Below are 276,696 nucleotides of genomic sequence, written 5' to 3'. Positions count from 1 at the left end.
ATATACAAATATTTTTAAAGAACCAAACAAATACTGCTATAAGGAATGATAAAAGCAACACCAAAGACACGTTCAAAGCAGCAATCCATTCAAACCTCTGTCTCAGGAAGCAAGAGAAAGCCTGCCAGAAGAGAAAGGTCTTTTGCCTGCTTGTGGAAGGACAGCCTCCAGTGGGAGGGAGTTCCAAAGACTGGGAGCAGCCACAGAGAAGGCCCTCTCCCTTGTGCTTAGCAGAGATGCACCTGTGAAGGTGGAGGCACCGAAAGGAAGTCCTCTCCTGATGATCTTAAAGCCTGGGCAGGCTCACCGAGGGAGAGACAGCCCTTCGGATGGCTTGGGCCCAAGCCATGAACAGTTACTTCGGTCATCCATTTAGGTTTTGCAGGTCGCTTTACTACAAGAATTATCTTCTTGCATCCTTCCCTTAATTATATATCTGGTTTCAATCTGCAGTTCTTCTGGTCTGCTATCAGCTAAGTTAAATAATGCGAATCCGTTCCTCATATAGACTTTAAATGAATCAGGACTGTTGTTTGAATTATATTTCTGACTATGATTCTTTTCATGTTCTCTTTCAGGATTACTCTAATGTTGTTGTGATCAGCATCACTCTGTTCCTGGCGTTGTTTTGGCAGAGGGAATATCGCTTCTCCGCCTCCTGCAAACAGGGGCATTTGGGAAGTAAACCTGGGCCACGCCTGTTGTGCTCCTTCCACTGTCAGCAAAGGGGCTTCCACTGAGCAGATCCCTCCCCAAAACGATTTAAGGGTCTGGATCCACACTTAGGACCCCCCCCCCGTACAGCGGAGGGTGGTGAGAATTCCGCACCCGAAAGCGCAGGGGGGCCCACCCCCTCCCCCCTCTGGGTTATCCTGCTTTCCTGAGACTTCAGCCCTGAGCGGAAGTCACCCCGAAGTCACCCCCGAGGCAGACGCAGGCTGGCCAGAAAAGACCGGCCATCCCTGGAGAGCCGCCTCAGGCAGCAGAAGCCAGGAGGGGGCGGAAAGCCAGGCGGCGGAAGGGAAGGCTCCTCTGGGCACCTCCCCGGGGAAACAGGCGGCGGCTCAGGCGTAGCGGAGGGTCGGGGGGCTTTTCTGCCCCACTTATGGCGCTCGCGGGGCGGGGCGGGGGGGGGGAAGCCGGCCACTGGCGCTCTAGCCGGCCTTCGCGCTCCCAACGGGATGTGGCGACCTGACACCCGTGGCCTCAGGCAGCCCCAGGTCTTTGGGTCGCCCCCCCAGACAGGCAGGGCTGCCCCTCGGCCGTGGGAGGCCTCAGCCGGCCCGTGGCGCGGGGGTGGTGGGGGTGGGGTGGAGTGAGGCAGGAGGGGGGGCTGCCGAGCCGCGGGGGGGCGTTTCGGGGCGCTTTGCGGGGCCCGATCTCCCGATCAGGCTGGCTGGTCGAAAGTGGGGCGCGCGGCGGGGGGGGGGGCGGTGGTGGTGGGGGTGCGTACGTGTGGTCCGGGCTCTCCGGTTCGACTGCACTCCAAGACAGCCCCGAGGGGCGCCCGGGGCAGAAGGGAGATGATGCTCGGGGCCGCTCATTATCACTTTCACTCCGTGGCTCCGCCAGGATCCTTTCCACAGTCGGTCAGTCCCGACGAGCCGCATCCGGTGGGGGGTGAGGAGCCCACGGGAGGGGGGCAAGGGGGGGCGGCGCAGGGTCTGGAGAGGAGCTCCTCTTCGAGGAGGACCGACAAACCCCCCCCCGCAGGGCTCGCCCCCGCGCCACCAAAGGCTGGGCGGGGGGGGGGAGGGGGAGGGTAACACGGTTTGTTAATCCCAGACCAATGGCCCCCACGGTGCGCCCGCCCGCCCCCTTCCCTGGCATTTCTGAGAGGGACGAAGGCTTAACCCGCCTCCCCCCAGCCCCGTCTCGGCACCCCAAAAGGGGGAAGGGCCCCCTCCCCCCACTCAGGGTCTCCCCCTCTAGAGCCTTGGGGAAGGGCCTCAGGCCGGACAAATGCCCTCCAGCTGAGGCGGTTTCCCGGGGAGGGGGGGCAGGGGTCTCCCTCGCAGGCCTTCTGAAACCGGGAGCCTGACCACCGCCCCAGGGGAGTCCCCCGGCCGGGCAGGGGGGGGGCAGGGAGGATCGCTCTGGAGCAGCAAGGCCGGTGGGAGGGGCCCGCTTCCCCCCCCCCGAGGAAGGACGGGGGGGCGCCCGTTTGGGGTCAGGAGCGTCCCTCCGGCTCCCGGCTCTCCCGCAAGGCGCCCCTTCTTCTCCACCCTCCACCGCCCTCTGCCTGCTTCCTCTGAGGCGGCTGGGCATGGGGGGCACCGGCACACACGCCTGGACCATCTCCTGCGCAGAAGGCAGAGGTGCCAGGGCCCTGCCCGGCCACCCAGGGCGGATGGAGGCTGCCCCTTCCCCGCCCGCCCTCCTCCCCGCCCTGGACAGAGACAAGCAGAATCAGCTCAGGTGCAGAAGGCAGCCTTTATTGGAGGCAGGATTGTGCTGGGCAGGGGCTGCGCGCAGGGGAGGGGAGGGGGTGTCCCCGCGGTGGGCGGCTGCCGGGGGACGCCGGGGGGGGGCGGCGGCTTCTCCCTGGCGGCGGCAGCGGCGGCGGCGGCGGCGGCGGCTCAGTGGTACCGGTGGGCCAGGCCGTGGGCCACCACCCCGGTCAGCTTCTGAAAGGCCGCGTGGCAGGCGGGGGTGAAGTCCTTCCCGTAGTGGACACCCAGGACGGTGAGGATAATGTCGCCCAGGAGCTGCGAAGGGAGAGGAGAGAGACGTGAGGCCTTGGCCACCTGCCCCGGCGCCCACCCACCCACCCAGCCCCTTCCTCCTCCTCCTCCTCCTCCTGCCTTCCTCTCTGCAGGCTAGGAGCCTTTTCCTCCGCCCGATCCCCCCCCCCCACATCCCACATCCCAGCCCCAACCCCGCGGAACCACAGCCAGGCACACGGGTCCTCCTGGCAGCAGAAAAGGACACGCGGGAAGGGCGCGCGTGGGGATCGGGCGCTGGAGAGAGGTTGTTCTTCCTGCGTGGCTGACCGGGAACCAGGTCCCCCTCTGAGTGCCCGGGACGGGCGCCGGGAAGGCGAAGGGGTGGATTCTCCCCGGCCGTGCCGGGCAGGCAGGGCGCCGCTCGAGCCCCCTTCGCCCTCCAGCTCAACGGGTGGTGCGCCTCGCCCTGGGAGGGAGGCTTGGCCTCCTGCCCCTCCTTGCCCGGCGCCTCGGAACTGGGGGTCGGCGCAGAACAGGCGAGCGGCAGCCCCCCCCCCCAAAATCTCTTCGCCCGGGCGGCTCCGTTCCGCTCGGCTGAACTTATCGAGGGAGCCAAGCCGGGTGGGGTGAGGGGGGGCGGCCTTGAAAGACGACCCCAGGACTCCCCTTGCCCTGGTGAAGGGCCCCTGCAATAGTCCACTGGAGAAGGGAGCCCCAGACAAACGCCCTGCTCCCCTTCACGCACGCACACACGCACACGCACACACACACACACGTGTGCAGGCAGCCTCACCCTGAAGTTCACCGGGTCCACGTGGAGCTTGTCACAGTGGAGCTCGCTCAGCTTGGCGAAGGTCTCCTTGACGCTGTCCAGGTTCTTGACGGCATCCCCGAAGGAGGTGAGCACCTTCTTGCCGTGCGCCTTGATTTTGGCATTGCCGAGGATGGCCTGGGCGTTGGAGAGGTTGCCGAACTCCGTGAAGAACCTCTGGGTCCAGGGATACACGATCAACAGGCTGGAGGGAGGGAGGGAGGGGGAGAGGCATGGTTCTCTTAGCCAGAAAAGGAGGGACCCCCAGCGGGTCTCAGGGCGGCGCCCCCCCCCGCTCGCCCCCCCCCCCGGCCGCGCGCTCCCGGGCTTACCGGCAAAGGCATTCGCCACCAACATTGGCCACGTCGACTTTGCCCCAGAGGGAGGTGATGAGCTGCTTCTCTTCCGCTGTCCAGTGCACCATGGCGGAGGTGGAGGTGGAGGGCTGTGGACGGGCGTCGCTCTCAGCCGAGAAAAGGTCTTGATCTTGAACTGATCCGAGGTCTCCCTGCAAGGCGGCTTTTATACCTTGGGCCGAAGCACCTCCTCCGGGCCGAGGGATGGGTGGCCGGCGGGTGGATCTGGGCGCCTGAGCTTGTGGGCTGAGGAGGGCGAGGGCGCGGGGTGGGGTGGGTGGGAGGCCCCTTGCAAGGTGCGGCTCCGCCGGGTGAGCCGAGATAGCTGCTGCCCAAAGAGGCCCGCCAGCCTGGCCATCTTTATCAGCTCTCTTCTCACACACACACACAGAGAGAGAGAGAGAGAGTTACAGCAGCTCCACTGGCTGCTGATCTGCTCTGGGGCACCCTTCAAAGTGCTGGTTCTAACCTATAGAGCCCTAAACGTCTTGGGTCCAAACTCTCTCAAAGCCTGCATGTCCCTTGATGAGCCTGCTCCAGTGTTATGGTAATCAGGAAAGGACTTTCTCTGGGTCCCCAATCCATTTACAGGGACATTTGATGCGGGGACACAGGAGAGGGCCTTCTCTGCGGCTGCTCCCAGACCTTGGAACTCCCTCCCACTGGAGGCTAAGCTACCCCATCTTGGCTGTCCTTCTGCAAGCAGACGAAGACCTGTCTCTTCGGACAGGCTTCTCCTTAGTGACTGGCAGCCTGAATGAGGTTTTAAAATGAGATGATTTGTTTTTCTTGCTTTTGAATCTGTCTTAGTAAAGGTTTTATTACTCAGTACAGTGGACCCTTGACTTACAGATGGCCCGACTTACAGACTTTTCGAGTTAGAGACTTCTCTGGCTGCAAAATTTAGGTTCGACTTGCAGCCGGAGAATTGACCTTCCAACCCAGAAAAAAAACAAAAACAAAATGGAACAAAAATGGCCGGTTATGGCAGTGGTCCCCAACTTTTTCAATGCCAGGGACTAGTTTTGTTGAAGACCATTCTTCCAAGGACCGGGGGGGGGCTGCTGCTGCGGCGTCCATAAATGGGGGGGGCTTGGGGGCATCCGTGCGTGGGGGTACTTGCTATGCAGTAGTATGTTATGCCATCATTAAAAGTGCCTCTGAGGAATCCCAAGTAAAGATCAGCTGTGCTAGTAGGTCTTTCCTGACATTTTCGTAGTCACATCCTACACCAGAAGCCATGGTCCACAGAGAACTTTAAAAGCACCAGAGGGACTTCATTGTTAAAAAGGTATCAGTCAGGAGAAGGGTATAAAAGAATTTCCAAGGCAATAGATATACCATGGAACACAGTCATCATCAAATGGAGAAAAGATGGCACAATAGTGACATTACCAAGAACTGGACGTCCCTGCAAAAGTGATGAAAAGACTAGAAGAAAATTGGTCAGGTGAGGGAGGCTGCCCAGAGGCCTACAGCAACATTAAAGGAGCTGCAGGAATATCTGGCAAGTACGGGCTGTGTGGTACATTTGACAACAATCTCCCGTATTCTTCATATGTCTGGGCTGTGGGGTAGAATGGCAAGATGGAAGCCTTTTCTTACAAAGAGAAACATCCAAGCCTGACTAAATTTTTCAAAAACACCTCTGAAGTCTCCCAAAAGCATGTGGGAAAAAGTGTTATGGTCTGATGAAACCAAGGCTGAACTTTTCAACCATAATTCCAAAAGATCTGTTTGGCGCAAAAATGACACTGCACACCACCAAAAGAACACCATACCCACAGTGAAGGGTGGTGGTGGCAGCATCATGCTTTGGGGCTATTTTTCTTCAGCTGGGACAGGGACCTTAGTCAAGCTAGAAGGAATTATGAACAGTTCCAAATACCAGTCAATATTGGCACAAAACTTTCAGGCTTCTGCTAGAAAGCTGAACATGAGGAGGAACTTAATCTTTCAGCATGACAACCACCCAAAGCAAACATCCAAATCAACAAAGGAACGGCTTCACCAGAAGATCGACATTTTGGAATGGCCTAGCCATAGCCCAGACCTGAATCCGATTGAATATCTGTGGGGTGATCTGAAGAAAGCTGTGCAATCTGACAGATTTGGAGCGCTTTGGCAAAGAAGAGTGGGCAAATATTGCCAAATCAAGATGTGTCACACTGATAGACTCAAACCCAAAAAGGCTGGGTGCTGTAAAAAAAATCAAAAGGTGCTTCAACAAAGTATTAGTTTAAGGGTGTGCACACATATGCAACCATATTATTTCAGTTTTTTATTTTTACTTCCCTCCACCTAAAATATTTCAGTTTGTTGTTCAATTGAGTTGTACAGTTCACAGGTCTCAATAAAGGTGGAAAAAGATCTATCTGAAATGATTTATCTTTGTCTCATTTTTTTACACCACAGACAGTTGACATTTTAACAGGGGTGTGTAAACTTTTTATATCCACTGTATTTGTTTGAACTTTTTTTTAGTATTTATATGCTCACTTGGGTTAACCTTAATTTTGTCTTTTAATGTTGTAAAGAAAGAACTGCCTTAGTTCCCTTCAAGGAGAAAGATGTGGTAAAAATATTTTAAGTAAATAAATAAGTCCACATTAAGACTCAATAAGAACAGAAGCAGGCAACCTGATGCCCCTCCAAACATTTCAGACGACAATCTCCATCATTCCCAAATACTAACCATGTTGTCTGGGGTACAATCTGGACCTATTAGTTTTACAAAAGACTTGCTCATATGCTGCAGCTCTGTTCTGGTAAAAGGCAGAAAGGGGACCACCAGGAGGGGATTTTCCACCCCAGTCGAGCCAAACCCCCCCCCTTTCGTGTAATGGTTGCTGCTGGGGCCATTGAGCTGGCCTCCCTCCTCCCTCTGCCCAAGCCCCTCCCGCCCCCTCCGATAGAAGTCCATGGCTTTGAGGCTTTCTCACCTCTGAGGCAGCAGCAGCAGCAGCAACAGATTTTCAAGCCAAGGCAAGCCCACTCTGCCCCTCCCTTTTTGTAATGGCTGCCGCTCTGTCCCCGCGGCCCAGCTGATGTCTCCTCCTCGGGGACCGGCACCAGGCCCTGGACCGGGGGTTGGGGAACCCTGGGTTACAGCATTAATCGGTTTTCAATGCATTGTAGGTCAATGGAGACTCGACCTACAGACTTTTCGACCTGCAGCCACCCTTCCAATACGGATTAATTCCGCAAGTAGAGGGTCCACTGTAATGGGCCTCAACAGATGGGAAACCCTGACATCTGAGCGTTCAGCCTGGAGGCAGGCAGTACAGCACGGCCTCTCCCAATTTGAAGAGACCCTTGTCCAGCAGGGCGAGGCAAAGAGGCCGTCCTGAAAGCAGCAAAATCAGGGAGCTGGTCAGGGGACAGACTGTATTTGTCTTCAGGGTGGAAGAGATTGTCACTCTCGAACTGGCCTTCTCAGCCACACTGGACACTGTTCCAAGTCCTCCATTCAGAGCACGTGACCATCATATCTGAAGGATGCCTACTAAAACATTTATGTATGTATTGTTTTCTGTCAAGTCAATTCCAATTTCTGGAGACCCTTTCCAGGGTTCCCGAGACAGAGAATACTCAGAAGTGGTTTTCCATTCCCCTCTTTTGTGTGTGTGTGTGTGTGTGTGTGTGTGTGTGTGTGTGTGTGTGTGTGTGTGTGTGTGTGTTTGTGTGTGTGTGTGTGTGTGTGTGTGTGAATTGTACCCTCCACCTTACCGAATGTTGCCATGTAACATTTATTTAATTCTTTTTCAATCTTTGAATAACTCACTGTTTTTTGTTTTCGAATATTGTCTTTTTTAATCATGTCAGCTGCCTTGGGTCCTTTTAAAGGAGAAAGGCAGGAGTTTAAAACATTATAAAAAACAATTATGGGAATGTGGTCCCTGGCACTGCCTCCCTCAGGGCTTGGGACCCAGAGGGGAAGAACAAGCAGCCTGTATGTAGCACCTCTTGCTGGCAGGGGGAGATGGCCGAGGGGGGGGCACGGGGCGGCATGGTTTAAACCACAAGAGAGCCACCAAACCACCTCTTTGCCAAGGATCCCTGGCCTTACGTTGAGCTTCTGGCACCCCACGGCTCCCGCTCTCTTCTTTACCTCTTGTTTATGTCTCCGTTCCTGGAATCATGCCTTGCTGTGGGGCAAATCCCCATCTCCTGTTGGGTTTGGGTGCAAGGGAAGCATTCCCTCTGGCTTCTCTCCTGGCCATCTCCTATCCAGGCAGTAGCCGGGCCTGACCCTGCTGAGCTTCCATAATCAGTGGGATGGGATCAGGGGTGTGCGTAAAGTGTAGCTCATAAAGGGACAGAGACCCCCCTGTTGTTGTTGTGTAGCTGTCAAGTCATGTCCGACTCTTCGTGACTCCTTCAACCAGAGCACGCCAGGCCCTCCTGTCTTCCACTGCCTCCTGGAGTTGGGTCAGATTCATGTTGGTTGCTTCAATGACACTGTCCATCAATCTCATCCTCTGTCGTCCCTTTTTCCTCTTGCCTTCACACTTTCCCAACATCAGGGTCTTTTCCAAGGAGTCTTCTCTTCTCATGAGATGGCCAAAGTACTGGAACCTCAGCTTCAGGATCTGTCCTTCCAGGGAGCACTCAGGGTTGATTTCCTTCAGAACAGATAGATTTGTTCTCTTGGCCTCTAGGTTTAATTGGTTGTGATTTCCTGCTCGGATCCTGCTGCCAATTTGTCCCCTGGGTCTTTGTGTGCCTGTGGGCAGAACTGGTGGTATGTGTGTATGCGCGCGCATGTGAGCGCATTTGGCTGGAGTTTCCTGTGAGAAGAAAGTTGCAATAGAATGCTTAGAGATCATCATGTGCTCTGACCAATTATCTCCAATGAGCTAAGGAATCTCCAGGCTCAGGTGCCTGGCTTTGAAGAGGAGCATCAGGAGGTTCAAGAAGAATCCCCAGAAGCAGCTCAGGGTATCAGGATTCCACCCAAAAGCTTGGGGCCCTGCTATCAGCTCCCCACATCCCTTCCCCCCCCATACCTAGAGGCTGGTGGCTGGTCCTCCCCGGGGCCTTCTTCCTAAGCCCTTCCCTTCTGACTGAGGAGGCCAAGGGTGCCCACGTGGATCTCCTTGGGCTTCACCCTGGAGATGATGGGGTTGAGAGTGGGCGGCACCAGCAGGTAGAGGCTGGCCAAGAGGATGTGGACATGATGGGGGATGTTGGGGCCAAGGCGGAGAAGACCCCAAAGACACAAGCATCTGTCCCCCAGGTGCCAAAGGCTTTGAGCCGACCCGGGATGCCCGTCAGCAGGGAGAAGCCTGGGGGAGTCAAGGAGAGGTGGAGGTGGCCAGGAGGATGGGCGGCAGGCGGACGGTGCTCCTCCGCAAAGCCTGGATGAGGGCAGAAGCAAAGGCCAGGGTTAGGAGTCCATAGGGTGTCTTCTTCCCGGGGGGGGGGGGGCGGGGGGGGGGCGGGCGAGGGCCCTGCAGGGCTCCTTCTCGGCTCCCCACTCCAACCCACTTCTGAAGCGGTTCCTTGCTCCAGGAGGTCCCCCTCGTGTGGATCTACAGGAGGGCAAAACGGCCCAGGGCATCGGCTCCGCCCGTCCCTTCGCGGCCAGGAGGAGAGAGGAGATAAGAATCCAGCACCAGAAAGGAGGAACCACGGGGGGGGGCGCGGGGGGCGGAGGCGGGCGGGGGGGGGAGAGACAGAGAACGAGAGAAAGCAAAGAAAGGGAGAGGCCAGCTGGGAGGGTTCGCATTTTCCAAACCTGGGAAGGGAGGGAGGGAGGGAGCAGCTCTCAGCCACCCCCCACCCCGGCTCTTGGACGGTGCGCGTTATCCGCGTGTACGGGAAGCTTCCCCCTCAGGAGGGTTTGCAGGATGCCAGAACGAACCGTCTTCTCCTCAAGCAACGAGGTGCCCTCTTGGGGTGTGAAAGAGGTGCCCCCAGCCTTGCCCCGTGCTTTGGCAGGGTGGACGTGGCCAGGCGGTGGGCATCCAGGGAAGCCCCCTCCTCCTCCTCCTCCCGAGTCTTGAGACGAAGGGGCTCCTTTCCGTTCCCCAAAGCAAGAGGAGGCGGCCAGGGGGTGTTCTTTGGAAAAGACAAAAAAAGTCGGCGGGCGGGCGGGGCTCCTTCCTTTCCCGGCCAGCTCTCTTCCTTCTCTGAATACCACCCATCCCTACGTCTTAGCCACCTAAGACCCCCGCCCCGCCTACCCACTTTCCGTGCCCAGGGCTCAAAGGTGGGCCACATGCCCTCCCCTACGGCTCTGTGGGGCCCAAGCAAGCCTAACGCGCAGGGCCCGGAGCGACCCACTGGGGCTGCTCTCCTGCGTTCGCTTGGCCACGGTGCATCTTCCTTCGTACTCTTTTCTTTAACTTTGAAGAACGTTTTTAAACTGGGTAGACCACCGCCCAAAGCTGGACAACATGCACGCAAGTGTGGATGGAGCGAGAGAGCCATCAGAGGGGATGTGCTCAGCCCATCTCCCTCTTGAAAAAATAAAGGGGTCCTTCTTGGAGGAAGAAGGCACACACGAGAGAGGAGGGGCAGGAAGTGACCAATGCCCAGCAGCGCCCCAAGAAAAGGGTAGACCTGGGTGCTGGGCAGGACCACCCACTGCATCCTGAGGGGACGCCATTGATCGGCATATTCCAACACCCCTTCTCAGATAACGGTGTTCCCGAATCAATCAGATTCCGTTTTCCCTGCAGATGTTGGAATCTATCCCTAGCCAATGGCTTAGTTAGGATATCTGCGGTCATGTACTTAGTGGGACAATACTCCAATTGTAAGAATCCCTCTCTTTGCATCTCTCTTCTCATGTGGTGCTTAACATCAATGTGTTTCATGCACCCACCTGTCTTTTCTGACAAGGAAAGTCTGATGCAACTTTGATTGTCCTCCAAATCCCTAATTGGAGCAGGTTCATCTACTTTGAGGTCTGCAAGCAAGAGCTTGAGCCATACAGTTTCATCACAATCTGCTGCTCCGCTCCTGTAGAACAACAAGCTAAGCTACCTTGCTTGCGGCTAATCAAATTCATAGGTCCATTCCCATAGAAAAATGCATGCCCACTACTATTGGAGTTACAATTGGCTACGTATGTGTTCTGCCCACTCTGCATCAGTAAACCCCACTAGTCTAGGATTTTCTGTAGATGGTAATTTAAGCTTTAAATGTACAATACCCTTTAGCTATCTCACCACCTGATTAATCCCGGTCCAGTCCCTTTGGGTACGTGAGCTGGTCCTTCTGACAGGAGTTGGCAGAATATCATGAACTCCCTCCAGCACGCTGGCTCTGGAGTAAACCTTGAGGCAAAATCTGGAGTCATAGTCCCAGATGCAGTTTGTGACGTTCTGGCAACTCCTGCGACGTTACTGGAACTAGTTGTATGGGCTTCTGCTATTCCATTGGACTATTTCAGTGATGTGGAGAGGGGGGACTTGCTTGGGTAACAACCTATCCTCCATATTACAGTGGTGCCTCGCATTAAGACGTTAATTCGTTCCAGCGAAATCGCTGTAGAACGAAAATGTCGTAAAGCGAAATTAAAAAGCCCATAGAAATGCATTAAAACCTGTTTATTGCATTCCGATGACCTTAAAACTCACTGTCCAGCGAAGATCCTCCATAGGGCAGTCATTTTCGCTGCCTGTGCAGCAAGGAATCCGTCCCAGAAAACAGTGGGGGGCCATTTTGTTTACCCAGTGGCCATTTTGGACGGAAGGCCTGCCTAAAGAGCCAGGTCTTGAGTTGGCTCTTAAAAACACCCAATTGAGGGAGCCAGACAAATTTCTGGGGGGAGATTGTTCCAGAAGCAAGGGGCCACTGCTGAGAAGGCCCAGTGTCTTGTTCTTGCTTATGAAATGCATGCGGAACTTCCTGTTCGCTGATGATGCAGCCATTGTTGCCCACTCTGCTGAAGACCTCCAACAACTCATGAATCGTTTCAGCAAAGCCTGCCAAGACTAACAATCAGCCTGAAGAAAACACAAGTCATGGGCCGGGGTGTGGACTCACCTCCCTCTATTACCATCACCACGCAGGAAATGGAGGTTGTTCATGACTTTGTGTACCTTGGCTCAACAATCTCTGACACTCTGTCTCTCTAGATCTCGAGCTGGATAAATGCATTGACAAAGTAGTTACCATGTTCTCTAGACTCACGAAGAGAGTATGGCTTAATAAGAAGCTGACGACATAGACCAAGATCAAAGTCTATACAGCCTGTGTCCTGAGCACACTCCTGTCCTGCAGCGAGTCCTGGACCCTTTGTGCATGGCAGGAGAGGAAGCTGGACACCTTCCATATGCGTTGCCTCCGACGGATTTTTGGCATCACCTGGCAGGACAAAGTTCCAAACAGAGTAGTCCTAGAGCGAGCTGCAATTTTTTATCATGTACGTATATATTACTGAAACAGTGACATCTATGTTGGCTCGAGCATGTCGTGAGAATGGTCGGATTCCAAAATATCTCCTGTATGGAAAATCAGTGCAGGGAAAGCACCCTGGGGGGAGACCACAGCTGCGATACAAGGAGATCTGCAAGCGGGATCTGGAGGCCTTGGGAATGGACCTCAACAGATGGGAAACCCTGACATCTGAGTGCTCAGCCTGGAGGCAGGCGGTGCATCACGGCCTCTCCCAATTTGAAGAGACCCTTGTCCAGCAGGCCGAGGCAAAGAGGAAGTCACAAAAGCAGCAAAACCAGGGAGCTGGACAGGGGACAGATTGGATTTGTCTTCAGTGTGGAAGAGATTGTCACTCTCAAATTGGCCTCTTCAGCACTCAAGACTGAAGGATGCCTAAACAAAAAACATAGTCTCTTGACTGTGGGGACTGAAGGATTCCTGTTAGGAGTGAGGTCCTCTGTAGACCTCAAGGAGCAGGAAAAGAGCCAGCAAAGAGGAAAGACAACCTGTTTTGAGCAGGTTGGCAGAACCTTTTCTCATGCATGTGCTAAGGTCAGAATTCTTTCCAGGATAGGGGTGGTGGCGGCGGGCTGCAGACTTTGTCAAGGGAGGCAACGGTTTTATACCCACCACAAAGCCACCCCCACCACCCCCAGGTCAAGGGGGCCGGGAGTGGTTTAGCTGGAAGGCACTTCAGAGGCCATGGGCAGGAGCCAGCAGAACCGAAGGGGACACAGTCCCCTGCTAGCACAAAGGCCGACAAGTAACCTCGCGTCAACAGGGACCAGGGCAGACTTGACACCCCCTGCCCCCAATGCCTGGATGTTGCCCGTCACTTCGGCAAAAATTACCTGGCAAATGAATTAACTGTTCTGAGGTGCTTCTCACAAAGGAAGGGAGGGGGGAGGAGCCGGAGAGTTGATGATGGATAAATGGGAAGGAAGGAGACTTGATTATGAATAAAAGGGAGGGAAGGAGGGAGGGAGGGAGGAGGCACCCCCAGCCGAGGACCAAGGGCGTGGCTAGAAGGGATGGGGAAAGGGAAGATCTCCCGCCCCACCGCTGGTCTCCCCTCCCTCCAGCGCCAGCTGTCTGAAAGGAAGGGCCCCCTCCCCTCCGTGGGCTTCAGTCCATTTGCGGGCGGGGGGGGTGTTGGAAGGAGGAGGTTGCCAAGGGCAGGCCACCCTGGGAGAGCGGGCAGGAGTTGGGCTTCTCCTCCTCTTGGCTTCTTCCTAGACGCCGCCGGGAAAGATGCTGCCTCCATCCTCCAGGCTTGGCTTGGCTTGCTCGAGGGAAGGAGGGGAGAGCAGCTCACCCACCCCCACCCCAGTTTTAGAACCGCCCGGCATGAGAGGAAAGGGGGCACGTGGCAAGACAGGGAGGGGCCCGAGCTGGAAACCCCCCTCCCCACGGAAGGGGGTCCACCCTTGACGGGGGAGCCCTAGGAGAGTGTCCGGGGCGGGCGCAGGGGGCTTTCTGGGGTCCTGCGAGGGGCCCCTTTCCTCGCGGGCGGGCCCCTTTGAGTTGGCCTTGAGGAGGGGCTGCCTGGGAGGGAAGGGTCGGGGGGGGCGACCGGAGGGGGGGCTCAGGACCCCCTGGGGACCCCTCGCCAAAGGCAAGCGCGGGAGGAGGGAGCCGGGCTCCGGGCAGACCCTGCGGGAGGGAGGAAAGGGAGGGAGGGAGGGACGGGAAGCCCCGGAGCAATTTCGCACCCCGCGCCGGAGGGTCCGAGCCTTTAGCACTTTGCAAGCGGGGGGGGGTCGTGCCCCGTTGGGGCTCTAACTGCCCGGCCGGTGGAGGAGCGGCTCCCCCCGGGGCGAACCACGTCCTGCGCTCAGCCCCGCCGTCCCCCCGGGGGAATCCCCATCGCCGGTCCCGCCCCGTCCCGCTCGCCCGGGACTGGTCCTGCACCTCCGCTCGCCACCGCCGGGGGCGCACGACCGCTGCAGTCACCCGAAAGCTCCAGCCTTCGCGGGCGAGGGACTTCCGGCTGCGCCCGGGTTCTCCTGGGAGCTGTAGTTTACCGCTGCGCTTCGCCCTCGCGCGTCTTCTCGCCGCCACTCCCTCGCGCCGTCCCCTGATTGGCCGAGCTCGAGCCGGCGTCGGCGCTGATTGGTCCAGCGCTTGGAGCGCCGAGTTTGAAAGAAGCGCCCGCCGCGCCTCGGAGATCCCCTTGCGCGGAGGGGGTGTTGCCGGTAACCGGGGAGGGGGGGAGGGGAGAGGGAGAGGGGGAGGGGGGAGGGGGGAGGGGAGGGGAGGCGAAGGGAGGGGGGCAGGGCTCGAAGGCCCGAGTGCCTCTGCCCATGTGCAGAGGGCGCTCCCGCCCCGCCGGTCTCCGCGCAAAGGGCGCCTCTTCGGGGAGAGGGGGATGGGAGCCCCACCACACACACACACACACACACACACACACACACACACACACACACACACACACACACACACACACACACACACACACACACACACACACACACACACACACACCCTCTCTCCGAGTGGGGGCCGCGGGCAGGCCGACACCGCACCGGTGCAGCAGGGCGGGTGACGGCGGCCTTGCGCCCCTCGGGCTCCTTCCCTTCAGGATCGGGCTGCGCGCCATGGCGCCTTCGCGGAGGAAAGCGTCGAGGATCGGGGCCGGCAAGGGCGCCCTGCGGAGCCAGCTCAGGGGGGAGGCCCTCCTGCGGGACTTCGACCGGGAAGGTGAGGGTCTGGGAGCCCCCCCCCGCAGGGTGTGGGTGGGGAGGGCTTTTCTGGAGGGAGGGGGCGAAGGGGGCACTTCCTGGAACCTTTGGGGATCGGGGCCCTCCCCGAGAGGGACCCCCAGCCTGGCCTGGCCTGGGGGAGAAAAGCAGCCCAGCAAGGGGGGGGGGAAGGAGGGAGGGAGGGAGGTTGACAGACTCACCCCCCCCCGAGAGAGCAATTCTGGGAGAGGGGGAGTTGAGGGGAGGCACCCCCTTTCCCCAGCTGGGCTGCCCTGGGGGGTGGGGGGGCTGGTCTATCTATCCCACAGGGAAGGTGAGACCCCCCCAATCGGGATCCCCATCTCCGCCCCCCGTCTCCACCTGAGCACCCCTCTGCTCCCCTCCCACTCTTGCCATGCCCCCCCCCATTTCCAAACCCACCCCTTCTGCACAGCCCTGATGCCTCCCCCCCACCCCATCCCCGGCGGAGGAGGGCAGAGGCCGGCCGAGGGGAGCTGGTCCTGGGCGTCCCCCCCCCTTGCCCTCCTTGCCCAGCATGAAGGGCAACCCCCGTCTCAGGGGCACTTTGGGCCCGGCTTGCCCCAAGAGCCTGAAGGAGCTAGGAAGGGACTGGGGGGGGGGGAGCCTTCCTCCCTCAGGGGGGCCAAAGGGGAATCTCCCTGGGGAGGCTCAGCCAGGATCCTCCGGGCGGGGGGGGGCTCTGACTAGGCATTTTTTTGGAGAGAGGCCATTCAGCCCACCCAGCTGCCCCCCAGCGGCCTCGGGGCATGGCTCCTAATAAGGTCACCCCTTCCTACATCAAGCCCCACAAGGGGCGACTAATTGCAGAAATAGTGCGGAAAAGGGCGGGGGGCAGAACCCGCGCCGTCCTCGGGCCCGTCCGGCTTCCGTGCCAGCCGGCAGCCAGGCTCCTCCCGGGCCCAAAGGGGAGACTCTCGGCGGACACCCCCTCCAAGGGCCTGCCTGCAGAGCGTTCAGAAGAGGGAGCAGGGTGTTAGTGTGTGTGTGTGTGGGGGGGGGTCAGCCAGGAGAGGGAGCCCGGTGGAGATTGTTCCCCCCTTCACAGCCTGTCCCGCGCATTTCCCTCTTCACTCCAGGCGGGGGGACCTCGGACGGCTCCCCAGGCCTGCCTGGCCAGCACAGGCGGGGATGTCCAGCGGGGTCCTTGGCCGAGCGCTCAGCCTCTGGGGGGGAGCATCGCCTGGGCACCTCTCAGGAACGTCCTCTTCTCCGCTTGCCTTTCAGTCAAGAAGCGGCTGGAGGAGGTCCGAGTGTCCGGCGAGAACCTCCAGAAGGAGGTCAGCAACCTCTACGACGTGGCGCTCCTCCGCCTGCCGGTGGCCGTGCGGGAGATGAACTGGCTCAGCTACCTGGGTACCCCCCCCTTCGGCTTCCCCTCCTCTCTGGGCTCCCCTGGAGGCGCCCCTCCTGCAGACCTTTGGGGCGCCCCTTCGGGGGGGGGGGCGTCTGGCTAATATGTGGCTGGTGTGCTCATTGTGGAGTCCCCGAGCGGGGTCCCTGGGGCAAGGGGGGGGGACTTTCTGAGCTGCCTGGTGTCAGGCGCTTCTCGCATAGCCCCCCCTCCGGCTGTCCCCTTGTGCAGAGACTTTTCGTTCAGCCTCCTCTCCCCGATGGAAAGAGGCCTTCCACCTTGTCTTCACCGGCACGCGCCGCTCTGGGGTGGCCCGATTTTCTCAATGTGCGCCGGACGAGAGTAAGAGGCTTGGACTCTTGTGAAAGGGGAGAGGTTGTCTGTTGTCTCCCCGTTGGTTCGGCCGAGGGGGTTCGCATCCGGCTCCTCTCCCGTGGCTTTGCGTTGTGCCTTTTCTGATCCGGGCCCTTCGTCTCCCCAGCTCTAGGAGGAAGCGAGAAGGCCCTGGAGAAGGTCGCCTTGGTAGGTCCCCTTCCTTCCTCCCTCTCGGCTCAGGCTGCCCGGCGGGAGGGGAAGGGGGCGGCGGTCCAGCCCTTGGTGGGGGGGAGGCCGCGGCCGGACGGGGCCCGAGGGAGCCTCCCCTCGCTCTCCCACCGGAGCAAGGCCCTCCTCTCATGGGCTCTCCTTCCCTCTCGGTCCCAGGGAGGCTTGGACATTGCGGAGATCACCCAGCTGGCCTCGGCAGCCATCCAGACCCCCATCAAGACGGTCAAGAAAGGTGAGCGGGGGGCCCTGGCGGCACCTCGGGGGGGGGACACACGCGCTTTCCCCTCCTCCTGAGGCTCTTCTTTGTCTCTCCCAGCCAAGAAGCTCAAGCAGCCGGTAGAGACCATCGAGGAAGAGCCGGAGGGGCCCATCCTGCCCGCAGGGAAGCGGTCCAGGCAGGGGAAGGAGGCGGCGACGACAGCGGCCTCGGAGCCCGACCCGGAGGCATCGCACCAGAAACTGGGCAAGGCAAGGCCTCTGTTGGGCGAAGGGGGGTGGATCAGGGGTTGCCCGCGGCCAGCCGTGGCCGGCTCTGCTCCCGGTGGGTGAAGAGGCCTGGCTGAGCACCGGCTTCTCCCCCACCCGCCCCTTCCCCTCCGCCGCGGCTGGCTCCGTCAGTGGCCCCTCTGCGAAAGGAGCCCCCCTCGGCTCTCCCGGACGGGCGGGGCATCGAGGCGTCCAGGCATGGGGGCTGAGGAGCTCCCCTCAACCCGGGCCTTTGGCCTCCGGTTGTTCCTCACCACATGGGGGTCATAGAGGGCAGCCGGAGGACTCCGGGCTGCCTCCCCTCTGGGCGCGGCCGGGTGCCCCTTGCCGAGAAGGGATGCCGCCTCTCCCGCCTGCGGAAGCGGGCAGCCAGCCGGATAGGCTCTTTGGGCTCCTTGGGGAAGGATCCGGCCAACCAAGGCAAGGCGGCCTAAGTGGGTGTGGGTGTCTTCCAGGTGAAGCGATCGAGCAGGCCGCCCCCCTCTTCGAAGAGGACCAGGCCCCCTTCCGCCAGGTCTGCCCGTCTCAGTAAAAGGTAGATGGGGCCGGGGGGGGGGGGGAAAGGAGGCGCTTTGGACCCCAGTCCTTGGAGCCACTGCTTCCTGTCTGACGGGCAGACCCCCCCTCGAGAGGACTGTCCGAGCAAAAGGAAGAGAGGTTGCTGGGGGAGCCCTTCCTCGGAGAGAGAGGCCCCCCAACCTGAGTGCCAGAGGTCGGGGGGGGTGCCCAGGCTGGCTGGAGGGGATGGGGATCCGGGACGCGTCCGGCCCCGGTGTGGGGCATCCAGCCCAGTCGCTGTCTGGGGGGTCTCCCGGGGGGGGCGAGCTGCCCGCGGAAAAGGCTTCTGCCCTTTGTGTTTCGGCAGGCCCAGCAAAGCCGCCTTCCTCACTCCCGCCGGCCAGGGGGGCCAGGGTCCGGCTACCACGAGGGGCACCACCCCGCTGCTCACTCCCAAGTTTGACTCCAGGTGAGCCCCATCCTCTCCCTGTGCCTTCAAAGCCTGTCTGTCCCCGTTGGCGTTGGGCGGGAAGAGGTCCCAGGTTCGAGGCAGGAGCCCATCCGCCCCCCTCTTGGGCCATGGCTTGGAGGATGATGGGTCCCCGGGGCCCCCCTTGCCAGCCTCAGGATCCTCCTGCGCCACCGTGGAGGGACAGGGCTCCCCGCTCTGGCCCGAGGCTGAAAGTCTCCCGGGTGGGGTGCAGGAAAGGTCCGACTCGCTCACAGGGGGGTGCCCTCCTGCCTTTGTGCCCCCAGCATTTTCAAGACGCCCGGCCTGCGGGCCCCTGCGGCCCACGAGCGCGTGTTCAGCATCTCTGCCAACGGCAGCCCCTTGGCGGAGAGCCGGGAGATTTTCATCACCCTGCCCGTCAGCGGAGGAGAGGTGAGGTGGGGGGGCAGACCCTCTGGGGCAGCCGCAGACGGGTGCCGAAAGCACCATCGGGGTTTAGTGGGAAGCAAGACCAGGCTGGGGTGGTGATGATGGCGCTGGTGGGCCCCCAACGGATGGAGAGAGGCCAGAGGACCCTCTCCGAACGGGTGGCAGAGCCGGCAGGCTGGGGGAAGGGGGGGTCACGGAAAAGCCCTGCTTCTGGACACCCCCTCCTTGGGAAAGCCTTGTTTTTTTGCACGTGGGGCTCTGGGGGTCCCTGCGGGTGCTCGGGGCATAACAGCCCCTCCTCTGCTCCCTGCCCTCCAGAGCCTCCGGGTGAGAGCCAGCCAGCTCAAGAGAGAGGACCTCCTGCGCTTGAACCCGGACACCCTCGGGAGCGTGGAGAAGCTGTCCGTAAGTCTCTGCTCGGCCACCCCGGCGGCCGTGTGGCTTTGCTCTTTGGGAAAGCCGGCCTTCCCCCTTCCCTTCCTGGCTGGGCGGTGGTGTGTGTGTCTTTTTGGCCTCATCCTTTGGAGGGGGGCGATTTGGCATCTGGGGTGGGGGCAGCAGAGAGGGACCACCTTCCTCACCAGAGAGGGACTTTCTCAGCCGAAGGGCAACCGGCTTAGAGGGGCAAGTGGCCCCAATGTTGCATTGGCCCAAGCTGGTGCCAGCCATGCCTGGGCTCTCTTTCAGGAGGGAGGACTGGCTGCTTAGCCCTGCCTTCAGGGGCTTGGAAGGGGGAAGCTGCACAGGGGAGAAGCCCCCCCTTCCACTCCACTGTCACTTCTGGGGAGAAGGTGTGCTGCTTTCCTGAACCGGCTTTCCTCCCTCCCTCCCTCCCTCTTCCTCTCTTTCTCCAGTCTGAGCTTCTCCATCTCTGCAACAGCGTGAGGGGCCAGGGTGGCCGTGCTGGGCCCTCCCCCCTGGAGCTCCTGCCTTGAGACCCCCTTCTTGCACGGACCCCGAGGCCTCCGCGAAGCTGCTTCCGGATCGAACTGGAAGAGACAGGCAGGGGATTCCGGGGTCAGGGGATGTTTTCAAGAAGCGACGGGGGATCCGGACTGGGGCCTCTTGGCGCCTCTTTCGCTTTGGGCCTCCTTGGGCGCCTCCAAATCCTAGAACCCGCTCGGCAGGAGCGCGTTGGAGGGTGGACCTTCCTCAGCGTCTCCACTCTCTCTCTCTCTCTATGGGTGCGCCTGGAGTTCACCTTGTCTGGCTCACTGCGGTTCCTCGTATTGGTTTGCAAGACGTTCAGGCGAGGGTTCCTTGAATGGTAGGGCAGCTCCCTGGGGGAGGATGGCCCGTCCTTCCACGCAGAGGGGTGGGAGGGTGGAAGGGGGCATTCCTCCAGCAGGGGGCAGCCGGGTTGCCCAGAGTGGCCGGTGGAGCTGATGTGGGCAGGAGGGATCCGCTCGTGGGGCAGAGGTGTGAAGGCCGGCCAGCAGCTTCCTGGCCGAGCTCCCGGGGGCGACGGGCGTGTCTCTGGGCAGGTGCCGGGGCTGCTCCGGAAGCCCAAAGCCCTTGCCCACCTCCAGCTGGGGGGCCCGGAGCGTCCTTAGGCGGTGTCCGCACCCGGAGCTTGGCTCCCTGGCCTTCGGGGTCCCGGTTTTTTGGACAGACCCAACCCTGAGGCTGCAGCCGTGGACAACCGCCCTGCCCTGCCCAGCCCTGCCGTTCCGGCTTCTCTTCTCGGCCAGACTCCTGCCTGCCTGCCTGCCTCGATTCTTCGGTTTGGCCCCTTCTCAATGTTTCCCTGCTCCTGTGTGTAAATATACTTGATTTGGGGGTGCTGTGTTTCACTGTGTTTCGGATATGCTATTCATTAAAAGTTGTGACGTGTTTTGTTTTTCAAAGGTGGATGTGCAGAGAAAAGTGTTGCTGCCTTTATTCCAGTTGGGAGGGGAGGAGAGAGCGTCGGTCCCGTGAGAGGCGGAGGGGCCGCTGCTTCCTTTCCCGGGGAGGCCAGCGCCTCTGGGCGGGAGGGATCAACCCCTTCCCGGACCCTTTCCGTGCCTCTGTGGGGCTGAGGGCTCTGCTTTTACTGGGACCTCTGAGGCTGAGGGAGGGGCGGTTAGGTTACGGCGTGGAAGGGCCTGGAGGCTCTGGCTCGTTAGTGAAGGTTAATTTGCGCTTGCTCTGTGCCCTCTGGTCCTGTCCGGCTGATGACGGGCCTACCGATTAAGGGCCCCCGGAAAGACTTGGTTTTGGTTGTGGGTCCTCAGCATGGCTAGTTGCGTGATGCGCTGCCAGAAGCACTACCTGGTCAGCACTACTGCCCTGGCACTGTCGTTGCTGCCACGGGCATAACCTCAAGGTATAGCCATCTAGTGATGCAACCGGATTTTTGCCCAGGGTGTGGCCGCTGATTGCACAGTCCTCCATTGGGGGTTTCACCACTGAGTCTTGCTGTACGAAACCTTCCCAGAACTACTGTAATTTTGCAGTCCGGTTTTGGGTTCCCCCTTTACAGGGGCAGCGTTCATTCGTCCTTGCTGTTCCTCGGTTTGGAATGGAGCCTGCCAGGTTGATTTGGGCCTCTAGGACGCACAACAGCTGGACTTGGCTGGGGCCTTTGCCAGAGCTCTTCCGTGCAAGGCCGGGCAGGAGCGTGCGGAGGCGTGGCTTCCTGGTGGCCGGCCTCCATTTTGCGAAGTACTGCCACACCTGGCCACCCACTGGAGAAAGGCGACGGGGGGGGGGGGGGCAGGAGGAATGTGAGCCCTCAGGTCTGTGCCTCTGGCGAGGTAAAAGAGGCTGGAGCTCCCTCTATTAAATGACAGTCCCGTTGGGCTGATCCCATCAAAAGACCCGGGAGGGCGATAATGCAAAGAATGCTGAAGATATTTATCTCTGTTCATTTGATTTTTACATTTATATCTCCTTTCTACTAAAAACTGCACTCAAGGCAGCTGACTGGCATCATTAAAACAGATCAAAAAGGACACAGAGATTATGCGATTAGAAAAATAGCAACTTTGAAGCCACAATAAACAGAATATTAACTTTGTCGAAGGAATCGATCTGCATAAGACCCATGGAGAAAGCCCAGTTGGATGAGACCTATAATGACTCCCTTCTTAAAAGCCAGGAGAGTTGGGTTTGGGCCCTGGGGCTCCCTGCGTGGTGACAACTCCCCAAAGAGTGTGGAGGGGGCTGGGATGTGTGTGTGTGTGTGTCGGACTATTAGATTTGGCCACAACCTGCTTTGCCCCAGTTCTCTTTATGTGGCAGCTGGAGGTGTTTGGTGGGTCGGCTCCGGTTCTGCTGCGACCCTGCCGGGCCCAGGCACTTGGGGACTGGAGTGGATATACCCATTAGGGGATGCCAGGGGGACAACAGGGGCCTGGCATTCAGGCCCCTCTTGTAGGTCACTTGGGTTTGTCCAGGTGGGAGAGAGCACCAGCACTGCTTCCCTGGATTTCTTCCAGCCCATCAGCTAGGCAGTGCAAAAGAGAGACATCACACCACCTGGGGGGGGGGGGTCTTGTGGGTCTACATATATACTTGGCTTGTGGCTCCAAAGCAGGCTAACATAGTGGGGAAATGCACCACTACGAGAGGGATGACTAGACACATGCGCGCGCACACGGGGAGAGGCTGCCCCTCCTGCCCTGCCCTCCCCATCTCTTCTCAGCCCATCTTCTTGGGGGTGGGACCCGCACCAAGCAGCAGCCAAGATTAGCGAGGTATCAAGCACAGCTGGTAGGTGGGTGGGATGTTCCCAAAGCCGCTCATCCTGGGGGAGGCGTCAATGTCCTTTGGAGGCAAGAGTGGTTTCAGCGAGAAGCTTTGCAGGACGGTGGTCAAATACAGGAAGAGCTCCATGCGGGCCAGGGCCTCCCCCACGCAGACCCGTTTCCCTGGAGAGGAAAAAACCCAGAACCGTAACTGTTAACACAACCAGCGCAACAGCAGCAACTCTCCCTGCTACGTCTGTTGCTACCGAAAGAGTGGGACGTGTTCAGCCTGGAGAAAAGGAGGCTGGAGGGAGACAGGAGAGTACTTTTCAAAGACTTGAAAGGTTGTCCCACGGAGGAGGGGCAGGATCCGTTCTTGATCATCCCAAAGTGCAGGACACGCAACAGTGGGCTCAAGATTACAGTGGTACCTCAATTTATGAACTTAATCTGTATTGGAACGACGTTCGTAGGTCGAAAAGTTTGTAAGTCAAAGTACCATTTCCCATTGAAATGCATGGGAACAGAATCCGTTCCAGCATTTCAAAAGGCAAAAAAGCAGGGGGAAAGGGCTGGAAACTTGAATTTCCAGCCCTTTCTCCCTGCCTTTTTGGTTTCGGAGGTCTCAAAGGGCTTCCTCCAATGTCGGGGGCGAAAGCCCTTTGAGAGCTCCAAAGCCGCTGATCGCAACGCAGGGTACCCCCAGGAGGTCTCCCATGGTGGCAGGCAAGCCCGTGATCGGCGGCTTCAGAGCTCTCAAAGGGCTTTCTCCCCCTGACATCGGAGGAAGCCCTTTGAGAGCTCCAAAGGCAAAAAGGCAGGGAGAAAGGGCGGGAAATTCGAGTTTCTAGCCCTTCCCCCCTGCTTATTTGCAGGGAGCCATTTACGAACGGCTCCATTGGCAAAAAAATGGCATTGACTTGCAAACAGAGCCTCGACCCCGTTTGTAGGTCAAGGTCCGTTCGCAAGTCGATGCCAATTTTTGCCAAAGGAGCTGTTTGTAAATTGAAAAGTCCGTATGTAGTCAAGGGTTGACTGTACACAAAGCCAGATTTAGGCTGAGTATCAGGAAAAACCTCTTAACTGATAGAGCAGCAGGACAATGGAGCCCATGGCCTCAAAGGGAGGTGGTGGTGAGGGCTCCAGCGCTGGAGAGGCCTTCAAGAGAAACTTAGACAACCACCTGGCAGACCTGCTTCGATTGGTATTCCTGCACTCAGCAGAGGGGGTTGGACTTGATGACCTCAGAGGACCCTTCCCACTTCCCATGCTTCTGTGATTCTACTCTCACTACTCCATCCATCTACCAGGGTGAATTGCTGAACCAACGGGCAATCCGTGGCACCGTCTCTCAAAGCAACCCGCCCTGGGTGGCATCTTTTGCTCGCACAGGCCGCAGTCTTTCCTGCCGATAAAGTTGCTGCCGCTGGCTTTCCCCCCCACCCCGAATGAACTCACTGTCCGCATGGCCTGATTCCAGGGCAGGAAAAGGGGAGGTGGTGGGGAGGAAGCCTTACCCGAGGAAAAGGGCACAAAGGCCTCGTTCTTCTTGAAACGGCCTCCCTCGTCCAGGAAGTGCCCAGGGTTGAATTCCTCGGGGCTGCTGAAATGCCTGGGGTCCCGTAAAACAGAGCCGAGTAAAGGGAAGACGTTGGTGCCCTGCAGAAGTTTAAAAAAACAGACAAACCAAGGAGTTGATGGAGAGGTGATGAGGAAAGCCGAAGCCCTCCTCTCTCTCTCTCTCTCTCCCCCCCCCCGCACAGCCATTGCCTTTTCCCACTTGTTGGCTTCTGTCTGTCCCAGTTGCATTCCTCGCTCGCCTCACCTTGGGCAGGAAGTACCCCCGAAACTCAGTGTCCCGGATGACGGTGTGGGGCACTCCCAGAGGGACGATGTCCGTCAGCCTCTGGATCTCATGGATGACGGCGTCGGTGTAGGGCATGCTCATCCGGTCCGTGACGGCAGGGATGCGGTTGCGGCCAATGACCTGGTCGATTTCCTGATGAACTTTCTCTGCCGAGACACCAAGAAAAAGATGTGTTGGAGAGGAGCTGGTGAGAGAGAGAGAGAGAGAGGCTTTCTCGGAGGACAGAACGGCCTCCAGGAGCTCAGCTCTGGGAGTGGGACAGAAACCGAGGAGACCCCATTTCCCATGTAGGAAAGCCTTACGGAGGCATCGTGGTGAGGCCAGCCCTGCCTGCTCGGTTCTTCCTACAGCTAAAGACAATTGGGAGAGCAGGTCGTGTACCAAGCCCGATTTCCTGGGCTCTTGCTCTCATATAGTGCCTACGCATGAGCAAGAATCTTTCCCCTTCAGACGCCCATGGAGGACGTCTCCGTGGCTTACTGCTGCAAGAGAGGGTGAAGCCTTTATTAGACCACCTTGGAAAATACATCAATGTGAGCTTCCATGAACTAAAATCCATCTCTTCAGGCATGCGCCAGTTATCTTGTGGACGAAGAAAATTCATGCCTACGATCACCAGGAAAGGCATTGGGGTCAAGATAGAGGTGGCCATTGTGACCTTTGCTGAAGGTTTTAGCAACAAATCTGCTTTTTTTCTTTTAATGGATCAAGTCCAGCCCCTCACCTGTGGCTGGCCACCACCATACCTTCCACTTCTGGGTGTTTCATCAGGAAGAGGAAGCCATATCTGAGGGTGGAGCTGACAGTCTCCGTTCCAGCAAAGAACAGGTTGAGGGTGGTGAGGACCAGATTCGTCACGTTGAATTCGCTGGAAGGGTTCCCCTTTTCCTTCGAGGGAGGGAAGGGAGAAAATAGGTAGGGTGTGTATGTTGGGGGGGTGGATGGGAGCAAGCAGTGTCAAGAGGACAGAAGGCGACGGTCCAAAGGTATTTATACAAGCCCAAGATAACTTCAACATTTGGAGGTTCTCTCATCCTGGAGCCAGGGCCCACAGCGGCATTTGTAGACTGAGCCAGAGTTAGCGCCCAGCCGTAACCCTCCCACAGGTCACTCCTTGATTGCACCCACTCACCCGCCTTGGATTTGCTGAGTGAAACCGGTTGTGGGAGAGAAAGTGTGCTGGGCGGGGGGGGGGATGAACCGTCTGCTTTGTGTCCAGTTGAACCCCGAGGCTACCTGCCTTCTCAGCGCAAGAGCCCCAAAAGGTTGCAGCTTTTCCTCCCCAGGGAGTTGCTTCTCTCCCCCCCCCATCACTTTGCCCCTTTTCTGCCCTTTTCCATTGCGTGCTCTTCAGTGTTATGGTGTCCCCTTCTGGAACTGGGATTTTGAGAGCTGGACAGAATATCCTAAACTTGATGGTGCCACAGATCTTGCATCTTTCGGGGAAGATTCCTCTCCTTCCTTTCCATACACACACACACACACACACCAACTCCCAACTCCTTTTCCAGAACTCTGAGTCTTAGCCCCAGTTTGGGTCTTCCTTGGAATCCCCCCCCCCCGCCTCCAACACACACACACAGGAAGAGGGTTTTTCCTTCCGGCACCTTCTCCATCTGGATTAGGAAGCAGTCGATGAAGTCTCGTGGGTTGTCGGGATCCAGCGTTTCTTGGTTGGCTTCGACTTTCTCAGCAACAAAGCCCTTGAGCTCCTCAATGATATTGTATATGCGATTGTGCCTTCCGGGCAGGTACTGCATGACGCAGGAATACATGTCATACAGCTGGAAGGAAAAGAGGGGAACAGCGCATGTGGTTTTCATGCTCCAGTCCCTCCGCCACCCGGGACGCAATACAGACTTCTGCTGCAAAGGGCTGCTTTGCTGGGGGCCATCGTTAGAGCCTCCCCTCCACACGCACGAAATCAGCTCCCGATCACTCCAGCCCTTCTGCAGGATCAAAAAGGTCCTGTTTGGGCACAGAACAGGATCCGGCCGGGATCATCTGGTCTCCAGAAAAAAAGACTGAACTAGACCATGTCGCAGGTGGTCCAAAAAGCGAGCTGGATCAGTCACTTGTCACACGCCCCCATCACAGCATTTTTGTGGGGACGCAGACAAAGCCAGCTTCCCTGCGGGCAGCCCTCCTTGGCTTCTCCCCCGCTTCCTCCACCCTTAATCTCCCCAGGGAAAATCCTTTAAGGAGAAAAACAAACAAGGAGGGTGACCCTGCCCCTCGACCAGCAAAAGGAGGGATTCTCCATCGTGAAAGGCAGGGAGGCAAAGCAGGTCCGCCCTTGAAATACCGGTCCTATAAACACTCAGAAGAGTGGAAAGCAAGGAAAGTATTCGTGGCCTCCTCCTGTCTCTCTTGAGTCGAAAGTCCTGCTTCTGGACCGCTTTGCCCCACCTGAGGAAGGAGAAATGGGGGTTCCTCCAGCTGCGCTGCCTTACCTGGGCCCAGGGGGTGCTCATCTCCATGAAGCTCTCATTCATCATGCGCAGCAAGGCAAGGAAGGTCTTGTCCTCGTAGTCAAAGCGGGTGCCAAAAACCACCGAGCTGATGACGTTGGAGACGGTGCGGCTGAGGAAGAACGTGGGGTCAAAGGGGAGACCTGGCAAAGGCAACCGGGAGAGCCGTTAGGGGCCACGGCCACCGTTCCCTGCTCCCCTCTTCCCCGACGAGGCTAGCACATAGCGCAGGTCAGGCCGAGGAGACCCACCTTCCGTCTTCCGGAACGCCTCCAACAGGTACTGGGCCTCCTCCTGGATCCTCTCCTCGATGGACCGTTTCCCCATCCCAAAGTTCCTCAACGTCGTGAGAGAGAAGCGGCGGAGCTGCTTCCATCGCTCCCCATTGGCCATAGCCACTCCTGCGAGGAAGGAAGGAAGGAAGGTCGTTTGTGCTGTGGGAAAAGCTGTCTTCTCTCCCCACGTGCCCCCCATACCCAAATGCTTCACGGGGTCCTCCGCTCTCACAGCACCACGTCTCCTTCGGCAGACATGAAGGTCCACCCTTCATCCATCCTCCAGAGCTTGCCCCACATCCCGTCCGCTCACCAAATCCCTTGAAGTTCCGGTCCAGGGAAGCCAGCTCTCCCCTCCCGCTGAAGTCTTCACCTTGGTCCACCAGAGCTTCCTTCACCGCCTCGTGCCCGCAAAGGACGACAACCCGCCGGGGCCCCAGGTACACCGTGAAGACGGGGCCATATTGGTCTCTCAGCTGCAGGAGAAAGGCCAGAGGAAGCGGAGAGAGATGGAAGCAGGCGGTTGGAAATAGGGACTTGCCAGAGACCAGGGGGTCCCGGATCCCTCCTGTGCAACAGGGAGCCCAAGGATGCTGAGCCTCTTGGCCCGACCCTTGTTGCTCAGGCGTCCCTGCCTCACCCCCAACCCTGTTTTCTCCAGCGCAAGCACCGCTCACCGCCAGGAACGACCTGAAGGGCTCGTCGATTTTCACTTGCAGTAAGTTGCCGATGAAGGGCAGGGGGGTCGGCCCCGGGGGCAGCTTCCCCGTCTTGCGCCTCCTCTTCCACGCAGAGACGAGGATCAAGCAAAAGATGCAGGTGCCCAGGAAGGCCGTCAGGGCCCCTCCAAGCTCCATGGCAGGCAGGCTAGACCTTCCACCGGCCGCTGCGCCTTTATAGGGCTGAGCTGTGCAAGGGAGGCCCGGCCACTGGCACGCCTGGTGATGGGCAGGCCCGCCTCAGGGAACAGGGATCCCGTTTCAGGACGGTGTTTGCTGACTGTCTTCGAGGGGCTGGGCAGGAGAGGATGGCTTTTGGGGATTAAAAAGGTTTCCTCCCCTCAGACAAAGCCTTCCCTAATCCTGCAGGTGGCCCTCCTAGTCCTGGGCAGGGGCTGGCCCTGCAAAGTCGAACCAAAGTTTCCGTGCGGGGGTCAGGAATTGAAAAAGAGGGCTCAGGCAACTGCTCTTGGGCTCCTGCTTGAGACCCTCCGCTGGGCAAGGTCATTCTACTCCGCTGCTGAGAAGCGCTTCCTGTGGAGAAGTTTTTCCTCCCTTTTACGCCAGATCTCCTTGCGTGCAGTTTCAACCTGTTGTTTTGAGTCCTATCTAGAGATGGGCAAGAACCAGGAGAATGGGGGTTTGTGGTGTTTCATGGTTCGTGGCTACTCACAAACCACGAACTTTCAAAATGTTTTCTAAAACCTGAACCACGAACCAGTATGTTTTGTAAAAAAAAATATTGTTGGTTGTTGTGGGTTTTTCGGGCTCTTTGGCCTTGTTCTGAAGGTTGTTCTTCCTAATGTTTCGCCAGTCTCTCTGGCCATGGGCATCTTCAGAGGACAGCACTCTGTGCTCTGAAGTTTGTGCCTGCGGGGAGAACAAATTAAAGCCCCACCCCTCTGCTGCCCTCCTGCCTCCTTCTCCTCCTCCATCAACATTCTGGCTGCAAATGGGCGCTCCTGTGCCACATGGCCCCAATCCAGAGCCACACAGCCACATATTGGTACCAGCTGACTTCCCTGATGATCTGGGAGCCACTGGGAGCCCAGCACATGCGCAGAGAGATTGCAGCTGCGGCTCACAGACACCTGTTCCCCTGCCTCTGCGCGTGCCCACGTCTGCACGGAGCCAGCAGGCTCAACTCAAGGCAGGCTGTGGGGGCAGCGGGCAAACAAGCCAGGATGCTCAGGAAATCACTAAAAAGGTCTGTTGGTTCATCAGTTTTGACAAACCCAAACCAACGAGCCCAGTGACTTTTGACGAATTTCTTGGTTCGTATTTTGGTTTGTGCCATCTCTTGTTCTAGCCTCTAGAGAGCAACAAATTTGCCTCATCTTCCACTCATCAGCCTTTTGTGACTGTCCTTGCAATACCTGAGGGCAGCAGGTCCCCCCTGAAGGATGAGAGACTCCCCCAGTACTCACATCCCAGTCCACGGCCAAGCAGGAAGCCCACCCCCCCAAACCCTCCCTAACAGGTGACGATAGAGCCTCTGTTTCAAATATCACCCAACCTCCGAGGCCGTTGACTCCATCTTCGAACAGCTCAGCTGCTACTCTCTGGAAGTTCTTCCTCAAGTCTAAACACAATTCTTCCAGATGACAGGTTTTGAAATGTTTGTTTATTTATTTATTTATTTATTTATTTATTTATTTATTTATTTATTTATTTATTTATTTCCCACCTGTTTGAGGTTGAAAGGGATGACAGAGGATGAGATGGATGGGCAGGGTCATTGAAGCAACCAACATGAATCTGACCCAACTCCAGGAGGAAGTGGAAGACAGAAGGGCCTGGTGTGCTTTGGTCAATGGGGTCATGAAGAGTCGGACACGACTTAATCACTAAACAACAACAACAATCATCCTATCACCCCCTCAGCCTTCTTCTATGCAGTCCAATGCCTTCAGCTGTTGCTCATATGGGCTTGTTTTCCAGATCTGTTCCTGCTCTTCCAAATGCTTGCGGCTTGTCAGGATTCTTTTAAAAATGGGATGCCCTGAAATGGACACTGGATTCGAGGTGAGGTCTGACCAAAGTGGGATTGGGAGTGGGATGGCGGGGAGGGGTGGTGGTGGGGAGCATTTTGACTTCTCTTGTCGCCATCCTAGTTCCTGTGGAGGCCTCTCTCACTTGTCTGGTCCTGATGTTGACGCCAGGCCTCTCCTGATACTGCCAAGGGTGGCATGAGTGGGTGTTGTTCTTTCTCCACCACATCACAGGCTTGACTCGCGTTTCGCTTGTGATCAGCTAAAATGCCCAGAGGACCCCTTTCACAGCCACAACGTCCATGTCAGAGGTCACCCATCCCGTACTGCACATCTGACTTTTATGGTCTAAAAATGTAGTACTTATATTTACATTTTCCCCATGTATTTTGTTGGCTTTGGCCCAGTTGTTCAACTGGATTCTAAGTCATCTTGAAGCCCAGTTCTATTTTCTGAACGATTTAGCTCCCTCTCCTCAGTTGGTGTGAAAGGCAGATTTGCACTTCCCTGCTTTGGCCCCTGCTGGAGGAGGGTCCCTGGCCGGTCAAGGCTTACAGGCCAATGGGTTCTGACCCACCCTGAGCTCCCCTGGGGAGCCACTGTCCCCTTGACCCTTCTCTCCAAAGTGGCTCTCTCCATGTTCTGTGGTTGTACCATTTTCTTTCACACCCCTTTGGTGGATCTTAAAACTTGTTTTAAAAGAAACATATCCATTTTACATCCAGAGGGCCAGGAGAATCAGGAGAACCATGACTGGATTTGAGAAGAGTCCCCTGTAAGCCGGCTGGCAAGCAGGTGGGAGGTAAAAGCTTTGCCGAGCCTGTTTTGTAAAAGGAGATTGCGTTTCCTCTCGAAGCTGCTACTGAGGTTATGCAACCCCGTACTGAACTTATGCAACCTGATTATCACCTGCCCTCCTTTCCACCTGGCAATTTGCACTTTGGCACCCATTCATCATGCAGCCACCCCCCCCCAAACACAGGCCGGTGAAGCCCTGCACCCGACCTCTGCTGTTCACAAAAAGTACAGGGAAAACCTGTAGCAAAGCCCCATTTGCATCGTTCTTTCCTGCCACAGGTAAACGGTGGGGTACCTTTGGTGTTTTTGTGAACCCCCTACACTGTGACTGCTTTGCAGAGGTTCTGTGCCCTTGTCATCATCATCATCATCTTGGAACTGCAGAGCCAGAAGGGACCCTTTGGATCATCAAGTCCAGCCCCTGTCAAGGAGGGGCCGTGGCGAATCACCCCCCCCCCCCAGCCTCTGGCCTCTGCAGCCAGAGACCTATGCCACTGAGCTACCCAGAAGTCCTTTAAAGATAATTATAATCATCATCTGAGAACCGCAGAGCTAGTTTTCTTAACTCCTGTCAAGGAGGCCGGGGGGGGCTGCGGGGGGAATCAAACACCCTGAGCTACCCAGCAGTTTGCACAATTCTTGCCACGTGGCAGAGAGGGATGTCCTCCCCCTTCCTACTTTCGTGGCCCCACGCATGGCATCATCATCATCATCACATCCCCTTTGCGGCATCCCAGTCCTCTTCCTTGTTGCCTCCTGTCTTCATAGCTCTGTGGTTTCCTTGCTCTCTGATCACCTCCTTGAATAACTTAAGATATATATATAAAGTGAGGGTGCACATCCACTAACGTTTTAAAAACAGAAAAACAAAACAGCTCAGAATAAGCCCCCATTTCAGGTGCACCCAAAACCTTCTGACTTTCCTGCCTGAGGCTCGATGATCGGCCCGGGAGCCCTCAGGCGTGGAAGACCCGCTTCTGACGCTCGCGCGCCCACCTGCCTTTGGGACCTTTGCGATGACGCGACAGGGCGCTTGCAGGAGGGCTGAACCCCGAGAAGGCTTGGCAGCCCTTCAGACCCACAGCGTTCCTCTGCTCGGCAAAGGAGCCTGGAAAAACCCTTTGAGCGAAATTGCCGCTTTCCTCCCATTTTTGAATGTTTGTCTGAACTCCTTTCAGGGAGAGGCCAAGGTCTAAGCAGGAGGGGGGGGTCTAACCCCTACCCTTGGGGCCTGGGCCCCACAGACTCCTGCGCTTCTTGGCCATTTCGGTGGACGTCTAAAAATTTGGCCTGAAACACCCAGAGGCAGCAAAGAACATCTGGCCCTTTGCCTGGAGCCGAGGAGGTCATCCTTGCCTAGTGCAACCCCAGAGAAGGCCACCATCAGGCCGCCTCCCCCCCACATAAACACCCACACACACACACTCACTCACACACACACACAGAGGTTTGAACTGAATACAGCTGGATGCTCTCTCTTTGTGTTGTGTCTGGAGTTCCAGGCAAGATCTCTGTTTTCTGAAGGGGAGAAAGAGCTTGGGGACCACGAGAAGGCAAGAGGGAGGTCAGGCAGGCAGCTGGGGGGGGGGGTCTCTGGGGCATCGCTTCCCTCTTCGTCTTAGAACCACAGAACTGCACAGCTGGAAAGGACTTGTTTCTCTCTCTGGGAAAGCAGGAAGCCCCAAGCTAAAGGATCACAAGAATTACAAGAATTATAAACACCATTAAGATAGACATTTAAAAAGAAACAATTCAGCTATAAAAGTGATTAAAATACATTGATCAAAAGCATGTAAAATGTTAAAAACTCTTTAAAAAACCATGACTGTTAAAAGCCTGCCTGAAGAGAGGGGTCTTCAGCTATCAGCGGAAGGAGAGAAGAGAAGGGGCTGGAAGAGGAGCGTCTCAGGGCCTGGGAGCAGCCACGGAGAAGGCTCTCGCCTGGGTCCCCATCCGCTGTGGTGCCTGCGCTGCCAAGGGACTTGTTTTGCATTTCCAGGTGGGAAGCAAAATGCGAGGGGTGGGGTCCCCTGAGCCTGAGCTTCCCAAGAGGGACTCCCCCCCCAAGGGTCCACGAGACAGATTGCACAACCACAGCTGCCAGGGAATCCGGCCAGCCTCTCTGTTCCCAGAGGGAGGGAGCAAGCGGAGAAGGGAGAAAACAGACAGGATTCATCTATCCGGGGCCAGTAACTCTAAACGTTTCAGGGAGGCGGCCTGAACCAGCCACCCGTTGTGTCCCTGAAAAGAGAAGGGCTTAATCAGATTAAGTAGAAACACCTTCTTTGCCTGGACAGAAAGTTCTTCCTCACTTCTTCCTCCATCAGAACGTAAGAGGGTAAGAAGATCTCTCTGGGGAAGGCAGCCAACCTCTGGTCCCTGGGGAGCTCGGCTGGGGGGGGCAGCTTCTCCCTCCTGCTCACGTTGCCCCATGACCAGCACCTGCAAGCAGGAGGCCTCGGACGCTGGTGGCAGTCCAGAGCCACCCGGCAGGGCCTCCGCGGGCAACCCTCCTTCGCGCCACGGAGGCCTCCCTTCTCTTCCTGGGGTCCTCCCACTCCCCGGTGGGCACCTGGATCCCCCAGTGCCTCGGGGATGGTCTTTGCGCAGGAGTTGCTCCGCGTGAGGCTAGGGACGAGGGTGGCCACCGGTCCTCTTACGGAAGGGCAGTCCTCCCCCCTCGAGGAGCTCCTGCCACAGGACAGCCGCTCCTCTTTCGGACGGAGGTGCCCTCTCTTCGGCCGACTCTCCAGCGCTTACCTGGCTTCAACCAAAGACCTTCACTTCCATGTTGCCCCTCAAAGCACGAGGGCGCTGGGCAGCAGAGGCCGGTGGCCTGCGTGCCGTCTTTAGCACCTGAGCAAGGTGCCCAGGACAAATGAACCAAAAACAAAGCATCGATCAACGAAGGGCACTTTGAGCAAATCAAAGCCCTCTCAGACCTTCGTTGGCTGCCATTCCAACCCCTAAGTTTGCATTCCCTGGCCAATTCCCTGATATCTGAACCCAAGCCTCCTGATTCTGCCTCTGGCCCTCGCTGCTTTTATTATACCAAGACCACCTCAGACACAGGCGGCCTTTGGCATCTAGCAGAACTCCTCATCAGGCTAGGCTTGGCCAAGCTGGGAGGCGGGTGCGAGATCCACCTGGAGAGGTCGGAGTGAGTTCCCCCGCCCTCCCCCTTCCTCTCATTTCTTGCCTCCCCTCCTGGTGGGAAAGGACCAGCGACTGGCCCCCAGGTGGGCACGGCTGGTCTCCCAGGAGGGGCTCTGCCACCCGGCTGCCACGCAGACCCTCCTCAGCAGCAGCATCTCCCCAGGGCCACCAAAGCTGCTGCAGGAGCGGCCTCTGTGAAGGTCGGCTGCGCCTCCCTGGCAGGTCTTCGGCTCACCTGGGACGCCGCCTAGTTTGGAGGCGTCCCAGGGGCCACCTGACAGGGAGAGCAAGCGCTTCGGCCGCTGCCTGCTTCCAGGACAGCCAAGCCGGAAGCCCAAGGGGCTTTTCCCACAGGTGAGGAAAGAAAGCCTCGCTCAGCACTGACCTGGCCAGACCCACCGGGATTCAAAACCAGGGACCCGAAAGTCCCACGGCCCGTTTCCCTTCCTCTTCCCTTCAAAGCGCTTACCTCCGAGGTGCCGCCCCCCCCCCGAGACCGACACCAGCACCTCCCGCATTCAGAAACCTTTTCCGAATTTGGGTAAACCCTTACCCGACCCAGCCTGGCGGGAGCTCCCGACCCACTCCCGTTCAGGTTCTCCTTTGGGTCGGCCCCGTGGGGTTGCCCTGCTCGTCTTTAACAACTTGTATCCCATCTACGGACTCCTGCGTGGCTTTTTCCCCTTGGAAGCCCCTTTTCTCCCCCCCCCGCCCCCACTCTGAAGGCCTGCTCTCTCTGCTTGAGGAGGGGCTTTGAGAGTCCACCAATCCTGCCTGGCTGCAGCTCTCTTGCTGACCCCACGGTGGTGGGGAAGCCGGCCGGCGGAGGCACTGGCTGCCACGTGGCTCTGGTGGCCATCGGCCTCTCCTTCCTCCTCCTCCAAGCCTTGCCCCCCCCCCCCCGGCAGCTCCCTCCTCTGGGTCGTCTCCATCTGAAACAGACTCCTCCTGCCCCCCCCCCGTTTTCTCCTTCTTGATCCACTGGGGCTGTGGGCACCATGGGGGCTCCCAACAGGACCACCTCCGCCTGGGTCGCCTCTCTGCCTCCTTCTTCCCAGGCTGAAGTCCATCCTCGACCGGGCGAGGACCCAGGATATCACCCTACCGTGGCTTGTTTGGAACGAGCCAATTTCAGGGTGTCTGCCTGACAAGAGCCTGCCTCCTTTGGCGCCCATTCTGCTAGTCGTGCATCATCACACCACGTTGCACCCAGTGAACGCAGGACCACCCTGTGACCTTCCAGGGACTTCTGGAGAACTGCCAGGTGGGGTCACACTTCGGTTCTGCTTTGCAGATTTGCTCCCTCGCAGGATCGGCTTGCTTGAGTGAGCTTTAGCCGTGGGTTGTTCTGTGCCAATCCACGCACCTTCAGGGGAAGCGGCATTGTTATGGGATGTCATGGGTGTCTTTCTGCCCAGACTCTTGACTGCAGAGTTCACCCAGGTAACACATGCTGGAGTCTCTCAGAGTCCTCCTCTAATTGTAAGGAAGCATCCAGATGTTCACCAGCCAACCCAGCATGGGTGGCTGTGCAGAGCGGAAGGGGTGGCCACCCTACAGAGGCTCAGGGCTCCACCCTCCCTTTGGGCCTGGCTTCCTGAGCCTGCCGGCATCCTTTGCCCCCTAGACATTTCTGGGCCCACAGCGGTCACCTTAAAATGTTGAAATCGATAGCGGCAAACCCCCTTCTCCACCACAGCCTGCTCCCTCCCTTCCAAAGCTCAGCCCTAGTACTCAGGTGGGCGACAACTCCCAGGTGCCAGTCCTCGGCCGGCAGAGGCCTGAATCCACCAGGAATGCCCTGCTTCTGTGCTCCGGCTGAGATGGGAGTTGTAGGACTGGGCTCTCAGGAAGACCTTCGGGCTCCAAGCGTCACAGGAAGCTGGTGTAACCTTGTGTGGTAGGGGAAGAGAGGGGCTGTGGTCTTCCCTGGAGGCAATGCCTCTAGGAAGGATGTGCAAGAGCTGGTCTCTGCAGCTTGAACCAGACTCCTGTTCCTGTCCCCCGCCCCCCACAAGTCTTTTTCTTGCCTTCCCTTCTCAAGGCCTGGCCCTGTGAGCAAGGTGTGTTCCATTCTCTTACAGATCAAAAGGCTCCTTGGTTTGGAGAGATACAGAAAGCCACAGATCCTGAAACCAGGCCAGTCAGTCTTTCTCCCTCTGCCAGGAGGGCCCGTTCTAACAAGAGGATCTCCTCCGGGGACATTTCTGCCTGCTGGAATCCTTCGGGCCAGGGAGATGCCAGGGGCTGTTCCCATGACCTTCTCCCGGGTCAGGAAGGGCCCTGCCGCAGGACCGCAGCCCCTAGGCTGAGCCACAGATTCCCAGGACCAGGGTCAAGCCCAGCATCTGGTACACAAGGGTCTACGGCGAGAAGCAACCATGCTTGGAATTTGGAGGAAAGTGGTTTGTTTGTGAAAGCACAAGTCTAGGGTGCGCACAATTTCCCGCTTTAAGGGAAAACACGTTATTTCCCCACCTTTCTCCTTCCAGAATGTAAGATCAACCAGACTTATGAAGGAAGCTGGCAGAAGAAGGCAAGCAGTTCCAAAGAAAAACACTGTCCTCTGGGAGTTCTGCTTTCTCTGCTCAATGCATCATCTAAAAGGGGCCTGGGGGGGGACTCTGAATGTCCCCACCCCTCGCCCATTGTGTAGGATTAAAGAAACAAAGCTGTGTCCCTTGCTGGCAACACTTAAGAGTGAAAGCTCGACTCCTAAACATTTCCTTTTCTCCCTGTTTTCTTGGGAGTCGTTTAGAGACTGGCTTCTTTTTATTAATTACTTAGCTGTTCTCTTCAGCCCTTCCAGCTGACAGTGTCAAGAGGTGCCCTGTGTGAGCAACTCATAGGTCCATGCAACAGAGAAACGTAGGTGTGTTAAGTCTTGCTGTCATACGGAGGGTCTGTTATAAAGTCTGGGCAAAGAAGGCTGTGGAGATCACAACACAGAGTGTGCTCAAGGGGGGAATGCCCCACACAGTGAAACTGGGCTGGCCAGCCAGACCAGAAGATCCACGCTCCCCAGAGACAACCTGGAAGGGTATCCTAAACGGTTACAATGCGAAGCTGCCAGTGCTTCCAGGGTGGGATTCAGGTTGGCCAGCTTGAATTAAAGTGGGCACACAAGGGGGCGAGATTTGGTAGCGAGGACAGCATCCTCCCCTCTTGAGAGTACTTGCCCGAGAGCAATTCATCTTCCCTCTGGCAAAACAGGAAGACGCGCATCAGTGAAAAGGTTAGCGAGAAGGAGCTGGCAAAAGAAGCCACCATTGAAACCGAGGGTGTGGCAAGGAACGGTTTTGACCAGAAACCCCCCCCCCCAAAAAGATAGTATAGATTGTAACACAGCAAAGTCTGAAAGTTGGGGTGAGGCTGCCTGGTGGTGCTGCTGCCCCTTTCCCTGATGAGCCAACCAGGGCCGTTACTTCAAGGCACAACTTCAGGCTTCTGGTCTTTCTCCTGCGACCCCCTTTCTGTCAGGATTTCAATTCCCAGGAACCACAGTTAGGACGGTTCCCATGGAACAAGGACCTAGAAAACCACAGCGGGTGGAAATCTTTCAGCTCTCTTTGCCCCCCCAACAGGCAACTAAGCAAAGCATCAACTGAACTGCTCTGCAGCCTTCCTTACACAGTATTGCTACACACCAGTCTATGGTGTAATGCTAGACAAAGTTAAGTGCTGCCCAGCCCCTCCCCAAAAGGGTGTCACGCCTTCCAGCTAAAGAAAATAGCTACAACAAACTCTCCTTTGTTTCCTTTAGATGTTTATCTGGCCACTTATAAACAAAAAGACAATACAGGCTCCTTCGTATTACCAATCTCTATACCATTCAGGCCACATGAATGAAACTTCTGGGTCTTTATATAAAAAGTTTATGTATGCTTCCCAAAGAGAAACACCAGCAACCTTTAAAACTTCTGGAACTGCTTCTTGGTGCCGGCTGCCTTGGTCACCTTGAGGACATTGAACCGGACAGTCTTGCTAAGTGGACGGCACTCGCCCACCGTGACAATGTCTCCGATCTGTACGTCCCTAAAAAAAAAGGGGGGGGGGAGAAAAGAGCAACAGTTTAGATGAAGTTAAAAGTGTTGAGAGACATCTCCCTGAGCAGGAAGGCCATGGCTTACCAGCCACTCATCAATCATGAGGGGAAGGCTCATGAGCCTTACGAAGCTCAACACCTCGGAAGGCATAACTTCACAGGATTTTTTTTAAAGCAAGAAAGGCTTTAAAAGTAGGACAACACTCATCAGCCACATTGCAGAGAAAGATGGTCAGCCCTCACCAAGACCTGGAGGTCCGTCCAGGGCAGAAACCAGCCTGGCCGGGAGTTCTTACACAGACACCAACTGCACTGGCCCAGTACATGGGGCTCCCTTTAAAGGAAACCTGTGTCAACAAAGGGTATTAAAATGAATCTCAATCCAAGCCAAGGACGCAGATTTTGAAGCCCAACAGCAAAGACAAAAAGCTCCAAATCTTCAGGAGGTAGAGCTTTGGAGCTCCACTTGTGGGCCTGTCCAGTCACAGAGGTCTGGTGAGGTTTGCACTGCCCGGAACGGCGAGACTCCATGTGCCTCTTTGCCTCTTCCTTCATGCAAACACTGGCAAGGGAGATAAACCAGCCTCTCACTAGAAACTCCATTCCCAAGAGTGCCATTAAGTTATCCCACACACAAACACACACACCCATCTCTGCTGCTCCATACATTTCAGCAAAATCAACCTAACTGGTTTTGCAATGATTTAGGGGGAACCTGCCGTCCTCCTTGCACTCGGTGTCCATGGACAGTCACCCCCCTAAGCAAGCTCCTTGGTTCAGCAACTGCCAGACTGGCGTTCTCAGCAGCCCCCCACCTATGGGGGCCTATGCAGACCATCGTGAGTTCATACATCACCACCAAGAGCCTTGCTCAAGGCTGGCCACAGACCCAGCAGCAGAAGGTTCTCAAAGGGTAGGTGTCCCAAGATAAGCCAATGGGTCTGCACGCCTTTCCACGTTCATGGAAGGAATGCATGGGATCAAAGGCAGGCGTGCGCACCCAGGGGTCAATAACGGGCTAATTTGGGGACACTACAGCCATCAGACTGCCACGGACACATCCCCAAAACATGCAGAAAGAACGGATCCACCCAAAAAATTACTGGGAACTCCCTGTAAGCAGGGCTGTAGCAACCAGCATGATCCCTGGTCACCCAGGTTGTTGCACAGGGGAGGCGGCTCCTGCATCCTCACCTGAAACAAGGAGACAAGTGCACGGACATATTCTTGTGCCGCTTCTCAAAGCGGTTGTACTTGCGGATGTAGTGCAAGTAGTCCCGACGAATGACGATGGTGCGCTGCATCTTCATCTTGGTGACAACACCTGAAGGAGGGAAGAGGAAGAATGAATGCACAATACGCACAGCTCTGCCCGATCCACACCATGACCCTCATGGTGCCTGTGCTCACAGGGGGGGCAGAAAACAGTGCAAAGCAAAGCACAGACACTTCTGGCGCCTTAAACCCACAACAAAGACACCTGCAGTTCCCTCAAAAATATGTTTGTTTGTTTTTTTGGTGGGCTCTCCCTGGACTCAGGAACAAACACGCCCACCAGAAACTTTAAGTCTTCTGGTCTCCTCTAATGAACATGGAAGGAGAGGGGGTTTCTCCCACACCTACACATTTGTAAAATTTATCTCCATAGAAAACTATAGATTTCACTGGGAAAAAAAGACATTCATGTTTATAAGGGGGAAAAAATGCAAAATGAAGATTCATGACAGCCCATCTGAAACTGCGGATCTCTAACCTATAAGTCCACATCCTGTCCTATACCAGTGTTTCTTAACCTCGGGTTACTCAGGTGCTTTTGAACTGCAACTCCCAGAAACCCCAGCCAGCATAGCTGGTGGTGAAGACTTCTGGGAGTTGCAGTCCAAAAACACCTGAGTAACCCAAGGTTAAGAAACATTGTCCTACACTATCCAGCAATGGCCCCCCAGGTTCCTTCAAAGGGCATCAGTCAAGGCTTATAGCAGCTTAATCATAACTCTTTTGCTAAGGAGATCAGCAGACCATCGTGAGATAAACATCATTTGCCACTTGAGAACCCAGGAGCTAGAGATGGGAGGCAAGGGAAGCTGTAGCAGGAGAAAAGTGAACTCCTGCCAGCCCCACTGGGCCTGACTACCAGGCCAATGACCCAGGCGGTCAAATACTTTGCAGGAAAACTATTCTGCTCTATGAAGACAGAAAAAGGAAACATTCACCTCTTAAGAAGAGATGCAAAAGAAACTCCTACCTGACAGGATGCGGCCACGAATAGACACGTTACCAGTGAAAGGGCATTTCTTATCAATGTATGTGCCCTCAATGGCCTGGAAAGCAAGGATACAATGATCAGGATCCTCTGCCAAGAAGGCAGCAACAGAAGAAATGTGAAAAAAGGGTGCCCACCCACCGCTTTGTCTGGAGAAGGCTCCAGCCGCTGGAACTGGGCGGGAAAGGCAGGGCTGCCCCTGCGCTCGTTTTGAATGAGGTTTATGGGGTGTCCGGGTGGTGAAGGCAATGAATCCCTTGCCCGCCTTCACCCGCAGTGCAGCCCCACACACCCGGACACCCGCGCCCTCTAAGAGGCGAAGGCCAGGCCCCAGAGAGGGGAGGGCGCAAGCCGGATTCCCGCTTCTATCCCCCCCCCAACCCTCTCCTCCTCCACAGCTGACCTCAGCCAAGGCCTTTGGGCCGCTCTCCTCAAAGCCTCCCCCGTTCCCCAGTTGGGTGGGGGAGGCTCGGAAGACCATCGTGAGAATGGACACATCCCGGGTCAGCGGAGGGAGGAAAGGCCCGCATTCCACCCCCGGGGACCCGGCCCCATGTTTTCTCCCTCTCTCCCCCCCCGCCCCGCTTCCCGACCTCCTTGGGGGTCTTGAAGCCCAGGCCGATGTTCTTGTAGTAGCGCGGGAGCTTCTCCTTGCCGGTGTCGCCCAAGAGGACCCGCTTCTTGTTCTGGAAGATGGTCGGCTGCTTCTGGTAGGCCCGCTCGGTCTGAAAGGGGGGAGGAGAGGAGAAGGGAGGCTGAGCACCCCGGGCGGGAGGGAGGGAGGGGGGGCGCCGAGGCCTTCCTCTCCCCCCCCACACACACACCCACCATCCCCCACCTCCACCTCCACCGGCGGGAGGCCTGCGAGGGACCGTCCGGGGAAGAAGGGCCTGGAAGAGAGGGAGCGGCCCCCCCCACCCCAGCCCGGGAAGAGAAGGCGCAAGGAAGCGGGTCGGGGGGGCGTTGCTAAGGAAACGGAGGCTCCCCGTGTTCCCCTTCTCCCCCCCCCGGCCTCCTCCTCCTCCTCCTCCTCCCGAGGCGAAGCGTTTCCCCCCCCCCCCGGGCGGGAGCTCCCACCTGCGTGTCCGCCATCTTGCGCCGCGCGAGGCGAAAAGGGGAAGCGCAGGGGATGCCGGGAAATTTATCGCTTCCCTCCCTCCCTCCCTCCCTCCTTCCCCCCTCGCTCTCAGGCAGGCGGACGTGACGTCAGGGCCGGCCCTTCTTCCTCCTCCTCCTCCCGCCCATTCCCCGCCCTGGCCAATCACCGAGGAGGGCTCCGGCCGAGCGAGGGGGGAGGTAGGCGTGTCCGTGACGTCCTCGCGGCTCTTCGGCCGAGGAGGAATCGGCGCCTGCGTGTTGGCGGGCTTCCGGTCCGGCCCGTCGGAGAAGGAGGAGGCGGGCGGGCGCTCGCCTCGCCGGCTCGTCCTGCGCCGTCGCTGGGCTTGGCTGGGCCGGGCTGGGCGGGGGCCGGCCTTCCCTCCTTCCTTCCCTAGGGGGGCCTGGGCCCTCCCTGGGGCGGAAGGCTGGATTCGAACCCGTGACCCTGACGGGACGGGAGGGGAGGGAGGCGAGAGGCGAAGGAAGGTGTTCGCCGGGGGGGGGGGGGGTTGAAGCCTTTCCGACAAGAACCGGGCCGATGGCGGCCTCGTCCTCCTTCCTGCAGGACTTGGTGGCCTTTCGATCCATTCCCGTTGAAGAAGGAACCGCCCCCCCCCCGCGAACTCCCCCCTGATTCCGCCCGTGGCCCCTTCCTTCCCTGCCTCAGTCCGCCACGCGGTCGGTTTCTCCGCCTGCCCTCAAGTGGCCCCTCCACTCCCGGCGGGCCTGCGAGTGAGCCTCTCCCCCCCCCCCCAAAAAAAGAAGGTCCAGCATGTCCAGCCCTCAACAGCCCTGCTCTTGCATACTCGAGCCTGTGGCTTCCTTGTTTCGGGAGTCCGTCCATCTCATCTCTCTCTTCTGCTTTTCCCAGCATGGTTTGTCTTTTCCGGAACATGCTATAAAAATATGCCGACTATGAACATTTTGATTCGGCGTGACTGAGTGGTATCATGTCAAATAAGTTAAATGCCAATACAATTGGGAGCAAGCATCCCACCCGTGCACAGGCAGCATCTGTTTCCTACACAGGACACACTACAAAAAAAAAAAAAAAAAGCAATTGGTGTAACTTCTACAGACAACAAAAAAAAAGTTTGTCCTCTCTTTTCTAAAAGGGGCTAAAGTAACGATGCAATCTTACGCAGAAGTAAGTCTCAGGGAGATTGGCAGCTGTCTTCAATAAATGTTCATATAATTGCAACCTCCATGATTTAATTTAATCCCATCTGCTGTATTCCAGTCCATTTTACTCTCAATTAGATAAAACTTTATAATAGCTCATTAGCTATTTCACGTCTGGCTGCTGATGTTCAATGAGCTATAAATTCTGTCAGAATTTCTCTGCAAGAAGAGCCCTCCCTGTTTAGCGAACATCAAATATTTAGTCTCGTGTTCAAAGAACCCATTAAAATAACAAATCTCCATTGTGGGTTTAAGGGCCTTACGCTCTTTGTGGCTTTCTCGTTTTCAGGCTGCTCTTTGCTAGACAGCAAAACCCCTTCCATTAAACTGATCCTTGATGTCTCGGTTCTTGTCCAGCTGGAAATGTCTGTTCCCAATCCTAGTAGCTTGACCTGGACAGAGCGGCTCACTGGTGGATGTCCTGTCAAAGCATTGATTGATTTGTCTTATTCATAGGCTCACTTTCTCCTGATAAAGAGACTCAAGGCGGTTCACAGTATTAAAAAGAAGTGAATTAAAAACACTGTACATTAAAAAACAAATGAAAAACAAAGGTTCCGTTGAAACAGTCATTTAGCCCACAACATTAGCCATGTGCTGGCCAGGGATTATTGACATGGATGGCGCTCGTTTGTAGCTATAAGGCTGCAGAAGGGGGTGAAACCAGGTGGATCCCAAACCCTGTACCCTGGGAGGGAGCGCTCATCACTTTCTGGATGAGTTTCCATCATCCAAATGACACACAGCTGGCCTTGGATATTTTTCTTCTTCCATCCCCTGCATTTCTCCACATTTTCTAACAGATGCAGTAATTCTTGCAACCAGATCGCACGCCCACAACTGACTGGCCTGTCTTGGTGCCCCACCCAGGTACAAATTTTCAAATAGCCTTTTTTTTTGTGGCAGGAAGGGGGACTTTGTCTTGTGTTTTGTGTGGTAACAAGCCACCGAGAGTATGAATGTCCCTAGTCTTCTGGGAGCAGTCAGGATACGTCTGTTGCAGCTTGTGGGCAATACAGCAGAACCCCCAAATCTGCTGGGGATTGGTTCCAAGCTGCCCCATAGATAATAGCAAACGATAGGTAGGTGGGTAGATAGATAGATAGATAGATAGATAGATAGATAGATAGATAGATAGATAGATAGATAGATAGATAGATAGATAGATAGATAGATAGATATTGTTGTTTCGTCATTAAGTTGTGTCCAACTCTTCGTGACCCCATGGACCAGAGCACGCCAGGCCCTCCCATCTTCCACGGCCTCCCGGAGTTGGGTCAAATTCATGTTGGTCGCTTCGATGACCCTGTCCAGCCATCTCGTCCTCTGTCATCCCCTTCGCCTCCTGCCTTCACACTTTCCCAACATCAGGGTCTTTTCCAGGGAGTCTTCTCGTCTCATGAGGTGGCCAAAGTATTGAAGCCTCAGTTACAGGACCTGAGATAGATAGAAAGATAATGTAAAATGGGGGAGACAGAAAAAAATTATTTTCACATGCATTACCAGAACTGGCCATTAGAGGATGCTATACATTCTTCACAATCAAGTACTGTACCTGTATACAGTATTCATAGTATGGTCTCTGGTAATACTGTACATATGAAAATAGTTTTTTTTCCTGGGTTTTTTCCTTTTGATTTTGTTTGTTACTATTTTCAGACCATGGATAAATGAAACTGAGGCTAGTGATCCCACAGAAACGGGGCTCCTCCTGTATGGCTAGGCCCCCCTTTCCTGTGCAGCTGCCCACCCTTAATCCCACTCCTCCCTTTCCTCTTGTGCTACGTTAACCGGAGGGTGTCCTGCTCTTCCTTCTTGCCTGGGCCTCCCTGCAGCCGGGCTGAGGGGTCACCCCTCAGAGGGGAGCACTGCTATTCACGGTTTCGTTAAAGGGCGTCGCTGGTGAGAGGCCTCGCCAAGCCCCCGTCCCGTGCTGCCCTGGTTTTAAGACACCCCCCCCCCCTCACGAGAGCAATGGCTCTGAGGCCGACAAGAGGCTCCCGGTGCATAAGAAGAAAGAGCCGTGCTGTGACTGCAAGGGCGTCTCTCCCCTGTTTCCCCCCCCCGGCACCCTCCCTCCTCCTGCACCCTTTCCGTTTGTCCTTTGCCGTCCTTGACAAGGAAGAAAGGCCTGTCGAGGGTGGGAGAGGGAGAGGGACAGGGTGTTGAACAGGGGAGTCGGCTGGGGGGGTGACGAGGGGGGTGAAAGCGTGGGTGGGTGGGTGGGGAGAAGGACGATGGGACGTAGTGTGGTTGAGAGGTAGCGCTCCTTTGAGGGCTACTTTGCAGAAGGCCCAGGGCCGTCGGCCGTCAGCTTGGGCAGGACCTGAGCAGCCCTTGTGAAGTGGACGACTTCAGCCCAGGCGGAGGCACCGCTGGAGAAGCCACCTCTGGACCCTCCCCTCCCGAAAACCCAACAACCACAATCCCACGCCTTTAAGAGCAACAGACAACAAGAAGCGGCCTGGGAGGTGGCAGAGATTCGGCGCGGCCTCTCCTTTGCCCTTCCAGAGAAGGCAGCTGGGAAACCCTCCACCCGATACTCCGTCCCGGGCGGTCAAGGGTTCTCGCAATACGACTGCGGGTTCCCGGCTCTGTAACTCGTGCCTGGCTGGCCGGCCTTCCCTGTCTTCTGTGCAGTCTCTCGAGGGGATGATGGTCCTCTCGGCCATCCTGATGGAAGGGAGCCTTCGCTCACCCACACACCCCCCGCCAGTCCTCCTTCCTGGCCCTGCTGTTGGCCTCTGACTTGGGTTTGGCCACGGCCCTCCTGCCCACGGCTCTCCTGCCCACGATGGCCCATCTCTTCCTCTTCAGGCTTGAGGGAGATCCCGAAGGAGGCCAGCCAGCCACCCAGCCACCCAGGCAGAAATTGCAGACCCCGGAACCCCATCAGGAGGAAAACAGGGGAGGCCACCGCCTTCATCCACGCTTTCTCCACCACAGAGCGCTCCGTGCTCCACGTCGTGGCTCTGGACCACTTCCTGGCCCTCTGAGGGACGTCCTGTCACACCCACGTCCTGGGTGGCCCCCCCTGGGGCCTGGCTTGGCACGTGGCAATCCCCTTCCTCCTTCTGACCAGGGTGGTCTCCTGCCACGCCAGGGCCTCCTTTCCCACTCTGTCTTCTCCGAGCATGGGGCTCAGCCCGATGCTCATCGTCTTCTTTTACGCCTGGATCCTGAAGACTGTCGTGGGCATCACAAGGCTGTCAACACCTGTGGCTGTTGTGGGGAGGGTTCAATCCACCTCAGGCGTGTCTGTTCCCCAAAAGCAGGCTTGTTTATTTAAGACCACGGTCATGGAGGGGCACGGGGGACCCCGCAAATCCCAACCAGGGAAAAGGCCACGGTGTGCAAGAACAGTCGGATTTTAAACCTCTGTCAGAACACGGGCCCACCCCAGACCCACCATTTCATTTACACATTGAAGTAAGTGGGGACGTGTCTAAATGGTCACCCATTTTGGACCATGCATTTTGTGCTCCTGGACTTTAAAAGTTTCTCTCTCTTTTTAACATCTATGGTCGATGTATAGTTTCCAGGCTATATAACTTCTCACTCAGAAGCTTCAGTATTGTAAGAGAGGTCAAACTACAAATCCCATGTGCCTGTTCTTAATACATTTCTTGATTCATACCATGACTGAAAATTATTTCCTGACACACCCTCGCCTCCCCACCCCGTGGCATTTGACCTACTGAAATGTTTGTTTTAATCTCTTTCTCTGTTTCTTCTATGTTTGTCGTGACGCTTAGCCAGTGCCTGGAGAAGTTATTTTTTTTACACTGTCCCGACGGTTGATGGCACGGTTGGTTGAGAGAGGTTTGGACTTGTTTTAAAAGTAATTTTTTCAGGCTATTTATTTCTCAGCCACCTTGGATGTTACATTAAAAAAAAACAGAACAATGCGATCAAGACATCTTTATCGTCCACGCACAGGCAGTCTAGCTCCTGCAGGATCAGGCAACGGGACAACGTAGGCAGCCATGGGAAGAGGTGGGGCGGGCAGTCGGGGTGGGGGTGGGTGGGCTCCGACCCGGTGGAAATTCGTGGTTTGCAGATCACCAACCTGGACAACGCACAAAGCAAGACAAAGTGCCATCTCTAGTCGTACTTAACATTCTGTATGTTTTAGTGAGTACTTGAAATAACCCGCCTCAGAGCTGGGGCCTTTACAGAGACAGAAGAACATTTTCAGCCAGACATGCCCCTCCATTTCTCTCCAGCCATTTCAACCATTTTTTGGTATTCATTGGGGGGGACAAGGCATCTCTCGTGCAGGGATGCCAATATAGCTGTGTTTGCTTTTCCTTGCAAAGGGCAGGGTGGCCTCCCTGGCATCCAGTGTTACGTATTTCATGTGCGTGAGAGCTGACTGTGAAGATACGGGTTTTGTAGTGCTTGTTCCCCAAGCCTTACACGTCTGGACCAGAGATCTAACTCTGCCTGTGAAGAAGAGTCAAGGCCATTTCACAGGACTGATAGTCACAACATTCCTTGCGAATGGCCTAGCCCCCGGCATACCAGCCTGGGAATGAGGGAAGGAGCTGTGGAAAGTTACCAGCTGGGTGTGGGATGGCGAACAAAGGACTGTATGCCAATGGGGTGCCATCCTGGAGCAGAGACTTTTAAGTTATGGAAAGGGGGGCTAAGTAAGTGGTTGTTGTGTGTACGTAAGTTGGAGGAGGAGGAGAAGAAGAGGGACGGCAGGTATACAACCTTTGCTGACTAAATGGAGACTTTGTCATTGTTACTTAGAACAGCCTAGTAATGAAGTAGTAAAGTTATGAGCCAAGCATTTTATTGTTTTATGGGAAGGTCTTACAGGAGCTTACATAATACTGTACTTAGATGCTTTGCAGTTAACTGGAACAATTTGTATTCTTTTTGTATTTCTTTTGTTTTATGACTTTTTATTCTTTTTAATTAAATATTTTATATTTTACCCAAGTGTGATTCTTGTGGGGGGGGGGGGTGCAAGGGTGAGAGTTCCTAAAGAAAGTGCCTCGACCGCAAGGGCAGTGTTTTCTTTTTTTGCTTAATAAGGTGTCCTGCTTATTCAGGCTGGTGTGCAAGGAAGAAAGTGCACAGGCAAAGAGTTTTTAACTGGTTGTTGTGGGTTTTGGGGGCTCTTTGGCCGTGTTCTGAAGGTTGTTCTTCCTGACGTTTCACCAGTCTCAGTGGCCATGCACATCTTCAGAGATGCTGGTCCCAGAGCACAGAGTGCTGTCCTCTGGAGATGGCCATGGCCACAGAGACTGGCGAAACGTTAGGAAGAACAACCTTCAGAACACGGCCAAAGAGCCCGAAAAACCCACAACTACCAGTAGATCCCGGCCGGTTGAAAGCCTTTGCAAATACAAAGAGTTTTAAGGCTTAAGTAAGTGAGTAATTGGGACGTGGTGGTGGTGCTGCAGGTTTAAACCGCAGAAGCCTCCGTGCTGCAAGGTCAGAAGACCAGCTGTCCTAAGATCGAATCCATGCAACGGAGTGAGCCCCCCGTCACTTGTCCAAGCTGCCGCCAACCTAGCGGTTCGAAAGCATGCAAAAAATGCGAGTAGGTGTTTAGTTGTGCTGGCCACGTGACCACGGAAGATTGTCTTCGGACAAAACGCTGGCTCTATGGGTTGGAAACAGAGAATAGCATCGTGCCCTAGAGTCATATACGACTGGACAAATTGTCAAGGGGAACCTTTACCTTTTACCTTAATTGGACATTTAGGGATAGAAACTGGACCATAGTTGCCTCAGTCACACAGCTCCTAGGTCCCACCCAGTCTAGGGAGAAGGGGGGTGGACGCTGGGAACGACAGTTTCGCTCCTTCCCTGAGGGAAAGGGCATCTTTAAGGAGACACGTTTCTGACTGCTGGCTCCTGTTGGATTTATGCCCTCTGAAACCTGCCGTCTGATCAAAGGTTGCTTCCCAAGGTGCAAATGAGAACACGAGCCCTAAGAGACCCCTCCCCACCTGATAAAGTCTAAATCATAGGTGCTGTGATTTTAGTGTGGGTGTGGGTTTGCTGAATGCTTCCTTCACCATCCGGTTGCACAAGCCGCTGTTTCCAGAAATGAAGATGCTATTTTCCTGAGCGGTTGAAGGGCTTCAGACATTTTCACATTCATTACAGAACTGGCAAAAGGAAAGTCAGCGGAAGCACAGCCTTGTTAGCTGCCCTGCTGGTCCCCAAACCCGGACGGATCCATGGCATGGATGGGTCCATGTCACCTCCTCTGCCTCAAAGAGGATCTGTCTTCCGAAGCAGGATCCTCCCCATAGCTTTCCGGATGTGCTTGGATTTGATGCTGTAGAATGATGGGGTTTAAAGCAGGGGCACTATCAGGTAGACGTAGGCAACCACGGTGTTGACCAGCGGAGGCACATCCTTACCGAACCGATACAACATGGAGAGGCTGATCAAAGGGAGGAAGAAGACAAGGACGGCACAGACGTGGGCGATGCACGTGTTCAAAGCTTGAAGCCCCTCCCCTTCGCACCCAGCTTTACGACCGTCCTGATAATCAGGAAATACGAGATCAGGATGAAGATGGAATCGATGCCCGCCGTGGACAGAACGACCACCAGGCCGTACAGAATGTTGACCCCTGACATCTCCGCAGGCCAACTTCATGAGGTCTGGGTGGGAGCAGAAGGAGTGGGAGAGGCTGTTGCCCCGGCAGTACGTCAGCCGCTGGAGGAGGAACGGGATGGGGAGCATAGAGAGGGTCGCCCTCGCCACTATGGCCAGCCCTATCTTGACGACAGTCGGCTCGGTGAGGATGGCTTTGTACCTCAGGGGGCGTGAAATGGCGACAAAGCGGTCGAAGGCCATGGCCAGAAGCACGGAGGGATTCCAGCATGGAGGCGGCGTGGAGGAAATACATCTGGGTGAGGCAGGCCTCGAAGCCAATCCTCCTGTGGCCAAACCAGAAGAGCCCCAGCGTGGTCGGAAGGGTGCACATTGCCAGGCCCAGATCCACAGCGGCCAGCATGGAAAGGAAGTAGTATGTCGGCTCGGTGAAGGCTCGGCGTCCTCTGAATGATGTACAGGATGGCACCATTTCCTGAGAAGGCGGTGAGGTAGAAGACGCAGAAGGGGATGGAGACCAACCGATGGTGGCTGTGGTCCAGGCCAGGGAATCCGGTCAAGAGGAGCCCAGAGGGCTGGTCCAGGGAGGTGGTATTGGGAGCAGGCTCCATCCTGCCCCTCGGGGCCTGCAAATCCTCGGAGGAAAAGGGAGAACACTGGTGCGTTATTAGGTGATGGGGTGACCAAGGTCCCAGGCAGAAGGGAAAGAGTCTGCACAGTGCCTGCTTCTATGCAGTGCCTTCCACAAACAACACACACACACACACACCCCTTTGCCAAGTAGAGGTGTCAAGAATTGGGTCTGGGCCCATCTGCTGGCAAAGCTCTGCCCCTTGCACTCAGCAAGCCCTTCTCCAACGGGGCAACAAAACAATAGCAAGGACGTGGGAGAGGAAACACCGAAGTTTCTTCTGTGGCAAGATGAGGTGCCTCAACACGAAACCCCCGCTGATGATTTTTGCTCCCCCAGGAGAAACTTTGCCTCTAAGCATGATAGCAATTGCCCCCCTCACCCAATGTTGTGCTTTGCACAGTCAGGGTAAAATTTCTTGACCATCTGTGCCGAAGGACAGACTGGCTACATAAGGGGATGCAAATAATGCATCCACAGCTTCTGCTGTTCAACACTCAAGGCAACCATGGAGCAATAGCTGCAGTTTAAAGACGTGTGCATTTACACAAATGCCCAAACATCAGCCCAACAAATAGGAAAATTCTGCCCAAACCTCCCTAAACCTCCTACAAAATCTCACTCTTTCATTGCAAGGAGAAAATGTTTTCAAAAGAGGATTAAATTCAATCTACAAGGGTTCCATGGTCTAAGATTTTGGTGCTGCCTTTTAACTGCTGGCCTCGTTTATTCTGCCAAAGAGCTTTGAAACGGAGGAGGAAGAGGAGGAGGTGGACGCCCCAGCTGCCCTGAAGGTCCATTCAGATTGTGTGAGGGCATAAAGTGATCTCGGGGCTGCTTCTTGAGGATGACAGAGTTAGCCAGGCTGTGGTGAAAGAATCGCTACAAAAATGGCCATTATAAGGGACATCGGTTCCCTCTAAAACTTCCCTTAGACGATGAAGGGAGGAGAACAAGTTGCCAAGTCCCCAGCTTAGTGGGCTAATGAGCTTTTAGTGGGAAACGTAGCCAATACAAAACCTGCAGGTAGAAAGATGTGGGCAGCAGAGGTACTGAGGAAGCGGCTGCCCAGTGCAGACGGGAGCGTGGCTCATTTCACATACAAACACGTGGATCCTAATGGGAAACCTGGCTTCAAAAGTTCCCCAAAGCACAGGAAAGGAGCAGCGTAGCTCAGGCGGGCGGGAAAGGCGGTGTGATGTCAGCAATATTCACCAGAACGTCACTCCACAAGTCCATGAAAAGGGAGTAACTCTGAGGCAAACCAGACATTCAAGTCACATTTAGACGTTCATTGCTCGTTTTTCCTCCCACAACATAATTCCCTTACAGAGAGAAGCCTGAGCAATCAGACTCGCAAATTAAGGCTGTGCTCACCTTTCTGTGGCCAGTCCCTAAGCAAGGTTTGCTGGAAAGCAAAGTAAGAAGAGAAGAAATACATATCCTGTAACCAGGATGACAGCGGAGGGGTTAAATTACTGGAATTTCATGTCCCAGAATCCCCAGTGGGAAGCAGAAATCCTGGTCTTGTTCTCACAGGCAAAGCTGTCTAGATACATCAGTTGCATAGGACGCTGACCGAACAGGTGGAGATCAGTGTGTAAAAGGACACTTCACACCTTCAACTTACCTCCTGTTACTGAGCACTTCAGAGAAAAGACTAAGAGAGGAACTGAGGCTTCCAAGCTTATCTTTTATCTGAGGCATAGCAAAGCAGTCCAAAAAAGGAATCTAATTCTTTAAGTGTGGCTCTTGACTGGAAAGGAGCCAGTCCGCTTCCTTCCCTGAAAGATGTGCAGATTTCAGCAGCAGGAAAGGGAGCAGGCCAGGAAGATGTTTTTTGTCTTGATGGAACATGAATTGTTGGCAATGGGTGTGTAATGGGCCATTTACTTGTATGAAAGGGGATTAGGAAAAGTAGTTATGGGAGCTTAGCCTACCTCTGAGGAGAAAGTGCTTTGCTCCCTTGCTCTTCTGTAATGCCCAGAGGGGGGAGGGTGAATCTGATTCCAAGGAGGAGACACTGGGTCCCTTTCTCATCCTACAGTGATGTGCCAGGAACGGTGCAATCTGTGCATGTCTCAGAATTAAGCTATTTCTCAGCTAAGGTGGAGGTATTAAGTATGGTAGATTATCCTCTCATTATATTTGGATGCATTCTCTTGAATGCACCCAATAATGCTCCAGCATATGGGGGGGGGGGGAGAAAAACTTCTTGGAAACATTTCAGACTTTTGCCCTTTTGTTCTTTATATATATATATGACACCTCCAGTGAATGAATAAGATATGAATGGAGATGGTGTGAGCAGCTAGGAGACTGACGCAAAAAGCTTTGCTTGGGGATAAGGATTTAAGGAAGGAAGGAAGGAAGGAAGGAAGGAAGGAAGGAAGGAAGGAAGGAAGGAAGGAAGGAAGGAGGAAGGAAGGAAGGAAGGGAAGGAAGGAAGGAAGGAAGGAAGGAAGGAAGGAAGGAAGGAAGGAAGGGAAGGAAGGAAGGAAGGAAGGAAGGAAGGAAGGAAGGAAGGAAGGAAGGAAGGAAGGAAGGAAGGAAGGAAGGAAGGAAGGAAGGAAGGAAGGAAGGAAGGAAGGAAGGAAGGAAGGAAGGAAGGAAGGAAGGAAGGAAGGAAGGAAGGAAGGAAGGAAGGAAGGAAGGAAGGAAGGAAGGAAGGAAGGAAGGAAGGAAAGGAAGGAAGGAAGGAGTTGATGAACAGAAGGAAGGAAGGGGGGATGGAGAGGGACTGAGAGGGGAAAAAGAGTTCACCAACTCCTTTATGTGCTGAAGAGCCCAGCTCTCCCCTCCCCCCAAAAAAAATTGTCACCAAGAAGCTCCAGCAGCCACTGAGGGGAAGAGATGAACAGCCCGTCTTTGAGTGCCTGGGGTTTCACCAAGCGCAAAGTCAGCGTCTCCATCATATGGACCATGTTCCTCTCGTGTGCCTGCTTTCTCCACGGGTTTCTCCGTGAGTTCCTGCACCTCTGGGAACCCCGTGCCTTGGGACTGTTGGTGTGTCTGTTGTGCTTCTCTCAACCAGAGGCAGGAGTTTGGAGCCAGGGCACGTCCTGGCTTTGGCATCCACACATCTCTCTCTCTCTCTCTCTCTCTCTCTCTCTCTCTCTCTCTCTCTCTCTCACACACACACACACACACACACACACACACACACACACACACACACACACACACACACACACACACACACACACACACACACACACACACACACACACACACACACACACACACACGGCAACCAAATCCAGTTGACCAGAAAAACCCTCCCCATCCATGCATCCCTTCGGCCCCACGGACACAGCTGACGTTTGCCTTTCCCATGGGGCTCTTTCGTTCTGGTGGAGTTTGGCCCTTCTGCCCAGGCCCCCTGGCCGCTTATCCTTGAGTGAGAAGACCTCATTCCGCAGGAAGAAGGAGGCCCATAAGCCCGACTCCTAGGCTGCCTTCCCAAAGGGAGGGGGTTGATTTGTGGCAGGAGCGCCTGTCACCTCATCAGACCCTGCTCTGCCCAGGGGAAAGGACAGTTACTTTTCCAGATGGCCCCTCCAGGGCTGGCCGGAATATTCTGGGAACTGTGGTATGAAAAAGAGAAGACTTTCCCCGGCTCCCCTCCCAACACATGGACCCGCCAGCCTCTGCTTCCAGGCCTGCCAGGAAGGTCTTCTACCTCCCCCCCCCCGGCCCTGGTTCCCCTGCGCATGCACGCACACACACACACACATGCACACAGATGGTCCCATCAGCCTCGGTTCTCCCTCGCCCACCGTCTACTTACTGAGTTCCCACAGCTGCTGGCCAGAAGGACGGGGGCACTTTGTGTGTTCCAGAAGGGGCCCCCACCTGCTTCTGATTCAAGGTGGATGGACAGACTTCTGTCTAGCATCCGGAAAAGGACGCCCCCCCGCTGCCACACCTGGACCCAACGGGGCTCCCTTTATGTGGGAAGGGACATGAACCGCTCAGAGGATATTCTGCTGAGCAAATGGCTGTTTCCCCCCCTTTACTGAACCCGCAGGGCTGCTCTTGCTCTCTCTCTCTCTCTCTCTCTCTCTCTCTCTCTCTCTCTCTCTCTCTCAAGCGCTGTTTATTGAGCAGACGGTTTATCATCTCCCATGATTTATGACCAGTGAGCAACTGTGTTTTATGGTGAGGATGGGAACAGGAAGACAAATAGAATCTTGGAAGGAAAGCACATTGCGCTGTTTGCCAAGAGAACCTCCACGGAGGAAGAGTCCCCTGCCACCCGCCCAAGAGCGATGAAGCCAGAAAGCATTTTAATTAAGATACACCTTTAGAACCGGCTGTGCGGCACTGTTTGACTATCCAGAAACCGGCCTCAAAGCCTTTCCAAGTTCAGCCACAGCTGTGCCAGATCTCTGAGATACACACCACCTTTCCCCCCCCCCCCCCGCCCCCAGCAGAAGCACCCAAATAACACGCTGGGGCAGCTCGGCAGGGGCTGTGGCACAAATGGGCTCCCTCGGCACCAAGGGCTTTCTTTCATGACGTCCCAGAAGACTGAGGGGTGTCACATTCCTTCAGACCAACTTCCCCTACTCCCTAACAGTCAGAGGCCCCAAAAGCTCACATCAAAATATATATATATATAAGTTGGTGTTTAGGGTGCCGCCACATTTTTGTCTTTCTTTTTTTAAACTTTTTTTCACCTATAGATTTACTGTGTTTGTGGAAGGGGTGCTCCCTCTGGTGGCAAAAGATATCTGTTTGTCATAGTGCCTTCTTCCCCCCTCCCCCGACATCTAATGTCTTGTATTTATTGTGTTTCGTTTTCTGGTTAATCACTGGAAGGAAATAAAAGAAGGAAATAAAAGCTGCCTAGAGTGGTCTTAACCGACCAGATAGGCGGGAAAGAAAGAAAGAAAGAAAGAAAAGAAAGAAAAGAAAAGAAAAGAAAGAAAGAAAGAAAGAAAGAAAGAAAGAAATAAATAAATAAATAAATAAATAAATAAATAAATAAATAAATAAATAAATAAATAAATAAATAAATAAAAGTGGTAATCCACATATCTTATTGGAGGGAAAATTTTGTTAACTGCAAGAATACATCTATTGTTCTTAGTCTCTAGTTGGCCCCTTGTTCAGTCGTGACAGGTTTAGGTCAAACCTGTGTGAATTGTTGAATGCAATTCTGTAAGTATTAACAGGATCGGAGCTACAAGATATGTGTAGCTAGAGGTGGTACAGCTGAGCTGATTGAGACAGCTGAGAGAAGAACGACAGGATTGGGGAACCCTAGGATAAAGCTAGGAGAACTAGCTTACACACTTTGTTGGTTGTTGGGCTGGTTGTTGTTGGTGTATGCTGTGTTGGAGTGCTGTCGGAGTTGCTGTATTGGAGAAGATCCTGGAAGAAGCCTGTCTCCCGAGCATATCGGGAGAAGAACCTGTGGCTTCAGGACTGCTCAACTGGTAAACGAACTCTGGACTATTTACAAAAGGACTTTGACTGTGATTTACGTATTGAAACTGCTGAACTGCTGTGTATGACCAAGGACTGTGAGACCAAGACTAAAGCTGTGTATGTATGTAAAAATCCTGTAAATAATACAAGTAATACTTCTATCAGCACTACAAGTGTTTTGGTGTATTCATCCCACGGAAGTTTATCTACCAATAGCGCCACCTGATGTATCTTGGAAACACTGCACCTCTGTCAAGTCCCGAAGTCCTGTCCGACTCTTCGTGACCCCCGTGGACCAGAGCACGCCAGGCCCTCCTGTCTTCCACTGCCTCCCGGAGTTGTGTCAAATTCATGTTGGTCGCTCAGATGACCCTGTCCAGCCATCTTGTCCTCTGTCGGCCCCTTCTCTCCTCTTGCCTTCACACTTTCCCCAACATCAGGGTCTTTTCCAGGGAGTCTTCTCTTCTCATCAGATGGCCAAAGTATTGGAGCCTCAGCTTCAGGATCTGTCCTTCCAGTGAGCACTCAACTGATAGGTTTGTTCTCCTTGCAGTCCAGGGGACTCTCAAGAGTCTCCTCCAGCACCACAGTTCAAAAGCGTCAATTCTTAAGCAGGCAGCCTTCTTGGTGGTCCAGCTCTCACTTCTATACATCCCTACAGGAAAAGCAATAGCTTTGACTCTGCGGACCTTGGAGCATTCTTTGGCGCTACCCTTCTTTGGGATTGGGATGTAGCCTGATCTTTTCCAGTCCTCTGGCCACTGTTGGGTTTTCCAAACTTGCTGGCATATTGAATGTAGCACCTTAACAGCCTCATCTTTTCAGATTTTAAATAGTTCCACTGGAATGCCATCACCTCCACTGGCCTTGTTGTTAGCCAAGCCTTCTAAGGCCCACTTGACTTCGCTCTCCAGGATGTCTCCAGGGCAGGCTGGCCCCTGCCGGGCGCTACTCCCCGCTACTTTCAGGCTCCTTCCATTTCTCTGCCGCCGCTCCCACCCCCCCCCCGCCTGCCCCTCTCCTTCCCTGGGGCTCTCAGCTGCCAGCTGGGCAGCGGCCCCTTCCTTTCACCCTCTCCGTGTCTGAGCGGCTGCTGACATGACCTTCCACCTCTGCCTTCTTTTTGCGGGGCGCGGGCGGGGGCGGGGGCGGGGGCGGCAAAATGTAGCCCCGCGGCACCTCCGCCCAGGCCCCCCTCACCCGGTTTTGTCTCCCAAGGCCGCGGCGCTCCAGCGCGGGACCGGCCCGGCAGCCAAGCCACCCGGCGGCGCGGACCTGCCTGCGCCCGGACTCCCGGCGCTTCTTCTTCGGAGCCGCTCCCGCGCAAGGGCTCCCTCGCGGGGGCTGCGGAACCCCGACCCCGCCAGGACCGAAGTGCCAGGGCGCCCGCCCCGCCGGGCCGAGGGTCGGAGGGGCCGCCGTTCCGGCCTCTGTCCGGGCCGCGAAAGGGCCCGCTTGGCCTTCCGATGGGGAGAGGCTCGGCTCGGCTCGGCCGGGAGGCTGCGCGCCTTCCCTTTGGCGCGGCTCCATTCCTCGCTCGGGCGGTGCGGGAACCGGAGGCCCGCGAGCGGAGAAGGGAAGGCGGCTTCGCAAGGAGAAACGGGGAAAGGGTGGGGGGGCGCTTCCCTTCCCCTCCCCGGGCGCGGGGATGAGGTCCGTGGCTTCATCTCCGACAGGTCGGCTTAGAAAGGGTCAGGAGGCGGCGGCCGAGGAGGAGCCGCGGTGCCAAGAGGAAGGGTCTGCCGGGGGGGGGGCAGGTGGCGGGGCGGGGGCGGCCGCGAAGTCCGGAGGAGCCCCCGAGGCGCTCCGGCTCAGGCAGCTTCGCTCTGCTCTCAACCTGGCTGTGGGCAAAAGGAGGGGCGTCTCAGCCCCGGTGTACAGAGAGTACAGAGAGCATTTAGAAGAGGATGCTACTCAGCTGAGTGTCAAGTCAGAGGAGGCATCTCTCCTCCCTCCTGGCTCTGCTGGGTGGCTGCTCTTCAGGGCTTAGGGACAGGCTTCTTTTGAAGTCATTTCTAATTCAGATAAGGTAATGAAAGCAGCCTTTTAAAAACAGAGACCCAAGATAAAATGGGGAGGACGGGGGGGGGGAGTGGAAAGAGGTCTCAACCACCGTCAAAAGCACCTTGCCGCAGAGGCTCCCCCCCCCGTGTCTGTAACAGGTGGGTCTCCCCATCCTAAAACTTTGGTGCGAGGTGTGCCCACACCCACAGACACGCTTGGTCCACGAGCCATCCTGGCATCAAAGTAGCCACCTGGCCAGCTCCCCAGGAAGGAAGGTCCACAACTGAGGGGCAGCAGGCGATCAGAGGTGCATCTGAAGGAGGTGGATGGAAAGGCCAGCGGTGGCCAGGCTAGAGGACCTTTCCGGAATTCTGCCACTAACCGGTGTGGCTGGGAGGGATGTTTCTGAGCTGGAGTGGCTGTCAATCTACCCAGGGGTAACCAATCACACCTTCCCTGCCTCCTGAATTCAAAGAGAGCCCCGCCTTTCTGCTCTCTCTTTCTCTCTCTCTCTCTTTCCCTCTCTTTTGTCTGTTGAAAACAGTCCCTTGAGGCCTGTTGTTGCAAGCAGTCATGTCGTACCCCCCCCCCTTTGCTGTTTAATCTGTTCACAACTGCAAGAACATGTTTTTTTAAATTCTTTCTTCTAATAATGTCTTCTTAAGACTGTAAGTGCTGCTTGATGAGAAAAAGGGGTGAATTACTCTGAGGACCTCGAAGCTAATTCTGCTCTGTGAATCCTTGCACTTCTGCTGTGCAGCTAGAGGAGTTTAACTAAAAATCCAAAACTGCAACAGACCTCACCCCATCCGGCAGCCAAGGGTCCAGAGTCCCAAGTGCCCTGAGGTTGGGTCCAGCTTAGGGCCCCTCCAGCCCAACAACCTCCCCCCCCCCCCAAAGGGCCTTTGTAAAGCCCAGCGGCTGCTAGAATCTTCCACTGCGTCCTGGCACCTACTCTGGACCACAACTGCACAGCCTGCGCTCCGGGAGATGGAGGATCACTGCCATGAATGACTTGCGGGTCCAAGGAGCTTCTTCTCCACCAGAACGGCAATGGGTTGGACTTGATGGCCCCCGGGGTCTCTTCCAACTCTATGATTCTATGGTTGGTCTTCTCCTCTGTCCTCATTGGTGGTCATCATCCCAGTTTGTGCAAGCAAATCTCATAGTTTAATTCAGTGTCGTGTTAGACAGATGCCAGCTTAGGTGATAAAACATTGCTGTCCAAAGACTTCACGTTTGTTTGTTTTTCAGAGCATCTGTGTTTGCAAATCAGGTTTATGCTGTGTGTTGCCCAGTGGTCAATCATCTTTTAAAGTGTGTGTGTGTGCAAGTTAATTTGTCGTTGCCAAGGTGCAAAAACCTTGCAGCAGGAAAGGGGTGCAACCCCCTGAGTCTTCAGGGAGCTCTCCTCCTCCTCCTCCTCCTCCTCCTCCTCCTCCTCCTCCTCCTCCTGGTGGGACTGGCGTTTTGTCCCTTCCCAGCCAGGGTGACCAGGGTGTGAAGCAACTCCCATCGGAATTCCTGCCTGTAAAGTGGGAGAGGACATTAATAAACCACTGGGGACAGGGACTGCATGGTCCGGCCGGACCCTCCTTCCTCTTGTCTGCCATTCCCTAGAACACTGGGGGGGGGGGGGGCAAGGGCTGAAGCCTTTTTGTGCCGGCTGCCCCCTTGCAAAGGGACACTGAGCAACCAAGGAGCCCGGGAGATAGACGTGGTCTGGGAAGGATCCTCAGCGCACTCTCCTTCCACCTGGCTTGGAAAAAACGCCGCCTGCATTCATTTTGTAAGTGCTGGCCAGCTTCTTTCAGGGCATGTCCCGGAGGCCGGCCAGAGGCATCCTTGGCTGCAGGCGGCCCTGGCGGGGAGGCCCTCCTGACCTGAGGAGCTGCAGGTGGGAACAGAGGAAGCTCTCAGGTCAGTCCCTTCCCCGGGCAGGCAAAGTCAGTGCGGGAGCCTGTGAGTGTGTTTGTTGGTGTGTGTGTCCAAAAGAGAGAGGAAAAGAACCACCCTTTCTGCAGGCAAGAGGGGCTTGCCAGTGAAAGAGGAGGAGGAGGAGGACAGCTGGGAGTAAAAGGGAAGACAGGCTCAGGGAGTTCTCTTTATGGGAAAGGACGTGGCCGGGCAGAGCGTTGCCTCCGGTGCCGACAGCGGCCCTTCTCTTTCAGCCCAGCCTCTTTCCGAGTGAGGAGACCCTTCAGGTTCAGGGCGATTCCGGTACGGGAACCAGATTCTGCCCCCACTCCAGCTGTTTCCTGGCAGGTTCATGGGGGAGAAAGCCGTCTTCCCGACAGGCCGGTCCCACGAGGTTCCTTTCCAGAGGGAGCCTCCCAGGCCCCTCTCTCTAGACTCCTCCAGTCAAAGGCCAAATATCCCTTCACAGCCGCGTCCTGAGGTCTGGCGCACACGCGGGGGGGGGGGGGAACGATCTTCCAGGACTGCGACGAAGGGTTGCCTTTGAAACACTGAAGAGGACCGCTCGTCAGCTCAGGGGTTCCCATACTTTGCAGCATCACACCCCGGGGTTTATATATTCAGAGGGTGCCTGAGGTGCCGCCAGCCCTACGTGAGGTTATTGGGCGCCCCACGGCCCTTTTTGCAGAGACACTACAGGACAGAGCTGTTGCGGACACACAGCCCACCTCCTCGAATGCATTTTGGGGGTGCTGGCCTATAGATCCCCCTCCATTACTTGGCTGTTCTCTCCTGCCACCCCCACAGAGGGTTTGCTTGCTTGCTTGTTTTTTGAGAACAAGGAGAAACTTTCTCTCTTGTGCCCAAGCTGAAGCCTCCAGCTCACAAGTGGAGGGGGAGGGAGGGAGAAGTTAAACCACAGGCGCTCAGGCCATCTGCTTGGCCACTGTGGGAACCCGGGATGGGCCTGGATCCCTCTCCTCCCTTCCTCACCCCTCACCCCCCCTTCACCCCTCCAGTCTGGTCCAGGTCTGGGACTCTGCTGGCGAGGTGACGCAAGCCCCCCCCCTCCGCCTGGGAACCTCAGGATAGAATTGCTAAAACAAAAAGTTTAAAAAGACAACATCCATCTGCTACTTCGTTTTGGTTTTACTGGCCTTTTTGAAAAAGCTGCCTTCCCAATTTTGGAGAGGAATTTTCCTCCATGGAGCTGAGGGTGGGGTTCCGCTAGGAGCTTTTTCGGTGGCTCTCCACGGTGTGAAGGTCCCTCTTTGCCTCCTGGAGAGCTTCTGTGCCCAGGAAGAGAGAAATGAGGACGGGCCAGATTCCCAAGGGTAGGTTTTCGGTCCTGCTGCTTTTCTGTTCTTTCTTAATATACAGAAGGCCTCTCTGCATGCTTTCTCCTCCCTTTGTTCTTCTTTGGCATTAAGGCAAGAGCCGTGTTTCGAAGCTGGGGAACGATTCTCCTGGGGTTTGTTCAAAGCACAGAAACAGTCTGGGGCTGTTTTGTTCATGTTGTTGGATGGGGTGTGTGTGTGTGTGTGTCATTTTCGGATGACAGCTCTCGGAATGATCACTGGCCAAGATGCCCAAGAGCAAAGCCAACTAACAGAATCCTGGACGCTCTTGTTCCAAACACGGCTTTTCCTAAACTCTGGATTTGTGACACTTAACGCTGTTGCGGTCAGACTGGACTCAAATGCACCAGGCAGGGGCGACCCTCCTTCTGATGTTGAATGGGGTCCCCCTAGGCCACCAATCCATCTTTTAGGGCTTAAGATGCTCCTAAAGTCCTGTTTAGCGTGACTGTTCTGCTTCGTGGCGCAGTGGTTAAACCGCTGTCCTGCAGCCAAAACTGTGCTCACGACCTGGGGTTCAATCCCAGGAAGCGGCTCAAGGTTGACTCAGCCTTCTCTCCTTCCAAGGTCAGTAAAATGAGCACCCAGCTCGCTGGGGGGGGAGAGGGGGCAATGTGTAGCCTGCATAATTAACTTGTAAACCGCCCGGAGTGTGCTTGAAGTGCTATGGGGCGGTATATAAGCAGCACACTTTGCTTTTTGCTTTGTTCTGATACTTAGGGCCTCTTAGGATTTGCTCCTACATACACCTGCTCAAGAGAGTAAGGGTGCAACAACACTATGGGGAGGATACCGTTTGGTCCACTGCTTATCCATCCTTCATCAAGTTGGGTTGCTTTGGCTGAACTCATTGCACTGCAGCCACTCAGAGACAATCTGCAGGGGAGGGCAGAGGCAGAGAGAAGCTGCCTGAAGGTGCTGACAAGGTGCTAAGTGGCCACTTCCATGCCCCACCCACCTTTTTATTATTCTCCTAAGTGCCCTAGTGATGCTGATTGAAAACTTCTTTTGTAAAGAAACAGTTCGGAGACACTTGAGAAGTCCTGACACTCCCAAAGGTCCCCCTTTGCAATGATGGGCTCAGAATGGGATCAGACCGTCACCCTGGGCAGGAAACAGATAAGAGCAACGTCAATTTAAATGTAACAAGCCCCTCCCCCACATACACACACTGCCTGCTGAACCAAGAAAGATGATCTCCCTACTCCAAAACATCATCTCCTTGGGCTTTTGCCATCTTCTTAAGCTTTTGCACTGAATTCTCTAAGACTCTGAAATGAAATATTTAAAAAATGCTTTCTTTTACTGACCCTTGCCCAAAGGCTGTCTGGATGGCTCTAGAGATCCATGTTTGATTTATGCAGAAGCAAAGGCACCCCCCCCACACACACACACACACACTTTGTGTGCTTTGTGTTCCATGTGAGCCGTGGCCTGGGCTTTGATCCCTTTCCCTTTCCAACCTTAGGCGCCCGTCTGCAGCTCTGCCAGGTGAAGGCCTGGGCGGCAGTCCCCAGACCGACTGGCCTGCCCCCTTGGAAGGCGGGTGGGGTGGAGGAGAAGCACCAAGCGAATCCTTTGGGGAGGGCCGATAGGGCAGCCACAGCCTTAGCAGGAAGGGGGTCCATCCCCCCCCACACACACACACACATGCCCCAGGCGGCTTCTCTTGTGGGAAAGCGAGGGATCAGGCGGCACAGCTGGGAAGAGCCTCTTCCAATGGGTTCCTGCTGCCCGAGGACGGAGCCTGTGCTTCTCAGCGGGAAAAGCCCACAGGCTGTGCTTGGGAGGTAAAGCAGCATCGTGCCGGGGCGGGGGGGGGATTTTGGAGGTGGCGGCAGAGCCTCCTTTGCTTCCCACAGGAACTCTGCTGGGGGCCTGCAGCTCCCCCAGGGGTGACCGACGGGTCCCAGGAGGCTCCACATGGGCCCCCACCACCACCACCACCATCACCACCCCGGCTCATGGGCAGCGGGTGCCACACGCGCCTCGTTCCCTCGGTGGCAAAGCGATGGAGGCAGAGAGATGCCATGCCACGTCTTCCTTTATAGGCCGGCCACGTCTCCTCTTGCAGGCAGGACAGTCCTCTGTTGGAAGGGCAGCCTGCGGGCATTCCTCCTTTCGAAGGGGTCCTTTCCCCCAAGAGGCCGCCCGGCCAGCCGGACTCAGGTCGAGAGGTCAAACCCCCTGAGGGACCGCCTTGAGGTGACCTCCTCCCTCTGCCTCCAGGAGCCACCCCTGGCCTGCACGCTCAGGGACTGGCTAGGATGAGGGGAAGGAACCAGCGGCTCTGGGAGGGCTGGCAGGTTCCTAGGAACCTCAGAAGAGGCACCCTGCTGGATCAGGCCTCCCAGGGACCCTCCCGGGGCCCCAAACCAGAGAGATGCCTCTGGGAGGAGCCCACGGGACCCCTTCTTCCCCGGCCTCTGGCCTTTGGAGAGACCTCCCTTCGAAGCCTGGAGAGAGGACACTCCTCCCCACCTTCTCCTTTCCCGGTGGGCCGTTTCTGCAAAGGAGAGGACCTCCCTGCCGAGCTCCTGGTTTCTTCTGCGAGGGCCCCGGAGAGTGCGCTTGTGGGGACACGGGTGCTGCACCCAAGGGTTCCAAGGCGCTTTGTGTGCACAGAGGAGGCACAAGGCAGGAGGGGAGGCACAACCTTCTGGGACCTCCTCTCTCTCTCTCTCTCTCTCTCTCTCCTTGTCTTCTCAGAACTCACTTTTAGTGTGTGAGTCATGTTGTGTGTTGTGGACATAAGCATGGCAACTCCCTGTGCAGTAGACATGCCCCCACCTGGTCTTTTGTGCATCCCGGAGACATCTGTGGGCCTTCTGAATGGGGCTCGTGTCCTGCTGGACACCCTCCGGCGTCCCCGCCAAGGGTGGACGTGTGGCTGCAACCTTTTGGCCCCCTGAAAGCAGGACCGCGGCCCAGTCAGGGACCAGCCTCCCCTGGCAACTTAATGCAATGGCGCCGGTGTTGTCGTTGATGTTTCTCTTTGATCCCGGGGCAGCCGCAACGAACACCACCCAGGTTGCCTCCGTTGCTGTTCTGTCCGTGTTTTCACTCTGGCTCACGTGTCCCTGGCCTGGCTGTTTGGTTTTCTCTCCTTCTCTTTCACTAGACCTTCTCAACTTTGCCTCGGTTTGGGTTGAAAAGCCGCCTGTGGGGGGGGGGAAAGAGGCTTTCCATTTCTAATTCCTTCTGAAGTCCATTTTTGCTTCAGAAGGAATCAGGAGATCACCTTGACTGGCCTTCTGGCCTTCTGGAGTTTTGGGGTGGTTGGGTAGAGCAGACGTGGTTCCTGGTGCCATCCCGCAAAGGTCCCCCTCATTCATTCTTTGACAGGACATTCCTTCCCTTTCCCTTTTCCTGCAGCCAAGAAGAGGAACCTGGGACCCAGCGGTGGATCAGGCCAGCCATGGTAGCCCCCCGTGGCAACCACAGCGGCCCCGTCTCCTCCTTCATCTTGCTGGGCCTGCCTGGGATGGAAGCCGCCCACTTCTGGCTGGCCTTCCCGCTGTGCGCCATGTACGTGGTGGCCGTGGTCGGCAACGTCACCATCGTGCTGGTGGTGAAGGCCGAGGCCGCCCTCCACACGCCCATGTACTTCTTCCTCTGCCTGCTGGCGGCCGTGGACCTCGGGCTGTCCACCTGCACCATGCCCAAGATCCTGTCCCTCTTCTGGTTTGACGACAAGGAGATCAGCTACGGGATGTGCCTCCTCCAGATGTTCTTCATCCATTCCCTCTCGGGCGCCGAGTCCACCGTCCTCTTGGCCATGGCCGTGGATCGCTACGTGGCCATCTGCCGCCCGCTGCAGTACTCGGCCATCCTCACCCGCTCGGTGACGGCCAAGGTGGGCCTGGCGGCCGTGGCCCGGGCCGTGGCCTTCTTCCTGCCCTTGCCCCTGCTGATTGATCGCCTGGACTTCCCTGACGCGGCTCACCTCAACCACTCCTACTGCCTCCACCAAGACGTCATGAACCTCGCCAGCGGGGACATCCGGCCCAACGTGGTGTACGGGCTGACGGCCATCCTGCTGGTGATGGGCCTGGACTCCCTGCTCATCTTCCTCTCCTACACCTTGATCCTCAGGAGTGTCCTGCGGCTGAAGTCGAGGGAGGAGCGCCTCAGGGCCGCCGGGACCTGCGTGGCCCACGTGTGCCTCGTCCTCGCCTTCTACGTGCCGTTGATCGGGCTCTCCGTGGTGCACCGGTACGGGAAGGGCCTCTGCCCGCTGCTCCAGATCACGATGAGCAACATCTACCTCCTGGTGCCCCCTGTGCTCAACCCCATTGTCTACGGGGCCAGGACTAAGGAAATACGGAGGCAGGCCTTAAAGATCCTGAGGAGGAGGAGGAGGAGAACCCGAGACTCTCACTGACCTCTCTCTTCATTCCCCCACCGACTCCCCTTTTTAGATTACATGAGAGTTTCGCCCCTCTCGGAAAGGGCGAAAGTTTCCGTTTAGTTTCTTGCTGATGAAAAGATATTTCCAGAATTCTCAAATTACCGTCATATTCTGGATTGGGGGGGGGGACCTGACTTTTATTTAATGAAACTTGTGAGTCAATTATCTAGTCCCGGGCATTAAAAGTCTGCTTCTGAACCTATGTGTTGATGATGTAGGATGAGTGTGGGGGGCCCACCACATCCCCCCACTCCACCCCTCTCTTTCGCCCTTGAGCATCCGGCCGGGACAGTCTCCTCCACAGGAAAGAAATGTGTCTCTGCCCAATTCTATGGCCAGCGCTGGTCAACAGCCCCCTGTTTCGGTTGGTATTTGAAGCATCTACTTGAGAACGATCCATTTCTTCACACCTGGAATGGAGTGAGAGGAGGTTTAAAAAGATTAAAATTCAAGAGAACTGTTATGCCAACCTCCTTAGCAACCCGTCTGGGCAGATTCCCAAATCCCTAGGGTGACACTGGCTTCCTTGAGGGAGTCGGTCCATCTCGTATTTGGGTCTTCCTCTTTTCCTGCGCCTTCCACCTTTCCCTGCCTGATGGTCTTTCCCAGAGAATCCTGCCTTCTCAGGAGGTGCCCAAAGGAGGACGGCCTCAGTTTCAACATTTTTTGCTTCCAAAGAGTGTTCAGGATTGATTTGATCTGGGACCCACTTGTTTGTCTTTCTGGCAGTCCCGCGTTATCTGCAAAGCTCTCCTCCAGCACCACATTTCCAACGAATCCTTTTATTTTCCTGCCAGCGTCCTTCACTGTCCTGCTTTCACACCCGTACATAGTGATCAGGAATGCAAGAGTGTGAATGTTTCCAGTTTCTTCATTGTGAACATTAAAGCTGTGCAGTAATTCTGTAATCAGATTTTGGTCTCTTTTGTGTTAATAAAACATCAGTTTTCCAGGAGCATGGACTTGGGCAAACTTTCATGTCTGAAATGAAATCAGATTTGTGAACAAAACTCAAAGACCAGTGAGAAAAGAAAGCAAGTTGATTTGCAAACTACGTGAGATGACAATCACATGCTTTCAAGCTGTCAAGGAATTACTACTTCTAATGATGGGTTGCCTGTAATGCAGCTTTCAGCCCTTAAGAGTCTCTGTGTGTGTGTGTGTGTGTGTGTGTGTGTGTGTGTGTGTGTGTGTGCGTGCGTGCGTGCGTGTGCGTGTGCATATGTGTGTGTGTGTGTGTGAGTGAGTGAGTGAGTGAGAGAGAGAAAGAGAGAGAGAGAAAGATTTATGTTCTACCTTTCCTCCAGTGAGTTCCCAAGAGCATACGTGGCACTACCTCATCACCATGTTGTGCAGGTCCCCCCATTCTCTTGGGAGTTGAAAGCGTGCCCCCTTCTCCCTTCCACAGGCTGCGCTCAAGCCACTCACCCCATCCATCTGCTCTGTGTCTGCTCTGTATTCGCACCAAAGGCTGGCTGATGCCCCGGCACCTATCCTCTATTAACCATGGCGGGGGAGGGCATTTCCCTGATGGAGGATCTCCGACGGCCCCATCAGAAATGAAGACGTGTTTAGGGTTCCTTTTGCAGTTGTTTTTAGTAGAGCAGTGTTCCCTATAGACACAACGTAGGGTCAGTTCTGCCTGCCTTTCTGGAATGGGGTGCATAAACTCGCTGCCCTTCATCCGAGGTCTGTCGCTATTTCCCCTTCCTCCCTAAAACCTTTTGGAGAGACCCGGGGGGGGCCCCCAGGCATGCGGATGCCCGCTGCAGATGCCCAGGTGATGCAGAAGCCTGTCTCTTCCCCCCCCCCCCCCGTCGCCACCACCCACTTCTCTCTTTATTTAAACCTAAAATAGCACCCTCACCGGGTGGGGGAAGCTGAGCAGCAGCCGGCCAGGTAAAGACTGGCCGAGCCTCGAGCCTCTCCTCCCTTTTCTGTTCAAAATCACACTTGGCGCCCAGTTTTATTTCCACTTGGTCACAGGAAAGAAGCTGAGAACTCCCTAGGAACCAAGGCCCCTTCTGTCGCAAAGAGGTGTCGCACACCGAAGGAGGCTGGCCGGCTGGGCAAGCGGATCCTATGGGTCCAGACCCTGGGTGTCCCCAGGCCAGGTCCCTGAGGGGGCTGGCGAAGGTTGGCTGGACACCCTTGCCTTGGCTTTCCACCCAGGCCTCCTGCCAGGTGAGGGCTTTCGGGGGGGGGGCTGGTCCTGAGCAGGGCCACGCTCTGGGGGCAGGATCAGAGGGCAGGGGCCTCAATGCAGCTGTGCTTGGAGACACCGTGACGGGCGCGGTCTTCCTTCCCTGCTGGTTGGGTTCCCGAAGTTTGGCTCCCGGAGAGGGGAAGGGACACCAGGGTGCAATCGGAGGGCACTTTCTCTTGCATTTTTGACCGCTTTGGGAGCAGACGCGTTCACTCCATTCCCCACCAACCCCATGCAATACTGTACATGCAAGCCACTGTGAACCAGGCCCACCTGAACCGTTCTGGGTCCCCGGCAGGGGTTTACTCTTCGTTTCTTGTTTTCCTTTTCTTGCTCACGTTGGTTGGATCACTCCAGTTTAGTTCAGCTTTCGGCATGTGTGATCACCAGTACTAGGGTTCCCCCCCCCCCCAACCGTTCAGGGCTATAACACTCGGGTGCCCGGGCAGTGATATGGCACTTCCCAATAAATGTGAACAAATAAAATAAAATCCAGATTTCCCCTGCTCCTACCCCACCCCAGGAGAGGGAGCCAGGATTACACGTGGTTCAGGATTACACGTCGTGTGTGTGTGTGTGTGTGTGTGTGTGTGTGTGTGTGTGTGTGTGTGTGCGTGTGCGTGTGCGTGTGTGTGTGTGTGTGTGTGTGTGTACCTGTTCTGAGGAAGTGGGATTTTATCCATGAAAGCTCGCAGTTTTTTAGTGGTTCAACAAAGGTATTGCACTGTTCTGGCATTTGTTCAATTATTACACGTCAATCAAGGACTATTCTAGACCTCAGGCCAAGCTTTCAAGAGACCCAATCCAGCCAAAAACCAAGAATAAAACTTAAAGTTTTACAGGACTTAAAAGAAAGAGGAGGAATGGGTTTACCAAACGGCTTATTATACTATAAGGCTTCAGCATGGAGCTGGATAAAGAAATGGATTATGTTGGAAGATCAAAGACTTTTAAAATTAGAAGGACATGATTTAAGACTAGGATGGCAGGCATATATATGGTACGGCAAGGCTAAAGAACAAACAATGTTTTTCTGATCTTAGTTAGCCATCCTTCAGTCTCGAAAGACTATGGTGACGTGCTCTGTATGGAGGACTTGGAACAGCGTCTCGTGTGACTGAAGAGGCAAATTTGAGAGTGTCAATCTCTTCCACACTGAACACAAATCCAATCTGTCCCCTGTCCAGCTCCCTGGTTTTGCTGCTTTTGTGACTTCCTCTTTGCCTCGGCCTGCTGGACAAGGGTCTCTTCAAATTGGGAGAGGCCGTGATGCACTGCCTGCCTCCAGGCTGAACGGTCAGATGACAGGGTTTCCCATCTGTTGAGGTCTATTCCTAAGGCCTTCAGATCCCGCTTGCAGATATCCTTGTATCGCAGCTGTGGTCTCCCTCTGGGGCGATTTCTCTGCACTAATTCTCCATACAGGAGATCCTTTGGAATCCGACCATCAGCCATTCTCACGACGTGCCCAAGCCAACGTAGACGTCGCTGTTTCAGTAATGTATACATGCTGAATATTCCAGCTCGTTCTAGGACTACTCTGTTTGGAACTTTGTCCTGCCAGGTGATGCCAAAAATCCGTCGGAGGCAACGCCTATGGAACGTGTTCAGCTTCCTCTCCTGCCGTGCACAAAGGGTCCAGGACTCACTGCAGTACAGGAGTGTGCTCAGGACACAGGCTCTATATACCTGGATCTTGGTATGTGTCGTCAGCTTCTTATTGAGCCATACTCTCTTTGTGAGTCTAGAGAACATGGTGGCTGCTTTGCCAATGCATTTATCCAGCTCGACATCCAGGGACAGGATGTCAGAGATGGTTGAGCCAAGGTACACAAAGTCATGAACAACCTCCAATTCTTGTGTGGAGATGGTAATAGAAGGAGGTGAGTCCACGCCCTGGCCCATGACTTGTGTTTTCTTCAGGCTGATAATTAGTCCAAAGTCTTGGCAGGCCTTGCTGAAACGATTCATGAGTTGTTGGAGGTCTTCAGCAGAGTGGGCAACAATGGCTGCATCATCAGCGAACAGGAAGTCCTGCATGCATTTCAGTTGGACTTTGGTCTTTGCTCTCAATCTGGAGAGATTAAAGAGCTTTCCGTCTGATCTAGTCTGGAGATAGACAGCTTTCTGTTGCAGTTCCAAAGGCATGCCTCAGCATGACAGCAAAAAAGATCCCAAAAAGGGTTGGTGCGAGGACACAGCCCTGTTTCACTCCACTTCGGATGTCAAAGGGATCTGATGTTGAGCCATCAAAAACTACAGTGCCTTTCATTCCCTCATGGAAGGATCTGATGATGTTAAGGAGACGAGGTGGGCATCCAATCTTGGGAAGTATTTTAAAAAGGCCATCCCTGCTAACCAAGTCAAATGCTTTTGTAAGGTCTATGAAGGCCACTAAGAGTGGCTGTTGTTGTTCCCTGCATTTCTCCTGCAACTGTCGGAGGGAGAATACCATGTCAGTGGTGGATCTATTAGCTCGAAATCCACACTGTGATTCTGGATAGACTCTGTCTGCAAGCACCTGGAGCCTCTTCAGCACCACACAGGCAAGCAGCTTCCCTACAACACTAAGAAGAGAGATGCCACGGTAGTTATTGCAGTCGCCCCTGTCTCCTTTGTTCTTGTACGTGACGATGTTTGCATCCTTCATGTCCTGTGGTACTCCACCTTCCCTCCAGCAGACACAAAAGATTTCATACAGTTCGGTGGTGATGATCTCTTTACAGCACTTCAGCACTTCAATGGGGATGTCGTCCTTTCCAGGTGCCTTGCCGTTTCCGGTTGTTTCCCTTTCCCTGTTGTTGTATTGTATAGTTGTTTGGTAAAGGTAATGGTAAAGATTCCCCTTGACAATTTGTCCAGTCGTCTCTGACTCCAGGCAGCAGTGCTCATCTCCGTTTCCTACCCATAGAGCTAGCGTTTGTCTGAAGACAATCCTCCATGGTCACGTGGCCAGCATGACTAGACACGGAATGCCATTTACCTTCCCACCGAGGTGGTACCTATTTATCTACCCGCATTTTTGCATTTTGCATGCAAGGTTGGCAGGAGCTGGGACAAGCGACGGGGGCTCACTCCGTCGCGTGGATTCGATCTTACAACTGCAGGTCTTCTGACCTTGCAGCACAGAGGCTTCAGCAGAAAGAGGGAGAGAGAGACCAGGATAACTTCACCGTCTAGTCGCACTCCAAGAGGCCTTCCTTTGGGGCTCCTTCACTCCCCAGGAGGGGAAACCCGGGTTCCCACACCCCACCCAAGGTTATTGGCTAAGCTGTTTAGGAGTTTCCGGGCAGTCCTCATCCAAAAAGATGGGTTTCCGGGCCATCTTTTCATTCCACGGTTTTTCCCTTCAGGTTTTCTCTGCACATTAGACTCAAACCCAGCCCAGATGAAAACGCCATCCTGGAATTCGAAACCGTGTTCAGGGTTGTTGCGAGCTTTCCAGCTGTACTCAGAAATCCCCTGGGGTGGTGTCGTGGCTGGAAGTCCTGCCCTTTGCCGGGCCCTGATTAAGCTGAATAAGTTTTTTTTTTTTAATCTTGTATCTCCTGAAGCCACAAACAGCCAACTCTGATGATGCCACTGGCCGGATCCAGTTTCAGCAGTTCCCACGGGTGGAAACACACTATGTCATTTTTTTGGAAATGGGGATCAGAAAACGGCATGAAATTATGTCTTTGGCCATCTAAACACTCTCACGGAGACTGAGCAGAAACGGTGGGCCCAATTTTAATATTTTTTAACAGGCAGTTTGGTTTTGCATCCAGAGAGCAGCTGACTCCCATACTGCATTTCACTTCAGCTTCATCCCAAAGAAGAGCTGGTGGCCTTGGACAGTGTTTCTGAGGGAATGATTTACTTCAGAGTGAAAGCAATTATTCATTCATTCATTCATTCATTTTATTTAAAATATTTCCCTGCCTTTCTCCTTTAAAAGGACCCGAGGCAGCTTACACACTTGAAAGACAATATTAAAAGCTGGAAACAATGAATATAAAATGGTGGTTTACATCCTTAAAAGACAATGTTTAAAGCTAACTCAAGAAGCATACAAATATTTAAAAGGAACAAGTGCCACTCTGAGAAATGGAAAACACAAGGAATGCTAAAAACCCAGCCAGAGCAGTAATGCAGATCAACCCATCCTCCCATTTATGGAAGACCAACGTCAGGCCCCAGCAGATCTTTCCCTGGCCGTTGTAGTGCAATGGACAAGAGTGTCAGAACAGAACTCGAGAGATCTGGGTTCAAATCCCATTTGGCTATCGAAACTCGTGGAGATCTGGTATGACACTCCTCGAGCATCTGACATTCTTCACTCACCCTGTTATGGTTCCTGTAATTCAGAAGCGACTCCAGGGCACAGAAGACAAATGTTTATAGAAAACCAAACCATTAATCTGTGATTTAGTGGGAACGAACTCCTTTGCCAAAAACTTCCACATCTGTCCAGTGCCCAACTTTGAAGGATGTTGATAATGAGAGACCCAGAAAAACAGCCACGAAGAGAGTGGATAATCGGCTATATTAGACCTCTTGACAAAAACGAGGGTGGGAAAGAACATTGCAAAACAGACTCATCTTTAATGTTGCCACTGGGGCAGCATCTCACGTTACCCAGAATTTTATTAGATCTGTCATCTAATAAACTGGAAGGAAAAACATGAACGCTTGCCAAAGGAAAGGCTTCCTCTACGTAGGGAGAGTTAAATAGAGGACACTCTGTCTTTACAAGGAAGGCCAGCCAGTCCCAGCGACCGAGGCAACAAGATCGCATCGCAACCTCTTGGCACCGTGCCACAATCTGCGTACCATCGGGATTGGCATCTGGGCATCCTTAAAAAACAGCCCCAAAGGAACAATCCGTGCAGTCACACGAGCCATCAATGTAGGCATCCTTCAGTCTCGAGAGAGATGATGGTAATGTGCTCTGAACAGAAGTCTTGGAACAGCGTCTAGTGCGGCTGGGAAGTCCAAATCAAGAGTGACCGTCCCTTCCACCCTGGAGACAAACAAGCCTGCCTTCAGGCTGGACGCTCAGAGGTGAGGGTTTCCCATCAGCTCAGGGTTACTGAATAAATACTCCTAATGAGTCAATCCGTACCAGGAACCCAAAACGGTGGCTATTTTAAAGCCAGTGGGAGTCTGGCGTTGGCAGTCTCCTTCTCTCAGGGAGAAGCTGACCCGTGCTGGCTGGCTTTGTTTGTTTGGGGCTTTTGCCAAAAATGTGTGAAACTGAACCAGCCGTTGGGGTGGCATCAACATGCGCCCCTGCCCTTCTATTCAAATGCCGCTTCCTCTGTCCGTTTAATTGATTTACCATCATTTATTCAGAGGGAGGCCCCTTGAACTCAATGGCCAGAATTCTATGCCAAACAGGCAGAGCAAATGGGCCGCCATGCAAAAGGTCCCAGGGCCTGTCGTGCTCCTTCGTGTCATCCAGTCCAGAAAACATGCCCGGCCACGTTGAGATGATGAGCCTGAGGGCTGGATCCACTCACTCGGTTGCCTTTACATGCACAGTTTTCCTCTGTGGGATTCGAAGCCAAGCGGTCTAACTTTGGACTAAACACGCAAAGGATGTGGCGCCGTGGCTGTTTGAATGACCCACCCAGCTGCCCTTTAGTGGGGCTGCCGGACTTCTTCCTAACACTTGGGCCTGCTTTGAAACAAAGCATCTGGTGGCTGCTGCTGTTTCCCAAGACTTTCTCTTTTAGAAAGCCAACCGAACTTAAAAATAGTTTCGCCTACTATTTCTGGTTTTAAAATAAAAAGACATAAACCAGCACCCTGCAACCTTGTGTGTTTAGCAAGACCAGTCTAGCCCCTGACCTTTTTTCCCTTCAGGAAAAGAAGGGATGATGGTGTTTGTTGCTCTTCTGGAATATTAGGCTTTGTAGTTTGTGCCTAGAACCCTCTGACCAAGAGAAACGGGTGGAATACCCACTTGTTATTGGGAGGCAGCAAAGGCCTGTGACTAATCTCTGTGAGAAAGGAAGCCTAAAGGTTAGACTGAGCTCATTCTTTCCTAATAAGCTCATTAGGAGAGTGGTTTCAACTGAGTGAAGGGAGGGGAGGGGAAGTTACTCTCTTCCTCATGAAAGTTCATGGAAACTCAGTGCCTGATTGGCTGATCTTCTGGAAGGGTCTGGAAATTGCAATTTGGGTGTAAAAATAATGATAGAAGTTACTTAGCTTAGTTATCTCTTAGGAGAATTCTATGCTCATCTTCTGCCTAATAGGAGTCATTCACTTCATACATGCTCTAAAGCTATGCTGAAGCTATGCCGGGATATAAATATTAGCATAGGTTAGCTAGCTTTCTTATTTTCTTGTGCGGTTATTCTGTAATTGCTTTTTGCCTAATCTTTTTGATGTCTCTATAACCATTTGACTGTTCCTGTAACTGCTAAAACAGTTTTTAAAAGTGTGCACTCTTGTAAAAATTTTGACGACCTTTAATAAAATATAAAATGTTTACAGTTGTTTCATTTGTTTGGAGTGAGAGGGTTGTTGGTACTTAAAACCAGGCCTTTCCTTGACCATCTATTGGGAGCCTGTGTATATGTGGGTGCATTGGTAATTCTGCTGGAGTTTTATTTATTTATTTTATTTATTTATTTATTTATTTTATTTCTGTCCCGCCTATCTGATCATATTAGACCACTCTAGGCGGCTTACAGTAAAAACAACAATGTAATTTTCAAATTTTACAACCTCACTTGCTGTCTATAGTTTATCTGAGTGGGAGGGACTTTTCTGGACTGATTGTCAATCAAGCACTAAGCATTCACTCCCCCCAACCTTTGATTTCACCTCTCTGCTGTCTTTTCCCTCTCTTTAGTCAGCGGGTGGCGGTTGTTTGTTTGCTGCTGAAGTTTTTTTGGCTTCAAGTATGTGTGTGCAGTAAAGAAAGCAGGATACACAAGTCTGTAATTTCAAGCAGCTGTAAGTAAAGAAATTGTGGCGCTTTTTTTTTTCATTCTTTCTCCTGCAAATGTCTCAGAGTGAGCTTTTCAGACTTTAAGTGCCTGTTAATGAGAAGGGGGTGGGCGAGGGAGAGCTTGTACCTGTTCTTCTCTGTGGATCTCTGTATTTCTACTATGTATCAAAAAAGAGGAAAAGTGACTAGAAATCTGAAACACAGTAACAGAAACAGCCTCTCTGCCCCCTTCCCCTCCTCCTCCCGGTGTGTATTGTGGGAGGTCCAGGCACCCTAACCCTTCAGCTCTTCTCTTTCTGCCTCCAGGATTGGGAGAATTTGCACCTGCTACCATTCTCTTGGTTCTGTGGAGCTATTTTCTAAATGAGCAAAATGAATCTCGCAAAGTCCAAGTCAAATCAGAGAACCAAACTAGGCAATAAGGCACGCTCAGTCCAAGCCAGAGGGTGCCCACCGGAAGCGATGTCCCAGAACATCTCTCTGATGCGAAGGCGCCAGGATCCAGATCCGGAGAGTGCTCTCCTTGTCAGAGTCTGGCCCTTGGCCAAAGCCCAGAAGGTTCTGGGCTATCGCTTGGAAGATGTCCCTTCCCTTCCGCCTGCGTTCTGTGGCTTCCCTGCCCGAGCAGGGAGGCGGCTGTTTCGAAGCGCGGCCCAAGGGAGAGGAGGTGGGTGGCTGCCCGCCCGGGCACAGCCTGTTCGAAGAAGCGGGGCGTGAAATCCAACCCACAGCTGCCTCGGCCACAACCTGAAAACAAGCACCTTTCTGCTCCCTGCCTCATCCAAGACAGACGCGCCTAATTCATCTTGCCGAGAACGTGACTTCGAAGTGTCACCTCCTGGCAAATCCCACGAATGCCCCGAACGTGGTTTGGACTTTGGGCACCTGCTTTGAAGCACAGAAAGCTCACCTATGGGATGACTTCTGAAATTATTATTTTATTCACGGCCGATCAAGGCATCACCTGTCCTTGCCATTGTATCATTGTCATGTCCACACGGCTCCCTCCAACCTCCTCTTTCTGTTCCAACTAGACGGAGGTGATGGCGTGGCCCTCAGGCCTCCTCCAAGGCAAGAGGAGTCATGCGTTCTTGGCCGCCCCTCTCTCTCTCTCTCTCTCTCTCTCTCCTTCTCTCTTTCTTGCTCTCTCCAAACGGAAACTTGGCCATCCCTCTCCTTCCCTCCGAGGGTGCCACCTCCACTGGGCAGAACCAGTTCGCCCACTGGCACCATGGGACAGGACGAAGAGGGGGAGACACGATTCCAGGGCATCCCATGATATGGCAGCCAAGCTCAGCCACGCAAGGACACAGCAAGAGGTCAGGAAATATCCCGTCCTGGCTGATTCTGGGAACCAAGCATGGCCAGGAGGGGCTGGTTCGTACGTGGTGGAGAGACACCCCCCCCCCAGGAAAGATGGAGGGCCCTGCCTTGGAGAAGGGTGGCTGCAGGTCAGGAGCACAGTCCCTGCTTCTCCCGGGGGGGGGGGGATTCCCAGCAGCATCTTCTGGAAGGGCTGGGAAAGGGGACCCTGCCTGGAAAACTTTGTGGAACCAGATTCTGGAGGGGCTTCAGCCAAATGGCCATTTAAGAGGCAGCTGAAAGAGTGGCTTTTCTGGAAGGTTTCCCACACCGACCCGAGTGGGCTGCTGTTTTGCATTCACCGTTTCTCTGCATAATTGTGTCAACACCATCTGTCTTATCGGTTACTCGTTTGTGGTTTTAACAGATCTACTTTCATTTCTGTTTTGTGCTGCTTTTTGGATGTAGACCACCCAGAGTAATGCCTTGGCACTAATGGGAGTGATATATACATCAATTCAAATCAATCAATCAATAACTCTGGAGAGCAGCCATGGCCGCCGGCCAGAATTGCCAATGGACCAAGAGGCACATCAAAAGGCCAAGATAAATTGCCTTCAGCATCCTTACGGTCATGCACCCTGCATTTCACCCTGCTTTTTTCCAAGACAGCCCCTCACGGCCGGTGTCTGATTTTGGATGGGTGGGGGAAGGACCAGAAACCCCACCACACTGCACCCCAACAAGGAGAGGGACAAGCAAGGTGTTTTGGGGGGCCTCTCTGGTGAAGCTTCCACAAGGCAAGCATTTCTTCAGCAGGAGTTGATCATCCTCGTGAGAAGAGTTGCTAAAATCACCACTGACTGACCTGTGGCAGACTGGATGTTCCCTCATCCGGTGGTCCCTGGGGAGAGAAGAGACGACATTTCTCAGAAGGCACGAGTCAAAGAAAAAAAAATCTCGGTTTCCTCTTTTCTTCAGAGAAACAAGGCCACTGGGCAGAATTCGGGTTTCCCTCCCACAGCTGAGGATTTTGATATCACGTTCCAAAGTGGAAGAAATCTGCAAATTTGGATAAATGGATCAGAAATGAAATTCTCCCAGAAATGACGGCTCTGCTTCTCCACCGTGTTTGGGTGAGCAGAACAAGGAGAGCTGCGTGGCTCCTGAAGGGCAGAGAAGTTTTATTGAGCAAAGGCGTTTGGGGATCGTAATTCATGTCCTCCGAAGCGCCCATCAAAGAGGGCAGCAGGCAGCAAGACTTTTCGCCAAATAAAACCTGCTGGCCTTTAAACTGGGCGTCCTCCTCATCTTCTACACTCCAGGTGCGTTCTCCTTCCTGACTCACCGCTTTGGGCACCCCCTTCTCCCGATCCACATCTTCTTGGCCAATCTCTACCTGCTGGTTCCTGCCATGCTCAGTCCCGTTGTCTGGAGCAAGGAGATCCGTGAACAGGTCTGGAGGGCTCTGGGATGGGGGAAGGAGGAGGAGGAGGAGGAGGAGGAAGGCCTTGTCTCAGGAGCCCGGCAGAGAAGCCCAGCCGCCCTGACCATTCCAGAGCCTCCTAGGGTGGAACAGCTGCCTGGACCTGCAGATCCCAGACCCTCTGGGAACCAGGCATTTGATCCAGTGGGTGGGTCATGAGTTCTTGAGGGGAGCCCCAAGGCAGACCTAAACCGGACAAAGCAGAGGCGCTCCTGGTTAGTTATATCCCGCATGGATTACTCTAACGTGCTCTGCATGAGGCTGCCTATGGAAAGTGCCAGGAAGCTTCAGCGGGTCCAAAATGCAGCAGCCAGAGGGCTGACGTTTGATCGGTTTTAGTATTTGCATACTTTTTTAGCTTTAAATATATTCTTTGAATGATGCAGGCTGACTTAAGCCATCTTAAGGAAAAAGCCCTGATAGATATGTCATGAATTAATAAATACATCAGTAAATAAGACAGAGAGTTTGGCTGCAGGGTCGGGAGGTCTCCTTGCGAGTAGGTGGCCTCCTCATGGTTGGGCTCCAGAGCCAAACCCTGTGGCTGGGTTCTTCCTCTTGCTGGCAAACTATCAGCAGCTTTGTGTTGGGTGGGGGGGGGGGCTCTGACCCTTTTTCCTACTTTTGCTAAATAGAGACAACCAGTGCAGGAGTGGAGGAACTTGGGCAGCCGCCAATTGGGGTTGGGTGTTCACCGATTGGGTGTCCTCCTGGATTGACCCCCGGACCCCGGACCCCCAGGTCTTGACAGAGACCCTGGTCTTTTCACAGCCGACGCAGGGGTGTGACATCCGTGGGCGGAGGTGTCTGACCTCGGCCCTCAGGAGATGCGCCTTAATGTCACCCATTTTGGATGACTCTAACAGGCTCTACGAGGGGTCATCTCTGAAACGCATCTGGTCCGAAATGTGGCCCCGGACTGTTGGCCAGTGTGAGAGATCGGGAAAGTCCCCCTCCTTTGTTCCAGCACGCCACTAAATAATACCGTCACCGACGTGGCTTGACTGGGTCTTCTCCAGACCCAGCGTGGCCAACCATCCAGCACCGTCTGAACAGAGACAGGGGCCACTGTAGATCCTGGTGAGGGGGCCACCCATGGTGAGATTATTTTAAACATGTAGCCTCCAGGGAAGCCTGGATGTCTTTCTTTTTTCCGTGAAAGAATCCGTGCCTGGCTGCAGTCCAACCCGGGACCACCATCCAGAGCGGCTGCACGACCACCTCTTGGGCGGGGGGGGGGAAAATCAACCACAGATTCCTTCCTGGCTGTGGGGGAGGGCAAGGCCGCCCATTTCAGACTGGCCCTGGGAATCTTCCCCTACCAGTAGGAAGGGCAGCTATAGAGCCCCCCCCCCCCCGGTATTTTAAGGGTTTTTAATCACACCATGGGAGAGCAGCGCAGGACGACAAAAATACACGAGGGCAAGACCTGTGGAAGGAAACTTGGTTGGCCTCCTTCAACCCACTTAAATTTTGTCCACATGCAGTTGCAACCAGGAAAGAGAAGCGTTGTTGGGTGGGTTGGTTGGTTGGTTGGTTGGTTGGTTGGTTGGTTCTTTCTCTCTTTCTTTCTTTCTTTCTTTCTTTCTTTCTTTCTTTCTTTCTTTCTTTCTTTCTTTCTTTCTTTCTTTCTTTCTTTCTTTCTTTCTTTCTTTCTTTCTTTCTTTCTTTCTTCCTTCCTTCCTTCCTTCCTTCCTTCCTTCCTTCCTTCCTTCCTTCCTTCCTTCTCTTCTTTCTTTCTTTCTTTCTTTCTTTCTTTCTTTCTTTCTTTCTTTCTTTCTTTCTTTCTTTCTTTCTTTCTTTCTTTCTTTCTTTTGTATTCAGGACTTTGATGGACACTGTTGCAGCACAGCACCCATGTGCCCATCCACATGAGGCCCCCCCCCCCCCCTGAAGGTTTGGCACGCAAGGCTGCACGCCATCCGCCTCCCACTGGGGGGGGTTTGCGATGCAGCCCGGATGCCCCCTCTCTCTCCAGACACAGACCCAGTGGGTGGCCCTTCCGGCTGCCCCCTTTCATCACCTTCTTTTCAACCATTTCTGGGAGGTGGAAGTGAAACAGGCCTCCCGTCGGCTTTGCTCCAGAGCTCAGCTTAGGAAAGGTGGCTTTCCACACATCGGTCCAAGTCTGGACCAGCGTCCATGAGACAGAAGGCATTTTCTTACAGACAACGGAGAAGGCATCTCTCTCTCCCCCCTCCTGGAAATCTTGGCCCAGAAGGGAAAGGAAGGCGGAAAATAAGCCTGATCGGCCTTGATTGCAAAAACGGGCCCACCCCGTGGGAGAAAAGCACGTGGCCAGTGCGGGCCCTCTTGCGTGGATATGCACGCTTACACTTGGGGGGGGAGGTAAATGACACAAAGAGAAGCGCTGAGCCTTTCCCACATCCTGGATTTGTCAGTGTTTTCCTTCTCCTCCTCTCCAGAGAGATGTGGGCGACTCGAAGGGCACCGTTTGTGTCTGGCGGTTGTTTTCCACACCCCACCCTGTGGGGACCTTCCGCCACCCATGGGGAGGCCGGAGGGGAGCTCCTCTCTCCCGAGGTTGGCCCATGCCGTCCACCGGCCCTTTTGGGGGGGGGGGAGGCCGCCAAGGACGGCTGGGGACCTTCTGGGCTCCCGGCTGGCTTGCAGCCCGGAATGAGGCAACCCTCCCAGGGGCCTGGTGGACAGAGAGAGGGTCTCTGGAGGAGGGAGCGCTTTCACCAGATAATGAAGCCCTGGACGCTTTGTCTCATTAGCCAGTTTGCCCGACGCAGCAACACTCCTACGACCTTTTGGGCTCTGGGGGAGAAAACAAGATCTGCTCGCTTCCCAGAGCCATCATCAGAGCACTGATGCCGGGGGGGGGGCGGGGAGACGGATTTCCCCCAGTCAGGAAACACACACACACACACACACACACACACACCCTGACGGTAGGGGTCCCAGGGAGGGGTGGACGTCAGCCCCATCCCGGCAGCTGCGTCAGGCTCGGTCCCCAAAGCCCTCCTCCCTTCCTCTCCCCACACGTCCTCCCCCCCCCCCCGGTCCTGGTCCCATCCTGGCCACCTTTGTCTGAGCTTGCAACGTCCCTTCTCCTTTCAGTTCCTATTCCTGCAACGCCCCAGGGCCCATCAGCCAGCACCACACCACCCATGGATGGGCACGCTGGCTGGCTGGGGGATTCTGGGAGCCGTAGTCCACAAAGGAAGCCTTCCCAGGCCTGGGAGTTTGTTCGTCCTCGATGGTTGTTGTTGTTGTGCCATCGAGTCCCTTTCGGCTCAGGGCAAGTCTAGGGGTGGCCAAACGGTCCAGCCCTCGGCGGCCCTTCTCAGCTCCCGCCTGCCGCCTGTGGCTTCCTTTCAAGGAGCCGATCCGTCTCTCATTTGGCCTTCCTCTTTTCCTGCTGCCCTTCTACCTTCCCCAGCATTTCCTGAGAATCCTGTCTTCTCGCAATGTGCCCCAAGGGGGACGGCCTCCGATCCAACGTTTTTGACTCCACCGAGGGAGGGAGCAAACGGGACTCCGGTCCTTGGCAGGAAGGAAGTCCCATTTCTTTCAGCAGAGCTGCCTTTGAGATGACACTCATAGGATTGGGCTATAAATATTCCAGGCCTTTGGCGGTCGCTCAAGACCTTCCTCCGTGTAGGGCAGCAAAGGCTCTCTTCTCTTGCAGGGACAAACCACAGAGTGAGAGGCACTAACTTTCATTTCGAGACTGTGTTATTTAAGCCGGCAGGCCTTCTGGTTCTTGTGAAAATGTCTTCAGTCTTGAGAGGAAAGAAGGTAGACTTCAATTAATATCGGAAATCTGGGTGGTAAATCAGTACACACACACCCATCTGTTTGTGTGTCTCTGAGCACAAATAGCTGAGACAGCAGCTTTGCAATTAGAGACACAGCTGCCTTAAGACATAAAAGCCCTCTGATTATCTCCAATTTCGTTTTGCAGCTTTGAAAGCCTGGCGACTGCAGATTTCCCTCTGACGTGAGAAGGTGCTCCCAGCTCCAACAGCCGAGCTGCCCGGCTCCCCTGTTTTGGGCCCAGAGGCTGAGTTCTTTTCGTGGAGGGTGGATGCGTGTAATCCCACACACTCCTTGTCACATTCATGGAATGTCTGAAAAGAGTGTGTTGTGAACAGACGTCACAGATTTGGAACAGCTCAATGGTGGCCACCAAGGAAAGGACGTCACTCCTGATCTAAGGACAGCAGGACCGCCATCCCCTAAAGCGAGTTAGAATCAGGGATTTGGCCATTTTCAAGGAGGAGAGATGGGGGAGGGGGCATCTGGGCACATCCAGCCCCCCCTTCTCTCAGTGGGAGATGCAATCCCTCCCAACCGGACTCCTGTTTTCCCTCGGTTTCCTCTGGAAAGCAAGAGCTGCCCTAGAGGCGATGCACCCCCATCCATCAAAAGCCCCCCCCCCAGTGTTTGCAAATGCCCGTTTTGTTTTCTTCTTTCAGGTGAGGCGAGTGGGCCCACCTGCCTGCCAAGCGTGGGTCGGGCAACTAGCCCTGGGGTGCCTTTCTGACGGCAGAAGCTCTCCCACCCTATAAACCTTCGGCCTCTGGCCGGAGAAGAAGGCCTTGCCACTGGCTCTGCCCACCCGAGTCCTCCTCTTCTCTGGGAAGCTGCTTCCTGCTGCCTTTGGTCATGAGCTGGGGCAGGAGGGGGCCCCTGAATGAATGGGCGGCTGGACTTTTTCCCCTCTTTCCTGTCAAAACTGCAGGTGGTATGACTGGTCAGGCCAGCCTTCTGCAGCCACCCATGCTTCAGGCTGGGGGCTTATGGGAACTGTAGTCCAGCACATCTGGAGGCCACCAGGTTGCAGGAAGAAGTGGTAGGTGACCAGAGATCACCATGCGGAGGGAGTCCTAGAGAGCCCACAGACCCGGACGCACCACCAGCACCACCACCGCAGCGCAAGGTCAGGGGAGGATGGAAGGGCTTCTGCTTCACACTCCCCACTTTGGCCTGGAAGGAAGGAAGGAAGGAAGGAAGGAAGGAAGGAAGGAAGGAAGGAAGGAAGGAAGGAGGAAGGAAGGAAGGAAGGAAGGAAGGAAGGAAGGAAGGAAGGAAGGAAGGAAGGAAGGAAGGAAGGAAAAATTTCATCCCATGAGTTTGCAATGAGGGTTTGGGAAATTAAGTGTCCCAAAGGGCCCAGCACAGATCAGCGGGTCAGGGTAACTGTCTCACAAATATGTTTTGATTTGTCTATGCCTTTGTTGATTGATTTGCTTCCTTTTAAACGGGGGGGGGCGGGGGCGGGGAGGCGATTCTCTGCTTAAGAAGGAGAGGAAAGCCTTTCCGCGCGGAATCCGGGACGGGCTTGGAAACGGGAGCCGCGGCGCCCCCTGCTGGACTTGAGGCAGAAAGGGCGCGACCTTTGCGTCAAAGAAGTGCAGAAACCCGGGAAATTAAAACAGGAGATTCTAAAAAAAGAAATGCACGAGTAGAAATTGAGGCTAATGCAGAAACACGAGGCAGGTAAAGCAAAGCAAAGCAAAGTGTGCTGCTTATATACCGCCCCATAGCGCTTCAAGCACTCTCTGGGCGGTTTACAATTTAATTATGCAGGATACACATTCCCCCCCCTCCCCAGCCAGCTGGGTACTCGTTTTACCGACCTCGGAAGGATAGAAGGCTGAATCAACCTTGAGCCGGCTACCTGGGATTTGAACCCCAAGTCGTGAGCACAGTTTTAGCTGCAATACAGCGGTTTAACTTGCGCCACGAGGTAGACTTGGCAAAAGTTTGCAGACAGGCATGGCTTTAGAAAAGGGGACAAGGAGGAGGGCCGTTGCAAGAGATGTGTTCTTTACTCATGAAATACTTCCAGCCTGGAGTTTGTTCCTTGATGGACCGATTCCTAGAAACATAACCCTTCTACGTACACTATTTATTGGAACTTTGACCATTTCCTGTTTGGAAGTGTCAAAATCCCAGAATATGTCCTCTTGCGTGGCCACCCTGCCTAGGGGATTCTGGGCATTGTTGTCCAAAGAAGTCAATGTCCCATGCCCCACTACTCTGTGCCAGGTGATTATTTATTTATTGGATTTCTATCCCACCCATCTAGACCAAAGGTCTACTTTGATGACACATCTCCTTAGCAAAGGCCCAGGCAAAGGAAGGCAGGCGATGAAGACAAGGCAGGACAACGAGGAAGGGACCCGCCCGGTGGCTGTAGAGAGCCTGATGGGGGCGGTTGAGCCTGGGGAGGGAAGGGGGCTTGGAAGGGAGTAGCCGAGAAGAGGGCTGGCCCTCCGGGCTGGCTGGCTAGGAGGGCTGAACTGGAGCAGCCCACAGCGATGGGGTCCCACCAGCGGAAACGTCTTCAAAACCTGCCGTTCCCTTCCGGGTTGTGTAATTAAAGTTTAGGGAGCCTTTGAAATATCTCTGAGGTCTGTTCTCAGAGAAGGAATGGAAACACCCACGTCTGGGGAGCAAAGCAGCCGGCAGGAGCATCGGGACACCCCCACCCCCAAATCTGCTCACTCTTTGGTACCTCAACCTCCGACCAGAGAGGAGAAGGTTCACAAAATCTTGGAGGAATTGGGACTTTTTCTTTCCCTGGACGTTTTAAGCACTGTTTTACTTTGTTTAAGTCTGTCCATTTAATATAAGGAAGCAAGGCACTGAGTAAAGGGGCTGGTCATCCGATGAATGCCGTCCTCCCCCAGCCTCTGTCAGACGCCTGGCAGCCCCCAGGCCTCAGGAGGTCCTCCTCTCGAGCAGCTCTCCAGAGCCGTGCAAGAGTTTCTCCTCCGTCTCATCTTCAGACGTGTGTGGGCAGGGCCCGTGGAAAGGCCGTGGCCTTTAAGAAAGGCGGCCACAGCCCGCCCTAGCAGCATCCTCTCCACTCCGCACTGCAGCCCCTTTCGCTCCTTAAAATGTTCTTGCAGCCCAATATGAACCAGGGCTGAGCCTGCTGAGGCTCCCGAAAACCAGAGAAGATTGGGAGCATGTCCGTTCTGGCTGGGATGCTCGGGAAAGCCATTCCGGGCAAACCGGGGAGGGCAGAGTGACGCCCTGCAGCCAGAGGGAGGGTGCCAAGCTCTCGCTCGGCCACGGGTGGCCCTGCCTTGAATGGCACGGCTGGGGAGTTTCTCACGTGGAAAATGCAAACGTGCAAGACCCGGGCCAAACCTGCCCTCAGAAGGTCAGGAAAAGTTTGCTCTCCTTGGCAGTCCAGGCAACAACTTCATGCCCCAGAAGAATAACTGATGCGGGCATTTTGCTCAGTGGAAAATTGCACAGCTGTGCCCGGGGGGGGGGAAACGGGACACAGATGGGCAATGGTTGCAACAGCCAGGTAATTGAGCCACCAGCGTCCAGGTGTGTGTGTGTGGGGGGGTCACAGGTGGCTGCCCAACCCCAACTAAATTAGCTCCAGTGCCTCCTGTGGAACCTGCATCATTACTGTCCAGTCGTTAAGGCTAATTGCCCTCCGGGGTCAGGATTGAACCTGTGGGAAGGAACCGGCACAGAGAAGAGCTGCAGCAACGGTAAGGCCGGGTGAGGGCAGCCTTGTTGGACAACTTTGGACTTTCCTAACTTCCAAGTTCCGGCCAACAGGAAGCAGCCAAGAGGGTGGACGCAAAGTCCTGCCCCTTGGAGGAGCGAAGCGGCTCCTGAACTGCTTTTAGGGTGTGAGTGGGATCTGATCTGGCCCTGCAGTGGGACGAGGCAAGGAGGTGGGAGATCCGCAGCCTCTATCTGAGGATATGAATGCGTAGCAACCACAGCAAAACCCGAGTCTGTCGTGGTGCTTATTGTGCCTTAAGCATTCATGAAGGAGAGCCCCTTTCTCTGGGGAGGGGGCGAGAAAGAAGAGGTATCCAAGTTGCAGAGCGTATTCATCCATGGGAATGGGGGGGGGTGTTGCATGGGCTAGGAAACCAGGCAAACAGGCTCGCTGTTGTGGTGTGCCCCTCAAGTCAGCCCCGACTTATGGCGACTTTGTGACTGAGCGATCGCCAGAATGTCCTTTCCCCAACAGCCCTGCTCGGCGCTTGCAAATTCACACCTGTGGCTTCCTTTAGGGAAGTCAATCCATCTTCGTATTATTGGGTCTCCCTCTTGTCCTGCTGCCTTCCGCCTTTCCCAGCATGGTGATCTTTTCCAGAGAATCCTGCCTCCTCCTGAGGTGCCCAAAGGAGGACAGCCTCAGTTTCAAAAGTTTTGCCTCCAGAAGTAGCTCAGTCTTGGTTTGCTCTAAGACCCACTTAGAGGTGATGCTCCCTGGAAGGACGGATTCTGAAGTTGAGGCCCCAGTACGTTGGCCATCTCATGAGAAGAGAAGACTCCCTGGAAAAGACCCTGATGTTGGGAAAGAGTGGAGGCAAGAGGAGAAGGGGACGACCGAGCATGAGATGGCTGGACAGGGTCACTGAAGTGACCAACATGGATTTGTGACCAACATGGATTTGGTACCAAACTCCGGGAGGCAGTGGAAGACAGGAGGGCCTTGCATGCTCTGGTCCATGGGGTCATGAAGAGTCGGACACAACTAAATGGCTAAACACATGCAGTGTGTCAGCAAAGCACAACGGAGAGATCCAGGAGTGACACACTCTTGTTGGCAACACAGTGGCGCAGGGCACTGGGTTCTGGAAACACAGACCACGTCCATTAAACCAAACCCCGAATCCTAAATCCACTCTATTGACCGCCCTTCTAAGGGGTCACAAAACCTCTACAACAAACTTCATACAAGTTTATTTTTATTCTGGCGCATGAGCAATGCAGACCAGAAACTGGGAACGGTGTCCTAGCTTGAGAATTCTCCTCCTGTTTTAATCCATTTAGTCCCAACAATACCGTCCAAGAGTTTTGTTCTCAAGGGATTCTTCAGGATTGAAACAACGGCAGACCCCGGGCAAAATGGGAGCAGGAAGGTTCTCTGCTTCTTCTCATTGGGCCTAAGATTCAGGAGCTTCTTCCCTGTTCCAAAGGACCCCCGTCGGTGCCTTTATCCCTTAAGTCCTCTTCACAGCCCAAGGCTCAGGGGAGCCCCCCCCCCCGGGCTGCCAGAAGGGCCACAAAGAGTTCCTTTGAAGAACGAGAGGTGATCCAATGTCAGCAGGATCAGTCCTGGGAGCTGCAGATCGGTTTCCACCCCGTGCCTCAGGTCCTGAGCTGTTGCAGGGGGCACCGAGGGCCAAACCTGGAGCTGCTACTCCCTGCCTCTCCCGTCACAGAACTGCCCCTTAGGTCTTGCCCAGCTCTTAATAAAATCTAAGACAATGATGTATCTGTATGTATGTAGTCATAAGAAAATGTGGGTACAGCGGCCATTCTGATAGAAATGTTATTAATAACCTTCACCATTAATAGTTACTAATTTCTATGCTTTTGGAAAACAGCATGCTCAGGGCGTAGCTTTCCATTTCGGCTTTATTATTTATTTCTATTTATTTACTTAATTAGATGTATACCCTGCCCATCTAGACTGGGTCTACTCAGTCTAGACCAGTGGTGTCGAACTGTGGCCCCCCAGATGTTCTTGGACTTCAACTCCCAGAAGCCTTCACCACCACCTCTGCTGGCCAGGATTTCTGGGAGTTGAAGGCCAAGAACATCTGGGGGGCCACAGTTCGACACCACTGGTCTAGACCCAGTCTGGATAGGCAATAAAAGCAAAGCAAAGCGTGCCGCTTATATACCGTCCCATACGCTTCAAGCACTCTCTGGGCGGTTTACAATTATGCAGGCTACACGTTGCGTTCCCCCCCCCCCCCGCAGCCAGCTGGGTACTCATTTTCCCGACCTCGGAAGGATAGAAGGCTGAGTCAACCTTGAGCCGGCTCCCTGGGATTCAACCCCCAACTGCGCAATGAGGCGGTTTATTGTTCCAAAATAAATCATGTCGTGTGTTTCTGTTCATCTGAGGTTGAATTTGCCTAATTTCCAGACCTTCCAATGACCAGACTATTTTTGTCTTGATAGAAAAAAACCCATAGAATTCGAAGAGGGTGTACTTCCTTTTTCACATGACTCTGTTGTGTGTGCCTGTGCACGCTCATGTGTGCTCACAAGGGGAGAGAGACGCCTACAGTCGGAGCCCCGTGAGCACCTCCCCAAACGTAAACCCCGCTCAGCCCAGACTGTCTGTTCACGTCGGGGTGATCCTGCCGTGCGAGGTCACCAGGAGGTTGTGCCGGAAAGCAACGAGGTAGCCCCCACAGCACCCAAACTGAGGCAGGGATTCGGGCGCATCCTCCTCACCGTCTATATGGGAAGGATGGGACTCCTCAGACGGAAGGATCTCAGGACACCGGCATCATCATTCCATAGGATTTATTGACATCCCAAATTAGCTTAGAGGAGTCAAGCGTAGAAGCACAGGACCAGAATTCAACAAAGAGTCCAGAACGAGGCCACCGATTTCCTACTAAGAGGACAAAAAAAGGAAGTAGAAAGGTGGTTTGTTTCGTTTTGCTTTTTTTTTTGGTAAAAACATCCCAGCCCAAAAGACACAAAGGCTTCCGGGTAGAGCCGCTTCCTTGCCAAGAGTAATACTGCTCAACCCAACACAGGGAGGAAACTCAAAGAAAGGCTCTCTCTCCACAGCGGTTTCGGATGGCTTTCCTAACACACGGAGGCGAAACCTTTCCTCCAAATAACAACCCTCTTGAGAGACGGAGGGTCAAGGGTGCCCAGCAACATAGAGCGCCAGCGGCCGGAGGAGGCCACCTTTGGACAGATGGATGGCCAGGCCCCCCCACGAGAGATTGGGTTTCCCTCTAAGGCTGTCGGGTTTCACAGGCGCTGACCGTATCTCCCGAATTGGTTCAGCAAGCGATTGTCCCCGGAGGCTTGTTAAACCTTAAGTATATCTGTGCACTTCTCTCCGTGTGCGAATCAGGAACACGAGCACACCCTGCCCGCCCCCCCCCTCTCTTGTGTCACGGATAAGGCAAGACTGTGGGAAAGCCCTTCAAGGTTCTCACGACAACAGCCGTACACCCTGTGCAGCTATAGGTCCCCATCGCCCACCCGCCCGCCCACCCCGCTCCCCGGACCCGAGGGCTTTTCCTCTCCAGCCGAGGCCCTTTTGCACCCGCGCTCTTGCAACCTGCCCTTTCGGCAGAGCGCAGGGGCCCTCCCCACCTCGCAAAGTGAACCTAGACCTACCTAACCTAGCAATGGGGTGGGAGGGTGGGACCCATGGGGGGGGTGCGGTCCCTGTGGCCAAGGAGCCCCTTAGGAACCGCACATCAGGCACTCCTCCCTGTTCTCCAGGGAGCACACCATGGCCGCCTTGTTGCGCTCCTTCTCTTTCTCCTTCTCCTCCTCCGCGGAGGAGCCCTTCTCCTTCAGCTTCTCCTTGTTCAGGGTGAACTGGATGGGGTTCGCGGCAGGCTTGGTGCGCAGGTAGTACATGCCCGTCTTCAGGCCCTGCAGGGGGAAAGAGCAGCACAAAAGAACTGGATCAGGACGACGACAAGGGCAGAGGCGGCCAGGAGCAGCCCCTGGGAGAGGCCAACCCGTGCTGTTACGGGAAAGGGCACAGGGCTCCCTAGGCCCACACACCGCCACCCAGATGCCCATGGAGCCAAGGAGCGCGTGCAGCCAAGGAAGGGGCTTGCAAGGGAATGGCAAAGCCAGGCACCCGTCCCCCAAGCCCTAGGGTTCAGGAAGGGCTGGCAGGGCTTGTGCGGAGGGGGGGGGGCAGATCAAGAGGGTGGAAAAAGGATGCACGAGTGGAAGAAATAGGGAACCGAGAGGGGAGGTGGCTCCTGGGGGGGGGAGGGGAGGGGGAAGGTCAACTGAGAAACAGCTGAAGGGCAGGGGGTCCCCACTCAGAGCTGGGGCGGGCAGCAGAGGGGTCAGGAGACCCCGATCCCTTCGTGAGGGGTCCTGGTCTCCCCCTGACGGAACTGGGTCTTTGCAACTCAAGCTGCTTGGGGAGGCCGCTCGGGATCCTAGCACGTGTCCCCCGAGAGGACGCGGCCGGACGGGGCTTCCTGCCTCGAACCCCTGACACAAAGGAGGATCCCGGACACTCTGGCCCACCTCCCGCCCCCAAGGGAGCGCCCGGCGGCTCCCTCCCTCCCTCCCTCTCCTCCGGCCCACCTGCTTCCAGCCGTAGAAGTGCATGCTGGTCAGCTTGCCGTAATTGGGCTCCGCAATGTGGATGTTCAGCGACTGGCTCTGGTCAATGAAGGCCCCCCGGTCGGCAGCCATCTTGAGGACCGTCTTCTGGGAAATCTCCCACACCGTCTTGTAGAGCTGTTTCAGGTCCTCTGGAATCTCAGGGATGTTCTGGAAGGCAGAAGAGACGACCGACGTAGTTCTCCAGGAAACGGGGAACCAAGGTTTCAGGCTTCAGCCAAGCCTATGGAGGCCTTAAGGGGCTGGCGGGGCAGGGGGGGGGGGCAAGGGTAGTGCTTCTCGAGACACCGAGGAGCAGAAAATAAAGAGGATTTTCAAAGCTGGTGCCCTCGGAGGGTTATTTCCCTTTCCTTCCGAGGCCAATGGGCCTGAATTTTCACAGACTGCTTCTCCTGAAAGCGCCCGAGGAAAGGACAAAGGCGAGAGCCGCCCCTTCGGGTTTCGTTTGCGTCCCTTTGCAGCGTCACCTGCTTCTTTAAAACTTCCCTCCACTCACTTCTCTGAGACCAAGCAGTTCCTCTAAAAGGCAAAAAGAGCCTCTTTGTGGCCTAAATCTCAGGTGACCAACTCCGTTTTGCCAAAAAAAAACCTGGGCTAGTCCCCCCCCACCCCACCCCCCCAACAAACCTGACCCTTTGCCACCACATGCAGCAAAATTAAAACAGGGACAGAAAGACTGCAGTCCATAACGAACAATACGCCTATAAGGGTCAAAGAAAATTGTCACAGGGCTGCATGGAGATGGTACTTTACTCCAGCAAGACTGAATACAATAAATAAAAATGCAATTAATACAAATGTATTTTTTTAACATTTTTCCATCTCCAATGCTGGAGATGTAAAAAAAAGAAAAAGGGACCTCTATGCATATGTGGAGGACGAGTAAAACAAGAAAGAAAGAATGGGCACTGGTTTTTAAGGAAATTACAAAAATTATTGGATGCAAATTCAGATATCACCAATTATTGCCTTATTAAAAATAATTTTACAGTGGTGCCTCGCCAGACAGTTACCCCGCATGACAGTTTTTTCGCTAGACATTGACTTTTTGCGATCTCTATAGCGATTCGCAAAACAGTGATTCCTATGGGGGAATTTTGCTGGACAATGTTTGGTCCCTCCTTCGCAAACCGATTTTCGCTAGATGACGATTTTGACAGCTCCCTCCGTGCTCCCAAAACGGTGTTTTCAGGACTTAAGCTTCGCAAGACAGCTATTTAAACAGCTGAACGGCGGTTCACAAAGCGGCTTTTCTATGACCGATCTTTGCTAGACAACGATGATTCTTCCCCATTGGAACGCATTAAACAGGTTTCAATGCATTCTAATGGGGAAATGCTTTTCGCTAGATGAAGCAATTTCAGCGGAATGGATTATCGTCTAGCAAGGCACCACTGTTTTCGCAAAGGCTTTCACGGCCGGGATCTAATGGTTGTTGTGGGTTTTCTAGGCTCTTTGGCCGTGTTCTGAAGTTTGTTCTTCCTAACGTTTCGCCAGTCTCTGTGGCCGGCATCTTCAGAGGACAGCACTCCTGCCAACTACACCACAGCACAGAGTGCTGTCCTCTGAAGATGCCGGCCACAGAGACTGGCGAAACATTAGGAAGAACAAACTTCAGAACATGGCCAAAGAGCCCGAAAAACCCACAACAATCAAAAACAAACAGAGTTAATTATAATGGTCACAGCAGCAAGACTAATATTTGCAAAGAATTGGAAAAGTGATAAGCAAATTCATCTTGAAGACTGTTACAAAGAAATGTGGAGTTTAGTAATCAATGATAAGTTAACGTGTGAAACAAAAGTAAGAAGGGGATTGACAAAGATTAATGATTTTAAAGAGGTATGAATTTATACAGGGGACCCTCGACTTACAGACCCCTCGACTTAGACTTTTCGAGTTACAGACTTCTCTGGCTGCAAAATTTAGATTTGACTTGCAGCCGGAGAATTGACTTACAGACCAGAAAAAAACCAAAATGGAACAAAAATAGAATAAAAACTGCCAGTTATGGGATTAATCGGTTTTCAATGCATTGTAGGTCAATGGAGACTCGACCTACAGACTTTTCGACTTGCAGCCACCGTTCCAACATGGATTAATTCCGTAAGTAGAGGGTCCACTGTATTTGGAATATGTCTTTGTGAAAGGAAAAGGCCATGAGCCATCAGAAGAATCCATGTATTTTTGGGGCGGAGTGGAGTGAAAAGGGATTAAAATGACATTTCTGGTTACCTAGTTCCGAGCATGAGGGTGGCAGAGGAGGGGAATTATAGTTGTGTTGTATTAAATGTATATACATTTTATGTTAATATTGTCATTATTAACTTTCTTTAATAAAATTATTTTAAAATAATAATGAAAAAAGCAAGATTGGAGCACCTTGGCCGTCTAACTGATTTCTTTCAGAGCAGACTTTCACAGAGGTACATCCAGACTCTGAGGCAACGGGAGGCAATTCACCTCTGCTCACGTTTAAATAAATCCACTGGTCTTTGAACGGCACCAGATGTTTGCAAATATTGAGTGTGTGCTGCTGAAGTCACCCGGGGGGGGGGGGGGCTCCAGGGCCGGTGACGCTGCTGCAGAAGCCACGCTCTCGTGCCACTCACGGACTCCTCGGGGACAGGCCTTGACCTTACCTGGATGGAGCCGTTGTAGGCGATGATCTGGTTCTTCATCTCCTCGTTCCAGAGGCCCCTCTCCGTCAGGTCTTTCAGCAAATGGGGGTTCACGATCTATGAGACAAAAACACTCCCGCGTCTGCTCCACATAGGCCGCGTTGTTTCCACACACACCCCAGTCAACCAAAAACAATCTTCTGTTCTCTGCCATCCTCATCGTGCGCAGTCAAGTTAATGGTGACTTATGGCGACCCTTTTCAGGGTTTTCCAAGCAGAGGAGCTACTCGGAGGAGCCTTCTTCCAGGGACACCCTGGGACTGCTGCCGCTTGCCCAAGGCCACCCAGGCTGGCTCTTCCCTACCCCCCCTTGGAGGCAAAGTGGGGGGAATCAAACGGCCAACCCACAGCTCTCCAGCCAGACCCCTCACTCACGGAGCGGTTCAGCCAGGGCCATCCTATATACGAGCTGCCTTAAGTCCTCTAAATACAATAACATGCCAGTCGGTCATGACAAAAGTCTGTGCTTCTCCCGAACGAGTGTCCTGAATCATCATAAATCAACGCCACCTCACCCACGCTGGAGTGGGCAGCCACCCGAGGCATGGGGCCGCAGGGAGAGAGGAAGCCCCTGCTCTCCAGGAGAGGCCCTGGGCTGGTTGGAACAACGCGGGGAGGCCCAGAGGCAGCCCCTCCCTTCGGGAAGCGAGTCCCTTGGTTTCCCATTCCCCTTTCTGGTTCTCTACCTGAAACTCTCCAGAGAGAACCCGGCGTGTGTAGATGTTGCTGGTGTAGGGTTCAATGGACTCGTTGTTGCCCAAGATTTGTGCCGTCGAAGCTGTTGGCATCGGGGCCACCAGGAGGCTGTTTCTAATGCCGTACCTAGAGAAGGCAGAAAGGAGGCCAGACTCTTTGAGGGCGAGCATTCAGCGGCATCAAGCAGGAGAAGCTGGGCGGCGAACTCATTTGCAGCAGCAGAAGCCACGAGGTGGGGCGTGAGAAAAGCACCACAACTTCTGGCGCTTTTTTTTTTGTGGGAAGTAACGCCCTTGGGCCCTCCGAGAACCCAGGCCTGATCCCAGAGAGCGTTGGTTAAACGCAGACCCTCAGGTGCAATGGTGCCGGGGAAGATGAGAAAAGCTTGAGCCGTCAGGAGTCACCAGCCCCGGGCTAGCCGGAGGAGTGGCCCAATCCCGTCCGCGGCAGCTCTACGCCCGGGCAGAGGCTCCGCCGGCCCTTCTCCGCTCCCCCCGAGGCACCTTGAAATTCTAGGCCCGACTCCGACACAGCCCCAAACGTGCGGGGAAAGAGCACCAGAGAGAAAGAAAGAAGAGGCCTCACCCTGTGGAAAGGACCCAGGGCACAAATACTGCACTGGGGGGGGGGGGGCGGGCTGGGGGGCTAAACAGACCAGAAGTGGCTCGACAAGAGGAGAGCAAAGCAGTTCCAGAGGCCTCATTCCACGCAAGGAAAGAGAATACCGGAAACAGGCCAATGGATCTTAAAGTCCCAGGGAAGAGTCCCAGGGAGAAGATTCGTTTGCTGAGGTGCCGAGAGCCGCGAGGCAAGTCAAAGGACCCCCCCCCCCCCGAGAGCCTTTGAACAGCCCAACGTCCGCCTCTGCCCTGCCTTTTCCAGAAGCGATTTCTTGGCTTTCTGAGGAACACGGTGGGGTCTGCCAGGGGGCAAAGGACCGACCGGGAGGTGCCCCAGTAAGTTCTGGCCTTCCTTGAACCTGAGAACGAGCGACCCTGGAGACCACGACCGGGATCCACACGAAGGCTCTCTCCTGTGCGGGCCCGCCTGAAGGAGCCACGCAAGGACCACGGAGGCCACGCTCCTCGTTGGCGCAGTTCCTGCCTGCCTCGAGCAGGGCTGTGCAGGAAGGACGGTGGGCCGTGCCCTGAGCCACAAGCGGCTACATCCACACCACCTGTCGGGGTAGGATCCATCCCCCTATCCCGCCTCACCCTAGAGGTTTACAACGCAGGGGGCGCTCAATCGATGCCCAAGAGGGCAGGGCGCCTCTTCCCTCGCTTTCAGTCCCCAGGCCGGTGAAACCAGCTGACCTTCCTTCTTCCCGGTTCCTCTGAGCATCTCCTCTTGTGCATCCACCCCGGGATCGCCTCTCAAACCCTTCACCCCTGCCCTCCTTTAAGGGCGGTGTCGGCCAAGGCTATTTGTGCCAAGGGCCCAAAGGGGGTCTACTCACGTTGCGATTTTCTCTTTTAAGGCCTTCCAATCCCAGAGGTCCGTAGGGGTCACGTTCCACATGTCATACTGAAGGATCTGAAGAAGGCAAGGAAACGGCAACCCCATCAGGACCAAACAGACCACCAAAGGAGGCCGGCGGAGCCTACGAAAGTCAAGCCCACCTTCTAAACTGACCGCAAAAAGGAGAGCTGCCTCTTTAAGGCACAGATATGAGAGAGAAAGAGCTCAAGTACATTGCACTTTTAACTTACGCCTTTGCTGACGGGGGAGCCCTCGTAGGTCTCGTACGGCCCCTGCTCCTTAGCCACTTCGCAGCTGGCTTCTAGCGCCCCGTAGTAAATGGTCTCAAAGATCTGCTGGTTCAGCAGCTGCGCCTCTGGACTCTCAAACGGATACCGCATCAGGATAAAAGCGTCCGCCAGCCCCTGCACCCCAATGCCGATGGGCCGGTGGCGCCTGTTTGAGGCTTCGGCCTGGAAGGCGTTGCAGAAGGGAGGAGGGAAAAGGGAGCGTGAATGGCCTGGAACGCGCAGCTCGCTCATGTCGCACCGCCTGCCCGCCCGCCCGCCTCCCTCCTCTTCCTCAGAGCCCAGCAGCCCCTCAACAGGCGGTCACGATTCTTCTCTAAGAGAACCACTGCAGTCTTGATCAGCGCATCACTGCGATCATAATTCCCACTTAGCTTGATCCCTCAGCCCAAAGCACGGCTCCCCATGACTCTCCACAGCCCAGCAGGCCGAATCCTGCTAACAAGGGAGCCTGACCGAGAGGAACCGAGGTGCCAGCTGTGAACCCGTGGCTTATTCCAGGGTGTGCCTGTCGGGGGGGGGAAGGGAGTTAACCATCTTTCAAAACATCTTCCTTTCCACACTCCCACATGGAACCATCCTGCCTACCTCTACCTTCAGGAAAAGGAAGGGGGAAGAGGCTGCTGATTTGCAGTTATCGCCCCAGGCCACATTTATACGTTATTAGGAGTATCACTCATGGGGGGCTGGGCAGGAAATCAGAACCACCATACAAACAAGGCACAACAGCAAATGAACAACTAAAACGTGAGCTGGGAAAAAAGAATAAAAATCCACACGCAGGCTTATTGTCCAGAAGTGACCAGAATTAGCCCAGTGTGTTTTTCAAGGCAAGTTCTTGCTCAGATGGCAAGATGCTTCCTTGTACTACGAGAAATTCTAGATAGCAGCGAAGCAAATAAGGAAGCAGAACCTTTCCAACACTCCTCCAGAGCATCGGATCCAGGGAAGGCCCAAGTGGTAAAATGGTGCCTGATGGGCAGAGAAAGGGCCCCCACTCTGGGGGCCGAGGCAAAGGTGAGGTTACCTTTCGGCAGACAGCTGAAGCAGAGGGAGCCGCCCCCAGCAGGCCCCCCACCCCAACTGCCAGGTCTCTCTCTGTCATCGTCCCCCCCCCCCCGTGCCCGACACTTCCTCCTTGTTCACCAGCCTGAACTAGCCATGCCCCTCAGTCTGGGCGCCCTGCCCTGCTCCCCACCTCGGGCACAGGATAGTAATTGATGTCTATGATCTTGTTCAGATTCCGCACGATGACACCAGTGACCTCCGCCAGCTTCTTGAAGTCATACGTGTGCTCCGGAGTGACGTACATGTTCAGGGCCAGGGAGGCCAAGTTACAAACGGCAACCTAGAAGACACACGAGAGGGAAGAGCGTTGTTTGGGGGAGACAGAAAAGGAAAGAGCGCACCCGCCAGGCAGCCCACGAGAGCGGCCGCCAGACGGCCTCGCTCGCACCAGCCTAGAATCGGGCGGGGGGGGACCCCTCTGTCCAACAGCCCCCTTCTTCTCCCTGGTCTTCAGGTGGTGAAGAAAGAAGAACCAGCTGCCTCCTGGGGTCCTGCCTCTATGTTCTTGTAAAGAGCTGGCACCCAGACAGGAAAACATATTACTGTATTTTTCGCTCCATAAGACGCACCAATTTTTTAGGAGAAGAAAACAGGAAAATATAATCTGTTTTCTTCGCTCCACAAGACGCACAGACTTTCCACCCCGTTTTGTGGGGAAAAAGTGTGTCTTATGGTGCGAAAAATACGGTATTCCCTGGGCATTCGGTCTCAGCGAAGAGGCCGGTCGAGGTTGAGGCCAATTCTCACGGGTCCCCGCTCCCTCCGGTCTAGCGCCCTTCCCCCGCGCAGCAAAGCCCTTCGTGGCGCGCAGGGTGCAGACGGGTCTGGCCGCGTCCGGGCTCTTTCCAGCGCTCCGCCAACCGACAAGGCAGGAGGCGGCGGTTCACCAAGACACGGCAGGCGGGAGAGCCGAGCCTCCTGCGAGGCAGAAGCGAGGGAGCCCGTGAAGCCTCTGCGCCCGCCCCCCCCGTCCCACCGACCCACCTCCTCTTGGCTCGTGTACTCCACGATCTCGGTGCAGAGGTTGCTGCACTTGATTGTCCCCAGGTTCTGCTGGTTGCTCTTCCGGTTGCAGGAGTCCTTGTAGAGCATGTACGGGGTTCCCGTCTCCGTCTGGGACTCAATGATGGCGTACCAGAGCTGCTGGGCCTTCACGACTCTGCGCACGCGCCCCTGCTTCTCATAGCTGCCAAAGAAAGCGAGAGACGAGTGTGACGGGCGCCCTGCTCCGCCGGCCTTCTCTGCAAAGAGCTTCGAGCCATTGCGGCTTTCCATCGACCACAGGGCTGAGTGGCCCGCTGAAAAACCATCTCGACGCAATACACCCGCATGCACGCCCACCCCGTGCTCTGTTAAACAAGCAAGCTGAGATTATTGTGGCTTCTTCCAGAGGAACCTGGGAACCTCAACAGAATGTTGAGGGCAGCTCGGGGAAAAGTCGTCAACCGTTATGAGCTGCTTCTGTCTACAAAACAGCCACGTGCTTAAGAGCCCCATTTTTGGCCCAACTGCCTCTGATGAAGAGCAACATCGGCTGTTGCCCTTCCAGCGCCCACAGAGCAGGGAGTGAGAGGAACAGCATAATCGTATAGGTCATTTTCCTCCCTGATAAGCTTCAATAAATGGAAGAAACGCGGAAGATCCTCCCGCACCGCTTTCAGGAGGATGCTTAAAACAAGGCTGTTCACGGGAGCCTTCGGGACCCTCCCTGCTGGATATGATCATCTCTAAACTGCCTGTTCACCATCACTGGGGTTCTTTTTTAAATCTATTGGATGGTTTTGTTTGATTACATGTGGTGTTTCCTCTGCTACACATGGATTTGTTTTATTTTATGACTGTTTCACTCTAGATGGAAACCACCCAGAGTAATGTTGATCACTAATCGTCACAGTAGACGAGTCTAAATGAATAAGTAAATTCTTCCGTTTGGAACATCAAGAGTAGCAAATAATGAGGAGTTACCAGTGTTTTTAAAAATTAATCTAAACACGTCTTTGTTGTGTACATTTGGCCAAAGAGCGAAAAGTGAGAGGAACTCCGGTCTGAGTCCCTGTTCTTTGGGAACGGGCTGGTTCTTCTCAGGGCCCCGGCTGCTCCTCCTCCCTACCTCTCATACAGCTTCTCGAAGGCTTCCCCCCAGACTTCATCCAGGCCTGGGCATTCGTTGGGACACATCAGGGACCAGTCCTATAAAAAGAAGACAAGCGCTGAAGGTGAACCCGTGGGGCTCCCGGGCGTTCTTCTCTCCCAAAGGCAAGATGCTCTTGACTGAGGACCGCCTTGCGCTGGAAAGAAACCAAACGCAGCTTTCCCTCCCGAAGCAGAGAAGCATGGCGGGTGTCCACCCTCTGAGCCAAGGACAAGAGGGGCAGGATCTCTCAGGTCAGCTAGACGTTTCACACCGATGACGAGACACGCAAAGGCTTCGGTCCACTTCAGCCTCCTATGAATACAGGGCCGTCACAGCCTTCTGTGGGCTTGAGAACAGACCTTTTGGAAGTTCAGTTTAAAGCAAGACGGCCTCTTCCGAGAAAGAGAGAGAGAGAGAGAGAGAAGAAGAAGAAGAAGAGCCACTCTTGCCGTCTTTCTTGGAGCAGAAATGAGGGCCCTGCCGTCACTTGTTAGGAAACCAGGAGGCACTGTCACAGACATATTTTAGGCCCATTCGTACTGGATACTTTATGCTTTCGTTAGGTCATCCATCACATCGTAAGGCACACATTTCGTAAAGAGTGGGATGAAAGGTAACAGCAAGCCAGACTCCAAAAGTCCCACCCTGTGAACCAACAGACTCTCCCGAGGAGTCTTGAGCGAGGCCCTGTGGCTCAGAGGGTGTGTGTGCGCGCACGCGTGTGGGTGTTTCGCCTCACCCTTTGCAAGAGGCACGCCGCGCTTCGATTAATGCTTCTGCCCCATAACGCAGGCTGGCAGAGCCTTGCAGGACAAGTCAAAGCCCCACCTGGTTGGTCTCCACGCGTTTCATGAAAAGATCTGGGATCCAGAGGGCGTAGAAGAGGTCTCGGGCGCGTTGCTCCTCCTTCCCCGTGTTCTTCTTCAGGTCCAGAAACTCAAAGATGTCGAAATGCCAGGGCTCCAGGTAGATGGCGAAGGCCCCCGGTCTCTGTCGGGGCAAAGGAGGACATCCGGGTCAGAGGACGGCCTACCCCCCCCCAAGAGAGGCCTCCCTCGCCCTCCCTCTTGGCCTCCTAATCGTGGTGGTAAACAAACAGAAGAAAAGGAAGAAGAACCGTCGTGGCTTCTAGAAAGTAGGAGCAGCAAACTTTCTCCACCGCCATAAAGACTGCTCCCCTCGTCTGGATCGGGATTCCCAACCCACCAGACTCTCATGAGGCAGAGCTGCTTTTCAAATCCAGCAAGCCGGTCCAAGAGCATCCACGCCTTCCACAGGCAGCTCCTCACAAGGCACAAACGGCTTTTCCTGGGGTGCGGGGTGGGGGCCTTCACTTTCCCAAAGCTAAGGGAGGCCCGTGCCTTAGACCACAAGAGCCCTGCGAGTCCTGGAGGGACGCAGCCCCCCCCCGAGACGCCCCCCCCCCTGCGTGTCTTATATGATGGCCAATGCAAACAAAAACGGTGACTCCTGAAGCCGGCCGGAACCTGCAGGTCTCGCTCTGCAGCCTGAGGGATCCTGGAGGTGCCAACTAAATGTCCAGGGTCTCGGGGGACACCCGGCCTTTGCGACTGGGGGGGGGGAAGAGGATCCAGTCACCAGCCGGAAATGGTGGAACCCATGACCCTGGAGGCCTTCAAGAAAAAACCTGGATCATCCCCTGGCAAATCCGCTTGGATTCGGATTCCTGCCTTGAGCACAGGGGGTTGGACTGGATGGCCTCGCAGGCCCCTTCCAACTTCACTTTTCTATAATTTCTATGAAACCTCCCAAGGGAAACGATCAACAAGATGCAGACCAGACTCCCTCGCTTGACCAAGAATTGCTGCTGCTGCCATGTCTGTGAAGGGAGGACACCTTCTCTTTCAGCATAATTGCAGAGAGAGAGAGAGAGAGAGAAAGAGAGAGAGAGAGAGAGAGAGAGAGAGAGAGAGAGAGAGAGAGAGAGAGAGAGAGAGAGAGAGATTCCCAGGAGCATCTTTTAACAGCTTGCTTCCCAACCCCAGAACTCAGGAACACCATTCTGGAAGAAGCCAACGTACCTTGTTCCCGCCTTGGTCCACATAGCGCGCTGTGTTGTTATAGACTCTCAGCATAGGGACCAGCCCGTTAGAGTTCCCGTTTGTCTGGAAAACGAAAACGGTTTCAAAAAAGCGAACTGGCTTCCCGAAGGGCTGGCCGTTTTCATTTCTCGTACAGAGGCAGGTGACTAAGCCAGACCTAGAAACGGCCACCCCTTTGGTAACAGAGAAACTGCTTTCCTTAGGTATAAGCACGTTGAGAGGAGCAGCAGGCAAAGGGCTTTGGAAGACGGCCGATCTCCAGACCGAAGCAAAGTAAGATAAAGTAGAATAAAAGATCCTGTGTCACTTTAAAGGTTAAACAGTTAAGCTTCAGGGTGGGCTATTGCGGGCGACCCCTGCTTCTTCAGAATCGACTTCCAGGCAACAAGGGAAGGGCTTGTCCGAGGGAAAACTCACCCCGGCGATGTAGCTCCCCGTGGCTCGAATACAGCTCACGGCCACCCCAATGCCCCCAGCAGACTTGGAGATGAGCGCGCACTGCTTCAGCGTGTCGTAGATCCCTTCGATGCTGTCGTCCTTCATGCACAGCAGAAAGCAGCTGAACAGGAGGAATGGGAGAGTCAAAGACCAAGCCGCACATAAAACCACACAGAAGGCCAGACTGATTGATTGAATTTGTACCCCGCACCCTCTGCCAACCAGGCCACTCCGGGTGGCTAACAACAGTATTAGGAAAAATACTAAAAAAAGTTTAAAAATAAATCAATACATAATAGGGAGATTAAAACAGATGGCAATAAAGGTGGTAAAAACGGTGATGGAGAGGATGGCAGAAAAGGAGGGCAAGATCTTAATGCTCCAGGAAAGCCTGGTGGAAGAGCGAAATCTTCAATGCTCATTTGAACCCATCCATTGAGGGTGCCAGGTGGGGATCCCAATAGGCAGGTTTATTTATTTATTTTATTTATTTAATTTATATGCCGCCCACTCTACCCAAAGGTCTCTGGGCGGCTTGTTCCACAGGCAAGGGGCAACCACGGAGAAGGCCCGGCTTCTTGTTCTTTCCCTTCGGGCCTCCTTCGGGATCAAGGCCCTAAACCACCTTCCCTGTGAAGAACGGGTACCACAGACAGGTCTGGCCAGGAGCAGGCGTTCTGATCGGTCCCTAGGTCCTAGACCGTTTAGGGCTTTGAATGTTATCATCACAACAGTGAAGTTGATGTGGAAATGAACCGGTAGCCAATGAAGGGCGGCCAGAGTGGGGGAGATGTGCTGGAATTTCTTCACCCCAGTTATTAATCTGGACACCGAATTCTGGACCAGTTGAGGTCTCCACATCAACCTCAAGGGTAGCTCCACGTAGAGAGCACTGCAGTAGTCTATTCTTGAGATTAACAAGGGCATGAATCAGTGTCGTGAGTGCCCCCGCTTCTAGACAGGGACGCAGCTGGGCAATCCTCCGAAGATGGAAATGGGCTGCCCGGGCCACAAAGGTTTCCATGGTGAGATCCGGGTCCAGCCAGACGCCCAAGCTGTGAACCTCACTCTTCGTGGGAAGAGTCACTCCCCAAAAGGAGAGGGAGTTTCCCAACCCACTGACACCAGGGTCACCCACACGGAAGATTTCTGTCTTGTCTGGATTCACAAAAAGTGTTATTTGCAGAAAGGCACCAAACACTTTATGGATGTTGAGGGTTTTTTTTAAAGCATACAGCATGCTTTTAAGAAACATGTACTTCCTTCCAAAGCAAGCCAGCAAGACAATATAAACATTTCTAATAAAAGCACATCTTTATGTGATAAATACTTATTCGAGTAGTTTCCCACACTGATCACCCACCCTGTCATCCTTCACGGGTAGACAACTACAGATACTGCCAGACTACAATTCCCATCAGCCCCAGAGCTAACACAACCAGAGGTGAGAGATGATGGGACCTGCAGTCGAACAGCAACATCTGGAGGGACGCCCTTCAGGAATGCCCAGAACAAAATAGAGATCGACACCACTCCCAACCCTGATAAGACACTTAAGGGTAAGGAGTCAGGGCGAACCCTGGCGACTGATCAGCAAGAGAACCTGCTGTAAGTGTACAGATCAGTGTAATTGGAGGCAAGCAAGAGTAGCTTCAGCACAACCGTCTGCCTGCTGGAACCTGCCTTTGATGGAAGCAGAAAACCCTCCCACCCGCCCACCCACCACCACCACCACCACCACCTTCAAGGGCCGTCTCTTCCAGAGACGGAGCGTGCCACCGAGCCTGCCGTTACCTGGAGAGCTGGGGGCGGTTGGTGCCAGCGTTGAACAGAGTAGGCGAGGCGTGCGTGAACCACCTCTCGGAGAGGAGGTTGTAGGTTTCGATGGCAGCGTCAATGTCCTGCTTGTGGATGCCCACCGCCACCCGCATCAGCATGTGCTGGGGGCGCTCAGCCACTAGGAGCAAAGGAGGAGACGGTTTCACAATCCACAAACAGGGAAGAAACCCCTCTTCTGCCAGAGGCAGGAGGTTCGAGTGAAGGCGGCAACTTTCATGACAACGGCTTTGTCCCCCTTTTGTCCCGTTTAGGATTCCAGCCGCAGCAGGAGAGGTAAGAGCGAAAGCCGAGGGGGGGGGGAAACCTTTGCGGTTCTGATCAAAGGCCCAAGTGAGCAACCTTTTTTCCAGATCAAGAAACAGAAGAAGCCTCTCTTCATGCTTTTAAGGACTGCCGCCTCCCTCTCTCCGTGCGGTGGAACCAGGTCTCACCCACTTTCTCGTCGTTAAGCAAGCGCAACCTTTGCCAAAGGACTGGATGCCCGGCCACCTATAAACACTCACTGACTAGGGCTGCTGCTGCCCCCATAAATCAGCCCCTGAGCAGGCTGGGTCATAAGAAGGCTACATCCCTCCCTGCTTTGTGGAAAGCCAGTTTTTTTCCTCTCTATTTAAAATATTTCTATGCCGCCCTTCACCAAGAAGCCACCTTACAAATAATAAAAATAATCTGATGTTTGCACCAAGGGAATCAAGACTTAGCACTTACCTTTAGAGTTGATTTTCAGCAGATACGAGCGCTCAAGCGTCTTAAAAGAAAAGAGACGGGAGTGAAAATAATTATAATGACGAGGTTCTAAACCCTTTGTTGCCAAGCGTCCAACAGTTCATATCAGCCTCTTGACAATCTCTCAGCACTGATGTGAAAAGGTGACACGTGCCGGCTTTTGATTATTCAGAATGGCACTTTTTCACACATGGGCTTTTCAGGAGATGTCACTTCTCCTGAAACGATCGGCTTTAAAACTAGGCTGGGAGTTGTTCTAGGAGAAAGTGGACAATCCTGTGGTGCTTGGCCTGATTTTAAGAGCCTGCTACAAACCAGCAGGTGAGGCCTTTGGTCGGGCTGGCTGGCTCCCTCCAAACAGCCCTCTGGAGAAGGACGAGCAGAAGGCAGAGAAAAACGAGGCAGTCTCAGTCCGGACAGAAGGGAGGAAGGAAACCAGAGGCCGACCCTCTGCCTTGGATCCACCAACCGCCAATCTGTGGTTCTCAACAGATTACCCTTCAGATGATAATCACACACACACACACACACACACAAAACCCCACTCCAGAAACGGAAGTGTTCTGCTGCTTTTAAGACTAGCACATTCTATAGGGTGTGTTTCGTGTGGGTCACGCTCGGCTTCTTCAAGCACATCATCCCTCTGGAGAAGGTAACCCTCATCAGGAAAACGCTTCCGTGCTCCTGTTCAGGGACATGCGTGACCCTTGTACGAAGCAAGAGGGAGGCTTCAGCAGGCATGCTGTGCAAACTCAGCATGTCTCCTAAACCACACATCCAGCCCTCTGAAGCACAAGACAAGGCCAGGGGAAACATAAAAGTTTCAACAACAAAGATGAGAGGATTCCCTAGCAGTCAGGAATCGGTGTGAGCTCTTTGTCTCCAACTGGTCAGGACTCCACTGGAGGGGGTCACGGGGTCAGAGGCTGCAAAAGGTGGCCGGAAGCGGGAGGTCAGAATTGAGCCCCAGCTTGCCTTCCCAAGATCAGCCATACGGGGGGGGGGGGGCAGGGCGGGGGGAGGACGAGAATGTCTTACTGCCGCCCTCCTGTCTGGTGCTCCACTGACGGAAAGAACGCCCCACTCCAAGCCTAGCTCACTACTGTCACCCTCGGGAAAGGCCAGCTCCATACCTTAAAGCCAAAGTAGTTATAGGAGAAATCCCGATCGTAAATGATGGCAGAGTTCAGTCGCTGAGGAAAGAAACGGTGAGTTAAACTCAGCTTTCAGCAGACGTAACGCAGCTACCCTGTGACGGGCTTTATGAAAAATAACAAGCCGTCCTGTGGATTCTCCGTATTTTGGGACTCAGCTTGACTCCAAGTGAGAAACAAGGGTCTCCTAGGGTCAGGGCACTCCCACCTCCGATCTACTGAAAACTACCATAGTTTGGGGGGGTTTTTTTGTTTGTTTGTTTTTGTCCAGATGCCCCTCTAAGCATGAGAGGCAGGAATCCTCTGGATCCCTGGGAGCAGCCACCATGAAACTGCTGTGAAAACTGCTGGAAAGATACGATTCTGTGACCAGTGTTTCCTGTGCATTCCTGACGGGTCGCAATTCCCCACCTCTGTTCCCTCTGCATGTATGTTTTCTACTTGCAAAGTCAGATACGCGCCCCCTTCTCAGTGTCCCCCCAAACACCAAGCTAATGCCTGAGCTGGCCGCTTTCTTGCAGAGTTTGTGCTGGCCCAGCCCAAGAACGGCTTGTTGGGAGTTCCACCCAGCAAGGAAAGAAAAGATCAGCCTACGTCTTTGTTGGCTAGTACGATGTCCAGAGTCTCTTTGGAAATCATCGGGGAGTGCTTGCTGTTATGAGGGTTCACGTAATTGTACAGGTCTTCCATCACATCTAGAAAGAAAGTGGCAAAGACTTAGCCGGGAATCGAGATGGACTGCCAGCCATCAAATGATCAGTGGCTCTAGGAACGCAGATGTCAACACACCCTGCCCTCAAGAAAGAGGTTCGGTTGCAACTCCAAGCCAACGGCAGTCACATTAACTCGTCTCTTTAAAAAGCAGGATAAATATAGAGTGATCTCCTCCTGAACGAACCTCCCCCTGAGATCTCTCCTCCAATATGCATCCCCCCCCACCGGTGACCCCTTTCTGTCCAAAGTGCAGCAGGTGGGCACAAGGGAGGGACGGCCTTCTCCGCTCAACTTACTAGAGAACTCCACAGCAATAAAGGCAGTTGTCCTTTTGACGTGGCCTCCACTTAGATCACTCTTAATCTGTTAGGGCTGACTATTCTCTTGGCTCGCAGCTTCTTTTGCTGTGCACTGGCTTTCTTTCTGGGCCACTTTCCTCGTGCAAGCAGCAGAAAAGTGGGGCAGAAAATTTGGTGAGAAGTAATAAAGTGGGAGCTCTTTTTTTTTTTGCTTTGTATTTGAAATGGAAGAGGCTTTCCTGAAAAGGACAAAAAGCTGATCCCACAGCTATAAATACTCAACTATCCCACAAAACTGCACCAGAGCACAGACAGAGTTTTAACTCCTGTCCTCGGACGATGCCGGCCACAGAGACTGGCGAAACGTTAGGAAGAACAACCTCCAGAACACAGCCAAAGAGCCCGGAAAACCTACAACCATCATTGGAAGAGAGTCTCTTGTAGCAAAAGGACATTTCGCATTCATCGCACAGAGGCTTAAACAGACAAATTTCCCAGCAGGTAGGAACCCTGGATGCAAAATACAGCTACAGGGAAGAACGCCTGAGCGCACATCCTCTGGGGCCCGTTGAAAATATTTCCTCACCCCTCCCGGCTCCATGACGAGCTGTGTGACAAGATTCACCCAAAGGGTTTCCGTGCACTATGACCCAAACCCCGGTACTCACCACTGAATACTTTCTTGGTTTCCTTGTGCAAGTTGGAGACTGCAATTCTGGCTGCCAGGATGGCATAGTCTGGGTACTTGGTGGTCAGCGTCGCTGCGGTCTCGGCTGCCAGAGTGTCCAGCTCTACTGTAGTGACACCGCTGTAAAGACCCTGGATCACTTTCATGGTGATCTGAGCCTAGGAAAACAGGAGGTCATCACATGAGCTCTCCTGGTGTAAAAGGACCGACGCCTAGACCAGTGGCCTCTTGCGTAGTTACAGCAGAGGAAAGAGGGAGGGGATCGCCAGAGGACTGCCGCTAATGAAAGAGTCCCCGCTTCGATTCTGGTTTGCAATGAAATCAAAGCGGGGACTCTTTAACGAGTGGCAATCGGATGCCGCCAGTATGGCTACACCGGAGGATTTTGGCCACAGTGAGAGGCTTCTGTCCTTAACCTAGAAGTTTTAGAAAATGACTGCTTGGGCGACGCGGATGCAAACTACCTCACCAAAATGGTCCACGCTGCATTTCCGAGAGTCCCAGGGCTCTCCCTTGTACTACCTTCCTTCTGTAAAAGGCTTCGGACCTTTCACAAGGGATGCTTAGCCTAAAAAGGCATCGGCTGGGAGAAGAAGCCCAGGCAGGGGGGAACCTACCGGGTCGACGAACTCCAGATTGAGGCCGTAGCAGAGCTTCTGGATCCGGGAGGTGATCTTGTCGAACATGACGCGCTCGTGGCGACCGTCTGCCGGAGAGAGAGAGAACATACCTGTCCCTCCGTGTGTGGGGTGAGGGTCCTTCGCGGCCAGCAGAGACACTGGGGGGGGGGGGGCGACTGGCCTCGGGGCAGGCTGTGGGTCGGGCTGGCGACCCAAGGGACCCGTCCGGCCTCCCACAGCCCTTATCGGGCGCCCCAGCCACCGAGCCTCTTTCCGTAAGGGCGGAGGTGGAGGAAGCATCCACCCCAGGGCTCTCCCAGGAGCGAACTGCCCCCCCCTCAGCTATTCACGGGGGGGGGGGGGGGACAAGAGTGCGAGAGACGCCGTTCTGAGTTCAGAGGAGGTCCTTTTTGGGGAAACTGGAGGTGCCAGAATCCTTCTCTTGCCCCCCCAACCCTGGAGTAAGCAGTGCCAGGGGAGTAGCTGGGTGGGGGATTCTGGGCGTTGTAGTCCAAAGGGGGTAAACTTCCCCACTCAGCCCTCTATTGCAAGGGGTTCAGGCTGGTTAATGGAGCGGGGGGGGGGAGGTTTCTGGGGGCTGGCTCGGGGGCGGGGGAGGCGGCGGGAGAGGCCACCGAGAGCCCCCCCTCGCCCTGGAAGGAGGGCAAAGGCTGCCCCGGGCCCCCCCTCTTTTGCCCCCCCCGGGAGGGAGACACGGGAGGGGGCGCGCTTCTGGCCTTGCCCGGCTCGGCTTCGTCCTCAACGGGCGCGGGGGGGGATCCTTGTGCCTCCGAAGCATCCGGGGGGGCCCCTCGCCCGCCCCCACCGGCAGGGGGTCTTGCGCACGGTGGGGGTGGGGGAGGGGGGGAGAGAGAGTCGCCCGTGCAAAGCGAGGGGGGGGGAGTGGGGGGTGGGGGCGATGGGGGGGCAGAGGGGGGGTCTCTCCTCACCTCGCTTGATGACGTGCATGGCGGCGGCGGCGGCGCGGAGACCCTTTCCTCGGCGCGGCTCCCTCTCCTCCTTCCCTCTCCCTTCCCTCTCCTTCGCTCCGCCGCCCGGGTCCGTTTCCCGCGCTCCCGCCAACCGCCAATGGCCCTCCTGCGCCGCCGTAGCCCCGCCCACCCCGCCGTGGCCGCCGCCGCCATCTTGGACGCGGGCAGACCTCCTTTTCCTCCTCCAGGCTCTGCTCTGGAGGGGAGGGGAAAGAAGTGGGAGGAAGCCCGGGCCCGCCTGCCTCGCTTTGCCCGAGACCAACATGGCGGCGGAGACTCCGCCCTCCCCTCCTGGCTCTCCGATTGGTCGCCCAGGAGCGGGGCGGGGAGGAGGGAGGGGAGGAGGAGAGGGGGCGGGGCGTCGCCTTTCCTTTCTTGGTGCCGGTTTGGTCCCTTTCCGGAGCCCGTGATCGGTGGGAGCGGATCGGAAGCAGCCCCGGCCGCCCTCCCGCCCTCCCGCCCGCCTGCCCGAGACCTTCCTGGCTGTCCCCGAGTCGGCTGAAGAAGAAGAAGAAGGAGGAGGAGGAGGGCGCCTCCGGCTCGAGCCCTCCGAAATACTAGTGTATACATTATATATACATTCAGAAGGACCGTCGTTAAAAAGGACAGAAGGACACACACACACCGCCCCTTGTTATTTCAGTCAACTAATGTATCGGCAAAATAAAGTTGGGAAAGCGGCAAACAGATCCATCCGGAAGGCTTGGTACAAAGAAACGTGGAGTTTGGCACATCCGTGATAAGTGAACGTGTGAAATGAAACCAAGAAGGGGGACGGGAAAGTCCGGTGATTGTAAAGATGTGTGGAATTTATATCTGAAATATGCCTTCGGGAAAGGCTAAGGTCATAAGCCGGCAGAAGAATCCGTGTGTTTTTGGGACGGAGCGGGGTGAAAAGGGGATTAAAATGACATTTCTGGTTACCTAGACTGGAGGGGAAAGGTTAACATGTATTGGGTAAGATCGTGCCCTTTATGTGAGTTTTGTTACTGTTGTTTTCCGCACCTCTTTTTTTAAAAAAACCTATGTCTTCTTCTTTGAAAGAAACCAAAGGAAAGAATATACCTTTATTTTTAAGAGACCCTGGAGGAGCCCCGTTGACCTCAGCTCCTGTTTTTATCCTTTCCTGAGCGGTGGCGGTGCAGAAAGTGGCCTGATGGGGAGAAGGGAAGAGCAAGGCCGTGGGTGGGAAGGGGGACCCGGAGAAACCCAGCCTGTCCCCTCCGGAGAAGGAGGAGAAGGAGGAGGAGGTGCCGGCAGTCCCTCCTGCGTGGAGGTCCCAGGGACTGGAATTGTGCCTCCAGGTCTTGCGGAAGCGGAAGAAAAAGGGATGCTGCATCTGGAGAGGACGACATACCCCCCCACCCCCACCGCTGAGCAGCAGGTCGCCCCTCACGGGCACTCCGACCCTGGCCAAGGGGAAGCCACGGGCAGCACGCGTGGACACCCTGGACACCCACAGGGGGACGGAGGGTCCACCTTGGAGCTGCAGTGCTTGAAGGGTCCCTCCCCCCCCAAGGATCATGGAGTCCAACCCCCCTCAAGGAGGCCCAGGGTAGGGGAGTGGAACTCTTGGCCTCAAACCTGTCCCCTAGTCCTCCGGAGCCCAGAGGAGAAGGCCTCCGCTCTCATCAATGGGGGCCAGTCTTCCAGGGGCCACCTGGCTGGCCGAGATCCTGTTCCTCGTTGCTGTTTAGTCCTTAAGTCGTGTCCGGCCCTTCGTGACCCCCTGGACCAGAGCACGCCAGGCCCTCCGGTCTTCCGCGGCCTCCCGGAGTTGGGTCAAAGTCATCTTGGTTGCTTCGATGACCCTGTTCAACCATCTCGTCCTCTATCATCCCCTTCTTCTCTTGCCTTCACACTTTCCCCAACATCAGGGTCTTTTCCAGGGAGTCTTCTCTTCTCATGAGATGGCCAAAGTACTGGAGCCTCAGCTTCAGGATCTGTCCTTCCAGTGAGCATTCAGGGTTGATTTCCTTCAGAACGGATAGGTTCGTTCTCCTTGCAGTCCAGGGGACTCTCAAGAGTCTCCTCCAGCACCACAGTTCAAAAGTGTCAATTCTTAAGCAGGCAGCCTTCTTGGTGGTCCAGCTCTCACTTCTATACATCCCTACTGGAAAAAACATAGCTTTGACTATGCAGACTTTTGTCGGCAAGGTGATGTCTCTGCTTTTTAAGATGCTGTGGAGGTTTGTCATCGCTTTCCTCCCAAGAAGCAGGCATCTTTTAATTTCATGGCTGTTCCTTAGGATCGCCCTTAAATCGCCCACTGTGAATCAACGAAGACTGGGTGAGTCGGCCCTCATCCTTCCCCCCTCCTTACTTACTCGCTGGGCTAAAGGAAGTCAGAAGGGGTGTTAGGCCCCTTTGAAGGGACGGAGCCTATGGAGGAGCTGACTCGCCAAATCCCGGCTGATTTAGCCAGCCTAACCCGGGCCTGACTTTCCGTGCTAACCCGCAGGATTGTGGCCCTTTCTGTTGGGTTTTGCCTCCCCCCCCCCCACTCCGAGTGGTTAGTATTTCAGAGCAAGGTTTTGGCCCTGAAAGGTTCAAGTTCTGGATTCGGGATTGGCCGGGAGGGGAGGTGGACCAGCCTCTGCGCCAGGACAACAAATGCCAAGGGGCCAGCAGTGGAAGAGCATCCTTGAGCCAAGGGTCTCCTTCTCTGGAGGGGGTCATCCTCATCCTCATCATCACCTTGTGCGGGAAAAGAAGGACTTGCTCACACAGATGGAATAGGTGGAGCACCGGGAGAGTAGGGCTGGATCGGGCCCACGGCAATCTGCACAGCCAGCAAGCAGGACATTCGGACCCAAAACGTTCGCGTCCCCCCCATCGGCCAAGAGGGGCTCAGCCTCAAGGGCGCCCCTCCCAGCTCCCCCCCCCCCGCAGTGGGCTTCTTCCAGGCAAGGAGCGGGCAGGGTCCCAGCTGGGAGGGGCGGGGGACTTCACTGCCTCTCAGCCCACCCTCCGTCGGGGGGGGGGAGCTGCCAAGGGTCGGACCGCAGCAAGGGGCCGCCCCCTGGGGAGAGTCCTTCCTCCCCCCGCTTTAACCCCCCCCCCCCGGCGCTTCCAAGGCGCCCCGCAAGACCGCCGGCGACCCGCGCCGCCACTTCCTTCCGACAGAGATAGGAAGGCCTTGGGGGGCTCCCTTGGAGAGACGTTGAACCCCCCCCCGGGGCCCACACCCCCAAATCCGCCCCGGGTTCAAGGCTTCTGCGGAGCCCCCCCCCCCCCGGCGTTTCTCCCAGCGGAACCCCGGCGCCGGGAGCCCTCGTCGGGCACTCCGCCCACTCCGCGGCACGGCCGGGCGCTCGACAGACCGTGGGCGCCCTCGGGCGGGGGGAAGGCGGGAGCGACGGGGCACTTGGACGTCTCTCTCCCCCCCCCCCCCAAAGAAAAACATCTCCCCCGTGTGGACGGCACGAAGGCGCCCCTGGCCCCCGACCCGCCCTGGACGGCTGGCTCGGGCGGCCCGGCTCCTCGGGCAGGCGGGGCCGCACCTGGTCCAGGTGCGCGCCCAGAGGGAGGGCCGGCGGGCGAGGCGGACGGGCGAGTAGCCAAGCCGGTCTGACCGGGGACGGCCCCGCCCTGGCCCCGGCCGGGCTTCCTCTTTCTCCGGGCCGGGCAGCCTCCCTCGGCGCCCGGGCACGAGGCTCGTGCTCCTCCGCCCTCCTCGATGGAGCTGTCCGAGGCCCCGCGACCGGCCGGCCCCGTGAGTCCCCCGGGGGGGGGAGGGAGGGAGGGAAGGGAGGGGGGAGGAAGGGAAGAGGAGTGTCCCGCCCCCCCCGTCTCATTCTTGACGGCGCAGCGGAGCCCAGCTTGAAGCGGCCCTGACCCTCTTTCTGGAGGAGTCCCTGGCCCCTCTGCCCGCCAAAGGGGAGTCCCGACCCAGTCAAGGCGCAGCTCTCCCTAGAGCCAACCCAGTGGCCTTTTGGCCGGAGCAGGAGGCAGGCGGATTGGCTGGAAAAGGTGGAGGAGGCAGGAGAAGAGGAGGCCAGAGCATGAGATGGATTCAGTCCATAAAGGAAGCCACAGCCTTTAGCCTACAGCCGTTGGGCCGGACTCTTCAGGAGCCGACCTTTTGGAGACGGCTGGTTCTGAAGGTGCACCTGGACCAGGTGTGACTCGAAGGCAGGGTTTCTACAGACAGTTCTCTCCGGAGAGGGCTCGGTCGCTCAGGTACAGATAACCAGCAGCCAAAGTAGGCTCAAACAGGTGGCCTGACAAATTCCTCACAGCCCCGGAAGCGACCCTTGTACCCGAGGGAGGCTGGGGCTGCTCAAAGGGGTGCCCCCAGCCCCCACAGTGGGGGGGGGACTGCCTCCCTCCTGTCCGGGAGCGAATCGTCCCAAGGGCTTCTGGGACTGCAGCTCCCAGATATGCCAGGCAGCCTGGTTGGTGGTGAGGGCTTCTGGGATTTGCAGTCCAGGGTGACCCCAGGTTGGGCAGCGCGGGGGGGGGGGGTGGAGACAGTTTTACAGGGCCAGGCTCTCCCGGGGTTTGGGGATGCCCTCCGGCCTGGCCTGCCAGAGCCTGACCCTTCAGGCCCCTCGCGAGGGGCACCCGTCTCTCATTCCATGTCCCGGTTCCGGTTCCTTTTTTAACCCAAGGACCACAATTTAAAAGTCTACAGCTAGCCGTACCGAAAGGCCGGGAGACGCTCTGGGGGCTCGCTGGCCGGCCTTTAGCAGCTGGGAGCCCTCTGGGAAGCAGGGGCTGAGCCGAGCCCCGTCCTGTGAAGAACTTTGTCCGGGTTATTTAGAATAACCTTTGCAGTTGCAGCCTTGAAAGCTGTCTAACCTTCAAGGCGTCTTGAATGGCTTTAACAAAGGCCTTGGCATGCCGGAATTTGCTGGTGGTCTCTTTCTCTCTCTCTCTCTCCCCTCCCCAGAGAGAAAACTCTGGCAGTGGCCTTGGCCTGCTTGGGGGTATCTGAGATCAGTGGGGCTTCCCAACTGGGGCAGCTGCTTACCCCTTGCCCAAAGGGAGGGCAGAGATGTGCAGATCTTCATTTGCAGGTGTGAGTGCCATTGCAGGAAACCCTTCCTCTCTCTTGTGGAAGGACAGCCATCCTGCCCCAGGGCGGGCTAGCTGACCTCTCGGCCGGGCCCATTTGCTCTGTTGCTCTGCAGGTGTTACCAGTTGCTGGACAACATCAAGTGCCCCCCCCCATCATTTCTTTTCAAAGGGATTTTAGACCCCAAAGAGGACTGTTTTCTGCAAAGCAGGACCCGGGGCCACTCTGCTTCCAACCAGCTTCTCCTTGGTTTTTTTATTATTATTATTTTAAATTCCTAGGTTCTCTTATTGTTGGAGCCTCACAGGAACCCTCGTCTTTGCAAACAGAATGGGACCGTTGGACAACCCTCTGCCAGATCGGCTTTGATTCCTGCCTCAAGCAGAGGGTTGGACTCGGTGGCCTTATAAGCCCCCTTCCAGCGCCGCGATTCCAGGATTCTATCAATGGTGTTTTCAGAGCTTAAAGAAGTGCAGTCTTTGGACGGACGGCCGTTCTCAAGATCTGGCTAACTTCCCCTTCCCCTGGTGGTGCTTCGAGCTGGCCCACTCTCTTCCCTGGCTTCTCGGCTGGCCTGCTTCCTCACCTGAAAGCCATGTTGTGCATCACCGTTTTATGCAGGCGTCCATAAAGCTGTAATTCATGTCCTGCTTCTGGCTCTGCCCGCTGGACGGGTGCCGCCCTCTGAGAGCCTGGGTTGGCGGCCGCTCCTCCTCGTGGGCCCCGCGGCCTGAACAGTTTTGGGCAGGGCCCCTCTCTTGGTCTCTGGTCTCCTCTCTTTATTGGTGGGTGCCTTTTAACAGGTGCAGAAGTTCAACAGGTGCAGCTTCCTCCATTGCAGCACATGTCTCGTAGGGGTGGCAAGCAAAGCCTGGGGCAGAGGGAGGGGACCAGCCCCAGGCACATGGCCAAGGCACTTCCTTTGGAACGAGGTGTGCCCTCTCTGCTGCTTCCTGCTGCCCTGTGCAGGTGGTGGGGCATACATTGCATCCATGCAAGTGCTGCATTGATTGAATTCCTCCACAGTCACAGAAAACTTATCCTGAATCCAAGTAGTCCCCAAAGGTGTGCTGAAAACTTCTCAATTTTAGCTGTCCTGTAGGGGAGTTGGGGTCCATGAAGTGGATGAGTTTGATGCTGAGTTACCTTATGTTGTTCATTATCTGCTAGTGCCTCTTGACGTATTTCTGCTGGGGCACTGCCAGCCAATACATGTACTTTTTCAGTGTGGGTAGGTTTCAGGCGGCCATTAATAATCTTGCATGAGTCATTAAGAGCTACATCCATTCGTTTGGCAAGTGCTGATTTATACTATGTGGCATTAACATCTTCTGCTGTGGGGTGACACAGGGACAAAGATGTTGTTCTTACTGTTTGTGGGTGTGCATCCCAGTCTGACTCAGCCCATTTTGCATAAGTGTTTTATTTCTGGCAGCAACTTTTTGTTTAGTTTTTAGACAATGTTTTTGTCAGTCAGCATTTGGGTCAGTTGTTGCTGTTTAGTCATTAAGTTGTGTCCGACTCTTCGTGACCCCATGGACCAGAGCATGCCAGGCCCTCCTATCTTCCACGGCCTCCCGGAGTTTGGACAAAATTTGGGTCAGAGTGATGCCCAAACGCTTTGGGGTAGGGCAGTCTTCCAAAATCTTGCTTTCTAGGCTAACCCAGAGCTTCCCCTCTGCTTTTCTGTTTTTAAAGTGTTTTTATGTTTTTAATAATATAAGGAAAGATCTTTTAGTGCAGAGGATAGCGGGTCTGAAGGCAAGATCATCAGCATAGATAAAACTCCCGGAGGATGGGAACATTGTTTGTGTCAGTGTAAAAAAGTACAGTAATGGCGCCAGGGATTCTACCTTGTGAGAGAGAGTTCCTTTGGTTTCTCCAGCGACAGTGTTGTCCTTGGAATTCAACAAAGGATCTTTGGTTTTGAAACAGAACTGTGACCTTTCCTGCTTGCCCATGATCTTACGCAGAGATTATTGCTAGATTGCGGTTTTATCATATGCCGTTGTAAGGTCGCTCCAGTTTTTTTCTGTGTTTCAAAACCATTTTCTTTTGGCTGGAAGGAGGCTCCCCAAAGAGTCCTCTCGGGGAGCCCCTGGGCAACAGCGTGCAGCTAGCTCATCGCTCCTGTTCTCACGTGTTGCACTGTAAACTTGCTGGTGAGCAAGATGGGAAATTAGATATGAAATGGAATATGAACAGCCGAGTGGCCCAGAAAGGCAGCCGCGCAAGGGCCCTGCACCACAGGGTTTCCTTTTATGTTGCTCACTCTCTCTTGCCTTTAACCTGGCTTGTGCTCGTTTAACATGTTTGGAGTTCCCTGGGCAAACCTCTGGATTCTAAAACGACAGCCAAGGGGTCTGCTGGGTGGTCTTGTCTGTGGCAAGTCAGTCAGGCAACAGCGATGCCACTTCATTCCAACCCCTCCAAGCAGGGCCTCCACCAGCGAGTCAAAAATGGCCCGTTTGCACCGAAGTTTGTGGCAGAAATCGGAGCAGATCCACGGCATTCGGGCTCCATGAATTCTTTCCACCTGCCTGGTTCTCTGCTGCACTTTGCCAGAAATCACCAGGGGCTGACGGGGTTAAGGGAATGACCTGCCAATTTTGTGGAGAACAGCCTCCAGGCAGCTTGATTTCTGGCAACTTGAAGAGATAGGGTGCCCGGATCACCATTCAGCTTCCAGGCCTCTTTCCGGCTGGCCTTACTCAATCCGCAGCAGCCGGTTGCGTAACTTTCTGGCAGTCGGGGAAGGAAGGAGGGGAGGTTGCCCGGCAAGGGAAGGCCATCAAACCACGGTCGGTCCAGGGTCCCACAAGGTCACCCTGGGCAGACCCCTCTCTTTGTCTCCTGCCAGGTGCCACCTCTGGGCTGCCTTGGAGAGGATCGGGCCCCTGCTTCCCGGGGGTGGCCCTTTGGGCTCTTCCACCTCCAGCCCCAAGCCTGGCTCTGTGTAGGGCCCACCGCCATCAGGGAGAGCCTGCTGAGCCGGTTCTCGGGGGGCCAGGCCAGCTGGACTCTCTTGCAGGAGACTACAATGTGTTGACCTTTGTGTGTGCATGTGTACACACATAGCACGCACACACAGAGAAGTATATGCACACCCAGCCACCCCCACACCCGATCCTCCTGTTTCTGGCTTCCATGGCTGTAACTCCTTTGTGGAAAGCTAAGGGCACTCTGCAGGTACTCAGAGGCTCTCTTCTGTCTTGGTCTGCCTCTCTTTCTGGCTTAGGCTGAGGCTGCCCTTCCTTGAAGTGACGCTTGGTTGGTGCTTGACTTTAGTGAAAGTTTGTGGGGTGGGGGCGCGTGCAGGTCTCGCTTGTAACTCCTAGGACCTTTCCACTCCCTACAGCACCCTTTTGTGTTCTGGAGCTGAGATTGTGCCCGTCAGGCAGAGACCTTCAGGCGGGGGGGGGGGGAGAATCAGTGCCCTTGCCACCCATTCACCTGTTAGGGGGAGAAATTGCATCTGGTCCATGAGGCGAGATTTCAGCCTTAGTCCAGATTGTTTTTCAGCAGGTTTGACGTGAGCCTGGAGTGTTGCTTCCAGGAGGCCTCCGGCGGCTGTCTCTGCTGGCCCAGGCACCCCTGTGGTGGTCTAGGAAGGAAGGAAGGAAGGAAGGAAGGAAGGAAGGAAGGAAGGAAGGAAGGAAGGAAGGAAGGAAGGAAGGAAGGAAGGAAGGAAGGAAGGAAGGAAGGAAGGAAGGCAGGCAGGCAGGCAGGCAGGCAGGGGCTGGGTTGAGGTTTCTGGGAAACATCAGGGCCAGAGGACATGCAGGAAGGTGGCGAAAGAGACTCGCTGAGTTCCCTCCAACCTTGCTGTCGTGGTGCGCCAGGCATCTATAGAAAGGAAGGTCTGTCTTTGCCAGGAGAAACCCAGAAGCAAAGTGTGGACAAAGAAACAGCCGAAAGGGGTGGCTGGCTGTGTTTCTTTTATTGCTCTTAGCTGCTCAGAGTGGTGCCTGGTCACTTAGAGGAGCAGGATAGAAATGTCATTAACAAAAGTAAAATAAAAAGAAAGCTGCTTGTTTTATTTGCCAACGGGTCACTTCTGAGTGACGCTGACCTTATGAAGTCCCACGGACAATCGCCCTGCCCAATGTTTGCAGAATCAAGGCTGTGTCTTCCTTGATGGCCTCAATTCATCTCATAATTTGGCCTGCCTCTTTTTTCCTGCTGACGTTCACCTTTCCCAAAATTATTATCTTATCCTGAGAATGCTGCCTTCTCATGATGATCCCAAACAGGACAGCCTCAGTTTCAACATTTTGGCCTTCAGAGTGGCAAGTTCAGGCTTAATTTGATCTAGGATCCACTGGTTCGTCTTTCTGGCCGTCCAGGGTCTCTGCAAAGCTCGGCTCCAGCGCCATGTGTCCAAACGATCTATTTATTTCCCTGTCGGGTCCCTTCACTGTCCAGCGTTCCCACCTGAACACCAGAGTGTGGATGGTCTTGGCCTTTGGTCTCCAGGGACACGTCCTTTCCCTCCAGGATCTGTTCTAGTGCCTCCCTCCTTGCTGCTCTTCCGAATCTCAGCCTCCTTCTGACCTCTTGGCTCCAGCCTCCCTTTGGATCAGGTGGTGGGACGAAGGCACGCCAAATCTCTCACTCTTTCAGTTTCTTCGTGGTCAATACGGGGAGCGGTCTCATTCTTCTGTAGTAGTCATGATTTCCGCCTTCTTCATGTTCAACTGCAGTCCTGCTTTGGTGCTTTCTTCTTTCACTTCCATCCTCAGCCGTCCTCGGAAGTCTTTCCGGCTTTCCTGCCTGGAAGCGGGTGCCCTCTCCATGCTTTACAAACAGGGCTGGCATTTCTTCCACCAAGTTTCACTTCTCCAGCATCTGAATCGAATCCGGCTTTTTATGCGACTTGTTCCGGACACAGTTGGAGCAGACTGGGAAGGACACACACCCCACCTCTCTATTCCAGCACCCTGGAGGTCTTCTTCCATGACTCCCCCCCTCCCGCCCCGGCCTGGCATCAAATGTTTGCTGGAGAACGATTTTAAAAATCGGGAGGTGTGCGTGTGTAGTGGTGAGCCCCCCCCCCGCCCGCCCCCTGTGCTGGAGAGACTCCCTATGGGCTCCGGAGGGCCAGAGGTTGCCCCCACCCCACCCCAATCCAGGATCTCCCGCGCGGCCGTCTTTTCCCACGGGGTTTTGTGTTCCCCGAAGCCTCTTCTCCGGGGGAGCTTCCCTCCGAGGAACACTTTCCTTCCTGCTTTCCTCTGTGCGGCTGCAGGTCCAGCAGAACGGGGCCCTTCCGGATGGGTCCCCGCTGCCTTTGGCCAGCCTGGCCCGGCCCCGGACGGCCCCCCACCTCCCTGCAAGGACTCCTCCCGCCCCAGAGCCCAGCCCGCCCCGCGGGACCTGGGGAGGCAAGTACGAATTCCTGCTGTCCTGCGTGGGCTACTGCGTGGGCCTGGGCAACGTCTGGCGCTTCCCCTACCTCTGCTACCGGAACGGAGGAGGTGAGTCGGTCTCCCCAAGGGGCTCTGGGCAACGGGGGGGGGAAGGGGGGGGCTCCTGCTCCCGGGACCTCTCTGGGGGGGGGGCGGCAGGGAGGCCTTCCTTCTCCGGCAACTCTTGGCAAGGAGGTGGGGGATGGGTGGCCGTCAGTGGGGCTCAGGGGCCAACCCTTGGAGAGGGCCAAGGCGCAGAACTCGGCCTCCTGGAGAGGATTCCACGTCCTCAGCTGGGAATCCCCCAGCGTTTAGGTCCATCTCCACCCCACCCCCCCCAAAAACGTCTCGGGGCTTGAGAGGCCAACCCGCTCCCCCCCCCACTGGCTCCCCCACCCGCGGGCAGCGCCAGGAGCAGCGTCTGGAACAGGGCAGCCCCCCCCCAGCCCCACCACCACGAGGAGGAGGAGGAGGACAGGGGGCCCCACCGCGGGCGAGTCGGAGGGCGACCACCCACCCCAAATAAAAGAGAAAAGAAACCCCGCAGGGGCTGTTGCCCACTCCCACCACCCCCCGGCCCCTTGTTGGCCACGAGCACCCAAGACGCCTTGCAGGACGGCAGGGGGTTGTGCCCCCCCCGCCCCCGTCGAGTTGAGTGGCTGGACGACCCAGGTGTGTGTGTGGGGGGGCGCTTCTCTCGCGGCCCCCCAAGCGCGTCGTGCCGGTCCGAGAAGGAGGCTCCGGCGCCCACGGGGGTCTTGGGAGCGAGCGGCGGGCGGCGGCGTTGGCGGCGTTTAAAGTCTGCGATGCGTTAAGAAGCCTCGCCCCCCCCCCCGAATGTCTCCCTCTCCCCCCCCTCCCGCCCGCAGGGGTGTTCCTGATCCCTTACACCCTCATGCTGCTCCTCGCGGGGCTGCCGCTCTTCCTGATGGAACTCAGCCTCGGCCAGTACGGAGCCTCGGGACCCATCGCCGTCTGGAAGTGCTGCCCCCTATTGAAAGGTGAGGAGCCCTGCCAGGGGTCTCCCCGGGGGTGGACCGGGGCCGGGGGGCGGGGGGGGGTTGGGAGGCTGTCCTGCTGGCCTTCCACCGGAGAGGGAGAGACAGGAAGGCGATCTGATCTGATCAGCCCCTGATCCCAGCTCCCTTCGTCGGGAGAAAGACGGCCTGGAAAGAAGACTGATCAATCAATCAATCAATCAATCAATCAATCAATCAGTCAGTCAGTCAGTCAGTCAGTCAGTCAGTCAGTCAGTCAACCAAATAATAAGGGAGGCCCTCCGCGGAAGGACGTCTTCCCCTGGACGTGGGACGGTGAGCCCCACAAAGAGCAGCCCCCCCTCTGATGGGGTGGGGGTGGCCTTTTCCTAGAAAAGCCGGGGGGGGGGGAATCTCCACATCTCCTGGACGAACAGACAAGAGTCAGCCCTCCAGGATAGTTCAGATGGCACCTCATGGTCGTCGTGGCCCTGAGTCAGAGAAACCTGCAGCCGGTCCCCAAAGGGGTTGGGGGGGGGGGTAACACGAAACACAGTCCTAAAGCCAAAGGCAGGCCAGAAGTCGGAGGTGGGCCGCCAGCCGGCCCTCCTGGGGGTGCCCTTGAGAGGCCCCCGCCCCCGTGGGAGGGCACCTGGCCGGGGTGTTGCCCAGGGTGTTGCCCTCCTGGCAGCTGACGCCCTGCCCTCCTACGCCCTCTCTGCCCAGGGGTCGGGATGGGGATGCTGCTGGTCTCCTCGCTGGTCTGCCTCTACTACAACGTCATCATCGCCTGGACCTTCTACTACCTGGGCTCCTCCCTGCGGAGCCCCCTGCCCTGGTCCTGCCAAGCGCCCCAGAACGCTCCCCTCTGCCGGCCTCAGGTGCTTCTTGGCGCTTGGAAGGGGAGGGGGGTGATGGTGGTGGGAAAGGCTGGGTGCAGTGGGGAGAGAGAGGCACCCCGGAGCTTTTGGGGTCTCCTGGAGGATTCAGGATGGCACCTCCTCCACGGTGCCACTGGCAGCAGGGCTCAGGCAGCAAGGTTGGCTGGGGTGGCCTCGTACACATTCGGACTGCTCTGGCAGGCAAGGAGGGTGGGTGGGGTGGGCAACGGGCGGGGGCCGCCTTCCGTAACCCAGTGTGTTGTATTCCAGAATCTCTCCTCCTGGGCCAACGCCTCTCGGGTCAGTGCCAGCGAAGCCTTTTGGAAGTGAGTCTCCCCCTTTTGGCTGCAAAGGAACAGGCCTTGGCTTCTGGGGGGGGGGGTTAGGGTGGGCTGGGCACCCGGGGGGGTGGTGGTCTCTTGACAGGGCACCCTGCCTGGGGCTTCCACAGCTTTGCCCTGCAGCTTCCCCTGGGAGGTGGGACCAGGTTCACGGATCTAGGGAAAGGGGAGCAGCTGCCCCCCCTCCCCACCTTTTAGCCTGCGTGTCTGATGAATCCAGAGGGAGAGCCTGTGTCCCCGGAGGAGAGGCAGGCAGTGCTTTGTAGTGAAGCCGGGCCCCACCTGGTCCATGCCTGCCAGGCGTGGGGACCACCTGGGATTTGCATCTGCCTCCCCGGTGGGGCTGGGAAAGGATCCTGCCTGAAAACTGGGCTGCTCCAGCTGGAGTGAGACCATGTACATACTGTGAGAAATGTTGAGGGGGGGGTTTAGGGGAGCAGCTGAGATCACCCCCTCCCCCGGTGAGGCTGTCCTGCCTTTTGCTTGTGCCTTCCAGTGAGCAGGTGCTGGGGGTGGTGCACAGCTCCGGCCTCGGAGACCCAGGCCCCGTGAGGTGGCCCCTGGCCCTCTGCCTGCTGCTGGCCTGGACGGTCCTCTTCCTGTGCCTGCTGAAGGGCATCCGCAGTTCGGGCAAGGTGAGCCCACCCGCCAAGGGGCGAGGGTCCCCCCCCCCGGCTTCCTTTCCCGCTCTGAGCTCAGCGGGTGCTCGACGGATGGGTTCAGTCCCTCCGGCCCCTCGTCTGCCCGGAGCACTGACCCCCTGGCGCCAGGCACCTGGGCCCAGGACGTGGGAGAGGCCACCGAGGAGTCCTGAGAAGGCCCGGTCGGTGGCTGGGAGGGGCCGGTGCCAGGGCACGTTGCCCGCCTCCTTCTGAACCACGGGGCCCCTTTGCCCACGCAGGTGGTGTACGTCACGGCGACCTTCCCCTACGTGGTCATTGTGGTGCTGATCATCCGGGGAGCGACGCTGGAGGGCTCCCTCGAGGGGGTGTGCTTCTACCTCTCCGCAGACTGGAGCCGGCTGTGGAGCGCCCGGGTAGGCCTTCCAGGGGCCGGCCATTCTCTCTCTCTCTCTCTCTCTGTTTCTGTGTGTCTCGGGGGGGGGGAGAGCACCGAACCAGCCACCCCCCCCCGAGATCCCCAGCCAACCCTATGTGTGTGTGTGTGTGGGGGGGAGCAGCCACTGGTGTGTCTGTGGGAGTCTTTGTGGACGGCAAAGGAGCCCCTTGGGGAAGCGTCCCTGGGAGCCCCCCGGCTGACACGAGGCTGCAAATGTTAGAAGCTGTTGCGAGGGACGATCAGGGCAAGCAGCCACTCAATGGAGAGGCAAGGCTGTACGGGCTGGGCAGGTGGGGGGGGCAGAGAAAGAGAGCAGCCCCCTGACCGCTCTCCCCGCTCACCCTCTCCCCGGCCAGGTCTGGAACGACGCCGCCTCGCAGCTCTTCTACTCCCTGGGGATTGGCTTCGGGGGTCTCCTCTCCATGGCCTCCTACAACCCGTTCAACAACAACGTGATCAGGTGGGTGGGTGCCCCGGGGCGTGAGCTGGCCAGGCGGTTGGGGATGCCTCTCGGAGAGCTGAGCGCCTCCTCCAGAAGGGGAGGCGATGGGGACCGGTTCCTTCTCCCCCCTCCCCAGTCCCAGCCCTTTGGGGTTGGCCAAATCCCCCCCCCCAGCTTTGGAAAAAAGCCCACGGGTTGTGCACAGCGCGTGGGTGGCCAGCTCTTCCGGAGCCCCACACCGCCCTCTTCTCCATTCCCACCCCCACCCTCACCCCCGATCTCTCCCGCTCACAGGGACACCCTGGTGATTGCCATGGGCAATGGTGTCACCAGCTTCTTTGCCGGCTTTGCCATTTTCTCCGTCCTGGGCCACATGGCTTGGCAGAAGAAGGTGCCGGTGGGGAAAGTGGCTGATTCAGGTAAGGCGAGTGGGTCAAGCATCTGGGGCTCACCAAGGCCAGCGTGGTCAAGATGGGCTGGCAGCAACTGGGGGCCCTTCAGGCGGGACTCTTTCCCGGCTGCCCCCAGAGGTGGACCTGCCACCGACCGCGTGCCGAGCAGGGGCCGCGCCCTGGACCTCTGGCTCAGCAGGAGGCGCTTCCCCCCTCGGAGGGAGGCCAAGCATCGTCCTGTGGGTGGGTCGTCCGGAGCCTTGTGCCAACACGCCAGCTGCTAGTCTTCCTGATTCACCCGCGCGGATCAAAGGGGAGGGTCCGCCTGCCACCCCTCCCTGTGGGATGCGCCCCTCGGTCCTCCACGGGGAGGGTCCACAGGGGTCCCTGGGCAGTGTGACTTGGGGCTTGGACCCCGGTGGCCTCGACGTCCTCCGTGGAGAGCCTTTCCCGGAGGCCCCTCCGGCTTGCTTTTGGGCTGGACGTGGCGGCCCTGCTGGAGCCTCTCCTTCCTTTCCCAGGGCCCGGCTTGGCGTTTGTGGCCTACCCGGAGGCGCTGGCTTTGCTGCCCGCATCCGCCTTCTGGTCCGTCCTCTTCTTCCTGATGCTCTTCACCCTGGGAGTGGACACGCTGGTAGGTGGCTGGCGCTGCGGGCGGCTCCAAGGGCAGAGGCTCGCCAGCATGTCGTCGTGCGCCAGGGGTGCGTGTGCAGGTGTGGCCATGTGTACAAAAAGCAGACCATGCCGGGCGGCTGATGAGCGAGGCGGCCTTGCTCCGAGGCCTCCCTGGAGTGGACGCCTTCCCAACCTTTCCCCTGAGATGCCTCCAGGCGTTGCCAGCCTGGTTGCTTGGCCAGGAGAGCCCCCCCCCAGCCCTTCAGGAGGGGGTTGACCAGGATGTTTTGTTTTCCCCCCCTTTCCTCCCCTCCTCCTTCCCGCCTTCCCCAAACCACTTGTGGGTCCCTGCTGTCCAGTTTGGGAACATGGAAGGCATCGTGACCGCCGTGACTGATGAGTTCCCCTCGCTGCGAGACGGGTGGCGGAAGGCGGCCTTCCTGGGGGTGCTGTGCTTTGCCTTCTTCCTGCTGGGCCTCCTCTTCATCACAGAGGTAAGCCAGCCTCTGGAGTGGAAGGAGGCAGGCAATCCCTTCCACGCCTCCGCCGTCAACCTCCCTAACCCACTCCATGCGAGGGCCGGGAGCCTCGCTCGAGAAGGGAGCTGGGCTCCAAAGAGATGGCCTTTCGCCCAGACCTCCAGCTTCGGCCTCCCTCTGGGCAGGAGGTGCTCTGGGGGGGGGGTGCCCTCCCTGGGGAGGACGGGGCTTGGAGGATCCTCCTGAACAGGAAGAGGAGAAGCAAATGCCCCCGGATGGAGTCCAAGCTCAGGTGTGGGATTTGAGTGGGGTGGGGGGTGGGTCCCCTGCCTGCCCATCACTTCCCCAGGGGGGTGTCCGGGGGGGCTCAGCAGTGTTGCCCCCCTCGGGGCTCCCCCTCCCCATACCTCCACGTGCTTCTCCCCCAGGGGGGCATTTACTGGTTCACCCTCGTCGACACCTACAGTACCAGTTTTGGCCTCATCATCCTGGCCCTCTTCATGTGCCTCGGAGTGGCCGTCTTCTACGGTGAGTAAGTAGCGGCCACCTTCTTCTTAATAAAAGCGAGTCTCTGGCACACACCCCTCTCTCTGGCTTGGAGAGCCCCTCCACCGGACCCCCCCAACCTGTGAGGAGGTCCAGCAGGCGCTCCTGCCCCCCCACCTTGGCTCTTCCTCTCCCACCCCACCCTGCCCCCCGTTAGCGGCAGGGCTGGACCCCTGAGGTGCGTCCCACGCCTCGCACCGCCCAAAGGGTCCAGCTCTGCCCCAGGCCTCCCACCTGCACCGAGGGGTGGGGGCTCCGCCCTCCATGGGTCCTGTTGTGTGAACCGGAGGGGCCCCTGGCGGCGATGGGCCATGTCTGGCCCCAGAAAGAGGGGCAGCCAAGAGGGTCTGCACAGCAAGGGGTCCTCCGGCAGCCACCGCCGAAGCCTGGGATGCTGGCTGGGCAGGACTGCTGGGGTCGGGGGGGGGCTTCCCTCTGAGGACCACCAGGGCCCACCTCTCAAGGCCGGCCCCCACGAGAAGAGCCCACTTGAGCGGAGGGCAAAGGGGAAGCTCAACAGGGAGGGAGGGAGGGAGGAGGAGGGTGGTTTTTTTGTGACAACCTTTCTGGGTGGGGTGGATTGGGGGGGGGAACGGTTCTGTGGCTGCCTTTGGGTGGGACAAAACCTTGCGCTTGAAGGAGAAGGCAGGTAAATATTTATTTATTTATGTATTTATTTTATTTTATTTATATCCCGCCTATCTGGTCGATTAAGACCACTCAAATATAGAGAGGGGTGTGCCTGTGTGTGTGTGTGTGTGTTTGTGTGAGTGTGACAATGGAGTGTGGGGGGGGGCTGGGCTTGGCCCATCCTTTCATTCCACCAAGTAGCCTCTTTCTCTCTCCCCAACCGACCCCCCCCCCCCTCTTCTCAGGTGTGAACCAGTTCTGCCAAGACATTGTGGACATGATCAGCCCCTGCCCGCCCTGGTGCCACCGGCTGGTGCTCTACTTCAAGGCCTGCTGGGTGGTCTGCACCCCGGGGCTGCTCCTGGTACAGCCGCCGCTGTCGGGGTGGGGTGGGGTCGGGGGTTAGCGGGGGGGGAAGGAAGGGGGCAGCCTGGCACCTCCCCTGCGGGCTTGGAGGGCGGAGGGCGCAGATGGGGCCATGGCACGGCCCTGTCCCGTCGTTGGCCTTGAGTCAGTAACAGGCCAAGGGTAGAAGCCCAAGGGGGTGCGGGTGGCGAGGGGGGGGAGAACAGGGGAGACCCGCTTGGCCACAGGCCATTCCCTTCAGATCCACAAACACACAAACACACACACACACACACACACACACCCAGAAAAGGTGCGACGGGAGGGACCTCGTTGGCAGGTGGGTGGATATTGAAATAGGACCCCTTGACCAACGGGCGCGGGGCTTGGGGAATCGTAGGACTTGTTTCCCTTCGTCCTGGGCTGAAATGAAATGTTTTTAGTGTGCATCATGTGCTCTCTTTTTTGGGGGGGAGGGTGTGTGTAAAGACTGGACAAAAAGGCAAGAAACAAGCAGGCGGTAGGGGGGCTTGCTGACTTTTCTGCTCTCCCCCCCCCAGTTCATCCTCTTCTACATCTTCCTGGACCTCTCCAGCACCACCCTGCACTACGGCCCCTACGAATATCCCCCGTGGGGGGAGGCCCTGGGGATCAGCCTGGGGGTCGTCACCTGCCTCCAGATACCCCTCTGGGCAGGCGTCGCCCTCTGGAAGGAGGGGGGGACTCTGGCAGAGGTAAGTAGGGTTATGGGGAGACCCCCCAGGGCGACATACACGCACCCCTCCTTTGGCACAGGCCGTCCCTTTGGTCTGTGCCTGGGGGCGGGGGGGCACATCAGGGCAAGGGGGCCTGATCCAGGGCTGCCTCCAACTCAGTCTCCCCTCCCTTCCAAGCTTGGCCAAAGACCTCCTGGGAAGCCGCAGGGCCTCTGCACACGTCCCTTGTGGGCGACGCCTGGGCGGAGGCCCTTCCAGCGCTCGGGGCGGGTGTGTGTGTGTCAGTAAGGAGCGTCTGCCCGGCCAGCCTCCGTTCCTTCTTCTTTGAGCGGGGAGGATTCCCATCTCGAAGTGTGGCCACAAGTCTGCCTTTAAGGAGCTGGGATGAGTGGGTGGGTGGGGGTCTCCTCTCTGCAAAAAATAGGAAGGGTGTGTGTGTGTGAGAGAGAGAGATTCAGAGGGGAAACAGAAGGGTGCCCCAGCCAACCCCTCTTGCTTTTCACGGTCGTTTCAGCGTTTCAGGAAAGCCGTTCGGCCCCGGAACACCTGGCGGACAGCCCACGGCCAACACGACCTGCCCCACGAGGTGGTCATCGACGTCCCGTACACAGTGAACCTGGCAGACTGGGACTTTGCTGGAGGGTGGCAGCCCCCAGATGGCAGCGAGGCCTGAGTCCGCGGGTGACGGAGGAGGAGGAGGAGGAGGGCAGTGGGCCCAGCTGGTGGAGGCCCCTGGGAGTGGCGGGGCTGGGCTGGGCTCCAGCTGGCCGTTCCCCCTTTTAAAGAGGGGCTGCTCCGGCCTGGGAAAGGCTCGGTGGTGATCCGGACGGTTCCCGAGCAGGGTATTGGAGAGGGGCTGGAATTTGTGCTGCTCTCGCGATCCAGCCGCACCCTTCTGGCCCGAGTCCTCCCAAGCTTCTCTGCCCTCCTTCAGGAGCCACCCCTGGACCCCAGCAGACCAGCCGCTCCCCGGATACGTGGCTCCAAGGGGCACAGAGAGACCCACACCGTCACAAAGGGAGGAAGGAACCTTCTGCCCAGGACCTGCGGCTGGCTTGGCAAATGCCCCTCTTCTGTGCACGTTCTCGGAAGGCAAGTCTCCTCCCGGCCTTTGCCAAACCCCAGCCTCCCGCCAGGAATCCCTGCCGATGGTGCCGGCTGGCTTCTCCGGTGGGTCTTGGCTGCAGGAGGTGATGGGGAACCAGCTTCTTCCCAATCTCTCCTTTATGGGCACCCTTTCTGGGCCTTCCGGCAAAGGAGAGGGAGGTGCTTCTGGAAAGAAAGGACTCGAGAAATGGCCGAGGGCCAGGCCAGGCCGGCTGTGGCGATGGTACAAGAGGCTGGGAGAGGCAGGCTTCTCCACTCAAATAAAACATTTTGTGGTCTGCCCAAACAACGTGATGTCTTTTTCCCCCCTTGGTGGGCTGACCCACCTGAGACTGCCCTGCCAGGCTCCTTGGCCCGGCCTCCGACCCCAGCAGGGGCGGGAAGGGACCTGAATGGCCACCTCCGCTTGGAGCCAGAGCCCACCTCCAGAAAAGGCCCTGGGCCACAGGGCTTGCGCGTCTTCCTTGAGGCCCGTGCGCGTGTGTGTGTGTGCGTGTGTGTGTTAAGACGTGATGCTCTGGAACTCCCTGGCCCACTGCACCCATCGTCCATCCCCAGCAGGTCAGGGTGCCAAGAGAGGGTGGGAAACAACGGGGGGGGGAAGAGGAGGAGGAGGCCGGGAGGAGACCTGGCCCAGCTCCAGGCCGGTGCTCCTGTCGGATGGAGATCAGACGTGGAGGGGAAGAGACGCCTTCCAAGGACCACCCCTTTCGGGCTAGCCAGGGCTGTGGCTGGGGGAGGGCCCCGGGGGCAGTTCCCTGCCCTGTCCCGTCCCCCCCCTTCCCCCAGCCTTCCATCACAGAGGGTCTTGGCTCTGTCTGGGTACCTAGGACCCGGCAGAGGGCCCTTCCACAAGGGCCTCGCCTCCTTCGGGCAGAGGAATCCCCACTGCCCACTGGCTCCGCGCTCGGCAGCCTCTCTCGCCGCTCCGAAGAAGACACCACTCGGCTCAGCTTCGTAAAAGAGTCTACATGCTTTTATTGGACTGAAAACAGTTTTCGGAAATGGCCATGAGATCAAGTCAGGTGTGTGGCAGGCGCGGAGAAGCTCACCGACCCAACGCCCATCCCTGCACAAGAAAGGAGCAGGGGCCGTCCAGGAGGCGCCCCCCCCCCCCGAGTCCATGTGTGTGTGTGGGTTGGGGCCCCCCAGGAGGTCTCCGGCCAGTCCCGTCTCCTCCTCCTCCTTGGGGCATTCTTTGGCAGCGGGACTCCCCCTTCTCCTTGCCCCGAGACCGAGCGACCCGCCCTGTGTCTCCGCTTCCTCCTTTCCAGCAGCCGGCCGGCGGGGGGGGGGGGGAGCGCTCAGGGTCACAGGGGGTTGCTGGCAGGTTTGGGGGCAGGACTGCAGGCACTTGGCAAGAGAGGGAAGGAGGCAGCAGCCCCCCGAGCGGAGGAAAGTGCCCCCCTGGCGTTTTGGCTCTGCTGGCCCAGACCATGGCCTCTGGCCATGGCAAAGCGGGGCGAGAGGCCCTGAGCAACGGGAGAGGCCACGGCGAGCCACTGGGATTTGGGGTGGCCGCTGTGGCCCTCCCGGCTCTGAGTGCAAAGAGTGAGCGGCTGGAAGGCCGCTTGAGGAAGAAGGCATGGGAGGAAGGCGTGGGGACCCCCGGGCCGAAGGGCAGGTGGGCGGGCTCTGGCGAGGGCCCCAGGCAGCAGCCCTCCCAAAGAAGAAGGCGGCAAGGGGTCCCCGCCCGAAGGCCCAGCTTGCACCCTCCTTGGGCTAGCAGCAAGAGCGATTTGGATCGCCTTCCTTAGGCTATGGGAAGAACAGGGCCTCCCTTTCCGAGTCAGCCCCCCCACTCCATGGAGCAGGATCCAGAAGGAGCGGGCCAGCTAAGCTCCATATCCCTGGGAAGCTCAGCCCAGAGTCAACCTCTCAGGCTACCAAGAGATCCAGGGGGAGGAAGAGGGTGTGTGTGTGACTAACCTGCCCCCAATGGACCCCCCCCAACTCACCCCGCCCCGTTTCCCTGAAAAGATGCCGCTGAAGGCACCCTGTCCTGCAACAGCCTGCCCCAAAGAGGAGGGCACTTCTACCCCCCCACTCCACCCCCAACCCCTGGCTATCGCCTTCAGGGGGCAGGGGACCCCCCCCCAGCACTGGGACTTTGAGGCTTCCCCCTATCTGTGGGGCGGACGAGAGGCTGCGTCCTCGGAGACAAAGGCTGGGAGAGCAGCCGGGTCTCCCTCCAGAGGAAGGGAGGGCCAGAGGGAGGCCGGGAGGGGGTGTCCCTGCCCCTGACAGCGAGGCCAGGACGCAGCTGCCCACCACAGGACCCCCCCCTCCGGTCTTCCTGCCCGTCCTCTGCTTTCAGGTGGGCAACGGAGGGAGCTAGTCCACTCCCACCCCCCCAGTCTGAATCACTGGGAGCTGGGCGGCATTCCCCCCCCCCGCACTCCCCACCCTCCACAGGGGGGAAAAAAAAACAGAACTCTTCCCCAACCCTCTTTGCCTCTTCCTTTGTGTTATCAGCTGGGAAAAGGGAGGGCTAGGAGGGCCCTGCTAAAGGGAGAGAGGGTTTGGGGGTTGGACGCCTGGATCGGTGCCAGGGAGCCACAGGGAGAGCGGGGGGGGGGGGAGAGGTCTCAGGAGGTGTGTGATGCAAAGCCATGCACAGCAAAAGCCAGAGCCGCTCAGGAGGAAGAGGGCTGGAACCAGGTCATCAAATAAATAGGGACGTCCGCCCCTCCTCCTCGGCGCCTCCAGCCTCAGCTGTCCAGTGGGCGCAGGGGGGTCCTTGGGGAAGGGAGGAGGGATACGGCCTGGGCTGGACCCTTCCCACGCACGTACACGCCTCCCCTCCCCTCCTCCCTGCTCCATTGTCCCCTCCCCTCCACAGGGGATGGGGGGGGTCCTGTCCCAGGAGTGGAGGGGGGCGGGCAGGCGGCTTCCCCTCCTTCCTTCTGGAAGCGCCCTGGCTATTTCCTGGGCTTCTTGAAAATCTTGAGGGGGAACTTCTTGCGGCCTTGACCCGAGGAGTCGGTCTCCTCCCCCGTGGAGCCGCTGTCTTCCTCGCCGCAGGTGCCCGGGCCCTTCTTGCCAGCCAGGTGGGGGATGCGGCTGTTGCTCTTGCTCCCCACGCTGTTGTTCGGCCGCCCATCCGAGGTCGGGGAGGGCGTCTCGGGCTCGGTAGAGCTTGGGCTGTGCGACCGGGAGGAGTCGGAGTGGGCGTGGCGGGTCCCCGCGGCCCCCGGCCCCGAGGGGCCGATCTCCCCGAGGCTGGACGCCTTCTCCAGGCCGTGGTTGAGCATCATCACCTTCTTCATCAGGATTGGGCTCTCCGGCGGGGCCGAGGGGTCTGGGGGCCGGCTGCTGCTGCTGCTGCTGCTGCTGGGGGGTCCTCCTCCGAGGGCCAGGAGGCTGCAGGCGGCTCCATCCTCCACAGACTTGTTGAGCAAGGCAGGCCGCGGGGGCAGCAGCTTCCCTGCCGAGCTGGAGGTGCGCTGGCTGTCGCTCAGGTGAGGGATGGAGGAGTCGGAATCTGAGCGAGACAAGTCTCTGTCGGGGAAGAAAAGGAGAGAGAGAGTGAGAGAGAGGAACCAGGATGGGGTCTGGAAGCAGTTGAATCACGCCCCACACTCTACCAGGCAGCCCCCCCTCCCTGCACAAACACCGCGACTGAGCTGGGTAGGGAAAAGTAAGGCGCCTCGTGTCCAAGCTACCTTCTCTGGCCAGCAGCACCGACCTGCAGGGGCAGCAGCTGGGCCGGCCGGAGAAAGCAGGCAGCCCTAACCCTAACCTTCGCTTGCCGCCTCTGACCCCTGGCTGGCTCTTTCTGACCAGTTCCAACCTCCTGGCTTCTTATAGCCTCCACGGCTGGGGATGCCGCACCCCAGGGTCCAGTCATCACAGAACAGGCCCCCGCGGGCCCCTTGGACGGCCTTCCCCTCTGCCTCCCATCCCAGGCTCTGGCTTCCACTAAACACCTGTAAACGTACATCATCTTGTTTATTTGCCAACTACAAAGGGTCAAGGGGACTCTGTCTCAACTGGTTTGGCCGCAGTCTATGGCCCCACAGCCTGAGCTGCTTTTCTCACTGAATGTCAGGACCCCACCCACCCCGGCTGCCCGCCCAGCGACAGGGCAACTCCAGAAGAGGTGGCCAGAGACCTGCTGAATGCCACTACGAAGGGGTGCTTCGGCCCCAGTCGGCTGCTGCCTGAATCTGAGCGGGAGAAAGAAAGATCTGGGCAGACTCCCAAAGGTGACCTGACCCAGGGGATACATTTCCGGCACACCTTGGCCCGAGGACGCTCCGGCTCCAACAGAGGTCGGCTTCACCAAGGTTTCGCAGGAAGGTGCCAAGCTTTCCCTCCTGCCCCGGCACCAGCCCACGGCTGCTCTCAGAGGCGGATGGCAAGGAGCCACGGAATCTGCCCCGCCAGCAGGGCAGGAAAAGGCCCCCCCTCCGTTTGGGCTGCTCTAAAGCAAAGCCCCAACAGGAAAAGGGATGGGAGGGGGCTTCGGTGGAAGGGCTGCACAGATCCCGGGCTGGAACGATGGAGTGATGCTAAGCAGCAGAGGTTCTTAATGAGATCCCACAGCCTCGGCTCCAAACTCCCAAAACTGGGCCCTGCAGCTGGGGGGGGCTGGGGCAAAAGATGGGGGGGGGAACCAAGTCCTCTCCCTCGGTAACTCCTGCCATGTACAATCCAGCGGAATGGCATACCCCAAGGCCAGCAGAGGGAAGGCATGCATGCACACACACTACGCTCTCTTCCTTCCGCCTACCCAAGGCCCAATTTGGCATCATCAGGTGACCCACAAGCACTTCTAAAGGTGGCAGGAGAGGTGCCTGCTCAAACGGAGACAGACCACACCACACCAAAGTGCCAGAAGGATTAGTAAAGGCTGCAGCCCCCCTCCCTCTCCCTCTCCCTCTCGGAAGGTTACAACACACATGGAGCCCACATGGCGGGACTTCTGCAGGAGGGTCAAGGTGGCTGCAAGGGCGATTAAAAGGGCCAGCTTTCTTTCACTCTCCCCCGACCCCACCCCACCAGGCACGGCTTGCAAGCAAGCAAGCAGGAGGCCACACACAAGAAAGCCACGGCAGGCTCGCCCCCTCCTGCCCCGGCCCTGCGGCAGAGCAGCACGGAGAGCAGCTGCGCCCGTGCCAAAGGGGCCGCAGGGAGGCTCTGGGAAGGCCCGCCGGGCCGGGCTGGAAGCCGAGCGGTGGGGCAGCCGCGAGGGGCCAAACACCATGCCAAGGGCCATGCCACCGCACACGGTACCCAAAGCTCTCCGCACGACAGCGTGTCCCAGAAGTGACGTCGGGCGGGGGCAGGTTAGGGAGGCTGTCCATCTGGAAGATGTAAGAGGAGCTGGTGTGATGGTAAAGGATCGGGAGCGTGTGGCAGGTGGAGGCAGAGGAAGTCCCGTGGCTGGCAGTGGAACAGCAAGGAGGAGCAGGACCAGGAGCAGGAAGGGAGGCCACGGGGTTGGCCGTGGCGGCGGCGGCGGCACTGTGGACCTCGGAGCTGAACGGCTGGCCGCCGGAGAAGCTGGGCATTCGGCGCATCGTCACCCTGCCCGCTGGCAGGTAGTGGACCAGCGGCCCTGAATCACCCGGGCCGGCGGGCGCCTGGTGACTTTCTACCAACCTCTGAGATCCCAGGGAGTGCTGGGGGTCCACAAGGCGCTGGCGGACGGTGCTCGGCAAACAGGGCGCTAAACCGGGAGAGAAAGAGAAAACAACACCCAGGTGTCAGATCGGGAGGCCATCCTGGGGAAACAGCAGCCAGGGAGGGTGCAGGTGAGAATGTCCCCCTCCCAGCCATTCCCACAAACGCCTGGCAGAGGGTAGCCCCCATCACATGCGTGGTCACAGCTGGTGCGCCCCCTTCCCCGAGAAACACTGCTCTCACTACTCCTCCCAACCCAGATGCTAGATCACCTCCTCTTGCCTCTCATCCTGTCATCCACAGGGAGGGAAAAGGGGGCTTTCCTTCCATCCTTCTTTCTCTTTTCCTTCCTTCCTTCCTTCCTTCCTTCCTTCCTTCCTTCCTTCCTTCCTTCCTTCCTTCCTTCCTTCCTTCCTTCCTTCCTTCCTTCCACCATGAGCTCCTTCCTTCCTTCCTTCCTTCCTTCCTTCCTTCCTTCCTTCCTTCCTTCCTTCCTTCCTTCCTTCCTTCCTTCCTTCCTTCCTTCCTTCCTTCCTTTCACCCACCATAATCTCCTTCCTTCCTTCCTTCCACCCACCATAATCTCCTTCCTTCCTTCCTTCCTTCCTTCCTTCCTTCCTTCCTTCCTTCCTTCCTTCCTTCCTTCCTTCCTTCCTTCCTTCCTTCCTTCCTTCCTTCCTTCCTTCCTTCCTTCCTTTGTTCTATCCACCATCAGTTCCTTCCTTCCTTCCTTCCTTCCTTCCTTCCTTCCTTCCTTCCTTCCTTCCTTCCTTCCTTCCTTCCTTCCTTCGTTCTATCCACCATCAGTTCCTTCCTTCCTTCCTTATACCATCTGCTCCTTCCTTCCTTCCTTCCTTCCTTCCTTCCTTCCTTCCTTCCTTCCTTCCTTCCTTCCTTCCTTCCTTCCTTCCTTCCTTCCTTCCTTCCTTCCTTCCTTCCTTCCTTCCTTCCGTTCACCCACCATAATTTCCTTCCTTCCTCCCTCCCTCCCGGACCTTTTGAGGCACGCAAGGGCATGCAAGGGGAGGCAGCCACGGCCGGAGAAGGAGGAGAAGGGCAGCGAGCGAGCCAGCCAGTGGGGAGAGCCCTGCCAGGAACGGAAGAACCACACACAGGCTGCGCTGAGGACGGGCTGCAGGGTGGGGGCAGGCTGTGCCGCTTCCTACCCCTCCCCCTCCCCTCCCCTCCGGCCACAAGATCCACATTTCCTCTCCCTTCCTCTCTGGGAGAGAAAGCAGCCTCCCCAGGTGGGCAAAAGGTACAGAGACCTGCCTGTTATCCTTGGAAGCAGACTGTGCCAAGGGGTCGTTTCGAACTACCCTACGGACTTGGGCCAGCTTGCTATCATCAAGGGAAGCCCCAGGGAGATGAGACCAACGCTCGCCCAGGCCTCATCTCAGAGGGTTTCTTTTAAGGAGAATGGCGGGATACCAGTTATTCCAAATAAAATCTACGGATAAATAAATCCACCAGCCCAGACTCCCAAAGGACCCGGAAGATTTCTCCAGGGATGGGGGTGGGGGGCAGGGGCGGCTGGCACCCAGCCGGGGGTGCTGGGGACAGAACTGTGGGAAACTGAGGCAAGAGCCACCACACCCAGACAGTGTTTATCTGCATGGCAGCAGCCTCTGTGCCAGAAGCCTGCGCAGAAGGCAGCTCTTAGCAACGGCTTCTGCGCATCTCCCTGTTCCTTGCAAGGAAGGCCCATCTTTAGACTTGGAGGGAACCAAGGAACATGTGGAAGCCCATGGAGAGCTGCTGACTGAACGCTTGGGAGGAAGAGCCCGTGGGAGCATTTCCCAGGGGCCAGGAACTGGGGTTTCTCCTTCGAGGAACACTCTCTGTCCCTCCCCTTTCTTATAAAACGCCAAATCTGTCCCTCCTCTCTTGACTCCTCAGGGGCAGAAAAGGGGGAAATATCCAAATACGAGACGGACGGACTCCCTCAAGGAAGCCACAGGCGGGCGCCTGCAAGAGACGAGCGGGGCTGCGGAGGGCGCAACCTGCTGGGGTTCCCTTGTTCATGGGAGGTGACGCGATGACCCATAAGTGGCAACCCCCCCCCACGACAGCCTGCTCCGATCCTGTCCCCCAGCTAGAGAATGAAGCAAAGGAGGTCCTACGAGGGGTCCCAACTCCCCCCTTCGCTTCACTTTCAGGGTCTGCTCAGAAGAGACCCCCGAGAGCAGCCCCAGGCAGGGGGGGTCTTCACCGAGGCAGAGAGGGCTCCCCCCCCGCCAGCCCTAAAGAGAGTTTGTGAAAGTTTTTGCCAGAGAGGAGTGAAAGAAGAGGGGTGCCTTGAGGATTAGTTTCTTGTGCTAAAAAAGCCGGGGGGGGGGTGAGGGGAAGGCAGGTGGTGCTTGGTCTCCATCTGCCCATTTGTTGTTTAGTCCGATACATGTGTGTGTGTGTGTGTGTGTGTGTGACAGAGAGAGAGAGTCAAAGAGAATAATCCTCAAACCGGGGTATTTCCAGAAGGACTGGTCCTCCGAGCAGAGAGACGTGCGGTCACTGAACCTCTGCCCCAGGAGCAAGGCGGCGTCTGCCATGAGCCAACCGAGAGGAGGGGAGTGGAGGGTGGGAGAAAAAGAGAAGTCATGGGCAGGGGGAAGGCAAGCCACCTCTCGCACACACCTCGAGAAGATGAGGAAGCCGCCCGGGGGGGGGCACCCGGTGGGCTCTGCAGCCCTGGCCAGGGTAGGTTCAGGGGAAGGCCCATCCCACCCCTTGTCCAACCCCCCCCGCCCCAAGGACCCCCCCCCCCGCTCCTCTTCTTTTCTTTGTCTAGGGCCACCCCCAGGGGAAGACAAGGAGTCCCTCTGGAGAACGCAAGCACCTTGGTGGAGAAGCTGCCTGTCCTTCCTGGGGGGGGGGGGGGCCTTCGCCGCCAGAGGGAGCACCACCCGCCCCGTCCGGTTTTCCTGAAGAACCGCAGCACCTCTCCTCCCGTCTTGAGGAGTGCAGGCGGACAGGTCGTGGCCAGCCACGGCCTTTGTCACCCTGCCTCCTCCTGCGCAGGAGCAAGCCTTAGCCCAATACACGGGGCAGCAAACGCCAGACTAGATGTCCTCAAGAGGGCTCGGAGGAGGCACCCCACCTCTTTCCAGAGACACTCCGCCCAAGGACTGCCTGCCTCCGTGGCCCGGCCTGGGCAACCTTCCCAGAGCACAGGGGCCCTACATGTGCAAACAGAGACGCAAGGCAGATGGGTGGGCATCCGTGGCCCTGGCGGGAAGGAGCCAGGGTGGACAGATAAAATTCAAGCACACCCCTTGGGGGAGGGTGCCCTGCAACCAGGAGCCCGTCTCCCCTTTTCACTTGACCCAACTCAGACGCCGCTTCCCGTGGCAGAAGAGCCTCCGCCAAAGGCCATGGGAGGCATATCCCTGACGGCAGCAGCCCCTGGACGGGAGAAGGAGAGGGGCCTTTGGCTGACACTCCGCTCCTCGGCCTCCCGTCCGGGGACGGCCTCTCTGGCCCACCGCTGGCTCTGCCCACCCCCACAACACACACACACACGGTGACCTACACTGCATGGAGATGGGGGAGACAATCTCCTCATCCAGGTCATCCACATCGTCCGTGATGATGAAGTGGGAGGTGTTGGCTCGCGCAGAGCTCCCCACCCAGCTGGGGTCGATGTTGAGGGCGGCCACCAGGGCATGGAGACCCGGGTTGTTGACGATCTGGAAGCCACACAGCATTTCGATCTGCTGCCAGCGATGGAGCCGCTCCCGCAAGGCGGCTGTCACCTCGCTCAGCGCTTGCCTGGAGGGGCAGGAAAGGGCAAGAGAAGGCAGGTGAGAGGGGCCAGGGGGGCAGATCAGCCTCCACGACCCCAGGCCGGAGAGACAAGCGAGCCTGAGCTCGGAGGGGGGGGCAGCTTCTGCCGGTCCCCCATCCTCTCCTGTGCTCCTGCTTACAATTTTCTTATAAACAAAAGGGTCCCCAGACACTCCAGCAGGGCCTCGAGCGCAAGTCCCAAGGACTACCTGGGAGTGCCAGGCCATCCTGGGGCTCTGCACGGAGGGGAGAGACGTGTCCTGCCCAACATGCAGGCTGAACGCCCGCCTGTTTCAGCCAGGAGCGTCCTGGCAAACTTCCCAATGGCGGGCACCTTAGGGTGAGATCGGCCTCCCACCCAGCTGCTCTCAACAGGTCCCCACCCGCCGAGTCAAATCTTCATGAGTAGACGAGCTTGGGACTGAGAGGCTAAGGTGGGATGATTGGCCTCTCTGGGGTTGCCCTGAGCAGAGACACCCCCTTTTAGTCCTGAGAGCAGCTGGACAGCATGAGCCTTGCCCCCCGTCCCCCCCCCCAGAACACAGCCTGACTCCCTTATGACTTGAAGCTGGAGGCTGGCCCTTGAGATCTCTGCCCAAATGGCACAGAAATGTCCCAGAAGGAGGAAGAGGAGGAGGAGGAGGAGGAGGAAGAAGAGCCTGAGACTGGGAAGAAGGGGGTAGAAAGTGTATGTGGGGGGGGGGGGACCGGCGGTGTCACAAACTCACTTGGCAGTTAAAATTTTATGGTCTACGTCATCAAGGGACGAGCTGTGCGCCACGTGGAATGTCCCAAACAGGGTGTTGCGCTTCTTCTTTATTTTTTCAGCCTGAGAGAGAGAGAGAGAGAGAATGAGAGAGATTGGAAACAAACAAACAAAAGACAGACCGGTGGGCCCTTCACAGTCCGTCCTGCTCGCCTGCTGAGCAGCTGCCACCCTCCCGAGGCCGAGACCTTCTGCCTGAGTCTGGCCGCAGGGTCCATGTCATCCTTGTTCCAGTCCCCCCCCCCTCCTGCCCCATCTCCCGTCAGGCTCCCCGAGGGCCACAGAATGCTTGCCACCGTCACCACCACCACCACCACCATCGCTCGCTGCCCTGTGTGTGTCTCTCCTCCCCTCCTCCATTTTGCTGAGGGCCGAGACGGGTTGGGAAGGGGCGCCCCTAGAGCACGGGCACTTATTCATCCAGTCCCTCCGCCATGGGGCTGGACGGCCCACTCCGCTTCCATTTAAGCCCACTTGGAAGGCAGAGCGCAAACGGAGAGAAGGGTCTCACTAGGCCATTGTGATTTCACGGCAGCCCCTAGTCTCTCTGACAAAGCTGGCTTGGTGGGACCTCGCCAACCCTGTCCTTTGGCCCAGCACCCTGAAGAACACGCTGCCCTCTGGGGTGGGCCCTTTGAAGGGAACGAGGTCTCCATTCCAATGAATCTAGCCTGAATCTAGTGGTCACATCCTGGCTCCGTTGAGATCTCCGGCTCCCCCTGGATCCGAGGATAAGCAGATGGCTCTATGCATCATCCACCAGGCCGGCCTTCCATGGACCTCCCTGCGCCAAGTCACCAGAGGTGCTGTCTTCCCCCGGTCTTGGCCAAGTGCCTGGAAGCTCCCCCAACACAGGCCTGCGGCGGCAGAGGGTGAGCCACGGACCCCACCGCCACCCCTCCTCATCTTTTAGTGGACACCTTGCTTCAATGTAGGGACTTTTTCCTGTGTTGTGGCCTGGAGCCCATCACTCCTCCCTCCTGTCCTCTTCTCCTGCAGGGACAGGGGGCTCTTGGCCGAAGGTAAGGGGTCACAAAACAGGCCCGCCCAAGAAAAATGGAGCAGCCATTTCAGCTGCACAAAAAGATCATGTGAAGAATGAAAGGAGGAAGAGGGCCACGCCTCTCTGCCAACGTAAGCCAGGAGGAGGAGGACTCCTTCCGAATGGCTCAGAGGGGTGGCCCTCCACTGGGCCGGGCCTCCCCAGGCACTCACCCCCTCCTTCGCCAGCATCAGCTGCTTCTCGGCATTCTGCTTCTTGATGTTGTAGTACTGCACCTCCACCTCGTGGGTGAGCTGCAGCCACTTCTGCAGGGCCTCGGGGGGTGCCCAGCTGCTGTGCGCCTCCAGTTCCTTCTCCGCATTCTTAAGGGCCATGCGGACCTGCGGGGAGAGACAGGAGAACAGCCACCCCAGCGGGGTTTCAAGAGGCAGGCAAGAGTTCCCAGCACACTCTGGGGCGGGTGGGCGGATGGGGACTGTGATGCCATGGAGGGATGCAGTGGGATGGAACTGGGCAAGGACCTGAGATGAAAGCCCAAAATGCCAACCCCCAACCCCCACCCCGTCTAGGATAGGAAGGGCCCACCCGGGTCCTACGGGAATGAAGCCGCCTCCTGGAAGTGGGTCTTGTGCGCTCAGCCCAGGACCAGCCCCGAGTCATCCTGCCCTTCGGAGCTGCCTCCTTCCCAGGGTCCCCCTCACGGAGGTCCGGCATGGGCCGGAAGGGCTCCAGCTCCCTGGGTCTTTGGAGGGGACTTCCTGGAGTGCCTCTAGAACTTTATCTTCTGCTGGAACAGAGGGCCTTCCCCTCCCCTTGAACTGGGAGGACACCAGGAACCCCACGGCAGTGACCGAGCGTCACTTCTAGCCTTCCCCAGGACAGAGAGTCGGGCTAGAAAGACGGTTTGTGCCTGCCTTGCTGCCCACGGGCAGGACAACCAGAATCACCAGAGGTCTCTGAGCCTGATTTTAACTTTGGGCAGGAATTCCAAGCCTTTTTCCAATCGGCAGTTTTGCCTAACCGGCCGAGAGAGTGCAGGCCGGACGTTGGCCCGACCGTCTTCTCTGGACGAGCTACGGGGCCGAGAATGGCTTCAAGGCAGCAGGTCAGGCAGAAACCTCCAGAGGCCAGAAGGTTGAGACCCCTGGGGAGGGGCGGAGGGGGGGCCCCGCTGTCCACCTACCCGGCTTGAGGTGGGCTGCTCCCGGCCAGGGCGTACCTGCTCCAGCTCCTGCTCGGCATACTTCTGCCGGCTGAGCTCGTTCTCCGTCCCTTCCCGCAACTCCCGGAGCCGATGGGCTTCTTGCTTGGCCAGGCTGATCTCATCCTGCAGCCTCTTCTCCAGGGAGACCTTCTCCACTTCGACCGTACGATGCTCCTCCTGAGCCTTCTGTAGTCTGCGGCACAGCAAGAGAGAGAGAGGGAGAGGGAGGGAGAGAGGCTGTGATCGGAGCAGCAGAAGAGACCAGAACAAGGACGTCCACCCCGAGAGCGCTGGCAGGGTTTAACAGAAAGGAGGCCGGAAGGGGAGCACGACGGCCATGGCTGTCCAGGGGCCAAGACCACTCTTCACTCTACGCAAGTCAGCAGCAGCAGAGGAAGACGAGGAGAAGGCAGCTGTTCCAGGCACCCAGAGAGGAAGGGGAGGAGGAGACACAGGGAAGCGGAGCGGAACAGAAGATAAAGGATGGGGAGGAATGAGGAGCCATCCAGAGGCAGAAAGGAACATACCAAGTATCCTTAATCCAGAAGGTATTCAACAGGCGATATTCATCCTATTTCAATCTAACCTGCTCTAGGCTAACTCCAAATGTTAGGTTCAACTAGAGTACAGCCACTAAATGAATGGGTTTTGCATAAATTTTGCGTTAGCAAGCCCTACGGTTTGAGTGGGCCTACTGCACTCAGGATAACAACTGGATTTAGTGACTAGAAACTGGATAATGCCTTTTAAAAAATTAAGGCTGTATGTACAGATGGGCACGAAGCTCATTTTGAAGGTCTGGCCCAATTCATAGTGGTACCAGCGTGGCGCCCTCCCCTGCACACCCGCCCATTCCTCGGCCAAAGCGTGCTTTCTTCCCCGCCTCCCCAGTGCGACTGGCCACTCCCCTTTGGGCCGCCTGCTCTTCCCACTTCTGTCTCCTCTGTCAGCTGCCCAATCTCCGAGGCAGCGTTGCATGAACCCCTGCCCTGCCGCCTCCACCTGAGTGGCTGGCTGCCGCAGGAGGAAGAAGAGAGAAGAACACACTGCAAAAAACAAGTGGGCAGTCACGCTGGGGAGGCGGGGATGGACGCACGTGTCACCTGAGGAATGGGTGAGCATGCAGGGGAGGCGGGGGGGCAGGGAGGGTGCCGTGCCTGCACAGCACCTGTGGGAACTCAAAGACAAATTCAGTCAGACCTCCGAATCGAGGTCCGTGCCCATCTCTAGCTATAAGCATACCTGAAATACCCAGTGCCATCCACACTTTCCTGAGAACCCCACCTGGTGGTCAGAAGAGAGTGGGCATAAGAGGGTTCCCTGCAGAGACATGAAAGCCCAGGGAGAAGACTGGCAACCTCTCTCTCTCTGGCAGGCATGCAGGCCAGCTAGATGAACACGATTTTGCACCTTTTTCCTCAAGGGGATCAAGCGGGGGGGGGCTTTCCTTCTTCCTCCCAAGAGCCCCTGCAAAAGGAGGCTGTGATGCCCATCGGGCAAGAGGAGACAGGAGAAGAGACCTAAAGGCAGGCAGCCAGCTCTGGGTTCAAGAGCTACTTCTAAGGCTCTTTGGCTGCAGCCTCTGGTTCAGGGAGGCTGATTCTCATCTCCATGCAGCTAGTTTGTCCCCATCTTTGGAGCTGGCCAGCAAACTGGGGCAGTGACCATGTTCTACTTGAGTTCATGATTTCAAAAGAAACAAAACCAGAGTGTAGCCAGACACACACACACACTAGATTTTAGGAAAGCTAGACTCAGAACAATGATAGGTAAGTTCCTATGGCAGGAGATCCTAACAGGAAAAAGAATCCAAGATGGGTGGGAGTTTCTTAAAAAAGGAAATTCTAAATGCACAACTACAAGCAATTCAAACAAGTAAAAAAGGCGGAAGTTAGGGAGAAAAGACCATCGTGGCTTCACAAAAAGTTCAGAGAGGACCTGAAAACAAAAAAGGAAACATTTGGAAGGCAGAAGGAAAGCCAAACTACAAAGGAGGAGTACAGACAAGTACCAAAGAACTGCAGAGATGGCAACAGGAAGGCAAAAGCTGAGAATGAGCTGAGGTTAGCAGATGCTAAAAGCAACAACAAAAAAGGCATTCTTCAGGTACATTTGCGTAGCAAAAGGCTGAGAATAGGAACAGTGGCTCAGCTACTCAATGGGCAGAATGATGGCAGAATGATAAGAGACAACAAACAAAAGGCAGAAATGCTCAATTCCTACTTCCGCTCCAAAAGACAGTTTGGAGGCATAGTGATGTCCAGGCACTATGGACTTCACTATGGGAGGAGATAGGATTGCAGCTTGAGATTGATAAAAAAATAGTCAAGGAGCACCTTCCTACTTTAATTGAGTTCAAATCCCCAGAGGCAGATGAACTTTACCCAAGAATATTGAAAGAAGTGCCTGGAGAGATGGCAGAACCACTGTCTATTATTTTGTTGAAATCATGGGGGATGGGTGGAGCGCCAGTTGACTAGAGGAGAGCTAACGTTGCCCCTATCTTCGAAAAGGTAAAAAAAAGGAGGAAACTGTAACTACAGACCGGTCAGCTTGACATCAATTCCAGAGAAAATTCTGGAGCTGATTATAAAGCAGTCACTCTGCAAGCATCTTCAAAACAAAGCAGTAATAACTAGAAGCCATCATGGATTTACCAAAAACAAATCCTGCCAGAATAATCTTATCTCATTTTTTGATTGGGTAGCCTCGCTGATAGATGCTGGGAATGTTGCAGATGTAATATATATGGTCGTATAGACCAGATGGGCGGGATATAAATCAAAAATAAACAAAAAAACAAACAAACAAATGGTCTGCAAAGCCTTTGACAAACTGCCCTGTGATATTTTGATTAGAAGGCTAACTAGGTGTGGGCTGGATAGCACAAGGGTCAGGTGGACACAGCGGGTCACAGAATCATACTCAGAGAGTGCTTATCAATGGCTCCTTCTCAAACTGGGAGGAGGGAACAAGTGGGTTACCCGAAGGCTCAGCCCTGGGCCCCATGCTTCCTCTGCCCCCTAGGCTGCCTCTGGCTGGGCTACGCACCAGAAGCTCCTTGGGCACCACGCGCTGGCTTCTCCGGCAACGCAGAGTCAAAGGCAGGGCGCCTGCGCGTGCAGGAGGGTCGGCGGGCAGGCCTGGCGTTTGATGAACCAAAAACAATGCACTGCTTGGGCCAGGACGTCCCGAGAGAGGGGGCCTCCTCCTTGCCCTGCTGCAGCCGTGACAGGCCAGGCGATGCTCTGGGACATGGGCCGCCCTTTTCTGAATGCTGAGCTTTCTGCAGCCCTGCCCGTCCGTTTCCTTTCCAGGCAATGTTTTCGTTTTAGGGTAAGTTTAGCCCAGTGCGGCTCAGACCATTGTTAGGAGAACAAGACAAAAAGTGGAGTTGGGGACAGGGGTGGGAGCAGAAAAGGCATCCAATGGAAATGTCACTCTGCTGGCATGCATGACTTGGTGACATGACTCTCTCTCTCTCTTTGCCACCCCTCTGCCACCACCTCCCTGCCAGTTTCAGGCAGACTGAACCAGCCCTGGCATCTGGAGAGCGTGGGGGAGAAGGGAAAGCCAGGATCTTTCAGAGTCCGGGTGCTGAGAGACTCGGCTTGGCTTCTCTGCTGGGAAGCCACCCTCTCTAGGAAGCACCCCTGAGGCAGAGGAGCCTGGGAGTGGCCAGCAAGCCCCGCGTCCCCACCTCACAACCAAGTGAAGCCCAACAGGTTGTGTGTCCATAGCCGTTCCTGTGTCTGGACTGATGGAAGCGCCAGGTTCACCCCCAGGCATCCCAAGCCACAGGGCTGTCAACGGTGCCTACGGATGGGATTCTAGAAAGCCCTTGCTGGCCAGGAGACAACAATGCCGGACTCACGCTGGATTGGGGCCTGACCTGGCACCATAAAGCAGCCTCAGGGCTTTGGAAGGCACCCTTGGTGGCCCGCTCTTCTCTCCACGCCCACCTTCCGCGCTGCAAACTCGACAGCTACACCGAGCAACTTCATTTCATCTTCCCTCCTTCCAATATTATCAAATCATTTCAAGACTGATATGTAAGAGGACGTCACTCAGCCTCAGCTTTCCCACCAGCAAAATGCAGATACGGGTGTGGTCACAGTGTGGCTGAGATGACAAACTGAAGACTGTAAGACTGCACTGAACACGTAAAAAATGCTGCTTGTTACAACAGATCATGGAATCCTTTTCTGGGATTGCTGTTTGATGGTTTTATGTTTTTTATAGCTTCACACATTTTTGTTATCTATTTGTTATTCTACTTGTGAACTGTCCAGAAAAGTGCTGTGCACTAATGGGTGGTATCAGTCAATCAGTCAGTCAATCAGTCAGTCAATCAGTCAGTCAATCAGTCAGTCAATCAGTCAGTCAATCAGTCAACCAACCAACCAACCAACCAACCAACCAACCAACCAACCAACCAACCAACCAACCAACCAACCAACCAACCAACCAACCAACCAACCAACCCATCCTAGAATCACGGAGTTCAAAGGGGCCTCTAAGGCCATCACATCCAACCCCACGCTCCGTGCAGGAATCCAAATGAAAGCAGATCTTGGCACCGAGGAAGCTCTGCATCAAGAACAAGGCTGCTTTCCGGGGGTGGGGGGTGGACAGCCCTGAAGACCTGGAGGAGGACGAACGGCCCAAAATCCTCCAAGAGGAAGCTTTCGGTCCTGGGCTCTCGTCTGCCAGGTAGCTTCTTGCCAAAGAACCCTTCCCAGGGGGAAACAGATGCAAGGCCGAGCCTGCTGCACAAGAATCCAGCACAGAACACTTCTGGAAAGTGTTAAAAACGTACCCTTGGGCACACAAATATGGACTTGTGGTTACATAAACACACATCATGGGAAGCATGACACTAAGGGCGCCTCGCAGCCCACAGCGTCACTGAAACAGCCTCTCAGCTTGAGGCGCCTGGCAGAGATGCGAGGGATCCCCTGGGAGCACAGAGTTCACTCTTCCAGAGAGGGAGCCATGCATTAAAAAGCCTGGATGGGTTCATTTCGCAGCCCTTATTTTTGCCAATGTGTCGGCTGGAAGAGGTTTGTTTCCAGGCTGTTTTCGGTGTCATAAAAAAGGAACCATGTTTCCATCTCCCAGCTGTCAGAGACTAAGATGATGCGCAACATTCCACATTTCAGAGATAACCCTGTGCTCTCTTTGGCTTGGTGCTCCCTCAGACCATTGCCAGCTGGAGACTGAAGCCCACAGGGGAGCTTGCATCCCTCGGCAGAAAGGGTTTGTGTGCTGAGGATGGGAAACTTACAATTATGGCTCAGGCCTTTCTCCCAGAGGAACTGATAAGAGGATTCTGCTGTTTACAACAGCTTGCAAGATGAACTTTTTCCCTTTTGGGATGGAAAACAGGCCATGGACGTTCTCATTCCCTCACAATGAAAGCACTCCTCTAGCACAGCCTGGAAACTTTGCAGCAACAGTGGTAGTGAGTCTGGTGATTTTGCAAGCCCCTTGCCCTCCTTTCATCTCCGCAGATGATGACGGGCCAGCCAAAGACCTTAGCCAGGTCCACGTGGCTGGTGGGGATGAATCCTGGGGTCCCCTTTTCCCTTGGCTCCCCAGACCAAGCACAGGGATGCTCCAGCATGCCTCCAGCACACTCTGGTGCTTAGCCCGCTTAGACGCACCAAAGCCACTTCAAGCCATCCTGGGTCATGCCTCTCAGACCATGAAGTCTGGCCACATGAAGCACCGATGTGCCCTGGCCAGCTCTGGCACCCAGCAGGTCGTTCTTTGCCCTGTTTTCCTGAAACCCGTCTTGGTGTCGGCTGAGGGGCAGTCGTGGTTGTCGTGGTGGTGGAGATGCTCCAGAATGCTCTCCCGGCCATTGTAACGCAGGGAGGGCTGATCTGGATGAACAGGGCCCGCAAGCAACAGAGAAGCTCCAGGCGGCACAGAACTGAAAGAAATTGCTCCCCCTTCCATCACACGCCAGGGAGCTGCCTGCCAGCAGGACATGACGTTCTGCAAAACACACACGACAAAGTACTTGGTTCCTCAGAACTGGCTGCCTTTCAGGCTCCAGGCAGAGAGCAGCTTTTTCACCCCTCGTGTGTCAGAAGGACAGCAAGCTGCCTCCTCTCAGCACCAGGAAGGAAGGTGATGGGGCTGGCGGTCCTGGCACTGTCAGCTTGAAGAAATCCTCCCTCTCTCTTGACAGCCTCACTTCCTCCCATGACACCTGCAGGGTCATCCCAAGATCTGTCTGAAAGGAGATGCCTCGTGCCTGTGAGAGAGGCTCTTTGTTTTCCACCCATTGCAGGCATCTTGTCCGTACAGAGAGCTTCTCCGTTTGCCAGACCATTAAGATCCCCTCCCTGGAAAAGCAAAGAGGTGCACAGAGTCCTTTTTTAATGGGGGGGGGGGAAGCCCAGTGCCCCCTCTCCTCCAGAACTGGCCTCTCATCTACCAGCACTGGCCTGGTAGGCAACCGTTTGCCCAGCCCTGGGCCCAGAAGGCCTCAGAGTGTCAGCCAGTCTCCCTCGGCTCCTTCCCAAGGCGTGCGCCTCTACCCAAAAGGGGCTCTTCCTTTCCAGGAAATAACTGTTCCACAGCCAGAATCAGGAAATGCCTTGCCTCTCACACATTATTCACCAATGGGCTTGTGTTGACAAGCAGGTTGTGAAGCCACGGCATGCCTTTGTGGCCCCGCCTTGTTCAGTTTGCACGGAGTCCAGTCACTGCCCGTATGCTGACCTGGTTGCAGTGGGAGAGGGTGATGGGCAGTGGACAAGGCTGGCAGTTGGAGGCGCAGGCGATGGAAAGCCACACTCTTGAAGGTCTGACTTCAGAGAACCGCAGGGGAGAGACAACCCTATCAAGCTGACAGGGGAAATGGCAAAAAAGCTGCCTCTGCTCAGAAAGCAGTGCAGTGCATTGTGAGGCCTCAGAAGCCACGGGGGGGGGGGGGGGGAGAGCAGCGTGGCTGCCTGTACCGATAGTAACTCCCCTTCAGCCTGTGATGGACGGGCAGTCCGGAGCACAGCTGCACCTTACATGGCTGTAAACATTTCCCAGTTGGCTTTTTAGAAATGATACCTCCTACAGAAGGGGGTCGGAGGTCTGAGTAGATCTGACACAGAATGGGTCTGTGCTGAGCGTTTGGGATTGCGTCACCTACGCACTTAATGCATGGTTCAGCCACAGGTCTATAGAGCCTGTGCTGTGAGCACACACCTATACTGCAGTGAGTCCTGGACCCTTTCTGCATGGCAGGAGAGGAAGCTGAACACATTCCATTGAGAATGCCTGACAGTCGGATTCCAAAAAATATCCCGTATGAAGAATGAGTCCACAGCTACAATGCAAGGATCTCTGCAAGCAGGATCTGAAGGCGTCAGGAATGGACCTCAACAGATGGGAAACCCTGACCTCTAAGTGTTCAGCCTGGAGGCAGGCGTTACATCACAGCCTCTCCCAATTTGAAGAGACCCTTGTCCAGCAGGCCGAGGCAAAGAGGAAGTCCCGAAACCAGCCAAACCAGTGAGCAGATTGTATTTGTCTTCAGTGTGGAAGGGATGGTCACTCTCGAATTGGCCTTCTCAGCCACATGAGATGCTATTCCAAGTCCTCTATTTGGAGCACGGGACCATCGTCTCTCGAGGCTGAAGGATGCCTACAGCTACAAGCTTACTAATGAATATTAGATCTGGCCAGCAGGCTCTCTGCCACTGGGAAATGAACCGGGTAGTTTAGGACCATGTATAAACACTCTGCCAGTTTCGTCATCATGATCACAGCCCCAAATGTTGCTACAGCTGTTGAAAACTCCAACTAGAAAATGAGTGTTAGGGTTTTCCATACTGGATGGCTTCTTAAAGAAGAAAGGCATAGTAGGTCGTTTATAAATCGATGTTACCATACCCGTGGCCAGATCAACTGTCCAGATTTCTACGTGGCCTTCTTCAGTACAGTGCCCTGCGAGGCATTTATTTATTTATTTATTTATTTATTTATTTATTTATTTATTTATTTATTTATTTATTTATTTATTTATTTATTCATTCATTCATTCATTCATTCATTCATTCATTCATTCATTCATTCATTCATTCCCTGCTCCTCTAGACCATGTCTACTCCCCGGTCTTACAAAACTGGCAATTTCTGCATTGCTTGCGGGGTCTCTTGGAAACTAGGAAGTTTTGGTCGGCACCGATCATTTCCTCTGTAAGTTTCTTGGACACAACTTTCCGTTCATGACCAAGGACGCTTAGAGTTCCTCTTCATCTGAAGAGCTGTCCTCTCTATTAACAGAAATTATTGCCATTTGTGGTCTTGAAAGGGTCTGTTTGGTCATTTTGCTCATCAGCAAGTCTACAGTGCAACGCTTCTGGACAGAAAGGATTCATCCATGCTGACAAAATTGCCTTGAGAGTCCGGGGAAGGAGGGGAACCTTTGAGGCCGCTGAGCACCCGCTAACCTCTGTATTAAAATATTTTCCTTATATTATAAAAACAACCACACTTTTAAAACACAGGTCTGTGCCTTCCATTTAAAAAACAGAAAAGCAGAGGGGCATCTCTGAGTTAGCTGGGAAAGCAAGAATACTGCTCTACTCCAAAGTATATGGGTGTCAATCTGGATCCAACACTAAGGCGGAGGAGAGCAGAGGAGAGGTCAGGGAAGAGCATGTTAAAATGATTCGCTTTGCGCATGCACACACAGGCACGCACACACCACAGAAAGCCGTGCATGGCCAGTTCTCATCAGAAGCTCAGTGCTGGCCTGGATGAAGAGGGATCTGGGCCACTTCACCCCCCCCCCTTTTACCCTCTGCACACGAGGGACAGGGAAGGCTCACCTTTCCTGGAGCTCGTGAAGACTCTGCTCAGCTCGATGGAGACCTTCCAGGTCCTTCATCATCTTCTTCATGTGCTCTTTTGAGTAGCGGTTCTGGATGTAAGCGAACCAGCAGCCGCCCACGCCAATCACAATGGACACCACCAGCATGAAGTCCTTCAAGTGATTATGACGGGTCACTGGGGGGGGGAAACAAGAGTCAAACAGCAGGATATTGAAGCATCCTTTAAAATATTTGTATACTTACTGTTGTCAGCTTTAAATATTGTCTTCGAATGATGTGAGCTGCCTTGGGTCCTTTTTATGAAGGAAGGTGGAGTAAACATTCTAAATCAATCAATCAATCAGTCAATCAGTCAATCAATCAATCAGTCAGTCAATCATACCGCCTCTCCTAAGGCTGAGTTACTGACAAAAAGAGTGTTGAGTCCAAATACGGGCAAGGAAAGGCAGCTTTTGCCTGAAGAGTGTCTTTGCAAAGGGTGCCAGTTCTTGCACTGGAAGAGGTTCCACCATTTTGCCTTAGGGGGGCTCCCTAAAAAACAGCACACACCCCCCAATACCCCTTCTGTACGTGACCCCTTCGCCTGCTGATCCATCTCTTTCCTGCAATCCGGGCATCCCGTCCTTCCTGTCTCTGGGGACTCTTCACAGTCCTTTTAGGTTCTAGCTATTTCTTTTGCCCATTAAGATGGTCCGCCCTGGAAGGCTAAGGGATTGACGTGGTTCCTGGACAGCTCTTGGGGAGTTTCTGGTCATCTCAGCAGGCGATTCTGCTGAAGCTCTGATTGACCTCTGGAAGGGGGAAATGGTCTTTTGAGTGGCCAAGGACCTGTGACATCCTGACCCACAGTGCTGACCCCATTGTAGCTCATTGTGAAAAATCTGCAGAGCGCTTTGCAGGCAAAGTTGTTCGGATGCGCTCTGACTTGGACGCTGTAGTTAATACAGGTCCTGCTGATGTAACTAGAGCTCCTGTTTGCCCTGTGTTGATGGACAAGTCTCTGTTTCTGCAGCCTGAGGGTGTGGACAAGACCCCTGGAGAGGGGAAGGCGACCGCCCTTGCTTGCCCTTCCTGGCTGATAAAAGTGGCCAGAGGAGGGACTGGGCAAGTGGGTCCCAAGGGGTGGTGAAGCCCTCCTTGAAGGAGGGCAGGATCCCAGCATGCTTCAAGCAGACCGTCGTCAGGCCATGATTGGAAAGAAGCCCTCCTTGGACCCCCACAGTCCTGGATAATCACCAGCCAGTCCCTAATGTCCCATTCTTGGGCAAGGGGCTGGAGCGGGTGGTGGCTTCTCAGCCACTCCAGGGGGTTTCTGGGTGAGACGGATTGTCCAGATCCATTTCAACCCGGCTTCAGGCCTAGTTATGGGACAGAGACCGCTTGGGTCGCCTTGGTGGGCCACCTACACCAAGAACTGGACAGGGGGAGTGTGTCACTGTTGGTTCTGTGGCCCACTCAGTAACCTTTGTTATTTGTTGAAAAAAAAAGTATTTTTGCCTTTCTCCTTAAAAACAACCCAACGGTACCAGGGCTCCATGCTGCCATGATATCCTTCTTGGACATCTCTGAGCCTGGATGTCCAGGTTTCGGCAGCAGCCAAGAATGCCTTTGCACAGCTAAAACTAGTGTGCCAGCTGCACCCATTTATTGAGAGGTCTGATCTGGCCAGGGTGACATCCTGGCTGGATTACTGCAACATGTTCTACATGGGGCTGTCTTTGGAAAGTGTTCGGAAACTTCAGCATGTCCAAAATGCCACAGTCTGCTTGCCAGCTTGGACTGCTTACATGGAACCTATAACTCCCCTCTTGCAACAGGTTCCACTGGCTACCGATCCACTTCCAGCCCCAATTCAAAGTGCTGGTTTTAACCTATAAAGCCCTAAACAGTTTGGGCCCAAGCTATTTTAAAAGACTGTATCTTCCTTAACGAGCCTGTCTGGGTGTTAAGATCATCAGGGGAGGCCTTTCTCTCGACCCCACCACCTTCACAGGTGAGTCTGATGGGGACACAGAGCAGGGCCTTCCCTGTGGCTGCTCCCAGACTCTGGAACTCCCTGCCACTGGAGACCAGGCTGCCCCCCCCCCTTTACTGTCCTTCCACAAGCAGGCCAAAACCTTTCTCTTCAGCCAGGCTTTTTCTTGGTGACCGGTGGTCTGAGAGGGTTTTTTAAGATGGATTGTTGGGTTCTGTTGTTTAAATGTGTTTTAGCATTGACTTTGTTTACCATTTTTAATACTTGTTTAATTCTTTTTTTTCATATTTGCATGCTTACTGTTTTTAGCTTTTAAAGATTGTTCTTTTATTAAAGATGCTGCCTTGGGTTCTTTTTAAAAGAGAAAGGTGTGATAAAAATATTTAAAATAAATAATACGTAATTTCCCACCTGGGCTGCTCTGGCAGCCGGCAGGTGAGACGCACCTTTGCTGGGGGCCAGTGGAGAGGTAACTCAGCCACACCTGAGTCTGGGCTCTTCCTCTCCAAACCATGGGATGCCAGAAGCCCTTGGGCAAAGGGTTCCACACCCACGCACCCCTCCTTCAACGGCCTGAGCAGCCAGTTTTTCCATGTCTGTCTTTCATCTGAAAGAGTCTGCAAGAGGAATCTCACGCCAGATTTCTCCTCTCTTATCTTCCTGTGACTGCACCAGGGCTCCCTTTCCAGACCAGACAGTTGCTGCTCTTGCTTTCCATGAGGGTGCATCGTGGCAATTAGGACACCTAGCCCAGACAGAGCACAGGTTACGTGCACCAGATGGCGGAGCGCCTGCTTTCGGGTCCCGAGGGGAAGAGTTTCCCAATGTCTCCTATGATGTGTCTCCACACAGGAATTCACTTTCACCACCACCACCTCCTCCCTGTGGCAACAACATTCACAGTTTATTACTTCCTCAAGGCACAGCCAGCACTGACTTAGGAAGGGGCAAGGCTTCCCCTGGAAGACAAAGTCCTCTGAAACTCCACTACGGCAAAGCAACAGAACGGCAGAGGTGTTGCGGGTCCAAGAGGCACCCAATGGGAGCTGACTGGGCAGGGATCCTGGGGGCACCACCTGGGGGCCCCTAGTTCCCACCAGTCTCTCCAGCAGGAGGCGCTGCATACTTCCAGGGAGGAGCACTATGGTGACAGGGTCTCTCTCTCTCTCTCTCTCTCTCTCTCTCTCTCTCTCTCTCTCTCTCTCTCACACACACACACACACACACACACACACACACACACACACCTCTTAGTAGGCATCCTTCAGTCTCAAGAGACTATGGTAACATGCTCTGAATAGAGGTCACATACACACACACACAAAAAGCAGTAAACAAACAGCCGGGAGTCCATGGAGACCAAGCGTGATACAAAAGGAATTTCAGAGCGAGCAATAGCCAGAGAAGTCTCAGCCGGCTCAAGTATTTTCCTGGGCTCCTCGCTTCGGCTCCGTGGCCACCACAACTGGATTTTCTGCTTTTCTGGTGCAATTTCCTAAGCTGGTTTGATCCTAAGCTGGGATGCGATGACCTCCCTGCCTCTGCCCAGACCCGCAGCCAAGGCATGCGTTTACTCTAAGGCAGGCAAAGACGGGGCAAAGGTGGGGCAGCTGAGGGGCCCCCTTCCCTGTGAAGCAGCTCATTAGTCAAGGGGGTGAAATCCTTATCCCTCCAAGAAAACCATGTACGTACAAAGGGATTTTGGAAATGTGTGGATGCAATTGTACATTTAAAAAGGGAATCCAGATAAATAGTACCACTCTGGACACACCTAATGGTCCACGGTATGCAAAGCTATTCATGACTGAGCTAGAACAAGGCTTCTTCTGTTCCTGCACCCATAAACCTCTCCTTGGTCGGAGATTCATGGTGAGTGACCTCACCATCGCCACCATCGTCCTGGCTTTTAGCAACCAAGTGCTGGGGGAGTTCCCACCAGGAGGCTTCAGCCACTTCTCTCCTTCTGTCCAGCTAATCTGGGACCTGTCCGCACCACATATAACTCTTTCTGGACACCACGGCACACAAAGGATGCTTTAGCACTGCATTGTGTTGGAAACCTGCCAACCATCACACACACTTAACATGCCTCCAGCTTCCACTCATAACACAGGACCGAGTCCTTCATCTATAGTTAAGTTCTCTGATTATAAGCAGCAGCCAGGCTGGTGTTCGGGAACAACCTGCAACAAGGCAGACCCAGGACAGGAACGGCAGGACACCACGGGGAGCCCCCGACAAGGCCCAATGGTAGTTCCTGTTCTGAAACAGTGGGTTTTGATCCACGAAAGCTTAGCCTTGAAATAAATCCATTAGCCTTCAAGGTTCTACAACAGTTTGCCCTTATTCCTTCCCCTTGTTGTTTCTTCCTCCTTTAAAAAACTGTTTTACTCTGAAGCCGATTTCTAAGTCCAGATCCCATCGTACGGCTATGATGGGATCGGAAGCAGGGTGCCAGCCGGCAGGTCCCGCCCTGTGCGCTCCTAGTCCTTTTCCATTCCCAGCAAGGCTGAAACCAGAATCCACAATAACGCAGAGGTCCTGAGGCTAACAAAGGTTTTGGAAGAGGGAGAGAGCATGGAGGACCTGGCAGAGCAGAAAAGGGTAAGGGACGGGCCCTGGGACCGACCAGGCTGCGGCCTCTCCCAGGGACGGCGGAGTTTGGCCAACGGAAAAGGGTCCCCTCCAGAGGATCCGTGTGGTACAGCCATGGGAGTGGCCGACTGGGACTTGGGAGGTCTGGGTTCAAGTCCTCCATTCAGCCAAGAAAACACTCACTAGATGACCTTAGGCCGCTTGAGGAAAAAGGGAGGAGGAGGAGGAGGAGGAGGAGGAAGAGAACCATGTAGGAAAAGCCAAACTCTTAACTCAGGCATAACTGGTCAAGAAAAAGCATCTGGCCACTAGCCAGACACCCACTTGAGCTTCATCTGCTTTCAGAGAGGAGGCTTAAAGGAAGAGGAATGGAAAGTCAAACAAAACAAGCCCAGCCAGCCAGCCAGCCGGCAGGGTACCTGAGATCCTTTGACATTGCACAGAAGCCAGCTGTTTGCCAAGCCCAGAGAGAAACCAGCCTCCACTGCTGCTGCGTTCCTGGGTTATGTCCACTTTAAATGTCTAGAGTCTCACCAGGAAAAACAGCTCTGAGGAGCAAGAGATAAATCATCCTCTTTGCTCTCAAGTCTCCTCTTACATCAGCAGATATGCAAATGCTTGAGCATGAGGGAAATTAGTTCCCACAGGGATGAGAAGGCCTAAGCATTTCCTGGGCTGAAGCATAACCCAAAGAGCACCCAGGCCGGGCTCCGGGTCAGATCCACCACTCCAGAGCCCTGCCCCGACCCTGGTCTCCTGCCTCAACCGTCCGGTTGCACCAGTCCTCCGCCAGAAGCCGCCTCTTTTGCATCGGCACCTCAGGCACAGGAGCCTCAAGACCCGGACGGACGGCCCCAGCCCAGCAAAGAAGGCCTGCAGGACGTGAACAATGTGAACATGGGGAGAGTTATTGGCTTACTCTTCTGCTGTTACAAAGCTCTAAGAGCAAAGGATCTCTTAGCAAATGATCTGAAGATAAGTGTAACGTACCTGCCCAGAAAGGGCAGTCCTGGCTTTGTATATTAACATGTTTCAATCATTGTATATTAATTTGTTTTAATCTCATTTAATTTTAACTTTTATACGGCCCATCGGCCAAAGGCCATGGATCCTTTCTTGCCTGAGACTCAACAAGGTAAGCAGGAGGGGAGTGATTGGCTTCCTCCTCTACTGTGACAAAACTCTCTAAGAGGCCTTGCACCCCAGAGAAGAACAAGGGAGGCTCTCTCAGAAGCGCCACCCATCCTCTGTGGCCCTTCCACATCCAGAGCCACCTCTGGAAGCCACAAGAATGAAAGGGCCCTCTGGACCACCACCCAGAGCAAGACCGCCCCCCCCCCCTTTGGGAGGCATTTCCCACACACCCTTCACAAACCCTGGGGGGGGGGGACACCGGTGTGATCAAGTCACTCACAGAGAGGAGGCCCAAAGAGCACCGTGTCCAGGGCCTTGAGCTGCAACTTCTGCCTGTGGCTTCGGTCGGTCATCTTCAGGACCGTGCCTGTCATGGTGGCGTTGGTCACGGCCAACCTACCCAGGAGAAAAAGAGAGAGGGAGTAAGTGGTCATCAGAGCTCCGCTGAGCAACAGCCAAGAGACTTAAAGAAAGCTTGAGCAGGCGGCTTCCCTCCTCAGCAGCAACAGCGCTTCTAGGATGCACTGATGGCCAAAAAGGAGGAGCTCCACAAGCAGATCCCGTTGCTTTTCGCAAGGAATCCCAGCCATTGGCAGCTATTTTCATCGCTTGAAACAGTGCAGGTTTCTGCACAGAAAGGTCCTTTGCACTCCCTGATATCCAGGAAGCTGGCCTCTGGCATCCCCAAATGTTTGAAAATGGTCCCACCCAATCGAAGGGAAGTTAAAATCTTGAGTGGGATCAGGAATCAACGAAGCCGTCTGGCTGAAATAGGTGCTGCCTCTCAGGATTTCCCATCGTGGCTTGGATTCAGAAAAAAAGACCCAGGTTTCACCTCTGGCAACGTTAATGGGTTCTCAGGGGAGGCAGCTAGGAAAAGCGAATGGAGCACAAGGAAGCCTCATATAGTCATGTCACCCTGCTGAGGTCAAGCATGGCCGAGAGGCACTTGGCGCAGAGCGTGCGCATGCTGCAAGTCACTCCAGAACATCCAAGTTCCCTACGCCAGCTGAAGCCTCATCCATGCCCAAGACTGGAGATTAGAACTGAACACACGGTGCAGCCTTCTTCGCTTCCCATCAAGCTCAACCCATTTAACTTGATCTCCACAGGCCAGAAGGCAGCAGCTCACGAGAGCAATCACAACTGCCAGAGAGCCATGCAAATATGGAGGCAACAGGTCTTCTCAGGTGGAAAAAACCCAAGAGGGGCAGGTCACCAATTAGGGCAAACTGCCCTGGAAAGCAAAGGGACAAGGCAGCTCCCTGGTTGAATGCATCGGTCCTTTTCTGAGAGCTCCAACCCCAAATGCCAACAAATGCATCTTCAGCAGAGCACACCTGGACCCCAGACATGGAAGGGTCCTCGGAGGGCTCGGGATCTCTGCCACCAGAACCCCAGAGAGGCTGCAGGAAGTTCCAAATGGGAGTTGCAGGTTTTCCCTGAGGGTGAATCTGCCCTTCAGACCCCTGACCGCTGACTATACTGTTTGGGAATTATGAGGATTGAAGTCCAGCAATCTATGGAAACCTGTTGACTGAAGGGAACATTGGGCCAAGGACAGGGAAAGTCAGAGACCAACAGCTGTATGTGCAGTGGACCTGTGAAAGCAGGTGGCACATGAAGGATTAGCTCAGCTTCTTCTACAGAGGGGAAGCGGGCAGCCCATATGGGACCCCCTTGACCTGGCTGGGCCCCCACTGCATCTCCTGGGGCCAGGCCAGACTCCTCCAGTCTGATTCCTCCCTCCCCCCGGTTTGAAAATGGACAACTAGGCCCTTGCAATCCACCAGCTGGCATGGCAGTTCTCTTAAAAATGATGGGGCTGGAGGTGGCCTTTCAAAGGACCCCAACGGACTTCCTACAGCATTTCAAGGGATCATTTTCCGAAATGAGCACATGCAGGGGGTAGCCCTGATCCAATGCTCCTCTGTGGTGGAGGAAAAAGCTGGCTTGCAGCTTATTTAACCAGGGAGCCCCCCTGTTTTGTGAAGGAAAGAAAGGAGCTCTTCAGGATGCCCTCAGGATGCCCAGACCACAGTCCCATGAGAAGCTACAGGACTGGCTCTAGTTCCCCCACTTTTATTGTTATTATTATTTTCCGTAGAGATGCCTTCCTTCCAGTCCCTGTGCCTTCCACATGTGTACAATCGAAACTGACCTGGGCATGGCGTGGCCCGTGAGTTGAAGCTTCCTGAATGTTTCTTCATATTGAGGCAGCTCTACGTAGTTGATCAGCCACTGCACCACCTCATCCACCGTCCAGTTGTACACTGCAAAAACAGAGACACCCACGTCACTGTGGGGGCACGGTCTTTTAAGCTTGACTTGTGTCTTCATTGTTGTTGGCTGCCTGGAGCCTCTTTATGAGAGACAGGCAAGCAAAGGGACCAGATGAACGAACAAAGGCACTCGTTGACAGCCAGCCCTGATATTTTTCTGCAGCCTCCAGAAAAGACAGGGCAGAGACGGAGCTGCGTCCCTCTTTCCTTGGGTTCCTGCCTGCCTGGCAAAGCCAAGGACGCCGCCATCAGCCCTGAAACGCATGACGTCCATCCTGGTGAGCCACTGGGGCAGGTCCCTGACCTCCCCTCTCGCTGCTGCTCATCTTGCTTTTGGAGGATTTGCTGATACAGGACCCCTCAAAAGGCTCCCACTTACCCTGCCTGGGCCCACCAGAAGAAAGAAGGAGGCGTGCCCATCCTTTCGGAAAGGGTAACGTGGGAGGATGCTGGGATACTGTGAGCAGAGCATGTGAAAAGGGATGCCAGGACTGGGCCCACAGAAAGGGTGCAAGGTCACCACCACCCGCCACCTCCTTGAGATGCACGGTGGGCAAAAGGGAAGGGCAACGGCAGGGTTTACACCAGGGTGGGCCAGCCTGGCAGGGTCGGCGGCTCTTTCCCAGATTAGTCAGCAGCTTGTTGTGAGGTGCACTCCTCATGGGCTTTCATGGGAAATCAGCTTTTTCATTTATTAGCTTCTTGCAGTGTTGTATTCATTTTTTTTAGTAAATTCAAAAACAAAGGCTCTTCGGGTGACCCAGGACCAACTCAAGTGAGCCGTAACTCTTACCAGGCACTGCAGATACCAAAAAGAAAGCACCTTCAAAAACACACTCTCACCCGTAAGTCTGGATTGTGTAACTAACTAGCAAAAGGTTGGTCTTCCAATTTGATGGCATCACAGAAAGTTGTTGGGTTTATTATTATCATCATCATTATTTTGGCCAGGAAAACAGCCAAAGGAAAGAAAAGAGCTGAGAAAGCCACTTCTTCTGGGTCATTTTCCTCCAAAGGAGGAAGGACCTCACTTGGCATTATGCCGGGGTCCATCTCCATTCCATGGCGCCAAACTTAAATTGGATGCTAAGTTACAGTCCATTATCCAATCCTTCAGTTTCTGGTTTCCTGAATGTTTGAATTGCTAAACTATTTCAAATTGTTTCTAAGGTGTTTTACACTGTTTTAAACTCTTCGGAGTGGTTTAGCTTAGTTTCTGTTAACTTAATTCACTGCATCCTGTATTTTTAGCTTTAGGGCAAGTATTTTTAGTTTTAGGGCAAGCTAAATATACTTTGAAAAATAAATATAAGTAAAGAAGAGGCAAGAGCTCTCGAAACCTCTCACCATAGGGCAAAAAGCCAGTGAAACTGACAGGAAGCTGCAGGCGGGAGGTGAAGAGAGAGCAGCCAGGAAGGAAGTGGTGACACCGTGCCTTATCATCGATGGGGATATTTATCTTGATTAAAAAAAAAAAACTTAGATTTCTACCCCGTCCATCTAGACCAAAGGACTACTCTGGTCACTCAGAGTGACCGGCTCTTGTGTCATCCTTTGGCACCCTGGGGCTTTCTCAGGACGAGAGACACCTGCCTCTCCCAAGGCTCTCTGGACAACTGCAGAGGGCTGAAGGGCTGCCACCACGCCTGGATGAAAACAGGGCCCTCCCTCTGATCTTCTCTGGACCGCACACGGACAGATTAGGAAATGTTGGGGTTAATCCTTCCTCTTCAAGGCTACAGTCTTGGCAGCTCTCAGCTTTGCCGTGAGTTGAGAGCACAACCCTAGAGGCAGAGGGTTCAGCGTTATGGAGCATTCACCTACCTACCCACCTACCCACCTTTCACCTGGAGAGAAGAGGGCACTTCCCATCCAGTCCACCCTACTCTTCTCGTGGGCTCCGTTTATGGCTCTCTTTTGCCCCCTTTCATTTCTCTGCCGCCCTGATGTCTGGGACACCAAACCCCCCCGGAGTCGCCCAGCCAACCTGACCCCTGATGTGACTTAGATTACTGAACAAGGGAAAGGAAAGAGGTGATTTTTTTAAAAAAAATATTCATTGCTGGTACTTTAACCCTGGCCAGTCTGCAAACACCCTTACGAGCCAGAGAAAAATACTGTATGATCATAACTGGGTCAAGGGAGTGGGGGAGATACATAAAAAAGGTAGAATCAGCCAAGAGAGATATTGATCAGAGTGTTCTTCTTTTCCTCTGGAGAGATAAAAACCACAACACTCTCTCAGGCGCCATACGCGGGGCTTACCCTCAGACGATTTCCACGCTTTCCACAGATCTTCCACACTGATGAGCTTGTCCTCCCCGTGGAAAGTGCTGTGCTTGGCGGTTGGGTCGTGGTAATTCAGGTCTTCCCTCAGGAACTAGGGAAGGGAAAAGAGCAGAGACCCGTGAGCCACGCTGCCACGCTGGAGATGCTCCTGGAGACACTCCTGAATGCAGGGCAGAACCACTGGTGAAGGAGGACCCTCTCCTTGTTCAGGTTTCTGTTCTTTCCTAGTTGCTGGACCTGCAGCTGCCTTTTGCTTTCCCTTGCTGGACAGGTGAAAAAATGGAACTGGGCATTTACCTGTCAAACAATTAGGCCCTGAACGGCAGGCAGGAGGATGACCCCGACATTTACCTCCCTCTTTCTGAGAAACAGGGACAGATTTCTACCGTCCGCTTCCTGCCGGATCAGTCCTAAAGAACCAATTGTTGCTAAATTCCCCCGAAGGCGAACACGCCTATATGCACAGCGCTCACTGCTCACTACGGATGACCTCTTCTTGCCTGCTCCCCCTGAAACCATTCCTTGGAGAGACTATACATCCGTTTGTGGTTCTCTGCTGTCACTCTTTCTCCCTTCCTACTCCGTGCGAAGGCGGCCTCCTTTTCAGGTAGCCCAGGGATGGCTCAGGCTGTCCCTCTGCCAGCCCCTGGTCTGCACGAGAAGGCTTCCAGAGAATGGCCAGGTCAGCCCCAGCCCCAGCAGAAAGAAAGCTTGGCTCCCAGAAAACAGGCCGGCTCCCTCGGCCCTTCCTCGTCCTCCTCACTTAGCTTCACCCTCAGACCATGAAGTTAGAAAAAGGAAGCAGACTCTTCCCAACCTCTGAACCCCTCTGTGGAGAAGCAGAGTCCCCCAATGTCCATCATGGGGAGGCACATGTCCCTGTGCCCTGGATCCACCTGGTCAGCAGGCAGGTGCAGACCTGGTACAGCACCTACGCCAAACTACTCCCAAGAAAAGCAACAATAAGGATGCGTCAGGGGGAACCCCCTCCTAACGGGCAAACTGCTAATTCATCTTCCCTGCTGGAAGGCTAATAATAAACTGCTCCATCATCTTCTAGATCTGCAGTGAAGACGGGCGGACAGAATAAACTGCATCTCCTTTTACTCTCCAGTTCTTTACACCTGCCAATTAAAAAACTGTTCTGGCATGCACACATATACACAGAGAGAGAGAGAGAGAGAGAGAGAGAGAGAGAGAGCAAGCACTGTGAAGTCACAAGGGCATGCAAGGCAGCGGGCCATGTTCTGAAGCACAGTGGCTCAAGGAGGGTTCTCAAGTGTCCCAGTGCAACCCCCACCCCTCCCAAGTGGGGGCAACCACCCCTGAGCCTTCCACAACCGACAGCAAGGCAGCCCCCTCACCATATCTTTGGATCTCCCAAATCAACAAATATCCAGACATTTTCTATTCAAGCTCATCCCACCAATGCTATGATATACTTTGGCACGGGCAACCATTAACCATTCCAAATGCATCAACAGCATTTTATGGAGAAGACAGCAATGCAGGAATATTAGGTGTCTATCCAATCGGACCCTTGGCCCGCCTCAGACAATTTGGCCCACCCTGACAGCCATCTGCGCCCTCTTTCCAGGGTTTCAGATAGGGGTCTTCCCTAGCCTTTCCTGGAGATTCCTGGTGGTTTCCCATCCAGACACTCACCAGGCCTGACCCTGCTCAGCTTCTGAAAGCAGGCAAGATCGAGTGCAATTGGGGTGCTATGGCAATAAAATAAACAACAGCTAGCTGTGTATTTAGGAGCAACATTCCCTCTAAGCTGTGTGGGCGTGTGGCCATGCGGTGCTGCATTGGTGCCATGCACCCACAGCCAGTGTTGACGCCCATTTGGTTCCGTTTGCAGCCGGAACCCACCCCCTCGGAGTGGGGTTGTCGCCCAGCGCTGGTGGAAAATTCAAGGTTGTTTATGAACCCAAAATCAGTGTGACTGATATTAGGACTGTAAAGCACTTTGCATATCAAAAGAGTAATAGCCATCAATAGTTGTAACAATAAACTACAGCGGAATAGATGAATGTATCAGTAGCAATAAACAGAAAGGTGCAAGCCAGCACTCATTGAACTGGAACTTGGAATCAGCGGGATTTTACAGGCACGGATGGGATGTCTGTGCATGCAGGTGGGATGTTGGAATACTGAACCACCACAGTGCACGAGAGGCATCAGCAAGGGGAGTCCGTATGACCTGGAGTGGATCAGCTTAAAATTGGAGCTGAGTAGGAAGCCCAGAGCAAGGCAGCATCACTCAGGCAAGGTTTTAGGGAAGGTTTTGTTTATGAAATTCTGAATAGAGTTAGCACGTATGTGGTTCGCAAAGAATTTCATGGGACCTGACACGCTTTATACATCTACCTACTAAACTTTGTTATGCTGTCTTTTGAATCAAAACAAGGTGTTTTGTAATACCGAAAGCTCAATGCATAATAAAGCAAGAGCTAAAATATGTTTGAAACAACTGCCTTAGCAACAAGGCAAACAACAAAGAAACGAGCAGAACAAATCCATTTTGGCTCAGGACGTCCTCTAATACATTTTCATTTGTTTGTTTGTTACATGCTGTCCTGTCACATCTGATTTCTATTGACCTTCACAGAGTTTTGAAGAACATGGTTTTTTTCCCCCGGGAATGTCGTCTCCTGAGTCCTGGCCTACTGCTCTATCCACACCACACTGCCTCACCTATCACAGAGAAAAGGGTGAAGAAGAAAAAACCCAGCAAAGGAGCAGCACTAATTTCACAGGGAAGCAGTCCCGAAGGCTTTTTCTCTGGGGCATTGTTTCTTTCTTTTCACTTTCTTAAGTCACCCATCACCAAAAAGTCCCCTTGATCATTCACAACAAAAGCTTCCAATACACAACCCTATCCGGACAGATCAAAACAGCACTAGGATAAAACGAAGATAAAAGCCAGCACGAGAGAATATAAAAATCCTAAAACAACAGAAGGAAAATATATTCCAAGGGTCCATTTGTGTGCCAGGTACAGGACTGCATGCCAGACTGTTGGCTTCAGGAATTCCTGGATTTGGTTGGATTCTTGAGATCTACTGTATTTCTATCTGCCTTACGACGGAGACAGCTTGGCTTGCCTTGGTGGATAATCTATGCTGGGAACTGAAAGTGGTGGGGGCCGGGGAGGGAGGAATTAATCTCTCTGGGTTCTGCTGGACCTCTCTGCGGCTTTCCGCACCCTTGTGTATGGTATCCTTCTGGACTACCCTTCTTGGGGGGAGGGGGGGAGACTTGGAGACACTATTTTGCAGTGGCTATGGTCCTTCCTGGAGGGGCAATCTCAGATGGTGGCACTGGGGAGGTAGTGTTTGGCATCCTGGCCTCTGGAATCCCTCATGGTTCAGTTCTTGCTTCCATGTTATTTAATAAATACACGTTTGGGGTTTGGGTGCCGCCAGTATGCTGATGACACCCAGGTTTTGGGGTGGCCTTTGGGGGACTCAGAAATACTGGGGGGCAGGGAGGCCACATGTAGGCCACGCATTGCCCACTCTTGAGTTTGGAGCTTTCAAGGTCACTGGGAATTACAGTGACATATGCTTTCATTCTTCACAGCAGATGCACTCAGTGGGCACTTAACTGGCTGGCTAGGTTTCAAAAAGAGAAACAGAAAACCCTCACTTGAATGCAAAAGTATATCGCTGGAGTATCTGTGAAGATTCTCAGTCACCCAGGTGAAATTATCTGGAAGTTGTCATGGCTTAACTTCCAGTTATATGGTTGAAGCTATTACCACCACCACCACCCCAGCATGGATATTTGGGCCATCAATCTATGCTCTTCTACCCCAAGTAACTGCTACAGCATAATCTTGCTAGTCCCTCCCCCCCCCATGGCGGTGTGGAAAAGCTGGCATGAAAATCAAAAGTTGGCAATCACAGGATCTACCACCAGGAGAGTTGTAGTGCCGTCTTTATGTGGCGCAGTGGTTAAACTGCTGTCCTGCAGCCAAAACTGTGCTCAGGACCTGGGGTTCAATACCAGGTAGCCAGCTCAAGGTACCCAGCTCGCTGGGGGGTGGGCAATGTGTAGCCTTCATGATTAACTTCTAAACCACCCAGAGAGTGCTTGAAGCGCTATGTGGGGCGGTATATAAGCAGCACACTTTGCTTTTACTAGTCCAGTCCAGCTGATCAATGGTTAAGAGAAAGAAAGACGCTTCTTTGTGCTTAATAGGCTTAGCCCTATGCAAGTGTTTGCTTTTAAGGAACCCAGAAGGGCCACTTCTGGGGCAGAAGTGAAGGGTGAAAAGGTGTGTAGAGGACATGACCGGCCGTGTGAATTCCCCTGCTTTGGAGAGTTTAGCATAATCACATTTTCATGTTTTCCTCTTTTGGGGGAATTCCCCGGCTTCGCACACACAAAGATATCAATGTTAGGGGAGAAAAGAGTCTTTCTTTACTAAACAGCTTGAGGTACGTGATTCCCCCCCCAAAAAAAAAAGTATGAATAAACAGCCAACGGCAACACAGAAGTTTGAACTCACTGTGCAAAGCAAACTAGCCTCAGCCAATCAATTCTAACTGGATCTGTAAAGAAGCAAGACTCAGTCACAAAGGCCAGGGAACGGTCATTTCAGGTGGTGCCTTAAAAATCACAGAAGTGTTGAACTGGAATGATCTCCATGGATCATCTAGTCCAGTCCCCAAAGAGATCTATTCCCCCCACCCCCCCACCCCACCCCTCTCTCTCTCTCTCTCACTCACTCACTCACTCACTCACTCACTCACTCACTCACTCACTCACTCACTCACTCACTCACTTTTATTTTATTAGATTTATACCCTGCTCATCTAGACCAAAGGTCTACTCTAGGCAGCATTACAAATTTGGAAACAGTAAAACCAATAAACATGCAATAAATCCAAGATGAATTTAAGATACAGCAGGAGGGAAAGCCTTCCCAAATAGCCAAGTCTTGAGTTTACTTTTGAAGACATCCAGAGAGGGAGCCAGGCAGATCTCCATGGACAAGTTGTTCCAGAGGCGAAGGGCCACTGCCGAGAAGCCCCTGGTTCCTTGTTCTTTCCTTCTGGACCTCTCTCAGCATTAGGCCCCTCAGCCGCCCGGCCTTAGGTAAAAACTACTTGTCTACGAGCCTTTAACAGGTGGCCAGAGAGAGAGACAGCATCACTGAATAAGACCCCTATCAACAAATCCCACGGATCCATGGTCTCCATCATTTGTTTCTCTGTTGGAGCCTGTCATCTGCCAAAGCAATACTGTTGGCAGAGCCACAATATAAATGTACAAACACAAGCCTGAATTACAAAGGTTAATAAAAAGAGATATTTTCTAAATACTGTACAACGTAGGGCCCAAAAGGCAGGCTTTGCAAGGAAGGGCGGTGGAACAGAGGTAAGGCATCTTACAGAGTGGAACGCCAATGAATACCAACTCCCAAGCCTAATGGCCCCTGGTGAGGGTGACCAGCGCAGAATAAAGGAATGCCCACACCCCGGGGACAACACCTTCCTGCAGTGCCTCGGCAGGAAGGGAAGCGGGATACAAACTGAAAACATGAAAGAAATAAATACGAAAGAAAATATTCCCCAGAGGAGCTGTGTGGATCAACAGGCCTGCCTATGCAGTTTATAACAAGAGGGCCATGAGAGAAAGCCAAAGGACAGGCTGACAGGCCAAAGGAGAGCGAACAGTCCAGGGGAACGTCTGCAGGCCAGGAAGCGCTCAGCGGCACTGCTCAAGAGCTTCTCAGTGGATCCCTTTTCTTCTTCTCAGGCGGGCTGGCAAAGGGGCCCCAGACCGAGGGTGAGTTTTGAAGCTGCAGTGCCTGGGAAAATGGGATTAGACAAACCGGTGCAGTCTTGTGATCTACTCCAGGAGCCAGGTTCAGGGCAAAAGGGGGGTGGGTGGGTGGGGAGAAAACAGTCTTCACAGGATGCTTCTGGACCCCTGAAGATGAAAGGCAGACGCTGCCGCCTGGGGGAAAGCCAAGAGGCAAGGCCATTCCCCCCCACCCCACCTTGTCCAGCCCGTGACCTCCAGGGGGGGACACAGCAATGTCATGGGGAGCGGCCAATGCATGCAGCTCAGAGCAGCCGGCCAGCCGTGATCAAGGGATGGAGGCAGGAGAACCAGCTGTTGCTCAGTATATTTAGCTCAGGAAGGAAAAGTGATCTCCCTTTTCAGGCCTCCTTCAACAGAGCTCTGTGAAAACAGGCTCCCAAGGTCTCTCGGAAGAGGACACTGTCCGGCAGGAGGACAGGGATCACTTCTCCAGGAAAGCAGCAGCAGCAGCAGCAGGCACGGTGCAAAGCTAGCCAGCCGCAGGAGGACACAGGGCCCTTGCTTGCCAGAGGGTGGTCAAGAGCATGCTCAAACCCAAACATGTTATTCCTAATTCATTTGCCGGGGGGGGGGGGGAAGGAGAGGGAAGGGGCAGGAGGCATTAAGAAAAATTGAGCTTGGCTACAGCAGAAAAGCCAAACATGTGCTACTTATCTACCACCCCCTCCCCCGTAGCGCTTAAAAGCACTCTCTGGGTGGTTTACACGTTAATTATGTAGGCTAAACATTGACACACAACCTCAGAAGGATAGAAGGCTGAGTTAACCTTGAGCCGGCTACCTGGGATTGAACCTTGGGTTGTGAGCAGAGTTTTGGATGCAGGACAGCAGTTTAACCACTGCACCACAAGGCTCCTGAAAACTGAATCCAAAGATAAACCAACCTTCCTTCCCAGAAAAGGCAGGAAAAAACCTTCAGATTCTAAGCAGCACTGAAGTCTTAGACACCAAGGAGACTCGGCACCTGAGATTCTCGAGCAATGGATGATTAGGAATACCTGCACATGTACACATGTGTCCTTTCTACAGGTTAGAGTAGAGCCTGGCACTACGTCAGGCGATATATATACATATTCTAAATAAAAGAATAAATAAACAAACAAATGTTACAGATTAATCTAATACTTGGAAATGTACACTGGAAAAAGCTTGCAATCAGCAACACCTGAAATGATGTCAGAAGCAGTTTTTTTGAGAAGCCACTGCATGTTTGGGTTGTCCAAAATCAGGGTCATTCCTGAAGGCTGAAATCCTGTTGCTTAGAATGGAAGTCCCGTGAGAAGTAGGCCCACTGGATCAGTGGGATGTGGGGAGTCAACTTCTCCATAAGTTCAAATGATCCAAATGGATTTGTCCTCGTTGTGACCTTCTACGCAAAGCAGCAGGATTTCAGCCAGCGACATCTTTATTAGGAGAACCTACAGAACTGGGCTCTTTTTAGTGATCCTGGTTTGGTCCCCAACAAAGCTACCATTTCTGGGACTTCAATGCTTGACCAACTCTGTATTTTCTGACACACTGAAAAGATTCCCCAGATTAATCTGGCAGCTGATACTTCTAAAATGTTACTAATTAGGAGGAGGAAATGGCAATGATCTTCTTAAATAGGTTTGCCTCTTTCACACACACTTGGGGCAGAGGAATGGTGCTCCTGAGAGGTTTCCAGCTGCAAGACTTGCATGCGCTGCCTAATGTACCCTCTATCTCTCCTCTATATCGAAATCCGAGGAAACTGTCTCAGTTCTAGATCAGAGTCTGGTGTCAGTCATGGACTAGATGAGGGTGAATAAAGCGGAACTTAATCCCGACAAGACAGAGGCGCTCCTGGTCAGTCGAAAGGCAGATCAAGGAATAGGGATGCAGCCTGTGCTGGTTGGGGTTACGCTCCCTCTGAAAACGCAGGTGCACAGCTTGGGGGCGCTCCTGGATTCGTCTCCGAGTCTGGATGCTCAGGTTTCGGCGATGGCCAGGAGTGCCTTTGCACAATTAAAAGGAGTGCACCATCTGCATCCATTCCTGGAGAGGTCTGATCTGGCCACGGTGCCACATGCCCTAGAGACATCTCGGCTGGATTACTGTAACATGCTTTGTGTGGGGCTGCCTTTGGAAAGGGTCAGGGGTTCCAAAAACACATCAGCCAGGTTAATGACTGGGGCTGGTTACAGGGATCACGTAACCACACCCACACCCACTTACAGCAGCTCCACAATTCAAAGTGCTGTTTTCAGCTTATAAAACCCTAAATGGCCATCAATCTCTCTCTCTGATCCTGCCCAGGCATTAAGATCATCAGGGGAAGCTCTTCTCTTGGTCCCAGCACTTGGTCACAGATGCGTTTGGTGGGGACACAGGAGAGGGTCCTCCCTGTTGCTGCTCCCAGAGACTGTGGAACTCCCTCCCACTGGAGGCCAGGCTGATCCCATCTTCGTTGCCTTCTGCAAGCAGGAAAAAACCTTTCTCTTCAGCAGGCTTTCCCTCAGTGAATGGCTGTCTAAGAGCAGTTTCTAAATAGGATGATTTGTGGGATTTTTTTTTTTTAAAAATCTGTGTTAGCAATATTTTAGCTAATATTTTTAATATAATATTTATTTAATTCTTTAGATATTTACAGTCATGTGAAAAATAAAGTGCATCCTCTTTGAAATCTATGGTTTTACCTATCAGAAAGTGATAAAAATCATCTGGTCCTTAGCAGGTTTGAAAATTAGGTAAATAGAAGTTCAGATGAAGGACAACATATGACATATTACACCGTGTCATGATTTATTTTACAAAAAGTGGTCCTGACCCGACCAGATAGGCGGGATATTAAATAATTAAATAAATAAATAAATAAAATAAAGCCCAAATGGAGAAGCCATGTATGAGAAACTAAGTACAGTACACCTTATGATTCAGAAGCTTGTGGAACCACCTTCAGCAGCAATAACTTGAAGTCGTTGTTTTCTGCATGACTTCATCAGTCTCTCACATCGTTGTGGAGGAATTTTGGCCCACTCTTCTCCACAATGTTGCTTCAGTTCACTGATGAAACAATCAATTGATTAAACAAAGACTCAACCATAATGTCACACACACCCTGAACTCTTCTGCAAGGAAGTTTGCTTTATTTGGCCCGGGGGGGGGGCAGTTTACGTGACTGAGGCTACCAGGAGAATCATTTACACCCCAGATCTGTTCCCTCCTCCTACAAGGAGCTCAGAGGAGCTTAAAAGAGGTTCCCAGAGACAGCTTCCCACAAGCAGGTAGTTTCCAGAATGAAACGTGGTCACCTGCCATAGCAAAACTTCACCACGGGAAACCGAGATTTCTTTTCCTGGGTCACTTTGACCCATTTTGTGCCGTCTCTCTGCCAATGAACAACCCGAGAACAGGGTGCTCTTGGCAGCTTGGCCTTGGGCCAGACATTCAGGATTTTCAGCGGATCCAAGTCGCTGAGGTTTCAGCAAAGCAAGGATTCTACGGATACAGCTCTAACCATAACAAGCATGCCCACCCTGCAGCTCCCCTTCATTGACAGATGGAAACGCTGAAGGACAAAGAGATGTTTCATAATCCACTTTGCAAGCCAGCTCTGCCTTCCCGCAGAGACCAGAAATAGGATGCTAATTAGGCAGATCCCTCTTGGGATTCTAAGGTGCTCTTTTAAATGACAGTCCCTGACACCACCTTTGAACTCACTAAAAACTCATCTCCAGAGAGGGAAGCATCACAATGTGAGAAGAAGTATAATGGACTAAGATCTGAAAGACAGCACTGCAAATCGCAGAACTTTAGAACAAAACGGAAGGCTACCCGTGGCTTCCCTGACCGTTGCCATTTCTTATGACTGCCTGAGAATGAGAACACCACAGTTCTGGTTTCACTCTGGGTTCTGACTCCCCCCCCCCGCACTGAAACTGATGCTAAAACAAGCTTGCTCTCTTTCTTGAGATTCCGGCTCCCCATCTTGCAATAGGTAAAAGCAGCAAACTCCCACAGGGAATTTATTCCCTTTGCTCTTTCTTCTTCCTTCACAGCAGCCTGGACAGAGGTGTCTTGATGAAGGGAAGGAATACCTAACAAAGGCCTTGGACCCAATGAGCAACTCACTCTCCAAGTCATACAATCCTACAATCATGAAGTTGGAAGCCCCCCGCCCCCAGGGCCACCGAGCCCAAGCCCCTGCTCAAGGCAGGACTACAAATCAAAGGATCAAACCAAAGTCACTTTAGTCCATTCCAAACTCCAGCTCTCCTTATAACTCTTTTTACAGGGATACTCTGCAGCTAGCAACTACAAATGTGGCAACAAAATACTAATAATAGTTGTGTGCCATCAAATCTATTCTAAGGGTTTTCCAGGTCGGGAGTACTCAGAAGTGGTTTCCCATTCTCTTCTTCTGGGAGAGAACCTGGAACTGTGCAGCTTGCCCAAGGCTACCCAGGCTGGCTCTACTCGTAAGAGGGCACAGTGGGGAACTGGTTACACAGCCAGATACCTAACTCACTGAGCTATCCAGTCAACTCGGCAATAAAATACAGTACTGCATTTTTTTAAAAAAAAACCACCAGTTAGGCAGGGCTTCAAAAGTCTTGTACATCCAGCCCACCTATCTTCAGGACTGGTGCATAAATATGCACATCCTACCTAGCAGATATTCTGAGCAGATCCCACTGGGTAGAACACAAATAGACGGTCTGACTGATGTCTTCATTCCAAGGTGCTCTGCTCACCGACCCACAGCTCAAAACCACAGATGGATTCTATGCTACAAGGCCGGGTTGCCCAGCCTTCAAACCTGGCCAAGAGAGAGTCATGCTCCAAGACACCCTAAGCAGCGAAGACGAATGTTCGGTGCACCTACGAGCTCCTCCCTGCTGTTGCTCTGCTGCCAGCTGTCCCATGTCTGCACCTACACGGCCCAGCTGAGCTTGGACCTCAACACCCACTAAATTAAATAATGTTTTGGAGACCCGTCTTTATCTTCTCTTCGTATCTCACCATCTCTTTACTTAAACCAATAGTCACTTTGCTGAAACTCTTTCGAAGCATGCTTCCTAATTAGTATCTTGTTCTTATGGGCTGTCAAGTCAGAACCGACTTATAGTCACCCTAATAGGGTTCTCAAGGTATGTGAGGTATTTATAAAGTGGTTTCACCAGTTCTACACATCTCCCAGTGACTTTCCATGGCAGACAGAGAGGGAATCAAAGCCAGGCCTCCTGACTCCTATTCCATGACTCCATCCACTACTACAGCACACTAGGTACCTCACTTTGTACCTACTTATGTACAAAGAATTAGGTCACCGCCGTGTTTCCCCCCAAAATAAGACAGGGTCTTATGTGATATCTTGTCTACTGACAGAGACATCGCTCAGCAAAAGATAAAAAAATATGTGCAGACCTTCTGTGCATAACACAATTCCACAACATTATTTTGCCTAAGGCAAGGGGCGGGGGCCCCCTCAAGGCACTCGGTTGGATCAGAAGACAGAGAAAAGATCAGGAAAGCAAGCAAGCAAGCTGACATGTGTAAGCATGCCCTGTTCCAGCAATTTCCCTTGGGAAAACGCCCTTCAGACAATTCAAGAGGGGGTGGGAAAGTTCTGGATAGGCATTTGGGCTGAAACCATGGAGCAAAATGCCTCAACAAGTCCATCTAACTCAGACAGGCCAGAATGCTCAACAGGAAGGGACAAGGGGCCTGACTCACATGCAAGAAAAATGTCCAGCACCTGAAGAGACCGCAGAGTATTCTAGCACTCCCTAGAAAGACGACGCTCAATTCACACTTTGTATTTTAAAAGCACAATGTTTGGGTCTTTGCATTTCTGGCTGCCTACCGAGAATGAGACACCTTTTTGCAGCTCTGAATTATGAATACATTCGGACAGGTATATACTTGCATTCACACAGCACTGGAGAGATTGCCCCTATTCTCCGGTGGAAATAATCTGAGGAAGTGCAAAAAATCAAAAGGGCACGAGGATTTCTAAAGCTGAGCTCCAAAAGTCAGCTTAAGAGTTTTATACCAAGGAGACAAGTAGAGGAAGGATTTCTTTCCAAACACCTTTTAAAAATGGCTAACGAGGAATCCTGCAAGATGTATTTTGTTCTTTTTCTTTTTTAAAAAAAGAAGATATCCTTTGAATCAATGGTTCAAATCTACAACCACAAGGTGACACCACACAAGTGTGAGGATGCCATCAGCCGTGGCCATATTTTGGACATGGAAAGTTTCCTATCCCCCTCTCACCAAGGTTCCTTTGCCTCCTTTCAGGTCTTTTTGGTTCTGGGGAGGCCTTGGGGGACGCGGGGCAGGGGGAAGGAAGTCTTAAATGTCTGAAGATCACAACCGCTGGCCCCGTTGCAGCTGCAGCAAGACAGGCTGACCTTTAAGACTCTACCCTCCCCAGGGGCCAAACAATGCAAAGGAGGCCGAGAAAACTCCGCGGCGAGCTGAGGGAACTTTTGATTAACATAATATGGCCACAATGGATGACAACCACAGACTTAGACGGCATTAACTTTCTATTGTGGGATTTCATCCAATGTCTTTTCTTCTTCTTCTAAATTTGACTATTCAGTCCCCCTCCCTGTTGAAGAGAGGCTCCAGGTTTGTTCTTGGAACCATCATCATCATCGTTGTCATCACCATCGCCATCTTAGAACTGCAGAGCTGGAAGACTCCACTTCCATTTTCAAGTAGAGAGGGGCTCCCCCAACCTTCCCCTGACTTCAGCATGTGCGACAATCTCACAAAAGTGGCACCAGCCTTACTGCAATTTTGTAGTTTTAGCAACAGCCATTTGGAAAACTGTCTCAATGCTTATTCCTCTTGGCGGCTGCTTGCTCCCTCCTCACTCCACCCCAATACACACCAATAAACCCCCTACTTTTTTGTTTTTGTTTTTTTGAGAATGTCCTTTTCATTTCTCCACTTCCTTCACAAACGCCCCCTTGGACAGACACTACAAACCAGGGTGCAGACGGATGAGAAGTGGCCATGGCAAACCCAGGGGTTGCACAGCCCTCTGAGGAAGCCATGAGGAGACCAGAAGCTCTCGTTTTGGCACCCAGTAACTTGGACTGATTCTCACAGTTCCAGATCTTGTCCAAAGCCAAAACTAGGGCTCATGTCAACTAGGGCTCGTCCAAACAGGTAAGCTTCTTTGCCTCTTTTTATCTGTCACAAGTCTCCCTCCATTCCGCTTCACTGGACTTCATCAGGCTGGGGTGGAGGAAAAGCTGAGGAGCCACCAGGGCTGCTCCACCAGCTCAGAGGAGGGAATGCTTGGCTTCCACTCTCCCTGAACTTGTCCAGTCCCAGATGGTCATTTAGGAGCCACTGTGTGACCTTAAGAATTGTGGACCAAGTGCCCTTTTCCTACTAGTTCTCTCTCTCTCTCTCTCTCTCTCTCTCTCTCTCACACACACACACACACACACACACACACACACACACACACACACACACACACACACACACACGAGGCTTCATATGCTCTCCGCTTTCAAGCTGCCAGGAAAAGCATGTAAGGATAAATGCCTGATGTCAAGACCAGTTGGGCGACCACGGCCCTGAAACTGGATGAAGCAGGTGGAAGGATTGAAGAAGAAGATCTGGGGAGCTTAGAGGTGGCTCAATATTTTCCATCTTTTTTTAGCTCATCACACCAGCAAAGGCCTAAAGCCTCCGGCAGTCCCAGTGAGGAGAGCAAACCCATGGAAAGCCATCTATATTTTTTTTTCTAAGCTTCCTTTATTATCAGTTTTAATATTTATATTTTCATTTGTGCATTCCATTTTATGAGACTGCAATCCACCCAGTGTAGTGCTGTGATACTAATGGGAGTGGGATACAAATTGAATGCATGCATGAATGAATGAATCCATCTATCTCCAAGGGAATGAAATTTTTGAAACAGAAATGACAAGCAAGAGAGGTGTCTTTCAGATCCCTCAATACAGATCTCTACGACAGGAGGAGAAGGAGGAATAGGAAGAGGGGCCAGATGCTACGAAAGTGGGAGGCGAGCCGTACACGACGCCCTCACCTCATCGCTCTCCTCCACGTCTACGTTGCCATTGGCATCGTCGTCCATCTGCTTGTGGATGCTGCGGACAGCTTCGAAGCTGAGCTGCTCATCTTCATTGTGGCACAAGGGCAGGTCGATGCGACAGAACTCTGTGGGGGGAAGGGGGAAGGTTACAAACACCCAAAACGTGTTCAAGAGATGCTCAACACCTAGCCCCAACCTCTTCACAGGTCACGCTTCAGCACGGAGGCAAGTGGGGAGATATTCCTGCCTCCTGGAGACCAGGAGTTGTCCATCACCCAACGCCTCCTGAGCAGACTGCGTGGAGGACACGAGAGGCCAAGAGACCCAAGCTGGACTGGACTACGTTGCATGTACAGACTCTGGATCATCCATCTTTGACCTACAACCAGCTGTGGGCACCCAATGCTGTGATGGGCAGGAAGGGAGCACAGAAGAACTCCGCAGAGGGTTAGCAGCAAATAGTAACTACGATGCACCCAACTCCAAGCCTCTTTGGAAATACCATTTCGCTTTGGGGCTACCTAAGACCTTGCTGCTCTGTAAAAGCATTCTCAGTGTGATAAGGCAGCAATGAATCCTTTTTGACCCAAGGCGGTCAAAATCCTGCTCCAAAAGCAAGCCTTAAAGCTTGCAGATGAAAGCTAGACGCACGCAAGCCCTTCCTGTCACTAAGACCAAGGGTATGTCAGATGTGTACATGAATGAAACTGCTGGGTTCTCGGCCTGCTGGCAGGAGAGGCAGCCTTCACAAAAACATATGGAGGGCCTCTTAAAACAGACCAGCCAGCTCTGCAGGATGGGCACTGTTGTTGTCAGAAAGTGCTGTTTGGCCTTGAGAAAAGAAGACCAAGGGGAGACAGGATAGCCCTCTTCAAATCCTTGAAAGGCTGTCCTACAGAGGAGGGGCAGGATCTGTTCTCAATCATTCCAGAGTGCAGCGAGCCTAATGTAATGGGCTCAAGCTGCAGGAAGGCTGAAGATCAGGAAATGTTCCTGTTAGAGCAGTACAACAATGGAACCCATGGCCTCAGGGGGACGTGATCAGCGCTCCAGTCCTGGAGGCATTCAAGGGAAAGCTGGACAATGATTTATCAGATCTGTTTTGACTTGGATTCCTGCGCTGAGCAGCGAGGGCCTTAGAGGCCCCTCCCAACTCCTTGATTCTCTGACTATGTGCGGTTGCATCCTGAGTCATTCCTGACTTATGGCAATGCTGTGCGCATTAGTAACCTCCAAAGTCTCCTGTCATTAACAGTCCTGCTCCGATCCTGCAAACTCATGGCCATGGCTTCCTGGATTGAGCTGGTCCCTCTTTTCCTGTGGCCTTCCATGAACAGTTCTGCTCAGCGCAGTGAATGTTCAGCCGTACCTCTCCTGCTGCAGTGTGGAAGAGCCTAGGTACAAACGATGGCACTGTTCTTCCTTATTCTCAAAGCAAAGAGTGCTGCATGTTTTCCATTGATGGGTCAGCACATAAAAAGAGATTTCTGCACTTCAAGATACAAACAGGAATGCTAAACAACTCAACCAAGGCCTGGCCCAAGCAAGCCAGATGCACTTAGCCCCTGGAAAAGCTTCCTTTGTGAGGAAGGCCGACGATCACAGAAGCTCCCCAATGCCACAGGCAGCCCCAAACAGCCCTCCTGCCCAGACTCTCATCCCACTGGGGAGGGGAGCGGGCCGGTGGTCTCACAGCAGGGGAGCAATTTTCCAGTTTCAAACTGGAGCTTGCTCTGCCCTCTCAGACTGCTTTGTGAAGCAGGCGCCCAAGGACTGGCACCCTGACAAGGCTGGAGCCACAGTGGCAGAGGTCAGTGGATCTGGAGCCACCGCAGCAAGCGAGCGAGCGAGCGAGCGAGCGAGCGAGCAAGCAAGCAAGCAAGCAAGCAAGCAAGCAAAGAAGGGTGGTTCAAGAGAGACAGGGAGCGAGCTTGCAAAGGCAGAAAAACCCGAGTGCAGATGAATCAGAGGACTGCAGAGCGCCCTGCAGAGCGCCGTCACTCACTTGTGGGCTGTTGCCAGGACAGGTGCTTGAAAAGACGAGCTGAGCTGGCTGAGTCACACTCCAGTGGAGCCAGCCCCAAAGGGCTGCTCCCCCCCCTCGCTGGAAGTGTGGAGAGAGGCGGGAGGGGCAGCGGTAGCGGGGGCAGCGCCAAAAGCGGGAGGGAAAGCACCCTGGAAGTGGAGGCGGGAGGCAAAAGCACAACAGCGTTCGCAGATCGAAAAGCAGCAGCTGGGTGCCCTACTTCATCCTCTGGCGCTCAGAGCTCTATTCCTCTCCCCACCGCCAATTAAGCAGGTTGCAATCAGAACCCTTCCAGCACAGCCCCAGACTGCTCAGCAGCTTAGCAGGAAGGACAAGAGGGACCCGAGAGGTTCAGATGGATGACTTTCAGACACTTGAGCCAAGAGTCACAAGTTTCAATCAAGAGCTTGCTTACTGAACGGGAAACAAAATTAGACAGCCCCACTTTATGGAGCCCAAGGCAGACCCACATTTCGCCTAGAGATCAGGAGGCAGGGACTCACTCGGTCCCAGACCAAAGCCACTTGGACGATGGTCTTCGGCTGAGAACAGGACAGTCTCCTAACAAAGGCAGCCTGTTCATCACTTAGGGCCTCGGAGGGGAGAGTCACTTTCGCACTTTGCATAAATAGCAACAGTACAATAAAACATGTTTTCCCCCGCCCCCACCCCATGGGGTGTAAGACACAGACATGACGGTCAGAGATATCATCTGTAACGCCGGCAGCCTCTTTTTCTCATTCTGATCATTTCTGCAGATCTTCCCAGAAGAAGAACAGAGAAAATGAGCCAAGCAGAAAAAAGGGGCAAGTCCACATGTCACGGTGGCTTCTCTGAAGAGACACGACACATGCAAAAAGGTGACCAACTCCAGAACAAGATGATGTAAAAGGAAAGAAAGAGGTGGGAAAGCTAGCTGGCAGCAAGAAAAGGAGGTCACAGCTCACAAGCCCTCTCGCATGGCCACACCATCCTGAAGAGGACAACTCTCGTCTGGTGTCTCCTTTTAGGGAGAGCAGTCTGCTTCCTCAGAGGCATCGCATCACATTCAAAGGCTCAAGGACACCCGCCGTGACAGCCACAGGGTCCTTCCCTTTGAGGAGCTGCTGTTTCGCAAAAAAGCCTCTCGCCTCTTTAACTCAGATGCCACACCGGATCGCTATCTATCCCGGGGTCCCTTTTGCCCTGGGCTCAAGACTTGCAAAGCGCGCAGCCATCAGCAGGTGTTCCCAGCCACAGCCGTGCAGATGACATGGCCAGAATACTCTGGAGGCTGCTCGCTCGCACGGGGCTACCCAGGCTGTGCCGAACCCAGGTGGCGGGGGGGGGGGCGCAGATCCCATTCTGATCCTGCCCTAACATGCCAGGCAAAGACTCGCCCGGATGTGATATTCCAACAGGCTACTGTATTTCTGACAGAAGCTGATGTTTTGTGCCAAAAAATATTTTGTTTGGTGAGTCTTTCGGATCTGATGCCCTAATAGGACGTCACCCATTCTGTCCTCAGTTTCACCCTGGATGGCACACAGTACAGCCAACGTACAGATTGAGGCCTTGTATATTTCAGGGCTTTGCTCTTCTATCTATCTATCTATCTATCTATCTATCTATCTATCTATCTATCTATCTATCTATCTATCTATCTATCTATCTATCTATCTATCTATCTATCTATCTATCTATCTATCTATCTATCTATCTATCTATCTATCTATCATCTATCTATCTATCTATCTATCTATCTATCTATCTATCTATCTATCTATCTATCTATCTATCTATCTATCTATCTATTAGATTTTTACCCCGCCCCCCCCAGACAATGTCTACTCGGGGTGGCTTACATGGATAAAAACACAACAATATAACATGTATTAAAATTCATCAAAAATGCAGTTATAGCAATTAATTCAAACAGACTAGAACGAAACTTTTTCAAACTGGTGCAAATTGGGTCTAGATCATCTCTGGGTTCTTTTCCACAGCGCTCACAGACCAACTGTTTAAGGATCTGTTCCAGAACCTTCCCTGATACTGTACGGATGTCAAGCTGAGCAGTCTGTAGCTGCCTGGAGCTTCCTTTGGCCCATTTTTGAAGATGGGAATGACATCTAAGAATGATGCAAGATTGAAAACAACGGCTCTGTGATTGCATACCTGCAAGTATGCCTTTCCATATGCCAGGATGCAGCTCACCCGGCCCAGGAGACTTGCCTTCCTTTGAAGCAGTTCGGCCTCTTTGCTGACCTTGGGCAAAGCCCCCACACCCCCTGCCTTGACTCCACCTGCACAAGGCGGGCCACTGTTTTTTTCTCCTGGGGAGAAGACGGAAGCAAAGTAAATGTTCAGCCACTTTGCTTTCACTCTCTCACCCGTTTGGATTCCTCCACTCTCTCTACAAAGCAGAACGAACAAGAATGGAGGCAGATTCCGACAGGTAGCCAGGTCCAAAACCGTTAAGAGCTTTGCAAGTTACAAGTAGCATCTTGAGCCTGGGCCAGGACAGAACAGGCAACCCATGCCGTTGGGCCAGGGCCCAGGTTACATGGTCGCGCTTCTTCAACCTAGCTTCCGCATTCTGCACCTGCTGCAGTCTCTGGGTCAGCTTCAAGCGAAGCCCCATGTAGAGAACATTACAGTGTTCAATTCACAAGAGAACCAACACGTAAACCAACATTATCAGGGACTCCCCATCCAGGAAGGAGCACAACTATGCAGTTTGCTAGAGCTGGCCAAAGGCAGACCTAGCCATGGGCAGCCAGGTAACTTTCAAGTTGCACACATGTTCCCTCGGGGGGGGGGCACCATCTAGTCTAGGGACAGTTTCCTCCAATTGATCAGTGGAACCACACAACGGAAGGATCTCCGTCTGGATCTTTTCATAAAGATTACTCTACCATGCATTCTGCTTGAAGCTGGTCGGACATTTCAGCTAGGATCAGAATGCTGCAACGTGGCTGCTGACTGGGAATAGTGAGAGGACCCTGGACTCCTGGCTATAGGAATTACTCTTAGACTCTGGCCTGTTTCTGGACGCAAGGCAAAAGCTTTTTTCTGGCCCATAAAACACTAAATGTCTTGTGAGGAGACATCGTGTCCCTTCTGACAAGCCTTTCTAAGCTTTGAGATCTTCCAGAAGGCCCTTCTCCTACCCATCTGGGAAGAACTTGAGAAAAGTTCTTCCCTTTATCTAGACCTTAGACTTTCCTGTTGGTGACGGGAACCTTTCACACCCTTCTCTTCAGGCTTCCCACTGACAGGCGAGAACCCTGACAACCCCTTGCTTGGCCCATAGATTGCACGTGACTTGGGACCAGGCAATCTGAAGGGCCATGCAAGCCAAGCCAATCCTCAGGCTTTCGGATCTGCTAGAGAGGCCCCTTCTCACAGTTCCACTGGGTTGGGGCCTTAAGGGATATGATAAGATAATGGCTGGAATCTGGTCGCCAAAGGGATCAGTGGCTGAAATCCAGCAGGCCTAATGGATCAGTGGGGATTTGGTGAATCAACTCCTCCTTAGATTCTAGTAGTTCAGCGGGCTTATTCTAGCTGTGACTGACTACTGGATTTCAGCCAATGATTTTAATTCTAATTAATGTTTTTAGTGTTGTTGCATTTTAACAATTTGCATATTGTTTTCAACTGTTCTGTAAGATGCCTTGGGTCCCAATTCAGACATAAAGGTACTGTATGAATAAAACAAAACAAAACAAAATAGACAGAGCTGATCTGTTGGCCTTTTCACCAGTACTCTACTGGCTGCCATTTCAAACGGATTTTAGGACAGTTTTAATGGCATAAATCTGTGAAGATTCCCAGTCATCCAGGGGAGGTTATCTGGAACTTAAGACATGGCAACTGGACTTCTTTCTTTTTTTAAACGGCATGTTTATTATGCTGTTTTCTAGAAGTAATTACTGAGGCTTTTATTCTTGTTAGTCTTCGTGGGCATCCTTTTCTCTTTTCTTTCCCTTTTTCTTTTTTACCAACAGGGCGGGGTATATATGAGTGTAAATCCCTCCAAAAAACAACCAAGCAAGTTGTCTCTGGGTTCCCGAGCGCCTCCCGCCTGAAACTCTCCAGTCTTCACGCAGCTGCATCTCACACAACCTGGCCTCATTCACTTACAGGAAGAGCACAACTAAAGTCTTCGCAACCTCTAGCCTCCGGCCCAGCCCTGCCCTGCCTGAACCGCTTCCTCCCAACGGACGGACGGACGGACGGACCAGAACCCATGACGTCCCCCCACCAAGAGGGACGGAAGCCTGACAGGCCATCGTGACAGCCACAGGACAGCATTCATCGTCTCCTTTAATGCAGTCTTTTACAAACCAACCACTTGTTTGGTTCCAATGACAGCACAACCAAGGGTTCTTAGCTGATCTTTCACTTCCCACTCACTTCTTGTGTTTTCTCATCGGAAAAACCTTTTCCTCTCCTCTCGGCAATGGCAGGTTCTTTTCCTGCTTCTTCCTCATTAACTCTTTAAGGTCCTCAAGTCAAACTCAAAAACACCCAGTCTCAGTTTCTTTTCTTCTGCCGAGCCATGTGGTGGAGGAGTTGGTGGGGGTGGCGGGAGGCAGCACATAACACAGAAAAGGCCAAAACAGGATGACCGGTTCTCTGGCTTCCATCCGGGACAGAAGAAGCCACAGCAGAAAAGCCGTCCGGGGGTACTGAGAATTTATTTGAAAGCCTTCATTTCCAGCCCTAAACCCCTTCTCCTTCACGGGCCACTCGCCTTGTTCCCATCCTCTCTGGCCCCTCTTCTCCAAGTCTATGCCCATTTAGAGCGGGCACCCACTAACTGCACTAAGGAGGGCATCCACAAAAAGCCTACAGCTTTGCAAACAGCAGAGGGACCCCGAGGAGTTCATGACAGGATACATCCTCACTGCAGGAAGCAGGTAGAGGCACACCTGTGGATTGTTCTCAGCTCCAAGAGCAGCATCTCCCTCTGCTACCAGGCCACACAGATGAAGGCACCAGCAAGACCTGCTTCGATGTTGTTGTAGGAATGCTGAATGCAGACTAGTGTTCACAACTAAATGGAGAGGAGGCAGCCCTCTCCCCCCGACCACCACCGCCCCTTTCCCTGGAGATGTCAAAGAGTGAACCTAAGAGCAGCCATTTTGGATCAGACCACAAACGGCCTGTCTGGTCCAGCATTCTCCTCTCATGGTGGCCTACCTATTGCTCCACTGGGAAGCCCTTAAGCAAGATTGGAGTGCAACAGCACACACATCCTGCTCAGGTTCGGATGCTGAGAGGACCTTTCACCCACGGAGCATGAGGCTCTCTCCCTGAGCTATGGGTTCCTCCCCACCTCCTTCGCGGTCACTGCTGAACAGCTACATGCTTTCCTCTAAAGGGTTTTGACTCCCACCTTCAACTTTCCAAAGTGCCACCCAGCAAGACAGTTAAAACAGGCTCAAGCCACCCTGCGTCATCATCTCGTGCAGAGGAAACAAAGCACCAGCCGCACCCACGGCATGCTGTGCTGACACAGGAAGGGCTGGAGTAACGCCAAGAGTTTTCACTGCCTTATCAGCAAGTGACACTTTGCTCCCGCTCAAACACAAGCCGCTTCCTGGTAACCCTCTTCGCTCTCCGATGTGGTTAAGGCTGTGTTCCCCAGGGAAAAGCCAAAACAGAAAGGGGCAGGCACACATATAGTAAGTAAGTAAGTAAGTAAGTAAGTAAGTAAGGAAGGAAGGAAGGAAGGAAGGAAGGAAGGAAGGAAGGAAGGAAGGAAGGAAGGAAGGAAGGAAGGAAGGAAGGAAGAAGAGATAAGAAAAGAAAAAAGAAAAGAAAAAAGAATTCAAATATTCATGAATCCTAAGCCATTCCCACCCCACCAGCCTCCGGGCTGTACAGCCAAAGGAGAAGAGGCATGCCCAGATCTCCCACCATCACCAGAACTGGCAGCTGCAAGGTGGTGCAACTGCTTCTGCAAGCTCAAGGGAAGCTATGTGGCCACGTGTGATTATGAAGGATGCAGCCGTTAAAAAGGAGGATGCCATGTACATACACAAAGCACAGCGACTTGCCAATCACAGTGTGAAAGAAAGCATTTCTTACTCAGCAAGAACCTCAGAGTGGCTGCTTCAAACCGTTTCATTCTCTAAAACCTTCTCTGGGCCTCTAGGACAGTAAGACAAGGTCTAGCGCAAAGGACATGGTGTATTACTAGCACTGCAGCTCTAGCTCAGGATGAGGCAGGATTATGAAGATTGGAAAAAAGTTCAGTTTCAAATGCATTGCTTTAGAGCAGGGGTTTTAAACTCGATTTACCTGGGGGCCGCTAGAGGAAGAGTCTGGGTGAGGCTGGGCTGCATCAGATTTTCCGCCAAGCGGAGCAAGAACCCGAGGAAGCCGCCCGGGAGTTTCCTCAGCCGACAGACAGGTGGGCTGGCTGGCAGACTGCAGTTCTGGATGGAGGGTGCAAGAGGTGCTGTCTTGGGAGAGAGCTGGCGAGCGAGGCAAGGCTTTTTTTTTTCACTCTTGACAGCAGAGGATGTGTGGGCGCTTTGGGGGGGCAGGCAAGGCGAGGGCCACAAACTATCATCTGGGGGGCCGCAAATGGCACCCAGGCCGCATGTTTGAGACCCCTGTTTTAGAGTAATACTTTTTGAAGTTGAAGAAGAAAATATATTCGCGAAGGCTTTCACGGCCGGGATCTAATGGTTGTTGTGGGTTTTTTGGGCTCTTTGGCCGTGTTCTGAAGTTTGTTCTTCCTGACGTTTCACCAGTCTCTGTGGCCATGGCCATCTTCAGAGATGCTGGTCCCAGAGCACAGAGTGCTGTCCTCTGAAGATGCCCATGGCCACAGAGACTGGCAAAACGTTAGGAAGAACAACCTGCAGAACACGGCCAAAGAGCCTAAAAAACCCACAAACAACCATTGAAGAAGAAAAGGTTGGCACACCCCCACAAAAAGATGAAGGATATGTCCCTCTCACAGATGGGATGTCCTCAGCAGGTCCAGATGTTCCTAGATAAATTTACTGGGGAGTGGGGGAGTTCAGCTTTCCAGAAATTACAAGCCCGTTCACCATCGCTGGTCTTTTTAGACTGTTTCGTAGAATGGCCTGCTCAAAGGCAGCCCTCCCCTAGACAAGACGAGCCACAACCCAAACTTCCTGAGCAACCAGCCTATGTCATGGGAATATGTATTCAACCTCTCTGGGTCAATGGCTTGCCAGCTTTTATACTTCCCATTCCGCCAGAGCACCCAAGTCCAGGAAGAAGGCAGGGCCTGGTCACAGAAGCTGGAATGTGCCCCGTAAGATTCTGCACCGTGCCTTTTCTCCAGCCACCCAGGGATCCAATTTCATTTCTAACATATTTTCAGACTGAGCAACACAGCTCTGTGTCACATGGAACTTTAGCAGTTTCGCTGCAAGAGGGAAATCCGGTGGATAGGCTAAACGCAGGCAGATGGACGCAGGGAGGCTCGTGCCTCTTCTTCAACACGGGCCAAAGGATCTGTGGGGTGACAAGACTCCAACCGGCACCGCCCACTCGCTGCCATGGCCTGGGGACATGGGTTGCATCCTCCAGAGCCAGTTAACAACAACAAAAAGGATCCTCCTCCTTGGTATGAACTGACCTGTTAAGCAGCCAACCAAAACCAGCCTACAGGTGCCCAGGGATTACTCTCTGTTTCCTGGGCTGCGGAAACAGCTTGACATTCCAGCCTTTCGGCTTTTAACTCTGCAAAGCAATGGTTTACACTGAAGTCCAGGTCAGGGAGGGCAACTTATCACAGATGAGAGAGTCAGATACTTGCAGGTTAGCTGGCCCTCTCCCTCTTTCTCATTTGCTCAGCTGCCCTATCACCAGGCCTTCTTAAACCCGTTACCCACCCACCCACCCCACCAGGCTGTGTCCCAGGCCTGGCTGTTATTTAACACCCGGATGGTATGTAAGAAGGAAGAGGGACGGTAATCCTTCCAACCTTCAAAATTCCTTCACTTCCAAAGTTCATTTTTAAAAGACATTTCATTTCACTGAATGTTACAATACGTTTCAAAATTGTTTGCAAACCATTTTTAACAGAAATTCTACCACTGAAGTCAGCAAAACAAGCATTTCAAGTTTCAGCAACCGCTTTAACTCCTGCATAAACCAGGTCAGCGTATGTGCAACTGAAACAACAAATGGCTTTATTCCAGAGGTAACAAACTTCCTCGGAAAAAGGTTAACAAAGAAACATGGTTTCTTCTTGGAAATGGACATGAGGCTTATAATAAGGCAGACAAATGACATTTTTCATAGAGTGTGCCAGGAAATACTGAACTGGAAATCCAGATTGCTTCTTGATGATTGTGGGAAACTTCTGCTTCAAGGTTGTAGCTGCATTCTGTTCCAGTGATGTGCATACACTCCTGGCAGGAAGCGGCAGCCGCCAGCAGGCGGGGTAACCCCTTCTTCTGCCCTTTTGCTTAGAGGTAGAGCATAAGATCAAAGGGTTATTTTAGCCAATTCTAGTTACGATCAGGTAACTAGTATCCTATCTGTTTCTCTTATAACACACTATGTAATCATGCTAAGTCAATAAAAGAGCTCTCAGGGCGTTGCCAGTAGGCTCCGCTGGCTCAGACATCTGCTGTTGACTCCTTTGTTCCCTCTCTAAAGCAATTAGCCTTCTTTTGTTCCGTGATCACCCACCACTGATACGATCTTAAATGTGGACTGCCTTCTGAGGGTGGGTGTATGTATTCGTTTCATGGCTGCAAATCCTAATCCCTCCAATGAGAAGATTTATTTCAGAAAGTGTGAAGTTATGAGTGTTTCAAGAGACTTGGTCCTAATTTTGCTACATCTTCTGCCAATCTGTGATTTTGAAGCTGTACTTTTTGTCTCAGTGAATAAAAGCAGAGAATTCCAGATATGGACATAAACAGTACAGTGGTGCCTCGACTTACAAACATCCTGACTTACAACCATTTCAAGTTAAGCCCCTCTCCGGCCGCAAAATTTTGCTTCAACATGCGGCCGGAGCTTCAAGATACAAGCAAAAAAGTCAGGGGGAAAAGGTGGGGAATTCAAATTGCTAACCGTTGGTAGGCGAAGAGGCTGCTTCTTTGCAGCTCTTTCACCCCAACGGTTAGAGTGAGTGCAATCGGAGGAAGCTTCAGACTGCCTGGTAAGGTAAGGTGCTGCTTTCTGCTTTTTAAAAACTGTTCTGGGTGGGTTTTGCACCGTGGTTTTGGGCTGGGTGGTGGGATTATGTTTCTATGCTGTGATGGGTCTTGCAGGGTTTTTTTTTTTTTTTGTTCCCCCCATTTCCGATGGGTCTTGCGGGGTTTGTTTGCTTTTTGGCGGGGTCTTCCCCCATTTCTGAAGGGTCTTGCAGGGTTTGTTGGCTTTTTGCTTTGCTTTTTTTGCACTTCTGAAGGGTCTTGCACGGTTTGCTTGCTTTCTGCTTTGCTTTCTTTGCATTTTCGATAGGTCTTGCACGGTTTGCTTGCTTTCTGCTTTGCTTTTTTTTTTTTTTTTTTTTTTGCATTTCTGATGGGTCTTGCACTTTTTTTCCCTTCAGCCAGGATGGATCAGTTGCATTTTCGATGGGTCTTGCAGTTTTTTGTGGGTTTTTTGGTGATTTTTTTTTTCTTCAGCCGGAACAGATTAATTGCATTTCAATGCATTCCTGTGGGAAATGGTGCTTTGACTTATGACCATTTCGAGTTACGACCGGAGTTCCAGAACCAATTAAGTTCATAAGTTGAGGCACCACTGTATTATTTGACTGACATGTGCTAAGCATTTTTCTAACTTCTAAAAAACTTTCCATCTTAAGAATGAATGAAATTCATGTTTTAATTTTAAATACTGCGCACAATGTGAACATTTTCCTGTTTTGTTGTGTGAGGGGTAATTTTGTTATAAGCCAGATTCAAATGTTCAAGTTTATCTTCAATATAGAGGAATCTAACAGGCAAAATAAGAAATCAGATTATTTAACAAAAGGAAAAAATAACAGATGTAAAAGAACAAACAGCATCGTTAAAATTGAGATGGATGGGCTGCACCAAGAGACAAGCAGATGGGTGACGGAATAAATAAATACATCAATGGTAACCTTGGATCAGAAGGAGGAGCAGAGGAAGGCCACAAACTAGATGGATGGATGATTTTAAAAGATCAGCAGAGCTCCCATAGATTAAAATAATGCAAAACAGAAATTTGTGAAAGCCAAACCGGGAGGCCTCTATCCCACACTGGATGTCAAGAAGCTAATAAGAAGCAAAAAGAGAAGGGGCCCTTGACACCTATGGGGAGCACATTGCCACACCCTCAAATGTTTTTAAATAACTGCCAACATTTTCACGCTATGATGAGTCTGACAGAAATGAGCATAATCTGCTTTTCCATGATAACCGACATTTGCTAAAAGCTGTTTTTGCTGCTTCATTTCACAAAAGTTCAAGCCTATGATGTGACTTCCTGACTTGACATTCTGCTTTCCAAGAGTTCCTCTGAAGAAAAACAACAGGGAGCCGTGTGTTCTCACCTGGAGATCATACCTGCCTCAACATCAGATACAACAAACTAATCCTCCTGGTTCATAAACCACAGCATCCGAAGAAAGGACACTTCCTGCCTGTCCTTGCCTCAGTTCAGGTGGTCTTGGGATCCACTGTACTCAGTCCTACCCTGTGAAAATACCTATACAATGGTGTACAGTCTGATGTGCTACCCTACTGATGTCCCCAAGGTATCTGACATAACAGAGCAGGTGGTGCTTTACTAGACCGTAAACCTCATTTAAAATAGCTGTCCTTTCCTAATATGGCGCACAACAAATCTACTGGGCTCGCCATGGCAACTCTGCAAATAAAACTGATCTGTAAACCCTATAAAAATATGTCAGGGGATCAGTATCTCTGTTCTATCTAATATGCAAACACTTGCCTAGCTCCTTCATGGGGAAGCACTATAATTTCCAGAGAGAGAAGGGGGGTTATTTTGCTACAATATATTTCGAAACACATTTGTTCTGCTTTTTCTTAAACACTATAATGTCTATAGGAAGCTAGACGGTGCTGGGGGTGGGGCTGTGCCAGAAAACAGTGAGCAGGCATCCATGGAAGTAACCAGCACCTCATGAGTGGCAATTTGCTGCCCCATGTAAACCAGAAAGAGGGTTCTGATGACAAAGTTCTCAAGAATTTGGCAGAGGAGAACTCGACCCCCCCCCATCCCAGCCATGGGCAGGGCTCTGTTTTGTCCCCTATGCTATTTAACATCTATATGAAACCATTGGGAGAAGTTGTCGAGAGTTTGGAGATTTGGTGTCAACAGTATCTAGGTGTCACTCGCGCTATCTCTCTTTTCCAGGTAAATCTGAGGAAGGTGTTTCAGTTCTAGATCAGTGTCTGGGGCCAGCCATGGACTGGACGAAGGTGAATAAACTGAAACTTAGTCCAGACAAAACAGAGAGGCTCCTGGTCAGTCGAAAGGCAGATCAAGGAATAGGGATGCAGCCTGGGCTGGATGGGGTCACAATCTCTCTGAAAACACAGGTGCACAGCTTGGGGGATTCATCCCGGATTCAGCTCTGAGACTGGATGCCCAGGTTTTGGCCATGGCCAGGAGTGCCTTTGCACAATTAGAACGAGTGTAGTTGTGCCCATTCTGGCCACGGTGACACATGCCTTAGTTACCTCTTGGATGGATTAATGAACTCTATGGGGGGCATAGTCTGAACTCTATGGGGGGCAATGAAGCATAGTCTGCTTCATTGACTATGCAAAAGCCTTTGACTGTGTGGACCACAGCAAACTATGGCAAGTCCTAAAAGAAATGGGCGTGCCTGACCACCTTATCCATCTCCTGAGAAACCTATATGTGGGACAGGAAGCAACAGTTAGAACTGGATATGGAACAACGGATTGGTTCAAAATTGGGAAAGGAGTACAACAAGGCTGTATATTGTCACCCTGCTTATTTAACTTATATGCAGAATACATCATGTGGAAGGCTGGACTGGAGGAATCCCAAACTGGAATTAAGATTGCAGGAAGAAATATCAACAACCTCCGATATGCAGATGATACCACTCTGATGGCGGAAAGTGAGGAGGAACTAAAGAACCTTGTAATGAGGGTGAAAGACGAGAGTGCAAAAAACGGTCTGAAACTCAACATCAAAAAAACTAAGATCATGGCCACTGGTCCCATCACCTCCTGGGAAATAGAAGGGGAAGATATGGAGGCAGTGACAGATTTTACTTTCTTGGGCTCCATGATCACTGCAGATGGAGACAGCAGCCCCGAAATAAAAGACGCCTGCTTCTTGGGAGGAAAGCAATGACAAACCTTGACAGCATCCTAAAAAGCAGAGACATCACCTTGCCAACAAAAGTCCGAATAGTCAAAGCTATGGTTTTTCCTGTAGTGTTGTATGGAAGTGAGAGCTGGACCATAAAGAAAGCTGACCGCCGAAGAATTGATGCCTTTGAATTGTGGCGCTGGAGGAGACTCTTGAGAGTTCCCTGGACTGCAAAGAGAACAAACCTATCAATTCTAAAGGAAATCAACCCCGATTGCTCATTGGAAGGACAGATCCTGAAGCTGAGGCTCCAGTACTTTGGCCATCTGATGAGAAGAGAAGACTCCTTGGAAAAAACCTTGATGTTGGGAAAGTGTGAAGGCAAGAGGAGAAGGGGACGACCGAGGATGAGATGGTTGGACAGTGTCATCGAAGCAACCAACATGAATTTGACACAACTCCGGGAGGCGGTGGAGGCTAGGAGGGCCTGGCGTGCTCTGGTCCATGGGGTCACGAAGAGTCGGACACGACTAAACGACTGAACAAACAAACAAATGGGGGGGCTCTCTTTGGAAAGTGCTTAGAAACATCAGTGGGACCAAAACGCTGCAGCCAGCTTGCTAACTGGAACTGGGCACAGCGATCACACAACCCTGCTGTTACAGCAGTTCCACTGGCTGCCAACCCATCTCTGGGCACCATTCAAAGTGCTGGTTCTAACTTATAAAGCCCTAAACAGATTGTGTCCAAGTTATCTCAAGGTCCACATCTGCCTTTACGAGCCTATTCAATTGTTAAGATCATCACGGGAGGCCTTTCTCTTGGTCCCTCCAACTTTTCAGGTACGTCCCGTGGGGAATGGGAAGAGGAATTTCTCTGTGGCTGCTCCTAGATTCTGGAACTCCCTGCCACTGGAGACCAGGCTGGCTCCATCTTGACTGTCCTTCTGCAAGTGGGCAAAGACCTTTCTCTTCAGGCAAGCTTTTCCTTAGTGACAGACCGTCTAGGAGGTATTGAAACGAGATGAGGAGAGGCCAGCCTGATGCTGTCGGAACAGCGGAGTTCCAAAGTCTGGGCGCAGCAACAGAGAAGGCCCTCTCCTGTGTTCCCACCAAGTGCAACTTTGAAGGTGGCGGGACTGAGAGAAAGGCCTCTCCTGATGACCTTAATACCCAGGCCAGCTCACAGTGGGTGTCAGCTACCTTGAGTCCTTTTTCTTAGGAGAAAGGCAGGGCAAAAATAAATAAGGGAGTGCCTTCTCCCTTGTCAAGCCGGCCATTCGCTGTGACCCACCGACCGACGTTCCTCTGACATGGGTTGAATGGCCGGCACATATGGTGGCAACCAGAGGAGGGCTTCTTCTGTTGCAGTTCTCCCGCCCCCACCTTTGGAATTCCCTCCTCCCAGCACCAACCCCAATGGCGCCCTGGCACTTGCTCTTTTTAACCCACCATTTGCAGATTTCACTTGAAGTTTGCTGGGTTTACTGGGAGTTTTTCACTGCTGTGACAATGAAGAGCAGCCTCAAATTCTAATAATGAAGGATGACACATGTTTTAAACAATGCTGAAAGCAGATAACGTAAAGATTTGCAATCTTGTTTTGCAAAAATTTAGGGTTCTTTAAGCTTTTATGTTTCTGGTTTATACAATAATTTGTGGCAAATGGACTGATCCTGGCTCCATTCGGATGGGCCGTAAGGATGTTTGCCGTCCATGTGGAAGATGGATAGCCTTGGTTAGGTGGAAACCAGTGGCAGGAGCATACACCAGCAGTGAGTCAACATCTCATAGCAGAAACTACAAAGAAGCTAAAAAGAAAAGTTGAAAGAACCTAAAACCACACCATCAACATTAACAAATTGTTCAAGAAACTGTGGTGGGGTGGTATCCTGCTAAGCAATTGTCTTTCTGCCTTTCTGGGGAAAAGATACGACACCTCAGGCTTTTAAAATGTAAAAACAGGCCATTTCCTAAGTAAAAGAGTTCTTTAACAATAATATGTGTTCTAAACGAAATAAGAAACCAGAGTGGAGGAGGAACATGACAGGCACATCTTATGGTGTGGCATGGTGTGGAGAAAGTAGGAAAAGAGAAGCCACCTTCCACTTGCAACTTTCCATTACTCTCTCACAATTTCTTCCATCTTTTTACTTGCTGGGGGGCAGGGCAGGGGGGAGAGATGTCTAGCCAGGGGCAGAGGTGGATCTATTAGTCTTTTGCAAGAAGTCTTGTGACATCTTAAAGACAAACAGGTTTTATTTGATTAAAGCTTTCTTGGACTGCAGCCCACTTCAGCAGATAATACACAGGAGAAGAAGCAGAAAAAGCATGCCATGTTTTTTGACTAGGCACACAGAAGTGGTGGAGCTCCATTTACCCCCTCCCCTCCCCTCCCCTCCCACTCTCTTTCTCTCTCTCTCTCTCTCTCATTCACTCACTTTCTCACTCTCATATTCACTCTCACTCTCTCTCTCTGATTTGGTTTTCAGTTTAGATGCATTCTCTTGGATTCTGCTGAACTATGTTAAAATGTCCTGTCTTTTCTTTTGCTTTGCTTCTTCTTTTCTTTGTTAGTTCAATTTTTTTATCTGCAAAATGAAACTATTTAAAAGGAAAAAAGAAGTCACCTGATAGACTGTACCCCACCCCAAAATCTTCAGATATAGAGCAATCAATGTTTTAATAAAGTAAGGTACGAATCATTGATCTGGAAGCCTAACATATAAAACAGAAATAAAAACAGAAAAAGAAAAAGAGTAGGGGAGTAGAAGGGAGACGCACAGAAGAAAACCATCAGACAAGTAAGCCTAGCAGTACAGTAAGCAGAACACTGTCACCGCTCTGACAGACTATTAGATAGGGCTCTTTATTTTATCACAAAATCTAGCAATCACCATAAATCAACCCAGAGGTCTACCAGAGGGCAACTGCCGTACACTTAATATTGCAGCACCCACCGCCAAACTCGCTGTAAGAACAAAGCACATTACATTTGCAAAACTGCTAAAATTCATTATGTATCATCAAGCTGCTTATGACTTATGCCGACCCATATAGGGTTGCTGAGGTATGTAACATGTTCAAGGACTGCTTTCTGCATCCCCTTCCCAATGAGCTTCCACAGCTGAATGGGTACCTGAATGCGGGTCTCCCAAATGCTGGGCTAGTGCTCTATCCACTACCCCACAGGGTCTCTCTAAAGTGCCAAAAGAACCAGGTTATTGAAGTTATGAAAATAAGCTTTGGCCACTCTCTAACTTATCTCTGACCCTCGAATCAATTTATACAACTTTGTGCCAAAGAGATTCTTACGTCGGTCAAATACAGTCCTTCCTACACTGCAGTCGTCAGTCTGCTCCTCTCTACACCAGTGGTTCTGAAACTGAGGTCTCCCCAGACATTCTTGGACTGCATTTTCCAGAAGCCTTTTCACCACTTGCTGTACTGGCCAGGATTTCTAGGAGCTGCAGTCCAAGAACATCTGGAGGCCCCGTGTGAGAACCACTGCTCTACACAATGCAAGGCTGTGACCTTGTCACAGGGATTGAAGGGCATAAGCCTCTAAGCTCATCTCATGCCCAGTGGAAATCCATTTCATTTCCTCAGCTCCCACAAGCCCACAAGAGGCCAGAAGGGAAAACTGGACCCTGGTCATTCCAGGACCATGGCAGTCCATCACAGACTTACTGGTCTGCAGCAATTTCCATGTCCATTTCCATTGCCAGAACCTTAACAAATAAACCAAAAATTAGTCAGACTCTTTCTCTGGGCAATTCCATTTCAGAACTGTTGAAACATGGGGGTACGGGCATGTGGCCAAGGAAAGAAAATGCACAAAAAGTCACCAGCATTTCTTAAACTGGCAAATGCACAAGACACGCACACATGTTCACATACACAGAGAGGAGGCAAAACCAGACTGGCGTCTCTGCTTCATATTTTGGCAAGCAGGGCAGAGGGAGGGGTGTCTTAACAGCAGCACCGCTCAGCCCAAGGTTTGTCGACAATGCACACATTCCTGGGATTCTTCAACATGTTTCCACCTTTTCCCAGGACGTTCTGCCCATGAGTCAGAACAAAACAACAGCTAATTAGTAAGTGTGAGGAGGAAGGCGGCCAGAAGCCTGACAATCAGCCCCTTCCCCTTCTGTACCCTTGCTTCCAACCAAGGTGGCCCTCTTGGGAGCCCCACCCGCAGCACCCAGCTTTCCTGCTGATCAGGAGGGCTCCAGTAACTGATGTTGTCGGGACAGCGGAGAAATCGAGACCCCTCTAACTCTGCTTAACAAACTCCGGGAGGCTGTGGAAGACAGGAGGGCCCAGCGTGCTCTGGTCCACGGGGTCACGAAGAGTTGGACATGACTTAAGGACTAATCAACAACAACAGCGGAGGGGAAAAGATTCTGCAGAGACTCCTTTGACTCTGCTTATTTTTTTTCAATGTAAACTTTTTCCTTTTTGTCTCACCCTGGGGTTCTACATGAAAGGTGTACAAGCATCAGATCAATGTCAGCAGCATTTCTTCAGAACATGAATACAGAAAATGAGGAGCTCCTAGTTTTTCCTTGATCTGACCAACTTGGAATGGAACAGAACAGCTACCAAGCCCATAACTAAGCCTAACTATTGAGGGTTAAGATCATCAACATTACAGTATCTTCCTCTCCGCTCTTCAGGTTACGGTTCTTCCTCTGTGCTCAGTGCTGGACTGTGAAAGACTCCCTATCACCAGGTAGAGACTTGTTCTCTTATTTCTTTATTCCTCTACTAACTTATTATCTGCCTACTTACTTCCCAGATAAACAAAACAAAACTAAAAGAAATCAGATGTACATCTTGCTCCTGTCACACCACACAACTCCTGCCATCCTCAAGGGGCTTCCTGCCCAGATACCTGCCACACCGTAGCCTGCTTAACTTCAGAGCAGGATAGCTAGAGGACCTGCCTTCAGGCAACACTTGCAGCGCCCGTTCATCATTTGGGGCTCTAAGATGCCCTGCTGTCCCACACAAACTTCACCACCATCCCTCATGCCATTAATGTCCTCGAGAACGATTTACAGATTATCCTCACTCATAGTCATGTGGATTGGACCAGGCTATCTCAGCCCCAGTAGAATGTACCTTTTCCTTACATGTGGTTCTGAACACCTAAGACCATTATTATTACACAGTGCTCCAGAAAACAATCGACAGTAAATCTTCAAAGGGTTCTGTGCAACCTGAGCGCTCCCTTCCAGCACTCAGGAAACGACTTGATCTACTAACGAGACAATGTCCCCAGTCTCAGGATCACTCAGACCGCACACATGATCCTACTGAATTTGGGAGGGCTTATTCCCACAGAAATGAACAAGCAATGAACCCAGCAAACATTTAAGATAAATATGATTAATCGATGAAGTTATCAGCTATTTCACAATCTCTGCTGAACTCAGAGGTGATAAATGATTGTTACCTGCTGGTGTGGAAGCTGAGCCAGTTAGCTTGGCTAAAAAGTGATCTTTCTTATCAGTGTTGTTTGAAGCATAAATGTTTGATAAAATATTTGCAGTTATGGAGGTAGATTTCTTATTCAATAAATATTTCAACTGTAGATTACTACTTGGCCATACAGGTGAGTGTGTTCATACTTCAATACCCCAAATCTTGGCTTGCCTTCACAATATTTGCATTTACCAAAATACCTGCCTTGCTTGGCTTTTTTTTTTTTTTTTAGCTGATCATATTGGACTCTGGGAAGAGGAAAGCCCATCAAAGGGGCCAGACTGTTTTAACCAGCCTGCTCTTTCACTTCCCAGTTTGTTTGTTTCAAATGCTGTGTCATCCAGCTAAAAATTGCAGGAGTCAAAGTTTGAAATGCTGGGGAAGCACAAAGGGCTTCCGTCTTGTCCAAACGGAATAAATTCAGTGGCTGTCAAGGATCATGTTCAATGAGATGTCAACAAAGAGCACAGCAAAAGAAGCTTGAAGCCATTCACCCCTCGGGTGAACGCTGTTCCTTTGCTCTCAAAATCACATTCAAAGCCTGAAGATTTTGGACATTTCCCCTTTTAGACACCATTAACCTCGCTCACCATTTCAAGACAAGGAAACCCCCACCCCACCCCTGGCAACATACGCACACTTCCGGGAGTGAAGTATCGCTGGCCACAGAAACACAGTCATTTCCTCACAGGCAGACACTGGCCGGAAATTTCGTTTTATAGTATTTATAGTTCTGTAGTTATTGGGAGATTTATAGAGGTTTATTAATAGCCTAACACAGAACTATGCAACCCGCTCCCAGGAGGGCCCAGCAAGGGCAGAAAAACTACCCATTTGAAATCACGTAACAATGCTTAGATAGCAAGCTGGGGAATGTTTTTCTTTGTTTGTTTGTTTGTTTCTGACCTTTATTAACTGCCCCATTAGTGCACTATTCTGGGGTGGTGTACATATTAAAAAAAAAAAAAGGAATGCCTCAGTCAAACAAAATATAAAACCAGTCCACAGGAAACTCAGATAGGCCAACCTCAGGCCCTGATGCCGCAGCATTTCAGAGCATCCGTGCGGGGCATGAAAAACCAGAAAGGGTTGCTGCCAAGAGAAGTGTCTCCAGCAGCCTTCTAAAACTAGGGAGGCGATTTCCCCTCTCCCACCCTTCCCACAGTCTGACAACCACTCAGATCCAGAGAGGCCAGGCTAGTGAAGGTAGGCTGGTCCACCCCAGCTCTCTCTCTCTCTCTCTCTCTCTCTCTCTCTCTCTCTCTCTCTCTCTCTCTCTCTCTCTCTCTCTCTCTCACACACACACACACACACACACACACACACACACACACACGACACACACACACGACACAGGCAAGCCACCTTCTTCTGGCCACCATTTAATCCTTCATGTCACGTGGCACAAGGTCCCCTGCCTGCTCCTTGCTGCCATGACGTTTTCTGTCCTCAGAAGGAGCATTTCCTTTCTTCCTCTCTCACCAAGTTAGTTCTTAGGGCCAGTAAAAACCAGCCTCCAGATTCCTTCCCTGTGGTGGGAAGAGTGTATCTTGCTTGTCAGCAGGCTGGCTGCCCAGTTCTCGTTACCTAGAGATTCCAAAGTCACAGCTGTAGGGCACACATCTGGTCCTCCACATAAGAACTGAATTGCCTTGAATAAAAAACTTGTGTATCCCATAAATCTGGCATCATGACCACACTTTGCCCACCTTTTCCCTAGACCAGAAGAGCAAGAGAGCCTTTAAAATACAAAGAGGCAACACTTAACTGCATGTTGAAACTGGCTGACATCACTGAAATACACCCGTTTCCCCCCCCCCCCCATGACTCAACCTTGTTGGCAAGACCCGCCAGACCTTACTTGGCAAGCATTTGCCTGAGCAGGTGTGTCCATGAACTGATAAGCTTTTCTTACCTATCAGCCAACGCAACAGGCCAGCTTCCAAGCTGTGGGCAACAAGAGGAAGCAGCGGCAAGACAGCCATCTTAGACTTGAGGAATTGAGGAGAAGGAAACCACAACAGACTTGGTTCTCATGCATTGCTGAAAATGGGATGGGTAACTTTTCCTGCAGAAGGTCCTCTTCTTCTGGACATTAACGTGTCAGGGGACGCGTGGTGGTGGTGGTAGTGGTGGGCAGGGTAGGGCAGAGCAGAGGACCCCTTTTATTTTATTTTTTCTCCCCTGCCCCCTCCCCATCCACTGGACTGCTGGGAATGGACAGACCCTTTCGCTGGAGAGCAGAATTGCTTGCGAAGGCCATGCAGAAGCAGGGGGGCAGGGGGGCTGCCTCTTGCCAGTTCAGGAGCAGATGCAGAGGAAAATGCTCTGGACTGATCAAAGCTCAAAGCAAGAGCGGGAATCCATGCCAACTGACAAAGAAGGACAGAGACCCACCCCCAGACTACATGCCGGGAGCTGACAGACAGGGTATGGAAAAGAAGTCAGTCAGTCAGGCAAGGACAATAATCCACAGCTGCTAAGAGTCTACCCTCCCACCTTCTCGGTCTTGCCAGGAGAACAGCTCCCTGCCTTGCAGGAGGATTGCAGTCCACCTGGGCTGGACAGTGTCTGATAGCAAACACGGTCCGAGCTCACGGCTTGTCCTGCTCCCAGGAGCCCCACTGAGGCCCTCTGTGGCAACATGTGCCCGCTTCCTCATTTCATCACGGATTCTCTCCTTCTTCTTCTTCTTCTCCATCTTCTTCTCTTTCAGCCCCTTTCTCTCTCTGGCACACTGCCACTGGCAAGTGATTTGGCCCAGAAAACAGACGCCACCCTCCTTCAAGTGTGTGTGAGACAATATTCAGCAACCTAGCTACCACTGCAGCTCACAGAGATTGTAGTCGCCCTTTCCAATGGAGCCACCTGCGCTCCAAGGCAGCTGCAGCCTCTGCCTGCAGGGAAATGCCTATAGCCAGCAATGCTAGGTCAGGGAAGCCAAATTACAGCTTCCCAGACCAAGTTGTCTCCCTCTCTTTCGGACAGGCCGGCTGCCCACAACTGCTTGGCAATGTGGTTATACCACTCTCAAAGCATTTAGGGAATCTTTGCAGATTAAAATGCTCTACACAAAAAGAAAAATATTTGCCATCCTAGGAGGCCAAGAGAGAATTAAGATCAGATGTACCCGAATGTGTCTGTATACTTTAAAATAAGAACGGACTCTGGAATGCAGAAGCTTTGCCTTTAATCAGGCCTTCCGCATCCTGGCAGCCCTCCACAGCCCGTCATCTGATCCCTGAACAGTTTACAAGAACACTGATTAGTCTGAAGATTTTTATGCATCTCCTCAACATACATAAACCTCTCCTCCTCCTGTCAGCCTGAAGAAAATATATATATGATTTAGAACCATAAACCTGTAGGAAATGTTTCAATTTCCATTACTCAGTCTCAGATTAAAAGTTGGTTTGTAGCTTGTGGCCATGGAATTTGCTGAAAGTTTTGTTGTTATACGTTGTCAAGTTGGAAGCACCCTATAGTGCCCTAAGAGGGCTTTCAAGGTAAGTGAGACCTTTAAGGAGTAGCTTTACTAGTTAGTTACACACAGAGAGAGATACACCCCAGTGAGTGCCCATGGCCAAGAACGAATTCACACCCAGGTCTCCCGAGTCCTAGCCCATCGCTCTATCTGTGACACCACACTGAATCTGCTGTGTTGCATTCCCCATTTGCTAGAGTTTGCCTGGGATCCTGCAGTTAGAGAGAGGCATAGTCACAATAGGAACCCATCAAAGCCACCAGAGTCCTCAGTTGAACCATTACCCTCAGAATGCTGTAAGCCACCTTGGATGCTTTTAAGGAGAAAGGCCAAGAAAAAATATTTTAAATAAATAATAATGATTAAATAATAATAATAGCTTTACAGCTTGCACAAGAAACCCCACACTCAGAGATCAAGACATAGATTTATCAATTTGTTTAAAACTCTTAAGAGATCACTTCTCCTCTCAAAATGACGAATAACAAAGATAACACCATAAATTAACAGTTTGAAACAATGGCTTAGGCCATGGTACTATTACTAGGTCCAACCAGATTAGACCCACTGACTGAAATCCTGTTGTGCCTGCGGCAGTTGTGTCTGTAAACATTCATGGGACGTTACGCCCCGGCAGTCTACCTTGTCTGACTGTGTGATGAAGCTCCTAACTCACTGAGCCACAATTTCCTCCAGGGTGGATTTCATTTAAATCAGCCTGATTTTTAAAAAGCACTGGTTTTTATCCACCCTGATTTCTACCTTGGTGCAAATGTTGCAACAAACTGTGCAACGCCAAGTTAAATACAGTGGTGCCCCTTGATGATTACCCCACTCCACGACGAAATTGCTTCACAATGAGTTTTTTGCAATCGCTATTGCGATCGCAAAACAACGATTGAATGGGGAAAATCCATTTTACAACGATCGGTTCCCTGCTTCGGGAACCGATTCTTCGCATTACCACAATCAAAAACAGCTGATTGTCGGGTTACAAAATGGCCGCCCGATGTTTTCCGGACCTATTTCCGGAAGACAGCGACTGAAAATGGCTTCCCCTATGGAGGATCTTCACTGGACTATGAGGTATTTTGCCCACTGGAACGCATTGACCCAGTTTTCAATGCATTTCAATTGGTTTTTTTTTCTTTCGCTTGACGATGATATCGCGTAACAGCGATTTTAACGGAACAGATTATCGTCGTCAAGCAGGGCACCACTGTAGTAGGCATCCTTCAGTCTCGAGAGATGATGGTAAAGTGCTCTGAATGGAAGACTTGGAACAGCGTCTAATGTGGCTCAGAAGGCCAATTCGAGAGTGACAATCCCTTCCACACTGAAGACATACAATCTGTCCCCTGTCCAGCTCCCTGGTTTTGCTTGTTTCGGGAGTCCTTTCTGCCTCGGCCTGCTGGACAAGGGTCTCTTCAAATTGGGAGAGGCCGTGATGCACAGCCTGGCTCCAGGCTGAACGCTCAGACGTCAAGGTTTCCCATCTGTTGAGGTCCATTCCTAAGGCCTTCAGATCCCGCTTGCAGATGTCCTTGTAACACAGCTGTGGTCTCCCTCTGGGGCACTTTCCCTGCACTCATTCTCCATGCAGGAGATCTTTTGGAATCCGACTGTCAGCCATTCTCACGACATGCCCGAGCCAACGTAGACATTGTTGTTTCAGTAATGTATACATGCTAAAAAAATTCAAGCTCGTTCTAGGACTACTCTATTTGCAACGTTGTCCTGCCAGCTGATACCCAAAATGCGTCAAAGACAATGCATATGGAACATGTTCAGCTTCCTCTCCTGCCATGCACAAAAGGTGCAGGGCTCACTGCAGTCCAGGAGTATGCTCAGGACACAGGCTCTATAGACTGTGTCCTGAGTATGTCCAAGTCCAAGTTATGCCGCAAGATTTAGTCTGGTGTCTTAGTGGGAACGTCCTCACTGAGGAGCTGCCCTTCAGCAGCAGATGCTGAGGGCCTTCTCTTCCTCAGGACCAACAACAGGATACTGTACTTGCCTTGGAAGCTAGCCCTACAATATGCAGGATGACGCCTTCTCCTAGAGGAGACCACTTGTCCAGAGACCCTGCAGCTCACTGCCCAGGTCTCTGATGAGAAGGTCTCTCCTCTCACCTGCTACTTGATCATACCAAGCAGAGTGTGATGGAATACCAGGCTCAGGGAGTTCCTCTCTAGCCACTCAGCCACGCTACCCTGTTTATCCCAGAGGAGAGGAGCCCAGAAGAGCCAAAGGTGGTGATGACTAGGGAATAGAGATGGGGATATTCATCCTGCTGTGGCCCTGGTCTTGCTCGTCCTTCCAGTGGCACCCAGGGCTCCACTCTCTTCCCACTCGGCCAGCCACTCCAGGCAGGGGGCAGAAGGACAAGTGGCCAGCCAAGCGGGGAGAGAGCGGGGCTCTGAGCGCCACTGGAAGAATGAGCGGCACTGACACTGCAGCAGGACGCGTAAGTGGAGGCTCCGGTCACAAGTAACATCTGCCCACAGGGAAGGTTGTTCCGTTGTCTTTATACGCTGCCTCTCCCCCACAGGGTACTTGAAGCAGCTCATGATCAAGAGGTCTTTCTTCCACCCCAGGGAGTAAGAGAATACACTGAAAAGAGGTGCATTCACACACATGTTATGAGATCTGAGACTAGTAAGGAAGCAAGTTCCCTCCAGAAATGCTGGACACTGTGAAACCGCCAGATGTTCCATCTTAACTATGCATCTTCAACAAGACACTTTTCCTTGTAGTTTTGCACCAGACCAGCGTACGTTTGACTTCGGTGTATTCAGCTGGCTCCCTTGATCTCCACGGTTCTCTTAACCCCCTCTAATGATGGACTTCTGTCTTTCATTTTAGCGTCCCAAGTTCAGCAGAGGAGCTTTGAAGAGTATTGCAATGCAAACATTTTAACTATTTATAACTGTTTTAACCCAGCACAGCAGCCTCTCAGCCTCGTTGTCTCTTCTAATCACAACACTCCACTCAATCCAAAGAGAAGAAGGCAACAAATAAAATGAACCAAACTCTTGAGACAAATATCACTTCTGCTGGCTGTGGGATTCCTCAGGGTTCTGTTCTGTCCCCTGTGCTATCTGACATTGACATGAAACCACTTGGAGAGGTTGCCTGGAGTTCTGGGGTTCGCTCTAACCAGTATGTGTATGACACCCAACTCTAAATCCAAGTAAGCTGTTTCAGTTCTAGATCAGTGTCAGTAATGGACTGGATGAATTGAACAAATTCAGACATATTATAGACAGGGCAGAAATGCTCCTGGTCAGTCAAAAGGCAGATCAAGGAATAGGGTTGCAGCCTGGGCTGGATGGGGTTACGCTCCCTCTGAAAAACACATGTCCATAGCTTGGGGGGTGCTCCTGGATTCGTCTCTAAGCCTACATGCCCAAATTTTGGACGTGGCCAGGAATGCCTTTGCACAATTAAAAAGAATGCATCAGCTGCATCCGTTCCTGGAGAGGTCTGAAATGGCCATGGTGACACATGCCTTAGTTACATCTCGGCTGGAATACTGTAACATGCTCTGTGTGGGGCTGCTTTTGGAAAGTGTTCAGAAATAAATACATCAGGGAAGGTTGCGAAGTGCTACCTCTTCTTCCTAAGGCTCAAAGCACAATCTTCCAGTCTCCTTTTAGAAAATTTGACTGCCTTTTAGGATTGTTACAGGTTATTAGAAAAGATCATAAAGTGTAAGTATGTGTTACTGGAGACCAAAGACCAAGATCATTTATAATCTTGTGTTTCTGATCACCATGGACGGGTGTGAAAACTAGATAGTAAAAAAAAAGTTGACAGGGGAAAAAAAACACGGATTCATTTGAAATCTGGTACTAGAGAAGAGCTCTGTGGATACCGCCAGAAAGATGAACAAGTGGATCCTAGATCAAATCAAACCTGAACTGTCTCTGGAGGCACAAAGGATGAAACAGGCTGCCTGTCCTGGCTTGGACACATTCTGAGAAGGCAAGTTTCTTTGGAAAAGAGAAGATGATGTTGGGAAAGGTGGAAGGCAGGAGGAGAAGAGGAAGACCAAACATGAGATGCACTGACTCCCTAAAGGAAGACACAGGCTTGAGTCTGCAAGAGCTGAGCAGGGCTGTTGAGGGCAGGACATGTTAAGGATCGCTCACTCATAGGATCACCATGAGTCGGAGGTGACTTGATAGCACACAACAACAACAACAACAACAACAACAACAACAACAACAACAACAACAACAACAACAACAACAACAACAACAGGCCATTCAATTTCCATCATACGGATCCTCTTGCCAGCTGCTCAGAAACTACCAGTCAGCAAACAGCGGCGGCGGCAGCGCTTCTGGAGGCGAATGCACTCAGCTTGGACTCTACCTTGTCTCCAAAGGGAAACGATCCAGTGAAGCCATGGTATCGCTTTGCGAAACGAAAGCCAGTTGCCAAAATCCCATCCCTCTCTGGCATGACACTCCCAGGGTTTGGTTACGGAAAGGAGAAGGCAACCGTAACAGGCTTGGTTTTTAACAAGTGCCTTTACCTGGGGCAGATTTAGCCGCCACCCCTTGTGACAGGCAGAAAGTCTGTGGACACCCAGTGACTCTCAAGATTTCATCTCTTTGATTTCTACCCATCTAGGTTTGGAGGCACTGGAGAGTGCCTGCAGGCGACCTTTGGATGGAGGGATTCAACAGCCTTTAATAGCACTGGAGCGTGCCCCTCATCAGCATTACGGGCTCCTCCTCCCAGTTAGTCACTCCCCACTCTGCATTCACTAGTGTGCCTGCAACATGCAATTGAAGAGCCAGAGCAGCAGCCGTAGGGAAAGGGGGAGTAGAATCAGGGTGGCCGTGAGGTAGAAAAGAAAATGAGATGCCATCATCATCACCACCACCACCACCACCACCACAGCCTGGTAAAGAAAACACAGGGTTTTTCTCTCCAGTTGACATGGCAGACCCTGAAGCACTTTCACATCGGTCCTTGCCCCAACGTAAAACCTCCAGCCCTGGGGGGTGGGGGTGGGGGAGCAAATATCCAACATGCACATCTGCCATCATGCCTAACAGTCTCCTCCTCACCAATTAATAGCCAACCGACCCCTTGTCATCCTGAGGCTCCTTCTGACAGCCCAGGGACAGACGGCCTTTCCAGGCTCCCCAGCAAATGGCAGAGAGCAGCCTCTGCACAGGAGGGAGTCCAGCTTGGCTCGGCCTCTTGGCAGCTGAAGGAGCAGCACGACTTCAGTTGAGCATTTTGTTTTCAAACACTTATCCTTTGTAACTCTCCATAAAACCTAGATTAAACTTCAGGCACGGGATGGCCCTCTTATGACATCACTGTCTTCTTTCTTTGCACATTCAACCCAAAGGAAGAGGAAGGAAGAAGAAAATAACTCCATGCCAGGAGCTGTCAAAACAGGCCTCCTACCAGGAAAAACACAGAACACTGGGGGCAGATAATACATCTTGATTTCAAAGCAATTCTCTCACCCTACCCCGAAACAAGTGAAAGTCCTCTAATGGCACCTGAAAGATGACTGGCTGGCAGACGTTCTCAGGAACTACTTCATCAGTGAGAGGGAGGGAGGGAGGGAGGGAGGGAGGGAGGGAGGGAGGGAGAGAGAAAGAAAGAAAGAAAGAAAGAAAGAAAGAAAGAAAGAAAGAAAGAACTAATGATGAATAGAAGGGAGGGAGGGAAGGAAGGAAGGAAAAGAAAGAGGGGAGGATCAAAAATGGAGCCCAAAGGCTGTCAAATGCAAGACATGCAGTCCTTAAATAACCATTTCAGAGGCTGAGTAATGATGCACTGAGAGACTGTGATTCCTTTCAATTCTCAGAAAGACTCCTACATCCTCCTCACTCCTCACTCCAGGCTTCCTTTCCCACCTGTCTTTGCTGTCTTCTCTGTCCTGAATCACACCAAAGGAGACGTTTGTGCTCAGTCTTGGCTGAAGACCAGCTGAGTGAGAGATGGGCTTGAGACAGCAGTGTGGTTCGGGGGAAAGGGTAGACCATATTTCGTTCTGGCAAGACAGAGGAAAGCGGGAGGGAGCCAAGGGCACTTGGCTGATCACTTGTTTTCACTACATTAAAACGAACTGGACTGGAGGCCAGCACGAGCAGCAGCACCCAGAAAAGGGCCAGGCACTGGAAGCCGCTCTCCTTCAGCCGCGGGGAGGAGAAATGATGCATGGCAGATAAGACGGGGCCATGCTTTTAATGGTGCCCAGCCACAGAGGTTTTCCTATGCCAAGCCTACTCCTGGCAAGGCCAGGGTAAAAAGGAACAATACATAAAATGTATTAAAACAGCAAAACAAAAAACAAAAAAAAAAACAAAAACAAAAAAAGGAGGGGAGGGAGAACTGATCTGGAATTCCAGCCAATGAGCATTAAAGAAACAGCACGTCTATTCTAAGAATTCATCCACTGACAACAGTAGCAGTTTACCTGTGTGCTGCTTCTCCATGGTAAAACCATGCAGCAAAATTTGATGTGCGTAATTTATTTAAAGCTTAACAGTGCCCCATGGGAAACCCTAGGAAGGACCTCACCGGCCTGATGGTCTCAGACATCTTTCTTCAGCAGGAGAAGCAAGGAGGCCCTATAGCTGGCCACAGTCAAAGCTCCACAATCCTTACCTGGGTGGAAATAACGCTGGATGGAAGAAAACCCCTGGGCTCAATGGGAGCCAGTGAAGCTCTTTCATGTTGCAAACCGGCCAAGAGAATTAGCAGTTGGAACCCTCAGGAGGGCCCACAGAGGAGCCAAGCTAGCATTAACGAGATGTAGATTTAAAACAAATTAGGTCTGCTTCCACTGAGACCACAGATTCAGAGGTGGACATCACTAGAACACCATCTGATCAGTTGGTTAGGGACCCCTTTCAGTTTGCACTGCCTTGGGAAAGCCCACACGTTGCTTTAGAGACTTAGGGTCACCCATCTTGCCTTCTGAAGTCTTGCCCTTCTTGGCTATTAAAAGTAGCCAGCTGTCACCTTCGAAGCTGCTGAATACCTCTTTCAGAAAAAGTGAGATTTCTTCTGCCCAAAGAGACATTACAGTACGAGTCCTTCTAAAGCAATAGTTTGAATCGTTCAGTATCATCACAGCCTCCGATATCTTTCCAGAGCACCCTTCTGTAATGGGGATTGATGGCAACGTGCCATGACGGCTGCAGTTCTTTCTGGAGGGACAGGTCGAGAGGAAGGTGGAGAGAATTGAGTGCTCCATTCTACAAAACAGAGCTTTGGGATGCCCTCAAGAATTCAGCCCATCTTTGGCAACTAGTCATTCAGGGAGGAGGAGGAGGAGGACAACACACAGCACTCTCTCTCTCTCTTTTTTCTTCTTCTACTAATCCCAGAGGGAAAGAAAAAACCTTAAGCAGCCATTGGAAGGCCAAAACGCACAAGGACTCGAAGAACCCGACCTAGAGAGAATGGAAGTAATATTGTTTGGACACGGCGCTATCTGGCTGGAGGTCTGCAGCTCATTTTTAAAGGGCTACACTCGACTGCAAACTGCAAAGTAGACAAAGCAAGCCAAGTGTGCTGTTTATATACCATCCCATGACGCCTAAAGCATTTTCTGGGTGGTTTACAGTTTAATTATGCAGGCGACACACTGTGCCCCAGTGAGCTGGGTACAGTGGTGCCTCGCATAACAATTTTAATTGGTTCCAAAAAAAAACGTTATGTGAAACATCGTTATGCGAAACACCATTTTCCATAGGAATGCATTGGAAACCGGTTAATCCGTTCCAATAGGCACGGATTGCCGTCCTTAAGCGAAAAAACCCATAGGAAACATCGTTAAACGATACAATGTTTCCTCCATTGGAATGTATTGAAGCTGACTCAATACATTTCAATGGCTTTGCGAAGTCAATTTTTGCAAAATTAAGTGTGTCATAAAAGGGTCAAAAATGGTTTTAAATGCTTGGATTAGCTTCTGCACCCTCTAAAACGGATGCAAAAGTTAATTTGGCTTTGATCTGACTTTTCGTTAATTAATGGTGAATTTTTTTCCCCCAACTTTTGACAGCTGTCAAAATCTGACAGCTCCATTATTTCCTATGGGGGAAGAAAAAATTCACAAAAAATTAATGAAGACTCAGCAACTGTTCTAAATGCTTGGATTCGTTAGAGGACCCCCTAAGTTGTGTGCAAACCTGATTTGGCTTTGATCTGAACTTTCGTTAATTTATGGCGAATTGTTTTCTCCCCCATAGGAAAGCATGGAGCTGTCAGATTTTGACAGGTCTATTGGTTCCTATGGGCCGAAAAAAAAATTAACCATAAATTAACGAAAAGTCAGATCAAAGCCAAATCAGGTTTGCACATGACTTAGGGGGTCCTATAACGAATCCAAGCATTTAGAACCGTTTTTGACCCTTCTAAGACACTTTTTTAATTGAAAAAAGAAACATCGTTAAGTGAAGCAGGGGACCTAAAATCGCATTCGTTATGCGAAGCATGGTCCCAAACTTCGCTAAGCGAAAATCGCCCATAGGAAACATCGTTATACGGTGCATATTATTTTCTAAAAAAACACATCGTTATGCGAATTCATCACTAAATGAGGCAATCGTTAAGCGAGGCACCACTGTACTTATTTTACAAATCTTGGAAAGACGGAAGGCTAAGTCCACCTTGAGCAAGCTATCTGAGCCCGTCAGGCTCAAACTCGGGTTCTGAGCAGAGGGCTGACTGCAGTTGAATCACTGCCAATGAGGAATGTGGCTTTGCCACTGTGACCTTTACCTGCTGGGCTGGATTTGGCAATTGAAACCATGTCCGGAGAAAGCAGGTTTGGCCTCACTTACATGCACATGGATTATATCCAGACTAGATACCAAGTGTTTCTTCACACAGGGGTGCTTTTAAATGCAGTCCAACTTCAGTTGGTGCATAACTGAGAGGGTTCGGGAGCTGGAATTTATCTCAACCCGTTCTGCATTCTTTTCTTTCACCGGTTACCCTCTTGTTCCCAGGTTTAATTCAAACTCCCAGCCCTAATTGGCTGAATACTTTGGGATCAGGTTGTCTGAGGGATGGAGGTAGAATTGCCGTATTTTTCCATGTATAAGATGCTGCATTTTCCTAAAATCATTGCACTAAAAATTGAGGGGGTATCTTTTGCACAGAAGTAAGCTGAGAACAAAACAGCTTGTACCTTGCCTCTGTAAACAGGCTTCGTCCAATCACGAGCCTTATGGAACTGACGTCAGCTGATGCTGAACAAACCAAATGGAACCTGTAGGCTCAGATTCAACAGGGACTCCTGATGTCCGAGCATTCTGAGCCCAGAGGCTGAATACTGAAAGATAAGTTTTCTTAATTTCTGGGTTAGAAAGGGGGCATCTTATAAACTGGGGTGTCTTTAAAAGTGGGGAAATACGATATCTCCTTTGCATAGAGAAAATACTAAGGCTATAATTTTCTCTTTAGAGGCATGAAGCCGTGCTAGCCAAAAGGAACCTGAAGACTTCATGTTCAGAGGAGACTTGACCACCTGCCAGCCACCTGGCCCTCTGTGGCCTGCCCCCAATCAAACTGTGTTTTTTCTACTGCTTGCCTCTCCAACAGATGGGCAGGGCAGGGCAGGGCAGGGCAGGGCAGGGCAGGGCAGGGCAGGGCAGGGCAGGGCAGGGCAGGGCAGGGCAGGGCAGGGCAGGGCACTCCATTAAATTTGCTGCTTAGAAGGGCCAACTCTCTGTGGGCAGCTCTCTTTCCTCAAGTTTTCGGCTGGGCCATCTTAACCAGGCAGCCAGCAAAGAAGCAAGAGATCAAATATAAGAATTTGCACTTAAACTTGAAACTTGGCAAAGTAAAAATACCAAGAAGCATTGTCACAGTATTCCCGGGTACTGAGGTTACTGAGACTTCGAAAGCGGTTAAAAGAAGATTTGATATAAAGGGCTGCAAGACGTCTTCAAAAGTGTAAGAAAAGCTGGGTTGTAGTGTCATGTGGTGTGGCCTTTTACACCTCCATGAAGCCGGATGTCTGCTGCTGTGTGCCACGAGCACAGGCCACATCAGGTTTTTCTGAATTGTACTACAGGAGTCAAAGTTCTAGGCAAATTATGTTTACTTACCGCCTTCTGCTTCTTATTCATGTAAGAAAGATTTGCAGTCAAGGAATCTGAATGAGAAGAATGCTCTTCTGACATTACTCTGGCAACCACCAGGCAATAGATTTCAAATTCCAAGATGCAAGCTTTTAAAGGGGTTTGCCTTTGCTTTAAAGAACCAGCATTCAATCATCAGACAGTTCAGTTTCTGGCAGTCAGAATCAAAATGCGTAAGTACCTAGGCAAAACAAGCCAGACTATGACATTTTCAGAAATGGCTCAGAAATGGGCATTTTATAATTTCCCATTGTATTGCATTATTCTGAACAAAGACGTGCCCGACACCTAGATCAAAGGCAATCTTATATCTGAGAAGGTCATCTGTGCCTATCCTTCCAAGCTTGAAGCCCATCCAGTGTGCCAAATGGAAGCCATTGTTTCAGTCTGCACATATACTTGAAAAAGCTAGAAGAACAAAGAATTCTTTGTCTGAAGGAGCCTCTATATGAAGATAAAACTCAAGTGCTGTAACTGTGCCCACAAAAAGCAAACAGAAGCAAGTCCATTTCCACAACAACTCCACCCTGTGAATGCTTTAATGTTTGGGCTTCCTGGCTTCTTGAAAAGGTTGGCCCAGTCACAGAATTACAGGATTATGGGCTTGGAAGCGACCTAGAAGGCCACAGAGTCCATGCCAACGAGCAAAAGCAGGCCAGTAATGCTGGCAAGAGACCAGCAACTCCTTCCACCGGGGATGGTCCCAAAGGGATCCCAGTTGGGCTGCGAAGGACCAACCTGCAAAGAGGGATACAGCCGATGGAATTGGATCTGTCTTTCTGCTCGGAGTCACCATGATTATTTATTTATTTAGAAATTTGCAGAGAAAGGAGGAAAAGAAGGAAAACCAAAGACAATGATTCGGCAGTTGTCCTACAGAAGCCACCACTGCCTCTGCTGCTACTAGCAAAGAGAAAAAGGAAAGGTGCCCACTCTGGAACAGAGGAAGCTCCCAGCTCCCAGAGGCCAGTGTCCTCCCGAGAACAGCAGCACGCTGTCCTATGGAAGAGACGAAAGATTCGTCCTGCTGGGCTAGGCCCCCAGACTGTGCTCCTGTTCAAAGGAGAGCCTTTCTGCCTCAAGAGGCAACAGCTTCCTGCTTCCTTTTGGGCTTCTGTGAAAGCTGAACAATGAAGAAACCCGACGAGAAAAGAATTGAGTCCACTGAAATATAATGCTGGAGGAAATCTCTGTGGATTCTACGCAATGCCAAAAAGATTTTTAAAAAGTGGCTCCTACGTCAAATCAAGCATCAACTTTCTCTGGAAGCTAACATGACTAAACTGAGGCTATTGAGCTTTCAACACATTTCGGGGGGGGGGCACGCGAAGCAATCCTAGGAAAAGTGAAAAGCAGCAAGAAAAGAGGAAGACCAAATATGAGATGGACTGACTCAATAAAGGCAAACTCAGACTTCTGTTTGCTTGAGCTGAGCAGGGATGCTAACAACAGGATGTTTTGGGCGTTCACCATCCGTAGGGTCGCCACAAGGAAGAGGTGACCAGACAGCCCGAAACAACCAAACCCTGCCTCCCGGAACAGAGATCTAACAAGATTTTGCCAAAATGCCATCAATAAAGTGGCTCCTGAGAAAGCAGACAGATCTCCTACTGGCCCTTGTCCAGCCACTTTCCCCAGAAGATCTGGAAAGTGACCTTCCCTCACCTGGGCTGGCTGCACTTCCCTAGGAGAGGTAGGCGTTCTCGCACGGCTCTTGCTGATATCACTGATGTGGCAGCAAAACCTGCCCTCTGTCCAAGAAATGAAATGTGCAACTGGCCAGAGAGCCGGCTTTGCTTGCCTGAATGAACCTCCTCACAAGAGTGACCTACAAGTCAGCCATCCATTTGCCCCCTGCCCCACTCATGTGGCCATGGGCAAAAAGTCACAACCAGGGACTTTATCAGAGTAAATCAGGAAAAGGAGATAGCTCAAAAGACTCAATGGTTTCTTTTTTAAAAAAAATCATCTCCTTGCAGTCCCTCCCTTTCCATTATTGCCAAATTGCCCTTTTTAAAAATTAGGAGTAAATCTATCCAAAAGCAATGCTAGTTCCCAAGGGCTTCCACCCTCCACAACTGGGCAAAGTCTAGCCAACACAGCCTGCATGGCGAAAGGGAGGGACGCGAAGGCAGAGCCCTTCGGTCAACAGCTATCAGTGAATGGCTCCAATTCTGCCCCTCAGCTCCAGTCTGCTGGGATTTGGTGGATGCCAGTTCAGTTGTGGCGTATTGAGCAAGCAAAAGACTCCAGATCCTTAGCCAAATAACAGATAGAAATGATAAGCAACTCCTCAAGAGTACAAGGAACTAAATTCTTCCTCCCGCTCCTCCTCCTTCCACTCATTTTCAAAAAGCAAAAACATTTTCCTTACTAGGACATTGTAGAGAAATCACCCCAGAGGGCCTTGCATTACCATCAGCCCAGGCTAAACAGATGCAGCTGAGGAAGCAGACGGTAAAAGCTGGCCTCTTGGGGAGGAAGGTGAGTTTCCCAAAGTGCAACCACAGAAGCGCACGCACGCACGCACGCACGCACGCACGCACACGCACACACACACACACACACACACACACACAGAGCAGCTGCATTCCTGCAGGGTATCCGCTGGCATCAAAAAGCCCTGTTCATCCCATAGTCAAAAAGCACCCAGCTCCTAATGACTGAGATATCTCACTTAACCCACCTTTTCATGAGCTTCAGGCCAGTGCCATTCTCAGCAGGGCGGGCTGCCCACCATTCAGATTATCAAACTGCAACCATCCTGGCAGTCTTGAAGCTTTCAACACATGAAAAGGGCTGCCAGATGCTTTTTCTCAGGCTGTGGCTGCTGCTGCTGCACTAAGTGAAGTTACAGGCTCTTGCAGATAGAGATGAATGACCATCAGGCCACCCAGAGAAAAAGCAGAGGAGCAGAAGGTCACAACACAATCCCCAACTCCTTTGGGAATGGCTGATCACATGACTGTTTCCAGAAGAGCAGACACCATTTCTGCCTACCCTCTCTCCCTCTCTCTTATTCTAGAAAATAAGAATGGAGAATAATTCTAAGCTATCCTCACACAACTGCACAGCAGCAAAGGAATCTGTCTTTCACTGAGTCACATGCCTGGCACATCTAGTCCAGTATCACCAACTCTGTCTGACACTGGTGGCTCTTTGGTAACTAAAATGGACAGGAATGGGCGAATTCAATTAAATTCAGACGATTACCATATCTGCTATTGTGAGCAAGAATCCCATAGAAGACATGTAGTAGCCCTCATAGTCAACAAAAGAGTGGGAAAAGCTGTACTGGGATACAATCTGAAAAATGACAGAATGATTTCAATATGAATCCAAGGCAGACCTTTCAACATCACAGTCAGCCATGTTTATGCACCAACCACCGATGCTGAAGAGGCTGAAATTGACCAATTCTATGAAAATGTACAACACCTTTTAGAACTAACACCAAAGAAAGATGTTCTTCTCATTATAGGTGATTGGAATGCTAAACTAGGGAGTCAAGAGATAAAAGGAACAAAAGGGAAGTTTGGCCTTGGAATTCAAAATGAAGGTGGGCAAAGGCTAATAGAGTTTTGTCAAGAGAACAAGCTGGTCATCACAAACACCCTTTTCCAACAACACAAGAAGCGACTCTACACATGGAAATCACCAGATGGGCAACATCGAAATCAGATTGACTATATTCTCTGCAGCCAAAGATGGAGAAGCTCTATATAGTCAGCAAAAACAAGACCTGGAGTTGATTGTGGCTCTGATCATCAGCTTCTTATAGCAAAATTCAAGCTTAAACTGAAGAAAGTAGGAAAAACCTCTGGGCTACTCAGGTATAATCTAAACCAAATCCCTTATGAATACACAGTGGAAGTGAAGAACAGATTTAAAGAACTAGATTTGGTAGACAGAGTGCCTGAAGAACTATGGATGGAGGCTGGTAACATTGTACAGGAGGCAGCAACAAAAATCTTCCCAAAGAAAAGGAAATGCAAGAAAGCAAAGTGGCTGTCCAACGAGGCCTTACAAATAGCAGAGAGGAGAAGAGAAACAAAATGCAAGGGAGATAGGGAAAGTTACAGAAAATGGAATACAGACTTCCAAAGAATAGCAAGGAGAGACAAGAGGGCCTTCTTAAATGAACAGTGCAAAGAAATACAGGAAAATAATAGAAAGAGAAAAACCAGAGATCTATTCAAGAAAATTGGAGATATTAAAGGAAACTTTTGTGCAAAGATGAACATGATAAAGGACAAAAATTGTAGGGACCTCACAGAAACAGAAGATATCAAGAAGAGGGGGCAAGAATACACAGAGGAATTATACCAGAAAGATCTGGATGTCCTGGGCAATCCAAATAGTATGGTTGCTCACTTTGAGCCAGACATCCTGGAGACCAAAGTCAAGTGGGCCTTAGAAAGCCTGGCTAACAACAAGGCCAGTGGAGGTGATGGCATTCCAATTGAACTATTTAAAATATTAAAAGATGACGCTGTTAAGGTGCTACACTCAATATGCCAGCAACTTTGGAAAACTCAGCAGTAGCCAAAGGATTGGAAAAGATCAGGCTACATCCCATTCCCAAAGAAAGGCAGTGCCAAAGAATGCTCCAACTACCGTACAATTGCATTTATTTCACACACTAGCAAGGTTATGCTCAAAATCCTCCAAGGTAGACTTCAGCAGTATGTGGACCGAGAACTCCCAGAAGTACAAGCTGGATTTCGAAGGGGCAGAGGAACTAGAGACCAAATTACTAACAAGCGCTGGATTATGGAGAAAGCCAGAGAGTTCCAGAAAAACATCTACTGTACTTCTGCATCATTGACTATGCAAAAGCCTTTGACTGTGTGGACCACAGCAAACTATGGCGAGTCCTTAAAGAAATGGGACTGCCTGATCACCTTATCTACCTCCTGAGAAATCTATATGTGGGACAGGAAGCAACAGTTAGAACTGGATATGGAACAACGGATTGGTTCAAAATTGGGAAAGGAGTACGACAAGGCTGTATATTGTCCCCCTGCTCCTTTAACTTATATGCAGAATACATCATGCAAAAGGCTGGACTGGATGAATCCCAAGCTGAAATTAAGGTTGCCAGAAGAAATATCAACAGCCTCAGATATGCAGATGATACCACTCTGATGGCAGAAAGTGAGGAGGAATTAAAGAACCTCTTAATTAGGGTGAAAGAGGAGACAGCAAAAAATGGTCTGAAGCTCAACATTAAGAAAAAAAAACTAAGATCATGGCCACTGGTCCCATCACCTCCTGGCAAAAAGAAAGTAAAGCTATGGAGACAGTGACAGATTTTACTTTATTGGGCTCCATGATCACTGCAGATGGTGGCAGCAGCCATGAAATTAAAAGACGCCTGCTTCTTGGGAGGAAAGTGATGACAAACCTAGACAGCATCTTAAAAAGCAGAGATATCACCTTGCCAACAAAGGTCCGCATAGCCAAAGCTATGGTTTTTCCAGTAGTGATGTATGGAAGCGAGAGCTGGACCATAAAGAAGGCTGACCGCCAAAGAACTGATGCTTTTGAAATGTGGTGCTGGAGGAGGCTCTTGAGAGTCCCCTGGACCGCAAGGAGAACAAACCTATCCATTCTGAAGGAAATCAACCCTGAGTGCTCACTGGAAGGACAGATCCTGAAGCTGAGGCTCCAATACTTTGGCCATCTCATGAGAAGAGAAGACTCCCTGGAAAAGACCCTGATGTTGGGAAAGTGTGAAGGCAAGAGGTGAAAGGGGACAACAGAAGATGAGATGGATGGACAGGGTCAAACATGAATTTGACCAAGCTCTGGGAGGCAGTGGAAGACAGGAGGGCCACTATCCTAAACAATTATGCTCTATGTGGTGGTTGCATGTTGTCCACCACCACTATTTAGTACTTCTCTCCTTCCAACTTCCTCCAGCCTACCACTCACCCCTCAACAAAAGTCCAAGTCTTCAGGCTCACAGGCAATGTTCTTAAACATGAAACCATAGGCAAAATCTGGGCAAATGTGTGATGGGGTTCCTTTTAGCAGTGCACACTTCCTAGCTAATTCTGGGTGCTTTCTCAGTAACAGTAACAGTTTGTAATGGCCATGCTAGTGTGTTTCTTGCATTCAAAAGTGTCATGGAAAGACCATTCACCAAAACACATGGGAATGTACTCCACCAGACCCCAACCAGCCCTATTACTGTAGACTGAAGGGAAGGAAGTGGGGAATGTGCTAAACCTTTCTGGGTTTACTGCCAAGCAAAGTATGAAGCACCTTTCACAGGATAAAGCTAGATCAAGGCTTTCCTGTCAGAAAGATGGTGTCAACAAGTCTATTAAAAAGGATTAGACACTCCAACTCAACTTCCGGCCTACTGACAAGGAAGAAGATGACAATGAGGCACATTGATTCAATTAGCAGAAGAACTCGTTTTATGATCTCAAAGGACATTCGGGGTGTCTATGACTGTTTCTATGGCAAAATACTGCCAAGTCACAGCAAGATAGTTCAAATCCACTATACATTCAAGAACCACAGTTAATGACAGGGTACTGACCTGAGCAGAACATGGGGACTGGGGAGGCCTGTGTTCCAACCTGCACTTGAAAGTCACCCCTACTGGGGGAAAGGCGGCCTACAGACAGACCGACAGACCGACTGACTGACCAATAGATAAGTAAATAAATAGGCAACACTCTTTCTTTGTTCACGTCAGAAGCACCATAGAGAATTAAGAAATGCATCAGATCATAACGGGCAACCTTGAGTGCATCCAAGGCAACTCTTCCATGGTCCGTGCTGAGGGGCACAGAGGATGCAGACTGAGGCGTGAAGCTACCCATGATGTAACTTCATTTCATTTACGTTTTCAAGTGTCAATCTTAGGTCACCTTTTCTATTTTAGTTTGTGGTGTCAGGGATTTTTATTCCTTATTCTTTTAGTTGTTCTATGTTTTGCCTAATTAAGTAAACCGCCCTGAGTAGTGTTCACATTAATCTGGGTGGCATATATATTGTGTATATATAGAGAGAGAGAGAGAGAGAGAACTGTGCTGGTACAAAACCCTCATTTTCTTAGGTTCTCCCTTTGGTTCTGCCAACTCCAATCTGCAGTCACTTACTGAGTGACTTTCTGATAACTCAGTTCTCTGTGGAGGCAGGGGTTCGACTTCCCTAGGGATCCACCCGTTTTAAGACGTGGGGGATTCTGGGTGATTAAACTGTTTTTTAATCTGACCTATCTCATTGGTGAGAGTGGAATGAGGGAGGCAGAAAAACATAAACCACCTTGAGTTCCTTAGAAGCAAGATGGGACATACTCTTAAGCACTCAGGTTTTTTTGGATGGGGGGGTCAGGGATTTCTGAGGGTACAGGAATCATATAGTAGCCTTTACACACATACGCTGTTCCCAACATAATGCACAGCACAAATATGAGAAAGAAGCAAGAGATTTTTCCAATACCAGGGTCTCCTTCTCAATCCATCGAGTGTGGGACACACACCTTGGTTTCCTTTGAGGTTAAAATAAATATAGTTCTTTACACAAAGCTTCCCATTTCCCATGGACGATTTTGCTATCGCTGCCCCCACCAACTCCCTCTCTGTCTCTTCTACCCAAGCTGACCATTGGTTACCAATTTGCAGTTCTGTCATTTCTTGATTTCTTTACTTTTCAAACCCTAGAATTGCTTTCCATTTCGTACATGCAATCTGGGTGAACTCAATGCTACATTTTACCAGAAACAACCTAAATGCTAGCTATTCAAAATACATGTTGGACTGGGATACGTAGGTAAACATTTCCTGTTCTCCTTCAGAGATTCCCCTATCTGCTCCCACAAACAGCAGAGAATTCAAAAGGAAGTCCCTTCTTTTGGCATCACCAGCAAAGGGGTGTTTTCAGCCATGTGGGAGTTCAAAGAGGTTGGTGTCTCAAGGGAGAAAAAGACAGCTTCTTCTTTCAGAGGTCACTTGATTTCATTAAGTACAGTACTGTATTCTGATATCAATATATTTCAGCCCTGCAGTCACAGTGCACAGCAGAAGTCCAAATGGCTTGCAGGCCCAGGCTGCTCACTCCCTATTGCCTTCTATATCCGGGAGATACAGTGTCCGTGCCCAAAGTCATAGAGAGGCAGGCTGTTCTCTGGCAGGCTGGCATGTACAGCTCAGACACCCCCTGGGCTTCAGCTCTGCTGGCGTATTTTGGAAGAGGAGCCAACTTCCGATACCAGAAGTGAAGAAACATGGGCTCAAGGCCAAATCAGAGTCATCTACCTGGTCTTTGGCCCCACCTAAGTCCCCTTAGCCCTTACTAGTGCATTTCAAATTGTGTACCTAAATAATTAAAAGTATAAAGGTAACTCAAGTAAATGATATACCTTCACTTGCGTAACCTTTCAAAAATCCTAGGCAACAGAATATAAAAGGGCTACAGATGGTAACCATGAGCAAGACAAAAGCCACTAACATACATAAGACACCTGTTAAACGTGAGACAGAGAACTAAACTGGAACAGCCATTCCCACTTAATCTCAGCCACTACAAGTGCAACCCTTCTCCCATTCCTGTGACTACATTTATTTCCAATGTGAGGTACACAGCACAAGCATTTAAAAATAAGCAACGTAGCAAGTGGAGGCCAGCCCAACACAGCTCTTTAAAGCTTTCTCACAAGCATTTTCCTGAAGCTGAAAAAAATACAGACAACAGGGTTTGCGGATGAGACAATGTTGTCCGGAGCTTCATCCCAGCAAGAAGAGTTCCTCTCCCATAACTCTGTACCAGTTATTGCCGCAAAAGACACCTGACGACTACCCTCTCAACCTCATGTGGGCAGTGCAGTGGTTACAGCCTGTAAAGTGTGATGGGGAAGTTGAAATGGGCAGGTTCAGGTTCTCTGAGACATGAAACCAAGAAGGTAACTTTTGGCCAGCTGCCTGATCTACTTCACAGGGCTGTCGTGAAGACAAAGCAGGGAGGATGAGAATTCATGTACTGTACACTGTCTGGAGATCACTGGGAAAAGGCAGAATGTCACTGTCACATGTAAAGAAACAAACCAATTTGGGGAAGTGGTAGGAGAACATCTCAAAAAGCAAGGTCAAACAGAGGTGATGTTGTAGAGCTAATGGGGAAGATGCAGTTAACTTTCTTTAATTATCAAGTTTTTTTAAATTGCCAAGTCTGAGTGATGTGTGCCTGAACATTCTAAATACGCTCAAATTTTGGTGGTTCACATCAGCAAACAAAATCATGCACACTGTAATTAAGCCAATTTCCTCTTCTCCATCTCCCCACCTGGCCAATGAAGATCTTCACTCTTTTTTCTTTTCAAATATTCCACCTTTCTCCCAGCAAAGGGATTTTAGAGCGCAGAAATGCTCAGGTGGATATCTGATGAACAGAATAGCAGACATAAAGGGTTTTACCCATCCTTTGCTGCTGTCTCCATTCCTGGGTCACAATGGGAGAAGGGAAAGCTGGAGAAGGGGAAGAGGCCAGTTTGAGAAAGCATAATTCACCACAAATAAAGTCACAAGCGATATCCAGCAGGTGCCTCTGGACGCTTGGGAATCTCATTCCATCCAGCACAGGCAGTCACAATAGGAAGGGATGCTCCATCCATGACCAGCAGAACAATACACATCTGCACATAAAACACCAAGCACCTTCCGTGCTTTGCCCAGGATGATGCATCTGGGACAGAAATGGACAGACTCTATTTGCATGAGAAGGGTAACAGCTCACCTCCAAAGAAAATTTTCAAGCAATGGGAACAAATTCTCCTCTTGTTTTTTGATGGGAATAATTTTGGTTTTCTGATTTTGCTGTTCTTTTATGTAAAATCAGAACTCTTTTGTGAATTTGTTTGAATTCAAAACACAGAGTATAAATACTGCAAACAAGAAGTGCTATCTTCTAGAGTTGTCAGATGGGCCCAATATAGACTAAAAAAACAACAACAACAAAGTGTGCTGCGTATATGCCACCCCATAATGCTTAAAGCACCCTCTGGGCGTTATTTAAGATAACTATGCAGGCTACACCTTGCCTCCCTCCCAGTGAGCTGGGTCCTCAATTTACTGACCTCGGAAGAATGGAAGGCTAAGTGAAGCTTGAGCAGACTGCCTGGGATTGAACCTGGGTTGTGAGCACAGTTTTGGCAGCAGCGGTACTGCAACCTGCCCTGAGCCTCTCTTAAGGTGGAAATTAGCCAGATGTAGCAACTTATTCTAAAAATAGAGCACAATGCAAGAAGCTCCCAAGAATCGCAGGTGGGCAAGGGAGTGCCAGACCTGGAGGAGAGCAGCGATGGGTATCAGGTTTATCCTTCCGTATTGCTGAGGAACCAAGTGGTCATGTCTCTCCTGTTCAGAAAGACACTTCATGGACAACATTCACACCCCTTTGTTCCACAAGGTCAGCACACGGATCACACGTCTGTTCCCCAGTTTTGCTTCTCTAATATTTCCCATAATTCCCCATAGGTGAGGAACAAGCTGTCTAATTTGTCCATACAAAGTTTTTACACACACACACACACACACACACACACACACACAGAGAGAGAGAGAGAGAGAGAGAGAGAGAGAGAGAGAGAGAGAGAGAGAGAGATTCAATGTGCTGCGCCCCCCCCCCCCAAGATGAATAGAAATATTTGTTTCCTTTTATGGAGCCTCATTCCCTTTTCAAAAATACACTGATTCTTGTGAAGGTACACAACCCTTCCCCTTTACTAGTACAAAATCAATAATTTCTCCCAAATATTTCTAAATATATTCTTATTTGATAACCCTTTTCTTTCTTTTATATTACATGTCAATTTATCATTAATAGCTACTGTATATTCCACACTTCTTTTTATTATTATTATTATTAATTTGGATTACAAACTACCCCACACCCTCCCCCCTTTGAGGACAAGGGTTCAGACCTCGATACAGATCAACTTTCCCGAATTTCAGAGAGCATTAAAACATAAACAAACACAGCTGAGGGGAAAACAAAAGATACGAAGAAAAAGAAAAAAAGAACCAACACAGTTCACCAACCACATTACCCTATCTTCATATCTGACCCTGGGCCCAAACATGTATTAAGTTCCAGCTTTGTTTTGCATAGTCTCTTGGTTGATCTCGTAGTGCTTCTGATAGTGTATCCAGTTCTATAATGTCCAACAGCTTCTTCAGGTACTCCTCCATTGTAGGTACCTCCTCATTTTTCCATTTTTGGGCCCAGAGTGTTCTACCAGTAGCTGCTATCAGTATATACATCAAACAATATTTAACTTTCTTATCAGTAATATCTGGCATAATGCTTAACAATGCTATTTCAGGTTTAAAATTTAGTTTCCTTTGAATAATTCCCTGTATCATTTCCCACAACTGTGACCAATAGGCCCTGGCTTTTTCACATGACCACCACATATGGTAATAAGATCCCTTTTTTTTTTACATTTCCAACAGATATTGCTGCTTCCTTCTGACATTTTTGCCAGCTTTATGGGAGTGTGATGCCATCTATAAAACATTTTGAGGGTATTTTCTCTTAAATTAACTGGCTTAATCATTTTATAACAGTCTTTCCACATCATTGTCCAGTGATCAATGTCAATATTATAACCAAAATCCCTTGCCCATCTTATCATTGTCTCCTTCACCCTCTCATCCTCCATTTCATATTCCAATAGATATGTATACATTTTCTTTATTATTTTCTCATCAGAGTGCATCCAGAGTTTATCTACCTGTACTTCACCTTCAAAAAAACCCAAAATTCTATCCTTTCCGTATCTTGATTCTAGTTTGTTCAACGACCACCAGTCTGTTGCCACCCCTAATTCCTCGCTATATTCCACACTTCTTTGTACCATTCGTTTAACTGGAGATGGCACTTAACTTTCCGATTCTTTGTTATTATCAGTTTAGCTGCTGTTACTGTACTAAATTTGTAATCAATTCTTTCGTTGTCCAATTCCATTATTCGCTTTCAAATACCACTAGAAGTGATATTTTAGGACATAATACAGTGGGGTCTTGACTTGAGAACTTAATCCGTATTGGAAGGCGGTTCTCAAGTCAAAAAGTCTGTAAGTCAAGTCTCCATTGACCTACAGTGCATTGAAAACCGATTAATCCCGTAACAGGCCGTTTTTGTTCCATTTTGGTTTTTTTCTGGTCTGTAAGTCAAATCTCAGTCTGCAAGTCAAACCTAAATTTTGCGGCCAGAGAAGTCTGTAACTCAAAAAGTCTGTAAGTCAAGCCGTCTGTAAGTCAAGGGTCCACTGTATTGCTATATTTAGCTTTAATATTTCACTTTGTTGTTGTTGTTTAGTCGTGTCCGACTCTTCGTGACCCCACGGACCAGAGCACGCCAGGCCCTCCTGTCTTCCACGGCCTCCCCAAGTTGTGTCAAATTCATGTTGGTTGCTTCGGTGACCCTGTCCAACCATCTCATCCTCTGTCGTCCCTTCTCCTTCTGCCTTCACACTCTCCTAACATCGGTGTCTTTTCCAGGGAGTCTTCCCTTATTAAATATTAAAGAAATAATATTTCACTTATCTCTTTAAAAACCAACTTCCAAAACCTCATTATATATTCACATTCCCTGTCCATACAAGTTTCTTAGGAAAAAGAGCAGTCTGGATTTTTAGATCATTTCTACCTTTGCTGGGTGGGCCTTATACAGAAAGGTGTGCCTGACCTATGACTCTGAGTTCCTTCCTCGGAAATCTTTGCTCAAACCTAATGCTTTTAATCACATCCTGAGCTGTATGAATTTCCGTCTCTTCTTTCTAAACACTCTTACAATATTTTAAAGCTGCCCATATGCTCCCCCTAGGGTGCTAGCTAAAATGCCTAAGGATCAGCTGAGCAGACCTTAAGCTAGCTGAAGCTGTGGCTAAAACCAAATCTCTTCCAGGTCAGAGAGGGAGGAGATTCCTCTGGACCACTCTTAGGCTGACCCCAGGTTGTGCTGACCTCGTGCCTGCGTCCCCAGGCTGGAGGGCCCTTGGATCTCCTTTTGAAGCCCCATTTGGGGCTCCTCTGCTACCTGATCCTTTTCAGCCGCAGCAAAACAAAATGGGTTGTTTGTTTGTTTGTCTCTTTTACTTCTCATTAAGCAAGGAATGCCCTGTTATTTTTCTCTTCACCAACAGAAATACGGTCCCTTGGCCCATTTACTAACATGATCTGCCTTCAAAGTAGCTTAATTATCTCAGCAACTTTTTTAACTTTCCAGCTTGTAGAAGACCTTCTTGTGATGCCAAAAATGGGATTTGTGCAACAGGGTTCAGTTCATCAATAGCACACATAAGCCTTTCCTTCAGAAGATAAAATCATAAGCTTTTTGTTTCCTACTCTCATCCTAACAGAACAGAAACTCTTTCACAAGGCCACCTTTCAGAGACAAAAGCATAAACATGGCTCCTGTCTTGGGAAGCAGCCTCTTCCTTTCCTTCCTGAAGTACACAGCTAACCTACCTGACCAGACAACAGAGTGTTCAAACAAGCAATTATCTCAGTTTTATAAGATTAAATACTTAACTTAAATGCATTTAAGTGTACCGTGTTTCTGAGTCACAGATCACGGTGAGAGTGCTTGAGAAGTACAAAATTAATTCAAAGATTAGAGGAAGTAGTTAAGCAACCCATATCACTTTTAACGGCAAATCCACACACAACACATGGCAACAGACCAAACAGGACGTCAGCAGCACACAAGTTATTAATTGTGTTCAGGACACGCACTTGGTTAAGAACTGTAGCATAGAGGTAAAGCCTGCACTTTGCAATGCTCAAGTTCCAGCTACAGCATTCCTAGTTCTTTTGTTTCTTTTCCTAACTTATTTCATATTGTGTTTATATAAGATAATGCAAAGGGGGGGGGGAAGGAAAAGGAAAAATGTATATTTGGCAGACCCAAAGCAACAGGAGAAAATTTAAAAAATAACAATCCAGAAGGCTGTAACATACATACATACATACATACATACATACATACATACATACATACATACATACATACATACATACATACATACATACATACATACATACATGCATGCATGCATGCATACAGTAAGTAAGTAAGTAAGTAAGTAAGTAAGTAAGTAAGTAAGTAAGTAAGTAAGTAAACAAACATTTAAAGATAATAAAAATAATAAGAACAAAATTACACACAGTTGTGGTCTCTATGCCTCTTGTTCAAACGCTGAGCAAGGTCTTCAACTCCCTGATTGAGAGGAGGACCACATTTGTCTTTCTGATTTTTCAGTATCAGTAATTTGCAGCCACCGTAAGGGCATCCAGAACCCATTTCTACATCAAGCTAATTTCCAAAGAACAGGTAGATGGCTTGACATAACATGGGTGCCTGTGAGACTGGGGACACCCTCCGAGGTGGGCAAAGTGGTGTACCATCCGTCTCATGGAGAGGAAACTCCGAGGAACAACTGACAAACGTGATGAAAAATTTACAGGAACTGAATATGGAATCAGAAGCGAGGTGGGGTGCTATTTTGGTGGGAAAAGAGAAGAAGGATACAAAGGGAAAGGAGGAGGAGCACGAGTGGGTAGATCTGGGAGAGGGAGAACATGTTGGATGGAAAAAGGTAGAGGAAAAAGAGGAGTTGGTAGATCTGATACAAGAAGACCCCCGGACGGGAGAGTGGGTAAAGTTTAAGGTACCAAGGGAGAACGCAGAAAAAGGATGGAAGAGACAAATATATAGGAAACCTCCTTATTAGGGAAAGACAAAGGTAAGAGAGGAAAGAAAGAAATATCAGGCTTGGATAGAGAGAGAGAAAGCATGGAAGAAACACAATCGAGGTACGGAGAGAGCTGGGAGACCGCGTGGGGCCAGTCCATTTCACCCCAACCTAAGACCTACGCCAGGCAGACGAGTCTGGGAACCACAGGTGGGCTGGATATTTCACCCCGATCAGTGAGCCCAGGACTAATAAGCTGCAGACGATCTGGGCTATGAGTCGAAATGGTACGATCATGCTTTGAATTCCTCACCCCTCCCATTGAAGGGGAATCTGTTATTGTTGGAGGAAGAAAAGTTTGGCGCTGCCTCTACAAAGCAAGATGCTGATGTTATTGTTGACAAAGACTACAGAAGTTTGTTAAATAATAAAGACATTTTATTAGAAAAAAAAATGAAGCATCAGAGTCATCTTCACGCCCTGCTGCCACAAAGGGAGGAAGGGGAGCGGACAGAGATCGCAGTGTCTGCAAAGTTTAAGGATGGATACAACACAAAATTAATATAGGCAAAATAGCCTTTCATTAGATGTACTGTAATTGGGAGGCAACCAAATCATGTACAGTATTTAAGATATGTGTCAGGTCTGTTACACTTTCAGCAGTTAGCCAATGAACCTGAGCTTTTGCTGAAAAGTTGTTGCAGTATTCATTATATACAAGCTATAATCTTTGGCTGAATAGGCTGCAGATCATTATTCGGGATTTATATCCATGGATACAAAACGTATGGAAGCCAAAGTTTTATACCACTATGTCAGGAAAATAGGAACAGTCTCATTTCTCACTCCATTCATTTCTACAACCTTGTATATAATACTTATCAATTGCCCCTACACAGTCAGGAACAAATTTTTCAGGTTTCTTTCTTCATAAGGATTCTCTGGCTGAAATCCTGTTGCTTAATATAAGAACATAGTTTTATCAGCCAATGAATAAAGTGTCCCCAGAATGATTCTTAGGTGCATGCTGGCTGGCTGGCTGAGTTAACCGCCCCCCCCCCCGGAACTGCAGTGGGGAATTCTTATTTGCTGGTTAGGAACAGACAGGACATTAGGGATTTCCTTACACAAAACAACAGGATTTCAGCCAGTGAGTATATTGAAAATCAAAGAAGAGGCGGAAGCACTCAGGGCTCCATAGCTGCCCTTCAGTGGAAACTGGCACACGTCCCATCTGAGAAGAATTCACCTTCCCATCACATCAACTGCTACAAGGCAGGGCCAGTTTTTCAGAGGATCTCGTAAAAGAGCTGGGAAGATCTCTAACTGAACCCCGGAGGAGCCTCTGCAAAACAAAGTAGTCATCGCTTGATCAGATGAACCATGAAACGATCCACTGTCATTGATTGGCAGGATGGCTCATGTCACTCTTCCTTCATCTCAGGAGAAGGTTTACATTCCTCTGCTCCGATGCAGCGCCTATCAGGCATACTGATCATCTCCACCTGCTGCTAGAGTCCTTCCCGTTTGCAGTTTAACTGCATTATCTTCCTGTTTCTAGACACACATACCAAAACTATCTACATTCTGTAGAAAACCTATAAAAATGAATTGTTCCTGCAGAAGGGAGAGACATACAGTATCAGCAGGATCAAGAGTGGGGAACCTCATTCCACCAAAGCCAGACTCAGTTTCACAGAAGTTCTCAGGGTCTGGATTTTAGAGGCAGGTGTGCCACCTAAAATACAGCAGTACCAATATATTTAAGCTTAAAGCTCATTAGTGCCTGGCCACACAGCACACAAGGAAGCTGTGGAATCCACTGATGCATTGTGTAGTTCTGGCTATCAGTAAAGATGGCTTTGAAGGGGGATTTGGCAAATGGATAGAGGTCACAGTCGGCTGTAGCTGCTTGTCAGGAAGGCAGCATTATGACGGGCAGTATGAGAACCAGAACACATTTGAGGTATTTCACAGAAACAAACCTAGGCTTGCTGCTTTAGGAGTCTGGGTGGGTGATGTGCTTTTCAAACATTCTGTCAGCTAATGTGACATACTGAGAAGCCAACAGGCAACTTCTAGGCTAGATCTGAGGGATGTGCAGCGGCCACTGACCAAATGCAACTGCTAGAAACTGAATTCTGAATTCCAGCAGGAGGCCAGTGATCTGCCAGTCAGGGATACAGGGGACCTACTTGTCTCTGATGGAGTCATGATCGGCTTGGAAGAAAAGAGGTGCCACCTCGGGGTGTTTCAGGAACCTCCTTTCCTACTGGGTGCAACGCCAGGAAGTGCCTTCTGTCGCTCTCTGTAGCTTCTCCTTGTTGAATTGAATCTTCTTTCTATCATTCAAGACTAGATCTTGCCTAGTCTACAGCAACACGGTCTACATGGGGCTGCCCTTGAGTGGCAGAAAGAGGTCCAGGGCAGCATCATTGCTGTATAGCTCCCACCGCTCTCTGAAAGGAACTTTTGTGTTCAAACACTTCCATGTTAATTTGGCTGTTCAGAATTTTATTTCCCCTCATGGCTGGATTAGACTGCACTTTTAATATACTGCATTTATTTTACTCCTAGTTTGATATAATGTATACCACTTTGACTGCGGAATGTAAAGGAAAATCAGAAATGATTTAAACAGGGTCACATTAAATGCAAGGAAATGAGGCTAAGATATGGCACACCAGACAAACCAAGGGAGGCAGGACTAAGCCAAAAGGAAAGACCCATAAAAGCCTCTGCATAGAATCCTTGAAAAGAAGCACATGCCAACAGAGTCTAGACATTGGAGGGTTCTCCTCAAAGCCAAATGGCTGCTGAGGGAAATAAACTGAGAACTGCCATAAAGTCAACCAGAAACTCCACTTGTTAGCTTTTAAAAAAAACACTACATAAGATTTCAGTAAACTGAATCCGTAGATGGCTCCTACCACGGAAACTCAGCTGCCACCATGCTCAGCAAATGTTAACATTTCATTCGTGTCCACCCAATTTCCTTTCCGGGTAAAAGGTTTAGATTGGAGATGGCCAGCTCAAAGCCATTTCCTGACCAGCACACCTTCAAAAGGTCGGCATGAAATTCAAGAACCAACTATTGCAGCCGCTTTTGTTCCGAGCAGCCTCCCAGCAGAGAAGATGCCTGTGTGCTGAGTTGGAACCAAGGCCAAAGGGGCTGAGTTGAAGGTGGGAGCTTATTCACTGCAGGCACTTTTCTCACACTAGACCGCCCCCCCGCCCCCCAGGCAGCAGCTCAGTAATAGCTGGAAACAGATACCTATTCCATTTCTGAGGATGGCCGAGGCTAAAGTGCCAGCATTAAGCTTGTTAGTCACACAGCCCAGAGCAGGAAAGAACACACACCGTCCAGTTGCTTCAGCTCCAGTTATTTTCAGGGAAATGAAGTACTGAAAGTAAAAGGTGGTAACAACTGCTAGGTTAGGGGAGTCACTGTTCACAAAAACTGTAGTTGGTGAAAGCACAAATGTCTTTGCACTGGTATGCTAATTAGCACACATGGTACAGTTGAAAAAAAAACCTTTTACCAAACTATTGTACAAACCATTTTGTAGATGGCTGCTATTAACGAACGTCTATCTCTATCAGCAGCCATCTGGAATAATCTCACTACTCTTTCACCTCACTTATTACCCTCACCCCAAACATGTGGGGAACATACTGTACCTCCAAAATCAGGATTAACTGTACGCAAGGCGAAACAGAATACAGTCCACAAACTCTCACCCCGAATCCCCTTGTCAGCATTTAAGGGGCTGTAAAACTCTTGGCTGTTTTTGGAACAACAGAGTAAAACGTGCAAGAGCTAACCCCGGTGGAAATCGTAACCAGGGAAAGGCCACCTGTTGTGCCACAAGTCCTGAAATAGGCATCAGAGCAACTCCACTGACAGAGCCACTCTCTCACATACCATCTCCAACCCTCTTCAGCTGTGCGGCCATCTTTGGCAAGGGCCTGGCCAGTGGGAGGTGGACCAGAACACAACACATCAGCAGGAGGAAGGGTTTGGGTCATGAATGGTGGAGGAATTGCAGTCTAAATCCATGCATGTTCCACTTAGCTCAATTGCGGTGGGGGGGTGTTTACTAATGGCGTAAGCAGGCACAATAGTCCCCTCCTGTATGCATGGAAGCAGTATCCACGGTTTCAGCCAGACTGCAAGGTGCACACACCCACACTTACTTCCTCCTCTTGCTCTTCCCCTCCTCCTCTCACTCTCACCCATTCTCTTTAAGGGGCTCCTTTATATCCATGTTTTCAGTTATCTGCAGTAGTTCCTGGAATGGATTACCCACAGATACGGAGGAACTACTATATAGGATTATAGTCTTGGTCTTCTTTCACCCGATCTCATTCTCTCTTTCTATTCATATACATGCCAACGTAATTCAGGATGTGAAGCACTTCCAGAGAGATTATTTTGCAGTACAACACACCTCCAGGTAGAACCACCCAAGAGTATCTGCCACTCACTGTACTTACTATTTATCTTGTTCTGACGTTGAATTAGTGTGTATTTTTATAATATATTGAATTTTTATAGAAATCCTATACATTTCTACTCAAAGGTAAGTCCTATTAACTTCAGTGGGACTTACTCCCAAGTAAGTACACAGGCCTATGGGGACAGTCACAGGCCTTTGCTTGGCTTTTTTTGCTCAGGTCTCTATGATACAATATGGGAATTTTTATCTTAGAAACATATAATTTACTTTAGAATCCTCTTGTAGATAGGTGCAAGTTGAAACCCAAAACTATGTTTAATTTTCACACCAGTGAAATGCCTGAACAGAGGCTATAGTGATTCCTCGGCAGTAACTCACACCAAACTCCTATAACAAAGGGGTCACCATACACTGAAAAGGCCAAGTGTGTGGAGCAGCAAACCTCCTGAATAACAGGAGTAACCTGGTATCAGTCTCCTGAAGGGCAAGTTCTGCAGTCCATTTTCACATGATAGAATCTGATTATTATTTCAGTTTTCATGAGAAATATCACAAATGTGAGCACGCACGGCCAATAACTGTGTCTCATGTGTGTTCCTGATAGATGATTCTGGCCTACTTCATAAGGCTATATTAGTTATACGTAATTCAGCAGAACCAATGCTACTGGACATGTCCCTTTCTATAATGTAAAGCTCTGACAAATAGGACAAGGCCCTGAAGGACTAGGATTCAAAGATTTTTCACCTCTAGCTGCAAATGAACACATGCAGAAAGGAGTGTTGTCTAAAATAAAAAAAATTGGGGCTTGCAGGCTTTCACCCCTCACTCCAGTCATCTCCAGGAAATAAGGCTGGCTTTAAGAAATGCTAGGGCAGAAGTTTACCAGCAGCCTTAACCACCAATTCTCCCCTGAAAGTGCCCCAATAACAATGACTAGCAAATGTGCTGAATCTCCTGGAAACTGCAACTTAATACAACTGGACATCTTCCAGACAAGAAAAACCTTTTCCTTTGTAGAGGACTTAAGAAAACACCAAGTTCTCACACAGTTTTATTACACAGATTTCTACCTGCAGAAGAATGAGGATAAACAGCCTATGTACATATGTACAGTACTAGGACACTCTGTGGCCAAACCAGCATCCTGGTAGCACTTGTGAGCTAACTGTCCCTGCCTTAAGTAGAAACAACTCACCAAACCACAGATCTTTGATCCACAGGTAGTTTGTTTAGCATCATGTCCAAAAGGAGTAAAATTCAGAACTTTGGTTTCCTCCTCTTCTGGCGAGCTAGAGAAAGAACCTAAGACTCATCCGTGGGCAATTTCTCTGCCGCCATGGCAGAAGAAGCCACTGACTGAAGGTTTGGAGTGGTTGAGCCCATTCATTCCTGCCGGCAACAGTACAGCTCAGTCAGGATGCACCCACTCAACTCCCATGATTGGAAAGCAAGGTCTTCCCTGGAGCCCTAGCTTGTTGTGGTGTCTATAAGGAGCTTACACAAATGCATACATTGTTCAGCAAAACTTTAAGATGCAACCAATGGTGTGCTCTTTTCTTCAAGAAAATGGCTAACCAAATTAAAGCAAGTAAGTGGCCCACTTTACATTATTCTGGAATCTGGCCCATTGTCTTTACTCTGGGACCTCAGGACTTAATTTTTTTAAAAAATGAAGAAATAAAAAATGGAGACTGAAAAACTAAGCAACAGCAAGGTGCTTTTGGCTTATGAAAGGCAGGAAAAAGACAAACACAATGGCTCTTTTTTCTTTTTTTAAATATGTAAAAATCTACCCAGAGAAGATCACAGAGAGCTTCCCTCTCAGAGCAAGGATGCTGCTCACTCTGGCAATGAGAGCAGAACTTGACAGTGAAGAGATATTAGGTCATTTTCCTATCCATTAAGATGGCCTGAATATTAAAAGTTGTAGTTTTAGAAGAGGTAGCTGTTTTCGTTTCTGCAAGCTTGCTTGCTTTCTGGCCTGATATGCATATTGAGAATTGCCTGGAGAGGCCACAGTACTGATCATTGTAACTGTCTGAAAACATGTTTGCTAAATATTTGATCTGGTGCATAGCAAAGGAACAGACAATACAGCTAGCTTTTGTGTCAAATGATAGAGGCGAAGAGAACAGATCCATAGACCGCTGTTCATGTGAGCCAAGACAGAAAACAGAAATCCATCCTTACTCCACGGAGCCTCTTCTGAACATGGGGACAGGGAGTGGGGGCAACATGTAACTGAATCGATGTACAGTCAGCAAGGAAGCCCTAGCAAAGTTATTGAACCCTTAATAATCACCTAATGAAATTTAAAGAGAGAAAAATGGCATAAGATGGCAGCAGAAATTATCTATTACCGGACAAGCCCAGAAGAAAAAAAAATAACAGAACACCCCTTGTTGTCAACAGCAGCTTCAAGCTAAAACCACATAATATGTAATCAGACTACATAAAACAGAAGTCAAACTCTGTGGCAATTCCAAACACAAGTTTTTCCCTCATCCCTGCTTTGGCAACCCTACTATGGAATGTAATAATGCTGGGCCCCTGTCTTAGAGGCTACGTGGCCTAGGCCCAGCTTCCTGCTTCCTGTAAAAGTACAACAGTATAAGATGCCACAGAACTTCCTGAGAGTTTTGCTTGCCTTTATGCACTATAAAAAGTGTCTCCCAAAGAATTTTAATGTCCAGGAAGCATCATTAGCAGCTGTCCTTGTTCTACACCTACCACAGGAAAGAGTCCCTGCAGACTATATAGCCTCTGAGATGCAGCTCTGATCCAGGTCAGCAAAATGTAATTGTCGGTAGGTGTGGGTCTACGGCCGAGAACTTCCAGAATTATGAGGAATTCCTGGAGGATTCTGGGGATTGGAGTCCAAAGACTCTGACAAGTACATTCCTAATAGTGTTTCTGTTTCTGGGCAAGACCTGTGACTGCTTATTTGAACAACATCCCTTAAAGGGGCAGCACACTGGAAGGCCAAAAAGGCATTTGCCGCTGGGCAACAGATGTGCCATGAAATTATTGTGCCTAGTTCACTACTGCCTCCCCATACAGAATGAAAGCCATGAGGTGTAATAACAACTCCTAGTCTTTCCATGCCATCAACATGGTTCGAACCACACAAGCACCTGAATCCATTGTAGAATGCCACATGAGAAGCAATGAACATCTGTGTCAGTTGAGAGGAAAGTCCATCAAGACCACCTTCCTTCCTTCCTTCCTTCCTTCCTTCCTTCCTTCCTTCCTTCCTTTCCTTTCTTCCTTTCCTTTCCTTCCTTCTCTCTCTTTCTCTCTCTTTCTTTCCTTCCTTCCTTTCTTTCCCCCTTTTTCTCCTTTCCTGGCTTTCCTACTTCCCCCTCCCTCTTTTCCTTCCTTCCTTCCTTCCAACAGGCAGCCCGATGGCTCTGAGGGGTCACATTCATATGACAAAGCCAAGAGCCCCCTCCCATAACTTGCTTCCCAGGACCTATTTATCATGGTTGTACTGCCTAAGCATGTGCAGCCTTTTCCTTTTAGCTCCCAAGGCTAAACCAGCTAAGAATTCTGCAGCAAAAAGGCTGATTTGCTGTAGGGTTTTCTGTACTCCAGCTGCCTTCTTCAAATGCACTGGAAGAAGCAGGTTGAAGTCTTCAAAACAGTATTCCAAACATAACTTTGTAGTCTCTGAGGTGCCACAAGCCCCCTTGCTGTTTTTGCTGCAAAAGACTAACAGGGCTATCTATACCCTTGGATATTTAAAACAAAACAAAAACAAAACAAAACCTCAGCCCAACCTCAGAACAACCACTACACCTTGTGCAGAGAATTCCACCGCCAGTAGTTTGCAGGCTGCCTCTTCCTAAGACACTGCATTTACAGTGGTGCCTCGCTTAACGTTTGCTTCGTTTAACGTTTTTTTCGCTTAACGTTTATTTTTTCAGAGGCAGATTGTGCTTCGTATAACGTTTTTCCCTATGGGTGATTTTCGCATAGCGTTTTTGGGACCATGCTTCGCTTAACGTTTTTGGTTTTAGGTCCCCTGCTTCGCTTAACGTTTTTTTTGTTTTCAATTTAAAAAGTGTCTTAGAAGGGTCCAAAACGGTTCTAAATGCTTGGATTCGTTAGAGGACCCCTTAAGTCATGTGCAAACCTGATTTGGCTTTGATCTGACGTTTCGTTAATTTTTTGTGAATTTTTGTTTTTTGGCCCATAGGAACCAATGGACCTGTCAAAATCTGACAGCTCCATGCTTTCCTATGGGGGAGAAAACAATTTACAAAAAATTAACGAAAGTTCAGATCAAAGCCAAATCAGGTTTGCACACAACTTAGGGGGTCCTCTAACGAACCCAAGAATTTAGAACAGTTGCTGAGTCTTCATTAATTTTTTGTGAATTTTTTCTTCCCCCATAGGAAATAATGGAGCTGTCAGATTTTGACAGCTGTCAAAAGTTGGGGGAAAAAAATTCACCATTAATTAACGAAAAGTCAGATCAAAGCCAAATTAACTTTTGCATCCGTTTTAGAGGGTGCAGAAGCTAATCCAAGCATTTAAAACCATTTTGACCCTTTTATGACACACTTAATTTTGCAAAAATTGACTTCGCAAAGCCATTGAAACCTATTGAGTCAGCTACAATACATTCCAATGGAGGATACATTGTATCGTTTAACGATGTTTCCTATGGGCTTTTTCGCTTAAGGACGGCAATCCGTGCCTATTGGAACAGATTAACCGGTTTCCAATGCATCTCTATGGGAAATGGTGTTTCGCATAAAGTTTTTTTCGCATAAGGTTTTTTTTTTTGGAACCAATTAAAAACGTTATGCGAGGCACCACTGTACTTACGTATTCATGAGGACAGGGGGAAAAATCCAATGCCATCACAGCCCTTCTACTATCAGAGTCAACAAGTGGGTTTGGAGAGCAAGCACGCACAGCCACAAAAAAAAAAAAAAAAAAAAAAACAGGTGTGCAAAAAACCCAGTTTCCACCAACTCTCTTCTCTTCTTCCTCTGTCCCTCCCTCCTAAACCAGTTGATAAGGCAGTATCAGTGGAGGTGATTCTACCAAGTGCCTGTTTCAAAGACCTCTGAGGCTGTCTCAGTTAGTCTCAGGCAGGGGGCTCCCCGGGTTCATTAGGAAGGGTCAGGCAGCAGAAACCAGGAAGAACTCATCAATTTTACTTTATTATCATCTCCTGAAGCCAAGAGCTATGGTCAAGCAGAAACCCTGAAGCCCAACTGACTTCAGATCTGATCCAGCCATATACAGGATCACATGTCCTGAAGTCTGTTCTCTTTTCCTGCCTCCTGCCTGCCATCCCTGCACTCCTCGTCTCTGAGGCACATTGCTTGACTCATGGAACGCTGACTGCGCCATAGCTAATCTCAGTTCTTGAATCAATGAAACATTTATTTATTTATTTATTTATTTTATTTATATCCCGCCTATCTAATCAACCAAGATTACTCTAGGCGGCTTACAACAATAAACAACAACAATACGGTTAAATAAATCATACAAAGGAAAAATTACGACAAGATGAGAGGAAGCTAAGGAAGAAAAAGGAAGGGTGATCAGGAATTAATAAACGGGAAAGCCTGCCGGTACATCAAAGTTTTTAGTTGTTTTTTAAAAATACCCAGTGAGGGAGCCGCGCGAATGTCAGGGGGAAGGTTATTCCAGAGGCGAGGAGCCACCGCCGAGAAGGCCCGATTTCTTGTTTTTTCTTTCCGGGCCTCCCTCGGCGTTAGGCTCCTCAGCCTCACCTCCTGACTCGCGCGAGTGACACGGGTAGAACTTGGTGGAAATAGGCGTTCCGCCAAGTATCGAGGCCCCAAGCCGTTTAGGGCTTTATAAGTAAGCATCAACACTTTGAAGTCGATGCGGAAACGGATGGGCAGCCAATGCAATGCGGCCAGGGTGGGCGAAATATGTTGGTACCTTTTCACACCACTGAGTAGTCTGGCCGCCGCATTCTGCACCACCTGTAATTTCCGCAGCAGCCTCAAAGGCAGCCCCACGTAGAGCGCATTACAGTGGTCTAATCTTGAGATTACGAGCGCATGCACCAACGTAGTGAGCGCCCCCACCTCGAGATAGGGCCGCAGCTGGGCTATCCGCCTAAGGTGGTAAAAGGCCGTTCGGACAACCGACGCCACCTGGGATTCCATGGTGAGCGCCGGGTCCAAATGGATCCCCAAGCTGCGGACCCCATCCTTGGCGGGGAGGGTCGCCCCCCCAAAAGTGAGGAAGTTTCCCAAACACCCGACTGTGGGAGCGCCCACCCTCAGTACCTCCGTCTTGTCCGGGTTCAGCCTCAACCCGTTCTCCTGCATCCATTGCAGTACGGTCCCCAGGCAGCGCTGAAGGGACAGAACGGCATCTCCTGTGGTAGGTGGAAAGGAGATGTACAGCTGAGTATCATCAGCATACTGATGACACCGAGCTCCACATCCCCTGATGACCCCACCCAGCGGCCTCATATAGATGTTAAATAGCATTGGGGAGATAATCGACCCCTGTGGAACCCCACAATTGAGACTCCACGGGGCCGAGACATTCTCCCCAAGCTGTACTCTCTGGGGGCGGTCCCCCAAGAAGGAACGGAGCCAGGCCAATGCCAGGCCACCAATTCCCAACTCGGAGAGCCTCCCCAGGAGGATACCGTGGTCAATGGTATCAAAGGCCGCTGAGATATCGAGGAGGACCAGCAGGGACACATTGCCCCTGTCGGCCTCCCTCAATAGGTCATCACACAGGGCGACCAATGCCGTTTCTGTACCATGGCGCGGCCTGAAGCCCGACTGAAATGGATCCAGGGCATCTGTTTCATCCAGGTGCGCCTGAAGCTGGTCGGCCACCACCCTCTCAACCACCTTGCTTAGGAAAGAAACATTGGCGACTGGCCTATAGTTGCCAATCTCGTCCGCCGCCAAACTTGGTTTCTTCCTAATGGGCCTAATGAGTGTCTCCTTGAGGGCAGATGGAAATCTGCCCTCAAGGAGGGACCCATTTATTATTACAGTGGCCCATTCCGTTGTTATCGGCCTGGCTGCTTTGATTAGCCAGGCCGGGCAAGGGTCAAGGGAGGAGGTGGTGGCACGACAGCGATCAAGCGCCCTGGCCACAGTGTCAGGCGTGACTGGCTGAAAAGAATCAAAAGTTACCGGGCAAGACGGAGCGCTGGACATCTCAGCTCGACTCACTGTGTTCAAATAAGGAGAGAGGTCCCGGCGGATGGCCTCCACTTTTGATTTAAAAAATGCTGCAAATTGGTCAGGTGTAAGACTAGGGGGAGGCCCATCACCCGTACCAATTCCGGATAAGTCGCGCACTATACGGAATAATTCCGCCTGCTGGTTGGAAGCTTCGCTTATCCGGTTAGCGAAGTATGCTCGACTGGCAGCCTTTACCTTGGACAGGTAAAGGTTAGTGGCGACTTTAACAGCAATCCAGTTGTGATCCGTCGGGTCCTTTCTCCATTTGCGCTCTAGCCGTCTCCTTATCCGCTTCAGCGCCCGGAGGTCCTGGTTAAACCAAGGAGCCGGGCGGGCTCTGCGTTGGAGAGGGCGCTTAGGTGCGATCGTGTCAACAGCCCTAGCCGCAGCGGCGAACCAGCTGACGGTCAGAGCCTCGGCAGGAGCGCCAGCCAGGTCAGTCGGAACTCCTCTCATGGCATCCTGGAATCCATTCGGATCCAGTAGTCTTCGAGGGCGGACCATGACAATCGGTCCCTGCTCCCTGCGAGGGGGGAGGGCCATGTTGAGGTTACATTTTATTAGGTGATGATCCGACCATGACAAAGGGACCGACTCAAGGTCAGTCACCATCGGACCACTCTCGCTCCCACTGGTAGAAAAAACCAGGTCAAGTGTGTGGCCACCCACGTGGGTGGGGCCGTTGACATGTTGGGACATGTTCAAGAAGGCCATGGTCTCCAAGAACTCAAGAGCTGGACCGGAGATCTCTGCCTCCGCATGCACGTTGAAGTCCCCCAAAGCCAACAGCCTTGGGGAGACCAACAGTGCTGCAGAGACAAAGTCCACCAGCTCCGGTAGGGAAATGGCTGGGTCGCGGGGAGCACGGTAACCCAGCAAGATCCCAATACCGTCCCTGGCCCCTATCGACACGTGGAGAGCCTCCAGACCCGGCTTTACCACCGAGGAGCGCCTAGTAACCTCTAGGATGGGGAGGAGAACAACCGCCCCAGGAGCAAAAAGAAAATCAAACAAATAAAAAACAAAAAGAAAATAAAAGAAAACAAGAGGAAAAGAAGATAGGAAGGTAGGAAAGGTAGGAAAGCTAGCCAGGCAGCGGCGGTGGGATCGCTATCCGCCCGCTACCGGCCGCCATCTTTTGAAACATCACTCCAAAAGCTCATCAGGATTCAGACATGAAAAGAAAAACAACCTCTATATTCACAAATAGTATAACGGCCTTTTTGTTTCCTAGGTTGTTTACAATGCAGGTACCAAACACTTTTCTCTCAAAGGATAACTGCTTCCTCCCCCCTCCCCCCCCCAAGGGCCACTTAAGAAGATATAGCATCAGTTTCTTAGCTTCTCAGATTTCATATAGAAAACGAAGGCAGAGCTGGGAGTTCAGGTTGGGGATGGGATTCCTCCCTGCTAGAAAAGGCAGTTCAATGTATCTGAAAGCATGGAAAGTATGAAGAGAGAAGCTAGTTGGTGCGAGAGCAACTACAAAATATTTAAGTATCCTTTGTGTACGCAACCAACATTTCCATGAGCTGGGGAACTCATTTCCTAACTTTCAGAACAGGAAAGAGTTACCTGGTCTGAAAGGTTTCAGGCCCTCTCTGGCAACTTCAACAGGGTGAGGGAAAGAGCTCTGCTCCAAAGAACGCGGGAAAGAAAACAACCTCACACTTTCCCCAACAGCTTTTCCTTACCTGCGATCGTGGCATCGTCCAGGTGGGTGCCTGGGGCCCTTTCCCCCTGTCCTTGCTGTAGAAGGAAACCACAAAGGATCCATACTGCTACTCTGGACCACACATCCATGTTCACTGAGGGAAAGAAGACTCCTTGGCAATCTCTGAACGTCAAGTCTCCTGGAACATCAATTCCCAACAGAAACAGAAGAGCCCAGAGTCCTATTTCGCTCTGTCCTTGAATTCTTATATTCCAAAAGAGTGTGGGAAATGTCCACTATTCCAGAAGTCAGGTGTCTGTTTGTTTCCAAAAGCTGCAGAAGTAAAGGGTGGAAATGCTTTAAGGAGTTTTTTTTCCTCCTTGGCACAGCCTGAATGTCCGCCCTCAACTCAACCGCCTCCCTAACTTGTTCCCTTCTCTTCTCGTCGCGCTAAGGCACGGAAAGGGACCCTCCAAGTCTTAAAAGGCTCACAAGAAACCATTTCCGACATGCCAGAAAACTGAGGAAGAGATAAAAAGGGCCCTTGGGCTTGACTACTTCTTCTCCTGAATTATTTACTAAACAAGCCCTCACAGGACAGCAACAGAGCTACCCAATCTGTCACTCCAGCAGAGCACAGCCAACCTCCCAGTAGAGGCCAAGGGGGTTTAGCCACACTGGGGGGGGGGCACCCAATCATGCCCGCTCCGGATAATTAAAACCCACTGTTGGCTTCTCTTCGACAAGGAAGAGGGACATTAAGCATCCCCTAAGAGCTCGATCCTCAGCCTTCAAACACCAACTGCCTTACTTAACCTGTCACCCGGAAGCCCCAGCAATATTTGCTCTGCAAAAGCCCAGGCAGGTCAGTGAGCTGAGACAACCCAGGGGATCCCAAGGACAGCCAGAGCAAAAAAACTAAACACCCACACCGTTGCTCACGCTGTTGCTCATCTGCACCCCTTCCTGAGAACTAAAAGCCCCCCCACCCCCACCCCCGCCCCCACCCCCGCCGCTGCCCGGTCAGGAAACTCCTCGGGCTGCCACCTGAAGCCAAGCTACCTGTCTCCCGTCCTCTCCCGGGGGTGGGGGGCTGGGGGTGCTTTGGAGGCGCCGCTCGCTGCCTAAAAGACCCGAGGCGGCTTCTTGCTTGGCTCGCTCGCTTCTTTCTTTCTTTCGGCGGGTGGCGTGTCTGCCCGACCCCGCTTTCGAGCCTTCAGGCCTCCCTTTCTGGAGGGTCCGGCGGTCCGAAGGAAGGTGGTGCCTCCCACAGGCCCGGCTCTCTGGTCAGCCGCACCGGGGTGGGGGTGGGGGTGGGGGGGCTTGGTGGCGCCGCGGCCTGCCCCTGCCCTCCCTTCGGCCCCAAAGCTGGGAGAGAGGCGAGCGGACAGAAGGGGGGGGCGGGGAAGCCGGGTCTCCTTCCTTCTCAGGAGCGGGAGGGGGGTCGTCTCTGGGGCCCCCTCCCTCACGCCTTCCGCCTGGCTCGCCGGGGAACAGGGTCCTGGGGTGGCCGCCCCCCCCGGGGGCACCTCCTGCGCAGGTGGGTGTCCTCCCGCGGCCCCCTCCTCTCTTGCAAAGGCCTGAGGCCAAGGGACGAAAGAGGGGCCCGCAGGTGGGCCTGGTGGGGGGGTCAGGTGCCTCAGGGGCTGGCCTCCTCCCTCTCCCCTCGCCCAGGGGGCGGCCTGGGGGGCTTCTCCGGGCCCCCCACCCAACTTTTTCCTCTCACTTTCGACCCCCCCCCGGTTTACTGGGGGGTCCCCTCAGGCCCAGCCCCTCCCCTCGTGACCCGGGTCAAGTCCTCCTGCCCTGCCTCCCCTCCCCCCCCCGCACCCGCCGCCGCCGCCGCCGCCGCCGCTGACCAACTACCTCCGTCAGGGATCGGGCCCCGGGCCCCCTTCCCCTTCACACCCTCGCACGGAAATGCTGCCCCTTCCCGTTCTCTCTCTCTCTTCCCCCCCCCGCCCCGCAATGGTATCGCCCGCAGCGCTTGCTCCCCTCAGACGAAGCTTCCCGCGCGCCGGTCAGTCCCACTCTTCTTCTTCTTCTTCCCCCCACCCGAACATCCAAAAGTGGTATCTCCCTCCTCCTCCTTCCTCCTCCTCCCCCGGATTTCGGTGCGTCGTGGTCTCGCCCGGTTCCTCCGCTGCCTCTCCTCGCGCCCCTCCCTTGCCTGCCCCGCTAGAGGGGGCGGGGGCGGTGCTCCCGGAGAGACCGCCCCTGGCTCCTCCCTCCGGCCAATTGGAAGCGGGCGGGAAGCGCGGCTTGCCCAACACCGGCCTCTAGCGGCAGAAAGCGGAAGGGGCGCGGATGGAGCCGGGCGGCGGACCCCCGGGAGGCAGAGCCCCGCTCGGACTGTACCAACCCAGCAAGAGGGGAGGGCGCGCAGAGAAGCGGCTGACCCGGGAGAGTCCCTCGTGGGAATGCAGAGGAAAGCCCCCTCCATGAGGCAATGGGAAGCTCCGCAGAGAGAAGCCTGGCTAAGGCAGCTGGGCCCCCCCACGACACGCCCTTGTAGCGCCTCTGGGTTCCAAGGCGGGTCCAGGCTCGCTCCGGAAGGCAGCCCTATTCTGCGTGTTGGAACGTTAAGACCTTGGTTTTTGCTGGTGTGAGCCGCCTTGGCTCCTTTGAAGGAGAAAGACGGAGTCAAAAATAGTCTAAATCAATAAAGCATCTAGCAAGCGGTGGCTAAACTGCGGTGGTGCCGCGAAGGAGAAGCCAGCCTCCCTCGCTCCCTGGAGGGTGCAGCCCCTTCTGCTCAGGACGAGGGGTTCGAGGCCAGGGAGCTGCCTTCCGTCCTTCTGAGGTCCGGTAAAATGAATATATTCTCTGCAGCCAAAGATGGAGAAGCTCTATACAGTCAGCAAAAACAGGACCTGGAGCTGACTGCGGCTCTGATCATCAGCTTCTCATAGCAAAATTCAAGGTTAGACTGAAGATAGTAGGAAAAACCACTGGGCCACTCAGGTATAATCTAAACCAAATCCCCTATGAGTACACAGTGGAAGTAAAGAACAGATTTAAGGAACTAGATTTGGTGGACAGAGTGCCTGAAGAACTTTGGATAGAGGCTCGTAACATTGTCCAGGAGGCAGCAACGAAAACCATCCCAAAGAAAAGGAAATGCAAGAAAGCAAAGTGGCTGTCCAACGAGGCCTTAGAAATAGCAGAGAGAAGAAGGGAAGCAAAATGCAAGGGAGATAGGGAAAGTTACAGAAACTTGAATGCAGACTTCCAAAGAACAGCAAGGAGAGACAAGAGGGCCTTCTTAAATGAACAATGCAAAGAAATAGAGGAAAATAATAGAAAGGGAAAAACTAGAGATCTGTTCAGGAAAGTTTGAGATATTAAAGGAACATAAATGGTAGGGACCTCACAGAAGGAGAAGACATCAAGAAGAGGTGGCAAGAATACATAGAGGAACTATACCAGAAAGATTTGGATATCCTGGACAACCCAGGTAGTGTGGTTGCTGACCTTGAGCCAGACATCCTGGAGAGCGAAGTCAAGTGGGCCTTAGAAAGCCTGGCTAACAATAAGGCCAGTGGAGGTTATGACATTGCAGTTGAACTATTTAAAATCTTAAAAGATGATGCTGTTAAGGTGCTACATTCAATATACCAGCAAGTTTGGAAAACTCAGCAGTGGCCAGAGGACTGGAAAAGATCAGTCTACATCCCAATCCCAAAGAAGGGCAGTGCCAAAGAATACTCCAACTACCATACAATTGCACTCATTTCACACACTGGCAAGGTTATGGTTAAAATCCTACAAGGTAGGCTTCAGCAGTATGTGGACCGAGAACTCCCAGAAGTACAAGCTGGATTCCGAAGGGGCAGAGGAACTCGAGACCAAATTGCTAACTTGCGCTGGATTATGGAGAAAGCCAGAAAGTTCCAGAAAAAAATCTACTTCTGCTTCATTGACTGTGTGGACCACAGCAAACTATGGCAAGTCCTTAAAGAAATGGGACTGCCTGATCACCTTATCTATCTCCTGAGAAACCTATATGTGTGACAGGAAGTAACAGTTAGAACTGGATATGGAAACACTGATTGGTTCAAAATTGGGAAAGGAGTACAACAAGGCCGTATATTGTCCCCCTGCTTATTTAATTTATATGCAGAATACATCATGCGAAAGGCTGGACTGGATGAATCCAAAGCCGGAATTAAGGTTGCCGGAAGAAATATCATCAACCTCAGATATGCAGATGATACCACTCTGACGGCAGAAAGTGAGGAGGAACTAAAGAACCTTGTAATGAGAGTGAAAGAGGAGAGTGCAAAAAACGGTCTGAAGCTCAACATCAAAAAACTAAGATCATGGCCACTGGTCCCATCACCTCCTGGCAAATAGAAGGGGAAGATACGGAGGCAGTGACAGATTTCACTTTCTTGGGCTCCATGATCACTGCAGATGGTGACAGCAGCCATGAAATTAAAAGATGCCTGCTTCTTGGGAGGAAAGTGATGACAAACCTCCACAGCATCTTAAAAAGCAGAGACATCACCTTGCCAACAAAAGTCCATATAGCCAAAGCTATGGTTTTTCCAGTAGTGATGTATGGAAGTGAGAGCTGGACCATAAAGAAGGCTGACCGCCGAAGAATTGATGCCTTTGAATTGTGGTGCTGGAGGAGACTCTCGAGAGTCCCCTGGACTGCAAGGAGAACAAACCTATCAATTCTAAAGGAAATCAACCCTGAGTGCTCACTGGAAGGACAGATCCTGAAGCTGAGGCTCCAATACTTTGGCCATCTCATGAGAAGAGAAGACTCCTTGGAAAAGACCCTGATGTTAGGAAGGTGTGGCGGCAAGAGGAGAAGGGGGAGGACAGAGAAAAATTTTGTTGGACGGTGTCATCAAAGTGACCAACGTGAATTTGACCCAACTCTGGGAGGCAGTGGAAGACAGGAGGGCCTGGCGTGCTCTGGTCCATGGGGTCATGAAGAGTCGGGCACAACTAAACGACGAAACAACAACACATCTGGTACTCCTTTTCCCGTAAGGATCTTGTGCCTTTCGCTAGGCAGGTACGTGAAAGATGCTCTTTAGTTGCTTTTAGAGTCTTGGTTCCTCCTCAGCCTTCGCCTAACGCCTGTCCCTGCCATCATTCCTGCGAAGCTCCCAGGAAGCCCCGTGGTTTCTGCACTGAGAGGATCTTTCCTTGCCCCTCAGCCGCCTTCCTGGGCTCCTCCAAGGCCGCTCTCCACTCCTTCACCTGGCCGTTGTGCCTGGCGCCCTTCTCCCTCCGACAGCTGGGGCAATCTCAAACCCACAGAAACTCCTGAGGCTCGGCTGACCTGCCTCTGCCCAAAGTCTCGCCAGCTGCCTGCATGTTTTTAAGATGTGCTCAGGAGAAGAGGGGACACTCACAGGCACCATGGCATGCGATCGAGTTGCAGCGCTTCTGTGCGCATGCCTCAGGAAACTAAGGGTGCTGTGTGGGAGGAGGACTGTGCTCCATGGGGGCGTTTGTGGGTTTTTTTGTTTGTGTGTTTTCAGTAACGGCACCCACCCACTCCTTCCAGATCTGCTCGAGCAGCAATTTGCTGACCGGGCTCTGCAAAACTCCCTCCCCCAAGACAAATGGTCACCCAGGGCCAGCAAACATCAGGAGAATGGCTGGGCACAAGCACCCCTCCGAGGGTCGCTTTCTTCTTGAGGTGTTCTCCCAACCCACCACCACCACCACCATCACCCCGGAGGTTCATTGTCTCTTTTCCTCCAGACACCAGCTGAGCTCTGCCTCGGGGCTCCAAGAGGAGAAGGGAAAGGACGGTTTCCAGCGGGGGCACATGAGGTCAGGCGGCCCCAGCCTGGCGCCCTTCAGGACCCCAGGACAAGCCTTTGGTCTGGGCCCCCTGGGTTCTCCCCTTCCTCCACGTTCTCTCCTCCGAAGGCAGGGAAGGACCGGCTCCAGCCTCCGGGGCAGGGCTCCTCCTTCACAGGCTGACCCACAAAAGTTCCCCTCCCAGGAAGCCCCCAGTAAAGCCACAAACAGGAGATGGGGGTCGGACTGAATCTTTATTCTTATGATGCCGACAAGGCTTCCGCACAGCATGAGTTACAGACCCAGAACCAGGGGAAAGAGAGGTCGGGGGGATGCCCTGAGACGCAGTTGTCTGAAGCAGAGGGTTTGATACCTGCCCAAGTGCTCAAGACCTGAGAATCTGGGCCTTCGCACCTTCAGGCAGCTTCCTCGGCCCTAGGGCTTTGAAGCGAAGGCTCGCAAAGGAGTCGCAGCGCTCAGTCCGGTCTCAGGCACCAACTAGACTGGGCCATGAGAACCCAAGAACAGATTGTCCTTCCAAAGATGTACTTCCTTCAAAGCTCCACGCCTAAGCAATCGGGTTTGCAAAGGTTGCTCCCGTTTCCCTCACAAAACAGAAAAAGACTCTGATCTGCAGCATGGAGAGATGAGGGAAGCTCACGCTGGAACAGGTGTCTTTTGCTGCTTAAAGGAGGTCTCCTTTGAATAAGGTGCTCCTTCATCTGGTTCGACCCTCAGAAACCGAAGGAGGCTGGCATTGAAATTTCAGTGGATGAGGGAAAAGGAAGCAAAGTCCACAGAACAGAGATGGTTTCCTCCCACTCTCCTTCAACTATGAAGCACACACGGAACCCCAAACATCCTCGACAGAAGGGTGGACCTTTGGGAGTCCGTTTCTACCAGTCTTGGAAGATTTCCCCCTCCATGCACACACACCTCATGCAAGTGCAGGGAAGGGTGCTGGCAGTCGAGGTGGCCATAGCTGGGGAAGTGGCTCCTTGTTCTCAGGGAGAGAACGTCCTCTGGAAAAGGGAGGAAGCAGAGCATCTGCCCTGAGGGTCAACACCAGCCCCGGGGATTGGAAACAGCTGGTGCCTCCTGGGGCTGGAGAAACCCCTGGAAGGACAGAACAGGCCATGTGCTTGGGAAGAGATGCATGGCTTGGGTCCTCTTTTCCTCACTCCCTCCAGGTGTCCCTTTCCCCTTGCCCCTCCTCGGAGCCCTTCTGTCTTGAGGGACCGGCCGGACATGATGAGGTTGGGAGAAGCCCACGGAAAGGCTTTGCCTGAGCAAAGACGGGCTCTCTCGGAGCAGGGGGGGGCTTCTGTTCATGCCCAAAGGGGACTTTCCTTCCTCGCCACCTTTGCTGGGTGATCCCAAGGAAGTGGCTCTTCCTCAGAAGGAGGACAGCAAAGCCTAGGCAGGAAAAATACAGCAGTGGGGGGGGGAATCAGGGCCAGAGGATGGAGCAGACAGGTCTCCCACTCTCTCCAGAGGCCTTTTGCAACTGACCCATCCAAGGGCTCCCCATTGGGCAGTGGAAAGTGGGGGGCCTCCATTCACAGCAGGAAGCAGGGCTTTTTGGGTTTGGCCGGGGCCGGGTTGAGGACAGCTCGGACGGCCTCCGTGAAGACGTCTTTGATCCCCTCCTGGTTTAGGGCCGAGCACTCCATGTATTTGACTGCTTGGATCTGTTTGGAGAGGGCGACGCCTTGCTGGGTTGTCACAGGCTGCTGGTTCTGCTCCTTCAGCTTCTTCAGGGCCTCTGGGTTGTTTCTTAGGTCCTTCTTGGTGCCCACCAAGAGGATGGGCACACCTGGGCAGTGGTGGCAGACCTCAGGGTACCACTTGTGTTTCACATTCTCGTAAGAGCATGGGCTGGTGATGGAGAAGCAGATGATGAAGACGTTGGTCTGGGGGTATGAGAGCGTCCGCAGGCGGTCATACTCCTCCTGCCCCGCAGTGTCCCACAAGTTCAGATTCACAGTCCTGCCATCCACCGTGTTCTGGGCGCTGTAGTTGTCGAAGACGGTGGGGATGTGCTCAGTCGGAAAGGCGTTGGTGGTGTAGGAGATCAGGAGGCAGGTCTTGCCCACCGCCCCGTCGCCCACCACCACACACTTGATGCTCTGCATCTTGGCGTCCACCAAGCAGGAGGGGGAGATAACGTTTCCTCGATGCAGTTTCAACAAACTAGAAAGCAGGGGAGGGGAAGAAGAAAAAAGAGAAAGAGGGGAAAAAAAGGTCAGCCTTAGAATCCGATGGAGACCGCTGGGCCACGGGTGCAACGTGGTCCATGCTGAGCCACAACAGGCCCTCCGTTTCATCCCAAACTGGCTGAACAGAAACAGAAAATATGCAGGTCGACGTGATGGCCCTAAAAACCATCCGAGGGCTTCTCTGGGACTGTTTGGAACAGGCCTCTCTGATTTTGAAACTTAGCAGCCAGGCCTAGTTAAATATTGATTTCTTTATTACATTTATACCCCGCTTTCCCACCCAAATACAGTGCTCAAGGCAGTTCACAAATTCATGGAGGGAAGCTAAGGGTCAGGACCAACCCTACCAGACCCAGTTGAAGGCACTGGTCTCGAGGGACGCCAGGGGTCTGACCCCACGGAAGGGAATGGCCGAGGTTCTTCCTGTGGAATCTTTGGGTTGGTGGGCAAGGGCTGCTCATTCCGTGGCCTGCCAGGTGTCTTGAGTTTCAGCAGGGAGGCTGGGAGGCCATGCCCCAAAGAGTCAGAGGCCTCTGGACTGACAGTCTCAATAGCTCCCGAATCACTTGGGGGGCACAGGCCAGAAGGGAGGGGAAAGCTGGTGATGCCAGCTAGTGGGTCTGAGGAAGAAGGTTGTCTAGGCTCCGTTGCACTCAGCTGCAGGAGGACAGGACAGAAAAGAGGGCAAGAAAATGAATGTCCCTCAAGAGTTGGGAAGGGCTGGTGGGCAACCAGCAATCTGCATAATGATCCAGGAGGGCTCAGAGCTGGTGGGGGGGCCGCCGCGGAGTGGAGCTATGGTGGAGCTGATGCTGAACCACGATGAGAGACGTGGCTTTTCAGGGGAGAGGTGGCCATAAAGGGACGGATTCTGGGTGTATGAAACCACAGAAGCCTTTACAGGTCTCATGCAATGGCGTAGCCTGTGAGGGGGGGCCCACAGGGGCAGCCGCCCCGGGTGCAAAATGTTTAGGGGGTGCAAAGGAGTCCGAGTCTCTGTGGCTAGACCCTGCTAGGAACCCTTTGGCCCCACAGCCTGCCTCCTTCGCCTCCTGAGTGCTCTCAGTGACCAGATAGGCGGAGTATAAATGGAGTAAATAAATAAGTAAATACTTTTTCCTGCTGCCACTGCCACCTTGAAAGAAAAAAAGCCCCGGGCGGCTGAGAGCCGGGCCGATGTGCAGAGGCAAGCTGGCCTGAAGGCGCTGACCAGGCTGCCTCTCGAGATGGCAGTGGTGGGGGTGGGCGTGGCGGCAGTGGCGAAAGTTAAGGAGGCAACGGGGGGGGTCGTGGGAAGGGGCGTGGGGGGACAGGCTGTGGAGGCAGGAAGTTCAGGAAACACTTAAAAAGTTCGTTATTCTGGTCAGTTCAGGACAGGATGGAAAAGGGGGCTGCAGAGTGGTGGAAATGATTAAGGAGCAAGATGACTAATTACATCCAAGGATATTAAAAGAACTGGTGGAAGTAATTTCCGAATCATTGGCAATAATTGAGAATTCTTGGAGAATAGGAGAAGTCCCCACAGATTGGAGGCGGGCAAATGTCGTCCCTATCTTCAAAAAGGGGGAAAAGAAGACCCAAATAATGATCGCCCAGTCAGCCTGACATCAATTCCTGGAAAAATTCTAGAGCAGATCATTCAACAAGACAGTTTGTTATTACTTAGAAAGCAATGCTGTCATCATTAAAAGTCAACACGGGTTTATCAAAAACAAGTCATGCCAGACTAATCTGATCTCTGTTACAGGCCTGGTGGATGGAGGGAACACTGTGGATGTAGCATATCTTGATTCCAGGAAGGACTTTGACAAAGTTGCCCATGATATTCTTGCAAGGAAGCTAGTAAAATGTGGGCTAGACGGCGCTACTATTTGGTGGTTGACTGACCGAACCCAAAGGGTCCCTCAGGGTTCTGTTCTGGGCCCTGTGCTATTCAACATCTTTATCAATGACTTGGATGAAGGAATAGAGAGTACAGTGGTGCCTCGTATAACGAGTGCCCCGTTTAACGACGAATTCGCATAGCGATGGCATCGCTTTTGCGATCGTATAACGAAGGTGCCTATGGGGAAAAATCGCTTTGCGATGTTTTCCCCGTAAGCACCATTTTCCCCCAGCTGAGCGGCGGGAGCCTCCAAAGGAGCGCTCCCGCCACTCAGCTGGGGGAAAATGCCTGCGGTGGCCTTCGAAGGACCCTGAAGGACCCTTCCGAAGGGTCCTTTTGAGGCCACCGCGGGGGGAGGGCGGGGGGATCCGATGCCTGTCAGGCATCCCGGGCTTGTATCCCACCCGCCGCCGGTTACCCAGCCTTGGGTAACCGGCGGCGGGTGGGATACAAGCCCGGGATGCCTGAAAGGCATCCGGATCCCCCCGCTCTCCCACTCTCCCCCCGCCGCCTTGGATCGGACCCGCGGGGGCTAGCCCTGCCATGGCTGGACTCCCAAGAGTCCAGCCATGCCCGGGGTAGCCCCCGCGGGTCGGATCCAAGCCGGATCCAAGCCGCGGGGGGAAGGTGGGGAGACCCGATGCCTGTCAGGCATCCTGGGCTGGGCAGCGCGGGGCGGCAGGGACAGGGTGGAGGGGTCCCGAAGGTTTCCAGGCTTTTGCCTGGAAGCCTGCGGGATCCCTCCCCCACCCTGTCCCCTTCGCTGGCAGCCACCCCTCGCTGCTTTTCCCAGGCTGGATCGGGCTCCTGGGAGTCCGATCTGGGCTAGGGAAGGCAGCGCGGGGCGGCGGGGACAGGGAGGAGGAGTCCTGAAGCCTGCGGGATCCCTCCCCCACCCTGTCCCCTTCGCTGGCAGCCACCCCTCGCTGCTTTTCCCAGCCTGGATCGGGCTCCTGGGAGTCCAATCTGGGCTAGGAAAGGCAGCGCGGGGCGGCGGGGACAGGGAGGAGGAGTCCTGAAGCCTTCGGGATTCCCCCTCCTCCCTGTCCCCTTAGCTGGCAGCCACCCCTCGCTGCTTTCCCCAGCCTGGATCGGGCTCCTGGGAGTCCGATCTCGGCTAGGAAAGGCAGCGCGGGGCGGCGGGGACAGGGTGGAGGGGTCCTGAAGGCTTCCAGGCTTTTGCCTGGAAGCCTTCGGGATCCCCCACCCACCCTGTCCCTGCCAGTTTTTAGTCAATTGGAACGCATTAACCAGGTTTTAATGCGTTTCAATGGGCTTTTTAATTTCGCTGTACGATGTTTCCATATAGCGATGTTAATCCTGGAACGGATTAACATCGCTATACGGGGCACCACTGTATGTTGATTACATTTGCAGATGATACCAAATTGGGAGGGGTTGCTAATTCCCCAGAGGGCAGGATTAAAATTCAAAATGACCTTGACAGATTGGAGTCCTGGGCCAAAACTAACAAAATGAATTTCAACAGGGAGAAAGGTATGGTCCTACAGCGAGGCAGAAGAAATGAACTGCACAGATGTAGGATGGAAGACACCTGGATAGATAAACAACAGGACCTGTGATCTAGAGGTCTTGGTAGACCACAAAGAGAACATGAATCAGCAATGCGATGCGGCTGCCAATGCGATTCTTGGTTGCGTCAATAGGGGTATAGTGTCCAGATCAAGGGAAGGGATAGTACCACTCTCTTCTGCTTTGGTCAGACCTCACCTGGAGTATTCTGTCCACTTCTGGGCACCTCAATTCAAGAAGCATGTTGACGACCTGGAACGTGTCCAGAGGAGGGCAACCAAAATGGCCAAAGGTCTGGAAGCCATGTCCTGCGAGGAGCGGCTGAGGGAGCTGGGAATGTATAGTCTTATGAAAAGAAGGTTGAGAGGGGGCACGATAGCCATGTTTATTTGAAAGGATGTCATGTCGAGGAAGAAACAGGTTTGTTTCCCAGGGCTCCAGAGACTGGGACATGGAGCAATGGTTTCAAACTACAGGAAAAGAGATTCCACCTGAATCTCAGGAAGAACTTCCTGACAGTCAGAGCTGTCCGGCAGTGGAATACAAGGCTGCCTCGGAGGGTGGTGGAGTCTCCTTCTTTGGAGGTTTTTAAGCAGAGGCTGGATGGCCGTCTGTCGGGAGTGCTTTGACGGATGTTCCCGCATGTCGGGGGGAGGGTTTGGATTCGATGGCCCCTGTGGTCTCTTCCAACTCTGTGGTTCTATGATTCTATGACAAGCCTCGGGTCAGCTCACCGCCCCTTGACTAAGCCCTAGGAAAGGCCTCTGAAGCGCCCAGGGGTCAGGAAGCAGCTGGAGCCCTGGTCTGGCCTAGAGTGGAAGGAGAAGGGCAGTCCCAGGGGGGCAACAAGGAGTTGAGGCACCCCGAAAAAGTGACCTTGGCTGACAGGAGTGCTTCTCCAGGGGACCGTAAAGGGCCGGACTCTGTGTACTGAAGACCGCAGATGCGTCTGCCAGGCCTCAGGCCCTGAATCCATGAGTCCAGGGAGGGTTGAGCCGCCTGGTGGGGGGGGGGGAGTGAGATCTTGTAGAACAGCTCTATTACAGAAAGCTCCAGGTTTTGAATTTCTAACAAATTACCATTTGCCATTTTTAAAAATTACTTTTTTCATACTAGTTAATTCTAGCAGCAGCAACCTGCCCGGCCCGAACGACGGAGCGTTGGACGGGTTGGGTGCAGCCTTACAAAAGGCGATGTGGGGTGTAATGCAAGGAACGGCCCGCCCCAACTAAGAGGGGAAGACAAGCGGGCGGCCCCGGAGGAGGAGGGGAAACAGAAGATGTTCCCATTGGCCTCTGCTTGTGGGGGTAGGCAATGCAGTCTCCTGCTTGCAGTCAGTGGGGGGGGGGGAGTGGGGAAACTCAGGGGAATTCCTTCTCTACAAAGGACCATCAACAAGGATCCTACCCCTCATGCTGATGTTTGCCCCACGAGGGGCTTACAAGCCCCGTCCCTCAGTTGTGCTGTGAGCACCAAGCACTAAAGGCAGATACCTACGTTCGCACATGTACGCAGTCCCCCAACTGCCCTCCCCAGAATTGTGGGTCTCTCACTTCACCTCCTCCCCTCCCTCCCCAGGCTATAGACGGTAAGTTACCCAGACGCCCTTACCAGCAAACACACGTACACACACCTACATACACACAAAAGGATTATTGAGCTGGGGGAGAAAAGAAGTGGTTGGCTGGACCAGTTGAACAGCTGCCTGCCATGGGTTTCTTCCCCAACACCCTTGCCAGCAGGGCTGCCAGGAAGTCTTTCCATGCTTTCCATGAACAGCCTCTTCAGGCCACCAGCTGGAGAGAAACACTCCTTTCCTGGATCTCTCAAACAGGATGAACAAGGTGGCCTTTCAGCTTCTACAGAACGCTTCATCAGGCACAGCTGGGGAGGGGAGGGGAGAGGAGGGGAAAGGGGCCGAAGCTTCCAGCCTGGAGGCAAGCCACCAGAAACAGCCTTTCAAGGCAGGTGGTGGGAGCTCCAAGCAGGGCCCGCCAGGACCACCAAGGGCTTCCCTATCGGGATTTGAGTCGACTTGCTTAGAGGGCAGGGTGGGAGGGAGCGACAGGCACCCCACCCACCCCAGGGATGTCCCAGCTCTCAGTGCCTAAAAGCAACATGGGTTGGGGTGGGGGGAGGAGGGCAGGGGAACTTTCCTTGGCCAGCCAGCCCCCCTGAGCCCCTTCCCCTCTTCCTGTGTGGAATTGGAGAGATCCACGGCAGAGCGTCGTCCCTCGCCTTCTCACAGGGAGGCACAGAGATCTTCAGCCAGGTGGCCTGAATTGAAAAGGCGAGGGTCGCTTGGCTTGGCTTGTGAACGTTTCCAAAGTCAGTCTCTTTGCAGACTCTGGCAGAACGTCAGAACCGGCTCCTCTTCCAGCCGAGATCCACTCCTGTATTGCTTTCCCCAGAGTCCTCAGCCTCTGGGACACTGAGAAGCTCTTACTCCCTTTTGTTAACCGACAGCCTGGGACTCAGGAGGCCTGGGTTCGAATCCCAGCACAGCCACGGAAACTCACGAAGGACTGTGTGACCACTCCCGACAGGGGTTTCACTTACCAGAAAAACCACTCTGGCTGGGTGGTACAGAAGAGCGACGATCAACCGACGGGTCACAAATCTGCTGTTTGTCGGAAGCAGGAGCGAGGCTCTGGGCGTGGGGAGCAGCTTCAAAGTCTGAGAAAAGGAAGCGAAGATGACGAAGAAGAAGAAGAACCGTTTGCAAAACTGCAAACAGGAAGCAAACGAGGGAGGCTCGGAAGGACCCGGACCTTTGGGTGCCCTGGGGCAGGAAATCCAAACGGCCTGGCAGGCTGGTTGGCTCCCCCCCCAGCCCCGCTGGCCCCCCTCTTCTGGACTACAACTCCCAGAATCCAGCGTCTCTTGAAGGCACCAAGTCACGGGGGAACCTCTGAGAGGATCCTGGGTGTCGGAGTCCCCAAAATGGGAACAGATCAAAGACCTGACCCAGGGGCGCGGGATGGCACACAGTTCTCGCTCCGGAGCCGTCTTGGACCCACTGGAGGAGGTCCAGCTTGGACAGTCCCCCCCAATCATCATCATCATCATCCCCTGCACAGCCATTGGGGCTTCTCTCCTGGTATCCGGTGCCCAATGTTGCTGTGCTGGGGGGGCACTTGATTCTCTTCCCGGCCACCACCCCAGGGCCCCTCTCCCAGCACGTGGACCCCACTCCCCGCCAGGAAAAGCTGATCCGGTCCATTTTCAGGGCCAGGCCTGGCTAGTCCAAGGGGTCGGTGGGTGCGGGGGTCAGACATTGTGCAGGGAAGGCCAGGGGCACACTTTCTGGGCTCCCCAGCAGAGCAGAGGCTTTCGTGGATGCCGGAACCACGCCGCGCCCTCTGTGATTTCCTCCCGAGAGCAGGCTAGGCAGAAGTCCTCGGTTCAGCTGCCTTTTAGGGGTGCATCTGAAAGAACCCCCAGAAGATTTAGGGCGTTTGCCCTCCCTCCCTGTTCCCAGGCTGGCCTCACACTTCCGGCCCTGCTGGCCTTCCTCCCACTCTCACAGCCCAGCCCTGCTCAGGCAAGCGCGCCCAGCCAAGGGTCAGAGCAGGAGTGGGGCCAGGGGTTCCCTCTACGTGTGCTGGTCCATCCATGCCCGTTCCTCCCAGCTGGCAAGCGGGTGTGGTAGCCCCTTAGTCTAGCAGAGCATCACATTGCTCCCCATCCCGGGGGGGGCGGTCTTCAAGAAGGCAGGTATAGCATTCCCAGAAGCCCCCATCGGCTACACACTCGCAACACACCTGGCCCAACCACACATCTCAGCCCTGGTGCCTCCGGCCAACACCGGCAGGGGCCCGTTGCCTGTGGCCAAGCATCGCTGGGCCACTCCTTGGTGGAGAACCGTCAGGGTGAGAGGGACACCCGTGGAGGAGAGTTACCCACAGGATCCTCCGGCCCTGGTCCTTTCTTCTCAATGATCAGCGAGACATGGAAAGATCCGAGTGGTGGGAGCTACTCGGAAGTCACACCCATCACCTCCTGTTCAACAAACTACAGCTGGTTTACACCACAGGAGAAAAGCCTCTTTCCTGCCCCCTCTGCCCACTTCCCAGGAGGTCCGGCTGCACCTGGCAGGTATAAGCACCTGGCAGGTATAGGCAGGGATCCGGCAAGCAGGTGGCTGCCATTGGTGGGCCTGGATTTGGGGGGGAGGCACAGGGTCTTCCCCATGATGGTGACCTGCCTGAGCTCACACGGTGTCCCCCTCCAAGGAAAGCGGAAGAGCAGCTGATGCTGCCAAATGTCCTTGGCACCTGTGTGCGTGTGCGCACCTGCAGCCATCTCGGGAAAGGAGGCACGTCCAGAGGAGAAGCAGCAAGAGGAAGAAAAAATGTGTTTTTTTAAAAAAAAGCCAAGCCACTCTGAAAGGCCCGGAAGTGCCAGCTTCCCAGAAGCAACAGAGGAACGGCGGCCTCTCTTCTCCTTTCAAAACCTCCAGTTTTGCAACCTCCTGTTGGGGAAGCCTTCTGATCAAAGCATGCTCGGCCCCCTCATTGTCAGGAATAATTAAAAAAAATGAGCTCCCTCCCTTCTCCTTTTTGATCATTTAACAAAAATCCATCAGCCTCACTTGATTGCCCAACTGCACCCCCCACATGGAGAAGTAATAGCTCATTCACCGGTAATTTCTAAAATAGACTACTGTAACCCTCTCGAGGTAGGGCTGCCCTTGAAGTCAGCACTGACCCTTGATCAGGCCCAAACTGCCGTGAAAAGGCTGATGGCAGGTACCCAATCACAGGGATTAAGGCATCTCCCCAGTCTTGGCAGACCTTCCTTGGCTCCCTGGTAGTTTTCCTGCTCAGTTTAAGGTGCTGGTCATGATGAGCTTGAAAGCCTTTAATGGTTTAGTGCCTTGATCTTTGCAGGAACGTTTATCCTACAAACCAGCAGCCTGTTCCACCTGCTTCTCCCAATCCAGGATGTTAAGGACTGAGGCGGCTAACCATGCAAAAAGAAAAAGCCAAGCCCAGGAACCAGTGGCCCCTTTCCTCTGGAACCAGCTTCCTCCAAAGTTTCGCCAGGCACCATCCCTGCCTCTCTTTAGGCAGCCAATGAAGGCTGAAGTATAGGAAGCTGTCAACATCAAAAAAAACTAAGATCATGGCCACGGGCCCCATAACCTCCTGGCAGATAGAAGAGGAAGATATGGAGGCAGTGACAGATTTGTCTTTCTTGAGCTCCATGATCACTGCAGATGGTGACAGCAGCCACGAAATTAAAAGACGTCTGCTTCTTGGGAGGAAAGTGATGACAAACCTAGATAGCATTTTAAAAAGCAGAGACATCACCTTGCCAACAAAAGTCCGAATAGTCAAAGCTATGGTTTTCTCTGTAGTGATGTATGAAAGTGAGAGCTGGACCATAAAGAAAGCTGACCGCCGAAGAATTGATGCCTTTGAATTGTGGTGCTGGAGGAGGCTCTTGAGAATCCCCTGGACTGCAAGGAGAACAAACCTATCCATTCTAAAGGAAATCAACCCTGAGTGCTCCCTGGAAGGACAGATCCTGAAGCTGAGGCTCCAGTACTTTGGCCATCTCATGAGAAGAGAAGACTCCTTGGAAAAGACTTTGATGTTGGGAAAGTGTGAAGGCAAGAGGAGAAGGGGACGACCGAGGATGAGATGGTTGGACAGTATCATCGAAGCAACCAACATGAATTTGACCCAACTCTGGGAGGCCGTGGAAGACAGGAGGGCCTGGCGTGCTCTGGTCCACGGGGTCACGAAGAGTCGGACACAATTTAACAACTAAACAACAACATACGAAGCTACCTTCTACTCGTGTAAATTTGTCCTGAGATGGTCCAAAGGGTTTTAAGTCCTAAAGCATAGAGGCCAATGACAGAAGTTTACCAACGAACACAGAAAACTAAAATTCAAAGAAAGGGGCTGCAGACCAGCGAGAGAGGCAAGGGCCGCTTTCCCGAAAGCTACGCTTAGGTAGAAGAGCCTCGGGCACCGCCACGTCCCTCTCCCGAAGGTCTCGCAATAGGACCGGAGGAGAAACGGGCCACGTCTCCAGGCGGGCGGGAATTGATGCAGGGCGAGCCGCGTGGGGAAAGAGCGGGAGATTTGGCCATGGTTGGGTGTCCTCTGAGCGCTTTTGTTTCTGTCAAGGGTCTCAGTCCTCCGGGTGTGCTTACCCGGACCTCGGAGAGTCCTGGCAAGTGCGTTTCCCCTTCCTCTCTTCCGTTCCCGTCCCGCCGATCCTGGGACGGAGGAACCTAACTGGGCACAGGGCACTTCCCTTCCCGCGGGTGGAGGGACGGGTGGGCACCGCCGGCGGTCCCACGGCTGGTCCAGGAAGGAAGCGCCCCCCCACGCGCGCCCCTCGCTGACCCCGCACGGAGCCTCCCCGAACAGAGGCAGTCTACCTCGGAGCGCCTGCCGCCTGGAGGCCCCCCCCCGGGGGAGCCGGGCGGGGGTCTCGACCTGCCGGGCAGAAGGCGCCCCGCTCTGGCCAGGGGTCGGCGGGGGCTGCCTGCGGGATGGCGGCGGGAGGGAGGGGCGGGGCGGGGAGGCCAAGAGAGCTTCCCCCCCCCCCCGGGCGCGGCGCCTTCCCGGCCGGCTTCCTTCCTCCGCCCGTCCCTCCGTCCCTCCGCCGGCCCGCGGGGAGCGCCGTGAGCCCAGGTAGGGCGTCTCCGTCCCGGGGTCGGCGGGAGAGGGAATTGGGGGTGTGTGAAAAGGGAGAGGGATCGGGGGCCCTTGGCGGCTGGAGCCGGGCTGTCCTGCGGGAGCTCCGCTTTGAGGGTACCAGGCCGCCCTTGAGCGTGTGCAGAGTGCCAGCCGCCTTTCTCCCCGAAGAGAGGGAGGGAACCGCCGAAGCCCCCCCCCCCCGTTATCCCCTGGGATCGGGGCCCTTCCCCCTCCGCCAAGGGAGGAATTGGGTGGGGGCTTCTATCCTGCCCGCTTTCCTCAACTCGGGGACGTTACCCTGTTTGACTGCAGCTGGGGGAGGACGGGGGGGGGGGTCCCGGGGGGGGTCCCCGAAGGTCTCCCTCGGGGTTTACAAGGTGGCTGCAATGAAGACGGTGGACCTCGTAGGCATGGAAACTCTTCGCGCGGGTGTGATGGTTAAGGGCTCCTCGTTACTTTTTTAAAATTACGTTTTAAGGCTTGTCACAAGTTTCTGGAGAGATTTTAGATGTTGTCTCATTTTATAAGGTGTGCTTTCTTTAAAGAAACGGTAGAAGTAATGCAATGAGTTACATCTTGCCATTTCAATGAGTAGCAAAAGCAAAGTTTGGAATCTTGCTGAAAATGATAAATTGACTTGTATTCTAAAACTTAAGAACGGGGAGACAAAAAAAGACATTTCTTTGGGATATATGGGGTAGATTTATTGAATTTGTGTTAATAAGAAGAAGAGGCAAAGACCCCACACAAGGATCAATGCAATTCTGGAAAAGAGGAGGAGGAGGAGGAGGAGGAGGAGGAGGAGGAGGAGGAGGAGGAGGAGGAGAGTTCTCCAGAAGGACCCGATAGGGGTGGGCAGCCCAATTATGATAGTTTGTACCTTGTATCATACAGTATTTTGTATTAGTTAAAAAAATAACAAAAATCAAACTACTTTCCAGTATGTTATGAAACAGTTGCAAAAGTAGTGCTTTTGAAATGGGAAGAGAGGTCACAGTTTTTCTCTTGCTTCTGGGAAGCTGGGGCTTCAGCTGGTGGCGAAACCTGAGTGACCAGCACATGGGGGGAGGCAAGGCTGCCCCCACCTGCTCCTGCCTCCCAACTGCCTGCAGCGGGTCTGGAATGGAAGCTGAGCAGGCTTTACCTCCCCCCCCCCCATGATCCCTCACACCCCTGTGTTACCCCCACCCTCACCACCCTCACCCCACCCTGCCCCAGAGGCTTCCCTGCCCAGTGGCCCCTGCCTCTCAGCCACGGCCATCTCTGAAGATATGGTAAGAGCCCCCCCCCGAGCATGCCAAGAGCCTCCCCAGCCCCTCTGAGAACGCCATACCTGCTCCTGCTGCTGCTGCACTGAGCAGGCCTGCTGTTTTTGCCAGAGTGAGGCCTGCAGCCTTTGCAATGGGTGGTTGGGATGGCAAGCCGGTGAGGCCAGGGGTGAGCCCACAGGACTTCGAAAATGCAACGTAGACAATGGGGTCCAAGTTACAGGTCCCCCTCGCAGACGACGGGTGCGATGGCCACCCAGCAGACTCTGGCTGCAGAGGCTTGGACTTCTTGGCACCCCATAAACATTTTGCACCCGGGGCGACTGCCCCTGTGTGTGTGGGGGGGCCCACAGGCTACACCACTGCTTGAGACCTGCAGAGTCTTCTGTGGTTTTAAACACCCTGAGGCGTTTGCCTCCCCCCCCCCGCAGCCCCTGCTGGTTTCACCCAACCCAGAGCTCACCCCAGTATCCCAGCACGCCCTTCAACACGTGCTGGCCGACCCGTTGAGCTCTTGATCGACCTATATTTCCTACAAAAGGCAGAGGTCCGTTCAGGACTGAACTTTTAAACAGAAAGAGGATGATTTATTGCAAGTTGTTTTAGGAATAGCTCTTAAACACATTCTTAAAGTTACACCAAGCTTCTGCACTTTACCTTAACCTCTCCTGTCTTAATTAATACCGGTGGCACTCTGACTAGTCACTCCTTAAACCCTCTCTCTCTCTGTCTCAACCCCCCCCCCCAAAAATGCTTTCTCTCCTCTCTGTCTCCCTCTGACTGAACTGACCAGACTTGGACTCCCCCCTCCCTTCTAGTTTCTCTGCCTCCGCCTCCCCACCGCTCTCCTTGGTACATGCCAATAATCTTCTACCTGAGCCAAAGCAGGGTAATCGCTACACACCCTTTATCAAATTTAATATAACCTGTTTATTTTCCCTTAATAAATTTGTAAATCGCCTTGAGCACAGTATTTTACTGGGAAAGTGGATGAGTGTGGAGCACATTGCAGCAGGGAGGGGCCCAGCAGCCCCTCAGCCTTTCCCTTTTAACTCTTCTTTCTTCTTTCTCTCCCCTGCTTTGTAGTTTATTGAAACTGCAAGGAGGAAACCCGAAAATCTTCCCCTCCTGCTTGGTGGTGGTTGAGATGCAGACCATCAAGTGTGTGGTGGTAGGCGACGGGGCAGTGGGCAAGACCTCCCTCCTTATGTCCTACACCACCAACACCTTTTCCACCGAATTTATACCAACCGTCCTTGACCACTACAGCGCCCAGAACATGGTGGATGGCAAGACTGTTAATTTGACCTTGTGGGACACTGCGGGACAGGAGGACTATGACTTCCTGCGGCCCCTCCCATATCCCCAGACCAACATCTTCATCATCTGCTTCTCCATCGCCAGGTCAAAGTCTTACGAGAACATGAAAGACAAGTGGTACCCTGAGGTCTGCCACCACTGCCCAGGTGTGCCCATCCTCTTGGTGGGCACCAAGAAGGACCTAAGAAACAACCCAGAGGCCCTGAAGAAGCTGAAGGAGCAGAACCAGCAGCCTGTGACAACCCAGCAAGGCGTCGCCCTCTCCAAACAGATCCACGCGGTCAAGTACATGGAGTGCTCGGCCCTCAGCCAGGAGGGGATCAAGGACGTCTTCACGGAGGCCGTCCGAGCTGTCCTCAACCCGGCCCCGGCCAAACCCAAAAAGCCCTGCTTCCTGCTGTGAAAGGAGGCCCCACACTTCCCAGTTCCCAATGGGGAGCCCTGGGATGGGTCAGCTGCAAAAGGCCTCCGGAGAGAGCGGGAGACCTGTGTGCTCCATCCTCTGGCCCTGATCCCCCCACTGCTGTATTTTTCCTGCCTAGGCTTTGCTGTCCTCCTTCTGAGGAAGAGCCACTTCCTTGGGATCACCCAGCAAAGGTGGCGAGGAAGGAAAGTCCCCTTTGGGCATGAACAGAAGCCCCCCCCTGCTCCGAGAGAGCCCGTCTTTGCTCAGGCAAAGCCTTTCCGTCTGCTTCTCCCAACCTCATCATGTCCGGCCGGTCCCTCAAGACAGAAGGGCTCCGAGGAGGGGCAAGGGGAAAGGCACACCTGGAGGGAGCGAGGAAAAGAGGACCCAGGCCGTGCATCTCTTCCCAAGCACGTGGCCTGTCCCTTCCTTCTGCCTCCAGCTGAGGAGGACGCGGTCTTGCTGTGGGCAGCAGGGCAGGGAAGGGAGCGAGGAGATGGACCAGAAACCAGGGGTTGGGGAAGAGCGGCATTTGTAAAATCAGAGTCTGAATTCTGTCACCAGCCAAGGAAGCAGCTGCATTTTCTTCTTCCAGAGGTGAAAACTGCTGCTGCTTCTCCTGGGGGGGGGCGCTGCTTGGGCCCAGGGAGCCCCTGCCTTTCTGGCCTGGCTCACCCTTCCAGGTGCTTCTCCAGCCCCAGGGTTGGTGTTGACCCTCAGGGCAGATGCTCTGCGTCCTCCCTTTTCCAGAGGACATCCTCCCCCAGAGAACAAGGAGCCCCTTCCCCAGCTATGGCCACCTCGACTGCCAGCAGCCTTCTCTGCACTTCCTTGAGGGGTGTGTGTGTGTGTAGGGGGAGGTGGGGTGGAAATCTTCCAAGACTGGTAGAAACGGACTCCCAAAAGTCCACCCTTCTGCCGAGGATGTTCGGGGTTCCGTGTGTGCTTCATAGTTGAAGGAGAGTGGGAGGAAACCGTCTCTCTTCTGCGGACTTTCTTTCCCCTCATCCACTGAAATTTCAGTGCCAGCCTCCTTCGGTTTCTGAGGGTTGTTCAAAGGAGACCTCCTTTAAGCAGCAAAAGACACCTGTTCCAATGCGAGCTTCCCTCATCTCTCCATGCTGCAGATCAGAGTCTTTTTCTGTTTTGTGAGGGAAACGGGAGCAACCTTTGCAAACCCAATTGCTTAGGCGTGGAGCTTTGAAGGAAGTACATCTTTGGAGGGACAAGGCGTTCTCGGGTTCTCATGGCCCTGTCTAGTTCGTGCCAAAGGCCAGACTGAGCGCTGCAACTCCTTTGCGAGCCTTCACTTCAAAGCCGTAGGGCCGAGGAACGTGCCTGAAGGTGCGAAGGCCCAGATTCTCAGGTATTGAGCACTCGGGCAGGTATCAAACTCTCTGCTTCGGACAACCACGTCTCAGGGCATCCCCCCCCCGACCTCTCCTTCCCCTGGTTCTGGGTCTGTGACTCACGTTGTGCAGAAGACTTGTTGGCATCGTAAGAATAAAGATTCAGTCCGACCCCCACCTCCTGTTTGTGGCTTTATTGCAGCTGCGCCCCCCCCCCCGAGGACAAGGGCCGACAGAGCTGGCTGTGGGCACCGAGTGGGGCAGGACCCAGCCGGCAATCCGGGGAGGCTCTGGGGTTGGAAGAGAAGGAACCTTTGGGTACAGAGTGGGTCCTCCCATGTTGGGCAGGTGCCATGGGGGGGGGCTTGGCCCTCTGGACCTAGGAAGCCGCTTTGGATCGCTGGCAAAAGTCCTTGGTCCCCAGAGCCTTCCTCTGGCTGCTGTCTCTCTGGGGTCCCCACTGGTGGGGCAGGGGGGCTTCCGCAGCCCTCCTCGGAAGGGCTTCCCGGGAGGGGACCTTTTGGGGGTCAGCCTGGGAAGGAGGCGCCCTCTCACTGAGGCCGGAGCCAATCCTTCCCTGCCTTCAGAGGAGGAAGTGAGAACGCGGAGGGAGGGGAGAGCAGGGGGGGCAGACCAAAGGTCGGAGGGCGAAGGAGGCCCCCCAGCAGGACGGCGCTCGCCCCTCCCCTGCGGCGGGAACGGGGGAGGCGCGGGAAGGGCATCCCGAAGCCGGGAGGGGGGGGAGGCAGTGGCAGGAGGGAAAGCCCGGAGACCCTCGCCCGGGGGGGGGGGCGTGAAGCGGAGGGGGCGGGGGAGCCTCCCGGGCAGCCCTCGTCCGAGACGGGAAGGGAAAGGGAAGGAGGGAGAAGCCTGTCTTCTGCGCCCCCCCCCCCCAGGGAAGGAGCCTCCAGGAAGGAGGTGCCGAACTTCCTTGGCCCTCCCTGAGGCTCGACAGTGCAAGGGACCGCCTGGGGGGGACGGCATTGCGGAGGGGGGGGCTCTCCTTCGCGGCAGGGGCTGGGATGCGATCTCGGACGGCCACCCGTCCCGCCTGCTCTCTCTCACGGGGGCTCTTCCGTGTGTGTGTGTGTGTGTGTACGTGTGGAAGGTCTCCGTGTCTCCCGGACCTCCTGCTCCGGAGCGTTTCTCCAGCCCCAGCACCGCCGCCCCTGTCTCGCCCCGCTCCCGCCTGCAGAGGGCAGCAGGCGCCTTGCCGCCCTCTCCCTCCCTCCTTCCCTCCCTCCCCAGGCTCCAGACCCGGGGACGGGGGGGGGGGACGTGATCAAGGGAGAAACCCTCCCGCTGTGGGTCGGGGCAGGCAGCCTTTCCCCCCAGAGAGAGTCGGCCTGCGTCCTGCACCCGCTCCCTCCTCCCAACCCGAGCTATCTATAAGTTAGGGCGAGCGGAGGGGGGGGCGCGCCTCAATTCTCCTCTGACCCCCCGGTTGCTGTGAGGGCCAAGCACCGCCCTTTGCACGGTTAAAACGGGGCTGCCTTCCGTGCCCATTCCTGGGGAGTTGCGTCTCAGCTGGATGACTGCAAGGCGCTCTGCGTGGGGCTGCCTTTGGAGACTGGTCCACAACGGAGCGGCCCGCTTGCTAAGTGAGGCTCGACCCTGGGGTCGCATCAATTCCCCCCCCCCGTGGCGGCCCCTCCCTTGGCTGCCGGTCCCTTCCCGCCCCCCCCCCCGCGTGTGTGGCCCTCGGGAAGGAGAGGACCGGCCCAGGCTGCGCAGCTGGGGCTGCTGACAGAGGAGACCTCGCCGGACCCGGCAGAGGGGGCGAGTCCCCCCCCCCCGGCCGCCAGCGACCCCCCACGAGACTGGGGCGAGTTGGCTTGGCTTGGGGGACTTTTTGACGGGCGAGGATCCCCGCCTCGCCCGGGCCGGAGGGGCTCCCGAGGGCCCCCGCTTGTTGGAGGGATGGTCCTCGCGTCCCCAAAGGGGGCTCCGAGATTACCAAAGGGGGGCGCGGTGGCGGTGGCGGGGGGGGGGCAGACGGAGCTGCTAACCCCGAGGCCATAACCCTCAAACTCGGGAGGGAGGACCAGCCCCAGAGATCAGGCTTCTTGGCTGAGCGGGAAGGGCTCCCCCCCCCAATGGGCGCCGCACGGAGCCTCCCCGAACAGAGGCAGTCTACCTCGGAGCGCCTGCTGCCTGGAGCCCCCCCCCGCGGGGGCAGGGCCAGGGCCTCGACCTGCTGGGCAGAAGGCGCCCCGCTCTGGCCGGGGGTCGGCGGGGGCTGCCTGCGGGAGGGAGGAGAGGGGCGGGGAGGGGAGGGGCGGCGCCCGGGGCGGGGAGGCCAAGAGAGGTTCCCCCCCCCCCCGGGCGCGGCGCCTTCCCGGCCGGCTTCCTTCCTTCCTTCCTTCCTCGGCCGGCAGCAGCAGCAGCAGCAGCGGCGGCGGCGCCCGCCCGTCCCTCCGTCCCTCCGCCGGCCCGCGGGGACCGCCGTGAGCCCAGGTAGGGCGTCTCCGTCCGGGATCGGCGGGAGAGGGAAGTTGGGGGGGGAAGGGAGAGGGATCGGGGCCCTTGGCGGCCGGAGCCGGGCTGGCCCGCGGGGCTCCGCTTTGGGGGAGGCGGTGAACGTAAGAGAGAAGACCAGGCCACCCTTGAGCGTGTGCAGAGTGCCAGCCGAAAAGGAGGAGGGAACCGTCCGAGCCCCTGCCCCCCGCCCTCAAGCTGATTTCGGGGTCCCTCGCCCCGGCCGGGGCTCCGGGGGGCGGGGAGTGAGGGGGGTCCGGGTGGAAGGAAGGCGGGGAAGGAGCCCGGCGCCCTCCCGGAGACTCGTCGTCGTCCCGACCCGGCCTGGAGCCCCTCCCGTCCCCGCAGGGCCCGCAGGGAGGATCCGTGCCCGTTTGCGGGGGGGGGGGGGAGGGAAGGACGCGGCGGCGCTGCCCGGGAGAGGCGCTGCCTTGCCCGGCGGGGTCGTCCAGAGGCGCCCGCGGGGGCCTCCCTTCTCCGGGGGCGGCCGTGGGGGGGGGGACGGAGCCGGGAAGGGGTGCGCGGGGGGGGGCGTCCCGGAGAGCAGCCTTCCCCGACCGCTCCGGGAAGGATTTCCTCGCCAAGGGAGCGGCGCCGGCCGCCTGTCCGCTGCCCGGGGGCCTCCCCACGAGTCAGCCCGGAGGAGCCCCCGGCCACCCCTTTGCCGAGGCTCCCTGGAGGGGGAGGGCATCCCCGAACAACCTTCCCACCCCACCCCGCCCCACTCCGCTTGTCCGGCGGCGGCGCTGGCTTCGGGCTCCGGCTGTCCCTGCGCTCCTTGGTCGGCGTCGGGGCTGGACGGCTGGGCTCCCTCCAGGCGGCCGGGAGGTTTTCGGACGGTTCCTGGCAGGGCCTGTCCGCGCCGCCTGTCCCCGCCGTCTTTGGGGAGCCGACTGCTCTTGAACCTGGAGGTTCCACTCCCGTTGGCTCGCGGGGCCACCCAGCCAGGCTGCTTCGGGGGCCGGCGCAGCAAACCGGGAGGGAGTTTCGCGGTGCTTGGAAAGGGTGGCCAGGAATTTGCCTGCTGAAAGTTTTTGTGGAAATGTAGCCCCCTTGGGGGGGGGGGTTACTACTCCTCTGGGAGTGATTGATTGATTGACAGATTTATAGATTGCTGTCCTTTTTTAAAAATAAATATATTAAACAAAGATCCAACCTAAACAACATAAACCTAACAGCACAATAAAATACAATTTCATAATAGGCCAGTGCCACCCTCACCCTCAGGGCTAGCATTAATAATATTTTAAATTTCATTCAGTCCATTTTCTCTCCAGAACCTCATTGTTTCTTCCCTCGGTGTATCCCCTTCCCTCTCCAAAATACATATCCCAAGAATACACTCCATATTTTCTTTAAAATCATTATTTTTTAATAGGCCTCTTCTTATTTTCATATCGCATGTCAGTTTATCATTAATTCCCATATCTCATAGTTCTCTATACCGTTCCTCTAAGTTGAGTTGGTTATCATTTTTCCAGTTTCTTGCAAAAATTAACCTTCCTGCCATAAACATTATTATTACTAAGTCCTTATTTTCTTTCAACAATTGATCCTTCTTAACCAAATTCAATAAAACCACTGATGGGGACATTTGAATATTTAATCCAGTTATTCCCCTTATTTCTTTAAAAATTTGCTTCCACTCATTCTTACTTACTTCACTTATGACCACCACTTATGTAAATATGTCCCCTTCTCTTTCTTACACCTCCAGCGTAGTGATGATACATTTTTATTTATTATTGCAGTCCTAGCCGGCTTGACCAAAGTCTGCCACTGGCCGCTGACAGCTCCTGCCGGTATCTGTTTCCTATGGACAGGTGTCCAGCCCCATAACCTTCGCCCTCTCTCTGCCCCCTATAGGAGCAGCGTGGCCCAGTTTTGTTCCCTCCTCCCCCCTCCCTCCACTACTGGACTCCTGGGGGGGGGCTTCTGTGAGATGGAGAGCGCTCCCCGCTCCCCCTCCCACAGAGATCCCCAAGTTCGGTCTTGACACTTTTCCCCAATGGGCCAGGCCTGGGATCTGCCTGTGGGGCCGGCACCGTGGCAGCCTCTCCCCAGGTTTCTCTCTGCCCTCTTGAGCCAGTGGCAGGCACGCATATGGCGGGGGGGGGTTGACCCCTGCAACTCTGGGGGTGGCACCAACAAGGAAGAGATCTTTTCCTAGGGCTGCCCTGCACCATCTCAGAGGGCAGGTTGTCTGCAGGCCCCTTGCAGGAGTGCAAACGTTTCACCTCGAGGGAGCCCTGCCCGCATCTTCACCCCACATGACAGCATGGGGGCCACTGCACAGAGGGACCAGAAAAATCCCAGGAGGGTGCCCAAAGGCGGGCAGGCGGGCAGGGGAGGGGAGGGAGGCACGTGAGCGAGGCAAATGCCTTGAGGCCAAAGGGGCTTCTCAGCCCTTCCTCTCGGGTCCCTCTGGGCAGCCCTGTTGGCCTCCCTCCAGGAGGAAGCCATCTTCTAGAAACCCCTGGGACGTTTGCCAGGAGACGGTCTGGCTGCCCATCATCCTTCTCGCGGCTGTTCCTGCCGTTTGCCGCCTCCTAGCACCGAGCAGTTGGGGGGGTTTGCTTTGGGCCCGAACCAGCGAGGGGACTCCGTCTGGCCCTGCAGGGCGACCGCTCTGCTTGCAGCTGAGCATCCAACGGTCTGATCCCGCTCAGTTGTCCTTGTGAGGACTCTTTCTGAAGGCGGAATGAGGCTTGGGAAGCGGCAATGAGACTGAAAGCAAGGGCCGGGCCTGAAGGGAGGGGTGGGAGGTATTTTCCCCTCCTTTTTCCCATCCCCCCCCCCAGTCCCAAGCTTGGCTCTGAAAGTGGGGGGGGGGGGGAGAAGAGAGATGCAGCATCCTTCCAATGCCTGCTTTTATCCCAACCCAAGGGGGCCCCTCAGAACAGGGCAGGGTGTTACTCCAAGGGGCTCTAGAAGCAGGGACTTCCCTTGCCCGGCTTCTCAACGAGCATGCTGAAGAGATCTGAAGGAGTCAAAAGCTTGCACACTTCAGCAGAATTTTGGAAGATATGGCTCATCGGTGGATTTTAGAAAAACATCATGGGGCAAAAACACAGTTAATCATAATAAGGAAAAAAAGTTGCTTTTCTCAGCAAAACGCGTGGAAGCTTTGATGACGGAAGGACTGTGCTCACTTCTTCATTTTGCTGAGAAAAGCAACAGGTTCAAGCAGGATGCATGCGTTTTGTACATGAGCTCTGATCCCTTGGTGGAGGGGCAGGAGTGGGCAGGTTGAAGCTCTCCCCCCCCCCCCATGGTCCCAGAAGCAGGAATGAAGATCTAGTCTGTTCTGCTTCCTCAGGGTTCAGCTGGATGCCTCGCAGTGATGGGGAGGGGGACTGCCACCGCCCAGCAACAACCGTGGACCAGTGCCAGCTGTCCCTCTTGCCATGCCAAGTGTCGGGGTGCTGTGACCTCGAATGGCCCCCTCCCTTCATAAAATACGACTACGTTTCTGGTGGAGGAGGGGAACCCTGCTAGACCTTTCCTGCCGATAGGAACCGGCACCGCCGTTGTGATGCGTTCCTGCCCCTCAAAGCTGTGCGTGGTTGACATTCGTGGTCAGGATAGGGCAAGACCCTACAAAGTGAGACGTGGCTGTCGGAGTGGTTGAGGATGTGCCCCCAAGCAGTAAAGCCAGACCCAGTTTTGTCCTGGGTCTCTCACACCTTCCCCCCCTTTTGTAACCAGCCCCCCCAAACTGAACAGGCTGGTTGTTAATCCAAAGTCTTGGCAGGCCTTGCTAAAACGATTCATGAGTTGTTGGAGGTCGTCAGCAGAATGGGCAACACCTTACCATAGTCTTTCGAGACTGAAGGATGCCTAATGAATGAATGAAAATGAACAGCCAGTGCCCGGGTGGGGTATGTGTGTGTGTGTGTTTCTGTGTGTGTATGTACACCGACCCAGTGATCCTGTCTTGCCCTGCCTTGCCTCCTGCCCACAGCCCCCCTCCCGCAGGGTTGGGGCCGGGAAGGGCCGCCGGCCTTGCTCTGGAGCCCTGGGGCCAAGGAGGCCATGGGAGGGGAAGGGAGGAGGGGGAGAGCGTCACCCTCCCCCCTTCACCTCTCAGGTTGCTCGTGTGGTCCAGCCCGGCGCTTCTTTGGCATTCCAGGGATTTGTCCCTCTTGGGAACCCCCGGCAGAAATCTCCCCACCTCTTCAAAAAAAAAAAAAAAAACCCAGGACCTCCAGCCCTCGCCACTCTGAGCTCTGGCCTGGCTTGGGGTCCAAATCACCCTGGACCCACTTGGGTGGACGCCATCTTTAGGAATGGCCTCCATTGTTTCTCTGCTTTAAATAGAAGCATAGAAGGAAATAAGCAACTCTTAACAACAGCGCTTGTCTGTCTGTCTGTCTGTCTGAGGGATGGATATCTTTTGCCTTCCTGCCTGCCTTCCTGTTCTCATTTCTAGCATGCTTCCCTACGGCAGCAGGAGGAGGAGCAGTTCCTCCATGCAGCATTAATTCACAGAGTTCCAAAAATTTGCAAGATTTACTGTTTCAAAGGAACACATTTCCTTTACTCTTTACAGCATTTGAAAATCAGCCCATTCTCTTTGGTTATTATTACACAGTCGTGGAAAATAACTTACAAAGTTTCTTCCTGCTCTGCTTGTTAGCTTTCTTGACCCTTCCTTTTACCTTGGCTTGAGGCAGCAAAGAATCCTTCAAGCAAGTTAGACAGAAAAGTCTCATCAGAATTTCTCTAAAATGCCTTAAAAGTAGCGTTAGAAAATAGCTAAAAAACATTATTTGTTATACCGGTTAAAATAAAATTTTAAAAATCACTTTCTGATGGTGGTGCTACTTCTGAAATATCACTTTGATGTATCCTCGTTAACAAAAGTAACCAGTTGCACATAACGACACTTTTGTAATTTGTTGCTTCCAAGCCCTCAGAGAGTCGCATCCAAACATGAAAGGGCCCAGTTGGAATGAACACGGATGAGGGTGTGTGTTTATTCAAAATAAACCTGATGGCTACGTCACAGTGGGTCCAGGGTTCTTGGACTACAATGCCCAGCACCCAGCCAGCTGTCGGATTATGGGACCTGTAGTTGACAGGGGGTCTCAGCAATGTTGGTGGAGTGGGAAGACTGGACGGAGGGATCTCCAGCTAGGGAGGAGCCGCCAGCTGTGGGGAGGGCTGTGGGGAGGGGGGACCCGAGAAGGACGAGGCTGGAAGGAAACGTGAGTCATGCGGCCCCAGACAGACCGGCCCATGATGAGGCCTGCTTTCGGCCCGCGGCTTCCTCTTCTGGGCCAAGGAGCCGCCCTGGGGCGGGCAGGGGGGAATGGTCCTCCTTCTCCAGCACTGCTTGCCTTCCCAAGTGCACCGGGTGGGCCTGGATCGCTTGGCCTGCCTGGATGCTTCCCCCCCCCGCTCCCCCTGGGCATCCATTGTCCTTGCCCTGGGTGAGCCCAGGCGGTTTGGGTGGCAGCTTGTCTCAACAGCAGCCCCGTGGCCTGGCATCATGAGTGGGCACTGGCCGCTTCGTGGCCCCCTCTGGCAGGTCTGTCTCCTGCCCCCTTGGAACCTGCCCGGCAATAGCGCAGGATCGCGATGGGCTTCCAGAGGGGACAGTGGGCTACCCAGGGAGCGAAGCTTCCAGGAGGGGAACCTCTGTTATCTCTCAGGTGGCTGCAGGGAAGGTGGTGGGCATCCTGCCCATGGGAACTCTTCATGCGGGTCAAGGGCTCCTCGTTACTTTTTAAAATGCCAACCATTTCTGGAGAGATTTCAGGTTTTGTGTCATAATATAAGGGGTGCTTTCTTTAAAGAAACAGCAGCAGTCAGTAATGCAACAAGTAAAGCAACAGTTTAAAAAATGTCTTTGGCCAAACATCATCTGGGGGGGGGGGGGAGTTGTCTCAGGCCTCTGCCTTCCTCCATGGAAAATTCTTCAAGGGGGGAGGGGTGGGTGGGACTCTAGTTCCCATCGTCCCCTGCCAGAAGAGCCATGAGCCACCCTGCTGGGGGGGGGGCGGTGAGTGGCTGCCACAGGCCGGAAGGGGCTTTTCTGAGTCTGGGTGGGAGGGAAGGCAGGGGCTGCGTTGCAGAAGGCGGACCCCCAGCCTGGGCCGGGCAGAACGGAGGCCCTCCTGCCATCTCCGAGTTCCCAGGCAGTTGCAAAACGGGAGGTTTTGAAAGGAGAAGAAGAGAGGCCGCCGTTCCTCTGTTGCTTCTGGGAAGCTGGCGCTTCTGGGCCTTTCAGAGTGGATTGGCTTAAAAAAACCAACACATTTTTTTCCTTCCTCTTGCTTCTCCTCTGGACGCGCCCCCTTTCCCGAGATGGCTGCAGGTGCGCACACGCACACAGGTGCCAAGGACATTTGGCAGCATCAGCTGCTCTTCCGCTTTCCTTGGAGGGGGACACCGTGTGAGCTCAGGCAGGTCACCATCATGGGGAAGACCCTGTGCCCCCCCCTCAAATCCAGGCCCACCAATGGCAGCCACCTGCTTGCAAGGTCCCTGCCTATACCTGCCAGGTGCTTATACCTGCCAGGTGCAGCCGGACCTCCTGGGAAGTGGGCAGAGGGGGCAGGAAAGAGGCTTTTCTCCTGTGGTGTAAACCAGCTGTAGTTTGTTGAACAGGAGGTGATGGGTGTGACTTCCGAGTAGCTCCCACCACTCGGATCTTTCCATGTCTCGCTGATCATTGAGAAGAAAGGACCAGGGCCGGAGGATCCTGTGGGTAACTCTCCTCCACGGGTGTCCCTCTCACCCTGACGGTTCTCCACCAAGGAGTGGCCCAGCGATGCTCGGCCACAGGCAACGGGCCCCTGCCGGTGTTGGCCGGAGGCACCAGGGCTGAGATGTGTGGTTGGGCCAGGTGTGTTGCGAGTGTGTAGCCGATGGGGGCTTTTGGCCTCACAGCCGAGAGAACGGGGATTGTTTAAGGTCTCTGGAACTCAGGCAAATCCCACGATTGATTTGCATATAACACAGAGTTTTGCATCAGAACGGGACTTGTTTGAGGTCTCTGCCAACCTTGGCAAATCCTGTGATTTGCATAGAACGGAGGGTTTTGCATGGTGAAGGTCAGGTGAGGAAAAACTACCACCCCCCCCTCTTTCAGAGCTGGGGGGCAGCAACGCCTAGGGGTCTCAGAGCTGGGGGGCAGCAACGCCTAGGGGTCTCAGAGCTGGGGGGCAGCAACGCCTAGGGGTCTCAGAGCTGGGGGGCAGCAACGCCTAGGGGTCTCAGAGCTGGGGGGCAGCAACGCCTAGGGGTCTCAGAGCTGGGGGGCAGCAACGCCTAGGGGTCTTAGAGCTGCGGGGCAGCAACGCCTAGGGGTCTGTAAGGGAGTTCTCCTTGCAGGGGGAGCTCTGTGGTGCTCGGAGGCTGTGGCTGGTTCCTCGGCAGGAAGCGGAGCCCATCGCCCTGAGCATTTTGCGCTTTGGGTGCCGATCCCAAGGAAGGGATGGTCTCAACACCCAGAGGGGCTTTGGCGCTGGGTCCCGGAGTGGCTCTGTGGTGCGGGCCCTTGGCCCAGGGCTCCTGAGGCCACTGAGGTCCCAGGGAAAGGCAGGAGGGTGGGGGCCACATCCGCCTTCTTGAAGACCCCCCTCCCGGGCATGGGGAGCAATGTGATGCTCTGCTGGACTAAGGGGCTGCCACACCCGCTTGCCAGCTGGGAGGAACGGGCACGGCTGGACCAGCACACGTAGAGGGAACCCCTGGCCCCGCTCCTGCTCTGAGCCTTGGCTGGGCGCGCTCGCCCGAGTAGGGCTGGGCCATGAGAGCAGGAGGAAGGCAGGCAGGGCCGGAAGTGGGAGGCCAGCCTGGGAACAGGGAGGGCATCTGCGTCGGCATGTTGAGGATGGATGCCTTGAGCGGTCGGGGGGGGGTAGATGCAGGGGCGCCCACGCAGCAGGCAGCCTCCCTTGCCAACTTGGCCTGGCAGCTGCCACCACTACCACCACCCTCATTGCTGCTTCCCAGGCTTGTCCCTCCCCCCCCCCGACATCATCTGCGCTGCTGCTCAGGCAGCTCACCCTGGTTAAGTGGCCCCCAGGCATGGCAACGTTGTGCACTGGGTACCAAGAGAGGAACCCCAGTGGCTGTGCAGAGGATGATGCTGATGATGGTAGGAAACCATCCAAACTGGACCTCCTCCGTTGGGTCCAAGGTGGCTCTGGAGCGAGAACTGTGTGCCGTCCCAATCCGTTCGCATTTTCGGAGGTCTGATGCCCATGATCCTCCCAGCTTCCAAGAGGTCTCCTGTGACTTGGTGCCTTCAAGAGATGCTGGATTCTGGGAGTTGTAGTCCAAAAGAGGAACTTGTCCAACTTGTCTAGGTGGCCACCCCAAGAGCTGAGGAGCCCTCCTTCCCGTGCCAATTCCTGGCTGGGGCGGGGGGCCAGCGGGGGGGGGGAGCCAACCAGCCTGCCAGTCTCTTGGATTTCCTGCCCCAGGCACTCGAAGGTCTGGGTCCTTCCGAGCCTCCCTCCTTTGCTTCCTGTTTGCAGTTTTCGCTTCCTTTTCTCAGGCTTTGAAGCTGCTCTCCACGCCCAGAGCTGCCTCGCTCCTTTCCTCCACTGACAAGCAGGCAGGAGGGAGGTTGCTGGGGGTGGCAGGATGGGGGTGGGGAGGGAAAGAGGCAAAAGGCGAGGAAGGCTTTTGCACACACACACACAGTCTCTCCCTCTCTCTCGGGCACTGGAACCTCCCTCTTGTTTGGTTTCTGCTTCAGGCTTCTTCACTGAACACAAAGTTTGCTCTGATGCTCAATCTTCTCCAAGCAGCTGGCAAGATGCCCCCCCCCCCATGGGAAACCCTCCCCAGGTAAGGAGAGTGATGGCACTTTCCATCTGATGTCCTCAGCTCCGCAATGATGATCAGAGATTTCCTCTGACAGACAAAGTGGCCAATAGTAGCCACCTTGTCTAATAGCCATCAGCGGGCTGAACCTCCATGCACTCATCCAGTCGCCTTTCAGCATATCCTGTGGCGTTGAATTCCACAGTTTAACTACCCGCTGTGCGAGGAAGATCTCCCTTTTCTCTGTGCCCCATCCTGCTTCAGGGGGATGACTCCTACCTGAAGCCTCTTCCTGTCCTGTTTCCTCAGCCTTTGGCATGCTGGTTTGGCACCCCTTTCTCTTTCTTGTGCCCCCCAACTCCAGGAATCAGAGCGGGTGCCCCCACGCCCAGACTCAAGGTGCCTTGCGGATCCTGTAGATATTGCTGCTGCAGAACAGCCCGGGGGGGGGGAAGCACAGAGCCTGGTGGTCCAGGTGAATGACTGCCTCCGGCTGACCGACGGAGCCTCCGGATCCTGTCCGCCTCCTCTGAGGCCAACTCTAGAGAGACTGTGATCTGACCCGAGGCTTGTCCTCTTGCTTCTTAATCATTGGCATTTAATTTCGTTGTACAGAAGTACAATGACAATAAAGTAAATTCAATTCAATTTCCACCACGGTCCCCCCCCCCCCAGCTCAGCTCCACTCCGCAGCCCCGCCCCAGCTCTGAGTCCACTTGGATCATTCGTCCCGGCGCTGGTTCCCCACCAGCCCTTCCCAGATCTTGAGGAGCATTCATTCTCTGGCTGTCTTTTCCATGGGAGGAAAGGAGTCGGACCTCTGGCGTCACTCCAACCCAGTGCCTCCAACTGTGTCTGGTAGGGTTGGTCCCTAACCCTACCGGGAGCCCCCCCCCCACGTTTGCCAGGTGCCTTCCATCCAGGTGAGGAGAAGCGGCTTTACAAGCCTTCAGTTAGTGTTCCAGGTACAATTTTTATGGAGTTGTCCTGAATTTGCAACAGTCATCCATGCCTTAGTTACCATATTTTTCCATGTATAAGATGCCCCCATGTATAAGACACCCCCCCTTTTCTAACCCCAAATTAAGAAATCTGAGTGGGGCTTAGCAAATGTAGGGTAAAAAGGATCAAAGTGCTGCAGGATGGCTTTGATCCCTGCTTTCTCCCTTTGTGCTAAGCCCTGCATGGCTTAGCAAAAAGGAGGGGGAAAGGGATCAAAGCAATTCTACAACTGCACAGTTATTTTGATCCCTTTCCCCCTTATACAGCCATGGGATTACTTTGATCCTTCCCCCCTCCTTTTGCTAAGCCCCATGGGACTTAGCAAGCAGAAGAGAAAGTAGGGATCAAAGCCATCCTGCAGCACTTTGATCCCTGCTTTCCTTTTGCTAAGGATTACCAAGTAGAGGGGAAAGCAGAGATCAAAGCCATGCAGGATCACTTTGATCCCTGCTTTCCCCTCCACTTGTTTTTTCTCCCCAGCTTACCTCCGTGTATAAGACGACCCTCAATTTTAGTCTAAAGATTTTAGACAAAAGTATAGTCTTATACAAAGAAAAATATGGTACATCACATACTGACTACTACAACAGGTACTGTGGGGGGCTGCCCTTGAAGGAAATCTTTAATTGGTACAACAAGCGGCAGCTAGGCTGCTGAGTGGTGCACGGCAGGTATCCTGACTGTATAACCCCAACACGGAGAGAAGCCAGTTGCCGTCCCATCTGGGTTTGAACCTCAAAAGCCCAAAGGATCTTGGCTCTCTGAGGGCCTGCATGTGACCACATTAGGAGCCTGTATTGGCTTTTCAGATCTCCAGGAGAGAACCCTCTCCAAAATGCGAGCCATTGCAGGCGTCTAAGAAAGCATGTGGGAAAAGGTTTTCTCCTATGTAGCTCCTGGGCTACCTTCTCGGTTGTGATCGCTTTCCACTCTGACTGATTAGGAAAAGGGAGGAAAAATTATTTTTAAATACTGTACTGGCATATGATGCGGAGCCTCCATTGCTGAGTCACTTTTAATCCATTATCTTAATATGGCAGCGGACGAAATTGGCAATTACAGGCCCGTCGCCAACGTTTCTTTCATGAGCAAAGTGGTCGAGAGGGTGATGGCTGATCAGCTTCAGGCCCACTTGGATGAAACGGATGCCCTTGATCTGTTTCAGTCGGGCTTCAGGCCGCGCCACGGTACAGAAGTGGCATTGGTTGCCCTGTATGATGACCTGTTGAGGGAGGCTGACAGGGGTAAAATGTCTCTGTTGGTCCTCCTCGGCATCTCGGCGGCCTTTGATACCGTCGACCACGGTATCCTCCTGGGGAGGCTCTCTGAGCTGGGAATTGGTGGCCTTGCGTTGGCCTGGCTCCGTTCCTTCTTGGAGGACCGTCCTCAGAGAATTCAGCTTGGGGAGAGTGTCTTGGCCCCGTGGAGCCTCAAATGTGGGGTTCCACAGGGGTCGATTATCTCCCCAATGCTGTTTAACATCTCTATGAGGCCGCTGGGTGGGGTCATCAGGGGGTGTGGGGCTTCGTGTCATCAATATGCTGATGACACCCAGCTCTACATCTCCTTTTCACCAACTGCAGGTGATGCCGTCCTGTCCCTTCAGTGCTGCCTGGGGGCCGTACTGCAATGGATTCAGGAGAACAGGCTGAGGCTGAACCCGGACAAGACGGAAGTTCTGAGGGTGGGTGGCCCTGTGGCTGGTGGCTTGGGTGACTCTCTCTCGTTTGGGGGTGTGTGACCCTGGCCGCGAAGGGTCCACAGCCTGGGGGTACACCTGGACCCGACGCTCACCATGGAAACACAGGTGGCGTCAGTAGTCCGCACCGCCTTTTTCCACCTTTGGCGGATTGCCCGGCTGCGACCTTACCTAGACACAGGGGCGCTCACTACCTTAGTACATGCGCTCGTAATCTCAAGATTAGACCACTGTAACACACTCTATGTGGGGCTGCCTTTGAGGCTGATGCGGAAACTTCAGGTGGTGCAGAATGTGGCAGCCAGGCTGCTTACAGGAGTGAGAAAATACCAACACATTTCTCCAATTCTGGCCGCACTGCATTGGCTGCCCATTCGTTTCCGCGTTGACTTCAAAGTCTTAATGCTTACTTATAAGGGCCTAAATGGTTTAGGACCTCGATATTTGGCAGAACGCCTACTCCCACCTAGGTCTACCCGGATCACCCGCACGAGTCAGGAGGTGAGGCTGAGGAGCCTAACGCTGAGGGAGGCCCAGAAGGAAAGGACACGAAACCGGGCCTTCTCGGCGGTGGCTCCTCACCTCTGGAATAATCTTCCTCCGGTGATTCGCGTGGCCCCCACGCTGGGCATCTTTAAAACCCAATTAAAAACTTGGTTGTACACCCAGGCCTTCCCTCCAGTTAATACCTGATTTCCTTTCTATTTTTCTCTTCTTAAATGTCTTCTTTTATTGTAGTTGTTGTCAGCAAACACGGGTTCGAAAACACACGTGTAAGCCTGGACAGAGAGCAATCAGGAGTTTGCACACGCTAAAATGGGCTGAGTGAGTCCAAGCTCAGCTAGCCATGCTACAACACTCCCTCTTACAAGTCTGCCCACATAAGAACACCCTTATACTCTTAGATATTACTGTGAAAAGATCAAGTGGGCTTTGTAGTCCTTAGACTTAACTTGCACCACTGCTGGACTCCTTAAGTATGCTAAGCCGAGGCAGCACTCTCAGATGACCCTAAGACAAGTGTACTGTTCAGAAAACCAATTGAGTTTTATAATCTTTAATTTATTAAAGAATAAGCATGTTACTAGGTATCAAAACCAAACTAAGCCAAAGCAAGAAAATAAGCATCGTGTTAGTTATTTACAACTCTGTAGTGAGGCAAAGAAAACATGAAAAATAGAAAAGTGTTCAAAAACCTTACAAAAACACAAAAAGCCATTAAAAAGAATAAAAACAGTTCCAGTCCAGTAATTCATTAGTAAAAACAAAATAATCCAAGTAGGTTATAAAAAGGCTATAGTCCTCAGTGATCCTGTAGAACAAGAATCCTGTACTAAAAAGAAAAATTCAGTAAAAGTCCCATTGTCCTTAGAAAAGTCCAAGAGTATAGTCCATATGAAGCATTTCAAGAAAAGAAGTCCATAAAGGATATTCCATAGGTAACAGTCCATAGGAAATAGTCCATGCATAGTCCTTAGGAAAAAGCCCATAAGTCCAAGGGTAATCCAGTATAGTAAAGGTTAGTCCCATGTGTCACGAATGAATGAAGAGTCGGTCTTGAAAGACAATGTCCATAGGCAAAAAGTTCCTTTTTCAAGAGTAACTGGCAAGGGCTTATCGCACCTTCCCACGATGTCATCCAATCAGAGTTCGTTACTAGGCAAACAGTCCTGTTGCACCACATGACTTCTTTCCCATACACACCAGATGTTATTTGGGTTTACTGTGGTTTCGCAAAAAGTCACAACAATTCCCATCTAATCACACCGAGTCCTTTTCTCAGGCTATCAGAATAACATTCTTTCTGCTCGCCTAGAAAACAACCTGTTAGCATAGCAAAGATACTTTATACAAAGAAACAAGATGGAACCTCTCTTGCTCATTTCTCAGTTACAAAACCCCATATTCCTTACAAGACTTTAACTCAAAAACCCATCTCATCACAGTTGTCATTGAAGGATTATGTATATCCTTGTGTTTTATTGTTTTACCTCATATTGGAAGCCACCTAGAGTGGACGAGTAGTCCAGATAGGCGGGGTATAAATAAATAAATAAATAAATAAATAAATAAATAAATAAATAAATAAATAAATAAATAAATAAATAAATAAATAAATAAAATTTATGGTGCCAGTGGTTTGCTTTACTTTCATGATTTCTTCATTGAATTTGGTTTTACCTGTTTATCTTCCTTCCATTAATTTGCAAACCGCCTTGAGCACTCTGTTTGGGTAGGAAAGCAGGGTATAAATGTAATAAAGAAATAAATACTTAACTAGGCCTGACTGCTAAGTTTCAAAATCAGAGAGGCCTGTTCCAAACAGCCCCAGACAAGCCCTCGGATGATTTTTAGAGACGTCATGGTTTCTGTTTCTGTTCAGCCAGCTTGGGATGAAACGGAGGGCCTGTTGTGGCTCAGCATGGACCACGTTGTACCCGAGCCCCAGCGGTCTCCATCGGTTTCTCAGCCTGACCTTTTTTTTCTCTTTCTCTTTTTCCTTCTTTCTCTCCCCTGCTTTCTAGTTTGTTGAAACTGCATCGAGGAAACGTTATCTCCCCCTCCTGCTTGGTGGTGGCCGGGATGCAGAGCATCAAGTGTGTGGTGGTGGGCGACGGGGCGGTGGGCAAGACCTGCCTCCTGATCTCCTACACCACCAACGCCTTTCCCAACGAGTACATCCCCACCGTCTTCGACAACTACAGCGCCCAGAACACGGTGGATGGCAGGACTGTGAATCTGAACTTGTGGGACACTGCGGGGCAGGAGGAGTATGACCGCCTGCGGACGCTCTCATACCCCCAGACCAACGTCTTCATCATCTGCTTCTCCATCACCAGCCCATGCTCTTACGAGAATGTGAAACACAAGTGGTACCCTGAGGTCTGCCACCACTGCCCAGGTGTGCCCATCCTCTTGGTGGGCACCAAGAAGGACCTAAGAAACAACCCAGAGGCCCTGAAGAAGCTGAAGGAGCAGAACCAGCAGCCTGTGACAACCCAGCAAGGCGTCGCCCTCTCCAAACAGATCCAAGCAGTCAAATACATGGAGTGCTCGGCCCTAAACCAGGAGGGGATCAAAGACGTCTTCACGGAGGCCGTCCGAGCTGTCCTCAACCCGGCCCCGGCCAAACCCAAAAAGCCCTGCTTCCTGCTGTGAATAGATAGAACCCCACTTTCCACTGCCCAATGGGGAGCCCTCGGATGGGTCAGCCTCCAGGGCCTCCGGAGAGAGCGGGAGACCTGTCTGCTCCATCCTCTGGCCCTGATCCCCCCTCCCCACTGCTGTATTTTTCCTGCCTAGGCTCCCCTGCTCCGAGAGACCCCTGTTTGCTCAGGCAAGGCTGAAATCCCTGCCTTTCCGTCAGCTTCTCTGAACCTCATCATGAGGTGGAGCTGTGGGGGTGGGGTAGAAATCTTCCAAGACCGGTAGAACTGGACTCCCAAAGGTCCACCCTTCTGTTGAGGATGTTCGGGGTTCTGTGGAGTTGAAGGAGAGTGGGAGGAAACCATCTCTCTTCTGTGGACTTTGCTTCCTTTTCCCTCACCCACTGAAATTTCAATGCCAGCCTCCTTCGGTTTCTGAGGGTTGAACGAGATGAAAGAGCACCTTGTTCAAAGGAGACCTCCTTTAAGCAGCAAAAGACACCTGTTCCAGCGTGAGCCTCCCTCATCTCTCCATGCTGCAGATCAGAGTCTTTTTCTGTTTTGTGAGGGAAACGGGAGCAACCTTTGCAAACCTGATTGCTTAGGCGTGGAGCTTTGAAGGAAGTACATCTTTGGAGGGACAAGGCATTCTTGGGTTCTCATGGCCCTGTCTAGTTGGCGCCTGAGACCGGACTGAGCGCTGCGACTCCTTTGCGAGCCTTCGCTTCAAAGCCATAGGGCCGAGGAACGTGCCTGAAGGTGCGAAGGCCCAGATTCTCAGGTATTGAGCACTCGGGCAGGTATCACACTCTCTGCTTCAGACAACCACGTCTCAGGGCATCCCCCCCCCCCGATCTCTCCTTCCCCTGGTTCTGGGTCTGTGACTCACATTGCGTGGAAGACTTGTTGGCATCGTAAGAATAAAGATTCAGTCCGACCCCCACCTCCTGCTTGTGGCTTTATTGCAGCTGTGCCCCCCCCCCGAGGACAAGGGCCGACAGAGCTGGCTGTGGGCACCGAGTGGGGCAGGACCCAGCCGGCAATCCGGGGAGGCTCTGGGGCTGGAAGAGAAGGAACCTTTGGGGGGGCAGAGTGGGTCCTCCCATGTCGGGCAGGTGCCATCGGAGGGGCTTGGCCCTCTGGACCTAGGAAGCCGCTTTGGATCGCTGGCAAAGGTCCTCGGTCCTCAGAGCCTTCCTCTGGCTGCTGTCTTTCTGGGGTCCCTACTGGTGGGGCAGGGGCGCTTCTGCAGCCCTCCTTGGAAGGGTTTCCCAGGACGGGACCTTTTGGGGGTCAGCCTGGGAAGGAGGCGCCCTCTCACTGAGGCCGGAGCCAATCCTTCCCTGCCTTCAGAGGAGGAAGTGAGAACGCGGAGGGAGGGGAGACCCCAGGGGGCCCAGACCAAAGGCTTGTCCTGGGGTCCTGAAGGGTGCCAGGCTGGGGCCGCCTGACCTCATGTGCCCCTGCTGGAAACCGTCCTTTCCCTTCTGCTCTCGGAGCCCCCGAGGCAGAGCTCGGCCGGTCTTGGGAGGAAAACAGACAATGAACCTCGGGGGGGGGGAGTTGGGAGAACACCCTAAGAAGAAAGCGACCCTCGGAGGTGTGTTTGTGCCCGGCCACTCTCCTGAGCGCCTGGCGTCGGTCCGCTCACCGACCCCGATGACAATCCTGTCTGCCCTCCCGCCTGATGTGCCCGGACAGGGTGGGGGTGATGTGGCTTGGATGAGGCCACCCCAGGGAAGCAAAGAGGTCAAAGGAAGTTGAGAACAGATGCTTCTTCGGGGTAAGGACTGACCCAACGTGGGGTTTGGGGGGAAGGCGGCTCTGCCTGCTGGCCTGTGATCCCTCCTGAGGAAGCACGGCTGGGGAAGCGAGGCAGGCACTTGCTTGGCAGTTTCAGTTCCCCTCGGCTGAAAAGGCCACCGAGGCGGCCGGGCTCCCAGGCGATCAGGCCACGGGGGCGGGGAGGGCTCCGCTCTGAGCCAAGAGGCCAGGAACCCCCTCCCCTCCTCTGCTCCATCTTGCCCCCCCCCGCCCGCCTGCCTGCCTGCCTGTCAGGTCCATCAGGGAGGGCTTCTCTGGCCAAAGGCTCCTCTCCCTCCCCCCCATTCAGGCGTTTCCTGGTGGCCTGAGACCTCTTGACCTGCCTCCGCCTTCAAGCATCGGAGGCCTTTGGCAGCTCAGCCACAAGGAACCGGCCGGCAGGAGGTCACTGGAGGCCAGCGGGGAAGCGGCTCTGAGGCCGAAGAAGCCCTGAGCAGCACCAGCCGGCTGGGTCCCCCAAAGCCCCCAAAGCTGGACTTTAGGCCTGCAGCTCCCACTGGCCCTTCCCTCCTCCTGGTGGGGGGTGGCCCAAAGCTGGGTGCGTGGCAAGGACGAGCTGGGAGTCCCCTGGGCTACTAATTCCTGGCCTTCTGCCTGCCTGTCTGCCCAGGGAGGCAAAGATGGATTTCTTGTCCTTTTTTTTTTTTTTTGCCTCCTGGCAGTGCCGGCAAGGTCCGGCCTCGGTTCCTCCTTCGCCTCTTCTCACCAGAAAGGCCCTTGTTCCTCTTCCTGGAACCCATTTTGGGAACAAACAAGTGCCCAGAAGGGGAAGAGCAAAGAGGACAAGGGAAGGAAGGGCTGTGGCCACGTGCCTGTCTGTGCCACGCACGCACCCACCCACCGGGAGGCCACCACCAGCGCTCCATGGCCAGCCCTGGCGACTCCTGCCCACGGCCACTGCTTCTGCATTCTCACTACGCCCCACGGCTTTCCAGGGGAGGACTAATTCTTAACTTGAAGCGCTTATGGGGCGGTAGATAAGCAGCACACCTTTTTAGTGTTTACAGTATTTTCCAAGGGAGAGCAGTTAAGACAGATACCCCTTCGGCACTAGGAAAACGTATCAGAGACACATAGGGCAGGAAAAAGGAGAACATGGTTGTGGGTATTTCTAAGATTCTCCAAAAGCAGCACATCAGGATGATTACGAGTAGAGGAGGGTGATTCAGGATTATTCAAAGGGGTGCTTTCATCATGCTGCAAAAGGCAGAGGCTGCCAAGCCGACCCTTAAGAAACATACAAAGCGTGGGCTCCCTGTGGGGAGCAGTAAGTGGGGTCCAACCTGGAGAACTCCTCCTCCGACGATGACCCTGAGCTTCCAGGGCTGGAAAACACCAAGGAATGGGGTGGGGGGCTGGTGAGAAGCCGGGATTCCCAGGGAGGGTTGCAGGCGACCGCCTGCCGAAGCGGAGAGCCTGAGGAGCCGCCCGAGACTCCACCGAGCCCGAGGAGCAACAGATGAACAAGGGCAGGAGGCAACCGGAGCAGCACCAGCCTACAAGGCAAGGAGGGAGGGAGGGCTCCTTGAGAGGAGGGACCTCCTCCTTGGAAAGTCTGCAGCGGACTCAGCTCAGCTCCCAGAAGCTCTGCTGAAGGCCAAGGAAATTACTGGGAAGATCATCCGAAGTCCTCCAAAGGCCGACAACCCTGCTCTCTATCCTGAGAGTTCTGCTCAATATGGGGAGGGGGGGACGGGACAAAGAGCGCAACTGGGGAAAAGAAACTTCAAGGGAGAAAGAAGCCATGGGTGCAAGGGGACTCGTTGCAGCCTAACCTCGGGATGAAGGAAACTGCCTCTTTTCATGCCCAGCTGGCTTCCCAGGTGAGTGAGCCCTCTGGGTGACCTTCCTTTGCCTGCTCTCCGCTTGGCAGGACTGCGATGTACAGCCTGGTTTGTACCTTGGCTGCTCTTCCGCCTCCTTCAACGAATCCTCCCCTCCTGCTTTCTCGCCTCCGTCTCCGCTGTGCACCAGCCAGGTTTGGACGTCTCCCTTTTCACCGTCACCCTGCAGAGGCTACCCCTCCTCCCTGGGCAGTCATGGGCCCCTGGCAGCCACAGAACAAGAGGAGGACCTTTTCCTGACCAGCCCCCCCAAAGCCAGCACAACTGCATGCACACTCTCAGGGGGTGGGAAGCGCTCTTCTCTTTGGTCGGTGTCATAGATGCCTTACTGTGATACAGAACTGGCATTTCACATTTAATCAGGCAAATTGACTGAGACCACCTTTCTTTACACCTTTTGGAGAGAGCCTCGGGGCGCCATGGCTGAATGGCTGTCCTGCAGCCCCAACTCTGCTCATGATGCAGGGTTCAATCCCAGGGAGCCGGCTCAAGGTTGACTCCACCTACTCTCCTTGGTAAAATGAGGACCCAGCTCACTGGGGGGCAGCGGGGGCAATGTGTAGCCTGCATAATTAACCTGTAAACTGCCCAAAGAGTGCTTGAAGCGCTATGGGGCGCTATAGAAGCAGCACGCTTTGCTGTTTTTTTTGTTTTTTGTTTTTTTGCTTTTTACATGCCATGAGAATTTTTCTGAAAAGATGAAAAGTAGCCCCCCAGCTAGCTGTCAAAGGGGATGAACCAAATCACGGGGTGTGGGCAGTTCACCTTGGCAGCTGAAGGAAGGGATACTAGGGAAGGGCAGAGAGGAGCCAGCCTGAGTGCCCAGCCAGGAGGGTCTTGTAGCTGACCAAAGAAGGGAACTCTTGCCAGTTCTTAACCTTGGCGGGATCGACAAGGCAACCACCCTCGCTCAACAGGACTGGACCCTGGACCCTGATTTCCCATTGCATTTGAAAAGGACCAATCCTGGAACGCTTAGGCAGGCCTTCTCCGACTGACATGGGGCACACTTCATACTTTGGAGCCAGACGCTACCCAAGAAACCACCTTAGGGAACACGCACCTCTGCCCACGACCCTTGCGGTGGGAATGTTCCAGGCAGAGTCAGGAGGTCGGAGTTCAAAGCCCCACTGCTGACCACCGCCTTGCCCACAGAAGCAGGAGTCTCTCCCTCCCCACGCCAGTGCCGATCTGT

At 53.2% G+C, this 276,696-nt stretch overlaps 12 protein-coding genes, 1 long non-coding RNA gene and 2 other non-coding genes across 30 annotated transcripts; 6 read left to right on the top strand and 9 right to left on the bottom strand.

Annotated features, from left to right (window-relative positions):
• Window positions 1-2,414: 2,414 nt before the first annotated feature.
• On the bottom strand, window positions 2,415-4,042 carry LOC110078124 (hemoglobin subunit beta-1-like). The gene is made up of 3 exons (XM_020791897.3): window positions 3,810-4,042; window positions 3,460-3,682; window positions 2,415-2,708 (listed from the first exon to the last, which is right to left on the bottom strand). Exons 1-3 carry the CDS (start codon window positions 3,899-3,901, stop codon window positions 2,580-2,582), a joined length of 444 nt encoding a protein of 147 aa, XP_020647556.3. The 5' UTR covers window positions 3,902-4,042; the 3' UTR covers window positions 2,415-2,579.
• A 10,224-nt stretch (window positions 4,043-14,266) lies between these two features.
• LOC140705558 (borealin) lies at window positions 14,267-20,559 on the top strand. Of its 3 annotated transcripts, XM_072993335.2 has the most exons (11): window positions 14,267-14,419; window positions 14,806-14,924; window positions 16,172-16,300; window positions 16,780-16,820; window positions 17,001-17,076; window positions 17,161-17,312; window positions 17,786-17,865; window positions 18,196-18,297; window positions 18,585-18,711; window positions 19,027-19,113; window positions 19,563-20,559. In XM_072993335.2, the coding sequence occupies exons 2-11, from the start codon at window positions 14,822-14,824 to the stop codon at window positions 19,641-19,643; spliced, it is 978 nt and encodes a 325-aa protein (XP_072849436.2). In that variant the 5' UTR covers window positions 14,267-14,419; window positions 14,806-14,821; the 3' UTR covers window positions 19,644-20,559. The 3 variants fall into 3 exon arrangements, with proteins under 3 accessions (XP_072849436.2, XP_078246372.1, XP_078246371.1); XM_078390246.1 differs by lacking the exon at window positions 14,267-14,419 and having other exon boundaries at window positions 14,495-14,924; window positions 17,786-17,844; XM_078390245.1 differs by lacking the exon at window positions 14,267-14,419 and having other exon boundaries at window positions 14,501-14,924.
• Window positions 20,560-21,525: 966 nt separating this feature from the next.
• On the bottom strand, window positions 21,526-28,702 carry LOC110078126 (cytochrome P450 2G1). Of its 2 annotated transcripts, XM_078390243.1 has the most exons (9): window positions 27,670-28,702; window positions 27,306-27,468; window positions 26,969-27,118; window positions 26,700-26,860; window positions 25,854-26,030; window positions 24,993-25,134; window positions 24,205-24,392; window positions 23,897-24,038; window positions 21,526-22,562 (listed from the first exon to the last, which is right to left on the bottom strand). In XM_078390243.1, the coding sequence occupies exons 1-9, from the start codon at window positions 27,847-27,849 to the stop codon at window positions 22,381-22,383; spliced, it is 1,485 nt and encodes a 494-aa protein (XP_078246369.1). In that variant the 5' UTR covers window positions 27,850-28,702; the 3' UTR covers window positions 21,526-22,380. The 2 variants fall into 2 exon arrangements, with proteins under 2 accessions (XP_078246369.1, XP_072849437.2); XM_072993336.2 differs by having other exon boundaries at window positions 27,306-28,702.
• Window positions 28,703-37,521: 8,819 nt separating this feature from the next.
• On the bottom strand, window positions 37,522-41,150 carry RPS11 (ribosomal protein S11). Its single transcript, XM_072993337.2, has 5 exons — window positions 41,042-41,150; window positions 40,558-40,689; window positions 39,947-40,022; window positions 38,896-39,025; window positions 37,522-37,691 (listed from the first exon to the last, which is right to left on the bottom strand). Exons 1-5 carry the CDS (start codon window positions 41,054-41,056, stop codon window positions 37,568-37,570), a joined length of 477 nt encoding a protein of 158 aa, XP_072849438.1. The 5' UTR covers window positions 41,057-41,150; the 3' UTR covers window positions 37,522-37,567.
• Window positions 38,469-38,562, bottom strand: LOC140706261 (small nucleolar RNA SNORD35). Its single transcript, XR_012085901.1, has one exon. It is a non-coding gene; the product is annotated as a small nucleolar RNA SNORD35 (small nucleolar RNA).
• On the bottom strand, window positions 39,655-39,745 carry LOC140706262 (small nucleolar RNA SNORD35). Its single transcript, XR_012085902.1, has one exon. It is a non-coding gene; the product is annotated as a small nucleolar RNA SNORD35 (small nucleolar RNA).
• A 5,199-nt stretch (window positions 41,151-46,349) lies between the features above and the next one.
• On the bottom strand, window positions 46,350-54,378 carry LOC110078160 (olfactory receptor 51G2). Its single transcript, XM_020791957.3, is given in 6 exon segments — window positions 46,350-48,732; window positions 48,735-48,852; window positions 48,854-49,090; window positions 49,092-49,259; window positions 49,261-49,467; window positions 53,254-54,378. Coding segments are annotated over 6 exon segments (1,089 nt in total). The 5' UTR covers window positions 53,362-54,378; the 3' UTR covers window positions 46,350-48,481.
• An 8,937-nt stretch (window positions 54,379-63,315) lies between these two features.
• On the top strand, window positions 63,316-65,544 carry LOC110078154 (olfactory receptor 51E2-like). Its single transcript, XM_020791948.3, has one exon. The coding sequence runs from the start codon at window positions 63,597-63,599 to the stop codon at window positions 64,560-64,562; it is 966 nt and encodes a 321-aa protein (XP_020647607.3). The 5' UTR covers window positions 63,316-63,596; the 3' UTR covers window positions 64,563-65,544.
• A 21,254-nt stretch (window positions 65,545-86,798) lies between these two features.
• On the bottom strand, window positions 86,799-106,628 carry RRM1 (ribonucleotide reductase catalytic subunit M1). The gene is made up of 19 exons (XM_072993338.2): window positions 106,468-106,628; window positions 105,515-105,603; window positions 104,878-105,055; window positions 103,791-103,891; window positions 103,176-103,235; window positions 102,025-102,064; window positions 101,272-101,434; window positions 99,457-99,598; window positions 99,019-99,102; window positions 97,805-97,966; window positions 96,953-97,032; window positions 95,827-96,028; window positions 94,973-95,122; window positions 93,718-93,939; window positions 93,465-93,541; window positions 91,999-92,134; window positions 91,274-91,369; window positions 88,593-88,781; window positions 86,799-87,914 (listed from the first exon to the last, which is right to left on the bottom strand). The coding sequence occupies exons 1-19, from the start codon at window positions 106,484-106,486 to the stop codon at window positions 87,720-87,722; spliced, it is 2,385 nt and encodes a 794-aa protein (XP_072849439.1). The 5' UTR covers window positions 106,487-106,628; the 3' UTR covers window positions 86,799-87,719.
• A 272-nt stretch (window positions 106,629-106,900) lies between these two features.
• On the top strand, window positions 106,901-125,756 carry LOC110078099 (sodium-dependent proline transporter). 3 transcript variants are annotated; one of them, XM_072993343.2, is made up of 15 exons: window positions 106,901-107,466; window positions 116,778-117,006; window positions 117,807-117,938; window positions 118,641-118,795; window positions 119,066-119,121; window positions 119,633-119,771; window positions 120,038-120,172; window positions 120,552-120,655; window positions 120,932-121,056; window positions 121,551-121,663; window positions 122,004-122,138; window positions 122,552-122,655; window positions 123,545-123,663; window positions 124,205-124,378; window positions 124,875-125,756. In XM_072993343.2, the coding sequence occupies exons 1-15, from the start codon at window positions 107,458-107,460 to the stop codon at window positions 125,141-125,143; spliced, it is 1,998 nt and encodes a 665-aa protein (XP_072849444.2). In that variant the 5' UTR covers window positions 106,901-107,457; the 3' UTR covers window positions 125,144-125,756. The 3 variants fall into 3 exon arrangements, with proteins under 3 accessions (XP_072849444.2, XP_072849443.2, XP_072849442.2); XM_072993342.2 differs by lacking the exon at window positions 106,901-107,466 and adding an exon at window positions 110,066-110,224; XM_072993341.2 differs by lacking the exon at window positions 106,901-107,466 and adding an exon at window positions 110,067-110,224 and having other exon boundaries at window positions 122,552-122,651.
• Window positions 125,757-126,421: 665 nt separating this feature from the next.
• On the bottom strand, window positions 126,422-234,492 carry STIM1 (stromal interaction molecule 1). 9 transcript variants are annotated; one of them, XM_078390576.1, is made up of 14 exons: window positions 233,373-234,146; window positions 232,351-232,643; window positions 170,853-170,983; window positions 156,948-157,062; window positions 154,562-154,673; window positions 152,681-152,796; window positions 146,694-146,871; window positions 137,831-138,044; window positions 136,860-137,027; window positions 135,607-135,707; window positions 134,625-134,863; window positions 133,557-133,637; window positions 131,075-131,141; window positions 126,422-128,968 (listed from the first exon to the last, which is right to left on the bottom strand). In XM_078390576.1, exons 2-14 carry the CDS (start codon window positions 232,457-232,459, stop codon window positions 128,389-128,391), a joined length of 2,211 nt encoding a protein of 736 aa, XP_078246702.1. In that variant the 5' UTR covers window positions 232,460-232,643; window positions 233,373-234,146; the 3' UTR covers window positions 126,422-128,388. The 9 variants fall into 9 exon arrangements, with proteins under 9 accessions (XP_078246702.1, XP_078246703.1, XP_072849446.2 ...); XM_078390577.1 differs by having other exon boundaries at window positions 137,867-138,044; XM_072993345.2 differs by lacking the exons at window positions 133,557-133,637; window positions 233,373-234,146 and adding an exon at window positions 234,177-234,492 and having other exon boundaries at window positions 130,706-131,141; window positions 137,867-138,044.
• On the top strand, window positions 187,247-191,998 carry LOC144588218 (uncharacterized). Its single transcript, XR_013543659.1, has 2 exons — window positions 187,247-187,802; window positions 187,858-191,998. It is a non-coding gene; the product is annotated as an uncharacterized LOC144588218 (long non-coding RNA).
• A 3,825-nt stretch (window positions 234,493-238,317) lies between the features above and the next one.
• LOC110078152 (rho-related GTP-binding protein RhoG-like) lies at window positions 238,318-246,425 on the bottom strand. The gene is made up of 2 exons (XM_020791945.3): window positions 246,279-246,425; window positions 238,318-240,275 (listed from the first exon to the last, which is right to left on the bottom strand). Exon 2 carries the CDS (start codon window positions 240,215-240,217, stop codon window positions 239,642-239,644), a length of 576 nt encoding a protein of 191 aa, XP_020647604.3. The 5' UTR covers window positions 240,218-240,275; window positions 246,279-246,425; the 3' UTR covers window positions 238,318-239,641.
• A 3,903-nt stretch (window positions 246,426-250,328) lies between these two features.
• Window positions 250,329-254,901, top strand: LOC140705378 (rho-related GTP-binding protein RhoG-like). Its single transcript, XM_072993202.2, has 2 exons — window positions 250,329-250,375; window positions 252,736-254,901. The coding sequence occupies exon 2, from the start codon at window positions 252,797-252,799 to the stop codon at window positions 253,370-253,372; it is 576 nt and encodes a 191-aa protein (XP_072849303.2). The 5' UTR covers window positions 250,329-250,375; window positions 252,736-252,796; the 3' UTR covers window positions 253,373-254,901.
• RHOG (ras homolog family member G) lies at window positions 250,330-272,776 on the top strand. Of its 3 annotated transcripts, none has more exons than XM_072993354.2 (2): window positions 250,330-250,375; window positions 271,213-272,776. In XM_072993354.2, exon 2 carries the CDS (start codon window positions 271,271-271,273, stop codon window positions 271,844-271,846), a length of 576 nt encoding a protein of 191 aa, XP_072849455.2. In that variant the 5' UTR covers window positions 250,330-250,375; window positions 271,213-271,270; the 3' UTR covers window positions 271,847-272,776. The 3 variants fall into 3 exon arrangements, with proteins under 3 accessions (XP_072849455.2, XP_072849454.2, XP_072849458.2); XM_072993353.2 differs by lacking the exon at window positions 250,330-250,375 and adding an exon at window positions 257,059-257,181; XM_072993357.2 differs by lacking the exon at window positions 250,330-250,375 and adding an exon at window positions 265,898-266,010.
• Window positions 272,777-276,696: the final 3,920 nt, after the last annotated feature.

The sequence above is a fragment of the Pogona vitticeps genome, chromosome 3, assembly GCF_051106095.1.
Source record: "Pogona vitticeps strain Pit_001003342236 chromosome 3, PviZW2.1, whole genome shotgun sequence".
Taxonomy (NCBI): Eukaryota; Metazoa; Chordata; class Lepidosauria; order Squamata; family Agamidae; genus Pogona; species Pogona vitticeps.
The sequence above is the reverse complement of the archived record's forward strand: the minus strand, read 5'-3'. Positions and strand labels throughout refer to the sequence as shown.

Coding starts and splice junctions, on each gene's coding strand:
- LOC110078124 (XM_020791897.3), bottom strand. CDS start 3,901: ATGGTGCACTGGACAGCGGAAGAGAAGCAGCTCATCACCTCCCTCTGG. Junction 3,683..3,809: donor GGTGGCGAATGCCTTTGCCG/GTAAGCCCGGGA, acceptor CCCTCCCTCCAG/CCTGTTGATCGTGTATCCCT. Junction 2,709..3,459: donor TGGACCCGGTGAACTTCAGG/GTGAGGCTGCCT, acceptor CTCCCTTCGCAG/CTCCTGGGCGACATTATCCT.
- LOC140705558 (XM_078390245.1), top strand. CDS start 14,528: ATGTGCAGAGGGCGCTCCCGCCCCGCCGGTCTCCGCGCAAAGGGCGCC. Junction 16,821..17,000: donor CCCTGGAGAAGGTCGCCTTG/GTAGGTCCCCTT, acceptor TCTCGGTCCCAG/GGAGGCTTGGACATTGCGGA. Junction 17,077..17,160: donor CATCAAGACGGTCAAGAAAG/GTGAGCGGGGGG, acceptor TGTCTCTCCCAG/CCAAGAAGCTCAAGCAGCCG.
- LOC110078126 (XM_072993336.2), bottom strand. CDS start 27,849: ATGGAGCTTGGAGGGGCCCTGACGGCCTTCCTGGGCACCTGCATCTTT. Junction 24,039..24,204: donor GGGGGTACTTCCTGCCCAAG/GTGAGGCGAGCG, acceptor AAACTTCTGCAG/GGCACCAACGTCTTCCCTTT. Junction 22,563..23,896: donor CTTTGTGCCCTTTTCCTCGG/GTAAGGCTTCCT, acceptor TTTCCTCTCCAG/GGAAACGGGTCTGCGTGGGG.
- RPS11 (XM_072993337.2), bottom strand. Junction 40,023..40,557: donor GCTTCAAGACCCCCAAGGAG/GTCGGGAAGCGG, acceptor CTTGCTTTCCAG/GCCATTGAGGGCACATACAT. Junction 37,692..38,895: donor CACTTGTCTCCTTGTTTCAG/GTGAGGATGCAG, acceptor CTTTTTTTTTAG/GGACGTACAGATCGGAGACA.
- LOC110078154 (XM_020791948.3), top strand. CDS start 63,597: ATGGTAGCCCCCCGTGGCAACCACAGCGGCCCCGTCTCCTCCTTCATC.
- RRM1 (XM_072993338.2), bottom strand. Junction 103,236..103,790: donor TCGTACTAGCCAACAAAGAC/GTAGGCTGATCT, acceptor TTCTTTCCTCAG/CGACTGAACTCTGCCATCAT. Junction 99,599..101,271: donor AACCGCCCCCAGCTCTCCAG/GTAACGGCAGGC, acceptor CCTCCTGTTCAG/CTGCTTTCTGCTGTGCATGA.
- LOC110078099 (XM_072993342.2), top strand. CDS start 110,189: ATGGAGCTGTCCGAGGCCCCGCGACCGGCCGGCCCC. Junction 122,656..123,544: donor GTGGCCGTCTTCTACGGTGA/GTAAGTAGCGGC, acceptor CCCTCTTCTCAG/GTGTGAACCAGTTCTGCCAA. Junction 123,664..124,204: donor GCACCCCGGGGCTGCTCCTG/GTACAGCCGCCG, acceptor TCCCCCCCCCAG/TTCATCCTCTTCTACATCTT.
- STIM1 (XM_072993345.2), bottom strand. CDS start 232,459: ATGGATGTGTGGTCCAGAGTAGCAGTATGGATCCTTTGTGGTTTCCTT. Junction 157,063..170,852: donor ACGTGGAGGAGAGCGATGAG/GTGAGGGCGTCG, acceptor TCCCTTCCCTAG/TTCCTGAGGGAAGACCTGAA. Junction 138,045..146,693: donor CTTCACGAGCTCCAGGAAAG/GTGAGCCTTCCC, acceptor GCTGTGCCGCAG/ACTACAGAAGGCTCAGGAGG.
- LOC110078152 (XM_020791945.3), bottom strand. CDS start 240,217: ATGCAGAGCATCAAGTGTGTGGTGGTGGGCGACGGGGCGGTGGGCAAG.
- LOC140705378 (XM_072993202.2), top strand. CDS start 252,797: ATGCAGACCATCAAGTGTGTGGTGGTAGGCGACGGGGCAGTGGGCAAG.
- RHOG (XM_072993357.2), top strand. CDS start 265,949: ATGCTCAATCTTCTCCAAGCAGCTGGCAAGATGCCCCCCCCCCCATGG. Junction 266,011..271,212: donor CCATGGGAAACCCTCCCCAG/GTAAGGAGAGTG, acceptor CCTGCTTTCTAG/TTTGTTGAAACTGCATCGAG.